Consider the following 286,508-nt stretch of genomic DNA (forward strand, 5'->3'; position numbering starts at 1 on the left):
TAATCACTGTGCCACTGTGCCTCCCCAAATGGAAATGTCAGGAATAGGATTTAAACCCCTGCCCCAGAAAGATTCACCAGGCTTATACAAGGCAAGGAAACACCCTCCTTGAGCCTTAGACCATTTAGCCATTCTGTCGACTTACTAGTATCTGGGACATTGGCTGAAATTTCTGATTCTGTGCAAATGAATATGTCAGGCTGTCACCTGATTGGTCTGTCAAACAATCTATCTAGTTTTGGCATAGCTGAGAAGAACTTTGTTAGGCTGATTGTTCTATGTGTGCCACTGTCATGTCTGAATGCAGTGTCTAGATCAATGTCAGGTTGTCTGTCCAGTTTGAACCTTAATGCATTTTTTTGTAGTGTCTAGCAGAGTAAATCATACCACCGTATTGTAAACCTGAGGTTCAAAGAATATCCACAAAATATTCAATTTTTTCATGGCAAATGACAATGTTATTCACTGGTTTATAATTTGAGGACCATAGTGTCTGGAATCGCAACTCAGATCAGTAAGATCTTTTTATCATGAAGCTGAGATAGTACAATAGCCCTCAGTATAGGTGATTTGCTACACAATCAGTTTCTGATGACAGATATGGCACATAGAAAGAGATGAAAGGACACCAGACACTGCTATGTACTTTTTCTGGGGGTGGGCGGTGGACTGGGCGGGGTGGGAGGGTGGTGGTGATGGTGCCATTTATTTTAAATGTTTTGTGGATAAACTTTTTTTCATAATATGATTCCTTTGCTTTCTCTTCCTGGATAGATGGAGAGAGAATTTTAGTTCTGGCATGGTCCCACCAGGCTGTATGAATGTTATTAGCTCACAATGATGATCAGAACTGTTTGATTTAACTGTAGCCTTGCAGCTGATTGGGAAGAAAGATTGGTTTGTGCAGTAGCTGGCTATTTTACAGCATGGGGCCATAATTTTGTGCAGATGCAAGTGTGAAATTTTCCCAAAATTTATTTAACTTAGAGCATTTTACAGCTAATTAGTGTATCAGCTTAGGGATGAGTAATAAATGCTGACTTTCCCACATCTTGTGAATGAAGATTTTGTAATTTGATATTTCATCTTCTGTTTACGTAGTTTTAATCAGCACTTTTAATTGCTGCTAACTTTTGCACAGGACTGCCTTTGTACGAGTCTGTATTTCTTCAAAGCCCAACACTAAAGCTGTCAATCAGAGGTGTTGGTGTCAGTGTCAATACTGGAGGCAACATACTACCTACCAACACTTCCAGTTTGAATGTGATGCTCCCACTTTTGTGCCCACACTTACACCTCCTACACACTTGGAATTGTTCTCCCACTCGCTATGCACAAGCTGCATTTCCCAATATGATCCCCAAGGCAATATGATTTATTCAAGCAAAACCTCACACAAATCCCTGGTTACCATGGGAATGATAGAGCTTGCAACATCTAAAATAAAGTAACAAAAGAAGTTTGTAGTGATTCTCCGGATATATGCTACATGTAGTAACCTGCAATCTGTTAAAAGGCAGCGACACATTGACAGGTGGTTTGTTTACATTCAGGATAACACACTGGCCCTGAAATGCCATGGGGGCTCTGCCAGTCTCAGTGACACACTTTAGACCAGCCAAGCAGTTGGTCTAAACGCTAAACTCTAAAGATCACCAATATCTTTATTTTTTAAAAAGGTTCCCTGGATCAGGGGTCCAAAGAATTAGTTTTGTTGAAACTGATGTATCGGTAACTTAGACCCCTCTTCAAACAGGCAAACACTGGGACTTCTGGGAGGTAGCATGACCAAACGGATGTTGGAAATGTGTCCAAAGTGGCACTTGTGGATGCCTTGTCCATGCAGATGAGGCACACTCCCATTCATACCTCAACGCCCAGCTGGGTCAGTGCTGGAGGGCAGCCTCAGGTACAATTCCTATGTAGCTATCAGAATCACAAGCCTGAAAATGTTTTTTGTCAATATGTTATACATGGTAACTTACTGAGTTTGAGAGTTGTTTTTAACGAGGACTGTATTGGAAGAAGATGCATTAAGGTCCCTGGCGTTGTGAGGCAGCAGTGCTAACCATTGTGCCACCCCTCAGTGTTACAAAGCCAGGACCCATTGAAGTTGAGACATAAAAAAAGCATTGTGATATATTGCTCAAGAAGCTTAATCGAATATTTAAAATGCACTTTGTCATCATGTTTACAAAATATAAAATGTTGCCATATTTTCCTAAAACACCATCCATTTAAAATGGGAACTTGCATGTGAAATATTCCCTGGATGTGATATTATTTTCAAATAGTTTTGAGGGTGGGCTGGCTCATTTAAGATATAAAATCAGGTCAGCTCCGACATGCTGCCAGTAATAATTATTTCACAGGACGAGCGGAGAGAACAATACCAGTCCTTCATTGGGATAGCCGAAATATAACAACAGCAATGTAACAACAGTCACTTGTACTGAACAGTAAATAATAGTCTTCCACTATTAAAAATCTGATTGTTCTTTATAATTATTGTTGTTGGGGGATGGGAGCCAGCGAGTGATAGCTGTTATTTCCAAAGCAGAGCACTTGTGTGGTCATGCTATAGGAGGAAGTAGCAGCATCTGCTCTCAACATTGGCTGTTTACAGCAGTGAGTGTAGGGGCTGCTAGGAACCTGCAGGAAGCGTTACAGACATACCCACGTTATTGTTTTTACACTAGATATTCCTTGGGCTCAGCATTATCGGTTCCTCCTGTAAAATACATCCCGCCTCTCTTTTAATCCAGACTGCCTAATACATGGATAAACGAGAGCGTAGCCCCAGGGATAGTAAAAGGCAACCTGTACACCATATAGCTGTGAATTGTATCAGCTGCCCATTGCATGACTCTTTCTTCAAGGGATACAAAGTGAGATAACACTTTACCGTACTGAGGTACACCCATCAATCAAGCTGTAGACCTTTTCACAGTGTGTATATGATCAATTTCTCAATGCTCATTGATTAGGGAAAACAATAAAGATGCAATTTACCAACTGAGTAAACACCTCCATTAGCTAAGCTTCTTAAAGCTAATCTGGTTCCGACTTTTAAAATTGCAGGTAGGTTAATGTTGTTGCCGACCCAACACAGCTTATTCTCTCCTGTTGGGAGTGAGAACAATACCCACACTCACTACCCCCAACCTAATTATATGGGATCCTGGACTTAGCCCACCAAAGCTGTGTTTTCAAAGTTACCACTCTGCAGGATGTGGGAGCACAAGGCTCCCACCCATCTGTCTTGGCTAAGCTCTGCAGTGGATAAATGGAATGAAATGACACCTGATGTTTCATGTTGTACAATAATAAGCTCCCTGCTTTTCTGGGCTGCTGGCTTGTTGTATGAGATAAATGCTGCCTGCTACCTTGCCTTATAAACTGAATCTAATAACACAGAATGTTAAAAGTTTAAAAATTCTGCTCAAATTGCTTCTAGTAATGGCAAAATTAGTAACGAGCACATCAAGTTTTGCATGCCAGTATCAATATTACTAACCCACGCCAATATTTTTAAATTAGCATTGACCACAGGGAGCAAAGCGATGGATCAGAACCTGTAGAGTTAATATTTATCAACCTTCAGTATTTGCCTGTTACGAAACATAAAAAGGTCAGAAATGTGTTCTTTGAATGAAAAAAACCCATCGCATTGAGTGTGCATTCAGAAGCTGACAGTATTCCCCCAGCTGCTATTCTGCCTGAAATGTTTGACTCCAGAGATTGCAGTATACAGGCAGAATAAGAAATGGTTACAACCAGGAAATTCTGAGCCAGAACTGCCTTATGTCTCCTTCCACCTCTTTGTATCCTTATGGTATTGAAGTCAAGACTCATTGTGCCATCTGTTATCCTAATTTATTCTTGCTTAGAGCATAAAAATGGTGGAATCCTGTTAACAATCCTCGGTTTTCCAATCCTCCTGTTAGCTAAACTTGATGAAGCCTAAACATCACAGATTGGATTTTGCACTCCTCCCTCCTGGGGAGGGGAAGGTGGGGGGCTTGAAGTTGGGGATGCATGTAAAATCTAGTAGATGGCTTTAGTTCCCATACCTACTGCCTGTTCCCAAACCCTCTGAAATTTTACAGAGGATGGGGAGATGTTGGTTAATATTTTAACCATTGTAGGAATAGAGACGCACCAGGCAGGAAGCCCGCCGGCACATTAGTTGTTCATGATGGGATCAGGCAAGGGCAGAAAAATTCTTATGACCCTATGTCTATCAGAGACACCCCATCCAAGGTCATATACCCTCATCTTTAATTTCCCCCCTCCCCCCCATGCCCCCCTCCATTCCAATCTCTTCAGAATTCTCCCCTAACAGCACTGTGGGACTATCTACACTAAAATGGATTACAGTAGTTTGTCACCACTTTCCCAAGGGCAGTTAAGAATGGGCGATAAATGTTGGCTTGGCCAGAGATGCCCACAGCCTATGAGAGAATGAATAGGAACATAAGAAATAGGAGCAGGAGTAGGCCATCTAGCCTGTCGAGCCTGCCCCGCCATTCAATAAGATCATGGCTGATCTGAAGTGGATCAGTTCCACTTTCCCGCTTTCTCCCCAAACCCTTAATTCCCTTGTCTATCAGAAATCTATCTACCCGTGACTTAAATATATTTAGCGAGGTAGCCTCCACCACTTCAATGGGCAGAGAATTCCAGAGATTCACCATCCTTTGAGTGAGGAAGTTCCTCCTTAACTCTGTTCTAAACTGCGCCCCCCCCCCCCCCCCCTTATTTTGAGGCTGTGCCCTCAATTTACAATACATTTTAAAACACTTGAACCTGGCTGTCATCTGCGTGCTGATGCTCCTCAGTGTGGTGGGACTGCTTGTAATCACGGTTGTGGCCACCACACCACGGCTGGTGCCTCTGGGAATACTTGGCACTTCTCTAAGATAGGCCTTCCTCCCAAGAAAGGAGTGGATGACTCACCTTAAAACAACTGCTTTCTTGCTTTAAATTGTTGTGGGGCCACTATCAGGATAATGAGCGGGCTTCCCCACCCTGACTTTTTAGCTGGGTGGCAGGGTGTGTGTGGAGTCAACACGGGAATGATAGTGACTTGTTAAATCCAACCCCATATTGTCAACACTTATAATACAATTAATTTCAAATTTAGAGCTGTTCATGTAAAAACTAGATTTGGAAATTTACCGAATAACTTGATAAGAAATGGAAGAAGTCAGTTTATGGAGGCAGACCTTGGTACTTCACAACCAGCTTAGCAATCTTTTAAAGGCAACATTTCAGTCACAAGGCATAGTAAATTGTGCAGATAGGAGCAGAGAATTTCAAAGGAACGGAGACTGAGTGAGCGACTAAATTATGATGATGGAGTTTTTGCTGAGTGGGCTTTGGATAAGAAAAAGACAAATCAGAATATTTTCCTCATTTTGAGAGAGTATGAGCTATGGAGATAGAAAGAAATAAAAGTGCCCATTTCCACAAATCACAAAAACCTAGTGCACAGGAATGGATCAAGAATAATGTTGATACTTATTTCAGAGTGGGTTGGAATATTGACACTTCAGTTGTACGGAGATTTGAGTAAATCCCATCTGTAGTAATGTTTTCAGCTTTGGGCACCAGACCTTTTATTCATTTGTGGGACTTGGGCATTGTTGACTGGCCAGCATTTATTGCCCACCTCTAGCTGCCCTTGGAGAGCAACCACATTGCTGTAACTCTGGAGTCACATGTAGGCCAGACCTGGTAAGGACAGCAGATTTCCTTTCCTGAAGGACATTAGTGAACCAGATGGGTTTTTCTGACAATTGACAATGCTTTCATGGTCATCAGCAGACTCTGAATTCCAGATATTTTTTATTGAATTCAAATTCCACCATCTGCCGTGGCAGGATTCGAATCCAAGCCCCCTGAACATTAGCTGAGTTTCCTGGATTAATAGTTGAGTGATGATATCACGAGGCCATTGCCTCCCCACCTCCCTTTTTGTGCCCTGTCCTTGGAGGGATTTCACACAATTTCATCAGTGTGACTCCATGTCATAAAAGAGTTACATTTTGGACAGATTGATTTGTATCCCTGTGAGTTTAGTGAAATATAGCGTTGGTGTAAATGCGATCTTTAAAATGATGAAAGGATTTAAAGTGTAGAAACGGAGAAGCTATTTTCTCCAGTGGGTGGGATCCAGAATAGGACAAATCTTCCAATTAGAGGCAGGCCGAGTAAGAATGAAATCAGCAAGCTTGTATTGCATAGAAGTGTCATGGAAATGTAAGACTCTCACCAAAAGGCTATGGCTGCTGGGTCAATTGACATTTTTAAGACTCAGACTGATTGATTTTTACTAGTTAGGGTACCAAGGGAGATAGAGCAAGACTGATAAATTAAGTTGGTGCACAGATCAACTGTAGCCTAACTGAATGGTAGAATAGGCTTACAAGGGTTGAGTAGACTAGTCTTGTTGCAATGTTCTTTTGTTCTTGCAGGAGTGGGGGTATCATTGTGATATCCAGTAGTTTCTTCACAAAATGTCCACAAGTCTTGCAGCATACACTCGGTACAAGTCTTGTAACACCAGGTTACAGTCCAACAGGCTTATCTGAAATTATGAGCTTTCTGAGCGCTGATCCTTCATCAAGTGAGAGGCCCTGGTAGACAAGATCAGAAATGTTGACAATACTTACGCGATACTGGAACATGGATGTTGAGGTTAATTCAGAGAGTGATACAGCACAGGAAGAGGCCATCATTCTCATGCAAACTCTTTGAAAGGGCCATCCAATTTGTCCCACTCTTCCTCTCCTTCATCCGCGCCCCTGCACCTTTAACCTTTTAAGCATTATTCCAATTTCCTTCTGTACGTTACTATTAAATTTGCTTCCACCACCCTTTCAGACAGTGCTGTCCAGAGGCATCAAAATATCCCTTCCCATCTCCTTTCTAATTCTTTTATCAATTACTATAAATCTGTTTCTGTTGGTTTCCTACCAGTGAAAACAGTTTCTTCCTATCTACTCAAACAAAACCACTTCTATTTTTCATCATCCTATAAGGAGAGTAATCCCAGCTTCTTTCAGTTCCCCATATAACTGCAGTGCCTTATTCCTGGCACTATGCTAGTAAATCTCCTCTGCCGTATCCTAGGTCTTGCCATCCTCCCGAAAGTGTGAACATAATGACTTAGATTTTCTCACAGGCTTAGGGACACTGATGCAGGCACCAAATGGACATCCCAAACTCACAATTGCCAGCAATGAAATTGGCTCGCTGACCTTTCAGGAGACACCTCTGTCTTACTATCAACAGCAGGGAGGACTTTTAATGCTGCAGGTCCACTGGGAGAGGTGAGCTGAGACACAACCAATGATTTATAAAGGTTTAGCATAATTTCATAGAATCCCTACAGTGCACAAGGAGGCTATTTGGCCCATTGAGTCTTTATGGACTCTCTGGCAGATTATCTCACCCAGGCCCGTTACCCTGCCCTCTCCCAGTAACCCCACACAATTCCCATGGCTAATCCATCTAACCGGCACATCTTTGGACTATGGGAGGAAACCGGAGCACCCGGAGGAAACCCATGCAGACACAGGCAGAATGTGCAAACTTCACACAGACAGTGACCCAAGGCTGGAATTGAGCTCGGGTTCTTGGTGTTGTGAGGCAGCAGTGCTAATCACTGTGCCACCATGCTGCCCTTAAAAGTTTTAAAATTCCACCAGTTGCCATGGTGGGAATTGAACTCATGTCACCAGACCATCAATCTGGGCCTCTGAATTATTAGTCATGTGACATTACCACTAAGCTATCATGCTTGTATTCCCTTGCCTCCATTTATAAAGCCAAGGACCCCAAATGTTTTTTTATAAGACTTTTCAACTTGACCTACCACCTTGAAAGATTTGTGTGTTCAAATCCTCAGGTCTCTCCCGCACATCTGCTTTAACATTGCACCATTCAGTTTAGACCGACTCTCCTTATTCTTCTTACCAAACGGAACCACTTCACACTTGCCTGCGATAAATTTCATCTGCCATGCATCGGTCTATTTCGTCAATTACCCCAATGACTTCGCTAGGAACAGCCAAGTTAGGACAAGATAAATGTCTAGGACTTTCCTGGCTTGTATTGTTCGGAATCATTCCATAGTTTATTCAACAAGTGAGGCTTGGGGGTGTATCAGAGTAACTATCCAAAGAAATGTTCGGTTTATTTTATGCAAAGCTTTCTTTTGACAACAGCAGCCAAATCCAAGGTGGTTGGCTACTGCTGGGTTAGGGAGAGGAATACTGGCCAGCTCCTGATCATTAACAGTTACTCTGTAACAGTATCTGAAAAATATCACCTATTAAACAGCAATAAAGTCACTATCTAAGTGTAAAACCTAGCCCTCAATGTTGCCACTGTCCTGGGAAAAAAAAACCTCAGGGAAAGGAATAATGAAGGAGGAAATAAAAGGTCTCCCAAAGGAATGAGCAGTGTGCAAAATGCAAAGAACATGACAGCCTGAAAGATTGACGCTTTGAAGCATTAATCACTTAATGATCACCATGAACTATTCAGCACTGAACTTTTGACATTGAGAAAGCTATACAACAAGGACAGATGAACTCCCAGTGACGATATAATGTGTGAAGTGATTTCAGTGACTGATGCTCCACGTCGTCTCAATCAGAACACTTTGTACCTTCCTGCTGTGCTCTTTTCAGCATTCTGTTCCACTGATCCTGCTTCATTGTCCCCTTGCAGTTTAAAAAAACATTTCATTCTAGGAACATGCTGTATCTGATAAAGGTCAGGTTCAGGATGTGATTTTGCCAAGCAAACGCTTGACAATAACACTGTGAATTAAGGGAGAACTTTCAGTGCTTCTACACTAGCTAACAATCCTGATTTTCTCCCTTTGCTTAATTTTCCTTCTCCAGTTCTCTGCCTTGTTGGGGCATCACTCCATGGATGCTGCTTGTCATCCTTTGCCCTCCTCAAATGTTATTCATCATGTCCATCTTGGCATTTTCTTGCAGATTTCACTGGATAACAACTGGGAGTAGAAACCTTGCAGAGCTTTCCCTGCCCTGGCCTAGGGATTGATGCCAAACATTTCATTGACTGCTCCGTGAAGGCAGAGGGCCCAAATGTTTCATGGGATGTAAGCATTCTGGCATGGTCAGCATTTGCTACCCATCCATAATGGCCCCTGAACTGAGTAGGTCAATTCAGAGGGCAGTTCAGAGGGAAAACCACCTGACTTTGGATCTGGGGTAGGTTGGACCAGGGAAGAACAGTAGATTTTCTTCCCTGAAGAACATTAGTGAATCAGTTGGGTTTTTATGACAATCAGTGATAATTGGAATTAACACAGAAAACGTTGGAAATTTTCAGCAGGTCTGGCAGCATATCTGCAGAGAGAAATAGTTAACCAGCAGAATTTTCCGAACTGGAAAATAGGTTGAGTGATGGGAGTGGACATGAGGGCAATTTCTGCTCAGGGGTTGGACAACTGGCATCTCGCGATCTTGTTCAGCTCATTGTCTATGTGTGCGTAGGGTGAATGATGAATCTTGCAGCAGGGGTGGGCAAGATTCAACATCCACAGCTTTACCTCATGGGGGTCAAACGTCCAGGTGCCATATTTAAAAAGCACCTCGACACTCATTCACTCACTACACCCAATTGAATCAGTCCGGCTGTTCCAGAGTGGGGAGACTATTCTGCAGGTGGCCTGACATTTCAGGGAACCCTCCTTTCAGGTTCTCCACCCAGGCTCTCCAGGAAAGGCGGGAGCTCCCGGAGATGACTGCAGATCATAGCTGATTGAAAAGTGTGTAAAAATTGGCTCCTGTTTTATCTTTCACCATGATGTGGAGATGCCGGTGTTGGACTGGGTACACACAGTAATAAGTCTCACAACACCAGGTTGAAGTCCAACAGAGTGTGAGTCCTGCACTTGAACCATTATCTTGTAAATTGAGTTTGTGTTTATTTATGCCCTGTTTGTTAGAAGAATGAGGGGAGATCTCATTGAGACGTATAAGATGTTGAATGGGATGGATAGGATAGAGGTGGAGAGGCTCTTCCCGCTCAGAAAGGACAGTAAGACTAGAGGGCACAGCCTCAGGATAAAGGGGGGGCGGTTTAGAACGGAGTTGAGGAGGAACTTCTTCACTCAAAGGGTGGTGAATCTCTGGAATTCTCTGCCCGTTGAAGTGGTGGAGGCTGCCTCGCTAAATATATTTAAGATGCGGGTTGATAGGTTTTTGATAGGCAAGGGGATTAAGGGTTATGGGGAGAGGGCGGGAATGTGGAACTGAGCCACGACAGGTCAGCCATGATCTTATTGAATGGCGGGGCAGGCTCAAGGGGCTAGATGGCCTACTCCTGCTCCTATTTCTTATGTTCTTATGTTCTTATGTGAACACAATTCTTCACTCACCTGAAGAAGGAGTGACACTCTGAAAGCTCGTGCTACCAAATAAACCAGTTGGACTTTAACCTGGTGTTGTGAGACTTTTTACTTATCTTTCACCACCAGGCCTTCTAGAGAGTAACATTCTGTAGAGTAACAATGAGAGCGGCAATGTCATTTTGACATTGGCAATAGTGTCGTCTGCCTCCTCAAAGGATTGCATGCGATGTCAACAGTGTGTTGTACATTGACAGATCATTTCTTCTCCACCTAAAATCAAAGACTCTCAATCTGAGACAGCAGGGGAGGATTGGCCATCTATCACTCATACCAGCTGAGCAGTAAGAGATTACATAGCTAGGAGACTGTTGAGCCTGGGGAACATATTTATTTACAATATTTAAAGCTATTCGAAAAGTAACGACAACTTCCAATCATTCATATTGTCGTCACACTCCTGAACAATGCCTACTGCATCAGGTGGTTAGGAAACCAACATGAAGGCTTTCCTTATTTTATGTGTTCATCACCAATTTAACTGCTGCATCTATCCAGGGTAACATTAGAATGAGTGACCATTGCAAAGTCTTGTCTCCACAGTGAGTACACCCTCGATAATGTAATGTGACAATAACAATTGGACAGGCTCATGAAGTGCAAGCTATAGAAACTATAGAACCATTGAAAGGTTATGGTGCAGAAAGAGGCCATTCAGTTCATCATGTCTGTGCTGGCCAAAAATCCTCACCATTTGTCCTTCCAAAACATTTACTGAGCTGAATATGACAGTTCCTTGGCGAATTCAGTTTTGGACTTGTTCAGTTATTCCTTTCTGCAACTAAGCTGTTGAGATTCTAGAAACATTACATGGAAACATAACAACTAGAAGCAGGAGTAGGCCATTCAGCCCTTTGAGCCTGCTCTGCCGTTCATTTTGATCATGACTGGTCATCAAATTCAATATCCTGATCCCCTCCTTTCCCCATATCACTTTAGCTCTTACACCTCTATCGAATTTCTTCTTGGAATCGGGAACAGTTTTAGCCTCAACTATGTTCTGTGGTAGTGAATTCCACATATTCACCACCATCTGGGTGAAGAAATTTCTCCTCACCTCAGTTTAAATCATAGAATCACTACAGTGCAGAAGGAGCCATTCAGCCCATCAAGCCTTCACTGAAAACAATCCCACCAAGGCCCGTTCCCAGTAACCCCATGTATTTACCCCGCTAATCCCCTGACACTAAGGGTAATTTACTATGGTCAATCAACCTAACCTGCACATCTCTGGACTGTGGGAGGAAACTGTGGTAGCACCCAGAGGAAACCCATGCAAACACGAGGAGAATGTGCAGACTCCACACAAACAGTGAGTCAAGATGGGAATTGAACCCAGGTCCTTGGCGCTGTGAGGCAGTACTGCTAAACACTGTGCCACTGTGCAACCACAATTCTAAAAGGTTCTTAATCTATGACCCCTAGTTCTGGACTCCTCCACTATTGGGAACATTCTTTCTGAATCTGCCCTGTCTAAGTTCTATGAAATTCCCCCTCACTCTTCTAAATTCCAATGAATATAATCCTAACTGACATAGTTTCTCCTCATATGACAGATCTATCATCCCAGGAATCAGCCTGGTAAACCTTCGCCATACTCCCTCATCCTTCCTCAGATAAGGATACCAAAACTGCACACAATACTCCAGATGTGCCCTGTACAATTGCAGCAAATCATCCCTATCCCAATTTTCAAATCCTCTCTCTATGAAAGCCAACATACCATTTGCCTTCTTTACTATCTGTTGTACCTACACATTTACATTCAGTGACTGATGCACGAGGATACCAAGCTCTTACTGAGTTTCCACCGCTCCCAATTTACACCAATTCAAGTAATAATCTATCTTCCTGTTATTGCTACCAAAGTGGATAATCTCACATTTATCCACATCATACTACATCTGCCATGCATGTGCCCACAAACTCAGCCTGTCCAAATCACATTGAAGCATCTCTGCATCCTCCTCACAGCTCACCCTCCCACCCAATTTTGTATCATCTGCAAATTTGGAGATAATACATTCAGTTTCCTCTTCCAATGTGAGCTGTTGGGATCCGAGCATAGATCATTGCTGTACCCCACTAGTCACCGACTGCCAATCAGAAAATTATGCCAACTCTTTGTTTCCTATCTGCTAACCAGCTTTCAATCCATCTCACTACATTACCTGTAATTCCACGTGCTTTAACTTTACTTTGTAGTGTTAATTTTATTTTGTAGTGTTAATTTGTGTCTCCATTGTAAACGGAAATGAACTGCATCTTTGTCTCCGTGCATGTTTGTTTTAAAAACCTCACTGTCAACAGGGGCGAGTCTCCCAAAAGTGCTGAATTGGCGAGAAAACTGATCTAGGTCACGACTGTTTTGCCAGTGCAGTTTCAGACCTGAATCTCCACATGCTGTGCATTGCAGAGGTCCCAATCGTGAATCTCATTAAAAACCAGGGCAGGGTTTATATGCGCTGGAGTCTGACAGCTCCAGAACTCTGCACCCCGGTCTGTCAGTCTTCCCGTTTGCTGGGCAGCTCGATCGCTTCAAACCTGCTCCATCATTCAACATGATCACGGCTAATCTTCTATCCCAATGCCACACTCCAGCATTCACCCCTACCCCTTGACACTTTTAGAATCCAGAAGTCTATCTATTTCTTTCTTAAATATATTCAGTGATTTGGCCTCCACGACCTTCTGTGGTAGAGAATTCCACAAGTCCACCACCCTCTGAGTGAGGAAATTTCTTCTCTTCTCAGTCCTAAATAGCCTACCCCAACTGTGATTTTAATGTCATAGAAATTAAACACCTAAAAAAACATGAATAATTTTGATAATCTCTTGGTTTTCCCCCTCCCCCTGTTTTGATAAGTTGGTTATTTTCACTGGGAGTTTCACTGGGGTTCTCCTGATTAACTCTTGTGATTTTGAAGGACAATTGACGGAAAACCTGAATACATAGAACATAGAACACTACAGCACAAACAGGCCCTTCGGCCCACAAGTTGCGCCAATCATATCCATACCTACCAGGCCTATCTATAACTCTCAATCCCATTAAATCTCATGTACTCACCCAGAAGTCTCTTAAGAGACCCCAACGAGTTCGCCTCTGCAACGAGTTCACTCTCTGAGTGAAAAACTTACCCCTAACATCTCCTCTGTACCTCATCCTCAGCACCTTAAACCTGCGTCCTCTTGTAGCGACCATTTCAGCCCTGGGAAATAGCCTCCGAGAATCCACCCTATCTATACCTCTCAACATCTTATAAACCTCTATCAGGTCGCCTCTCAACCTTCGTCTCTCCAGGGAGAAGAGACCTAGCTCCCTCAACCTATCTTCATCAGGCATGCCACTCAATCCAGGCAACGTCCTTGTAAATCTCCTCTGCACCCTCTCAATAGCTTCCACGTCCTTCTTGTAGTGAGACGACCAGAACTGCGCACAGTACTCCAAATGGGGTCTGACAAGGGTCTTATAAAAATGTAAGAAATGTAAATAAGGTTAAAATGGCTTTTCAGGACAATCTCCAGCAAAATTCATGGCATTTGGTTAAATGTCACTGGGGAACTTGTGTGAAGGAGTTACTCAGCTTGGAATTGAGTTTTTTTTTATTTTTACCCAGGGTGTACATTGCATCTACAGGAATAGAAACTGATGCATGCACAAGCCATGCAACCCCAGGCATGAGGGAACAGTCACTTTCTTTTACTACTTACGGGAATTGACACAGAAGTGTGTATGGACCATGCAGTACACAGCAGAAGTAAACCACCTGCTGTTATTTGATCAAGTACAGCACTTGAAACATACAATATAAGATGTGAGTGAATTCTCAGCCTTTAGCCAATGTTTGTTTTCACACGTACAGTAATTAACATACACAAATGAATTTTTTGAAGTTTATTTATTTGTGTTACAAGTAGACTTACAGTGGAATTACTATGAAAATCCCCTAGTCGCCACACTCCGATGCCTGTTCGGGTACACTGAAGGAAAATTTAGCATGGCCAATGCACCTAACCAGCACATCTTTTGGACTGTGGGAGGAAACCAAAGTACCCAGGGGAAACACACACAGACACAAGGAGAACATGCAGATTTCACACAGAGACCCAAGCCAGGAATCAAACCTGGGTTACTGGTACTGTGAAGCAGCAGTGCTAACCACTGCACCACTGTGCCTTCTGGGCAGGACTAGGCTCACAGAGAAAAACTCAGTTCAGTTACTATTATGGAGTTGTGAATTCGAACATGATCAAGTAGGCTGTAGCAATTGAACAAAGCAACATTATGGTTATAAAATTTAAGGGATTCATGCATCAATGCACATAAAAGCTTCATGTATTTTTTGGGAACAATGCCTAACATGATTGTACTTCTCATATGACTCCATTTCCTGGAATTTCCCCGTGATAGGAGAAACAAAAATGAAAGACTGGGAAACAATTCCTTCCTCTTTAAATGCAGGGGAAATATAAGGCCAAGAATGAGCTGGAGGTGATGTCCAGAAAGATGTTACAACATGTAGTATATTGATATGTAAAAAGCAACTTAGGTTCCAGGATGTTTTGTTTTGCATTGGAAAATCTAGGTGAAAGGGAAAGACGATGTGAAACAGGACAAGGTGGAGAAAAGTAGGAACGGAGGCAAAGTAATCAGATGTACTGTTTCGGTAGTAATATTGTTAGGGACCAGATCAGAAACTCCAAGGTATATTATGAAGTTAGCCTACACACCAAAGTTTTTGATTTTGACATTGTGGTGAGCATAAGGTATGTTTTGATTGACCCATGGGAAGCTTTTATTAAAACAAACTTCTTTTAAGAACTTAGTTAGAATATAACAAAAAGAATTAGGATAATGTTTACCAATTAAAATACTTGAACATGGCAAAGTATAATTCTTAATAACTGTCCCCCTCTATAGTTCCAATTTAAGCAATATCCCCACAGACCAACACCCTACTTCAGAACCAATTAGTACCAAAACAGATATGCTCCCATGGATGCTAGATTTCTAGCTTTTTAACCCCCTGGACAAATCAGAAAGACACCTGTCTTCTGACACCCTTGCAGCAATTTCCAGCAGGGATAGATCCTCAAATGGCAGAACTTCCGAGAAAGAGACCTAGGCTGGAATCTTACCATTGTTCATGCCAGTGAGATTTTTCCATCCCACTGCAGTGAATGGAGATTTGGCTGGCTGCCAAATTCTCTGACTTTATGGGGACAGGAGCATGGCTTGAATGGCAGATAAGATCACGCCTTTAGTTTCTGGTACATTCCAGTCTCCATTGTTCAGAGAGAGAAAGACCTACTTTTCTATACAGTTCCCAAGTATCAACTTAACTGGGTTTTTCTCTGTGACCCTAGCCCGTCTCAGTCACATGACTTTTCCTGGCAAAACTTAATCAAGCCCCACTCTGAAAAACATCAGGGGAAAACACTAAAATAATAACCGTGCATTATTCCAGATAAAACAAACATTCCAGCAATTAAGATAAATTATGCTGCTGCAGTAACAACTGTGGTTGCCAAATGCAGACAAAATGGTGCCGATAGCAAAACACACTGCTAAATATAAATCCTGCACAAGAAATATGACCTAAACACATTTCTTAAAGTCATCCTATTGTCACCCTAATGCCCAGGCGACAATCACTAGCAGATTGGCAACAAGATCTTGACAAAGTTTGAATATTAGATAGCCAAATGTTGCAGCAGGTTGGCAAACTAATTTGCCATGCCAAAGTGATGGCAAAACATAACAGATTTTCACTTGATGCAATAAGTAGGATTTTTCAGATATACTTACCCCAAAGACCAGAAAATCCTGCCAAGGTCAACGGACATTTGCATGATCTGTTCCCGATTGGTTTACGATTTACATATATGATTTGGAGTTGGGGACCAAGTGTAGTGTTTCAAAATTTGCAGATGACACTATGATGAGTGGCAGAGCAAAGTTTGCAGAGAATGCTGAAAGTCTTCAAAAGGATAAGAGAGTGGGTGAGGATCTGGCAAATGAGGTACAATGTTGGTAAATGTGAGGACATCCATTTTGGTAGGAATAACAATAAAATGGACTATAAAATGGATTAATTAATCAGTAAAAAATTGCAGCATGCTGCTGTGCAGAGGGACCTGGGTGTCCTTGTGCAGGAATCTCAAAAAGTTTGTTTGGAGGTGCAGCAGGTAATTACGAAGGCAAATGGAATTTTGTCCTTCATTGCTAGAGGAATGGAGTTTAAAAACAGCAAGGTTATGTTACAGCTATATAAGGTGCTGGTGAGGCCACACCTAGAGTACTGTGTACAGTTTTGGCCTCCTTACTTGAAGGGGTGCAGAGGAGATTCATTCAGTTGATTCTGGAGTTGAGAGGATTGGCTTCTGAGAGGAGACTAAGTAGACTGGGCTATACTCATTGGAATTACATAAGAACATAAGAACATAAGAAATAGGAGCAGGAGTAGGCCATCTAGCCCTTCGAGCCTGCCCCGCCATTCAATAAGATCATGGCTGATCTGTCGTGGCTCAGTTCCACTTTCCCGCCCTCTCCCCATAACCCTTAATCCCCTCTCTTATCAAGAACCCATCAACCCACTTCTTAAAAATATTTAGCGAGGCAGCCTCCACCACTTCAATGGGCAGAGAATTCCAGAGATTCACCACCCTTTGAGTGAAGAAGTTCCTCCTCAACTCCGTTCTAAACCGCCTCCCCTTTATCTTCCCACAATATTTATATTTCCCACAATATATTTATTTCCCACAATTTATCTCCCACTAAGGGGCAATTCAGCACGGCCAATCAATCTAACCCTCGCATCTCTGGGGTGTGGGAGGAAACCAGAGCACCCAGAGGAAACCCACGCAGACATGGGGAGAACGCGCAAACTCCACGCAGAGCCGGGAATCGAATCAGAAGAATAAGGAGAGATCTTAGAGAAGCATATAAGATTATGAAGGGAATCGGTAAGATAGAAGCAGGGAAGTTGTTTCCACTGGTGGGTAAAACTAGAACTAAGCGGCATTTCCTCAAAATAAGGAGAAGTACGTTTAGGATTGAGTTGAGGGAGAAATATTTCACACAAAGGGTTTGAATCTATGGAACTCCCTGCCCAGTGAAGAGTTGAGGCTACCTCATTGAATGTTTTTAAAGCAAGGATAGATAAATTTTTGAACAATGGAAGAATTAACGGTTATGATGAGTGGGTGGGTAAGTGGAGCTGAGTCCATGAAAAGATCAGCCACAACCTAATTGAATGGCGGAGCAGGCTTGAGGGGCCAGATGGCCGATTCCTGCTCCTAGTTCTTATGTCCCTCCTGCTACAGTTCCCATGGTGGGAAAATTTTGCCCAATATTTGAATGAGGTCCATGGAGTAGAGGCAAAGTTGATTGTACATTTCTTTTGTATGGTAACTTGAAAAGTAACATTAACTGTTAACATCCAAGTTCATCGTCCACATTTTGGACAATGGTGATACGAAGTGAATAAAAAATAATTCTCTGGGGGAAGACCATTGTGTACTATATCTACATAGAGTGTGAGTAAACAGGCAAGTGAAATCAAAAACCAATGCCATCTCCTAGCAACTGATTACTGACACTTACTGGCAGAGGAGCAAGAGGAGTTCATTCATTGGATGGAAAATGTTCTGTGTTGTCAAGGCAACCTAAACATGAAAAAGAAAATAATTTTGTCCAGTAGTTATTTTCATTGAATATTATATTCATCTAATTAGCGATAGAAAATAGTGACCATGTTAACAAACTAATGTTAGCTTCAAGAATTCTTAGGTCATAAGTTTAGATACAAATTACAGTTTCCATAACCATGCCAAAGCCCAACTTAGAAGACTATTCCTTATGGCAGCAGTATGCTAACTTCTCACACCAACTATCCATTGACCCCAGATGAGGTTCCCTTATTAGTGCCAATTCACACCACATTTAGAGAGTGGCATCCTGTGGATATGATATGCAAGGGCTTTGTACTGAAATTTTCCATAATCATTGCATTCGGTGTTTTGTTTATAGCCAGCATTCATAATTAACATGTTACCAACCTCTCCCCCCGCCCAACTCTTTCTTTGTGTCATCAGAAGGAGGTGATGGCCCAGTGGCATTATCATTAGATTAAATAATCAGCTAATGCTCTGGGGGCCTGGGTTCAAATCCCGCCACAGCAGATGGTGGAATTTGAATTCAATAAAAAAAATCTGGAATTAACAATCTACTGATGACCATGAAACCATTATCGCTGGTTGGAAAAACCCATCTAGTACACTAATGTCCTTCAAAGAAGGAGATCTGCCATCTTTACCTGTGGTTGAATCTCAACTGCCCTCTGAACAAGGGCAACTGGGGATGGGTAATAAATGCTGGCCAGCCAGTGACACCCATGTCCCAAGAATTAATAAACAAAAGTTAACATTTGGACATTACATTGTAAATCACCAAATGAAAGAAATCTACAAACATCTTTTTTCTGTAATTAATAATTAAGATTGGACTGAATATCCACCCAGAGCCTAGAAATGGAAATATTCCCTGCACCATCATCCCCATACTCTGCCCTGTTCTAAAATGTGAAGCTCTTCAATTTACCTTCCTGTGTCAATAGTCATTAAGCTGTAACTCTGTACTGTAATAACATCAAGTCCCCTCATTACTTTATCACTACCATTCTACTAATCATCATGTCACACTGTGTACCATTATGCCCTGTACCACTGATCAGTCTCCAAACCACATACACTAAATTTTCACAAATGGCCCACAAGCATCCTCTAAGCTTTCAATTCATAGTGACCCCTTTGGCAACACCAGGCCACCGATGCTAACTTACAGTCTCAAAATTATTTTAAAAAGTGCACAGAAATAAACATAAAAATTCCCACAGCATAATTACACTGGAGCAGTTACTGCCATTGAATATGCACTGAGGGCCAATAAGGAGATTCACATAGAATCCCTACAGGACCGAAAGAGGCCACTCGGCCCATCAAGCCTGCACCGACCACAATCCCACCCAGGGCCCATTCCTGCAGTCCCACCTATTTAGTCTGCTAAACCCCCTGACACTAAGGGGTAATTTAGCATGGCCAATCTACCTAACCTGCACACCTTTGGACTGTGGGAGGAAACCAGAGCACCCGGAGGAAACCCACGCAGACGTGGGGAGAACATGCAAACTCCACACAGACGGTGACCCAAGGCCAGATTTGAACCTGGGTCCCTGGTGCTGTGAGGCAGTAGCACTAACCACTGTGTCCCCGTGCCAAGCGTTTTGATGAATAATCTTCAGAAAAGACTGTCTTTCATAAAACTCCCTCCCAGTACTCCTTTTGATAACAACAAATGACTGCCTCTGCATGTTGCTAGGATGGCAAGAAGGAAGTTGTCGCCTCGCAAGCTGATTTGGCTGTCGATTCATTTCCTTCCCTGCTGCACCTCTCCCCAACCAAAACCTTTCCAGTTACTTGGGCTCTATTAAAGCTGCCAACCATATCATTGTGGTTCACACTTCAACATATTTTGAGTGGCATTGCCAGCAAATTGGCAGGGTCAGAGTATGCTTTCACAACGCTTGTGGATTTGACAAGGAATTAAAGTCTGGTGCAGATGAAAGATTGAGTTGCTGCTCACTGAGTTTATTTACAGCAGTAACACCTTCAAACCTGTTGATGTCAAACTAGTGATAACACCAGTAGTCCGCCAATCTCACTTGGACAGATGGACATGGGTACCAACACCCCACACCAGGAGGCTGCTAGAATTACCCTGGTAATCATTGCATTGCAACAAATCAAAGGAGGGTATATTATATATTTTAGACAGAAATTCCTCAGAATTTTCAGGGCCCTCAATGGAGAATGTAAATAAAAAGAGGGAAAATACATTGGCCCACATAAATCAAAATCTCTTCTCTGCAGTTGGTGATTAAACAGTGCTCAAGTAAAATGTATTGATAACCCCTTCATCATAAGAACATAAGAAATAGGAGCAGGAGTAGGCCATCTAGCCCTTCGAGCCTGCCCCGCCATTCAATAAGATCATGGCTGATCTGTCGTGGCTCAGTTCCACATTCCTGCCCTCTCCCCATAACCCTTAATCCCCTCGCTTATCAAAAACCCATCAACCCGCGTCTTAAAAATATTTAATGAGGCAGCCTCCACCACTTCAACGGGCAGAGAATTCCAGAGATTCACCACCCTTTGAGTGAAGAAGTTCCTCCTCAACTCCGTTCTAAACCGCCCCCCCTTTATCTTGAGGCTGTGCCCCCTAGTCCTACTGTCCTTTCTGAGCGGGAAGAGTCTCTCCACCTCTATCCTATCAGTTGTTGCCTAATCTTTCAGTACAGTGACTACTGGCCATGTGATATAAGAAAGAGTATCGTTTAATCATCTTTCAGTTTTCAAGAGGGTAGAGAATGGACCAACTTTGAGTGTATTACATTTACAAAATAACTCAATGTCCTCCTTAAGTGGGTGGCACGGTGGCACAGTGGGTAGCACTGCTGCCTCACAGTGCCAGGGACCTGGATTTAATTCCCAGCTTAGGTCACAGTCTGTGTGGAGTCTGTATGTTCTCCCAGTGTCTGCGTGGGTTTTCCCCAGGTGCTCCGGTTTCCTTCCACAGTCTAAAGATGTGCATTGGCCGTGTTAAATTCTCGCTCAGTGTAATCAAGCAGGCATTGGGGAATGGCGACTCAGGGATTTTCACAGTAACTCCATTGCAGTGTTAATGTAAGCCTACTTATGACATTAATAAATAAGCTTAAAAAATCTCTTTAAACTTAAATTTACAACTAAATTTGTGGGAATACGTAAAATGTATTTCTTTGCACCATTCTTTGAAACAAACAAAAATGAATGGAAACTGAGAGGGGAGAATGGTTTGGCAGTGCCCATTCCTTGAGGTGTGTTACCAATCTAGTGACTCTGTTGCGGGGAAGTGATACTTACGCAGGCCTTACTTGTACCCCTGATCATAGAAAACAAAGGGCAGAGGCATGGGAGAAAGCTACAAGTCTACCCAGTCCGTTGGAGATATGTAACAGGATTCTACCGCTGTACCCGCCACGGAATCGGAGTGGGAGAGGGGCAGACAATGGAAATGTCCATTGTCGTCCGGCAGGAATTTCCGGTCTTGCATGAATGAGGCTGTAGAATCCCATCTATAGTGTAAGTCTGAAAATCCAGGGGAAGAAGGTAAGTTACTTCACAAAAAAATAGTGAACTGCATGTTATCCTCAGAAAGGGTTAATTAGAAATGCATGTTGTCACTAGTGTTGACAAAACTATGAAAGCCTAGTTGATCCTGATCATTGTAGAACATCCTGGCAAGCATCCTATACTTACTTTCAATATAAATTTTTGACTAGCTTAAATTTTATATTGCTTTATCTTCGCATGCTGATATGGGCATCATCATATTATCAATATTTTTTTCATACGATATTAAGTTTATTCAACTCAGAACATTCAATAACTATTAAAGGGGAGATGAAAAAGAATTTCTTGTGTTTTGTTTTACTGAAGCAGTGTTCCAATGCACATCGGAGAATTTATTTTGTCTTTCTTGTTTCCATGTGCTACTGGAAGAGGCACTTCCGTTCCAAGTCAAAGGTCAGCAAATACGATTTGGCAGAGTTCTTTAGTCTCAATGAAAGCATTAAATAATAACTTCCTATTGTAGTCTCACTGGCACTGAAGTAGTTGGAAGATTTACTAGAGGAAGCTGTAGTGTTGGCTGATTTTCTCATCAGGAAATACAAAGGAAGCTATTAATGATGTTTTGCTATTCCTGCCGCAGCTGACTGGATGGTCTGTACATTGGATCAATCCCAGCCGTGTGGTTACGAAAACAAGTCTAACTGTAATCCGAAAATTCTAGAGCATTTCTCACTTGCTTTCACAAATTCCAAAATGCATCCCCAGATAGGAAGGTGGCTATTATACCATGCAGATCAGAACCTTATAACTGTGAGAGGCCTCAGCATTATTTAATAAAAGCAAATTTCTGCAAATGCTGGAATCTGAAATCAAAAGAGAAAATGCTGAAAAATCTCAGCAGGTCTGACATCATTTGTAAGGAGAGAAATGGACTGATGTTTCAAGTCCAGGTGACCCTGACAAAGGGTTATCTGGGCTCGAAATGTTAGCTCAGCATTATTTAACTGGCTGAGTCAGAAGTTCCACCTAGTGTTGACTCACTAAGTTAACAACTTTATGGATGAACTCCACAAATTGCCATGAACTTGTGATGTGTAGCAGTCATGTCTTGGTCCAGCAAAACCCATTTTTTAAATGGGCAGAAATTAAGGTGTGACTTACACAGTTTATGATCTCTTTCATGTCCTATCGTGTCTTATGGGCATGGTAGAAACCACATTCAAAAATGTGCAGATTCAGTTGATTGGCCATGCTAAATTGCCTCGTAGTGTCATGGAGATTAGCAAGATGAATAGGTGGGGCTACGGGGATAAGGCCTGGGTGGGATTGTGGTCAGTGCAGTTACGATGGGCCTCCTTCTGCAATGTACGGATTCGATGATTCTGTGATATTTAAAGGGGCACTCAGGTCATAAGGATGCATATGTAAGGATACATCAAACAATGATGAGACAGAGGATGGGAATGAGATGGAGAACCTGGTGAACCGATGCAGCAACAATAATCTCCCCCTCAATGTCAACAAAACAAAGGAGATTGTCATTGACTTCAAGAAGTGTAAAAGAGAACAGGGATGAAGTAGAAAGGGTTGAGAGCTTTTTAGGTGTCCAGATCACCAACAACCTGTCCTGGTTCCCCCCATGCCTACGCTATAGTTAAGAAAGCCCAGCAATGCCTCTACTTTCTCGGAAGATTAAGGAAATTTGGCATGTCAGCTGCTACGACTCTCACCAAGTTTTACAGATGCACCAGAGAAAACATTCTTTCTGTTGTACCACTGCGTGGTATGGCTCCTGCTCTGCCCAAGACCACAAGGAACTACAAAAGGCTGTGAATGTAGCCCAATCCATCATGCAAACTAGCCTCCCATCTGTTGACTCTATTTACACTTCCCGCTGCCTTGGCAAAGCAGCCAGCGTAATTAAAGACTCCACGCACCCCTGACATTCTCTCTTCCATCTTCTTCCTTCGGGAAAAAGATATAAAAGTCTGAGGTCACGTACCAACCAACTCAAGAACAGCTTCTTCCCTGCTGCTGTCAGACTTTTGAATGAACTTGCCTTAAGTTGATCTTTCTCTATGCCCTAGCTATGACTGTAATACTACATTCTGCACTCTCTCGTTTCCTTCTCTATGAACTGTGCTTTGTCTGTATAGCATGCAAGAAACAATACTTTTCACTGTATGTTAATACATATGACAATAATAAAACAAATCACATCAAATCAAATATGTATTTGTGGTTCTCCGGTCACCAGCTTGCAAACTGTTTTTTTTCTGATTTTTATAAAACCTGGTTAAATTTGATTCAGTGCTTTGGAAATATCAAGATTATTGAACTTGTGTTGAGACATCTCAATGATGCCACGGTGGCATAGCGGTTAGCACTGCTGCCTCACAGCACCAAGGATCTGAGATCAAATCCTGGCTTGGGTCACTGTCTGTGTGGAATCTGCATGCTCTCCCCATGTCTGCATGGGTTTCCTCCGGGTGCTCTGGTTTCATAGAACATAGAACATTACAGCGCAGTACAGGCCCTTCGGCCCTCGATGTTGCGCCAACCAGTGGAACCAATCTAATGACCCTCTAACCTAAACTATTCCAATGTTATCCATATGCCTATCCACTGACCATTTGAACGCCCTTAAAGTTGGCGAGTTTCCTCCCACATTCCGAAAGACGTGCTGATTAGTTGGATTGGCCGTGCTAAATTCTCCACTCAGTGTACCTGAACAGATGCCAGAGTGTGGAGACTAGGGGATTTTCACAGTAACTTAATTGCAGTGTTAATGTAAGCCTACTTGTGACTAATAAATAAACTTTAAACTTCAAACAGTGCAGAGTGGGCTGGATGGAGATAAGTTGAATTTTGTTGCATTTTCTGTAATTCTTCAACTTGAAGTGCTGAATGCCTGACACGGAATGTACCTTGTAAATATCAAGAGAATTACAATTATATAGAGGTGCTTAGAAGTGGAACACACTGTGTAGAGACAAGATAAATTTTACTGCACTGTCTATAGTTTTGAAATGCAGTTGAGATGTTTTGCAATGTGTTTAAATAAATTTTAGGAATAAAGTAGATTTTTAGGGGGAAGAAATCTGATTCAACTCATAACTCAAGGGGAACCATCGATTTCCCGTGAATCTGCATTATTGCAACAAACTTTGAATTCAGCACAAAGTTGTAAATGTGCTGTTCAGATCAATTCATCACTGGGTTATTCTCAGTGTGAAGGATTTTGATGGTGGGGGGGGGTGTGAGAGGGGGTTAGAATTGTTGAATATTGAAGAGAGATTTACTGCACTGTTTGCCTCGAAGGAGCAGTTACTAATGGTTCATCGCGGGGTTTTTTTTGGTTTAATTTTTAAAAGCTGTTCATGAAAAAGGAACAAGAAGGTGACACAAAGGGGCGCTATTTTCTCAGCTATGCAAAGGTGTCTTTAGAATTATAGAATCCCTACAGTGCAGAAGAAAGCTGTTCGGCCCACTGAGCTTGCACTGACAACAATCCCACTATGCCCTATGACGCGAAGGGGCAATTAAGCATGGCCAATCAATCTAACCCCCACATCTTTGGAAGAAGCTGGAGTGTCCGATGAAACCCACACAGACACGGGGAGAACATGCAGACTCCACACAGACAGTGATCCAAGCTGAGAGCCAAACCCGTGTTCCTGGCGCTGTGAGGCAGCAGTGCTAACCACTGTGCCACCGTGCTGCTGGAGGAGATCCTGTAGAGGAACTGGAGTTGATCCTGAAGAGGGGTTTGGGGGGGAGTGGGGGAGCGGGCAGGGTTCTCCTCCATAACGTTGGCCTGGCATTGGCCGTCGCAAGTTTTTTTTGTTAAATTGCAATTCCTCGGAGGTCACCTCCATCTTGACGTGCCCTCATGTTCTCCTGCCTGCTGGTGGCTGGACCTTGGTGGGGGCCCTCTCCCTGGCCCACTGCCAGGTGCACCCCAGCTTTGGACAGCGTTCCCTGAGGCAGCATCACTCTCGGGGCACGTTTCTGATCCCAACCCCTGAGAATCTTTAAAGATTGCGCCCACTGTGTCAGAACATCAGCACACAGTCACAACAAGACACTTGGAAACAGAAAGGTTTGCTCCATTTACAGTGCCCCCTGCATGAATATAGAAAGGGACTGAGCTGTCAGGACCTTTGCAGAGTGATAGAAATGAAATTAGAAACAATTGTCAATTACATGCTGTCTCACAAATCCTGTATCTGAGTGATTAGGAACTGGCAGAGACTCAGGGCTAGATTACACGCTCTCTCCTTAGGTTGCAGGAAGTAAGTTTCAGTTCTAGAGTCATAGAATGTTATAACAGGTCAGAGGTTAGGAATCCTGCAGCAAGTAACTCACCTCCTGACTTCCCAAAGCCTGTCCACCATTTGCAAGGCACAAGTCAAGAGTGTGATGGAAGACTCCCCATTTGCCTTGAGTGCAGATCCAACAACACTCAAAAAGCTTGACACCATCCAGGTCAAAGCAGTCCGATTGATTGCTAAAAGTAAGGTAAAGTCGCTCCAGTCCCAGATGACCATTGGCCACTCATTCCTTTGGGTGGTGATTTTACCTGAGGATCACCACACCTCAGGCAATGGGCAGGGTTGAGAAGGCAGGGCCTCCATGAATAATCTCAGTTGCGACAGGGTTCACATTGTTGGCATTTCTTTGCATCATGAGCCAGCTGTCCAACCAACTGAGCTAATGAATCCCCCAAGGTACCCCTATCACAACCATTCAATTCCGCCAACCCTGACTCACAGTGGCAGCTGTGTGTTACCATCTACAAGATGTACTGCAGTAATTCACCAAAGCTCCTTAGGCAGCACCTTCTAAACTCATGACCATTACCATCTAGAAGGGCAGGAGCAGCAGATACACAGGAACACCTCCAATGGGGTGTCCTCCTCCAGGTCACTCACCTTCTTGACTTGGAAATGTATCTCCACTCCTCTACTGTCGCTGGGTTAAAATCCTGGAATTCCATGGCTGTACCTACACCTCAGGGACTTCAGTGGTTCAAGAAGGCAGATCACCACCACCTTCTGAAGGGCTACTAGATATGGGCAATAAATGCTGACTTAGCATAGATGGAGACCATTGGGCCCAATGTGCCTACGTTGTCCCCCCTTTACCTCTTTCAATTCAAAAAATATGATCAAAATAATTGTACAATATTACTCACATGAGCTGGGTTTTGCAAAATATCATTCTGAAGAGGGAAGAGGAAGTAACTGATAAGAAATTGTGGTTGGGAATTTCCTGCTCTGCTGGTATTATGGCAAGCTCATTTACATGAAGAATAATACTGACTTTCCTAATCAGTCTTCTCCTTTCACAAGCTATTATAACTGCCATGATTAACAGGTCCTGTAGTTCCACCTCTGTCTTCAACAACCTCCACTGGTGTCCATGCCTCTCTGAGTCAACTCAAAATCCTCCTACTTCTTCTCAAATCCCTCCCTGGTTCTGTATTCATCCTTCAGTAGTAATCTCTTTAGCCATATATCCAACCCATTTACTCTGCTTTACTGAAACTGTTTTGACTTCCCCTTCCCTCGTTCCTCAGCACCATCATTAGTGGCTGCTTTTACAGCTGTTTGCTTCCAATTTCTTCTCTCATAGAATCCCCAGAGTGTAGAAGGAGGCCATCTGGCCCATCGAGCCTGCACCGACAACAGCCCCCCACCCAAGCCCTGTAACCCTATGTATTTATTCTGCTAATCCTCCTGACACTAAGGGGCAATCCACCTGACTCTTTGGAGCGAGGGAAGAAACCGGGGCACCCGGAGGAAACCCAAGCAGGCACGGGAAGAATGTGCAAACTCCACACAGTCTGTCACCCAAGGCTGGAATTGAACCCGGGTCCCTGGCGCAGTGAGGCAGCAGTGTTTCAGGAACTGCCCTGTTACCTCACACCAATCTTCCCTCTGTCATTGCTTTTAAAAAGAGAAATCCCAATCATGTCTCTTGGATCATGTCGTCAGCCTCCCCCCTCATCCTAAACCCTACCTGCAATCCCTTTTGTCTTCTTGTACCCTTCATTGGCTTCCATTACTGTAAGACCTCACTCAGTGTGTCAAGAAGGGTAAACTGATGTTGTTCAGGGGAAACTTGTGACTTGCTTGCTGACTTGTATCCCAGTACAATTTGTCAAACGTCCAAATTGTTCTCTGCTCCCTCTAATCAATAGTTTCTTTTCTCCCAGAAATCGGTTGTGTTAAAACTATCTCAATCCCAAATGGCATTTTTTTCTTTCAATTGCATTTATTCATTTATGCCATCAATATCGTGTTACTGCCACCTTATGGCGATGTCTGGAATTACATTTCCATTTATTAACAGGGCAATTTGTTTTACAAGCAAAGAGAAGCAGCTTTGGATGTACGCAGCGTGTTAAATCCCCTAAAAGCCATGTTGGGTCAGCATTCTGGCACCACTTCCCAGGTTTCATTCAGACAAGTTTGGAGGTGAACAGGGAACTACGTGCAGCTTTAACAGCAAGTGTAACTACTTCCTGAGCCTTCAGCAAGTTGTGATGTAGAGATGCCGGTGTTGGACTGGGGTAAACACAGTAAGAAGTCTCACAACACCAGGTTTAAGTCCAACCAGTTTATTTGATAGTAATCCCACAAGCTTTTGGAAATGGTGTTCCTGCGTCAGGTGTGTGGAAGGTTCTGATCAGAGAAAGACATAAAGACGCGCACAGTTTACAGAATATTGATTAAAACTAATACTAATCAGTGTTCTGTAAACTGTGTGCGTCTTTATGTGCCTTTCTGTGATCAGAACCTTCCACACACTTGACAAAGGAACACCGTTTCTGAAAGCTTGTGGGATTACTATCAAATAAACTGGTTGGACTCTAACCTGGTGTTGTGACACTTCTTACTGCCTTCAGCAAGTTGCCAGGGCCAGTCAGACAATTGCACAGTGGAGAGTGCTTCTTCAGTAAAACTGGGAGATTGGGAAGGCTTTAATCAGTGGAAGTGAAGAGCTGCAGCCAAGGTCAGATGAGAGACTGTTGCTGCTCATAGTATTTCCTTCTAATGTGATTTGATTTGTTTGATTTGATTTATTATTATCGCATGTATTAGTATACAGTGAAAAGTATTGTTTCTTGCACGCTATGCAAAGCATACCATTTATTGAGAAGGAAACAAGAGAGTATAGAATGTAATTTTATAGTCATAGCTAGGGTGTAGAGAAAGGTCAACTTAATGTGAGGTAGACCCATTCAAAAGTCTGACAGCAGGAACATAGAACATAGACATAGAACATAGAACATTACAGCGCAGAACAGGCCCTTCGGCCCACGATGTTGCGCCGACCAGTTAAAAAACAATGACCCACTAACCTAAACCAGTCCCTTTTCGTCCATAAACCTATCCACAGATCTCTTAAACACCCCCAAACTAGGCGCATTTACAACCTCAGCAGGCAGGGCATTCCAATCCCTCACCACCCTCTGGGTAAAGAACCTACCCCTGACATCCGTCCTATAACTACCCCCCCTTAATTTAAAGCCATGCCCCCTCGTGCTAGCTTTCTCCATCCGAGGAAAAAGGCTATCACTGTCCACCCTATCTAAACCTCTAATCATCTTATATGTTTCAATAAGATCCCCTCTTAGCCGCCTTCTTTCCAGCGAAAACAACCCCAAATCCCTCAGTCTCTCCTCATAGGACCTCCCCTCCATACCAGGCAACATCCTGGTAAACCTCCTCTGCACCCTCTCCAAAGCCTCCACATCCTTCCTGTAATGTGGGGACCAGAACTGCACACAATACTCCAAGTGCAGCCGCACCAGAGTTGTGTACAGTTGCAACATGACGCTGCGACTCCTAAATTCAATCCCCCTACCAATGAACGCCAAGACACCGTATGCCTTCTTAACAACCCTATCTACTTGATTCCCAACTTTCAGGGATCTATGTACACATACACCTAGATCCCTCTGTTCATCCACACTATTCAAAGTCCTCCCATTAGCCCTATACTCAACACATCTGTTATTCCTACCAAAGTGAATTACCTCACACTTCTCCGCATTAAATTCCATCCGCCACCTCTCGGCCCAGCTCTGCAACCTGTCCAAGTCTTCCTGCAAACTATGACACCCTTCCTCACAATCTACCACACCTCCGACTTTGGTGTCATCAGCAAATTTACTAATCCACCCAACTGCTGCTCTTGACTCGGTTGGTACATGACCTCAGACTTTTATATCTTTTTCCCAATGGAAGAAGGCAGAAGAGAGAATGGGATGTGTGAGGTTCTTAATAATGCTGGCTGCTTTGCCGAGGCAGCAGGAAGTGTAGGCAGTGTCAGTGGATGGGAGGCTGGTTTGTGTGATGGATTGAGCTACATTCACAATCTTTTGTAGTTTCTTGTGGTCTTGGGCAGAGCAGGAGCCCATACCAAGCTGTGATACAACCAGAAAGAATGCTTTCCATGATGCATCTGTAAAAGTTGGTGAGAATTGTAGCTGACATGCCAAATTTCCTTAGTTTTCTGAGAATGTAGAGGCATTGGTGAGCTTTCTTAACGATAGTGTTGGCATGGGGAATCCAGGACAGGTTGTTGGTGATCTGGACACCGAAAAACTTGAAACTCTCGACCCTTTCTACTTTGTCCCCATTGATGTAGGCAGGGGCATGTTCTCCTTTACGCTTCTTGAAGTTGATGACAATCTCCTTCGTTTTGCTGACACTGGAGGAAAGATTATTGTTGCTGCACCAATTCACCAGCTTCTCTGTCTCATTCCTGTACTCTTTCTCATCAATTGTTTGAGATCCGACCCACTACGGTGATGTCATCAGCAAAATTGAAAATCGCATTGGAGGGGAATTTGGCCACACAGTCATAAGTGTACAAGGAGTATAGTAGGGGGCTGAGAACACAGCCTTGTGGGGCACCAGTGTTGAGGATGATCGTGGAGGAAGTATTGTTGCCTATCCTTACTGATTGTGGTCTGTGATTTGGGAAGTTCAGGATCTAGTCGCAGAGGGAGGAGCCGAGGCCTAGGCCACGGAGTTTGGAGATGAGTTTCATAGAACATAGAACATAGAACATAGAACATAGAACATAGAACATTACAGCGCAGAACAGGCCCTTCGGCCCACGATGTTGCGCCGACCAGTTACAAAAACAATGACCCACTAGCCTATACCAATCCCTTTTCGTCCATAAACCTATCCAGAGATCTCTTAAACGCCCCCAAACTAGACGCATTTACAACTGCAGCAGGCAGGGCATTCCAATCCCTCACCACCCGCTGGGTAAAGAACCTACCCCTGACATCCGTCCTGTAGCTACCCCCCCTTAATTTAAAGCCATGCCCCCTCGTGCTAGCTTTCTCCATCCGAGGAAAAAGGCTATCACTATCCACCCTATCTAAACCTCTAATTATCTTATATGTTTCAATAAGATCCCCTCTTAGCCGCCTTCTTTCCAACGAAAACAACCCTAGATCCCTCAGTCTCTCCTCATAGGACCTCCCCACCATACCAGGCAACATCCTAGTAAACCTCCTCTGCACCCTCTCCAACGCCTCCACATCCTTCTTGTAATGCGGGGACCAGAACTGCACACAGTACTCCAAGTGCGGCCGCACTAGAGTAGTGTACAGTTGCAACATTACACTGCGACTCCTAAATTCAATCCCCCTACCAATAAACGCCAAGACACCATACGCCTTCTTGACAACCTTATCTACTTGATTCCCAACTTTCAGGGATCTATGTACACACACACCTAGATCCCTCTGTTCATCCACACTATTCAAAGTCCTCCCATTAGCCCTATACTCGACACATCTGTTGCTCCTACCAAAGTGAATTACCTCACACTTCTCCGCATTAAATTCCATCCGCCACCTCTCGGCCCAGCTCTGCAACCTATCTAAGTCTCCCTGCAGACTATGACACCCTTCCTCGCAATCTACCACACCTCCAACTTTGGTGTCATCATCATTTCGTGGGAATAATGGTGTTGAAGGCTGAGCTGCAGTCAATAAATAGATGTCGTTGTTATCTAGGTGTTCCAGACTCGACTGCATTGTTCTTTCACTCATTGACCAATGATTAACAGCAGCTTGGGAGTTCCTCTACGTCACTTCACTCCAGACTCCTCTTCAGCCACAGTTCTGAGAACATGGATCCATGTTTATTATGTGAGGTTATAAGGTCCATGGAGTGATCGAATTGTGTGGGGTTGGGAGGTGTGCTATTCTGAGGAGTGCTGTGCAGGACAATGCTGCAGAAGTCAAAGTGTTGGCCCTTGGCACCTGAAATCCCGGATGCTTTTACTGCAATGTTTTCAGGCTGGAAGGTTGGCATTTCTGCTGTTTGACTTCCTCGTCACTTCCATCCATTCCTGCTTGTTTGGGGAGGCTAGCCGATTCCTCCCGTCCTTGACAAGTATCAACTCGCTGTTATCCCTCAGATCCTACAGCAGGCTCTTCAGGGGTAAGATTAAGAGAGACTTGGATGTGGAGATGTGGTGGGGATGAGGAGGGGGAAGGGAGGGGAGAAGCCCGAAAGACGTGCTGGTTAGGTGCAATGGCCATACTAAATTTTCCCTCAGCGTACCCGAACAGGTGCCGGAGTGTGGCACCCGTGTGTGGGGGATTTTCACAGTAACTTCATTGCAGTGTTAAAGTAAGTTATGGCACTAACAAATTAACTTAAACTTAAGCATTGCCAGGTCTTCTCTCCATTCTTGTGGGTGTGGAAACCTCAGTTCAAAAGCCATCACAAATTGCACTGCAGATTCCAATTGTTGGCACGGTGGTTAGCACTGCTGCCTCACAGTGCCAAGGATCTGGGTTTGATTCTGGCCTCGGGTCACTCACTGTCTGTGTGGAGTTTGCACATTTTCCCTGTGTCTGCCTGGGTTTCCTCTGGGTGCTCTGGTTTCCTCCCACAGTCCAAAGATGTGCAGGTTAGGTTGATTGGCCACGTTAAATTTCCCCTTAGTGTTAGGGGGATTAGGAGGGTAATTATGTGAGGTTATGGTAATAGGCCTGGGTGGGATTGTGGTCAGTGCAGACTCAATGGGCTGAGTGGCCTCCTTCTGCACTGTAGGGATTCTATAAACTACTTTTAAAGGTCTTAAAGTCCACAAAATAGGTAGTAAGGAGCTGCTGTCAAACTGCAAAAGCAGTACTTCTACATGTAGTGCAGAACAAGCATTGGAGAGTAATGTTCTGAGCATTGTGGGCAATTAGGACTTCCTGCTCACTGGCACAGAGAAATTGAGCTCTGGCACATTGCTCTACAGCACAGGCTGAAGACTTCCTCTGCCCCCACAGTGGTCAGAGGAGGCAAACAGATCAAGGTGATATACAGATCGAGGGTGGATGGATCAAGAAGGTAAGTGGATCAAACAACCAGATGGATTGAGAGATTGAGTGAATTGGGAAGGCAGGGTAATTGAAGGTAGGTGTTAAAGGGATAAATGAACTGAAGAGACAGAATGAATGCTTGATATATAGAATCTGTGAATAGACTGAGAAGACAAATGTATCAACACTGTGGCTGGATTGATGTTAGGTGAATGAAAGGGGGAGAATTGATGGCTTGTGTTTTAAATTTATTTTATTAGTGTCACAAGTAGACTTACATTAACACCGCAATGAATTTGTTGTTAAAATCCCCTACTTGCTATATTCTGGTGCCTGTTTGGATACAGTGAGGGAGAATTTAGCATGGCCAATGCACCTAACCAGCACATCTTTCCGACTATGGAAGGAAACCGGACCTTGGCGGAACCTACACAGACATGGGGAGAACATGCAAATTCCACACAGTCAACCAAGCTGGGAATTGTACCCAGGTCCCTGGCACAGTGAGGCAGGGGTACTATCCACTGGTGCCGCAGTGCTGCTTGAGGGGGTACAGATGGGTCAAGGGTAAAACTTAGTGCGAATACTTGCAGATGGGCCTCAAATTCTTCTTCACACTTGGCACGGATTAGATTGTCACATCAAGGAGGGAAAGAAAGAACTCCTTGCTTGTACTGTATGTCCCCCTTCTATTTCTGGCTGGTTGTAGGGACAGTCACATAGTTCTCATCAAATCAGATACTGGTTCACTTCTCCCTGTTTCAATGTAGCAGATATAACAAAAACTGACAGAATGCAACTCTGCTGCACATAGGCCTAAGGGATAAAAATAGATTTTTCTATTTATTTCTTTGACAGCAAACCATGTGAGGACTATGTCAGTATGTGAGTGTGAATATTTGCATCAACACTATGTGACTCACAATGCAGCTTAGGACTGTGTCACTGACAGACCTCATGAACACTGAACACTGTGACAAGAAAGGAGAGTAAACTCCTGAAATTCCTCAAAGTTAAATATTTTACTTCAAATTTTATTTTTCCGTAAATGTTAGTAATCTTTGACCATGTATCAGAGTGTGAGTGGGCAATTATTCTATTTTGCATCCGATTTTATAGGACCATGGACACTAAGACATACACGTCCAGGTTAAGCACAACACAGACAGAATATAGTATAGTAGAACCATAGAATCCCTACAGTGCAGAAGGAGGCCATTTGGTCCATCAACTGTACCAACTCTCTGACAGGCCCTCTCCCTTGTCCTATCCCCGTAACCCCACACATTTACCATGGCCAGTCCACCTAACCTGCACATCTTGGGACACTGGGGGCAATTTAGCATGGCTAGTCCACCTAATCAGCGTATCTTTTGACTGTGAGAGGAAACCAGAACACCAGAAGGAAACCTACCCAGACATGGGAAGAATGTGCAAATTCCACACAATCACCTAGGGTCAGAATGGAACTTGGGTCCCTGGCACTGTGAGACAGCAGTGCTAATGACTGTGCCACTGTGCCACCCTATATGAAGCTCTCCTGGATCTGTTCTAAACATGTGCCATTACCATAGCTTCAGAAAAATATTTCCAATTTCTTCAGTGTGATACTTCCATATTTAGATGAAAGATTCCACTTGGAACATTTTCCCTCTTTAGTTTAGATGATGAGCATTGTGTACATTCCCAGCATTTTCTGTGGTGAGTGTAAGTCTGTGGTTGGACTGCTTTTATTCAATATGGATTCTGATATTAGCAATGAGGATACAGATTGGAAATGTAAATATTGGAATCCTATACTCATCACATACAAGTGATACTTTCTATCAGATAAATTCCAGTCTACCATGATTTAGATCAATTATTGCTTTTGTTTGGTAATACAGAACATAAGTATTATTGAAAAAAAAAGAGGCATGTAGAAGTTTTTTTACCTTGCACTCATCAGGACACTTTGGAAGAATACCAGAATAAGGGCGAAAAACAATAACTGGTGAGTGTTAAGATGAAAATTTTCAGCATGAATCTTATTACAGCAATCATTTTTTTCTAATTATCAATGCAGATGAAGTGCCTTTGTGCAAAAGCTGTATTATCCAACTGGTAAATTTCTACAAAGGATGCAAACTTTTGCAGAGTTTACTCTTTTTAAATTTCATTTTCTTCTTCTTCTCATCCTTTTGCAGGTATTTTGCCAATGCTACACTCATGTTTAGGCTTTTACATGAGAGGCTCCCACTTGGTTTTATTTCCTATGCGTTATGCCTAACTGCTTGGTTGCATCTTTTTCAAATGGCCCAATTGATAGTAAGTGCCTGCTGTGTGGATCAGTGGGGTGTAACTGTGGATGATTACACCAGCTGTATCTATAGTAAAATACAGTTGCGGATCAACACATTGCAGTGTTAGAGTGCATGATTGATGGGTGAGCTCTGATGCTAACTTGTGTGCATCCTATTACCTTCTCAGATAGCAGTAGTGTCTAAGATTAGCATCCACTGCACAGCAGCAGGAAAGATTTTTCAAATGAGTGGTACATGGATGGCACGATGACACAGTGGTTAGCACCTGCTACCTCACAGCGTCAGGGACCGGGGTTCGATTCCTGGCTTGGGTCACTGTTTGTGCGGAGTCTGTACATTCTCCCCATGTTTGTGTGAGTTTCCGCTGTGTGCTCTGGTTTCCTCCCAGAGTCCAAAAGATGTGCCGGTTAGGTGCATTGCCCACTAAATGCTCCCTCAATGTACCCGAACAGGCGCTGGAGTGTGGCAGTCAGAGGATTTCCACAGTAACTTCATTGCAGTGTTAATGTAAGCCTACTTGTGACACTAATAAATAAGCTTTAAACTTCCCATGTATATTTCTCATGTAGGGCGACACAGTGTTGCAGTGGTTAGCACTGCTGCCTCACAGCGCCAGAGATCCGGGTTCAATTCTAGCCTTGGATCAGTGGAGTTTGCACATTCTCCCTGTGTCTGCGTTGGTTTCTTCTGGGTACTCCAGTTTCCTCCCATAGTCCAAAAATGTGTGGATTAAGTGGATTGGCCATGCTAAAATGACCCTTAGTGTCAGGGGGATTAGCTAGGGTAACTACATGGGGCTTTGGGGATAGTGCCTGGGTGGGATTGTTGTTGGTTCAGGCTCAATGGGCTGAAGGGCCTTCTTCTGCACTGTGGGGATTCTATGAATTTGGTCGTTGTACTGCAGCTAATATGATTCTCAAGGAATCATCTGTCATATTAATGTATGTGTGTGAACTGAAGCAGAACATTGCTGCCACCCAGTACACACTATTATTTACCACAGCATACGACAGAATTGTTGTGTTGCATGTTTCCTTGCAAAGGAGCAGTCCCTTACACCTGGTGATATAAAAATGCAGAGAAATACTGTGGGCTCATTGTATCCATTCAGAAAATGACACAGATGCTGAGGAACTGGCTGTATTGAAGCTATTTTGCAAAATTATCAATTTACAAAATATACTTCTGCAAACTATATCTCCATTCTGGAATAAAGATATTGAAAAGGCTTCATGAAAAAGCAGCAAAATAATTTATTGACTCACAACAAGATTGACTACTGCTTGTTTTTTTTAACACATTTAACGTGGGGATGTGCCCACCATGATTCACAGGAGAATTATCCAACAATGATTCACACTGAGCTACAAGGAGAAATAAGGACAATTGAGCAAAAATGTGGTCTAAGCGACCCGTTTTAAACACAGAATGGTTACAGCATGTAAAGAGGCCATTTGGCCCTCATGTCTGTGCTGGAACTTCTGAAGGAGCAATTCACTTATTGCCAGTTCCTTGTCCTTTTCCCCATCTGTTGCAAGATTGGTTGGTGTCGCATTAAGAAGTCTGGAAGCTCGTGTCATTGAATATAAACAGTTTATTGCACGTATCTCCAAGGAATAGCCCTTTCTAGGGACCATCTTCTTGCAGACTTCTCTCAGGCTCTATCTACACACAAATTCATCGAATCAAAATTCATAGAATCCTACAGTGCAGAAGGAGGCTATTCAGCCTATCGAGTCTGCATCGACCACAATCCCGCCCAGGCCCTATCCCCATAACCCAGGTATTTCTGCTAGCTAGTCCCCCTGACACTAAAGAGCAATTTAGCATGGCCAATCCATTTAACCCGCACATCTTTGGACTGTGGGAGGAAACTGGAGCACCCGAAGGAAATCCACGCAGACATGGGGAGAACGTGCAAACTCCACACAGACGGTGACCCAAGCCGGGAATTGAACCCAAATGCCTGGCACAGTGCTAACCACTGTATCGTTGTGCTGCCCACAGATTACTAACATATAACTCTCTGCAATACAATGTTGGTGGTACTGTTCTCCAGTGCCACATTAACTCTTGCTGTGCCGAACACCCTTATTCCTAAACCATTGATCTGTGACTTTTTTCCTTTTGGGATGATAATCCAGTTTTCTTTTGAAAGTCTCAGTTAGCTTCACCGTGCTGTCAGAAAGTGCATTCTAGATCCTAGCCACTCACTCTCTGGAACAGCTTTTCCTTTATGCCACCATTGTTCCTTTCACCAATTACCTTAAATCTCTGCCTCTGCTTCTTGATCCTTCCACCAATGGGCGCCGATTTTCCCTATCAATTTGTATGGATCCCTCACGATTTTGAATATCTCTATCAAATGTCCTCTCAATCTTCTCCTGTCCAAGGAGAACAGTCCTAACTTCTTCAAACGTTCTACATAATTGAAGCCCTTCAACCATGGGACCATTCTTGTGAATCTTTTCTGCACCCTCTCTAATGCCTTCACACCATTCCTAAACTGTGGTGCCCAGGACTGGACACAGTATTCCAGTTGAGGTCAAGCCAGTGTTTCATAACATTTTAACATAGCTTCTTTGGTTTTGTACTCTTTGCCCTTATTGCTAAAGCCCAGGTCGTGTATGCTTTACTAACCACTTTCTCAACCTGTCCTGCTACCTTCACTGATTTATGCACATATACACCCACGTCCCACGCTCCTGCGGTCTTTGTGAAATTGTGTCCTTTATCTTATATAGTCTCTCTGAATTCTTCTGACCAAAATTAATCACTTCACACTCCCATGCATTCAATTTCATCTGCCACTTGCCCAGCCAGTCCACCAACCTATCCATAGAAGTTCTTTCTCAGTTCTTTCTCACCACGCACAATACTTCCAAGGTTTGTATCATTCACAAATTTAAAAATAGTGGCCTGTGCACTAAAGCCTAGGTCATTAACACTTTTTAGCCTAGCACTTTTTTTCTTGGTATTCATTTAATACTTTATCCATGCCCCTGCCTCCATGTATAAATCCCCTTTTTGGTCCCTAATTGGCCCTGTCTAATTTTACTATCTATATGCCGATAGAAAAGCATCTTAGGAAGGAAAAGGAGGTAGAACAGTTGAGGGGAGCTATTTTAGAGTTTAGAGCCTTGGCAGCGAAAGGCACTGTCGATAATGGTGGAATAACTGAAACAGAGAATGAACAGGGGGCCAAAATTAGATGAGCACAGAGTTGTAGGAGTGTAGGGATTAGGGAGCAGTGAGGCCATGAAGGGATCGGAATGAGAATTTTAAAACTGAGACATTGCTTAACTGGGAACTAATGTGGGTCAGAGAGCAGAGGCATGGTGTGTGAAAGGGATGTGGTGCTAATTAGGATATGGGCAGCAGAGTTTTGAAACAACTCAAGTTTATGGAGGGTGGATGATGGGAGACTGGACAAGAAAGTGTTGGAATCGTCAAGCCAAGAAGTAACAAGGTCACGGATAAGAGTTTCAGCAGCTGAGGCAAGGATGGATTTGGGAAAAGTAACGGAGATGGAATGAGGCAGTCCTGGTGATTGTGTGGATATGCAATCAGAAGCTAATTCTGAGGTCAAATATGACTCAAAGCCTGGTTCAGCTTCAGATAGTTTCCACAGAGAAATGTGAGTCAGTGACTCAGAAAGAGAGAGTGGAACTGACTTTGGTCTTCTCAATACTTGGTGGAAATTTCTGCTCATCCAGTACTGGCTATTGGTCACATATCTTAATGACATTACTTTATGTTTACGTTCATGTTTATTTATTTATTACTCACAAATAGGCTTATATTAACACTGCAATGAAGTTACTCTTTAAATCCCGTAGTCGCCACACTCCGATATCTGTTCAGGTGCATGGAGGGAGAATTTAGCATGGCCAATGCATCTAACCAACACGAGTTTTGAACAGTGGTAGGAAACTGGAGCACCCACAGGAAACTCATGCTGGCACGGGGAGAACATGCAAACTTCACACAAACAGTGATCTAAGGCCAGAATAGAACCCAGATCCCTGGCGTTGTGAGGTAGCAGTGCTAACCATCATGCCACCCCAAAAGCAAATGTTGGGCTTCCTTTGAGGCTGAATTGAACCAGCGACCTAAGAATGTTAGTTTGAATCATCAATAGTCCTCCGCTTTACCAGCTGAGCTATGGTACTGATGTAAATTGTATCAAAACACCTCACTATATCATATATGTCAGGCAACGTTTTGACTCACATGATGCACAGGTTTTCTGGATCCTCTCCCTTGTCCCCATGTAAAACATTGGTAATTTTCCTGGAAATTTTACCCAAGCAAAATATAAAGTAAGTTTTCTAAGAAGAGATCATAGGAGAGATGCCTAGCCTGAAGAAAGGTCTGTTCCTCCGTAAAGATCCCATTGGGTCTATCAGCCCTCGCTGACATGTAACACAGTGGAGTAACCCCAGGAGGATTCACTGTTGTGTCCATTATGCACTTGTTTTACATGATTGCAATGTAGTCTTGATGTTGCAAAGGCCACGAGAGAAGTTACATGCAAAGCTCTGGGAATCTGGTGACATTGGCAAGTGAAGTTTATCAAAGCAATAACAATTTATTTTTCAGACAGTGAAAACAGACTTGTCACATGTGAGACAAGAGGTCCTGGAGCTGCATTAGGTTCCATCGGAAGCAAAATTGTGAAGTAACTTAGCAAGTGAATGGCAACTGAAGATCTTAGTTCCACAAGCGCCTGCATTGGCATCAGGTAAATCCACCCTCTTGATTAATGTTGCTGATGTCTTTTGATTGCATTTTGGAGATCAGCAGAGATATATTAGGTGAACTGTGTCTCAGGTAAAATAATCCCGCTCTTGGACAGTCATTGTATCCTCAAACAGTTTCTTCATATTAATTGTATGGCACCAAAAAATGTTGAATCTTTCTCCATGGAGATGTTAGCATTGGGTCGGGATGGTAACAGGAGTTCCAGCTCATCTTCCTGGTCAAGCTTCACAATTCCTAAACCAGAAAGACACAGTTGACAAACGAATGAAACTTATTCTAGTTAGCTCATAACAAGGTGATTGACAATGGCCTTTATGAAGGATTGCCTTTCTAAATGGATCTTACCTGAGCTGATTTATCCTGAATGCAGAGTGTACTCATTAGCTGGTGTATGTTTAAGTAAATTTGAATTTGTATGGAAATTAAGTGAGTAACGAGCTGTAATCTGAACGTGGGACTGGATATTCATGATACCAGTCAGGACCAAACAAAGGTGGGATCAGAAAATAATATGGCCACAGAGAGGGGCAGCCCCCATTCTACCCTCACTCATTTACACCAGCCTCGGGGAGCAAGCAGATCCCAAAATCTTCCAATTTTCATGGAGGAGTATAACAGCTGTTGGGTTTTACACCAGATACATGGAGGCATGAATCATGGTGTGGATGCAGGGGACATTTAGAAGGAAAGTGAAATAGTTTTGCCTTCTTTCCGGTTCATCATGAAATGCTGAGTTGTGTCATAAGAACATAAGAACATAAGAAATAGGAGCAGGAGTAGGCCATCTAGCCCTTCGAGCCTGCCCCGCCATTCAATAAGATCATGGCTGATCTGTCGTGGCTCAGTTCCACATTCCCGCCCTCTCCCCATAACCCTTAATCCCCTCTCTTATCAAAAACCCATCAACCCGCGTCTTAAAAATATTTAGCGAGGCAGCCTCCACCACTTCAACGGGCAGAGAATTCCAGAGATTCACCACCCTTTGAGTGAAGAAGTTCCTCCTCAACTCCGTTCTAAACCGCCCCCCTTTTATCTTGAGGCTGTGCCCCCTAGTCCTACTGTCTTTTTTGAGCGGGAAGAGTCTCTCCACCTCTATCCTATCCATCCCCATATTCAGTAAGGTGACAGTGCTGTAATTAGAGGATATAACTAACCATTAAACAGTGTGTTTACCAGATTGTTACTTCTGTCAAATGGCGAACTGTGAAATACAAGATCAACATTGTAAATGTCTTCAGATGTGTTAAAAAAATCATCTCATAGATAAAATGGTAGAAACTATTTCACACGATTATGTCTAACAAAAACAAAAAATGCCGGAAAATCTCAGCAGGTTTGACAGCATCTTTAGAGAGCGAATAGAGCCAATACTTCTCTCTTTGGTTCTATTCTTCCTCTACAGATGCTGTCAAACCTTCTGAGATTTTCCAATATTTTCTGTTTTTGTTTCTGAATCCAGCTTCCGCAGTATTTTGCTTTTATGATAATATCTAATTGTTTATGATATTTTCCCACTGATTTTATGTATTCTTTTTGGACATCAATTGAGATAGCAGTTCTGAAGTCTTTCTGTTAACTCAAGGAGTTTTATGGGCTCTGACTACAATCCAACAGCCTAATCCATTTATGAGTGCTTGCTTTTGTTTATACAACTGGTTTGAAGAATCTGTTTACTCAGGGAGTTTCAATGGGTAGTTCAATGGCTTCCAAATGTTATAATAGGGTATGTGAGTTCTGTTCAAAAAGTGGGAGTGAGGGTGAGAGGGTGAAGGCATTGGGTGAGTGGATTGGTGGAGTTTGTGAATGTGAGGGTGGAAGAGAGTGAGATGGTTGGGTTCAGAGTGGGATTTAAACTGGTCGCAAATTGCAGTTATGTGTAGATGAGCCGTTGACTACATTGGGAGAACTGGGTCAGTTTATCATCATGGTCTGTAACCTTTGTCATCCAGGACTTTCCCAAAGCAAGGAAGCTACGACATCTTCTCCGGAGCCTTCAACGTGTCATCGATGAAGATGAACATCTCACTAAGGCCATCCCCACACCCTCACTTCTTGCCTACAAACAACTGCACAACCTCAAACAGACAATTGTCCACAGCAAACTACCCAGCCTTCAGGAGAACAGTGACCACGACGCCACACAACCCTGCCACAGCAACCTCTCTGTAAGACGTGCCGGATCATTGACACAGATGCCATCATCTCACGCAAAAACAGCAGCCACCAGGTACGTGGTAATACTCTTGCAACTCAGCCAACGCTGCAGGAAGGGATGTTCTGAGGCATGGTACATTGGGAGACCGTGCAGACGCTATGACAACAGCCGACGATCACCAGGCAGGAGTGTTTTCTTCCTGTTGGGGAACACTTCAGCAGTCACGGGCATTCAGCCTCTGATCTTCAGGTAAGCATTCTCCAAGGCAGCCTTCATGACACACAACACAGGATCACGGAGCAGAAACTGATAGCCAAGTTCCACACATGAGAACGGCCTCAACCAGGATCTTGGGTTCATGTCACACTATCTGTGACCCCAAGATTTGCCTTGTCTTGCAAAATCTCACTAACTGTCCTGGCTGGAGACAATATGCTTTAACCTACACTTGGCTCTCTCTCCACTCACATTAGTCTGTACCTTTAAGACTTTCAACCATTATCTTGTGAATTGAGTTTGTGTCTATATATGCCCTGTTTGTGAACACAGCTCCTCACTCACCTGAAGTAGGATCGAGACTCTGAAAGCTTGTGCTGCCAAATAAACCTGTTGGACTTTAACCTGGTGTTGTGAGACTTCTTACATTGTGGGTCATCAGATCTTTCACATCTTCGTTATCATCAAGGTTAGAGATGAAACTTTTGTTGAATGACACTGGATGAAAGCAAAGTATTGTTGATGCCGGAATTTGAAACCAAAAGAGAAAATGCTAGGGTGTAGAGAAAGTTCAACTTAATACGAGCTAGGTCCCTTCAAAAATCTGATGGCAGCAGGGAAGAAGCTGTTCTTGAGTTGGTTGGTACATGACCTCAGACATTTGTATCTTTTTCCTGATGGAAGAAGGTGGAAGAGAGAATGTCCGGGGTGCAAGATTTAGGGATGGAAATTATGATCTGAAATTGTTGAACTCAGTGTAGACTGCTGTAAAGGTTATATAGTGCGCAATCAAAAGATAAGGTGCTGGTCCTTGAACTTGTATTGAGTTTCATTGGAGCAGTTGTGGGAAGCTGATGACAGAGAGATCACAGGGAGGTAGAGATGGAGAATGAAAATGACAGGCAGTCAGAAGCTCAGGATCACACCTGCATACTAAACTGATGCTTCTGCAAAGTAAAGACTCACTATAAGCTCACTGATTCCCACAGTTACCATAACTCCCGTCCAGTTTCTCTGTCTGTCATATCTGTTCTGACTATGCCACTTTCCTCAGTAGTGCTTCCAATATGTCTTCCTTTTCCTCTAACAGAGGAATACATCTGCCATTGTTGACAGGGCCCTTGACTGTGTTTCTTGCACTTTCTGCACTTCTGCTCCCACTTCTTCCTTTCTGTCATTCCCAGAACCATTCCACCATCCTCCAAGTTCAACCAATCAACCTCCACCATTTCTGCAACCTCCTGCATGGTGCCACCACCAAACACATCATCCCCTTGCCATTAATATCAGTGTTCCAAAAAGACATCCCTGTTCATGTCCCAATCACCCCCAATACCTCTGCCCTTTTCCAGAGCACCTTCCTCTATAAGCATGGGAGTTACAACACCTGCTATTTTACTCCGCCCTTTCTCCGGTCTGTAGGGCCCAAATGCTCCTGCCAAGTAATACACTATCAATATAGTATACAGAACTCAAAGCTGACAATGCAGTCACTTCTACATCAGGGAGACCAAATGCATAATGGATGACTGCCTTGAGGAATACTTTCATTCAGCGTGCAAGCATGACCTCAAGCTTAAATCTCATGGGATCCAAGGTGAGGTAGCCAATTGCATACAAAATTGGCTTGATGACAGAAGGCAGAGGGTGGTTGTAGAGGGTTGTTTTCAAGCTGGATGCCTGTAATGAGCAGTGTGCCTCAGGGATTGGTGCTGGGTCCACTGTTATCTGTCATTTATATTAATGATTTGGATGAGAACTTAGGAGGCATGGTTAGTAAGTTTGCAGATGACACTAAGATTGGTGACATAGTGGAACAGTGAAGAAGGTTATCTAGGATTGCAATGGGATCTTGATCAGTTGGGTCAGTGGGCTGATGAATAGCAGATGGAGTTTAATTTAGATAATGCGAGGTGATGCATTTTGGTAAATCAAACCAGGGCAGGACTTACTCAGTTAATGGTAGGACATTGGGGAGAGTTATAGAACAGAGAGATCTAGGGGTACCTGTTCATAGTTCCTTGAAAGTGGATTCACAGATGGATAGAATGGTGAAGAAGGCATTCAGCATGCTTGGTTTTATGTCAGAACATTGAATATAGGAGTTGACATGTCTTGAAGTTGTACAAGACATTGGTAAGGTCACACTTGGTATATTGTGTACAGTTCTGATCATCCTATTATAAAAAGGATATTATTAAACTAGAAGGTTAGAGGTGACCTAATTGAGGCATACAAGATGATCAGAGGGTTAGATAGGGTGGACAGTGAGAGCCTTTTTCCTCGGATGGTGATGGCTAACATGAGGGGACATAGCTTTAAATTAAGGGATGGTAAATATAGAACGGATGTCAGAGGTAGGTTCTTTACTCAGAGGGTAGTAAGGGCATGGAATGCCCTGCCTGCAGCAGTTGTGGACTTGCCAACTTTAAGGGCGTTCAAATGGTCAGTGGATAGGCATGTGGATAACATTGGAATAGTTTAGGTTAGAGGGTCATTAGATTGCTTCCACTGGTCAGCGCAACATCGAGGGCCGAAGGGCCTGTACTGCGCTGTAATGTTCTATGTAGAAAGAATGCAGAAAAGATTTACTGGGGGCGGGGTCTTTCAGGTCAGAAAGGATTCTATAGGGACTTGATGGTTTGAGTTATGAGAGGCTGGATAGACTTTGTCCCTGGAGTGTAGGAGGCTTAGGGGTGATCTTATAGAGGTCTATAAAATAATGAGGAGCCTGTATAGGATGGATAGTCAACACTTTTTCCCAAATGTAGGGAAGTCTAAAACTGGAGGACTTAAGGTGAGAGGGGAGAGATACAAAAGTGTCCAGAGGGGTAATTATTTCACACAGAGGTTGGTGAGTTTCTGGAACAAGCTACCAGAGTTTGTCGCAGAGGCAGGGACGATTTTGTCTTTTAAAAAGCATTTAGACAGTTATATGGGTAAGAGGTTTTAGACGGATATTGGCCAATGGGACTAGCTTAATGGTAAAAACTCGGCAGTATGGACAAGGTGGACCAAAGGGTCTGCTTCCATGCTTTAAACCTCTATGACTCTATGACTTTATCTGTTAATTCAAACTTCCTCCCCACTCCCATCTTGACCTTAGACTCTTGAACACTTTAATAAGCCCAAAGTACATTCAAGGTACTGACCAAGTTCACGAGTTCTTTCCGTTAGGTCTTTACAGCCCTTCAAACTCTTCACGGCTCAACAATTTGAAAGCAAGAGCTCTATCTCCAATTTTTTTGACGACAGGTTTTGGTAGTGATTATGTTATCATTTTCACCTTTATGCCTTGCAACATTGTCCTTCGTGTTATTTAATCTCTTCTGCTTTCCGCCATCACAGAATTTGCCTTCTGTACTTTCCACTCTCGTCACCTTCCCTGTCTCTTCCCCCATTCAAAACCGGTTCCATCTCTAACATGTTCCAGTTCTGACAGAACATCAGCTTGAAACTTTAACTCTGTCTTTCTCTCCACTGCATGATCTGTTGTACATTTATAATATTTTCTCTTTTTAACTTGCCAATCAACTTCCTTTACCAATGTATGAATATTGATGGAAGAAATCTTCAAGAGTACCAGTCTCTTCATTATCTATTTGTTGACTTTTAGTTCAGGTTGTGCTAAACCCATTTTGTTATAGACCTCAATAATTGAAAGTTTATTTATTTATTAGTCACAAGTAAGGCTTACGTTAACACTGCAATGAAGTTACCTTGAAAATCCCCTAGTTGCCACACTCTGGCGCCTGTGGGACGAAACCGGAGCACCTGGAGGAAACCCACACAGACACGGGGAGAATGTGCAGACTCCACACAGATAGTGACTCGATAGGGAATCGAACTCATGTCCCTGGCACTGTGAGGCACCAGTGCTAACCACTGTGCTACTGTGCCACCCAATAGGGTTAAGTTACAGTTAGGGATAAAAGAGCTGAGTGTCTGAGGTGTGAGAGCCCTCAACATCAAAGGAAGATTCAATAAAGAAAGGTATGAAAAAATCCAGCAAAATAAGGATCAAATGAGTTGCTGAAGTCATACCTGCTTTAAAAGGAGATAATTGTGGTATTTAGTTCCATCGGAAATTGGTAAATAGTTTTTTCAATTATTTCTTTAATGATCTTTCATCCATAAGATTTGGAGTGGGGCTGCTCATAGATAAGTTCTACCACGTTTCATCTTCTTTCGGTTTCTTCCGCTTTATTTGGGGTCACCAGAATCCTGACTAATCAACTCTGTCCATCTTCTGTCAGGCACCAATTCCTCTTCCAATCCTGCTGCTTTTGAGTCTCTCGCCATTATAACTGTCCACCTGGTCTTAGGTCTTCCTGTCCTCCTTCTTCCTGAGCATCCCATCACCCACCCCACCACACATCCTCACTCTTTCCGCAACAGGCTGAGGCCGTCCTCATGTGTGCGGAACTTGGCTATCAGTCTCTGCTCAGCAACTTTGTGCTGTTGTGTGTCGTGAATGCTACCTTGGAGAACGCTTACCCACAGATCAGAGACTGAATGCCCATGACCACTGAAGTGTTCCCCAAATGGACGGAAACACTCCTGCCTGACAATTATAGTGCAGTGTCCATTCATTCATTGTCATAGCATCTGCATGGTGAAGGAGCATGTTGCATAGTGTCTGCCTGATGAAAGAGCAGTGCTCCAAAAGCTCATGATTCCAATTAAACCTGTTGTACTTTAACCTGGTGTTGTGAAACAGCTTTCAGACAGTGCAGTCCTCCTGTTCGGTTTCATTGCCATTGAACTCAATGTCTACACCTTCATAATTGATGGACAAAGCTTACTATAATAAATATCTTCCAGGTCTGTGACTTCTAACATCAAAAACATCAAAATCATGGACCACCATTGTCTGCAAGTCACACACATACTGACTTATCCTTGAACTACCATTGCTTCATCTCCACTGGCTAAAAATTCCCTTCCAAGCACATTTGTAGGAGCAACCTCATCACAGAGACTGCAATAGGAAAGAAAGTCCAGCAGTACCTTTCCAGGGCAGCTAAGGATGGGCAATAAATGCAGGCTTGACAGCATCATCTATGTTCCAAGAACAAATTATAAAGAAATGAATTAACCAGATGTGCACAACTTTTACACACGCAGTTGGTACCAAGTTGTCCTTCTGACTGAGGCATTTGATAATGAAGAAAATACATTGTTAGCCTATGAGAATGTTAGAAAGGTCAAGTGAACTGCTGAATAAAAGTTGTCAATCGACTTCATTTTACTTACTATCAGAGACAGTTGAGGAAATTTGCTCCTAGAGGGGGGTGGATTTTAGTGTCTTCGATAGCATCTACATTACAGGCTGCAACCAAAGGTGCTACTGTCATTGGAGGCAACTGTGTGAAGCTAGGCATTAATCAGTTTTCTATTTCCTGCTGTTGTTAGTGTACAGTTTGTGTTCTTCCTCAGCATTCCAGCAAGTTATATTTAGCTTTTAAGGTTATGTAGCACACATTGTATATGGTTCTGATCTTACCAGCAGTGAAACAGGTATTACTGGCTGTGTTGTTTGGCATGTTTTGAATGCAGCGAAATAGCGTCATTATACGTCGCTCATTCCCAACCACATTAGCCTTCTTTCTCTGGACTACATGGCCCATGGCCATGCAGTTATCATAATACAGAACCTGTAAAATGCATTGTCGTTAGAAATAGAATGAAGAAATGATACATACATTGCTAGATTGAAATAACAGACTTATGGATTCTCATTGTAGTTGGTATAGATCATACTAAATACAGAATCGTACGTCTTAATTTCCAGACATGAACCATCACTCTGTGTCATCAGAGATGTTCAAATATGCAAAGAACAAAGAAAATTACAGCACAGGTTCAGGCCCTTCAGCTCTCCAAGCCTGCGCCAACCATGCTGCCCATCTGAACTAAAACCCCCCACGCTTCAGGGGACCATATTCCTCTATTCCCATCCTATTCATGTACTTGTCCAGATGCCCCTTAAAAGTCACTATCGTATCTGCTTCTACTATGTCCCCTGGCAGCGAGTCCCAGGCACCCACCACCCTCTGTGTAAAACATTTGTCTCGTACACCTCCTTTAAACCTATGCCTCCTAGTAATTGACTTTTCCAACCTGGGAAAAAGCTTCTGACTATCCACTCTGTCCATGCCCCTCATAATCTTGTAGCCACCCCTCAGTGAGAACAAACCAAGTTTCTCCAACTTCTCCTCATAACTAATGCCCTCCATAGCAGGCAACATCCTCGAGGAAGAGAATGTCAGCCATGAGGCGATGGAGATGTCCAGATGAGGAGAAGCTTGGGATACGCTCATTGCTACTGTAGTCGAGGAGGGGGATGTGAGCACCTGATGAAGATATCCCATTATTTTCACATGCTTCTATGAGCATTGCTCTCCTATCTGGCTGATGGCTGCACACACCTCCGTGATAGGCTCTTGTCATGGGGAGCGAGCAGTTTCTCATCATTTCTACATTCCAGGAGGATGATGGTAAATCTTTTCTGTACCCTCTCCAAAGCCTTCTGGTAGTGCAGTGAGTTAAACACTATATTCCAAGTGCTGCCTAACTGAGGTTCCAAGGTTCTACAAAGCTGCATGCTGTGGCCTGTTGAAAAAATAAACAGTTTGATGTTTTAAAATCCTTCTTCAATTGACTGTTGGGAGAATTAGGATTCATGGTTTTAATGATGGTTGATAGCTGTGGCAATACTGATGCCCTATGCTTCAAGGCAGTGTCACTAATTGGATCTGTTTGAGGTTGTTGCTAATTACAATGGGTGTTAACTACAGTAGGCAGGGGTTAGGAATCGCTCATTGCAATAGGTAGAGCTGTTGTTTGTTCTTTACAATTGGAAGGATCGAAAGGTTGCCATCGTACTGAATTGTTAATGAGAATGGTTATCATTTGTTAATTAGGCTTTGTTGATTATTGGAATAAAGACGGGTTGCTAATCAGGATAGTTGCTAATTTGAGAGGGCCGAGTTAGTGGTTAAAGTGGGTAAAGATCAGGGTTAATTAGAGTAGTTGGGGAAGGGCATTAGTTGAAGTAGGGTGGGTTGGGATTTGTTCATTAGGTGGGCTGGGTTTGTTCATTGAAAACATTATTAATTGAAGCTGTTATAAATCTCCATTCAAAGAGCCTATTGTTACAAAAAAATACAAATCAGTTTCGTTATTGCAGCTTGAAGTCAGAAGCTGTATTATTAAGTTTAAGTTCATTTATTAGTGTCACAAGTAGGCTTACATTAACACTGCAATGAAGTTACTGTGGAAATCACCTAATTGCCACACTCCGGCGTCTGTTCGAGTGCACTGAGGGAGAATTTAGCATTGCCAATGCACCTAACCAGCACATCTTTTGAACCATAATTGAGCTAAATAGATAACATGATTGAATGTGCATGTTTTTTGTATGTCTTGTGTATTAAAATTTATTTCCTATTGAATGTTGTAAGTTGTTGCCAGGGGCAAAATCAGAATGCACGATATCAAGTTGTTGAGACTGCAGAATACTAACCCAGCTGTTCATAAATGCAATATTATTCACTTTCATTCTGCGTAAGTAGAAAGTGTGCCAGGGCATATCTTGATTTCAGCTGTATTTCTTCAAATATGGGTTAGTGGGAAATAAACCGTCTGTGACATCACTGAAGAAACAAATAGAAAGAAGCCCAACAGACAATATAATCTAAACTATCTACTGATAAATATGCTTCCTCAAGCTGCCTATCTTGTCATTGTTCCACCATTTTTTAATTACTGCTGTTAGCCAGCATAGTTGGTCTTGAATTCCTCAAGCCATTTTCCTGGGCTAGAGTTTCTGCTATCACTCGCATTGGACTCAGTGACGGGAGCAGAAAATACCACTATTCAACCTCAGGAGCCTCATTATAATACATCTGCACCTCACTGTTGGGCCCATAGACAAGAACTGTACACTACCCCATCAAAAAATCCATCCAGGCGATGTACTGCCTTAACAGCATGAATCTTCAAAAGGTGTGCAGCCAGTGATCACCCCTCCGAGGCAGCTCAGTGGTGAGCACAGTACTCATAGAGCAGCTCCGCATATTCAGGGATTGACTCAGCGATTCTGGTCTGACTCGGGGCTGTTCAGGCTTGAATCAGGGTGGAACTCAATTGTTGACTGCCATGGTGTGCCTGTACCATTGGCCAACAAGGCAAATAACTGGATCCCCTTAGAGAGTTAGCAACAGCACGCTGCACGAGAGAACGCTCCTAATCCTTGGCTGTGTGCTAAGGTGCATGTTGCACTTAATTTTTACACCAGTGGCTCCTTCCAGGGCTCCACAGGAGACCTATGCAGGATTTCACAGCCTCTGCACACACCAGGAGCTAACGGACTCAATCTTCACAATGGTATACAACTTTGTCCATTTTGACTGGGATCAGACAAGCAGGGATGCAAGAGCAATGGTCTTTTTGCAAGTACCTGGCTTTTCATAGGCACAGGGTGCCATCGACTATATTCACATGGTCCTCAGATCTCCACTAAACATTCAGCTGGGTCTATGGCCACACCAAATACACATTGTAGTTGTGTGCTCAATTCCCGGGGAATATTCGTGGCTCCTACATTCTGAGCCACTCTCAGATCCCCGACATGTTTTAGGGTCCACAGAGGTTGCAGGGTTGGCTCCTCAAGGATAATGGCTAGGCACTGAGCAAGTGGCTGGTGACACCTGTGTGGAGGCCACAAAGTGCAACTGAGACTAATTACAATGAGACTCTTGCTGCAACTTGCACTTTGGTGGTGTAGACATAGGGATAGTGAGGATGAGGTTCCAATTGCCTGGGCCGGTCTAGTGGAGCCCTGCAGTACAACCTGCTGAGGGTGTCATGCATTGTGGGTGCTTGCTGCACCCTGCACAAGCTAGCACTACAACAAGTAGAGGAACTGCCTGAGGTGGAGATGGAGAGGGCGCATGCTTCTTCTGATGTTGCTGAAGGGAACGAGGATGAGGAGATCCTCGAGGGAGAGAATGTCAGCCATGAGGCAATGGAGATGTCCAGATGAGACGAGAAGCTCAGGATATGCTCATTGCCACTGGAGTTAAGGAGGGGGATGGGGGCATCTGATGATATCCCATTATTTTCACATGCTTCTATGAGCATTGCTGTCTTGTCTGACTGATGGCTGCACACACCCTCAGTGATAGGCTCTTGTCATGGGGAGCGAGCAGTTTCTCATCAATCCTACATTCCAGGAGGATGATGATGACTTGAAGTAAGGACAGTGCTTAGATCCCCACAGTGCTTCTGTGAATGTTTGACTCCTGTATGGCTGATGGACAGCTCGCTAGGATCAGATCATGGAGATGCAGTGGGGAAAGTTTCAAGTCTCCTGATCTTATTACATTCTTCAAGGGTTGTACCCTACAGAAGGAGGGGTGTGTGTATATGTGTGTGTGTGTGTGTGTGTGTTGTTGTGGGGGGGGAGGGGGTGGGCAGGTGGTGGAGTCTCTCTCTCTCTCTCTCTCTCTCTCTTTGTCCATGACCAAGTATCTGCCTATCTCTCTGTCCATGACTAAGGGCCTAATTCTCTATCCGTAGCCAAGGATCTGCCTGTCTCTGTCTGTCTATCTCTCTCTGTCCCTCTCTAAAGATTTGCCTCTCTTTCTGTTCATGACCAAGGGCCTGAGTCTCTGTGCATAGCCAACGACCTGCCCTCTCTTTTTTTCCCTAAAGGGCCTGCCCCTTTCACTACAAAGGCTTCCTTCTGTTCAGCCCCCTGGGCATTGAGCTTTCCTTTGCTTTGGATTGGTCCAGTTTGGACTCCTTAAGAAATATCCCCAGGCAGCAAGCTGTAAATATGGTGTCAGCTGTACAGCAAAATTGAATATGGTATATTCCTACCACCTGGGAATGCTCAGTTGACTTTGAGTTTGACATGCTTTTCAAGCTTTGCAAGAAACACATTGTAAAAAGGGCATTTTAAACTTTCAGGGACTGTTACTACTATTGCATTTCAATAGAGTATTTGCTATGTTCTGGTTTGTTTTGCTGTGTAGGTATCGTTAAACCTTTAACTAAGTCAAATGGCCTGTGTGCAATTATCTAAATACTTAATATTTGTTGTCATTGAGAAGAGGAAAGACAACACTGTGACTATCCCACATGATTTCCAGTATTTGATGCTAGAATTAAAAGGTAATTATTAATGCAGGGCACACTATCCAAGCAATGGCATGTGTAAGATTGAAGATATCAAATGATTAGTAGCTGCCAATTTCAGCTGGATGTACTCCCAGAGCCTTTATCATATGACCTCTTGCCTCCAGCTTTCCTGCCCAATCAAAACATTTTCCTTCTGCGACATAACAAACAAAAAAGTTCAAAGGGAATGAACAAGAAGACCCTTTTGTGACATTATGGTATTTATTCTCTCGAATTGCTCACAATATCCAGGAAATTGATATCTAATCTCTGGGGGTCTCCTGAAGGGTTAGAAACCTTGTCTATGTTTCACTTACGGAGGCATTTAGTTTATTTATTCTTTCATGGATTGTAGGCGTTGTTGGTGATGCCAGCATTTGTTTTCCTTCACTAATTGTCCTTGAAATGAGTGACTTGCAGAGGGCAGTTCAGAATCAAACCACATTGCTGTGCGGATCTGGAGTTGCATATAGGACAGATCAAGTAAGGATGGCAGATTTCCTTCCCTAAAGGGCATTAATGAATCAGATGGATTTTTATGATAATTGACAATGGTTTCATTGGTCGGTATTTCTTAGATTAGCATTTAATTCTCAATTTTGTTATTTTGTTAAATTCCACCAGTGGTTGTTGTAGGATTTGAACCCATGCTCCCAGATCATTCATCTGGGTCTCTGGATTATTAGGCCAGTGACTCCACTACCCCACTGTTTCCCCATAAATCACAATGAACGTATCAGGAAAGTGCTGGGATGTGAGGAAAATCTTTTTTTTAACCCAGTGGGTGGTGACAGTTTAGAGTACCTGGGAGAGTGAGAGAGGCAGGCTGCCTCACATCGTTTAAAAAGTATTTGGGTGAGCATTTGGCACATCATAACATTTAAGGCTATGGGCCAAGTGCTGATACATGGGATTAGGTGGGACATCAGCTGTTTCACATGGGTCAGTGCAGACACAATGGGCTGCAGGGCCTCTTCTGTGCTGCATGATTTTATGAAAATCCAAATGGGAAAATTCAACTTAAGCAAACACAGTTTGTAATCACATTTATGAATTTGGTACACAGCAAGTTACTAAAAAACTAACTTCCCGATTTGTCTAGCAATTCCCATTCTGTTATGTGTTGTTTGGTTGGTGCTTACCTGACTGTACACAGCATAATAGCCACTTTCTTTCACAACTATTTTATTGCAAGTTGCCTCCAATGCCTGACCCCTCTTTGAAGCCACAGCCCAAGGAATGAAGGTTGAATCATCTGGCGATATAACATTGATGTAGCAATGAAGAGTGCTTCGACACAACAAGAACACTTTGCAGTTATAAGGATGTTACAGCTACCATAACTGGATTGACATGCACTGGCTAAGTTAAACCAGCATCAATGTGAAAATAAAACACAATGAATACACAAATATTTTCTAAGAATTTGCATTCATGGTTATACTAATGATTTATTTCAACAGTTTGAAATACTGGATAACCAATCTTCTCAACTTTGTATTTCTCTCCAGTCCAGTATGCTTCACCTCATTCTTAAATAATGCATGCAGGTGTTGTTTATGAATTGAGGAAATGAACATGAATTTTACCGCCGTACCCACCATGGGAATTGGAGCGGGTGAAGGGCAGACAATGGGAAGGTCCATTGACCGTGGGTGGGACTTCACAATTTTGGGACGAGTGAGACCGTAAAATCCCACCTGTAATCTCTGCCAAACACTGTTATTGGCCAAAGAAGAGATGAGGAAGATTGGTAGGGCACATGAGACTTAATGGAGGAGCAACTTCCAGTTTCCTCCCCACCCTATGTGACTTATTAGTATATTTTGGAAACTATTAAATCTCTCTGATACACTGCGGCCCCGTTATAATGCCTTGGTTGGGGTCCATAAGATGTTATTGCGAAAAAAGCGGGGTCGCGCTAAATTGGGGTGCTATAGTTACATTACGGATGATCTCGGCGACCATCAGAGCTCTGTTTGTTTATACAATCACTACACACTTCATTAACTTTTACAAATCTTTTGATTGACAGGCCCAGGCTAGTTTAAAACAGGTAGTGGGGATGTTTATTTACACAAACACTTTCATGGTCCATTAACTGTGAAGTACTTCCTCTTTTGAACAACTGTCTAATGTAGTTTTTTTCGAAGTGAGAACCCCTTTTATCTGAAATGGGCAAGGGGGGAAGCAAGTGTTTTCTATCCACAATTTCTTTCTAAGGCAGGTTATTTTCACTTTAGAAATAGGTTGCAGTAACCAAAAACTTTTCAGTTCCCCAGAAAAAGCAAAAAAAGGTCCAATATTCATCGCGTTATATCTGAATTCGCGCTAAATTGGAGTGCGTAAAATCACGGTATCACTGTATGTTTCACCATGTCCAATTTGCATAACCAGATTTGGCAGTAAAAGTTAAAACAGGTCTTTGAACTTTAACTTGATTACAACATTAATCGACAGTAAAAATGTAAGTAAACGCCAGCTGTTAGTACAAGATTGGTTGGGAAACAGTTTTGCCTGATTATCATTGGGGATCGAAGAGCGTTAATTGCACAGCATTCTTGTAAGATGAATTTGATGGGTAAAGTCTATGTCATAAACAAACTGAGTTTGGAAACTAGGGGCAGGCAACCTCTCTGTTATCCACAGAAGATTTGTTTATGTTTTTAAGCCATGTGAAGACACTGTGATGGATTGCCAATTGATTGTGTCATCAAGAGCACAGATGTATGTTCACACCCCTACCTTTTACACCTTGTGTTACTGATCTTAAAAGTGTTGGTGTGAGGATCACACCAATTCATTTCTTAAAAAATGAGACTGCCTAAAGCTGAGTGAATGTAGAGGAGGAATGTGAAACAAAAATGATAAGATTAGTTTGGGGGGAATTATTTTCAACTTTGAGACTGTAGTCTATTAGGACCTGCAAGAGAAGGGAATGCTTAGCTAGCATCTTCCACTCTAAAGCCACTTGAATATTTTGGAAAACTATGCTATTAAAACATTCCACCCTCTGCAATTTCTCCCTAAATCCAGGAACCTCTCCATGCCCCTGTCTCTGTGTATGAACATCCTTAAAACTTTACAATCAAATTTGTCATTCTTCTTAGTCTCCCTTTCTTCTTACCATGCATTTCTTTTCTTTATACTTTTGTGAAGTATCTTGGGACAATTTTCCATATTAAATGTGCCTCATAAACATAGATGTGTTGATTGCCACCAAAATAAAAGACATTTTCAAGATGTTGTCACCTGTTCCAAATCATTCATATTGTTATGTATGTCCCTTTAAGAGAACAGATCATGTGACCTGGGCTGTGGGGTGAGCTGGTTGGGAACTGCCCTGAGTGGGTAGTAAATGTTTGGAGTGTGAAGCAAGTAGACTGAATAAAGGACTGTCTCAGCAGGTCTGACAGCACCTGTGGGGAGAGAATAGAGCCAATGTTTCAAGTCTAGATGACCTTTCATCAGAGCTATAAATAAATAAATTTATTTATTATAAATAAATAAATAATTTATTTATTAGTCACAAATAGACTTCCATTAACATTGCAATGAAGTTTCTGTGAAAATCCCCTAGTCACCACACTCTGACACCTGTTCGGCTACACTGTGGGAGAATTTAGCATGGCCAATGAACATAACCTGCGCATTTTTCAGACTGTGGGAGGAAACCAGAGCACTCGGAGGAAACCCATGCAGACATAGGGAGAACGTACAAATTCCATACCGACAGTGACCCAAGCCAAGAATCGAACCCAGGTCCCTGGTGCTGTGAGGCAGCAGTGCTAACCACTGTGCCACCGAAGGGTCAGCTCTGATGAAGGGTCATCTAGACTTGAAACATTGTCTCTCTTCTCTCCCCACAAACACAGTCAGATCCGCTGAGATTTTCTAGCATTTCCTGTTTTTGTTTCAGATTCCAGCATCCGAGTGTTTTGCTTTTATATTCGAATAAAGACCTGATGCCTGGCTGTGGAGCAATTCTTGAGGAGACACCTCAGGATGAGAAAATTTAACACATATCAATCTTGATCCGTACTCCTGCCTGTTAATTGTGAATTGGGGCCGCCACCAAGAGGACAGCAAAGTATGTTGGTAGCAAATAAGCAGAAACTGCTAGAAAACCTCAATAATCACCTTGCTCTGTGTTTCTAGAAGAAAATGACATTCGGGGGGAAGTAATGCCTGAAATGCTTAAAACAAGATGCGAGCTATTATAAGTGAAAAGACAGAATAAGAAGTTAGAGAAGCTCAAAGCGCCAGGGGTTAATATATGATATTCAGGGGATCCTGAAGGAAGTGGGTCAAAAAATAGAAGAGATCTTAGAAGTTATATTTCAGAGCTTTATATAGTATTTACAGCATCAAAACAGACTCTGGTGAATTACCTTGTTGAATTACACTTTCCTGAGCAGCAGGAATCAGCTGGATAAATGATGGCTGTTCTATAAAGAAAAGATTGGTTAATATTCCAATCAATTGCAATTTATTATCACACTCTTCGCTGATAAATGATTAACATGAATGCTTCAATTAAAATTGTAGATTTCGGTTCCCTTTTTGTTACAATGGTGTAATGCAATGTTAATTGATCCAACCACTCCACACCCAGGGGCTCCAGCAAAGCCTCCTCCTGGTTTACAATCTACTAAGGATTGACATGACATTCAAACAACACCTTCAAGCTTTAGCAGAAATGCAGCTATGATCCAAGCTATAGCTGTTCTTCATTATTATGTTGCCACCAAGCCCTTCAGCAAAAGAAGCTATCTTGCCATCTCTCCCCCCTTGTCCTACTATTCTCTCCCCTTTAATAAGGGTCTCTCTCTACTCTCATCTGCATCGATTCCCTCCCCTTCTCCCAAGACCTGAGGTCCCATACACAACTCCTGTTGCTTACACCATGCATAGTTAGAGCATTGTGTCACGCTAGTGTGCTGGAATCCATGCAAGCATATGAATGAAGAAATTATACCTGCAAAAGGTATTACTTCTTGGAATAAAAGGGACAATGTCAACCTGGATAGAAAATTGATTGAGTGACAGGAAACAGGAAAACTCTAACACTTATCTTCCTCCAGACTGAGAAACATTTGTTGACCATTACTCTGAGGTCAGTTTTGGGATTTGTGCTTTTCCTGATATATGTTAATGACCTAGACCTTGGTGTACAGGGAACAATTTCAGAATTTGTGGATGATACAAAACTTGGAAGCATTGAAAACTGTAAGGAGGCTAGTGTAGCACTTCAAAAAGACACAGACAGATTGGTGGAATGAGCGGATAGGTGGCAGATGGAGTTCAATGTGAAGAAATGTGATGTATACATTTTGGAAGGAAGAACATAGGGAGGTGGTATAAAATAAAGAGTACAATTTTAAAGGGGGCGCAGGAGCAGAGGAACCTGGGTGTACTTGTATGTAAGTCATTAAAGGTGATAGGAGAAAGCATTTAATAAAGCTCACAATATTATTAACTAATAACTATTAATAGGGGCTGAGTATAAGAGCAGAGAGGTTTTGTTGGACTTGTATGAGACATCAGTTAGATCTCAGCTAGAGTATTGCATACAATTCTTGGAACCACATTTTATGAAAAATGTGACAACATTGGAGTGAGTGCAGAAGAGATTGACATGAGTCGTTCCAGGATTGAGAAACTTAAGTTATGAAGCCAGATTAGAGATGTTGGAACACTTTTCCTTGCTCAGAGAAGGGAAGGCTGAGAGGAGATTTGATAGAGGTATTCAAAATCTTGAGGGAACTGGACAGACCGGATAGGGAAATAGTCAGGTAAGGACCAGGAGCGAGAGGGGACAGATTGTGAAATAATTGTCATAGGAACCAAAAGCAATATGGGGAAAAGCTTTTTCACACAACGAGTGCTTTATATCTGGAAAGCACTGCCTGGATCTGTGGTGGAGGCAGATTCCTCCAAGGAAATTAAATAATTATTTGAAAAGAAACAATCTGCAGGATTACAGACAAAAGCAGGAGAATTAAGGGCACTTGTTGAAATGCTCATTCAGAAAGCCAGTACAGAAGTGATGGCCCGAATAGCCTCCTTTTGCACATTAAAAATTCTGTGATTCTGTGAGAAGATAATAGTAGTCTTTAAATTTAGCCTTACCCTGGCAACTTTTTGTTGAAGGAATTAAGTCCTTGACATTCAAATTTGTTCCCATCTGCTTTTCATCATCTTGGAGAAGTTACTGACAATTCCACAACATACGCTGACAGGAAACCAACAGACCAACTTACACTGCACCCAATTTTATTTTTCAGAAGAAATGAGAGTTGCTTTGGCTGCTGATCCTCCATTCACCTGCGTTGCGGTACTGAGCAAAGAAATAGAATTGGAGGGAAGGGCAGAGAGGGAAGGGGTGGGGGTTGCCTTTGAGACGTGAATACTTGGGAGAACAGGTTTTCAGCTGGTCCTGCTGAACTGAATGGATGGACCTGATCAACATTCTTTCACCTCGGTTTCCCAGCCTCAGTGAGAGATTGGCTGGCCAGCGGGAGGGTAAGCATTGGCATCATGCTGCAATTGGAGAGAGGAGAAGGAGGGAAGGATTGGAAAGGCCAAGGTTGTCTGGGATGTGGGAGAAGGTCAGAGGAAAGATTGGGGCCCAGGTCAGGTATGAAACAGAAGACTGTTGGGAGCACAGAGGATTGATCAATGGCTGAAGTTGAGGATGATCTGAGGTCTTGCGGAGGAAGTTGGGAGAGCCAGTGTGAGTGGGTGGAGTGAGGGTGGAGATGGTGGGTTTAGGAAGGGGTGTGTGTGTGTGTGTGTGTGTGTGTGTGTGTGTGTGTGTGTGTGTGTGTGTGTGTGTGTGTGTGTGTAGGTTTGGGGTTTGATCAATCATGGTGGTGTTTATGAAGCATGTAAATTGGATCCAGCATTAAATGAAAAGACCCTCTTGGATCCAGAAAGCCTCGGTCCCAGCCGTTAGCTTTCCTGAGGCCCAGGAGCCTTGTATATCCAGAATTAAATGGTGGTATATAAGAGACTTGTAGGCTTATTTAAATTCCCAATCCACCTCCTGGAAGTACATTGGTTGCCTGACCATGCATTTGTTGTATGCTTGTTGGAACTTTACAGATGCAAGTACGACTATTTCCAACCATGCCTTTTAGCTTTGGGAAACGGTCATCCGGATTTGAAATGTCAGCCCTTTTCTCTCCTTACAGATGCTGCCAGACCTGCCGAGATATTCCAGCATTGTCTCTTTTGGTTGTCTGACTGTTGTCCCACCTCCATGAAACATGGAAGCGGATAGGTTGGGATTCAGGCTTTGGAAATTTTATCATCTCATCTAACCCAAAACCATGTGACTTTAGGGCTAAAAGTTTTCTCCATTCTGTCAAAATATCTTCAGAGTTTAGACTGAGATTTGGTTGTCGATGTACCTCAACTTGCTTATTAATCAGATGTCATGGATCATAGATAAACCCTACAGTGCAGTGGAGTTCATTCGGCCCATCGAGTCTGCACTGATAACAATCCCACCCCAGGCTCTATCCCCACACATTTACCCTGCTAATCCCTCGAACCTATACATCCTGGGACACTAAGGGGCAATTTAGCATGGCATATCTACCTAACCTGCACATCTTTGGAGTATGGGAGAAAACCGGAGTACCTGGAGGAAACCCACACAGACATAGAAAGAATATGCAAATTCCACACAGACAGTGACCCAAGCCAGGAATCAAACCCAGGTCCCTGGAGTTGTGAGGCAGCAGTGCTAATCACTGTGTCACCGTGCCACCCACTAATGTGAATGCATCATCAGGCTGGCTTCTGTTGTAAGTTTGTTGAAACTTTCCAGATGCCAAGTATGACTATTTCCAGTTGTATGAAAGCATTGCTGGCTCCATTATGGGTAGGCACAAGAAACTTGAAGCTATTATGAAAGAATATGCATAGACAACCTTAAGATATGAACACTGAGTGAGTGAGGGACAGACAGTGGAATCCAACTAAGAATATAAGGAATAGGAGCAGATGCAGACCAGAAGATCCCTCAAGTCTGCTCTGCTTTCTATACAACCATGGCAGATATTATGCCTCAACTTTCCTGCCCACTCCCCATATCCCTTGATTCCCTTAGGGATGTGAGATTTAACTATTCCAACCTTGAATATATGCAATGATGGAACATCCACGATCCTCTGAGATAAAGAATTCCAAAGATTCTCACAACCAGAAATTAAGACATTTCTCCTCATCTCAGGCCTAAATTATTGATCCCTTATCCTGAGGCTGTGCTCCCAAATTCTAGATTCCCCAGCCAGGGAAAACAACCTCTCAGTATTTATCTTGTCAAGCCCCTTCAAAATTCTGTACGCTTCAATAAGAACACCTCTCATTCTTCCAGAGTTGAGAGTACAGGCCAAATATGCTCAGTCTTTCATCATCAGACAACACTGTCATCCCAGGGTCCAATCCTGTGAAGCTCAGTAGGCAAGCACACATCCAGGGCTCTACTCTCCACAGATTCTGTCAGACCTGCTGAGATTTTCCTGCAATTTTCTGATTTGGTCCAAGTAGATGTCTCTGGACATAGAACAAGAACAGGGAATCTAATTGGTTTTCCCAGCCTGGGGGCATTGAAGCTAATGTTCAACCATTTTTCAGGATAAATTTTCCAGAGACTAGTAATTTTCTTTATGGCTCAAAGCACAATATGCAAAACAAGAGTTTTCACATATATTGCCCTTCCAATGCAGTAAAACTTCCCCATATACTTCCCAGGGGCATTATCAAACAAACTTTGACACCAATTTGCATAAGGAGATCATAAAAACCCTACAGTGCAGAAAGAGGCCATTCAGCCCATTGAGTCCGCACTGACCACAATCCCACTAACGTCTCACTCCCATAACCCTACATATTTACCCTGGTAATCTCCCTAACTCTCGGGTTAATTAAGCATGACCAATCAACCTAACCAGCACATCTTTGGAGAAGTTAGGTCAGATGACAAAAATGTGCTCAAAGAGCTTGGTTTTCAGCAGAATCTTAAAGGAGGGAAGAGTGGGAGAGAGAAAGGTAAGTTTAGAGAGGAGATTCCAGATCATAGACCTTGGCAACTGAAGGCACAGCTGCCAGGCATGGAGAAACTAAAATAGGCAATGCTCATGAGGCCAAAATCAGAGGAGCATAGATCAACTTGGATTGCAGGGCTGAAGGAGATTACAGAAATAGGGAGACGGAAGGGGCATAGAGGGACTGGAAAGCAAGGATGAGAATTTGAAGTTTAACTGGTTGACAATGTTGATCAGAGAGTGCAGGCATGCTGGGTGAATGGTGTTTAATGTGACACAGGTGACAGGGAGCATGGTTTTGGATGAGTTTAGGATTCTTGGAGGGCAGAAACTGAGCTAGTTAAAATTTAACATTTTATAAGCAACTTCTGTATAGTTGCTGGCAGCTTTTGATACTTAGGACAAATTTATAACATTTGTCACAGAATATGTATATCCAATGAGAGGATGCTGTATGGGGACAGCCCTGATGTCAACATGCCTTTCCACAGTAACTTCATTGCAGTATTAATGGAAGCCTACTTGTGACACTAATAAATAAACTTTAAACTTCTGTCTTGTCTTCCCTCCATGCGGGGAAATACCTAACTATAGCTTTGCATTTCCCTCTGAAAACATCAGCTGAGATCAGGAACTGAGCCAGTGGGAAAAGTTGTGATGCTGTGTGCTGAATTCCTGAGCGGGCCAGGATCAAAAGCAGGCAGGATGAAGCTAAGTATAGCCCCACTGTCTGACATGTCGGTTCCCCCACTCCACCCTGGACCAATCGTTCAAAGGCAGGGTGGCAGTGGGTGGCAGCAGGGTCACCTGCCTACATGTGGTGGGTTACTGTCATGGTTCATTCAGAGCCTATTGCTGCCAGTTGAAGGAGGCCAGCTGTGATCTTCAGGTCCAAACCCCAAGTTCCCCACAGATGGTGACAGCTAGTGCAGGTGCCTGAAGATTGCCTCCCAGTGGCAGACCCAAGGGCGAGAGTGCAGTGCTCCAGGCAGGCTTGGAACTCCACCCTGCCACCCTAGTGCAGGAGTAGTTGCAGGTCGTCATTTGGAGGAGCTCCCCCTAAGCCCCCCTTCCCCACGCGCCCCCCCCCCCCCACCACACATACATCTCTACCGCTCCCCCCCCCACACAGTGATAGCCTTGCTGAGCGATCCATTTATTAATGGAGGTTTAAAAATGCCAGAGAGATGGTACCTCTGTTCTGAAGCCCTTGCTCTTTGTTGCATCCTCCTGCTCCTTTCAAGCTGGGATACCTCTGATTGTTCCTCCAGCAGCAAGAGCCCACCTGCCACCCACAGTTAGACAGCAAGCCTATCTCAGAGCTTGAATATGCTGAAATCCTCGCCATTCTTGGGTTCATTTTGAATGTAATTTTATAATCCATCACTTACTTTCAGAGGATCTTATATCTCTCCTTTTCCTTGAGATGCTCCTGACTTCATAGTTCTTCTCTTTCAGTCCAGTTAACTGTTCTTTTATTTGGAATTTGGCATTATTATTATGTTTTAGATTTTCAGACAGATTTTCCTGAGGAGAATTGTAAACAAAATGTGTCTTGAAACATTTTTGCCTTTGTTTTTTCTCCTGTCCCCCAGAATCAAGAGCAGATTCTTGTCACTATTTAGTTCAACAGATTGTGACAGTCCTTTAATTCCTTATCCCAGTTGTCATTATTCCTGCATTATGTCTACACTAGAAATCATAGAAACCCTACAGTGTAGAAGGAGGCCATTCAGCCTATCGTATCTGCACCGACAACAATCCCAACCAGGTCCTATCCCTGTAATCCCACATATTTACCCCACTAATCCCTCTAACCTATGCATCCTGGGATACTAAGGGGCAAGTTATCATGGCCATGCACCTAACCCGCACATCTTTGGATTGTGGGAGGAAATTGGAGCATCTGGAGGAAACCCATGCAGACACGGGGAGAACATGCAGATCTGCACAGGCAGTGACATTTATACATTATTGTGTATAAAATAATGAAGGGTATAGATAGAGTCAACAGTGGCAGACTTTTCCCTAGATTGGAGACAAATATCACAAGGGGCCACGAGCTAAGGGTGAGGGGGGAGAGGTATAATATGGATACTAGAGGGAGGTTTTTCACACAGAGGGTCGTGGGGGTATGGAATGCGCTACCAAGTAAGGTGGTTGAGGCAGGCATGCTGGGCTTGTTTAAGGTTTACTTAGATAGGCACATGAGTGACACAGGGATGGAGGGTTATAGGCGACGGTTTTAAAAAGGGTCAGAGCCTCGGGACGACACTGGAAATGTAACACTACATGTTAATGTTTTGTCTTTTTTAATCCGCAGGTGTGTCGGTCCACCTTGTTGTCAAACGAGGGGCATGCACACGGTGGGTTGTGCGTGGGCTGCTCTTGGATGTTTCGAGAGTGGCCTAGTACTTCGCATCGTGGTGTGTGCTTAAACCTGGACCAGCAGATGGGCACCACAACAGCTCAGTGACTATCACTGTTTGCTGTGCAGATACATGGATTTGGGCCGGTGTCTGTGGGAGTTTGCGCATTCTCCCTGTGGTTGCGTGGGTTTCCTCCAGGTGCTCCGGTTTCCTCCCACACCCCAAAGATGTGCTTTTAGGCTGATTGGTGTAACAAATTGTCCCTACACTATTCTCCCCTGAATCTGGTTACAATAGGGGTACCGTTAGCACAGAGTTGAGGGGGTTGAGCTATGAGGAGAGGCTGAATAAACTAGGCTTGTACTCGTTAGAGTCTAGAAGAATGAGGGGAGATCTCATTGAGACGTATAAGATGATGAATGGGATGGATAGGATAGAGGTGGAGAGACTCTTCCTGCTCAGAAAGGACAGTAGGACTAGGGGGCACAGCCTCAAGATAAAGGGGGGGCGGTTTAGAACGGAGTTGAGGAGGAACTTCTTCACTCAAAGGGTGGTGAATCTCTGGAATTCTCTGCCCGTTGAAGTGGTGGAGGCTGCCTCGCTAAATATTTTTAAGACGCGGGTTGATGGGTTTTTGATAAGCGAGGGGATTAAGGGTTATGGGGAGAGGGCGGGAATGTGGAACTGAGCCAAGACAGATCAGCTATGATCTTATTGAAGGGCAGGGCAGGCTCGAAGGGCTGGATAGCCTACTCCTGCTCCTATTTCTTATGTTCTTATGTTCTTATACACACGGGGCAAGGTAGGTGTAGGAAAATGCTTTGTTAAGATGGCAGCGTGGGCTCGTTGGGCCGAAGGGCCTGTTTCCCGTGCTGGGTTGTTCTTTGTTCTTTGTGACCCAGGCCGGGAATCCTTCGAGTTGAATGCCAGCACACTCCTTGACAACGGACATCTTGGAGCTGTTCTTAATCTGGCCAATGCCCAGCACATGCACTTCTCAATGAGCCACGAGAATCAGGAAACTTAGGTGACTTTTTCCTCTATAGTTCAGGGTTGTGGAGACCAATTGTAAGCCAAACAGCTAATTCCATAGAATCCCTAAAGGGCAGGAGGAGGCCATTCAGCCCATCGAGTCTACACTGACTTTCCAAAAGAGTACCTTACCCATGCCCAGTAACTCCGTGCATTTACCATGGCTAATCCACCTAACATAAAGGGCAATTTAGCGTGGCCAATCCACATAAAGAAAGAACAAGAACAAAGAACAGTACAACACAGGAACAGGCCTTTCGGCCCACCAAACCTGTGCCCTCACAGCTGTCCCTCTAATCTAATATTTTCTTCCTGCTATCTGGTCCATATCCCTCTACTCCCTGTCTATTCACGTATCTATCCAGATTCCTCTTGAATGTTGTTGTAGAATTGGCTTCTACCCCCTTCTCAGCAGCGCATTCCAGCCATTCACTACCCTCTGTGGAAAAACTTACCGCTTACATCTCTTATAAACATTTCCCTTCTCATTTTCAACCTCTGCCCCCGAGTAATTGGCCTTTCGACCTGGGGTAAAAGACTCTGACTATCCACTCTATCTAAGCCCATCCTAATCTTGTAAACCTCGATCAGGTCCCCCTCATTCTCTGACAGTCCAATGAAAACAATCCAAATTTGTTCAATCTTTCTTCATAGTCCATATCCTCCAAACTAGCCAACATGCTGATAAATCTCTTCTGCACCTTTTCCAATGCATCAACATCCTTCTGGTGGTGTGGCGACCAGAATTGTACATAATACTCCAAATGTAGCCTAACCAAGGTCTTACACAGCTGCAACATGATTTTCCAATTCCTATACGCAACACCACGATTGATGAAGGCCAGCATGCCATACGCCTTCTTGACCACCTTGTCCACCTGAGTTGCCTCCTTCAGGGAACTGTGTATCTGCATGCTTAGATCCCTCAGTATGCTAATTTTTCTAAGGGCTCTATATACTTTCCTTCTGCAATAGACCTTCCAAATCACATCACCTCACATTTGTCTGAGTTAAATTCTATCTGCCATCTTTCGGCCCGTGTCTCCAGCCAGTTTCCTCTGGCAGTCCTCCTCACTATCTGCTACTCCCCCAATTTTTGTATCAGCTCCAATTTATTAATCAGGCCATCTAAAGTTTCCTCAAGATTATTTATATCTATTACAAACAACAGAGGTCCCACCATTAACCCTTGTGAAACTCCACTTGTCACAGACCTCCAGTTAGAAAAGAACCCTTCCACTGCTTTCTATTCCCAAGCCAGTCTTGTATTCACCTTACCAGCTCACCACAGATCCCATACGACTTACCTTCTGTATCAGCCTGCCATAAGGAACCTTATCGAAGGCTTTATTAATGTTCATCTATACAACATCTACTGTCCTGGTCAATTTTTCTTGCCAGATCCTCAAAGATCTCAATCGTGTTTGTGAGCCATGACGTCTCCTTCACAAAATCATACTGCCTATTGCTAATAAGCCTCTTCCAGGTGTGAGTACATCCTGTCCCTAAGAACCTTCTCCAATAATTTCCCCACTATTGATGTAAGGTTCACACGCCTATAATTTCTCGAATTATCTCTTCTGCTCTTCTTGAACAGAGGAACAATGTTAGCTACTCTCCAATTCCCTGTTACCTCATCTGTGGCTCAAGAAGATACAAAGATTTTGTCTAAGGTCTCCGCAATTTCTTCCAATTTCTAATCTGTACATCTTTGAACCATGGGAGGAAACTGAAGCACACGGAAGAAACCCACGCAGACACAGGAAGAACATACAACCTCCACACAGACAGTCACCCTAGACCAGAATTGAGCCTGGCTCTCTGGCGCTGTGAGGAGACCATGCGAACCATTGTGCCACCGAGCCACCTATTAAAGCACATTGAATTGGCTAGGATGTTGCCAGGACTCAAGGGACTCAGTTATAGGGAGAGATTGGACAGGCTAGGACTTTTTTCTTTGGAACGTAGGAGACTGAGGGGTGATCTTACAAAGGTGTATAAAATCATGAGAGGCATGGATAAGGTGAATGCGCTCAGTCTTTTTCCCAGGTTAGGAATCGAGAACTAGAGGGCTTAGATTTAAGTTAAAAGGGGAAAGAATTAATGGGAATCTGAGGAGCAACATTTTTACACAGAGGGTGATACATATTTGGAATGAACTGCTGGAGGGAGTGGTAGGGAAGTGGCAAGGACATTGACAACATTTAAAAGGCTTTTGGACAGATACTGGGTTTGGAGAGTTTTATAGGGAGATGGGTCAAATGGGATTAGCTTAGATAAACATTTTGGTCAGCATGGACCAGTTTGGGACGAAGGACCTGTCTCTATGCCATAGATTTTATGGTTCTATGATGCCTCCTTATGGCTCAGTTCCATGGTTGACATTACTTTGCTACATTATTGGGGAAGCTCTCGAGAATGTATTTGCTTTTCCCCTTTTTGTCCCTTACCACAATATGCAATGTTCTCTATCCAACAGAATATTGACCTGTGCTTATTGTGGTGGATCTGATGCTCAATCGTGCAGTCTTCCAAACCTCTGCCAATGTCCCTTTACAACTATCAGCTAAAAGATACATGAGAGTGACAGTCTCACTCTTTCTTCCCTGATTCTGGAGAGGAGGCAGTCATGATGTGGAGATGCCGGCATTGGACTGGGGTAAACACAGTAAAAAGTCTGACAACACCAGGTTTAAGTCCAACTGATTTATTTGATAGTAAACTCACTAGCTTTCGAGGTTACCCCCTTCGTCAGGTGAATGGAGAGTTCTGGCCTCAGACAGAGCATATAAAGCACAGACAGTTTACAGATTACTGATTAGAATGCAAATCTTTACACCTAACCTGCTGTTCAAGTCTTAAAGTGGCCGACAATGTGAGTGGAAGGAGCACTGATCACAGGTTAAAGAGATGTGTATTGTCTCCAGACAGTACAGTAAGTGAGGTTTTGCAAACCCAAGCAAGTCACAGGGGTTATAGATAGTGCGACATGAACCCAAGATCCCTGTTGAGACCGTCCTCATGTGTACGGAACTTGGCTATCAGTCTCTGCTCAGTGACTCTGCGCTGTCGTGTGTTGTGAAGGCCGCCTTGGAGAATGCTTACCGGAAGGTCAGAGGCTGAATGCCCATGACTCGGTCAACATTGCCTACCTGATACATTGCAAGAAAGGATGTCCCGAAGCATGGTACATTGGGGAGACCATGCAGACGCTACGACAACGGATGAATGAACATCGCTCGACAATCACCAGGCAAGACTGTTCCCTTCCTGTTGGCGAACACTTCAGTGGTCACGGGCATTCAGCCTCTGACCTCCCGGTAAACATTCTCCAAGGCGGCCTTCACGACACACGACAGCGCAGAGTCGCTGAGCAGAGACTGATAGCCAAGTTCCGCACACATGAGGACGGTCTCAACAGGGATCTTGGGTTCATGTCGCACTATCTGTAATCCCCGTGACTTGCCTGGGTTTGCAAAACCTCACTTATTGTACTGTCTGGAGACAATACACATCTCTTTAACCTGTGATCAGTGCTCCTTCCACTCACATTGTCGGCCACTTTAAGACTTGAACAGCAGGTTAGGTGTAAAGATTTGCATTCTAATCAGTAATCTGTAAACTGCCTGTGCTTTATATGCTCTGTCTGAGGCCAGAACTCTCCATTCACCTGACGAAGGGACTAACCCCGAAAGCTAGTGAGTGTACTATCAAATAAATCAGTTGGACATAAACCTGGTGTTGTCAGACTTTTTACTCTGGAGAGAAGGGCCAACTAATAGCAAGGGAGAAATCTATACCTAATATGATTTAATAGCACTTTGTCTTGCCATCTAATTAACTTAGTGCTGCCTTGGTTATATGTGGCAGGTCATTTGGAACATGATGTTTTATCTCTGGGATTTGACTTTCAATCTGGTTCACGCTAATGCAGCAAAAACTATCCCCCAAGTTTCAATTTCTTGAGGTGTGAGTTGCTAACATAAAGGGATGGCACGGTGGCACAGTGGTTCGGCACTGGGTTCGATTCCCAGCCTGGGTCACTGCCTGTGCGGAATTTGCACATTCTCCCCATGTCTGCATGGGTTTTGGCCGGGTGCTCCATTTCGTCCCACAGGTTAGGTGGATTGGCCATGGTAGATTGCTCCTTAATGTCAGGGGGACTAGCCGGAGATACATGGGGTTGTGGGGATAGGGCCCTGGGTGAGATTGTGGTTGGTGCAGGCTCAATGGGCTGAATGGCCTCCTTCTGCACTGTAGGATTCTATAATTCTATCAAACTGTTCCCAGATGTTTGGACTAGAATAGCAGGTACTCATAAACTGGTGCAAAGGAGAGAAGTTTGCTTTTGACATTGGGGTTTGGTCACATTACAAGGGAACAGTGGAACAAATTCTTAGTATGATCTGCACCATGGTTCATTGGGCAATAGAGGAAGTTATATCTGCAACTTTAAGAATGGAGTAAAAATTTTAAAAAGTTACAAAAAAGGTATAACCTACAAGTAAGCTAATTTTATCTCTGCCAGAGAGTTCCCTCAATGAAAATACCTTTAATTTGTTAGAATAACCAATTTCTTAGCTTCAGCAACACTAAGCTGGTGACGGGGGTGGGGGGGAGAGAAGGAATGACCTACAACTGGGTACAAGACAACACCTTGAGAAATGCTTTGCAGATGAGAGATCTGGTGGAAATCTTTCCTTACCGTTTCGCTTTCGTATTCCACTAAATCATCCACAAGATTTATTCTTGCCCTCTTGTTAAAAGCATCGAGTTGTTTGTGGACTTTTGCCAGTTCACTCCGGAGGTCACTTATTCGCTGCAGTAAAATAACCAGCAGTGACAAACAGCATAAAACAGCCAAGAAAAGAACAACAAAAGTCCCAATCAGCCCTCTCGAAGTGGATCTGCTCCTTGAGTCCGGTAATTTAACCCAACACTTGGGTTGCATTGTTAATAGTGAAATATTTATTTTAGTCCAAATCACTCTGGTACAATTCTTTAGCTCAAACAGAGGAAGTTCACATGACAGAAGACGCTATTTTGAAATAGGAACAGGAAATTACATATCTATGCAAAGATTTGCATAATTACAGTTTTTTGTTCAAAGGGCATTGCTAATTTCTTGTCTGCGAATCAAAACATAGGCAACATCAGCTGACCGTAAATCTGTCACTGAATAAATTTTCTCCATGAAATTTTCGCTTTTTTATTTAAATGGCAGTAACTTCTCAATTCTCCCGACCCTCAGTTCAGTGACATTTCTTCCAGTCAATGAATAGAATAATAACATGGAAGCTTTGATTGTTTGTTGACTAGTTGGCAGACTGTAATGTACTTTTAGGAAACTTACTTTAGATTTTCAGGTGACTCATTTCTGAAAATTCACTCCCAGAATTTGGACTTTGTTGGCAAGACTGACACTTATTGTCCATCCCTAGTTGCCCTTGAGAAAGTGATGATGTGTCTCTTCTGCACTGGAGATCTGTGGTGAAGGCCTTCCCACAGTTTTGTTAGTGATATGGTGACCTGGGAAAAGGTGCAGGCTACAAAAGTAACTGTCCACTTCAAGAACTTTTATTTACTCAGATGAGCTTATTCATGGACCTTGCTGTATTTAGTTTAGAGTAGTGTAGACGTATGATAGCATCTGAGAGTCTACAAAAGGATATTTGGGCTGGGTAGTATCTTTTTTGACTGAATAACCCAATTTAAAATATTGAGAAAGGCTAAACATGGGTGGTATTCACCCAAAACAATTCCAAATGCCAAATTTGTGTAAAAACTGGAGTATATCCCCATTTTTTCAGTGCATCGCAGAATGTCCTTGTGTGAATCTCTTAAAAACTCCTGCTGGAGAGGCTGGCAGCATAGCGCTGAGCGGACCATTGCACGTGTGTCATAGCCGAAATCGGTGCATGCGCAGTGGCCCCACACTGCCATCCTGCTGATGGCTGGCCAGCGACTGAGCTGGCCTGCCCCTTGACCCCTCATTGCTGCCCCTCTGACCACCTCAAATCCCAATTATTGGTCTTCCAGATGTCTCCAACCAGCCCCGACACCCCTCAGGCTACCTCAGTCTCTAACCCTACCCCCCACCCCCCACCCGCAGAAGTCTGATCTCCCAATCACTCCTCCTCCGCCACCAGCAGACCTGACCCTCACCTGACCCCGTCGACAGGCCGACTGCCCCACACCCATCCCGATGGCCAACCCTGATCACTGACCACCCACCCTCTGTCACCAATCCTGACTGCACAGTGGCAGTGGGAAGCCCCACCCCCTCTCTTCCAGAGGCCCTGCCCCCTATAGGCCCTGCTTCCCCAACCTTGCTCAATGCAGTGCTAAGATGTCCCCTGGGCATTGTCACTTTGGCCTTTGGGCAGTGCCAGGGAGCCAGACTGGGACTGCCAAGCTGGCAATGCCGAGGTGGCACCCCCCCCCCCCTTACCCCTGACACTCTGGGGGACCTCCATGGCCTCCTTCACTCCAGCTGCCAGCTCCCCGCTAATGGGTAGCTGCTGTAAACCGTGTTGGAGTGAACCACCCCTGGAGGGGTGGAGAGGCTAGCGGGCCTGGAGATTTCAGTCTCGGGCCTGCTAATGATAAAATCAGAATCAAAATAATTTATTCAGCTCCGTGCCAATTTCTGGTGTGGAGCTGACCAAAATCCAGCAGCTGGAGATGTGTGGGGGCCATGGCACCCAGCAGGAAGCCTGTTACACTGCCATCACTTTATTGAACCTTAGTTAGGCTGCACTTGGAATGTAGTGTTCAATTCTAGTGGCCACACTACCAGAAGGATGTGGAGGCTTCGGAGAGGGTACAGAAAAGATTTATCCAGATGTTGCCGTGGTATGAAGGGCATTAGCTATGAGAAGAGGTTGGAGGAACTCGGTTTGTTCTCACTGGAATGACAGGTTGAGGGTCGACCTGATGGAAGTCTATAGGATTAAATGGGGCATGGACAGGGTGGATAGTCAGAAGCTTTTTCCCGGGGTGGAAGAGTCAATTACTCGGGGGCATAGGTTCAAGGTGCGAAGGGAAAGGTTTAAAGGAGATATGTGAGGCAAGATTTTTAAAAAGAAGGTGGTGGGTGCCTGGAATTCACTGCCAGGGGAGGTTGTGGAAGCAGATATGATAGTAACTTTTAAGGGGCATCTGGACAAATCCATGAATAGGATGGGAATAGAGGGATATGGACCCCAGAAAGGTAGGGGGCTTTAGTTCAGTTGGCTGCATGTTCAGTACGGGCTTGGAGGGCTGAAGGGCCTGTTCCTTTGCTGTAATTTTCTTTGTTCTTTGTCTCCCAGCATCAGAAGGGAAATCCTCACTCGAAACGTTGGTTCTATTTTCTCTCCACAGATGCTATCAGTTGACACTGCTTCCTATATTTCTGCAATATGTGATTTAGAAACTTATTATTCAAATGTCTAATAATGCCCATGTTCAAAGATTGCTGATCAACTTTGGGAATAATTGCCATTGCCCAATGAAATGTTTGAGAGTTCCTTAGCTTTGTGATTTTTTAAAAATTATTCATTCAATGGGTAATGACTTCAATCAGGCCATTGAGGTTGGCCTATTGGAGTATGGACTCCTTGATTAAGGATCCAATTGATGGGCCAGTCAGGGAGTCTTTTCCTTGAACTTAATGGGGAGTGTCAGTTCCTCTCACACCCCCCTGGAGGTAGACTGCTGACTGTGAGCACTCTGTGTACTGCTGTTAGAGTTTGTAAATAATGGCATTTTGATGAAGGGATTTCTTCCTCTGAAGACTTACTACATAATGGCAAAACAAAAGGCAAAAAACAGCTTACATGTAATTGGATAGAGTTAGTTTTATTAATTTTGAATGGGTCAGTTTTTATCATTTTCTGTCAGTAATTTTGGCCACATTTACCCATGACAAGCATCAGAATCTTTTTCTACACTGCATCTTTCCAACCCATGATATTATTGGCATCTCACATTCCCTAGCTGCCAACTGCACAGTTTCATTACCCCTGTAAAAAAACCATTGTAATTTATTAATGTATTTTTGGATGCAAGTCTGTTGATGGGATTGTTGCATTTAAACTGGGTTGTACAATGTCTGCCAGATATCCATCAGTTTTAAAGGGTAGTGATTGCTCCCTGTGGCTGAGTTGGTCTCTTTTCCTGATTTTATTGGTGGATGGCTTCCTAGAAAGCTGGAATGTTATTCCAATGGTTGAAAGATAAGTGTAAGCATTAGCTCCCAGGCGGAGAGCTGGAGAGTACTGCCCAATTTCACAACCAGGAATATCCGAATGAATTAATTACTAGCCTATTTGTCTGCTTCCCCCTCCGAAGTGGGCTTAATGGAGCAGCTGGTCAGATGTTAGCAGTCACAGTTCAGCCAGCTGCAAGCTAGCTCTCAAGTAAGTAATGTGGGGGAGGTAGAGCAAGTGTGACGTTCTGTGGGGTAGGAAAGTGGAGGGAACCCATCCTTCTGCAAACTGGAGGAGCACTTACTTTTTGAGGCCATCACTGGGTTTCTGGTAACTATCACTGTTTGGGGAAAGCACAGCAGTAAAATGTTAAAATTGTGATTGGCCACAACTACGCTGGAATTACCCCCTCCACAATTCGACACCCCTGTCCAGGATTCATCTTACTGCCAGCTGGGTGCTCTCCAATTTTGCCTGATTTTACAGCAGAAAGCTGCATCAAGATTTGCTATGATTTGATTTATCATTCTCATGTATTGGGATACGTTGAAAGGTATTATTTCTTGCACACTATATAGACAAAGTAAATCATTGATAAAGTACACAAGAGAGTAGGAAAGGAGAGGATGAAGAATATAATGTTACAGTCATAGCTAGGGTGTAGAGAAAAATCAACTATATAAGGTAGGTCCATTCAAAAGTCTGATGGTAGTAGGGAAGAAACTTCTTGAATTGGTTGACCTCAGACTTTTGTATCTTTTTTCCGACGACAGAAAGGATGGCAATGGTAGCACAGTGGTTAGCACTACTACCTCCCAGCATCAGGGACCCAAGTTCAACTCTGACCTTGAGTCACTGTCTGTACAGAGTTTGCATGTCCTCCCCATGTCTGCATGGGTTTCCTCCGGGTACTCTGGTTTCCTCCCACAGTCTGAAAGATGTGCTTGTTAGGTTCATGGGCTGTGCTAAATTCTTCCTCAGTGTACCCCAACAGGTGCCAGAGTTGTCGACTAGAGGCTTTTCACAGTAACTTCATTGAAGTGTTAATGTCAGCCTATTTGTGACTACGAAATAAACTTTAAACTTTAAAAAGGTGGAAGAGAGAATGTCCGGGGTGTGTGGGGTGCTCCTGTCAATTCACTACAAAACGGGTGGCCAACACATTCCGCTAATACACCAGTCAAAAATTAAAATCTATCTGTCTGACTCATGAAAAACCTCTCAAATTTAGTAATGTAGCTGTTGAAAGCAATGGCTGCGTGGATCAGAATTATTTACTGGTAGCAGTTGATATGACTACAGTTAAAAAGGCTTAAACTAATGGTACAGTAATAAATAGAAAACCACTACCTGCTGAATTTTGTTTCGTTTTGAACATGTGCTGCATGAGGAAATGAAACCAGATGCCATTAGGTTTATGTAGCAACTTTTCACTTTTCTTTCAACTTGGGTTGACAAGTACTGATTGCATAAAACATGGTGTGAAAGATTGGGGAAATCTTACATGTCCAGCCTCCCATTGTTCTGGAATGGAACCTTAACCTCAGTGTTGCATTAATTTAGTCTCCCTTTCAACATTCAAACCATGTGAGATTACATTTCTCAAGTACCATTAGTGTTTATGGAGCCAGAATGTTTGACTAGTTTTGGCAGTTTATCAGCTTTGTCTGATCTTTCTCTCAGACTGTCCCTCAACACGCATCCTTCAATATTCCTCATGTCCAGGTTTGTCCTATAATGGCAGTCGGATTTAATTGTTTGGACACAGCTTGTACTTTATATTTGGACCAAATGATATTCCTGTCATTTATTAGCAGTGTTACAATGTCTGTAGAGACCGGTAACTTTTAAGAAATGATGAATTTCCCAAAAGACTAATAGAAACAATCAAAGAACAAGATTTCATTTTTTAAGACTTTTACAGTAATAAACTAAGATCAACATTGATCAAACATTAATTAACAGGCAACTAATACACCAAACTAAAACTCTGTTATCTTTGTCTTAACCAGCAGCAAATCCGGTTCTCTTATAATTTGCATGCTCACTGACTTACAGTGGATCCTGGACAAGCAATGACTTGACTTAAAATTCATATTGTTAATTCCAATCCTTCATTTGTCTTGATCCCCTCTATCATTTTAACCTGCTTCAGCCTCACCACCTTCTGAGATACCTGTGCTTCTCTAATTCGGGCCTCCTATGCATTCCCAGTTACAATTGCTTCATTATTACTGGTTTAGCCTTCAGCTGCCTAGACCCCAAGCTCTGGAATTACTTTCTTAGACCTCTTTATCTCTCCATCTTGCTCCTCTCTTTTAAGACACACCTTAAAACCTAACTGTTTAATTAAGCTTTTGGTCAACTGACCAGTGATATACTTTGTTTCATAATGCTCCTGTGAAGCACCTTGGGACATTTCATTACATTAATGGTTGTTGTTGATTTAGGTAGTACATAGATAGTTGGGGAGGCACTGGCACAGTGTAATTATCACTGCACTAGCAATCCAAAGACCTAAGTTAATCCAGCGCCACAGCAATGCAGTTGATTCTCAAATGCCCTGTGAAATGGAGGACACTTGAGGATGGGCAATAAATGCTGGCCCAGCCAGTGATGCTCACATCCTGTAAAAATGAATAAATGATTTTAAAAAAGCTACTGTTCAGTTTCAGCAGCAATACTTTGGGGAGGTCCACTCTGTATTTCATTGCAGGGATAAGATCGCTTAATGGAAACATGACCTACGAGGAAGAATTATTGGCTAGTAATTTCTTCAGAGCTGCTCCTGTTTTGATGGTGTAACTTGGCTGGCTGCCACACTTAAAGCAAAGTAGGTGCAGGTCCAAGGAAAATGCTGTTTATGAGTTACAAACTTTATGTTCTTTCAAAGAATATGGTACACTGAAGATCAGTGCTTATTATCCAATTACTATTGGTGTTTCCATTTAATAAAGGGAGGGTGCAGATTAAGGCTAATGAATCAACTGAGGCATACAAAACTATTTGTTCTAAATTTGTTCCAGTGACTTTTACCTCATCAATCACAACCAAAACTATTCTCTTCTTGCAGAAGGTGACATCAATAAAGTGGTGAAAAGCATATAATGTGTTGGGACAATAATTTGTCATTAAGGATCAGGTCAGATTTTTGAATACAATATGATCAATTACTGCCCCCGCCCCCCCCATGGCTCTCATTACTTCTGAATTACAGGTACCATTCTGCTGTCTTGCAGGAGCCAAATCAATATGTCCCAAGGTTTACCACCACCAGTGTAGTGTCAGAAGATTTACGCTATTGTGCTATGAATCAATCTTGTACTCCATTTGTTACTTCTAGTTTTCTGGTCACATCTGTGCATTCACAACTTATGGTGAGTTGGTTGAAGTTATCCATTATTATAAATTATCAACATTTATCCTTCTAATCCTGTCATGTAAGGTGCTACTATCATCGTTTACTTGCTGTGGAAGTCTGCAGTAAATGTCTGCTGCTAACTCCTGGTTAGTTTTAGGCACTAATAATACAATTTTGGTTTTCCCTTTCCTCCATTCAGCTTATTTGATTTCAAGATTATTATTTAAAGCTTTCCATCTCCCTCTATCATCATCTCCCATCTGTCCTGAATTATCTATACTCCTGAGTATTAAGTTTACTTCCATCTTTTGTAGTAAATTCGAGAGATTAACATTAATCCTTTCAGGATATTGTTGGTCATTAATGATCCAGATTGGATTATTGATTGGGCAAGTTACAGAGGGCTGAAATTCTTCCCACGGAGCTCCATGTAGTCCCACAAACTGCCTAAATGGTACTAGGGCAAGCAGGTGACTTAACTTTACAGTGTCAGTAAGCTACATTGTTTTAGCTAGTTTAACTTAAGCAATATCATAGAAATCCGACAGTGCAAAAAGAGGCCATTCGGCCCATCGAGTCTGCAACAACCACAATCCCACCCAGGCCCTATCCCCATATATTACCAACTAATCCCTCTAAACGACACAGCCCAGGACATTAAGAGACAATTTAGCATGGCCAATTAACCTAAACTGCGCATCTTTGGACTTTGGGAGGAAACCAGAGCACCTGGAGGAAACCCTCGCAGACAAAGGGAGAACATGCAAACTCCACACAGGCAGTGACCCAAGCCGGGAATCGAACCCAGGTCCCTGGAGCTGTGAAGTAGCAGTGCTAACCACTGTGCTACTGTGCCGCCCACACTTTTTCACACTTGGAATATGGAGTTTGGATGGGTGGCATATCACAACCTAAGCCTAATCGAGCCTTGACTCAACAAAAACTAAAACACTACAGATGCTGGGAATCTGAAATAAAAAAGACTCAGTAGCTCAGGCAGATTTTGATTAATTCGCTCTGCTTTCCAGCAGAGATTACTAGTTAGTAGCATTAAAGCAAAATACTGTGGATGCTTTTCTTATGTTCTTATGCTGGAATCTGAAACAAAAACAGAAAATGCTGGAAAATCTCAGCAGGTCTGACAGCATAAAGAAAGAATAGAGCCAATGTTTCAAGTCAAGGTGACCTTTCGTCAGATAGTTATCAGGAATGGGAATTTTTGCCTTCAGTAGCTGAGAGGAACAGAGGATAATTGCGACAATATTACCAGCTAAATTCAGGTAACTGGACAGAAAATGCTAATCAAACATGTGACCTATCTGATCGATGGCTCCTTAGTACTATTTATCCAGTAAACCACTGGATAAATTGGCCAAGATATACTCCCCCACCCAAACCCTAACGCTCCCCCCATATCAAGCTGTGAGACTTCTAAGTCCATTTTCCCACTATATATTGTATTAAACTAATGAACACTATAGTGACAATAGGTTGTGTAAAAAGCCTTAAGAAGTTATTTATTGGTAACTTTCCACTTTCCTAAAAAAAATTCTTTTTACTACAGGCCAATAAAAGTGTCAATTATCCAGGTCCCTTAAAGTAACAATAGCAGAAACAGAAAGAAGCTGAAAATTCATTATCTTGCTCATCTCGAGAACCCAGACACTCATTAGAGTACTGGAACACCTGAACCCCAAAGAAAATGTTGCTTGATTGACAGCTCTAACTTTCTGATCTCTTCAATAATTGCAGAATGTTTATTTATACAAGATAAAAGGGAGAGCCAATGCAGACACAATGGGCCGAATGGCTTTCTTCTGCAGTACAATTCTGTGACTGTGATACTAGAGAACTACAAATTGTACAAAAATAGAGAAAGTGCCTGAGTACTCGAGATGGCAGTCAATTTTCCATTGTTTAGAATTACTATCATTTTACTTAATATTGATTTAAACTATTTGCTTTCTAAGACTTCCCTCTATTGGCATGTAAAATTCTCTCCACAAATGGCATCAAAGCTCACTTTTACAAACAATATGTGATTCTATAAAGCTTATTAAATAAGTAGTTTTATGTTCTGTGCATAGTGATGGTAATGATCCAAATACCATACATACTGGTGGTAAAACCCCAAGTCCAGTAAAGTCATATTGACATTTAGAAGTTAGAAATTCATATTAATATCTGCAGCCCTGCCAGCAGTTTTTTAAATGTTCTTTATTGCCTTTGCACCTTGACCACACACTCGTAAGAAAAATAGAGCATTCTATTATAATTTCAAGCGAACTCATTTTAGTTGTCCTGAGCTAAATATTTATTAAATAATTATTAGTGGGTACACGACCCCCTTCAGACATTTCTCAGCAAGATTGACGGGACTTAAAAATAGTTCAGAAGCTAAACACAGAGATTATTTTTGAGGTTATTTAATGTGTAGTATTTTGCATCCAGCATCGTTCAGACGAGAATCAATCCCTTCCCACTCAGAACAGCCAAAGTTGTCCATCATAAATAATCTTAGTACATACTGCTGAATATTTGGATGCCTGAGGTATTATAAAGCCCAAGGACATTGCAGTGCCATCTCATGTTCGCACATACTAGGTAAGCTACATGCCCATCTTAAAAGGGGAGCTGATATCTTGGCACTGGGTAGGTTGTGCTGATGTGGAAGAAGCTGGTGCTGATATCTGAGAAGCTACAAGGGGTACATTTTTTTAAAAAATGGCTATATATTTCCTATATTTCCAAGCTGGCATACAGCTCCTATATGACACATGCTTTGAACATGCATCACTTTTTTTTTAGAAAAAGCAAGCATTTTTATACGGTATAGGACTCGTACAGTTTTGTTTTCAATTTCAAAGTTCGCAATCATCAAAAACAAACTCGCTGGGAATTTAAAAGGCTTAGAATGCTATCGTACACGCCAGTATATAAACACTGCACTGATGCAGCTTATGCTAAAATTTGGATTATTCTGAGGGTCAGAATGCACAATAATGGAGTGTACAAAAACAAATACTGGGTAGGGAAGCTATAAATACATTGGAATTGCAGGATTGGTATATATTTGACCAGAAGTGGAACAGACCATACATGAAGTGATACAGGTTGAAAATGGAATTACTTATCATTAGATATTTCACTCTGCAAAATTCAGAAGACATGGAGTGGGAATGCAGCATTAATGAAAGATGACTCGAATTACAATTCAAAACAAGCATCCCCGAGTTCAGGTAGATAAAGAGCAGATAAATGGGAAGATCCTCATTTGTCCAAGAGAAGGGCTCCACAAGCATAAAGTAAGCATAATGCTATCATCCTTGTGCGTCAAAGATCCTCTTCAGCTCAAATTCTGTCATTTTCTCTCAATGTTGTCCTGCCCCATATTCACCAACTCCTTTCAAGAACATTTTTCTGAGTAACACTTGCTCTTAGTGGATTTCCAAAAGTGGAACAGATCCGTTCTTCAGATGCTTTCTGTCTTTTCCTGTTTTGTTCAAAAGAAAGTTAAGTACTTGAGGTTGCGAGTAAACTACTTGGAAGCAACTTGCTCATTAAGTGAGAGTTATTTCATTATTTTCAAGCATGCTGCAAAGTTCCTTCTGTCCTTATGAAATCAGGCACTTGTCTTGTTAAAAAGGCTGCTTGAATGATTAAAAAAAAAACAGTCGACAGTCTCTGCTGTAGTCATTCAACAGCAATGTTTCAATGTCCAACTGGGTGCTTTAGACATTAAGGATTTCAAATTCTTCCTCTGACTCAAACAGTTTGTCAGCTGGCTCAACAAACTCTGCAGGGCAAAGAGCACAAAGACAAAATAAACATTATTAGTGACATGAAGTAAACCCAGGTTATCATTTCATGATACACTAAGAGAAGAATGAAATTATTGAAAAGCTAATTTTAGAACAAATAAAGAAAAACATTTTGCTTCAAAGTAATGAACAGAATAGAGTACAAGAAAGCAGACGAAGAGAAAATTATTGGGATTATTCAGTATACAATTAGATATGATGGGAGTTTTGATGTACTAGAGGAATGAGCTTTAATTAACTCTTTAATCAAACCTTTCTCATCCCTAACTTTTCTTATGCTTATATTTGTTTTGGTACAGCAAAACAGAAAAAGTTCTTTATTATTCTTTTTTTTAAATGTATAAATTATGAAAGGACGACTCTAACAAAACCAATTTACAATTATTTAGGACCTTTTATATAACTAAGTATCTATCCCAAGGTGCTTTAATGATGATTGATGGGCAGAGCAGAAAGTAGAGGAAAATCCAGGGATATAAGAGAAGGGAAAAAGGTGAAATTTGATGAGGCTTCTGAGGAGGAGAGAGGAGTAGCAAATATGCCTGAAGAGACATTTCTGTCAACAGTTCTGTTGCTGGAGTGGAAATAATATTGCAGGCCAGAATTGGAATAGTGCAGTGTGTATTCTCAGGTGTAGGACTCAGCTGGTGTGGAGTTAGGTCCTGGATGAATTTAAAGACAGGAATCTTAATATCAGTCTTAGGGGAGAAGGTAGTGAGCTAGTGAGGATAGGGTGACAGGTGAGCCAGACAAAATGCAAGATAGGATATGAAAGCAATGTTGGTGAAGCTGCGGATGTTGGTATAAAGAACATACGGAGGCAAGAGGTGATTAATGGGGTAATACAGAAATAGACAAGGAATAATGTCTGAACGTGAACCGCACCTGCTCCTGTGGTCTGCACTTCAGGTTTGGTTGCAGGTACAAAAGGAGGCCAGTGTGCAGGATGCTTCTCAACCAATTCAAACATCCGGAAGCTTCGTGTCTTCAGAATTTCCTGTAGTTTTGACACATTTGCATCGTTAGGCATGAGTTCAATACAATTTTTAACATTACACTGTAAACTATCTTTGAGGGGCAATGGATTGCTGTATATCCACTTCATAGAACATAGAACATAGAACATTACAGCGCGGAACAGGCCCTTCGGCCCACAATGTTGCGCCGACCAGTCTTATTTTTAAAAAAAAACATTGACCCACTAATCTAAACCAATCCCTTTTCGTCCATAAACCTATCCACCAATCTCTTAAACGCCCCCAAACTAGGCGCATTTACAACTGCAGCAGGCAGGGCATTCCAGTCCCTCACCACCCTCTGGGTAAAGAACCTGCCCCTGACATCCGTCCTATAACTACCCCCCCTTAATTTAAAGCCATGCCCCCTCGTGCTAGATTTCTCCATCCGAGGAAACAGGCTATCACCATCCACCCTATCTAAACCCCTAATCATCTTATATGTTTCTATAAGATCCCCTCTTAGCCGCCTTCTTTCCAGTGAAAACAACCCCAAATCCCTCAGTCTCTCCTCATAGGACCTCCCCTGCATACCAGGCAACATCCTGGTAAACCTCCTCTGCACCCTCTCCAAAGCCTCCACATCCTTCCTGTAATGTGGGGACCAGAACTGCACACAGTACTCCAAGTGCGGCCGCACCAGAGTTGTGTACAGTTGCAACATGACGCTGCGACTCCTAAATTCAATCCCCCTACCAATAAACGCCAAGACACCGTACGCCTTCTTAACAACCTTATCTACTTGATTCCCAACTTTCAGGGATCTATGTACACATACACCTAGATCCCTCTGCTCCTCCACTCTATTCAAAGTCCTCCCGTTAGCCCTATACTCAACACATCTGTTATTCCTACCGAAATGGATTACCTCACACTTCTCCGCATTAAACTCCATCCGCCACCTCGCGGCCCAGCTCTGCAACCTGTCCAAGTCACCCTGCAAACTTCGACACCCTTCCTTACAATCTACCACACCTCCGACTTTGGTGTCATCAGCAAACTTACTAATCCACCCAACTATACCCTCATCCAGATCATTAATAAAGATTACAAACAGCAGTGGCCCCAAAACAGATCCCTGAGGCACACCACTCGTAACCGAACTCCATGATGAATAATTACCATCAACCACCACCCTCTGTCTCCTATCTGCTAACCAATTCCTGATCCAAGTACCTAAATTACCACCAATCCCATACATCTGCATTTTCTGCAGAAGCATACCATGGTGAACCTTATCAAACGCCTTACTAAAATCCATATATACCACATCTACTGCCTTACCCCTATCCACCTCTTTGGTCACCTTCTCAAAGAACTCAATAAGGTTAGTAAGGCACGACCTTCCTGCTACAAAACCATGCTGACTATCTCTAATCAATTCATTACTCTCCAAATAACTATAAATCCTATCCCTAATAATTCTTTCTAAAACCTTGCCCACTACAGAAGTAAGACTCACTGGTCTGTAATTCCCAGGGAAGTCTCTGCTCCCCTTCTTAAACAATGGGACAACATTCGCTGTCCTCCAATCTTCCGGTACTATACCAGAGACCAACGACGACCTGAAGATCAGAGCCAGTGGCTCTGCAATCACCTCTCTTGCCTCCCATAGAATCCTAGGGTAAATCCCGTCTGGACCAGGGGACTTATCTATTTTCAACCCATCTAGAATATCCAACACATCCTCTGTATCAACTACAATACTTTCTATTTTACATCCCTTCACCCCAGTGACCTCCTCAGCTACATTCATATCGTCCTGCGTGAACACCGAAGAGAAATAATGGTTCAATGCCTCTCCAATCTCTTCCGGTTCCACACACAATTTCCCCCTACTGTCTGTAACTGGCCCTAATCTTGCCCTAACCAACCTTCTGTTCTTGACGTACCTATAGAACGCCTTAGGATTCTCCTTAATCCTATCAGCCAAAGTCATCTCATGCCCTCTTCTAGCCCTTCTTAACTCCCTCTTCAACTCCCTCCTAGCCAATCTAAAGCTTTCTACTGCACTACCCGAGCCCTCAAGCCTCATCCGAACATAAGCCTCCTTCTTCTTCCTAACCAACAAATCAACTTTTTTTGTGCACCACGGTTCCCTAGCCCTACCAATTCCTCCTTGCCTGACAGGGACATACCTATCACAGACCCGCAGTAGCTGCTCCTTGAAAAAACTCCACATTTCAGACGTTCCTAGTCCCTGTAATCTCCTAGTCCAACCAATGCTTCCTAATTCTCTCCTAATGGCCTCATAATTACCCTTCCCCCAGCTAAAACTACTGACCCGAGGTTCATGCCTATCCCTTTCCATCACTAAGGTGAACGTAACCGAATTGTGGTCACTATCACCAAAAAGCACACCAACTTCCAAGTCTAGCACCTGGTCTGGCTCATTTCCCAGCACCAAGTCCAATATAGCCTCACCTCTAGTTGGCCTATCTACATATTGAGTCAAAAAACCTTCCTGCACACTTTGAACAAAAACTGACCCCTCTAACGAGCTAGAGCTATAGCAATTCCAATCAATGTTAGTAAAGTTAAAATCCCCCATAACAATTACCCTATTACTTTCACTCCTAACCAGGATCAACTCTCAGATCAGATTTTGAGTCTATCCCAGACCGATCAGGATGAAAATCTTCCCTTATTGTCAGCTGTATGGACAATGAGATGAGTCTGGGGGCAGTCTAAACCTAGGTCCTCATGGGCAAAGAGTCCACAATACAAAACTATCCAAGTATGGCACCAAATCATTTTGACGCAAAACCAGTCCTCAGAGATACCAGTGCTTATGGCGTTAACCTAAAAATGACCATGGTACACTCCAAAAGAGGATCCCTTCTTAAAATTCAGACCTTCATTTTTGAAAGAAATTTCCTTGTGCTTTGGGCAGAGAGTCAAAAAAGATGTTCATCTTCCATGAGAATGCATGACATTTCAGGAGACAGAATTGTGCAAATCAGTAACAAGGAGGCTTTGGTCCCTTAAATATTACAAACTTCCTCAAATTTTTTTTTGCGAAAGTAAAATAATTTAGAAAATGAAAAATGAATCCAAAAGAGTAGTGAGCTCAAAGAACATGAATTTCAATGCTAACTTAAATCAACCTTAAAACCGGGTGGAAGAACTGGGGCCTGCCCAAATGGTGGCAATAAAAGAAATGAAGTACCATCTCAGGATGAACAGAGGGAGAGAGATTTATCTAGACCACATCCTAATAACTGTGTCTTGAATACAGTACACACTGCTATCACTGTGTGTTTTGGTGAAGGGAATGAATGTTGAATAATATAATATAAATAATTTGAAGGAAAATTTAGCTGCTCTGATTAGTAAGCTCGTAGACGATACAAAAATTGGTGCGGATAGTGAAAAGGATTGTCAGAGGATACAGCAAGATGTAGATTGGTTGGAAACTTGGGTGGAGAAATGGCAGGTGGAGTTTAATTCAGACAAGTGTGGGATAACGCATTTTGGAAGGTCCAATGCATGTAGGAATTATACAGTAAATGGTAGAACACTTCGGAGTATTGATAGACAGAGATATCTGGGCGTGCATGTCCACCAATCAGTGAAAGTGGCAATGCAGGTGGATAAGGTAGTCAAGAAGGTATACGGCATCCTTGCTTTCATCGGTTGGAGCTTTGAGTGTAAAAAAAATTGTAGGTCATGCTGCAGCTGTACAGAACCTTAGTGAGGCCCCATTTAGAATATGGTGTACAATTCTGGTCGCCACACTATCAGAAGGATGTGGATGCTTTGGATAGGGTATAGAAGAAGTTTATCAGGATGTTGTCTGGTTTGGAGGATATTACCTATGAAGAGAGGTTGGATAAGCTCAGTTTGTTCTCACTGGAACGACAGAGGTTGAGGGTTTACAAGGTTTCCAAGATTATGAGTTACATGGACAGAGTGGATAGTCAGATGCTCTTTCCTAGGATAGAAAAGTCAAGTACTCAGAGACATAGGTTTCAGCTGTGTGGGGAAAAGTTTAGAGGAGGTGCGCGAGGCACGTTTGTTAACACAGAGTGTAGTGAATGTCTGGAATGCACTGCCCGGGGAGGTGGTGGAAGCAGGTATGATAGTGGCATTTAAAGGGCAACTAGATGAATACATGAATAGGGCGGGAATGGAAGGATACAAACTCCGTAAGTGCGTACGGTTTTAGTTTAGGCAGGCATCATGATCGACACAGACTTGGAGGGCTGATGGGTCTGTTTCTGTGCTGTACTTTTCTTTGTTCTTTGAAGGTGATATATTGGGCGCTGATCCAGTGGGTTGCTTTGTCTTGGATGGTGTCAAGCTTCTTGACTGTTGTTGGAGCTGCACTCATCAAGGCACGTGGAGAGTATTCCATCACACTCCTGACTTGTGCCTTGTAAATGGTTTGGGGAGCCAGAAGGATAGTTACTTGCCACAGAATTCAGTTACTGACCTTCTCTTGTCATAATATTTATGTGGCTAGTTCAGTTCAGTTTCTGGTCAATGGTAACCACCAGGACTTTTATGGTGGGGATTTAGCAATGATAATGCTACTGAATGTTAAGGGCAGTTAATTAGATTCTCTCGTTGATAGTCATTGTCCGTTACTTGTGATGCATGTGAATGTTACTTTCCACTTATCAGCCCATGCTTGAATATTCTCCAGGTTCTTTTGGATGTGAGCATAGAGTGGTTTAATGGCTGAGTCCTCATGAATGATTCCCTGCAATCATCAGCATATGACCCCATTTCTGACCTTATGATGGAGGGAAAGTCATTGTTAAGGCTGCTGGAGATGATTGTGCCGAGGATACTACCCTGAATAACTCCTGTAACAATGTCCTGGGACTGAGATCATAGACCGCCTATAACTACAATCATCTTCTTTTGTGCTAAGTATGATTCCAACTCTTGTAGAGTTTTCCCCGAATCCGATTGACTTCAATTGTGCTAGGTTCTGGAAAACTGAATTATGGAATAACATACTGATGCAGTAGGGACATTTTCCTGAGGTTGGCCTTATTGACTTTATATAAAAGAGCTTTGCCTACTGTCTAATCTGATGCCCCTGATCTTTATCAGATGTCTAATCAGATATGCTGGTGCGGGGAATAAAACTTCTGAGAATATTAAATCTCTATGGCCCCGTTACTCCTGTCAAAATAAAATCATTCGAGAAAATCTTGCATAAATAACAATCTTATTGTTAACTGTTAATCTGATGAACATTGGCACAGAATCAGCAGAATATTCAACCCTAGAATCATCATGACTGACCTCAATCCAAGCTTCATTGAATGCCCTTTCAAAATTAAAGCAGCCTTTTCTTTCAATTTCATGGAAACTCCGCACATTTCAACTTAAAGTTTAATTCATTAAAAAGGGATCAGAATTCAGATTAAGACTTAAAAAAATGGTTCATGTCATACCTTCTGTACAGAACTACACCAACTTTCAAAATCTTTTTCGGTGTTGAAGAAAAATCCCTGGAACAAGGAATAAATGTCAAGGGAAATGTGAAAATGAGTAGGGCATGCAAGTTTATGCAATCAGAAAACTTCCACACAGTTTTTGACAGCACAGGATTTAAAATGTTTAAGTTGAATAGATTTTACAGGGATGAATGTTCAAACCATCACATGGACATGTTACTTTCTTGTCATCTCCTTTACTGTATTCATGTAACCCATAGGGAAAGGCAGGCAGAGTTTATCCTCAAAGGTTTTTCTCCTCTTCCTTCAGGTTCATGTCTTAAAAGACCATTGGCAACCATGGACTTCCATTGGATTGGTTCATGATTATGCTTGGCAAAATACTCCAATGGTTGGCCATTGCCTTCTGGAATATGGCTGACCAGGACACTTTCCCACTCTTGCCGCTTGCCATTGGGAGGATATACAGGCAACCTGTATGGGCATGTTATGGAGGCTCCTTCTATGACCATCAAGTCCTGAAATGGGTCTTGAACCCAGAGCCTCCAGCCCAGCGGTAGGGAAGCTACCATTCATCACAAGATCTCCGTATTATCTGCACAGCTAGAATAAATCAAGTAACACATATTTGCTCTGTATAACAAGAAGTCTTTCCCATAGAGATGCTCCTGTTCTTAATTGAACTGCTTGGCTTGGAAGAAAAATATAGGAACTAAACTTGCAGTTAGTGCAAAACCAGGAGGTTCTTATTAAAACCTGGTGGTGAATCAACCTAGACTATTGATTTGCACTTCCTAGCTGCTGATGTGCTCAAATATTGGAAGAATGTAAACAGTGGTGTTCACTGAGGGTCATCATTGAAACTATCACTATATTTTTGTAATACATGTATTAAAAATTCACAATCTGGACATGTGTAAATTTCAGATGACACGAAAATAAGGAACCTGGTGAGGATTTTAAAGAAGTAATTTGGGAAATCTGGTCAATGAGTTGTTAAAATAGAAGGGCATGTATTTATGATTACCTTGACAAAACAAAAGGAGTAGTTAGTCCTCTTTGTAATTCATTTACAGGATGTGGGTGGCGAGCAAGGCCAGCATTTATTGCCTATCCCTAACTGTTTGGCTTGCCAGAACATTTAGAGAGCAGTTAAGGATCAACCACATTGCTCTGGTTTTGGAACTACATGTAGACCAGACTGGTTAAGGATGACAGATTTCTTTCCTTATAGAACATTAGGGAACCAGATGAGTTCTTGTGCCAAACCAGTAGTTTTCGTGGACAATATTATTGATACTAATTTCTTATTGCAGATTTATTCAATGAACTGAATTTAAATTCCTCAACTGCGACTATGGAGTGTGTACTCAAGTCCAGGTTTGGAAATGTTCTTAAATCAATGGCTTTTAGGACATAAAATGCCCAAATATATATATTTTTAGAAAGGGTATGAGAACACAGAAGAGGAATGGGGCTAAATATTAAGCACTGACTGAAAGACAATCCAGCCATAATGGACCAAACAAACTTGTACTATAAAACTGTGAGCTGGCAGTGTAGCACAATCTGTTTTCATAACTCCAAGTGTCCAAATGTGTACCAGGATGTCAAAAGCTGCAACTGCATTTTAACATTCTGGCCAATCTGCAAGACGTTCATACAGAAAATCCACTTTGGAAAGAAATCCTAGAATCCTGACAGTGCAGAAGAAAGCTATTTGGCTATTCAAGCCTGCACTGACAACAATCCCGCCTAGGCCATATCTGTAACTCCACACATTTACCCTGCTAATCCCCCTGACAGTAAGGGGCAATTTAGAATGGCCAATCAACCTGATCTGTACATTTTTGGAGTGTGGGAGGAAACTGGAACACCTGGTGGAAACCCACACAGACAAGGGGAGAACATGCAAACTTCACACAGACAGTCACCCAAGGCTGGAATTGAATCTGACTGCCTGTAAAGTTATCCTGGAACTCTGAACATCAGACTCTGAGAAACCTCTAATTTTCCTGTTTGGTGCACAGATTCTCCAGAACTTTCTATGCCAAGAGCAACCGTTAGGATAAATCTAGTTAAATGTTTTCTGTTATAGTCATCATTAATCTGTTTATCTAACATTGACATAGGGGTTTTCTGCAAATAATCAAATCACTGTTTTGCCAGCAGATGGTGCTACTGCACTTTGTAAAGAAGTCCAACATGGAGAGGCTCTTCCCGCTCAAAGGACAGTAGGACTAGAGGGCACAGCCTCAAGATAAGGGGGGTGGGGAGGGCGGGGGGGTGTGCAGTTTGGAACAGAGTTGAGGAGGAACTTCTTCACTCAAAGGGTGGTGAATCTCTGGAATTCTCTGCCCGTTGAAGTGGTGGAGGCTACCTCGCTAAATATATTTAAGATGCGGGTTGATGGGTTTTTGATAAGAGAGGGGATTAAGGGTTATGGGGAGAAGGCGGGAAAGTAGAACTGAGCCACTTCAGATCAGCCATGATCTTATTGAATGGCGGGGCAGGCTCGAAGGGCTAGATGGCCTACTCCTGCTCCTATTTCTTATGTTCTTATTGTCATGTATGCTGGAGTATGGCAGAAGATCAGAGGGAGACAGACTGTTGGGGTCTTCATGGTGCTACACTGAGAAATTCAAAGTAATTCAAAGCAACACCTTATAGTCTAACCCCCTCATCCACAGAGGGGGTCTGTACTCGTTGGAGTTTAGAGGGATAAGGGGGGATCTTATAGAGACATATAAGATAATGAAAGGGATGGATAGGGTAGAGGTAGAGAGATTCTTCCTGCTCAGAAAGGACAGCAGGACTAGAGGGCACAGCCTTAAGATAAGGGGGGGTGCAATTTAGAACGGAGTTGAGGAGGAACTTCTTCACTCAAAGGATGGTGAATCTCTGGAATTCTCTGCCCGTTGAAATGGTGGAGGCTACCTCGCTAAATATATTTAAGTCATGGGTAGATAGGTTTTTGACAGACAAGGGAATTAAGGGTTATGGGGAGAAGGCGGGAAAGTGGAACTGATCCACTTCAGATCAGCCATGATCTTATTGAATGGCGGGGCAGGCTCGAAGAGCTAGATGGCCTACTCCTGCTCCTATTTCTTATGTTCTTATGGGTAAAACTGCATTTCAAATCTCTCGAGTAACATGAACCAGTTTAGAGACTGGAGAATTTAAATGGCTATAGAGATATGGAACAAATAAAAAGGTGAGCACTAGACTGAGCTAAAAATTTTTATAAAGTTAAATTTAAAAAGGGTGCATTCAAACAAAGCAACAAATAAACTAAAAGGGAGTGCCTTTTTTTTCATTCATAAGATGTGGATGTCGCTTGTTAGGCCAGCATTTATTACCAATCCCGAATAGCCTTTGAGGAGGTGGCGGTGAGCTGCCATTTTGATAAAGTGTCGCATTAAAGGTTTTGTGGGAAATATACATTCATGGTATGGAGTTAATATACTGACACGATTAGAAAATTGGCTGTCTAAAGGAAGCGCAGACTAGGCATAAATGGGTCTCTTTCAGGCTGGCAAGATGTAATGAGCGCTGTGCCAAAGCGATCAGTGCTAGGGCCTCAACTCTTCACAATTTATATAAATGACTTAGATGAGGGGATAGTTGTCAATAACCAGAGCTCATATATTTAAGGTGATTAGCAAAGGAACCAGATGTGACACCAAGATATTCCAGTACTGCCTGAAAGGGTGCTGAAAAAAGTTTAATTGTAACATTCAAAAGAGAACTGGATAAATCTTTTTGTCTTTTGGATTGCATTAAATGGAAGTCTTGAGTGACCTATCTGTCAGCGTGGCTATAAAGGGGCCCATGGCATTATTTTGAAGAAAATTAGGGGTGTTATAGAGGAGATATAGCGTTATAGCGGTGTTATAGCGTTATAGTGTTATAGCGGTGGATAGAGGAGAGCCGGTGGATGTGGTCTTTCTGGATTTTCAGAAGGCATTTGACAAGGTACCTCACAGGGAGTTATTGCAGAAGGTCAGGGGACAGGGAGTTGGGGGTAGGGTGTTAGCGTGGATAGAGGATTGGTTGTCAAATAGGAGGCAGAGAGTGGGGGTCAATGGGTGCTATTCGGATTGGCGGATGGTGACTAGTGGAGTGCCTCGGGGTCGGTGCTGGGGCCTCAGCTATTTACCATTTATATAGATGATCTGGAGGAGGGAACCGAGTGTAGGGTGTCGAAATTTGCTGATGCCACCAAGATTGGAGGAAAGGCAAATTGTGCGGAGGGTGTGGAGAGTCTGCAGAAGGATTTAGATAGGCTGGGCGAACGAGCCAGGAAATGGCAAATGGAATTTAATGTTGGCAAGTGCGAGGTGGTCCACTTTGGTAGGAATAATGGTAGGAAGGATTATCACTTACGTGGCGAAAAACTGCAGCAGGCGACGGTGCAGAGAGACCTTGGGGTCCTTGTGCATGAGTCGCAAAAACCCAGCTTGCAGGTGCAGCAGGTGATCAGGAAGGCGAATGGGATGCTGGCCTTCATAGCAAGGAGGATTGAATATAAAAGTAGGGAGGTCTTGCTGCAGCTGTATAGGGCATTGGTGAGGCCGCAGCTGGAGTACTGTGTGCAGTTTTGGGCGCCGTACTTACGCAAGGATATTTTGGCCTTGGAGGGAGTGCAGAGGAGGTTTACTAGGCTGATGCCAGAGTTGAGGGGGTTGAGCTATGAGGAGAGGCTGAATAAACTAGGCTTGTACTCGTTAGAGTTTAGAAGAATGAGGGGAGATCTCATTGAGACGTATAAGATGATGAATGGGATGGATAGGATAGAGGTGGAGAGACTCTTCCCGCTCAGAAAGGATAATAGGACTAGGGGGCACAGCCTCAAGAGAAAGGGGGGTGCGGTTTAGAACGGAGTTGAGGAGGAACTTCTTCACTCAAAGGGTGGTGAATCTCTGGAATTCTCTGCCCGTTGAAGTGGTGGAGGCTACCTTGCTAAATATTTTTAAGACGCGGGTTGATGGGTTTTTGATAAGAGAGGGGATTAAGGGTTATGGGGAGAAGGCGGGAATGTGGAACTGAGCCACGACAGATCAGCCATGATCTTATTGAATGGCGGGGCAGGCTCGAAGGGCTAGATGGCCTACTCCTGCTCCTATTTCTTATGTTCTTATGTTATCTCTGGTGCTCTGGCCAATATGTATTCCTCAATCAACATCACAAAAACAGATAATCTGGTGATTCTGATAATCTGGTATTTGTGGGAGATTACAGTATTCAAAATGGCTGCCACGTTTCCTATAGTACAACAGTGCCTACACTTCAAAGGCTTTTCGGTGGCTGTAAAGCATTAGTGACAACCTGAGGTCATGAAAGTCTTGTCTTTCTTTACTTAAAAGGAAAGAAAAAAGGGCTGTGGAGAAGGAGCAAGGAAGTGGTAATTGGGTAACTCTAAGAGCTAGCACAGGAATGATGGACCTTCTGAAGGCCTTCTACAATGCTATATCATATTATGATTCTATGAATAAAGGTGATCCTAAATGGATGAATGGGCTGAATAGCCTCCTTCTGTGCTCTAAGTTTTCTTTTCGATTCTTTAAAGTGGAAGTGGATAAATATATGATACATCGAGGAATAGAAGGGTGTGGGCAAATGGCACAGAAAAGGAGCTGAGGCTGGCGTAGATCAACCATGATTGTATTTAATAGTGGGACAGACTTGAAGGGCCTGGTGGCTTATTCCTCCTTCTATTTCCTGAGTGTTCATTAACATTCGAAACAGGATCCTGATTTAAATATGTGAACACTTTTTAACTTAGCTGGAACACTGTTAGTGGTGCTGTCCTCTTAAATGGGGGAGCTTGTTACTGTTTCTTTTCCTGGTGGCTTTGGGCTCATACCTAGCTCCACTTTATTACTCAGACAAAACAGTCCAGTAGGTGAGCCTGATCACAGAAACTATAACAAGTAATTCAGTAGCATCACTCACTAAAGCTACCGAGGGGTCAAGATGTGTAATTTTCATACGATGTGGTATTCGCTGGCAGTGATAACTGTAATCATCCACACTCCCATCGTCCTCTGTCTCCACTGCAGCTTGTGTTGTATGAGGATCCAAATAGATTAATTCATCTCCTGTGTAGACAGAATATTCGGGGTAACAGCAGATACATGATGCAAATAAAATATAGTGACTGCTCAATGCAAAACCTTAAAGAGTTTAAAATGACTACATTACACCAGTAACTGATGGATGCAGAGACACCGACACAGGTCTATATTACAATGACTCATTCTATATTATTGTAAAATATTGGCTGTATATATTCACTATCCATTGCATAACAGCTAAATTAAAAAAATGTCTACATATTTAGAGTAGGATCCTATTTTGAATGTTAATGATACATGTGTGTATGGAACACACAAGAAATAGGAGGAATAAGCGACCAGGCCCTTCAAGTTAAAGCTATACATTAGTCCATTACTGGCTGTTCCTAGCCCACATGATGCATCAAAGTACTTTCTGGCATTGCTATACAGGCAACTTCCAGAAAATAAGATTGTTGTGGCAATTATTTATAGCTGCAGGACCTTTGTTTCCTGCTTTTCGGTCACAGATTCTTAATCAGGCCACAGTTTCACTGAATGGTATCATTCATTATCATGTGGACTGTAACAGTAAAGAGTTTTTTACTTTCTCAGTATTAGTAACATAGAGCACCATATTAACATAAGAGCGAAGATAATTCCTCTACAAAGAAATTGGAAGGGTACTTGAGGACAGAATATTGTCTTAATGGGAAAATTCAATAAATTGAACATACATGGCAAAATGCAAGCTGCTTAGAGTCTGAATTGATTAAGAGACATAAATGACTGCTTCATCATCCAGATTATTTTATGAAATTAGGAAATAACTAAAAAAAGGATGGGGTGATGTGGTTTTCTTTTCAACGGTACTTCAGTAGCAGTGGTATATTTAAAGGTGTAATGCTGAACGTGTGGGATTAATACATACCAAAAACCAACCAAGCTTAGACCAAACCAGCGTGATGTTAAGTGGATTATGAAAATAAAACAATAATGACAAGAACCCCACAAATCCTGCAGGGCTGATTACAAAAAAGGGGAAAGAACTTGTTAAAGTGGTGATCAGTTGTGCAGAGCCTTTAAAGCACGGTAGCTGAGATTAAATTAAATTTTAAAAATGCATTGTATACCACAAATAGTAAGAGGGAAATCACAGAAGAGATGTATAGGTGTGGTGAAGAGGAGAACTTAAATCATACTATGACAGAAAATGAGCAGTTGCCATTATGCAAAGCAGACCGGTGGATTGTCAATAGGACTGTCCATAAGTGGTCAGACCAAGACAATAGTATATTCTCAATGAAGAACTACCTCCATTTGTACCAGTGCTCTGAAGAAATATCTACAAAATCCAGAGTGCAGTGCAATACCCAAATTAGACAGTATTGTACTTCCCTCAATGGATCTGAGTTGTCTACAAGTTGCAGCATTTACTTTTTCACTTGATGGCGTCACTCGGTGCCACTATTTGCACCAGTCCTGAAACTGGTAAGTTGAGCTACTTACCGAGAAATCCTATAAAATAATAAGCATTGTTTGGTTTTCCTCCTAAGACTCCTAAAGACTGAGGCATTTTAAAACATTCCTAGAACAGAAAATAAAGAAAAGAATATCTGAATTTTAATTATCTGCATCAGGTTTTAAAAGTAACCAGTAACACATGATTAAAAATGGATTAAAAAATGGCAAATACTGGAAGTCTGAAATAAAAAGAGATGATGGATCTTAACTTCCTTGGAGTAGCAATCAGCCCTGGATTGCCATTCCATGCTCACTTACCAGCTGAATTTCTACATTGCCAATCTCACTTGACCTTCCTGACTCAGGCCGGGTGACAGTCAGACTACAGGGTGGGTCAGGGAGTTAATTCTCATGCAAGTGGGGGGTCAAGAGTGAGGAGTACTGTGCTGAGGTGAGGTGGAAGGGAAGGGTGCTTTGTACAGGGCAGTGAGAGGAGTGGGGTGAGGCAGGGGGGCATGGATTATGGAGAGTCTCCTGTGAGGTTGGGAGTGTGGATGTGTCCTGTTTGGGTACTGGCCTGGATATTTAAAACAGTCATGCTGAATTTAGAAGCAGTTTTATTTCTAATTTTTTTAGAATAACTATTAGTGTGACACTGGCAGAACCATCCCAAGTTAGCAATTTAAATAGCTTCGCAGGATGGCTCCCAGTGCAACTGTCCAGGGGAATTTAGTGCCTCTGGACAATTTCTGCACAAACCTTTATTTAGGAATTTTCCAGAGGGATTCCGCAGCACATTCTTGTGGTACCCCTCCCAATGCTGGGAAGGCAGAAAGCTACAGGCCATTGCTGGAAATGTAAAACAGATCACTAAACGTTTGAAGAGAAAAGACAGCTGAATATTTCAGGTATATGTGATGGTATACTACTCGTTATTTGAGCATGTCCAAATTGTGACTGACTTAAGTCAGGTATATATGCTTAAAACGATATTGTGATTTGGATTCATCTCAGCATTTTTTCAGCAACAAAGTTTTCAGTCTGAGGCTGACTAACTGTAACCATGAAGGAAGCAATAAATCTCAAAAGCCAGAGTTTCTACTGAACAACGTTAATAGCCGCATAGGCTGAAGCCTGAGAATGGACTGCAATGCACAAATGTTCCAGAACTACACCCTTGCAAAAGAGAGGGGCCACAATATACCTCATGTCATTTCTCCGATGTGACTTCATCTGAGATACACCTTACCCTGGCTCGCATTATTTTAGAATCAGTAACCATGAAGATCAAGAGGTCTTCTGACAATTCCTCCCTGAAAGACAGATGGATTTTCAACTTGCCTTTAGTGCATTGATGTAAACCGGATTGATGTGGTTTATTCCCATACGAAGAGGTATGATCAGCAGAAGTGGTTTCCAATCCCTACAGTGTACAGACACAGACTGGTTTTTGGATACATCACCTCTGTATAGTGAGGTATCTGTTTGTAACCTGCAATTTTCAGACCAATGTTTGCAAAGTTTTTCTGAAACAAATTTAAAATAACAAAAGTAAGAAATTTACAAATTTTAAATCAGCAATCAATGGAGAATTCATGGTGTTAAATGTATTTCTTCACAGTCTCAGTGCCAATACACTAATTGTCTTCAATGTGACCAGCTTGCAACAATGAGATGCATTCATGACAATATTCAGAACGTTAACTCATATAGTGGAAACAGTCTGATAAAACCTCGGGCCAGTGGTTTTAGCTGGGGGAAGGGTAATTATGAGGCTATTAGGAGAGAATTAGGAAGCATAGGTTGGACTAGGAGATTACAGGGACTGGGAACGTCCGAAATGTGGAGTTTTTTCAAGGAGCAGCTACTGTGAGTCCGTGATAGGTATGTCCCTGTCAGGCAAGGAGGAATTGGTAGGGCTAGGGAACCGTGGTGCACCAAAAAAGTTGATTCGTTGGTTAAAAGGAAAAAGGAGGCTTATGTTCGGATGAGACGTGAGGGCTCGGATAGTGCACTAGAAAACTTTAGATTGGCTAGGAGGGAGTTGAAGAGTGAGCTAAGAAGGGCTAAAAGAGGACATGAGAAGACTTTGGCTGATAGGGTTAAGGAGAATCCTAAGGCGTTCTATAGGTATGTCAAGAACAGAAGGTTGGTTAGGGCAAGATTAGGGCCAGTTATAGACAGCAGAGGGAAGTTATGTGTGGAACCGGAGGAGATTGGAGAGGCATTGAACCAATATTTCTCTTCGGTGTTCACGCAGGGGGACATGGATATAGCTGAGGAGGACACTGGGTTGCAGGGGAGTAGAATTGACAGTGTTACAGTTGATAAGGAGGATGTGCTGGATATTCTGGAGGGTCTGAAAATAGATAAGTTCCCTGGTCCGGATGGGATTTACCCCAGGATTCTCTGGGAGGCAAGAGAAGTGATTGCAGAGCCTCTGGCTCTGATCTTTAGGTCGTCGTTGGCCTCTGGTATAGTACTGGAAGATTGGAGGTTAGCGAATGTTGTCCCATTGTTTAAGAAGGGGAACAGAGACTTCCCCGGGAATTATAGACCGGTGAGTCTCACTTCTGTTGTGGGCAAGGTTTTAGAAAAAATTATTAGGGATAGGATTTATAGTTATTTGGAGAGTAATGAATTGATTGGAGATAGTCAGCATGGTTTTGTGGCGGGTAGGTCGTGCCTTACTAACCTTATTGAGTTTTTTGAGAAAGTGACCAAAGAGGTGGATGGGGGTAAGGCAGTGGACGTGGTGTATATGGATTTTAGTAAGGCGTTTGATAAGGTTCACCATGGTAGGCTTCTGCAGAAAATGCAGATGTATGGGATTGGGGGTGATCTAGGGAATTGGATCAGGAATTGGCTAGCGGATAGGAGACAGAGGGTGGTGGTTGATGGTAAATATTCATCATGGAGTTCGGTTACGAGTGGTGTGCCTCAGGGATCTGTTTTGGGGCCACTGCTGTTTGTAATTTTTATTAATGATCTGGATGAGGGTGTGGTTGGGTGGATTAGTAAATTTGCTGATGACACCAAAGTCGGAGGTGTGGTAGATAGTGAGGAAGGGTGTCATAGTTTGCAGGAAGACTTAGACAGGTTGCAGAGCTGGGCCGAGAGGTGGCGGATGGAGTTTAATGCGGAGAAGTGTGAGGTAATTCACTTTGGTAGGAATAACAGATATGTCGAGTATAGGGCTAACGGGAGGACTTTGAATAGTGTGGATGAGCAGAGGGATCTAGGTGTATGTGTACATAGATCCCTGAAAGTTGGGAATCAAGTAGATAAGGTTGTTAAGAAGGCATACGGTGTCTTGGCGTTTATTGGTAGGGGGATTGAATTTAGGAGTCGCAGCGTTATGTTGCAACTGTACACAACTCTGGTGCGGCCGCACTTGGAGTACTGTGTGCAGTTCTGGTCCCCACATTACAGGAAGGATGTGGAGGCTTTGGAGAGGGTGCAGAGGAGGTTTACCAGGATATTGCCTGGTATGGAGGGGAGGTCCTATGAGGAGAGGCTGAGGGATTTGGGGTTGTTTTCGCTGGAAAGAAGGCGGCTAAGAGGGGATCTTATTGAAACATATAAGATGATTAGAGGTTTAGATAGGGTGGATAGTGATAGCCTTTTTCCTCTGATGGAGAAATCTAGCACGAGGGGGCATGGCTTTAAATTAAGGGGGGGTAGTTATAGGACAGATGTCAGGGGTAGGTTCTTTACCCAGAGGGTGGTGAGGGATTGGAATGCCCTGCCTGCTGCAGTTGTAAATGCGCCTAGTTTGGGGGCGTTTAAGAGATCCGTGGATAGGTTTACGGACGAAAAGGGATTGGTTTAGGTTAGTGGGTCATTGTTTTGTAACTGGTTGGCGCAACATCGTGGGCCGAAGGGCCTGTTCTGCGCTGTAATGTTCTATGTTCTATGTTAAAACAGAAAAAAAGGGTATTTCTAAAACATTGCTAACAAAAAGACATTTCTAACTAAGAACCTTAGTTAGGCCGCACTTGGAATATAGTGTTCAATTCTGGTCGCCATTATTACCAGAAGGATGTGGAAACTTTGGAGAGGGTACAGAAAAGACTTACCAAGATGTTCCCTGATATGGAGGGCATTAGCTATGAGGAGAGGTTGGAGAAACTTGGCTTGATCTTATTGAAATGATGGAGGTTGAGGGGTGACCTGAAAGAAGTCTACAACATTATGAGGGGATGGATAGAACGGATAGTCAGAAGCATTTTCCCAGGGTGGAAAAGTCAATTACTAGGGGGCACAGGTTTACGATCTGGGGGCAAGGTTTAAAGGAGACGTACATGGCAGATTTTTTACTCAGAAGGTGGTGGGTGCCTAGAACTCGCTGCCGGGGAAGGTTGTGCAAGCATATACGATAGTGATTTTTAAGGGGCATCTTGACAAATACATGTCATATAAAAGTTGGAATGTTATGGTAAGGTTGTATAAGGCATTGGTGAGGCCGAATTTAGAGTATTGTGTACAGTTTTGGTCACCTAGTTACAGGAAGGATGTAAATAAGGTTGAAAGAGTGCAGAGAAAGTTCACAAGGATGTGACTGGGACTTGAGAAGCTGAGTTACAAAGAGAGATTGAATAGGTTAGGACTTTACTCCCTGGAGCGTAGAAGAATGAGGGGAGGTTTGATAGAGGTGTATAAGACTTTGATGGGTATAGATAGAGTGAATGCAAGCAGGCTTTTTCCACTGAGGCTAGGGGAGAAAAAAAACCAGAGGGCATGGGTTAAGGGTGAAGGGAGAAAAGTTTAAAGGGAATATTAGGAGGGGCGGGGGGGCTTCTTCACGCAGAGAGTGGTGGGAGTGTGGAATGAGCTGCCGGATAAAGTGGTAAATGCCAGGTCACTTTTAACATTTAAGAAAAACTTGGACGGGTTCATGGATGAGAGGGGTGTGGAGGGATATGGTCCAAGCGCAGGTCAGTGGGACTAGGCAAAAAATGGTTTTGCACAGACAAGAAGGGCCAAAAGGCCTGTTTCTGAGCTGTAATTTTCTATGGTTCTATGAATAGGCTGGGAACAGAGGGATATGGTAACCAGAAGAGTAGGGGGTTATAGTTAAGTCGGGCAGCATGATCGGTGCAGGCTTGGAGGGCTGAAGAGCCTGTTCCTGTGCTGTAAATTTCTTTGTTCTTTATAAACCACTTAATTTAAATTTCTAAAAGTGGAGAGGAACCCCATAACGAAAAGCATGAAGATGGCTTTAAGGCAGTTCATGTGAAGGCTTGTGGAAAAAAAGTGCAGATAAACAAGTGGTGGCTTGTCTGGACATTTAATCTGGAGAAGAGGATTCAGAATTGCCGCATTTAGAAATGCAGTAAAATAAAGATGGCAATGCATTTTAACCTTGTTTCTTTTTTGTTGGCACAAGGCTTTCTTTTAAAGTAATCACATACAAAATCTCACAAAAATACTCAATTAGCGTAATATTTTGTAAAATATAACATCAGTACTATTTCCATTTTAAAAAGGTAAACATTGCATTGTTTAGTATGAAATTTGGGCTATCAGCATGTTAGTGTGAACTCTTTTCAATAGACTAAGGAACAAGTCACTTCTGTTTTGGGTCCAAAGGTTATAGATTTCATTATCACCATTTAGTGGCTGTTTGTTATTTGCAAATGCTTCAGAAGAAACAAACAGGTGCATGCTGACAAGGACTGGAATCTTTTAAATTAAAAATAAAATCATTGCTGGGTTCAGTTTTGAAAACTTACAAAGACATAAGAGGTTCTGCAACCTGCAGGCAATAGGATCAAAAGCACTGAAATTCCAGTGTGAATATGAATTTTGAAATTTCTTTGTCCAGTATTCTAACTGAGATGTTAGTGTGTTTGTTTATATTTTTTAAGATGGATACATTTTTTTAAAAAGTCAGAGAATATAAACATTGCTGGCAAAGCCAACATTTATTGTCATTCCTAATTGTCTTGTGAAGGTGCATCCACAATACTGGTAGGGAGTCTCAGGATTTTGACCAAGTGATGAATGTAGTCATAAAAATAGCAAGATAGTTCCGATCCTCTGCATCTGAAAATAGCGCAAAATACCCACTGCATTTTGTTTAAACCCAGTAAAAGGTGGGATGCTGGGGTCAGGAACAATCAAAGACTGGCAGAATAAGAGGATTTAAACTATTAGTATGTTCAAATACAACTCTTTTGCAACAATTAGATGAGGAAAGGGAATCTAATTCCTGCGGTGCTCCACAAGAATTTAGTATATGTTCAATAAACAGAAAGCTTTGGAAATCCCCAGAATAAACTGTTTCACTGTTGATGTGCCAATCAATAAATAATAGGAGCTGTTGAGTTTTACGACTGAGTGGGACTTTCACACTAAACATTGTGTCATGGCAGGAAAATGAATTCTCACTCAAGATTGGTTTCAAGTAACCCTGAACAATTTTACCACAACCCTGCTTGCTGCTGTATGACAGAGAGTGAAACTGGACTCCATAATCATCACCATAGCCATTTATACGAGCTTAGAATGACTCATCCAATTCTTCGCACTCTTGTCTTAATTACGGAAAAAAGAATTGCCTGACTGAGTAAGAAAAACATTAAAACTCACTGATGTCCTCAATAACTACAGTATTGTCCATGGAAATGTAAACTGCTAGAGCATTCCAGTCATCAAATAAGGCAAGTTTCCTGTGAAAAAAGAAACATTTTTATTGTACGTTTCTATTTGGAGAGAATGGAGGGGAAGGGGAGATGGAACCGCCGTCACTCTGTGATCTAAACTGTCTGTGCTTTATATGCTCTGTCTGAGGCCAGAACTCTCCATTCACCTGACGAAGGGGCTAACCCCGAAAGCTTGTGAGTATATTATCAAATAAATAGGTTGGACTAAAACCTGGTGTTGTCAGACTTTTTACTGTGTTTACGCCAGTCCAACGCCGGCATACCCACATCATCATTGGCAGGGGCAGTTCCATACTACATGAGATCGGTGGAGTGGGGGGTGCTGAAAGGGAGGTCCGCTGCAAAGCTGCCTGAGATCAGTGGGAGAAGGGGGGCCTGCTGCCACTCTACTTGAGATTGGGGGGGTTGGGGGGGGGGGTGGTGAAAGGGGAGTCTGCTGCAAAGCTACCTGAGATCAGTGGGGAGGGAAGGGGGGTCCGCTGCCACTCTGCCTGAGATCGGTGGGGAGAAAGGGCCCGCAATCAGTCTGGGGGGTGGGGATATAAGGGAGACAGAGAACAAGGGGGTCACTTATGTTGTGGGGGTAATATCTGCAGGGGTCAGGGGGAGGCATTATCCAGTCCTGAAGGGATGTGGCAGGGGAGCAGCATTCTATAAGAACATAAGAACATAAGAAATAGGAGCAGGAGTCGGCCATCTAGCCCTTCGAGCCTGCCCCGCCATTCAATAAGATCATGGCTGATCTGTCGCTGCTCAGTTCCACATTCTCGCCCTCTCCCCATAACCCTTAATCCCCTCGCTTATCAAAAGCCCATCAACCCGCGTCTTAAAAATATTTAGCGAGGCAGCCTCCACCACTTCAACGGGCAGAGAATTCCAGAGATTCACCACCCTTTGAGTGAAGAAGTTCCTCCTCAACTCCATTCTAAACCGCACCCCCCCCTTTATCTTAAGGCTGTGCCCCCTAGTCCTACTGTCCTTTCTGAGCAGGAAGAGTCTCTCCACCTCTATCCTATCCATCCCATTCATCATCTTATATGTCTCAATGAGATCTCCCCTCATTCTTCTAAACTCTAACGAATACAAGCCTAGTTTATTCAGCCTCTCCTCATAGCTCAACCCCCTCAACTCCGGAATCAGCCTAGTAAACCTCCTCTGCACTCCCTCCAAGGCCAAAATATCCTTGCGTAAGTGCGGCGACCAAAACTGCACACAGTACTCCAGCTGCGGCCTCACCAATGCCCTATACAGCTACAGCAAGACCTCCCTACTTTTATATTCAATCCCCCTCGCTATGAAGGCCAGCATCCCATTTGCCTTCCTGACCACCTGCTGCACCTGCAGGCTGGGTTTTTGCGACTCATGCACAAGAATCCCAAGGTCCCTCTGCACTGTCGCCTGCTGCAGTTTTTCACCACGTAAGTAATCGTCCTTCCTACCATTATTCCTACCAAAGTGGACCACCTCGCACTTGCCAGCATTAAATTCCATTTGCCAGTTCCTGGCCCATTCGCCCAGCCTATCTAGATCCTTCTGCAGACTCTCCACACCCTCCGCGCAATTTGCCGTTCCACCAATCTTGGTGTCATCAGCAAATTTCGACACCATACACTCGGTTCCCTCCTCCAGATCATCTATACAAATGGTAAATAGCTGAGGCCCCAGCACCGACCCCTGGGACACTCCACTAGTCACCAACCGCCAATCCGAATAGCACCCATTAACCCCCACTCTCTGCCTCCTATTTGACAACCAATCCTCTATCCACGCTAACACCCTACCCCCAACTCCATGCCCCCTTACCTTCTGCAATAACCTCTTGTGAGGTACCTTGTCATCATTTTGTTCTGCGCGTGCGCAGTTGGAGGCACTGATTGGAGCTGCAGGATTTCGGGTGTGTTAAGCCCTGCCCACAGGCTTGTGCAGTGCGATTCGGAATTGCTGATATTTTAGCACACAGAGTGTGTATAGGCATGCCTTATAACAGGTCTAAAAGTTGGATCCGAAACACTCCCAGTTTCATGTCCACCCAGCGCTTAGAATCAAAATGGTAAAACAGGGCCCTTCATGCCTGCAACAGCTCTCCAAAGAACATTATGGATGTGATTGTACCAGCTGTTCACGCCACACTCCTGCTACAGCAAAGTCAGCAAATGTGGCACCCAGCCAAATCTCCGTTCACTTCAGCGGGATAGGAAAATCCTAACTGGAATCCTAACATTCCAGTCTATAACTTTTTGTCATTCTCCTGTCATTTCCCCGTACCCTTGCACATTATTTATTATTTGCATGGAAACAATCTTCTCTTATTCTGTTTCTCCCATTTTTTTCACCTCCCTTCTAAACTTTGGCCTGGTTTTCATTTGGATTATCAATCTGAAATCTGTCACATGCAGCTTTTTGTTACTTCATCTTAACCCCCACCCCCCAAAATCAGAAGCACAAAACTCCCTCCCATATAATGGTACCATTACTGTTTCTTGGCTCACCGAGATTCTTACTCTTGACCCCTCTAGGACATTCTCTTGCTTCATCGTTACAATATCCTCCTTAATCAATATTGCTAACCCCCTCCCTTTCTCTTTGTCCCTATCTTTCCTGAACACTGTGTATGTCGGGATAGTCAGAATTCAAAACTGTCCTTTTGACCCAGGTTTCTGGAATTTGTCACAACATCATGTTTCCAATTTGCTGTCTGCACTTCCAATTTGCTGTCTCTACTGACCTTATTTACCTTGTGTTCACATGCATGCACTCTAAACATCATTTAAATCTTATTGTATTCCCTCTTCCTCTGACCCCACCTCATTGCTTAATAATCCTTATACTAGTGCTATCAGTTTCTTCCAATTGTTTTCTTCTCATATGTAATATTATAATTATAACATTTAAATTGTGTTCTTCAAAGCTTGGCAGCTATTTGAATGTAACAACTGTAGGCTGGATTTCCCAGCGCTCAGAAACTAAAGGGAGGTGCAATTTGCCCACTGCACCAGAAAAGTCCCTGCTCGTGGACCAAGAGGAGCAGGAGTGCTTCTCCTAGCCACTCAAGTAAATATTCTTCCATGATCTGCCTCACTCTCCACAATTGTCAGACCCTCACAGAAGAACATAAGAAATGGGAGCATGAGTAGACCACTCAGCCGCTCACCCCTGGTTCACATTCAATAAAATCATGGTTGATCCGATTGTGCATGTAAGCCCACTTTCTTGCTTGTCCCCATAACTCTTGACTCTTGTAATCAAAAATTGCACATGTTCAATGATCCATCCTTCACTGTTCTCTACAGTAGACAAGTGTGTAGATTAATGACCCAAGAGAGGAGATATTGGTCCTCATCTCCAGTTTAAATGGGAGCCTGTTAACTCTGAAACTGTGCCCTCTAGTTCTAGATTTCCCCATGCGAGGAAAATCCTCTCAACATCACCCACACTATACCTTTTTCCCCTCCTTCTTACTGCCATGCTCTGAGACTCCCTACTATTGCCCAACCATTTCTGATTCCTGGGGACTGTCTTCAGTAGTCTCTGGCTGCAGACTTCAACCATTGGCGTTCTTGTCTCGCAGCTGATCAGCTTCTTACTCTGACTGATTTACAGGCAGGAAACAATGTAAAAGAAAATATTAATGATATCCTGCCATTCGATTTGACATGACCATCCCAGTATTTCCTGAAAACATGCTTCCCACTGCTTATGAGAGGCGTAGACAGGGTGGATAGTCAGAAGCTTTTACTCAGGGTGAAAATGTCAATTATAAGGGGGCACAGGTTCAAGGTGAGAGATGGAAAATTTAAGGAAGATGTATGGGGGAAGTTTTTCTCACAGAGTGGTGGGTGCCTGGAATGCGCTGCCAGAGGAGGTGGTGGAGCAGGCACATTAGCAACTTACAAGAGGCATCTGGATGGATACATGAACATAAGAACATAAGAAATAGGAGCAGGAGTAGGCCATCTAGCCCTTCGAGCCTGCCCCGCCATTCAATAAGATCATGGCTGATCTTAAGTGGCTCAGTTCCACTTTCCCGCTTTCTTCCCATAGCCCTTAATTCCCTTGCCTACCAAAAACCTATCTACCCGTGACTTAAATATATTTAGCGAGGTAGCCTCCACCACTTCAACGGGCAGAGAATTCCAGAGATTCACCACCCTTTGAGTGAAGAAATTCCTTCTCAACTCCGTTCTAAACTGCCCCCCCGTTATCTTGAGGCTGTGCCCTCTAGTCCTGGTGTCCTTTCTGAGCGGGAAGAATCTCTCTACCTCTACCCTATCCATCCCCTTCATTATCTTATGAATAGGGAGGGAATAGAGGGATACAGACTGAGTAAGAGCAAAAGGTTTTATTTAGTTTAGTTAGGCTTGGAGGGCCGAAGGGCCAATTCCTGTGCTGTACTTTTCTTTGTTCCTTACTCCACTCCCATAAATAATGGGTTTTATGCCCTAAGACTAATTCTCACGAACACAAAATACATATAAAAAGAGTCAACAAAAATACATTCTAAACAGGATGATAGAGCATCTTGACTCAACAGTTTGATAGGACATTCCATCTCTTGTTCTGAATTTTCACTTACTTTAATACTTGGGCCACTGTATTAGGTCCATACCATTCCCCTACAGATTTTCCCTCACCCACTCCCATTTGAGCTGTTAGAGAAGTAAGACAATAAAAGAGTTAGAATTCAGTATTAGTATGTGTCACAATCATATCCTGGCATGAATCAGTAAGTGATAGACTTCAACCGTGACATCTAATAAGGCTTAAATCTAAAACAGCTAGGTTACAATTTTTGTAGCACAAGCAAATCCGAAACACGTTCTGAATGCTGCATTTTCAATTTAAATCAGAAATTCTACGCACTAAGTTTGGATGTGACTGGTTCAGTCCAATCCCATCTTTCTGTTAGCCTCACCATTTGTCTGGAATCAAAAGATACTACATTCCTATACAGGTATTACTAAATTACTGAAGCCCTGTTTTGGATTAACCATTTGAGAATAATACCAGAATAATGCACATTCTAAAAAATTAGAAATAGCCTCTGACCAACTCCTGGTGAAAGATTCAAGGCGCAAACCTGCCAGAATGTGGGTGAGGGGGAGATGTCAGAGAGCAAAAGCTAAGGTGGCAGGGAGAGTGGGGGTGATCCATAAACTCCAACATTGCTAATTCAGGGAAAACAGTGTTCCAGTTTCAAAGGCCCCGGGACACATGATGAGGCTGAGTTATGGGACAATCCCGTAAATTTTCAGACAGTTGGTCACCCTGTTTCTAACTTTCACTCAGTTTTGCATTGAGCATTTCAAGGTCATGCCAATGCCTCAAACGATAGCCAAATTCAACATCCCATAGTAAACTCCTTGTAGGATCAGATGGTGCCTCAGGATTATAAAACACTCCATCATGGTCAATGGTGATTGCAAGGTGACTAATCCTCTGTATAACTGTGTAGGGGCTGTATCTATCGATTGTTCTGCAGATACCTAGCTTGGAGCAGGTCAATAATAATATATTGACATGAATTCTCCCAGAGATATTCACAGTGGAATGTTAATTTTGAATGTGTTGACTGCTATAAATACAAATGAGGAATAAGGAGTTCAAAACTTCAACTTGTCCTTTCTTCTCCTTATGCTGAAGGAGACATACAGACAGAATCTTTCTTTGCTCAGGTTAGAAGGAACCACCCACTTATCTGCCATGCACATACTGTACATCATTCTTCAATGGAGTGGGAAACCAATTGGCTACAGGCATCTGCTCGAGTCAAGCACTTAACAGTAGGACAGGACATGCAGTATAGTGCTCTCTCTTTCTCTATACACAATCTGTTTCATGCTTCCCTCTAAGATTAGGTGGCGATTATATGGGGAAAAACTTGACTGGTCCAGTAATACACTACCTTAGGCTAGCAAAGTGGTGTTTTCCTCCACATATGACACCAAACCTAATCCCAGTTTTCTGTTAAATCTCCATGTCCTTCAAACATTCTTCTTTTTCAATTAACTACCTCAGTTTGGTTTTTAAAAAATTGATACTGCATCAAAAACCATCTGTAGCTGAGATTCACATTCTAATAATCCCAGCTGTAAAGAAACATCATGAAAAGCACACAACTTCCACCCGTACCCACTCTAGAATATACGAGGAAGAGACACTCCTATCTCGAGCTGTCCAAGGAGCAGTTATCGCAAAAACTACTACTCGCACAGAAAACTGTAATCAAGTTACGTCATGTGCTACAATCCCAAGCTACAACCCATATTTACAGCTGGTACTGCTTTATCAAAGGATTCCACTTCTCAATGTGCAGTTCCATTGTGATCAGACTGTTGCTAATAACTCCTACAATTGGTCTAAGTTTTCGAATAAAAGCAAAATACTATGTATTCTGGAATTGTGACTAGAATGAAATACCAGATGATTACAATTTGGAAAAGAAAAAAAGTATTAAGGACATGTCATGGGCGGCACGGTGGCACAGTGGTCAGCACTGCTGCCTCACAGCGTCAGGGACCCGGGTTCAATTCCTGGTTTGTGTAACTATCTGTGTGGAATCTGCATATTCTCCCCGGGGACACAGACTCTCCACAGACTCCCCTGCATGGGTTTCGTCCGGGTAGTCCAGTTTCTTCCCACAGACTGAAAGACATGCTGGTTAGGTGCATTAGCCATGCTAAATTCTCCCTCAGTGTACCCGAACAGGCACCAGAGTGTGGCGACTGGAGGATTTTCACAGTAACTTCATTGTAGTGTTAATGTAAGCCTACTAACAAATAAACTTTAAACTTTTAATGTTAAAAATTATAACTGTTAGCGTTTTCATATTTTTATCTTTATTTTAGCAGGCAGAGCAATTGTCCAATATATTTTTACAGTGTATTTACTGTTGTTAACAGGATGTTGTTTCCTCACCCATTTGATGAATTGAATAACAGCTGTCCTTCCTGTCTAGAAAACATTGTAGAATCCGGTGATACTGCTCAGGTTGCCATTTGCCTTTCTCCCATCGCCAATCTACAACAATACCATTCAATTAATCAACTAATCAAATGTATATACGGGTACAAAAATAATAATTCAAAATAAAAGATGAATTATCCCCCATTTAAAAACTATTTGCCAAGTATTAACTACAATACCCATTGGTCTCAGTATCTCTGTTTAAAACAGGGTGGCTGGTTAAAAAAAAATCAGTTGAGAAGAATTATGTGGCCATGGCTTTGGTGAATTTTAATTACCATCAATAGAGGCACAGTCATGAACGCTGGCTTGAATCTGATAGCTGGGTTAATGCATTGAAAACAATGGAAGCTTGGCAATTTTGGTAATTATACGCAGAAGAAATAATGAAAGGCAGTTAAGTTCATTTCAGAAAGACACAGTTAACGATATAAGATGCTGGCTGGGAGGGTTGAATGAAGTAGGCAGTGTGAGCCTTCAAATCAATAGAGACATCAGTAACTAACCTGATTGAGTAACTTAAACTGCATCACAACATTTCAGAACAGCAGTTGTGACATTTGCCACAGTTTGAAACAAAACACGCGTGAGTATTTTGAAATGATTTAGCGGAAGGGTCAGGGATTTTCCAGACACACTCGCCCCAAAACCAGAAAATCCCACCCGAGGTCAACAAACCTTTATGTGGTCCGTTACGATTTCCATGGCGGCGGGATGGGAAAACTCCATCCCTTGGCTTTAGGCTTTGCAAGTTTAAACAGAAGGAAACTGGCTCAGCTAGAAGCAGATGTTGGACAAACAGTCTGATCACAAAGAGGCAGTGGACAGGTTAACAAAGGCTGTGGAAGTAGAGTCAAGTTTGAAATGATTTAGCGGAAGGGTCAGGGATTTTCCAGACACACTCGCCCCAAAACCAGAAAATCCCACCCGAGGTCAACAAACCTTTATGTGGTCCGTTACGATTTCCATGGCGGCGGGATGGGAAAACTCCATCCCTTGGCTTTAGGCTTTGCAAGTTTAAACAGAAGGAAACTGGCTCAGCTAGAAGCAGATGTTGGACAAACAGTCTGATCACAAAGAGGCAGTGGACAGGTTAACAAAGGCTGTGGAAGTAGAGTCAAGTGTCAGCAGCATCTATGTAAAATTTGACCCCAGCAGCATGTAGCTAGGGAAGAAAACGGGGTCATGAATCAATCCTTTGGGGATTGCTATGTTAATGGTGAACAGGCAGGAAAAGGAGTCATTGCCGGAAAACCTCTGGCTGCGACTGGATAGCTGAAAATGAAACAAAGTGAATACAGTCTTACTGAAATGGATAACAAAGGAAAGGTACTGGAGAAAAATGGTGCAGTTGACTGTGTCAGAAGCTGCAGAGCGGTTGTCAAAGATGAAGTAGGATTCCACAACACAGTCTAACAGAATGATACTCATGACTGATTAGATTTGTGCTGTGGCAGTTGAAAGAAATGCAAATATGAAATGGTAGTAAAATGGGCACAAATTTGAGAGTAGTTAAAGGGCTTTAGAGAAGAATGGATGGTAGCTTGCAAGTATAGAGGATTCAAGAGTGGGTGTTTTTGAGATGAAATGATGATGATTGGTTAGAAAGTGAGGGTTCTGGCATCTGAGGAGAGTCAACCATTTGCAAGATTTAACATGGGTGCCAGGAAGGGAAAATGGATGGTCAGCAATTTAGTGGGAGAAGATCGAAGGCAGGAGCTGGAATATATGGAATAGGTGAACATAGAAAGAGTAGGAGGAAAGATGAGAGGGAAAATGGAGAATGATACAGATTTGGAGATAAGGGTTTGGCACCTGAACAAACAGTCTCAATCTCAATCAAGTCCATGAGCTCCTTGCAAATTTTGGAGATGTAGGTGGAGGAGAATAGCAAGAGAGACAATGGGGAAAAAAAGCTGAGACACTATTTACTCTGGGGATATCTTTATATTCTAGAGCAATCCTGGATTACTAAGCTATTTGAGTGGAGAAAAACAAGGCCCAATAAGGCTGGATGCAGCGATGGATTATTAAACTGACTGTGCACTAACATGCTGATAGCTAAACCCCATAGACTTGAAGGAATAAAGAGGGACCATATCAAGAGAAAGATCATGATCAGTGAGAATAAGCATTTACTGGGAACAAAGGCATTTCAAAATGGGTGTAAGGAAGTAGTTGAGCAGACTGGCAGCTGCATAAATACCATAATGAATGGAGGCCAAAGGTTAGACAGCTGAAAGCTTGAGAATGCAATTGTAAATGACTTGTGTGGGGGAAGGGGAAGAGTTGAGTTCTTTCAGGAGCAGCAAAGAAGGAAGTGGATATGGAGAGGACCAAGGGAATACAGCTGATGAGAGACACAAGGGAGTGACTGGCCTTGCCTATAGTAATGTCAAGGAAATTGGTCTTGAATATTAGGTCATATGAAATAGAAAGTTAAAGGAGTACAGCGGGGAAGTGTAATTACAAGAGAAAGGGAAAGGTGAGTTGAGGTGAAGACTAAATCACAGAAGATCAGGGGCTGCATTTTACGTGCCACCATGGGACGTATTTTCGGCAAGGTGGGGCACAGAAACTAGGGCAGGTGTCCACTCCACCACTTCCCACTCACCCCCGAGAAGGAGTGGGTTGCGGGTAGAGGGCACGGGAAGGTATATGCTGATATAGGCTGCCATATTTAAATCAATAATTAAGGGTCAATTAAGCTTCTAAATGATCCAATTGACCCCGATAATATGCAACTCATGCCATAAAACAGTTGGCATGCAGTCCGGTGGGAATGGCAAGCTGCTTTTTGAAAAAACTTGTATAAAGAGCAGGAAGAAAGATGGGGAACTATCTTTTGGTGGGTGTGTTTTCAGATCAAAGGTGGCAGCCCACTAAGATAGAACACTCCCATTTTCTTCTTACCTATCTTCTCCATTAAACGCATCTCCCCCACTTCCCCTCGCCTTGCCCAATCCTGAACAAAGAACAAAGAAAATTACAGCACAGGAACAGGCCCTTCAGCCCTCCAAGCCTGCACCGACCCTGCTGCCTGACTTAACTAAAACCCCCTACCTTTCCAGGGACCATATCTCTCTATTCCCATCCTATTCATGTATTTGTCAAGATGCCCTTTAAAAGTCACAATCATATCTGCTTCCACTACCTCCCCTGGCAGCGAGTTCCAGATACCCATCACCCTTTCTGTAAAAAACTTGCCTCGTACGTGTCCTTTAAACCTTGTCCCTCACACCTTAAACCTGTGCCCCCTAGTAATTGACTCTTCTACCCTGGGAAAAAGCTTCTGACTATCCAGTATGTCCATGCTCTCATAATCTTGTAGACTTCTATCAGGTTGCCCCTCAACTGAACAAACCAAGCTTCTCCAACCTCTCCTCAAAGCTAATACCAGGCAACATCCCGATAAATATTTTCTGTACCCTCCAAAGCTTCCACATCCTTCTGGTAGTGTGGCGACCAGAATAAACACTATCCTCCAAGTGCGGCCTAACTAAGGATCAATAAAGCTGAAACATGACTCGCCAATTTTTAAATTTAATGCCTTGGCTGATTAAGGCGAGGGTGCTATATGCCTTCTTGACTAGCTTCTCCAACTGCGTTGCTGCTTTCAGTCACCTATGTACCTGTACACCCAGATTCCTCTGCCTATCAATACTCTTAAGGATTCTGCCATTTACTGTATATTTCCTATCTGTATTAGACCTTCCAAAATGGATTACCTCATATGTGTTCAGATTAAACTCCATCTGTCATCGTTCCGCCCAAGTCTTCAACCAATCCACATCCTGCTGCATCCTCTGATGGTCCTCACTGCTATCTGCAACTCCACCAACCTTTGTGTCATCCGCAAACTTACTAATCAAACCAGTTACATTTTCCTCCAAATCACTTACATATATTACAAACAGCAAAGGTCCCAGCACTGATCCCTGAGGAACGCTACTTGTCACATACAGAAACACACCATTCCACTGCTACCCTCTATCTTCTATGACCGAGCCAGTTCTGTATCCACCTTGCCAGCTCACCTCTGATCCCATGTGACTTCACCTTCTGTACCAGTCAGCCCTGAGAGACCTTATTAAAGGCCTTACTGAAGTCCATGTACACAACATTCACTGCTTTACCCTCATCAATCATCTTTGTCATTTCCTTGAAAAACTCAATCAAGTTAGTGAGACATGACCTCCCCTTCACAAAACCATGTTGCCTCTCACTAATATGTCCACTTATTTCCACATGGGAGTAAATCCTGTCTCAAAGAATCCTCTCCAATAATTTCCCTACCACTGACGTAAGACTCACCAGCCTCTAATTACCTGGATTATTCTTGCTGCCCTTATTAAACAAAGGAACTACGTTGGCTTTTCCCCAATCCTCTGGGACCTCCCTGTAGCCAGTGAGAATACAAAGATTTCTCTCAAGGCCCCAGCAATTTCATCTTGTACTTAACATTGCTCTGGGATCCATAGATTACGTTTGTGTTCCTCATTGCAGTCCTGGCAGTGTGCACTAATGTGCCCTTGGGGGAGCTGCTGGCCAATCGAATTGGCTGGCAGCACCTTAGGGCGAGACAGCCTCACTGTTGCTGCCCCTATTTAGCCTACCCACAATACATTTTGTGCTGCAGGTCAGGCTAGTGTAGAGTGGGTCAGCTCCATGCTGGCTTTGCTTCAAGGATGGGGGCAAGCTGTCCATCCCCCCCATAATATTCTGTCCAAGATGTCACACAGTACAAAACATTGAAGAAAATAACATTGAATATATCTTGATAAGAAACTTAAAGTAAGGATGATAGCAAGAGTGGGGCCATGGTAGAGAACAAGGATCTTAAAAGAGGAATGGCTGGAACTGGGGAAGGTGTCCAGAAAGGAAGAGGTTTTAGGGGTTAAGAGGAGAGACCAGGATACAATTTGGTGACACACGACCAACAAATGACTTGAAAACACCACCGCGTGCAAATCTCCTCCAAGTCACCACCCTGACTTAGAGCTATGTTGCCATTTGTTCACTGTGGCTGGGTCAATGTCCTGGATCACCCTCCTTAACAGCACTCTGGATGTACCTGCACCAGGTGGACTAAAACAGTCCGAGACAGCAGCTCATCTTTTCAAGGGCAATAAATGCTGACCTCGCCAATGCCCACATCCCACAAATGAATTTTAATAAAAGCAGGTGATGGAAATTATATTCAAGCAGGGAGGGAGACTTCGCTAAGAGACAAGACTATGAAGTTAATTAATTACTCACAATAGAAGTTGTGGATGGCTACAGCCCTCTTTGAGAGTGAACTGACTATTAATTTCTTTTATATCAATCAGGCCCTTATGTGAGACAGAGCAATCTACTCTCAGTTACTGAACAAGGTCTGCATAAAGATTATTCTTTCCTGTTGGAAAGCGGTGAAAGAGGGTGTGCTCAAAAACCATTTAATATTTCCTGAGAGCACGAAGATGGCTCCAAAGGTACACCTAATCCCAAAGCCGGTGTTCCAACAACATGACACTCAGCTGGCTCAACATCTACATGGTTCAGATTTCAGGAATGAGTGGTGACCATAAATACTCACCTATCCCTAGGTGTCTGCATATTAATGCTTGTGCTAGGATCATCTGCCCGCAGCGCAGCATACATCCCCAGCCAGCATCAGATGACGGACCAGTCCCCCCTGTGTGAACAGAAACAGAGAATTTACGACAAGTTTCAGCACCTCCAGCCAAGTTGCGGTCAAGGATTTGATTACGAATATTTTATCTTTTCAGACAATCTACAGGTTAATATATAAAATAGGAACAGATTTTATGTAATATATGTACTTACAGCTGTGTAATAGTAATTAAATAAGGAAGCTCCAGTTTTTAGAGCTGGAATGACAACTGGTAACACTGTGGAACACCCAAAGAGCATCATGGATTGCTAAAGGTACTTGAAAAAGAAAGGGAATGGGTGACCACCAGCCAGTCTAAGAGAAACAAGCAGGTAGTTCAGGAGTTCCCTGAGATCCTGCTCACAAACGAGTATTCTGTTTTGGATGCAAATGAGGGCACTGGTTCCTCCAGGGAGCGCAGATAGTACCAAGCTCTGGCATTACAAGCAGCGTGTCAGAACAGGAGGGGAGGAACAGCAATATAATAAGGGATTCTATAATTAGATGTACACACGGCAATACTGTGGCTGTTGATGTCACTCCGGATGGTGTGCTATCTCTCTGGTGCCAGTGTCCAGGACATCACTGAACAGCTGAAAGGCATCCTGAAGGGGGAAGGTGAGAAGGCCAAAGTCATGGTACACAATGGTACCAATGCCCTAGGTAGGAAGAGGGATGATGTCTTGCATCAAGAATTCAGGGAATTAGGCACGAGACTAAAAAGCAGGAGCTCTTGGATTGTAATCTCTGGATTACTCCCAGTGTCACGTGCCAGCAAGTACATAAATAGGAAAATAGCACAGATGAATGTGTGGCTTAAGAGTTGGTGCAGGAGGGAGGGTTTTAGATTCCTGGACCACTGGGATTATTTCTGGAGAAGGTTGCCACATTATAGGAAAGATGCGATTGCACTGGACAGGATGCAGATGAAATTCACCAGGATGTTGCCTGGGATGGAACATTTAAGTTCTCATGAGAGGTTGGATAGACTTGGATTGTTTTTGTTGGGAACACAGAGAAAACTGTGGGAACACAGAGAAGACTGAGGGGCAACTTGATTGAGATGTACAAGATTACAAGGCGCATGGACGGGGTGGATAGGGAGCAGTTGTTCGCTTAGTTAAAAAGTCAGTCACAAGGGGACACAAGTTCAAGGTGAGAGGAAGAAAGTTTAGGGGGGATAGGAGGAAAACTCTTTCTACCCAGAGAGTGGTGCCAGTCTGGAATGCCTGGGAGGGTGTTGGAGGTGGATTGCTGCATATCCTTTAAAAAGGACCTGAATGAGTAATTGACACATCAAAACATTCAAGGTTATGGATCAAGTGCTGGTAAATGGAATTAGGTAGGTAGATGTGGTGGTTCTCACGTATTGGTGCAGACTCAATGGGCTGAAGGGCTTCTTTTGCACTGTATGAGTCTGTGCTTCTATGAATGTGCTGTAAGAGACCATTGTTGTGTTTACTGTTTCAACATCTTTGCCAAGTGAGACAGAAATATTCAAAACATAGGGAGGCTTTTCTTTGAATTTGCGCCATCCCGTCTGTAGACTCTTAAACCCTCCCTCCTGTACAAACTTTTAAGCCACTCATTCATCTGTGCTATTTTCCTATTTGTGCGCTCGGAATGGCAAAATGCCAGTTAGCACAGACAGTACTTACACACCTGATCTGAGGTGTCATGGATTTTAGTTTGTGGAAATACAGACGAGGAACCCAAAAATGCTACCATTGGAACCCAGAGGGCAATTGTTAAGAGTTCCATCCAATTAAAGAGTCAGAATAACCCAAGTCTATCCAACCTCTCTTCACAATTTAAATGTTCCATCCCTGGCAACATCCTGGTGAACCTATTTCGCATTCTTTTCAGTGCAATCACATCCTTCCGAAAATGTGGCGATCTTCTCCAGACATGGCCCCAGTCATGCAGGAACCTAAAACCCTCCCTCTTGCAGCAACTCTTATGCCACACATTCATTTGAGCTATTCTCCTATGTCTGTGCTCGGAATGGCAGAATGCTTGTTAGCACAGACAATATTTACACACCAGATCTGAGGTGTCATGGATTTTTGTTTATGGAAATACAGGTGAAGAACCCACAAACTGGAACCCAGAGAGCAATTGTTAAGGAGTTCCATCCAATTAAAGATGGAGGATTGCTTCCCAAGGATGCATTGAATACATGATAACTAGCTAAACAGCAATGTCCTTCTCTCGGGCACGGAAAATGTTTGGGTTGGAGATTCTACAGATAGGATGGGGCAAATTCAAAGAAAAGCCTCCCTATGTTGTGAACATTTCTGGAAAGCGCTGTCTACTCCATGTGCACTGAAAAAGTATTCAGAAGATGGGTCAGATTGGCTTAGTTTAGCAGTACTTTTGCCCGGGTTCAAAGGTTGTGGGGGTGATTCTCCCAAAATAACTCTAAATGTCAAATTAGCGTAAAACTGGAGTAAATCATGCTGATTTTTCAGTGAAAATTTCAAAATGAATCTCCCACACTCTGTGCACCGTACAGTGCACGAGCATAACTCACTATAAAAATCAGGGAGTGGGCCTTATTCCCTTTGGAGAGGCCAGTAGCACAACGCTGAGAGGGCCACTGCCAATGTGCTGATCTGTCAGCGCCGAGATTGGCACACGCACAACGGTCCCACACTGCAGTCTTCCCAATTGCTGGCCAGCTCGATCACAGACCAGCCCTACGACCCCTGAATCCTCGGCCATATGACTACACCCACCACCCCCCCCCACCTCCCAATCGCTTGCCCCCACCCACCCCTCCGAACATGCCTGGGCTATTCTCGATACCTCCCCACTCTGCAGCCTTGATTTCTCCCAATTTCCCCAACCCCCACCTGATGGTCAGCCCCGACCTCTGGCCTCTCTCCTTCTGACCTCAGCCCAAATGCAGAGTGGCAGCAAAACCCCCTCTGTCCTCATCGATCAGCCCCCAGAGGCCCCCACCCCCCACATTAGGCTCCGTTCCTTTGGCACTGCCGAGTCTATGCAGTGAAGAGGGGTTCTTCAAGGAAGAGATAACCACCATTTTATCTCAGTATGCCATTCAACCAAATGCATTTATCTCTTCACTGTACAGTGATCAATAACACTGCTGCTGGCTAATTATTATATCAGTGGTGGGGAAGAGGGGAGAGAAGGTAATGCCATCCATTTGAGTATTTTAAGGTCACATCACTACTACAGAACAGAGAGTCCCAACCATGCTGAGTACAGTCAGAATACTCACCAATTGGGGAAAACTTCTTCCTATATGTGAACCAAAGTCTTGACCTTACGTCTGACAGGAGTTCAGATCTTTCTGTTAAACAAAAAAGGATATATTTGATACATAACACTGCTTTCTCAGTGATGAAGTATATGAACGCCAATAGCTTTACAGCGCTGCTGTCGAGGTAAATTGTGCAAAGCCAACTGAACAGTACATTGGTGCGTTATGGAATTTATTACCCAATGTAACCACACTCAAGCTGGAATGATTTATGTTTGCTGAGGCTTGAATCCATGACTCTGACAAGAATGCTTTCATTGAGCTAAATGTTACACATTTAGTATGGTGCTACCAGCACCTGCAACCAGATGTAAGGAAATATAGCACCAAGGTGAACCTGGTGGACAGATGTTGACCCCAAAATTTGCCAAATATTATTTTATACCTATGGAGCCTGCCACCTGTAACTCGGTGCTGACAATACTTAAAACCGTTCATTGAATGTTTTTGAAGTGGGCAGTGGTAGGAGCAGGGGAGAAATGGAGCACAGATGGCACAACAGAGAACACTGAGGCATTTGCTGCATATATTATTATCTTCAGAAGGTGGGCATCGCAGGTAAGGTTGGCATTTGTTGCCCATCCCTGGCTGTCCCTGAGAATGAAGCTGGTGTTAATTCTTCTCAAACCAGCTTACCTTTCCAGATTTAAAAAAAATTAAAATTCCAACTTGTGCTGGTGGGATTTGAACTCTTGGGGCAGGATTTTATGGCCTTGCTCGTCCTGAAACTGTAAAGTCCTACCCGAGGTTGTCCACCCCTCGGGTGCTCAGATTCCTGTAGTGGACAGGACAGTAAAATTCCAGCCTTGGTCTCTGAATTATTATTCAGAGCTCCAGATTATCAGTTCACTAACATAATCACTACGTCATTTTATCCAATTCTAATCACTACTTATGATGTCGAGATGCTGGCGTTGGACTGGGGTGGGCACAGTAAGAAGTCTCACAACACTAGATTAAAGCCCAACAGGTTTATTTGGTATCATGAGCTTTCTGACTGCTGTTCCTTCATCAAGTGAGTCACTCGATGAAGGAGCAATGCTCTGAAAGCTCGTGATACCAGATAAACCTGTTGAACTTTAACCTGGCATTCTGAAACTTCTTACTCTAATCACTACTTAACACTAATGTGAAAAAAAACTTCAATTATTTCAAAAAAACATGTTGCTGAAGCTTTTTGGCTTCAGGACAAGTTATAAGCCTTGAGCAGTCAGAGTCAACCTGCCTGTTTTGAATTCAAACAAAGCTTGACAGTCAACTGCTAGTCATCAGTAAGCTGGGGCATTCTTCTTGGCAATACCGCTAGCAATCAGAGTCCACTTGCCAATCAATCGGCACTCTCTTCCCATGAAGTATAAATTATCATTCCCTTTGCATCTTATATTCTTGCAAATTATCTTGATGAGTACAAGACAAAAACCTTCAACAACGTGCGTATTTTTTCAGCAAAACTCAAGTTCTGTACTACCAAACGATTAATTTATTTTGGTTGAATAAATTCATGATAAAATGGGAAAATAAAAGAATATTTTAAGTTTTTTTATTAGTGTCGCAAGTAGGCGTACATTAACACCAAAATGAAGTTGCTGCAAAAATTTCATATTCTCTTTATTTCATGAATTTAAAAGAAGTGTTACAACTAACAGTACTACAAAATAAACCTTGCCTTCTCTGGTTCTCTATGATAGCTTTTTAAAATTATTTTCTAGTTTCCGAAAAGCACATAGAATTATATAGAGTAAATAGAATAAAGAATATAAAAACAAGACATTCAGCCCAATATTTCCAGCCATCCTCCATGCCCATTCCAAATCCCCATTCCATTTTCTCTTACGAACGCATCAAGCTTCTCCTTAAATGCTATCTGTCTTATACATTCCATATGGCACAATCTCACAGTTCTCTTTTAAATTCCTCTGAAAGTTTGATCTGACCTGTACTGATATTTATGCCAGCCTAGCCAAGTATTAAAACACAGCTTTATAATGCATTCTGTAACAGTAGAATTTTACTTCATCAGGATCTGACCTGTTAATTTAAAGTTAAATCAAAGCTGAAATGAAACTGAAATTGCATTTGCTAAACAGAGATTTTTCTTCTTTTCTGCTTGCTTGCATCCTCACTGTAACATTTGTATTTTTCTTCTACCCCCATCCATGTACCCTTCCACTTGTGGCTGAACCAGGCTTTCGGTCTCGAATGCTTCAATTGAATCACCATTCATTGGGCTCAGTCAATTCCCAGGACCCATGAACTATTTTATTGATTCTAATTTTTAAAGATTAGAAAAATGGCTTCCAAGAGTATTGAGCAATATGCCCCCCCCTTCCCCCTCAACCTTCGTCCTTTTTGTTATTGGCATTCACTTCTCTTATGGCTGTGTGAAATTGCTGCCATAAAATACCCACTTTTGTTGTTTTAACTAAAACCACTGCTTAAGATGTAATGCACAGCATTTTGTAAGGATTTGGTGCAGTAAAATGGCAGGTTAATTCAAGCATTATTAAACTGGCCCTTAGGTTACATTTAGCTTCCAGCTTTGTTAGCTTATAATTACAGCCAATATACATAAGGTCACTCAGCATCTGAATAAGAAATACGTTCATGACCTTCAGCAACACAATTCACAGGTGTCACACCCATATTGTTAAGCTTATCTTTCCTGCAGTTTGAGAGGGAGTAGCTGGAATCAGATGTAATGATATTACAATTAAATAAAGATAACTACAAAGACATGAGGAAAGAGCTGGCCAGAGTTGATTGGAAAGGGAGCCTAGCAGGGAAGACAGTGAAACAGCAATAGGACGAGTTTTGGGGGAGGCACAATAGAAACTCAAACCAAGGAGGAGGAAACATGCTAAGGCATCCATGACTGATGAGGGAAGTCAAGAACAGTATAAAAGCAAAAGAAAAAGCATACAAAGTGGCAAGGATTAGTGGGAAACCAGAGGATTAGGAAGCCTTTAAAAGCAAGCAGAGGACAATTGAAAAAGCAATAAAGCAGGGAGAAGATGAAATATGAGTGTAAGCTAGCTAGTAATATAAAAGAAGACACAAATATGGTTTCTTAATATATAAAAGATAAAGGAAAAGCAAAAATAGACATTGGGCCACTGGAAAATGAGACTGGGGAAGTAATAATAGGAAACAAAGAAATGGCAGAGGAACTGAATAGTTACTTTGCATCAGTCTCGACAGTGGAAGACAAGAGTCAATAGTGGGATGCCAGAGCTCCAGGAGAATTAGGGGGCACAGGTGAGTATAGTGGCCATCAGTGAGGAGGAGGTTCTGGGGAAACTGAAAGGTCTGAAGGTGGATAAATCACTTGGACCAGATGGACTACACCCCAGGGTTCTAAAAGGGATAACTGAGGAAATTATGGAGGCATTGGTGGTGATCTTTCAGGAATCACTGGACGCAGGGAGGGTCTGAGAGGATTGGAAAGTAACTAATGTAACACTGCTGTTTAGGAAGGGAAGGAGGCAGCAAATGGGAAATTGTAGGCCGATTTGCCTGACTTCGGTCATTGACAAGATTTTAGAGGCCATTATTAAAGATGAGATTGAGGAGTACTTGGAAGTGCATGACAAAATAGGATTCAGTCAGCATGGCTTCATCAAAGCGAGGTCACGCCTGACAAATCTGTTAGAGTTCTTTGAGGAGGTAACAAGGAAGATAGCTAAAGGAGAACCAGTGGGTGTGATTTATTTAGATTCCAAAAGGCCTTTGACAAGGTGCCACATAGGGCACTGTTAAGTAAGTTAAGAGCCCATGATGTTAAGGGTAAGATCCTGGCATGGATAGAGGACTGGCTGATAGGCAGAAGGCAGAGAGTGGATAAAAGGGGTCTTTTTCAGGATGGCAGCTGGTGACTAGTTGTGTGCCTCAGGGACCGGTGCTAGAACCATAACTTTTCACAATATATATTAACGATTTGGAAGAAGGAACTGAAGGCACTGGTGTTAAGTTTGAAGATGATACAAAGATATGTAGAGGGACAGGTAATATTGAGGGAATTGCAATGGGGAAACTGGGACGGAGGAGGTTAGCTCCCAGGTAGGGGAGGACCGCAGGCAGTATGGGAGGGAGGTTAGACAGGGGGTGGAGAAGGGAAATGCCCAGACTGAGGGGCTGAAGTGTATATATTTTAATGCAAGGAGTGTCGTGAATAAGGTAGATGAGCTTAGGGCGTGGATTGCTGCTTGGGATTGTGATGTGGTGGCCATTACGGAGACTTGGATGTCTCAGGGACAGGACTGGGTACTTCAGGTGCCAGGTTTCAGATGCTTCAGGAAGGACAGGGAGGATGGCAGAAGAGGTGGTGGAGTGGCACTGTTGATCAGGGACAGTGTCATGGCTGCAGAGAAAGAGAATGCCGTGGAGGGACTATCTACAGAGTCTCTGTGGGTGGAAGTTACGAACAGCAAAGGGTCGAAAACTTTGCTGGGTGTATTCTATAGGCCGCCCAATAGTGACAGGGAAGTTGAAGTGCAGATAGGGAAACAGATTCTGGAGAGATGTATTAATAACAGAGTTGTCGTGATGGGAGACTTCAATTTCCCAAACATCGACTGGAATATCCCTAGGGTAAGGGGTTTGGATGGGGAGGAGTTTGTTAGGTGTGTTCAGGAAGGTTTCCTGACACAGTATGTGGATAAGCCTACGAGGGGAGAGGCTGTACTTGACCTGGTACTGGCGAATGAACCAGGGCAGGTGATGGATCTCTCGGTAGGAGAGCATCTTGGGAATGGTGACCATAATTCTATCTCCTTCACAATTGCATTGGAATGAGATAGGATCAGGCAGGCTAGGAAGGTGTTTGTCTGGAGTAAGGGGAGATACGAAGAAGTCAGGAAGTTACTTGGACAAATAAACTGGAAGGAGGCGTTCTTAGGGAAAAGTACCGAAGGAAGGTGGCGGATATTCAAGGAATGTTTGTCTGGAGCTATGCATGACAACGTTCCGATGAGACAAGGGGGTTTTGGTAGGTCGCGGGAACCGTGGTGCACGAAGGCTGTGTTGAACCTAGTCAGGAGGAAAGGGAAGGTGTACAAAAGGTTCAGGGAACTAGGAGAGGTTAAGGATCTTGAGGAGTATAAGGACTGTAGAAAAGAGCTTAAAGGGGAAATTAGGAGAGCCAGAAGGGGTCATGAGAAGACCTTGGCGGGTAAGATTAAGGAGAATCCCAAGGCCTTCTATAAATATGTGAAAGGTAAAAGGATGAGAAGAGAAGGGATAGGACCTATAAAAGGTGAAGGGGGAAAGGTCTGTGTGGAACCAGAAGAAATGGCAGAGGTGCTTAATGAGTACTTTGCCTCAGTATTCATGGTGGAAGCTGATCTGGGAGATTTTGCTACGGATTTGCAGCAGATGGAAAAGATTGAGTTTGTGGATATTAAGGTGGAGGATGTGTTAGAACTTTTGAATTCTATCAAGATAGATAAGTCGCCGGGACCAGATGGGATATACCCCAGGATACTGTGGGAGGCGAGGGAAGTGATTGCAGAGCCCCTGGCAATGATCTTTGCGTCGTCAATGGAGACGGGAGAGGTTCCAGAAGATTGGAGGATTGCGGATGTAGTCCCTATTTTCAAGAAAGGGAACAGAGATAGCCCGGGAAATTACCGACCGGTGAGTCTGACCTCAGTGGTTGGTAAGTTGATGGAGAGGCTTCTGAGGGACAAGATTTACGAGCATTTGGAGAGGTTTGACATGATCAGGAATAGTCAGCATGGATTTGTCAAGGGCAGGTCGTGCCTTACAAGCCTAGTTGAGTTCTTCGATAATGTGACTGAACACATTGACGAAGGAAGTGCCGTGGACGTGGTGTACATGGACTTCAGCAAGGCGTTTGATAAGGTCCCCCATGCAAGACTTCTTGAGAAGGTGAGAGGGCATGGGATCCAAGGGCCTTTGGCCTTGTGGATCCAGAACTGGCTTGCCTGCAGAAGGCAGAGAGTGGTTGTGGATGGGTCTTTTTCTGAATGGAGGTCAGTCACCAGTGGAGTGCCCCAGGGATCTGTTCTAGGACCCTTGCTGTTTGTCATTTTCATAAATGACCTGGATGAGGAAGTGGAGGGATGGGTAAGTAAGTTCGCTGATGACACGAAGGTCGGTGGTGTTGTGGATGGTCTGGAAGGATGTCAAAAGTTGCAGCAGGACATAAATAGGATGCATGACTGGGCGGAGAAGTGGCAGATGGACTTCAACGCGGATAAATGCGTAGTCGTCCATTTTGGCAGAACCAACGGGATGAACGAGTACACTATCAAGGGCAGGAGTCTTAGTAGTGTTGAAGAGCAGAAGGATCTTGGGGTCCGGGTCCACAGGACTCTTAAATCGGCCTCGCAGGTGGAAGAGGTGGTCAAGAAGGCGTATGGTGTACTGGCCTTCATTAATCGAGGGACTGAGTTTAGGAGTCGGGAGGTAATGCTGCAACTTTATAAGACCCTTGTCAGGCCTCATTTGGAGTACTGTGCGCAGTTCTGGTTGCCTCACTATAGGAAAGACGTAGAAGCTATTGAAAGGGTACAGAGGAGATTTACAAGGATGTTGCCTGGACTGGGAGGCATGCCTTATGAAGTTAGGTTGAGGGAGCTGGGTCTCTTTTCCCTGGAGAGGTGAAGGTTGAGAGGCGACCTGATAGAGGTTTATAAAATGTTGAGAGGAATGGATAGGGTGGATTCTCAGAGGCTATTTCCCCGGGTTGAAATGGTCGCTACGAGAGGACACAGATTTAAGGTGCGGGGAGGAAAGTACAGAAGTGATGTTAGGGGTAAGTTTTTCACTCAGAGGGTGGTGAGTGAGTGGAATCGGCTGCCGTCAGTGGTGGTGGAGGCGAACTCGCTGGGGTCTTTTAAAAGACTTCTGGATGAGTATATGGGGTTTTATGGGATTGGGGGTTATAGATAGGTGTTGATGTGATCGGCGCAACTCGTGGGCCGAAGGGCCTGTTTGTGCTGTAGTGTTCTATGTTCTATGTTCTAAGTAGGGGGACTGCAGAAGGACCTGGACAGATTAGGGGAGTGGGCAAAGAAGTAGCAGTTGGAACACAATGTGCAGAAGTATGAGGTTATGCACTTTGGAAGGAGGAATGTAGGCATAGACTATTTTCTAAGTGGGAAAATGCTTAGGAAATCAGAAATACAAAGGGACTTGGGAGTCCCAAGATTCTCTTAAGATTAACGTGCAGGTTCAGTCGACAGTTAGGAAGCAAAGGCAATATTAGCATTCATGTTGGGAGGGCTAGAACACAACAGCAGCAATGTACTTCTGAGGGTGTATAACACTCTGGTCTGACCCCCATTTGGAGTACTATGAACAGTTTTCGTTCCTGTATTTGAGGAAGGATGTGCTGGCCTTGGAAAGGGTCCAGAGGAGGTTCACAAGAATGATTTCTGGAATGAAGAGCTTGTCATACTAGGAACGGCTGAGGACTCTGGATCTGTACTCATTGGAGTTTAAAAGGATGAGGGGGGATCTAATTAAAACTTACAGAATACTGCGAGAGCTGAATAGAATGGATGTGGAGAGGATGTTTCCACTAGTCAGAAAAACTAGAACCAGAGTGCACAGCCTCAGGCTAAAGGAGCGATCTTCTAAAACAGAGATGAAGAGGAATTTCTTCAGTCAGAGAGTGGCGAATGTGTAGAACTGTTTGCAGGCTGTGAAGGCCAGGTCACTGAATATCTTTAAGACAGAGATGGATAGGTTCTTGATTAATAAGGGGATCAGGGAGTATGGGGAAAAGGCAGGAGAATGGGGATGAGAAAAATATGCCATGATTGAATGGCAGAGCAGGCTCAATGGGCCGAGTGGTCTAATTCTGTTCCAACGTCTTATGGTCTTATTTAAAATGCTGATCAACCTGCTGTACATTCCTGGCATTTTCCCATTTTATTTCATCCCTCCCTTTCTATTCCTGATTTCAAGCAGAAATTTGCACACACTTTTTTTTTTATTCTTAGAAATTGATTTTGTTAACACTTTGCTTCACCTTCATCCTCTTTGCCCTACCCCTAAAAGGATGTTTTCAAGAAGAGATCTCTCTTAATCACTGACACATTGTATTCTGGCACCCACGTTTATTTGTCAGGAATGTTTCCGCTCCCCATGGAAGTAAAAAGTGAAACCACTCATTAGCTAGTTTCACCTGATTTAAAAACTAACAACTTCCCGCTGGGGCTTCATTACTGCTTAGATTGAACAGCGAGCTTGACAAATTAAACCTGGAACCATCTTAACGAGAATAACACTGCATCACAAGGGGGGTCCACAGAGTACCTATAGTGCAGAAGGAGGCCAGTGGGTCCATTGGGTCTGCACTGACTCTCAGACAGAGCATCCCACCCAGGCCCTATGCCCAAAACCCCATGTAACCAACCTGCTAATCTACACACCAAGGAGCAATTTAGCATTGCCAATGTACCTAACCTGCATATCTTTGTATTGTGGAAGGAAATCAGAGCACCCAGAGGAAACACACTTGGAGAATGTGCAAACTCTATAAATCACCCAAAGCAGGAATCTGGTACTTTGAGGGAGCAGTGCTAACCACTGCATCACCTGCCACCTTGCACCGTCCATCTTTTCTACTATGTCAATCCTACCTGTTTTTAAGTGATACTGTTTTCCCAGAATCCATGTAGGCTCTTCAGTATCTGGAAAATCTTCAAGCAACTCTGAGAAGCCAGGTATTTGATTTTCACACTTGGCCAGAACTGTAAGCAATATAAAACAGAAGGTGTCGTAAATAATGACTATTCTTCACAAACAGGTACAAAATACATTTCTGAAGAAGTATTCAAAACCACCAGTAACATTCTCATTTAGCAAATAAGAAAATTAAAAAAGAACTGGCAGCAACCAGTAAGACAGACCACGAAACTATTAAATTGTCATAATAACCCAACAAGTTCACCAACAAACTTTAGTGAAGGAACTTGCCTTACTTTGCCTAGCAATTTTTGTAATATGAGATCAATCTGGTTGACTCTTAATTGTCCATTAAACTTCCTAGCAAAATTTGGTATATCAGCTACAACTCTCACCAACTTTTACAGATGCACCATAGAAAGCATTCTTTCTGGTTGTATCACAGCTTGGTATGGTTCTTGCTCTGCGCAAGGAACTACAAAAGGTAGTGAATGTAGCCCAATCTATCATGCAAACCAGCCTCCCATCCATTGACTCTGTTTACCCTTCTCACTGTCTCAGCAAAGCAGTCAGCATAATTAAGGACCCCATACAATCTCTCTCTTCCACCTTCTTCCTTCAGGAAAGAGATACAAAAGTCCGAGATCATGTACCAACTGACTCAAGAACAGCTTCTTCCCTGCTGCTGTCAGACTTTTGAATGGGCTTACCTTGCTTTAAGTTGATCTTTCTCAGGATCCTCTTGGAGAGAGTGATCATTGTATGGTGGAGTTTCTGGTGCAGATGGAGGAGGAGAAAGTGGGTTCCCGGACACGCGTCCTTTGTTTGAATAGAGGGGAGTATGGTAGGATGAGAGAAGAATTGGCGAATGTGGACTGGGGGAGTGCGTTGGAAGGTAGGTCTGCTGAGGAGCAGTGGAGGATCTTTAAGGAGATCTTTCTTGGTGCTCAGCAGAAATTTATTCCGATGGTTAAAAAGGACAGTAGGAAGAGAGGTAATAAGCCGTGGATAACGAAGGAGGTGAAGGAAAGTGTTAAATTAAAAGCGGAGGAATTTAGAGTAGCTAAGAGTAGTGGGCGAGAAGAGGATTGGGAAAGGTTTAAATGTCAACAAAGATTGACAAAGAAGTTGATAAAGGAGGGTAGGAGAAGCTATGAGGCTGGGCTAGCACTTAATATAAAAAAGGATAGCAAGAGTTTTTATAAATATATAAAAAGGAAGAGGCTGGCTAGGGTGAACGTTGGTCCTTTAGAGGATGAGAAAGGGGAGCTAGTGGTAGGGGATGGGGATATGGCTAAGGTCTTGAATAACTTTTTTGTTTCTGTCTTCACGGAGGAGGACGTGAATAATTTGCCGGGTGTTAGCGATGGAAAGGTGGTAGGAATGGAGGGTCTTAATGACATTACTGTTACTAGAGAGGTGGTGCTCGACAGACTGGAGGGGCTGATTGTGGACAAGTCCCCAGGACCGGATGGAATGCATCCGAGGGTTCTGAAAGAAATGGCGGAGGTGATAGTGGATGCCTTGGTGGTTATTTTCCAGACGTCGCTGGATTCCGGGGAAGTGCCGGAAGATTGGAAAACGGCTAATGTTACGCCGTTGTTTAAGAAGGGTGCCAGGCAAAAGGCGGGGAATTATAGGCCGGTTAGTTTAACGTCTGTGGTAGGTAAAATGTTAGAATCCGTCATTAAGGAGGAAATTGCGAGGCATCTTGAAGGGAATTGCTTGATAGGGCGGACGCAACACGGTTTCATTAAAGGGAAGTCGTGTCTGACAAATTTACTGGAGTTCTATGAGGATGTGTCTAGGGCAGTGGATAGAGGAGAGCCGGTGGATGTGGTCTTTCTGGATTTTCAGAAGGCGTTTGACAAGGTACCTCACAAGAGGTTATTGCAGAAGGTCAGGGGACATGGAGTTGGGGGTAGGGTGTTAGCGTGGATAGAGGATTGGTTGTCAAATAGGAGGCAGAGAGTGGGGGTCAATGGGTGCTATTCGGATTGGCGGTTGGTGACTAGTGGGGTGCCCCAGGGGTCGGTGCTGGGGCCTCAGCTATTTACCATTTATATAGATGATCTGGAGGAGGGAACCGAGTGCAGGGTGTCGAAATTTGCTGATGACACCAAGATTGGGGGAAAGGCAAATTGTGCGGAGGGTGTGGAGAGTCTGCAGAAGGATCTAGATAGGCTGGGCGAATGGGCCAGGAAATGGCAAATGGAATTTAATGTTGGCAAGTGTGAGGTGGTCCACTTTGGTAGGAAGAATGGTAGGAAGGACTATTACTTACGTGGCGAAAAACTGCAGCAGGCGACGGTGCAGAGGGACCTCGGGGTCCTTGTGCATGAGTCGCAAAAACCCAGCTTGCAGGTGCAGCAGGTGGTCAGGAAGGCGAATGGGATGCTGGCCTTCATAGCGAGGGGGATTGAATATAAAAGTAGGGAGGTCTTGCTGCAGCTGTATAGGGCATTGGTGAGGCCGCAGCTGGAGTACTGTGTGCAGTTTTGGGCGCCGCACCTGCGCAAGGATATTTTGGCCCTGGAGGGAGTGCAGAGGAGGTTTACTAGGCTGATACCGGAGTTGAGGGGATTGAGCTATGAGGAGAGGCTGAATAAACTAGGCTTGTACTTGTTAGAGTTTAGAAGAATGAGGGGAGATCTCATTGAGACGTATAAGATGATGAATGGGATGGATAGGATAGAGGTGGAGAGACTCTTCCCGCTCAAAAAAGACAGTAGGACTAGGGGGCACAGCCTCAAGATAAAGGGGAGGCAGTTTAGAACGGAGTTGAGGAGGAACTTCTTCACTCAAAGGGTGGTGAATCTCTGGAATTCTCTGCCCGTTGAAGTGGTGGAGGCTGCCTCGCTAAATATTTTTAAGAAGCGGGTTGATGGGTTCTTGATAAGAGAGGGGATTAAGGGTTATGGGGAGAGGGCGGGAAAGTGGAACTGAGCTACAACAGATCAGCCATGATCTTATTGAATGGCGGGGCAGGCTCGAAGGGCTAGATGGCCTACTCCTGCTCCTATTTCTTATGTTCTTATGTTCTTATGTTCTTACATCCTAGCTATGACTGTAACACTACATTCTGCACTGTTTCGTTTCCTTCTCTTTGAACGGTATGTTTTGTCTGTATAGCGCAAGAAGCAATACTTTTCACTGTATGTTCGTACATATGACAATATTAAATCAAATCAAATCAATCAAAAGCTATTTGATTGTATCAAACCGCTACCAATTTCTTAAGTAACTAAGAATGGGCAATAATGCCAGCCTTGCCTACATCACCCAGATTCCAAGAATCAATATAAAAATAAAAACACTGCTTGCCTGAACATAAGCTGCATATTAAATTTTCTGTTGTATTATGAATTACCTGCATTTCAAACTGGAAAGCCTTATCTCAGTGGTAAATCCTGTAACCCTAATTAGAAAGTTGTGGGATCAAGCCCACTCCCTATAAACTTGAGCGCATAAGTGCAGAATGCTGAGGGAATGCTGAACAGTCAGAAATTCTGTCTTTTAGATGAGGCATTTAACCTGCTCTCTCAGGTGGACACAAAAATAAATTACATGGCACTATTTCAGGAAATGCAGTGACTGCTACTAGGCTATTTGACTGCAGAAGGCACCACTGCCTAATCCTACCCTGGGCTCACTCAGGATTCACATCCATGCAATTTTTTTTATCCTGTCATGGGAAATGGGCATCGCTAGCTGGGCCAGCATTTATTATGTGGATGTGCCGGCGTTGGACTGGGGTAAACACAGTAAAAAGTCTGACAACACCAGGTTTTAGTCCAACCGATTTATTTGATAGTAAACGTACAAGTTTTCGAGGTTTCCCTCTTCGTCAGGTGAATGGAGAGTTCTGGCCTCAGACAGAGCATATAAAGCACAGACAGTTTAGAGATTATTGATTAGAATGCGAATCTTTACACCTAACCTGCTGTTCAAGTCCTAAAGTGGCCGACAATGTGAGTGGAAGGAGCACTGATCACAGGTTAAAGAGATGTGTATTGTCTCCAGACAGCACAGTGAGTGAGGTTTTGCAAACCCAGGCAAGTCACGGGGGTTACAGATAGTGTGTCATGAACCCAAGATCCCTGTTGAGACCGTCCTCATGTGTGCGGAACTTGGCTATTAGTCTCTGCTCAGTGACTCTGCGCTGTTGTGTGTCGTGAAGGCCGCCTTGGAGAATGCTTACCCGAAGGTCAGAGGCTGAATGCCCGTGACCACTGAAGTGTTCGCCAACAGGAAGGGAACAGTCTTGCCTGGTGATTGTCGAGCGATGTTTATTCATCCGTTGTTGTAGCGTCTGCATGGTCTCCCCAATGTACCATGCTTCGGGACATCCTTTCTTGCAACGTATCAGGTAGACAATGTTGGCTGAGTTGCAAGAGTATTTACCGTGTACCTGGTGGATGGTATTCTCACGTGTGATGATGGTATCCATGTCGATGATGAATGAACATCGCTCGACAATCACCAGGCAAGACTGTTCCCTTCCTGTTGGCGAACACTTCAGTGGTCACGGGCATTCAGCCTCTGACCTTCGGGTAAGCATTCTCCAAGGCGGCCTTCACGACACACAACAGCGCAGAGTCACTGAGCAGAGACTAATAGCCAAGTTCCGCACACATGAGGACGGTCTCAACAGGGATCTTGGGTTCATGTCACACTATCTGTAACCCCCGTGACTTGCCTGGGTTTGCAAAACCTCACTCACTGTGCTGTCTGGAGACAATACACATCTCTTTAACCTGTGATCAGTGCTCCTTCCACTCACATTGTCGGCCACTTTAGGACTTGAACAGCAGGTTAGGTGTAAAGATTTGCATTCTAATCAGTAATCTCTAAACTGTCTGTGCTTTATATGCTCTGTCTGAGGCCAGAACTCTCCATTCACCTGACGAAGAGGGAAACCTCGAAAGCTTGTACGTTTACTATCAAATAAATCAGTTGGACTAAAATCTGGCGTTGTCAGACTTTTTCCAGCATTTATTACCCATAGTTAATCACCCTTAGGGGCAATTAAGATTTAACCACATTGCTGTGGATCTGGACTCACATGTAGGCCAGACGAGGTAAGAATGGCAGATTTCCTTCCCTAACTAGATGGGTTTTTACAACAATCAACAACGGTTTCATGGTTCATATTACTTGGGTTATCTTTTAATTCCAGATTTTATTAATTGAATGCAAATTCCATCAGCTGTTGTGGTGGAATTTGAACTTGGACCTCTAGATTACTAGGGCAGTGACTCCACTACGCCACTGTCTCCTCATAAATTACAATGAACTCATCAGCTGGGAAAATATTTTTAAGAAGCGGGTTGATGGGTTCTTGATAAGAGAGGGGATTAAGGGTTATGGGGAGAGGGCGGGAAAGTGGAACTGAGCTACAACAGATCAGCCATGATCTTATTGAATGGCGGGGCAGGCTCGAAGGGCTAGATGGCCTACTCCTGCTCCTATTTCTTATGTTCTTATGTTCTTATGAAAAAGCACAAATTGGAAAATTCCACTTAATCATCATTAGTTTTTTCATTCCAGATTTTTACTCAATTCAGATTTCACTATCTGCCATAGTGGGATTTGAACACAGGTTCCCAGAGGATTACTTTGGGTCTTTGGATTACTAGTCCAGTGACAATACCTGTACACCACTGCCTCTCCTCAATCAATCACTGAAGAGTGATCACTAACAAGGACCAAGGCTAGCTTTCTCCCCACCCAACCCCGGAAAAAAAGTGCAGCATTGCCCTGTCTGAGATCAGGTATCTCAGCAGACAGCAGAAATTGCACTTGGGAGCCTCCTAGTCCACAGAACACAATTAATTTATTCACTCAGTCGTCTGGGTTTAATACAGTTCCATTTCTTTTTATTTCTGTGGCATTAGTACCAATTTCAGTTCAGCCCATCCAACTGTTTGTGGAGTTCCTTGGCATTCTCTTTTCATTATTTTGCTTTTTAGTAAAGCAAAGACACAAAGTTTGTTTTTCTGCCATTGCCTCAAGAAATGTTTCAGCACTCAAGTGTTGCAACACATCACAGCTAGTTTCACCTTGACATGTGTAAAGATATGTTTTTACCCTATCAAGCTTACCCTGATCAGGTTTTGATTCAATAAACATTGGCAAGAACACTGGGAAAAGTCTGACAACACCAGGTTTTAGTCCAACCTATTTATTTGATAATAAATATTTGATAATAAATAAATTTGATAATATTATCAAATAAATAGGTTGGACTAAAACCTGGTGTTGTCAGACTTTTTACTGTGTTTACGCCAGTCCAACGCCGGCATACCCACATCAAGAACACTGGGGACAGCTGTGGTCAATCCTCACAAGCTGTCAAAAGAGCCAGCTCAAGATTCACTCTTTGACCACACGATGTCCTTACTGTTTGGATTCAAGTCACTTTATTTTTAAGTGCAGGATTTCATGTCATTGTGAAACAGAGTTAACATGCTTTCATTAACCTGACACCACATTTAAAGTGAGCTTCATTTAAAAGATCCATCAAGATTAAGACATATAAAAGAACAAGCACGAAGTAAAGTCAGGCAGATGAAAAGCATTGACAAGGAGAAGCCCCTTTGGATACTGTAACAAATAAGCCTGGCTGACACCAGTTCATAGTGCTATTTTCAGTTTAAGTACAGGTGACATGTTCAATAATGAATTATGGGGTTCGGACAAATGATCACAATCATGGCACCAGAGCATGGCAACTTCTTTGAGCTGTCCCCAAAATACCCTCTAATTCTATATTTTACTCGCAGTCTATGCTTCTAAAACTCGATCCTAACTTTTATCTTTTTCTACACACGAGCTGTGACTGTAATACAACATTCTGCATCCTCTCCTTTCCTTCTCTATGTACGGTATGCTTTGTCTGTATACTGCACAAGGAACAATACTTTTCACTGGATACTAATACACGTGACAATAATATAACAAATCAGATCAGATCAGATCATCCTGTAGACAGAGACCATCCACAACACTGATTTCCACAATATTTATTGTGGCCTCCAGATAACCCAGACATCAAGTTGCCCGCATGGCTTCCATCTACCTAACCACAACTTTTTCAAACAACATTAAATCCACTCAGAAACGACACTGAATTACAGGAAGACTTTTGGAATTGCTCGTTTTAGTTTTGTCACAACAGCTGAGACGTTACCTGCCTCCATCCTCAGTCCTGTCAGAGGGTCAACGCGGTGCGCTTGCGCGGCCAGCGCGGTGCCTCCTGGGTGATGTAGTCCTCCCGCCGCTGAGTCGCTGCCTCCCTCCGGACAGGATGAACTACAACTCCCGCAATGCACCCCGCCAACCAGTGACCGGCCGCCTGCTCTGAGCTGGCATCGCCATAGGCCCCGCCTCCGTTGCTATGATCCGAAGCTCAAGGGGGGCCTCGGGTCGCCTGACTTCTGCAGCCGCTGGCAGTAAGCCTGGCTTCCCTAGGCCAACTTAGGGGCACAACATCGGGGGCACGGGACGTTGCCGGAGATTCCACTCTTAAATCGATGCGGCATTGCCCGGTATGTTTTTCTTCAATCTGATTGGTGCTTCGACGTGGAGGCGGGGTAACGAGTCTGATTGACAGTGGAGCAGGGGGCGGGGTAAAGGATGTGATTGACAACGGGAGAAAGGGCGGGGTAGATAATGTGATTGAAAGCAGGACAGGGGGCGGGGTGATGAATAATTGACAGTTGGACAGGGGTGCGGTGATGAGCAAAACATGCTGGAAAAACTGGTGGAATCTGTGGAAAACATTTTAAATCCATCACACTTCTCCCTCTCTCGGACTCTGAACAATGATTAACTCTGTTTCTCCCTCCACAGATTCCGCCAGGCCCGCTGAGCTTTTCCAGAATATTTCGTTTTGTTTTCAACTTTCCAACATCACAATTATTTTGCTTTTATTATTGAGATAAAGGATGCGAATAACGGCCCAGGAAGGGAGCGTGGCCAGAGGCACGTTGACAGGAGGTCGGGGCGTGGCCGATGATGCGTCGTCAAGAGGTCGGGGCGTGGCCACTGACGTGTGGACGGGCGGCTCGGGGGCGTGGTCAATGAGGTGTTGATAAGAGGCCGGAGCGTGGCCAATGACGCGTTGATCGGAGGCGCGGCCAATGACATGTTAACAGACGAACGGGGGGGCGTGGCAAATGACGTCTTGACAAGAGGCGTGGTCAGCAACTTGAGTGACGGCGGGGGGCGGGGCCATGAGGAACCGGAAGGTGTGTCAGCCTGAGTGGAAGTGGAGGGGAGGCTCTTGTTGCTATGAGAGTGAGTGATTCAGCAGCATGGAGGGTACAGTGTCTAATGTGGAAATCTGCAACCTGGCCTACACAGGGGACTTGGAGCAGCTTAAAGCACTCATCCTGTCAAACAAGAGCCTAGCTACAAAAACTGACCAAGTAAGTTAAAACCCCCCCCCTTCATTATTTATTATGTGACAAGACTGGGTGGACCAGTGTGTGTTCTTAAGAATTATATTGGAAACATTAACTCTGTTTCTGTCCACAGATACTGCCAAGACATGTTGAGTTTTTCCAGTGCTTACTGCTTTTATTTAAGAATTCCAGCATTTTGATTGTATCTTCCTCCATGAGGATTGGTTTGAGCCGCTGAAGTTTCACCTGCAGTTCTGGTGAGGATTGGAACTCCACTGAAAGAGGCCATTGGCCCATTAACTCTATGCCAGCTCCATTCTGTTCAGCCTGTAACCCCCATTGGGGCAGCATGGTGGCCCGTAGGAACGTGGAAATTACATACTGGTCTGCCATTCATTTTGATCACGGCTGATCATTGAATTCAATATTCTGATCGTGGAATCGTAGAATGCTACAGTGCAGAAAGAGGCCATTCAACCCATCAAGTCTGCACCGATCACAATCCCCTGCAGGACCTATCACCAAAACCCCATGCATTTACCCTAGCTAGTCTCCCTGACACGAAGGAGCAATTTAGTACGGCCAGTCCACCTAACCTGTATACCTTTGGATCCTCCCCTCCGCCCCCCTCAATATCCCTTGATCCCTTTAGCCCCAATAGCTATATCTAATTTTTTCTTGAAATCAGACAGTGTTTTGCCCTCAGCTACATTTCTGTGGTAGTGAATACCACACATTCACCACGCTTTGGGTGAAGGAATTTCTCCTCACCACAGTTCTAAAAGCTTTACCCCTTATCCTCAAACTTTGACCTCTAGTTCTGGACTTCTCCTCTGTTGTTAGCACTGCTGCTTCATAGTGCCAGGGACTCAGGTTAAACTCCTGGCTTGGGTCACCATCTGTGCAAAGTCTGCACAATCTCCCTGTGTCTGCGTGAGTTTTCCGGTTTCCACCCACAGTCCGAAAGACATGCTGGTTAGGTAAATTGGCCATGCTAAATTCCCCCTCAGTGTATCCAAACAGGCGCCGGAGTGTGGCGACTAAGAGATTTTCATCGTAACTTCATTGCAATATTAATGTAAGCCTACTTGTGACACTAATAAATAAACTTCAGAAAAACTTTATTTCTTGCAAAGGAAATCTTTTCTTGATGGTTTGTTGCAGAACATATTCAGCACATAAATACTGAGTTAATAGAAGCTGGTTGACTTATTGTTTGATTTATGGCTAAATGTGAAAAATGGGAGCAAGAGTAGATTATTTGGCTTCTTGGTACTACTCTGCCATTCAGTACAATCAGGGCTGTTTTTATTTAAACTTTTGGTTTCCCTGAGAAAACAAAATATTATCTCAGACATGAATTATAGAATCCCTACAGTGCAGAAGAAGGCCATTGAGTCTGCATCGATACCCACCGCCCCCAGCCATAACTCCAAGCAGACACAGGGATAACGTGCAAACTCCATAAACAGTCACCCAAGACCAGAATTAACAAAGAACAAAAACAGCCCAGGAAACACGCCCTTCGGCCCAACGAGCCCGTGCCGCCACCTCAACACCACCAGTCCCCCTCTCTACCCACGACCCTTGTCTAACGTTTTGTGGCCATCCAGATTTAGGGACAATTTATTCCTGCCAATCAGCCTAACAGCACATCTTTGGGGTGTGGGAGGAAACCGGAGCACCCGGAGAAAACCCACGCAAGCACGGGGAGAATGTGCAAACTCCCACAGATGCCGGCCCAAATCCATGTGTCTGCACAGCAATCAGTGATAGTCACCGAGCTGTCGTCTTGCCCAGTATCTGGTCCAGTTTAGGCACGTACTAACGACATGAAGCACTCGGCCAATCTCGAACAACCAAGAGCAGCCCCAGTATGACCCATTGCGTGTATGCCCCTCGTTGGACACAAGGCGGACTGACTTAAAACCTGTGAATGAAAAGGAAAAAAAAACATTATTATTGTACCATATCCATTTACCTTACCAGGGACGCCCCAATGCTAGTGACCCTTATTTAAAACAATCTCCTATATCCATCCATCTCCAACCCAGTCATGTGCTTGTCTAAGTTACTCTTAAATGACTCTAGCGTGTTTGCCTCCACCACCTTACTTGGCAGAGCATTCCATACCCCCACTACCCTCTGTGTGAAAAACCTCCCTCTAATATCTGTGTTGTACCTCTCCCCCCATCACCTTAAGTCCATGGCCCCTTGTCCTACGTGTCTCTATCATAAGAAATAGCTTACCTCTGTTTACTCTATCTATACCCTTCATAATCTTATATACCTCTATTAGATCCCCCCTCAGTCAGCATCTTTCAAGGGAAAAGAGCCCCAATTTCTTCAATCTTTCCTCATACCCCAGTCCTTCCATACCAGGCAACATCCTGGTAAACCTCCTCTGCACTCTCTTCAGAGTCTCCACGTCCTTCCGGTAGTAAGGTGACCAGAATTGGACGCAGTACTCTAAATGCGGCCTAACCAATGTTCTGTACAACTGCAACATTAGACTCCAGCTGTTATATTCTATACCCCTTCCTATAAAGGCTAATATACCATAGGCTTTCTTCACCACACACTCTCCACTTGCACTGCCACCTTCAAAGACTTGTGCACTTGCATCCCCAGGTCTTGCTGCGATTCTATACTCCTTACGGGCTTACCCTTTATCATATAATTCCCCCCTACATTATTCCGGCCAAAATGCATCACCTCACATTTATCTGGATTAAACTCCATTTGCCATGTATCTGCCCAATCAACCAACCTATCAATATCCTGCTGTATTGCCAGACACTGCTCCTCACTGCCCGCCAATCCAGCCATCTTGGTGTCATCAGCAAATTTGCTGATCACACCACCTACTCCCTCTTCCAAATCATTTATATACACTACAAAGCGAAGAGGTCCCAGTACTGAGCCCTGCGGCACACCACTAGTGACAGACCTCCAGCTAGAAAAGGACCCCTTCACTACTACTCTCTGACTCCTCTTTGCAACACAGTAAAAAGTCTGACAACACCAGGTTTTAGTCCAACCTATTTATTTGATAATATACTCGCAAGCTTTCGGGTTAGCCCCTTCGTCAGGTGAATGGAGAGTTCTGGCATCAGACAGAGCATATAAAGCACAGACAGTTTAGAGATTACTGATTAGAATGCGAATCCTTACACCTAACCTGCTGTTCAAGACCTGAAGTGGCTGATAATGTGAGTGGAAGGAGCACTGATCACAGTTTAAAGAGATGTGTGTTGTCTCCAGACAGTACAGTAAGTGAGGTTTTGCAAACCCAGGCAAGTCACGGGGGTTACAGATAGTGCGACATGAACCCAAGATCCCTGTTGAGACCGTCCTCATGTGTGCGGAACTTGGCTATCAGTCTCTGTTCAGCGACTCTGCGCTGTCGTGTGTCGTGAAGGCCGCCTTGGAGAATGCTTACCCGAAGGTCAGAGGCTGAATGCCTCTTTGCAAGCCAGTTCTCTACCCATCTAGATACCTGACCACATATCCCATGAGCTTTAATCTTCTGTACCAACCTACTATGAGGGACTTTGTCAAACGCCTTACTGAAATCCATATAGACTACATCAACGGCTTGTCCTTCGTCGATCGTTTTTGTCACCTCGTCAAAGAATTCTACCAGATTCGTAAGGCAAGACTTCCCCTTTACAAAGCCATGCTGCGTATCCTTAATCAGATCGCAACGCTCTAAGTGCGCATACATCCTATCCCTAAGAATCCTCTCCATCAACTTGCCTACCACTGACGTTAAACTCACCGGCCTATAGTTACCCGGGCTATCCCTCCTACCCTTTTTAAACAACGGTACCACGTTCGCTATCCTCCAGTCCTCTGGGACCTCACCTGTGTCCAAAGAAGACACAAAGATTCGCGTCAGAGGCCCAGCAATCTCATCCTTCGCCTCTCTAAGCAGCCTAGGATAAATGCAATCGGGCCCCGGAGATTTATCGGTTTTAATGCCAGCTAAAAGCCCTAACACTTCTTCCCTCGTAATCGATAGATCTTTCAATTGGTCTACTGCTCCCTCAATGACCGTACCAGACATCAAGCCCGTCTCCTTCGTGAATACCGACGCAAAGTATTCATTCAGGATCTCCCCCATTCCCTCTGCCTCTAAGCACAATTCCCCACGTCTGTCCCTGAGAGGACCGATTTTACCCCTAGCCACCCTTTTGTTCTTAAGATAGGAGTAAAACGCCTTTGGATTCTTCTTAACCCTACCTGCCAAAGCCATCTCATGCCCCCTCTTTGCTCTCCTAACTCCCTGTTTGAGATCCCTCCTACTCTCTCTGTACTCCTCCAACACTCTCTCCGTTCCCAGCTGCTTAGACCTGACAAATTAAACCTCGGCCCCAGACACTAAGGTAGCAGTGGTAGCCACTGTACTATCCTTGCCGCAGTAGTCAATGGTGGAACATCCACAGCCCTCTTGGGGGTCAGGAATTTCAAAGATTCGCAACTCTCCACACATTGTTCGTTATTTCTCCTCATCTCAGTTTGTCCTGAGACAGTGCCCTGTATTTTAGTTTCCCCACCCAGGGGAGATAACCAACTGCCCTTATGGTCTGGTTCAGAAATTCATGTTTATGCTTTTCAATGAAGAACTGGCTCCTTGCTGATGCCTGCTCCATGGCTGTTACCTTGCTTGCTTAGAAACCTAACGTAGAGGAATACCTGAGATCTGGCATACAGGAATACCTAGCCTCCCTTGTGTAAGATTGTAGTTTGAATTTTCATTTTGAATTCTCAGTGTACGGTATGCTTTGTACAGCGAACGAGAAACAAAACTTTTCACTCTATACCATTACACCTGGCAATAATAAATCAAATCAAGCCATGGATTGTGCTGCCTGGGAGGATGGTGGAGGCAAGTTGCTTCACATCCTACCCGGATGAGCACTTGGCGGGTCATATCATTCCAGGCTGTGGGCCAGGTGCTGGTAAACGGAAGTAGGTGGGAGGTCAGGTATTTCTTGCGTGTCAGTGCAGAGTCAATGGACCAAAGGGTCTCTTCTGCACAGAACAATTCTATGAAAGTCTCAAGGAGTCTTTGTGGTTTTATGTTATCTTAGTGTTTTGACTCATAATGTAGCTAAAAAATCTTGTGCAATTTGCTACAAAAGTTGTCTACCATCTGAGCTGTTCTGATAACCGGTTTTGTTTTCTTCTAACTGTGCAAGGTTTTTATATCTATTTGCCTCAAAACCATAATTAGCATCTGTTATGGCAAGGAAATCACTGATTTCTCATTAAACGGCGGTTAGTGCTGCTGTCTCGCAGCACCAGGGATTCGATTCTCGGTTTGGATCGCTGTGTGTACGAAATCTGTTATCACCGTGTCTGTGTGGCTTTCCTTCGGGGTGTTCCAGTTTCCACCCACAGTCTGAAAGACATGCTGGTTAGGCATATGATGGCTATGCTAAATTTTCCCTTGGTGTACCCGAACAGGTGCCGGATTGTGGCAACTAGGGGATTTTCACTAACTTAATTGCAGTGTTAATGTAAGCCTATTTGTGACACTAATAAATAAATCAAAATAAAATACAACCTTTGTCAAAAACTGTCACTCCAAGGCAGTGCCACATGCACACCAGTGAAGCTACAGTAGCAGACACAGTATTTTTAAAATTTGGGTGTTTCTGAAATCTTGGTAGCATTACTACTGTCAAGATAAAGGAGTTTTTTTTCAAAAAGCGGGTGGCGTGGTGGCAACAGTGGTTAGCAGTGCTTGCCTCTAAGCGCCAGGGACCTGGGTTCGATTCCTGGTTTGGATCACTGGAGTCTGCATATTCACCCATGTCTGCGTGGGTTTCCTCCAGGTGCTCCGGTTTCCTCCCACAGTCCAAAGATGTGCGGGTTAGGTTGATTGACCATACTAAATTGACCCTAGTTTCGGAGGGATTGACAGGGTACATAAGAACATAAGAAATAGGAGCAGGAGTAGGCCATCTAGCCCTTCGAGCCTGCCCCGCCATTCAATAAGATCATGGCTGATCTGTCGTGGCTCAGTTCCACTTTCCCGCCCTCTCCCCATAACCCTTAATCCCTTCTCTTATCAAAAACCCATCAACCCGCTTCTTAAAAATATTTAGCGAGGCAGCCTCCACCACTTCAACGGGCAGAGAATTCCAGAGATTCACCACCCTTTGAGTGAAGAAGTTCCTCCTCAACTCCGTTCTAAACCGCCTCCCCTTTATCTTGAGGCTGTGCCCCCTAGTCCTACTGTCTTTTTTGAGCGGGAAGAGTCTCTCCACCTCTATCCTATCCATCCCATTCATCATCTTATACGTCTCAATGAGATCTCCCCTCATTCTTCTAAACTCTAACGAGTACAAGCCTAGTTTATTCAGCCTCTCCTCATAGCTCAATCCCCTCAACTCCGGTATCAGCCTAGTAAACCTCCTCTGCACTCCCTCCAGGGCCAAAATATCCTTGCGCAGGTGCGGCGCCCAAAACTGCACACAGTACTCCAGCTGCGGCCTCACCAATGCCCTATACAGCTGCAGCAAGACCTCCCTACTTTTATATTCAATCCCCCTCGCTATGAAGGCCAGCATCCCATTCGCAAAATATGTGGCGTTACAGGGATAGGGTGGGATCGTTGTTGGTACAAGAGATGTTCTTATGTTATGTCAGAGCAGCTTTCTTGAACGTCAACCCACGGAAAGTGACTGGCCTGGATGGGGTACCCGGACGTGCACTCAGATCCTGCGCAGATCAGCTGACAGGGATATTCACAGACATCTTCAACCTCTCTTTACAACAATCTGAGGTCCCTATCTGCTTTAAGAAGAAGACCATCATCCCAGTACCTAAGAAAAACCAAGCAATGTGCCTCAATGACGATCATCCAGTGGCTCTGACATCCATCATTATGAAGTGCTTCGAAAGACACAAATCAATTCCAGCTTCCCGGACTACCTGGATCCACTACGGTTTGCCTATTGCCACAACAGATCCACAGCAGACACCATCTCCCTGGGCCTGCGTTCCAGGATTGTGAAACACCTAGATAACAAAGACACCTACGTCAGCCTCCTATTTATTGACTACAGCTTAGCCTTTAACACTGTTACTCCCACGAAACTCACCTCCAAATGCTGTGGCCTGGACCTCGGTTCCTCCCTCTGTGACTGGATCCTGAACTTCCTAACTCACAGACCGCAATCACTAAGGAAAGGCAACAACACCACCTCCACGATCATCCTCAACACCATTGCTCCATAAAGCTGTGTTCTCAGCCCCCTACTGTACTTATACACCAATGACCATGTGATCAATATTTCCTCCAATTCAGTTTTTAAATTTGCTGACAACGCCACCGTAATGGGACAGATCCCAAACAATGACAAGACAGAGTACAGGAACGAGGTAGAGAAACCGGTGCAGCAACAATTATCTCTCCCTCAATATCAACAAAACGAAGGAAATTGTCATTGACTTCAGGAAGCGTAGAGGAGAACACGCCCCTATCTACATCAACGGGGACAAAGTAAAATGGGTCAAGAGCTTCAAGTTTTTAGGTGTCCAGATCACCAACAAGCTGTCATGATTCCCCCATGCCAACTCTACAGTTAAGAAAGCCCACCAACGCCCCTACTTTCTCAGAAGACTAAGGAAATTTGGCATGTCAGCTACAACTCTCACCAGTTTTTACAGATGCACCATAGAAAGCATTCTTTCTGGTTGTATCACAGCTTGGTATGGCTGCTGTTCTGCCCAAGACCGCAAGAAACTACAAAGGCTTGTGAATGAAGCCCAGTCCATCACACAAACCAGCCTCCCTCCCGTTGACTTTGTTCACAATTTTCACTGCCTCAGCAAAGCTGCCAGCATAATTAAGGACCCCATGCACCTCGAACATTCTCTCTTCCACCTCCTCTCATTGGGAAAAAGGTACAGAACCCTGAGGTCATGTAGCAACTGACACAAGAACTTCCTCCCTATTGCCATCAGACTTTTGCGTAGACCTACCTTGCATTAAGTTGATCTTTCTCTACACTCTAGCTATGACTGTAACACTACATTCTGCACTCTCTAGTTTCCTTCTCTGTGAACGGTATGCTTTGTATATCATGCAAGAAACAATACTTTTCATTTTGCTAATACATATGACTATAATAAATCAAATTAAGTCACATCCAGAATTTTCTATTTTTATATCAATTTTTAGATATTTCACGATATTAGCCAGTACATCAGGGAGAACATTCCCTACTCTTCCTTGAAATAGTGCCATTTGATTTGATTTGTTATTGTCTCATGTATTAACATACAGTGAAAAGTATTGTTTCTTGCACGCTATACAGACAAAGCATACTGTTCATAGAGAAGGAAAGGAGAGGGTGCAGAATGTGGTTTTACAGTCATAGCTAGGGTGTAGAGAAAGATCAACTTAATGTGAGGTAGGTCCATTCAAAAGTCTGATAACAACAGCGAAAAAAGTTGTTCTTGAGTCAGTTGGTACGTGACCTCAAGATTTCTGCCTCTTTTTCATAGAATCCCTTCATTACAGAAAGAGGCCATCAAGTCTGCACTGATCACAATCCCACCCAGGCCCCAATGCCTCCCCCATATCCCTACATTATTGACCCACTAATCCCTCTCACCTACACATCTCAGGACACTAAGGAAAATTTTTTTAGCATGGCCAATCAACCTAACCTGCACATCTCTGGACTGTTGGAGGAAAACAGAGCACCCGGAGGAAACCCATGCAGACATGAGGAGAATGTGCAAACTCCACACAGACAGTGACCCAAACTGGGAATGGAACCCAGGTCCCTGGATCTGTGAAGCAGCAGTGCTAACCACTGTGCTACCGTGCCGACCCAAAAGAAGGTGACGAAAGAAGATGGAAGAGAATATGCCTGAGGTGTGTGGCGCCCTTGATTATGCTGGCTGCTTTTCTGAAGCAGCAGGAAGTGTAGACAGAGTCAACGGAAGGAAGGCTGGTTTGTGTGATGGACTGGGCTTTATTCACAACCCTTTGTAGTTTCTTGCGGCCTTGGACAGAGCAGGAGCGTACCAAGCTGTGTTACATCCGGAAAGGATGCTTTCTATTGTGCATCTGTAAAAGTTGGTGAGAGTCGTAGTTGACATGCCAAATTTCCTTCGCCTCCTGAGAAAGTAGAGGCGATGGTGGGCTTTGTTAACTAGCACCAGCATGGAGGGACCAGGACGGGTTGTTGGTGATCTGGATGCCTAGAAACTTGAAGCTCTCGACCATTTCCGCTTTGTGCCTTTTTACATTCACCTGGGAGAGCAAGATGTTGGTTTAATGGCTCAATCAGAAGATGGCATCTCAAACAGTGCCTTACTCCCTCAGTATTGGCACTATAGTGTCAAGTTACTATCTGTAAAAGAGCAGTGGTGTTCTGTGTCCCAGCCAATTTTTATCCCTCAAGCAATATCACTTTTAGAATATGCGTCATCTATTCATTACCTCCTTGCCGTTTGGGGGATCTTGCTGTGCATCATTTGATGTCGTGTTTTGTGACAATCATGAATACACTTCAAGAGAATTTCATAGACTGCAATACTTTGGAAAAGAACTTCTTTCTTTTCGTCTCTGCATTGGCTGTCCCAATATTTGAAAATAAAAATGCTGGAAATACTCAGCAGGTCAGGCAACATCCATGGAGAGAGAACAGAGTTAACATTTCGGGTCCCAAAACTTTGACAAAGGGCCAGCTTTGACAAAGGGTCGTCTGGACTGAAATGTCAGCTCTTTTCCCTCCTTTTCTCCTTACAGACATTGTCAGACCTGCTGAGATTTCCCAACAATTTTTCTTTTGGTTTCAGATTCCAGCATCTGCAGTAATTTGCTTTATTTAATGTTTTGGGTCGATGACCGGTTCTTTCGTCCTCTCTCCACAGATGCTGCTAGAGCAGCCGAGTATTACCAGCATTTCCTGTTTTTACTTCAGATTTCCATGATCTGCACTGTTCTGCTTCTTGATGACTTTTGTCACTTGGATATCCCTGAAATGATTTAGAGAATCTATGAGGATTATTTATGTGGACTCAACATGAGAGATAAATAATCTTTCTCTCTTTTTCCTGTGATGTTTGCTCAGGATAACAGGACGGCATTGCATTGGTCATGTTCAGCTGGGCACAAGGACATTGTAGACTTTCTGTTAAGTCTTGGAATACCAGTAGATCCTAAAGATGATGTGAGTAGCTTTGGTTGATTCTTGTTCAAGTTATTTCTTATTGTTCAAAGCTGTGGTTTGTTCCTCTTTCTTGTGTTCAGATCTTTCCCTGACCCATTCCCTCCTCATCTGTAACCACTCTCGCTCTACCACTCTCTGCATTCTTTCATCTCTGACCTCTTACGCATTCCCCATTTTCTTCACCCTGCTGTTGGCATCTGTGACTTCTGCTGTCTAGCCCCCAAGCTCTAACACCAACCCCACCCCATATCTGCCTCACTCTGCTTGCTTGAGATTCTCCTTTAAAATGTACCTCCTTAGACAAAACTTTGGTCCCCTGTCCATGTCAATTTTATGCCTGAAAACGATTTGGGATGTTATACTCCACCAAAGGTGCTACCTAAGTGTGAGTTGCTGTTAGGCTTATGTTTTCATGGATTGCATGATTACCAAAAATTACTCCAGTTAGTGTAAAAACTTTGTAAAATTTGTGGGCCATAATATTGGCTAAGGCCAGAAAATGGGCAATGGGATCACAATGCATGATCAGCACAAACTCGTTGCTTCTGATGCAGGCAGCATACAGACTTCATGCTGCTGTGTGGTTTGCACACCTGAGCAGGAGTTGGAAGTCATTTTAAGTGTGAATTTGACCTGGGAAAGGTACAATAATGGTGCAGTATGGCAAAGATGAGGTGTCAAGGTTTTCTGACACTGTAGAGGAGACCTTGATGGGCAGGAGGAGAGAGGTCCTCAGCCCACCAGACAAATACCAACCATCACAGTCGGTGTGAGCAACAAAGAGCTGAGGACCTGAATGCGGTGGAGCAAAAACTTAAGTGGTGCATATTCAATTGTCACATCCTCACAATTGAATCAGTAGCCTCATAACACTGCTCAGTTCGCAACCCCATCCTTCCCCCTTCACTCACTTTGACATATAGCATCCTTTGTAAGCAGGACTGAGAGTTCCATATTGTTGTTGCCTATCTGTTGCCATTTTGAACCAATTTGAAAGGATAATGGAGAGAGAGGTGAGTCCAGACATCATGATCCACGTTAGGACCAGCAAATTAGGGCAGAGTAGACAAAAGGTCCTGTTCAGAGAGAATGACAAACTAAGAGCTACAATGGAGAGAAAACAAGGCCTCAAGGATTATCACCTGTAGATTATTATCCAAACCATGTACAAATTTGTGTAGGGATAAGAAGATTAGGCTGGAGGAGTGGCATGTTAATGAAGAGTTCAATTCATGGTACACCAGCACCAGAGCTGGGACAGGAAGGAAGCGAACCATTGGGAGTGGCACCAAATGAAGTAGGCTTTGATGAGAGTCATAGCAAATAGGGTGCAAATGAGGCCTTTAAACTATGAAATGGGGTGGAGAGAGATGAGGATGGAAAAGATAATTGTACGTTTAAAAAATGTTTTGAAATCAAATTAAGTGAAAGAGAGTAGAGTAATATTCATAAATTGTGTGTTAAGCTCTACAGATAAAGTAAAAGTAAAGATGTAATTGAACCAAGAGGAGAGAAATCAGAAAGGTGCTCATTAAATAGGAAAGCAGAAATATGGGTACATGGACCAAATGCATACTCTTTGTACAAATACGCAGAGTATAAGGAACAAAGTGAATGAATTGTTGGTGCACGTTCATCTTGGGCGATATTACATGGTAGCCAATACTGAGACAAAACTGAAAGAAAAAGCATAGAAAAATGAAGAAAATGCCATGGGTCCAGATGGAAGATACAAAGAACAGAAAAGGTCAGCAAAACAGATAATGAGAACAAAAAGCATGTTAAAACAAAACTGTAAGGGACATCAAAATCAACACAAAGTTTATGATGAGATTAGGAATAAGGGGGTGATCAGGAGGAACGTGGTTTCCACCCCCTCCCTTTGAAAACTGACAAAGGTGATATTGTAATAATGTAAATAAGGAAATAGCAAACACATTGAGTAATTAGATTATGTCCATAATTACAGTAGGGAAAGGGATCAGTATGCCAGACATCCCGTGGAAATGAACAACAAATTGGGGATAGGATCACAAAACTTAACCAAAGCAAAATGACAGTAATGTGTAAAACAAAGACACTAAAGACTGAGAAAACCTGAGGACCAGGTGATTTCTGTCACAGGGTTTTAAAGAAAGTAGATGAGAAGTCCTGTCTAGTAACTGCTCTTTAGCATGCACAATTTTGCCATCTACTTTGTTATTTAAGAAAGGTGAGAGAGGAAAATCCGGGAATTATAGACCGATTAGCCTTGATGGGGTATTACTGGAGTTGATTATTAAGAATAGGGACTGAACATCTTGTAAATATTCAGCTGATTAGAGACAGCTGGCATGAATTTGTAAAGAGTAGAGCACGCTTAATGAATCTGCTGAAAATTTTCTGAAAAGGTGACTGAAGGGGGATGACTATGGATGTTATTTGTAAGGGCTTCCATAAAGCTTTTGATAAAATCTGTGAAAATAGATTGTTAGCTCAAGTTGAAACTCATGAAATTGAAGGCAAATTATGGACCTGATTGGGAAATTAGCTTGAGAGCTACTACAACTGGTAAGATGTGATGACGCATCCCACAAGGATCTGTCTTAGGGGCCTCAACTAAACAATATTTATTAGCTACTTTGGAAATAGGATAGAAAGCCATGTATCTTGGATTTGTTGGTGGTACTAAGAGGGGGCACATTGGAAGCAGTGTATTTGGAAATATAAAATTACAATGAGAAATTGATTAAGTGCATGGGTAAAACTGTGACAAATAGATTTCAAAGTCGCTCCGTGTAAGTTCATCCACTTGAGATCTAAATAGGCTAGAACAGGGTACTTTTTATGTAGTGAAAAGCTAGAAATAGTGGTGGTCCAAGGTGAATTGGGTGTCCAGTTACACTGATTGTTAAAATGTCAAGAAGAACACACACAGAAAATAATCAAGCTAATGGAATGTTGGCCTTTATATCAGCTATACATAATCCAGATGTGGTCTAATCAGGCTTATGTGAGCAGTTCTGTACACCTTAGAAAGGATATATTAGCCTTGGAGTGAATGCAATTTAATTTATTAGAATTATATTTGCTTTCCAAGAGTTTAGTTACGGCACACTGGTACAGTGGTTAGCACTGCTGCCTCACAGTGCCAGGGCCCTGGGTTCAATTCCTGGCTTGGGTCACTGTCTGTGCGGAATCCACGTTCTCCCCAGGTCTGTGTGAATTTCCTCCGGGTGCTCCGGTTTCCTCCCTCGGTCCGAAAAACGTGCTGTTTTTAGGTGCATTGAACATGCTAAATTCTCCCTCGATGTACCCAAACAGGCGGCAGAGTGTGGCGATTATCACAGTAACTTCGTTGTCGTGTTAATGTAAGCCTACTTGTGACTAGTAAATAAACTTTAGAAGATAATTCAAAATCAGAATATATTTCCTGAAATTTAGAAGTTTGAGTGATTCCATCAAAATCTTTGGAGGGCACAAATAAGGTAAATAGAGAGCAACCATTTTGCTAGTCAATGAGATTGGGTATAGTCTAAAATTCAGAGGATTTCGGGAGCAAAATTGGGAAACATTTCTAAAAGGAAATGATGATAAAAATTCAAAACTGTCCTCCACAAATAGCAGTTGTTGCCAGATCCATTGCTAATTTTACATTTAAGGTTGATGGGTTTTTTTTTAAACTAAAGACACGGAGAGATAACGTGGCAGAGGAGAACCTACAAGTTAATTCTCAAATCAAGCATGACCTCGATAAGTGGTGAAACAGGCTTGAAGGCCTAAATAACCTACTCCTGTTTGTACTTGTTTTTTTTAGGTGAATCTTGCATAAATCAAATTAGGATTGATGGTGCTAAGAAATTATACATTCTTCCATCTTTGGCATCACATAACACTGCTACGTCTATTGAGATGTAGCTAGCATAAAGCTCCCTCAACCATACAACATTAACACCCTTGAATATCTTCTGAAGTGCAATCTCACTTCTCCAGTATGAGACTTCTGTTTCCCAAAGGAACTATTTTGTGCGATTTCTCTCGGTGACCTTGCCACTGACGATTTATGCCAAGCAAACTTGTGCTATTCAAAAACAAGATGCTGCTATCTGCATCATTTCAGTAGCACTAGGGAAATCCTTTCACTTTCCCCTAGCTGTTTCTCTATTCACAATAAAGACCTACATGAAATAAATTCAGACTAATCTAAACCAATATCCCATCCAATTATGGTGAAACCTTCGCCCAGGTTGTTATCTACACTCGTACCATGAGAGGGTGCTCATGAGAATTAAATTACATTATTGGGGCAAATTAAAGAGAAGACTTGATCTTGCATCCTGAGCCTAGACTTAAAAATCTGGCTCTAAATAGTGCACGTTTTTGCTTCAATGCAATGTTTCAACAAATGTTAATAGTAAGTGTACAATTCAAAAATTTAAACAAAAAACTGCAAATGTTGGAAAGTTGAAATAAAAACAGGAAAACTTTGAATTCACAGGACATGCAACATTATAAACAGAAAAGATGGTTAACATTATTGATAAAAGCCTCAGCAGCTTGACTGACTTGTGTTTGCAGCATTTTCTGTTTCTTAAGTTTCATGTTGTAACAAGCCCTTTAACTTTTGTGCTGACAATTTGAATTTTTGCAGGTCAGTTGGACTCCCTTACACATTGCTGCGTCGGCAGGTCGAGAGGAAATTGTGAAGGTGCTGATTGGTAAAGGAGCTCAGGTCAATGCTATCAATCAGAACGGTTGCTCACCACTGCACTATGCTGCTTCTCGGAACCGATATGAGGTATTGCGCTAACATTTAAACGTGTCAGTTTCTAATTTTGGTTTATATCCTGTTTCTTTCATTGCCCACATCGCCAACTCTCAGGAGATCATTATTCAGGAGTTCCTGAAACACCCAGGGCTCCCTGGTACTTGCATGTAGTTGAAGATTAAAGCATTTTGATTAACCCTCTCTGTAAATCATTTTGCTGCATCCTGTGTAAGTAGACTTTACATTTCCACATTGCACAAAGCTCAAGGACAACAAATGCTGGTCTTGTCAGCAACCGTCACATCCCATGAAATAATAAAACAGACTCCTGGATTTCAGACCCTGTGAAGACCCTGTAGCTTGGGAATTAAGATTATGGATCGCTTCGCTTTTAAACATAGGCCCAAAAGACTCAACTGTTAACATACCACACTCTAGTTTGCATGGTTTTACTTGCAGTGATTTTAATAACTGAAAGTACATGCAGATCAGCACAATTTCACATTATTGTCGCTACTTCCTTGAATATTCCTTAGTGCACTGGACGTGGTTGTTACTGGTAAGGGTGTCTCCCATCCATAATTCTTCTTAAGAAGGTGGTGGAGAACAATATTCCCGAATACAACTGAATGGATTGCAAGGCCATCCCAGAGGGCACATTACTGTTGCACTCGAGTCACACACAGGCCAGACTGATGAAGAAAAATTTCCTTCCCCAAAGGGTATGACTGAACCAGGTGGGTATGAATATAATTCAGAGATTTTGATACCACTGATACTTGCTATTTATTGAACTGAATACATTCCCCAGATTCACCAGTGGAATTTAAATTTGTGCCTCTGGATCATTAATCCAGGTCTATTGATCACAAAACCAATAACATAACTACGAGAGTATCATATCCCTTTTGAAAGTACACCTCCTTAAAGTCTATTTCTTACTCCATGCCTAACTTTAGTACAGTTCCTGGAAATGTTTGGTATCATGTTGCTCTTCGTTATTTGCTGACATATTAGCAGCTCTTCAATGCAGGACTTGCCTGTGCTATTGTTCTCTTGATTTGCTTAGGGGTCAGTGTAAATGAAACAATATAGATTTGTAACGTTTTGTATTTCATCCATCCTTCTGGCAGTGTCTGCCACAAAATGAAATTGTGCCCAGGATGGAAAGTGATCGCAGCTGTGACGTGGTTTGCACCAGGATCAATCAGCATGTCAAACCAGTCTGAAGATTAGAAATGACCATTTACAATGGTCCATATAACCTAACACCTGTTGGCCATCTTAACATTTTAGGTACAAGATAAAATCTGCCTCAGCTTGTAAATTATACAGAAAATGTTAAGATATTGACAACTTCACTTCCTCCCATCTAAACATCCGGTGGCCTAACCACTGAACCTTTCCTTTCTGCCAGAGGCAGACTTGTATTGGCTGTGGCAGTGCAAACATCCCTCTGGTATTCACCTGATAACCACTAGGCACATGAAAGTAAATTGGCATGTCTGTGGATTATTCAGTCATAATGTGCATTAATTCCTGATCTCGCTTGGACCTTTTCCAACAGGATTCAGTGAATCCTAATCAGGCAAGGAGCCATATCTAACTTTTGTGTTTTGCTTGTTGGAATTTTCATTCTTGATCATTGGGAGGAGAAAGAAACAGAACCGCTGTTCTGTGTAAATGGCCATTTTCAATGTCAGTAATGAACATTTTTAGAAGTTTTAGAAGTGGTATTGTCACTGGAGTAGTTATTCACAGACCCAGGACAAGATCTGGGGACCCAAGTTCAAATCCCACCATATGAGATGCTGAAATTTAGTAAAAATCTGGAATTAAAACCTTAAACTTTAATGATGACCATGTTGACTGTCGAAAACCCATCTGCTTCACTAATATCCTTTAAAGAAGGAAATCTGTCATCCTTACCTGGTCTGGCCTACATGTGACTCCAGATCCACAGCAATGTGCTTGACTGTCATGTGCTCTGAAATGGAAGGCGTTTAGGGATAGGCAATAAATGCTGACCCAATCAACGACACTCACATCCTGAAACTAAATTTTTTTAACAAATTGATGAATACTGATAGTTGTAAGATGCTTGAACCTGGAACAAGTTAATGCCCTGATCCATCACCTCCAACTCTTCATCCCCTTCCCATAGCACCTTCCCATGCAGTCGCAAAAGATGCAACATCTGCTACTTTACTTCCTCGATCCTCAACAACCAAGGTCTTAAACATTCCTTTCAGATGAAGCAGCATTTCGCTTACACTTTTTTTTGTATTCACTGCTCCCAATGTGGTCTGTCCTCTACATTGGGGAGATGAAAAGCACACTGGGTGACCATTTTGCAGAACACCTTTGCTCAGTCCACAAGCATAACCCCAACTTCCTGTCCCTTGCCATTTTAACTCAGCCTCATACTCTCATGTCCACATGTCTGTCCTTGGCCTGTTGCAGGGTTCCAGTGAAGCCCAGCACAAACTGGAGGAACAGCGCCTCACCTTCCAATTACGCACTTTACAGCAAACTAGTTTTGTGGAAATGTCGGTGTTGGACTGGGGTGGGCATGCTAAGTATCACAACACCAGGTTAAAGCCCAACAGGTTTATGTGGAATCACGAGCATTCCTAGCAGTGTTCCTTCGTCAAGTGATTAGGTGATCAAGTGACATCCAGACTTGACATTGAGTTCAAAAACTTCTGACCATGAATTCTGTTCTCCATCTGGACCCATTTTTTAATCCAATTTTTTTTTTTGTCCCAATGCTTATCCAACCTACCTACCTACCAACCAACCCCCCCACCCTCCCCACTATCCACAGGGCCATCTGTCACTTGTTCTTAAGTTTTTCTTCCACAGAGTACTGACCTCTGTTCTGCTAGTCTATCTTACTTTTATGTTACTATCAGCACCTTCTTTAACCATTAACATGACCAGCAATATTCCCTTTGTCTTGTGCACATGAACCAAACAGCAATCAAACTTTTAGTGGCCAAAGGTGTTGTTTCCTTGACATTTAGAATGTGACCTTTAAAGTAGAATATGTGGTAGCAGAGTCCTGCCTCATACAAGAGTACATTGTCCTGCTTCTTGTGAGCAACACCATTTCTTCTAGATAAAAATAAAGGTGTCCGGCGTGCATTGGTTCCATCATATCAAATGCAACATGGAAGTCCTTTGCAGCCGCAAGTTCAAACTTCATATTTCTACAACAAATCAAACCAAAAGATAGGGAACAAACAAATAAAACACAAGAACGGCTGGAAAACTTGCAGTATAAACATAAAAGAGCTGTCAGTGATGTCCATGAATGAAAATGGTCAGGTCAAATCACTACTACAAACTTATACTTGAAATCCTTACAACCATCACCTTGGATTCTAAACTAAACTAAGGGCATGTTATTAGAAATAAAGTTTATAACAATGGGACTTGAAAAATGGAATATTTAACACAGTGATTCAGCATAATTTGTCAAATCTGCTCCACCTGCAACACCCCTTGTTGAAAACAATACAATATCCATCGTATTTCTCCCTCTCTTTAGCTCTGAAGATGAGTCGGACAGACTTGAAACATTAAATCTATTTCTCTCAAAAGATGCATGTACTGCCAAGTTTTTACAGCAATTTCTCTTTTTGTTTCAGATTTCCAGCATCCGCAGTAGTTTGTTTTATTATACATGCTTATGCAAGCTGCTAATAGAAACATTACTGTAAGCATTTCAAACACAGCAAATGTATGTGTTTAAATTATGCTGAATCACTGTGTTAAATATTCCATTTTTCAAGTCCCATTGTTATAAACTTTATTTCTAATAACATGCCCTTAGTTTAGTTTAGAATCCAAGGTGATGGTTGTAAGGATTTCAAGTATAAGTTTGTAGTAGTGATTTGACCTGACCATTTTCATTCATGGACATCACTGACAGCTCTTTTATGTTTATACTGCAAGTTTTCCAGCCGTTCTTGTGTTTTATTTGTTTGTTCCCTATCTTTTGGTTTGATTTGTTGTAGAAATATGAAGTTTGAACTTGCGGCTGCAAAGGACTTCCATGTTGCGTTTGATATGATGGAACCAATGCACGCCGGACACCTTTTTTTATCTAGAAGAAATGGTGTTGCTCACAAGAAGCAGGATAATGTACTCTTGTATGAGGCAGGACTCTGCTACCACATATTCTACTTTAAAGGTCACATTCTAAATGTTAAGGAAACAACACCTTTGGCCACTAAAAGTTTGATTGCTGTTTGGTTCAGGAACTTTGCAAACTGGTTTCAGGTTCCAATCAGAAACACACAGCATCTTAACATTATTTCCTCCCTGTACGTTCACTGGCAGTTTCTTTTAGTGTCGGTCAAGTGGCTATTTTGAGTGACTAGACATGTTCCATTATGTAATGCACAGTGTGCAATTCTTGCACAGAGTAGAAGTATTTTATTCTTGAAGCCACAACATCTACTTACTGTATAAACATTAGATGAACTTAAAGGATTAATTGTTTCATCAGGCTACAGTTGCATTGAGCCATTCAGCTTGTTCAGGATATGCCAAAGTGTTTTACGAGCTTTAGATTACTTTTAAGGTGCAGTTGTTATCATTGCAGGCAAATGTGCCACAGCCAGGCAACAAACAACACGTATAAATGTCCAGATCATCTTTGCGTTATTTGAGGGAGAAATGTTAACTAGGATGCTTGGAGAACATCCATTTCCCACCGCCCACCCATCTTCCATTTAATACATTATCCAAAAGGTGACAGCATTGAAATGTCAGTCCAGAATAGATTATGTGCTGATGTTCATATCAGGTTTTCTAACTTACATGGCCAAACTGACAGCTGCAGATCAGAAGCATAGTTTGTATTTTTTTTTTAAAAGTGTGATCGATAAGGTTTAATGTGGCTCCAGGCATTCTAGCTGCAATGTCTTTGTATCTAATTTGATAAGGAGCACAGAGCTGACCCAGGTAATTAGAACAGGTAAAATCCACAGAGCAAAACATTTGGTATCTGTAAAGACAAAGTCACAAAATGAAGAGAAAATTATTGGTAGCAGCCCATCTAGGTTTCAGAAAGGACATTTGTATTAGGGGAACCTGATAGAATGTTTCAACAATGCTACAGAAATGGTGGACTTTCCATAAATGTGACAAAATGCCGCACAGGAAACCATAGACCATTAAAGGGTGTGAAGCTCAAGGAAGAGTAATAGATTGGACTAAAAACTGGTTAGAAAAGAAGATACTTTGAATGATAATTGAGGCTATTTTCTCGGTGATTCTAAGTGGATAGTGGTGTCCACAAAGCTCTATTTTGGGGGCTGCTTCTATTGACAATATTTAGATTTGAAGTTGATACTCAGATAAGATAATGGTGAATAATCTTGAGGTCCACAGGAAGCAATGAGTGGATATTGGGAAGATGCTGGAATTGGCAAGAAAAGTGGCATCTGGAATTTAGCATCTGTCAATATGCATACATTTCAAATCTAAACAAAACATTATTTATATGGGGGATGCTGAATGAATTGTATAAGTAGAAGGATTTGAAGGTTCAGAATCACAAGTTAAATGCAGCATCTCGAGTGGCTAAAGTCATTTAACAAAAACAGATGGAAATATAGAAGTCTGGATGTAATGGTGAATGCATTATAAAAATTTGGAAGAACCACTTGGAGGACTGTGTGAGCTTCACACTAATAGGAAGGATATTGAGAGACTATAGTGAATTAGAATGCTGCTCAAACATCCTCCAGCTACAATGTTTGTTGTTACTACCCTTTCTGTCCTTGACATTTCCTGGGGTACTCAATCATTTACTTGTTTGCTCTCCTAGTGGGCCGTTTTACTCCCTGTACTGATTCAACTTCTGGCCATGTTTCGTTTTAGAGGTAAACCTTTTTTCTCCATGGTTATTCTGCTGTCCTGTTACTTCTGCGGCTTTTTCTTTTCGTGAACTTCTCCCTTGGATTTTCTTGCAGTCCACCTCCAGCTGAAAGTGAAACCCATAATCTGCTGACCCAAAGGCATCCAAAAAAAACCACAGAGGCAAACACAAAAAAAAACTCTTATAGCTGTGTCACCTCATAGTGAGAGTTTAGTAGTATTAAATTTGCTTTGCACTTGTTACTGGCGTGATGGTGATATCCCCCACCCACTCATGGATCATTTGACTCAGCTCTCATGAAGACTCTGGCTTGCAATCTGTACTTCCCATTGTCACTTTTGGTGCTTTTTTTCTCCTTTGTTTATCTGTATTTTTTTTATTCAAAACTGCAAAATTCTTCGGGGCATGCAAATATATTTATATGACAGAGAGAGAACAAAACACATCTTAACGAAAGCAAAAATACTACAGATATTGGAAATCTGAATAAAAATAGAATATGGTAGAAATACTCAGGTCAGGCAGCATCTGTCATGGGGGGGGGGAAGAAGAGTTAATATTTAACATTAACATTTTTACAGAGCTTTATTTTTGTAACCTCTTTTCAAAATTCTGGTTCATGGCTTGGTAATGTCAGAGCGGCGCAATGGCTTAACTTCTGCTTCTCTTTCTGACTTTATCAGCCACCAATTAATAGCTCTCCAGCTATCTCTTAATGATCTATTTTGATCATTGAATTGAGAGATTGAATAGGTTAGGACTTTATTCCCTGGGGCGTAGAAGAATGAGGGGAGATTTGATTGAGGTGTATAAGATTTTGATGGGTATAGATAGAGTGAATGCAAGCAGGCTGTTTCCACTGAGGCTAGGGGAGAAAAAAACCAGAGGGCATGGGTTAAGGGTGAAAGGAGAAAAATTTAAAGGGAATATTAGTGGGGGGGCTTCTTCACGCGGAGAGTGGTGGGAGTGTGGAATGAGCTGCCGGATAAAGTGGTAAATGCGGGGTCACTTTTAATATTTAAGAAAAACTTGGACGGGTTCATGGATGAGAGGGGTGTGGAGGGATATGGTTCAAGTGCAGGTCAGTGGGACTAGGCAAAAAATGGTTCGGCACAGACAAGAAGGGCCAAAAGGCCTGTTTCTGAGCTGTAATTTTCTATGGTTCTTTAATGGTTTAGTGATAATTGTGTCAGTTGAGGTGGTATGGTTTAATCTGGTTCAGATCATTCCTCAGTGTGCTGACTGGCAGCACTGCGACACAAAGCCCACTTAAATGCATTTTTGTATTCTTTAAGTCAGTTGACCTAAATGATTCTGGTAAGATGCAAACGTAATGAGTTGCCATGGATTTTATCACTTCTTGGCCTGACTTGTGCATTATGCTACTCAAAGAACCCTCCACGTAATACTCAATAATGTTCAGTCCTGATTATTTCTTCACTTTAAATATTTGAATTCTCTATTTCACACCTGGCTGTGATATGAAGTTGAACTTGTGCTTTTAAAGTTGGCAGTGCAACTTTTGTTCAATGATTTTAAACTATTATAAACAGAGCATCTTACTTTCCATTTCATAACCTCAGTAGCTCTAACTGATTAACATCTGACTTCTTCACTCAGCTCATCAGTACGACTTAACGATTGTCTCATCAAATCTGATTTCATGATGCATAACAGTTTCACTTCCCCCTCGAGGGTGAATTCACAAAGCCAGGAGTGGATGCAATTTAGTAGCTTTCCTCTGCAGAAGATTCCAGGAATTGACAGCTAAAGCTGCCTAGATTAAATCGCAACAACAATTTTTAACAATTAAAATAAATCCCTTGTCATTTGGGATGTAACTATAAGCATTTAAGGTTAAGTTTCATGTCACCTCTTGGAAGATGCAACACAATTTGTGACTTGTCTTGAGATGGAACTGTTTGTTGGACAATTTATAATGAGGGCATAGCTTTCATTAATCATGTGTCTTGTAATTTACTCAAAGTTTGCACTGGTGCCCCATAGTGCCGGGGACCAGGGTTCGATTTCCGACTTGGGTCATTGTCTGTGCTGAGTATGCACCTTCTCCCTGTGTCTGCGTGGGTTTCCTCCGGGTGCTCTGGTTTCCTCCCACAGTCATTGAATCCCTACAGTGTAGAAGGAGGCCGCTGGGCCCATCAAGTCTGCATGAACCACAATCCCACCTAGGCCCTATTCCCATAATCCCACACATTTGCCCAGCTAATTCCCCTGACACTTGGGGGCAATTTAGCATTGCCAATCAACCTAACCCGTGCATCTTTGGACTGTGGGAGGAAACCCACGCAAACACGGGTGGAACGTGCAAACTCCACATACATAGTGACCCAAGGCTGGAATTGAACCCGGGTCCTTGGTGCTGTGGGGTAGCAGTGCTGACCACTATGCCACTCTGCTGCCCATAGTTTGTCCAAAAGACATGCTAAATTCTCCCGCAGTGTACCTGAACAGGCACCGCAGTGTGGCGACTGGGGGATTTTTACAGTAACTTCATTGCAGCGTTAATGTAAGCCTACTTGTGACACTAATAAATAAACTTTAAATATTTCTATAGTCAATTGAAAACTGGAGAGACTAACTTGGACAAATAGTTTCTTTAACATATATTTGAAATGATGTGGGGCTGCCGGTGTTTGGACTGGGGTAGACACAGTGAGTAGTCTCACAACACCAGGTTAAAGTTCAACAGGTTTAAGTAAACCTGTTGGATTTTAACCTGGTGTTGTAAGGCTACTTACTATATCTGAAATGTCTTGTGTATATATATATGCACTTGTATTTGTCACGATTTTTGTCAATAATTATAATTTGAAATTGTAGATATTTTCAGAACTCTTAAAGGAAGTTGATCTTGTATGGTAGTGCAAAATGGGTGATAATTACCACCCAAAATTAATTTCACATGCTTTCTACGTAAAACAGTGACTAACACTGTAGTCACTTGCTCCAGTAGGTAGGTGGTGCTGTGGAGTGAGTCTCCCAACATCATCACCGTAATTTTGATGGTTGACTATTCACCTTATGTCATTTTTTTGGTTCATCCTTATAGACATACTCCTGGGTTCCCTGTAGGTGAATGTGAGACAAATCTGTTGCCAGCCAGTAACTAGTAATGTTAATTCATTTTACTTGTCTCTTTTTCCAAAGGATGGCTGTAGCATGCAGAATTATACCTACCTAATATAACAATGGTTTAATGCTTTTTCTTATGTAATATACCAAACTGCTTTGATTTACAAACTCTAATTCTTTTCTCACTATAGATTGCTTGCATGTTGTTAGAGAATGGAGCAGATCCTAATGTTACAGACAATATCCACTCCACCCCCTTGCATAGAGCTTCGGCAAAAGGAAATATCCGCCTTGTACAACTCTTGCTAAAACACAATGCCTCTACAAACCTCCAAGACCTGGAGGGAAACACACCACTGTAAGTACCTTTTTTTGAAAAGGGAATTAGTTCATGTGGAATTGGGTATTAAAAATTAAGAGTGTAACTAAACAAACTTCTGGCTTCCCCACCTTGGGTCATCTTTCGGTATATCACTTATTAAATAGCAGTTATTTAAAATTGTTGACAAATGTCAGTTTGTTACAAATTTCAGGATTTGTTCATTTTAAAAGGCGTTTTTATTTTTAAAAAATATTAAGTATGTAATAATTCCAAGATTCTCGGAATTAAGAATCTACTGATGACCATGAAACCATTGTCAGTTGTCGGAAAAACCTATCTGGTTCACTAATGTCCTTTTGGGAAGGAAATCAGGTATCCTTACCTGGTCTGGCCTACATGTGACTCCAGAGCCCCAGCAATGTGGTTGACTCTCAACTGCCGTCTGAAATGGCCTAACAAGTCACTCATTTCAAGAGCAACTGGGGATGGCCAATAAATGCTGACCAACCAGCGACACCCATGACCCACAAATGACAAACACAAGAATGGAAACATTTCCTAAATGTGCGCCAAAGGCCTGGGGAAAGTGGATGTTGAGCCCAGATTAGGAATGTTGACCAAGAATTTGGTTGAAGAGGTGAGTTTTAAAGAAGGTGTTTAGGAAGTTTAGAAGGGAAGTTCCAGAGAATGGGACCCAGGTGGCAATGGGGCACAAAGAGATGGTTGATGCACAAGAAGGTGAAGTCAGAGAAATGGAGTAGGAGCAGAGAAGTTACAGAAGTAGGTGTGAAATCACAGGGGACTTAAAACACAAGGATGAAAGTTTGAGGTGCCGGGGGAAATGGCTGCTAATGTAGGTGATTAATACAGTGCTGAGCGTAATAGAGTACAATGTCTTAAATGTATGAGTGTGGAGAATGGGAGGCTGACCAGGAGGTTATGAAATAATGTCTGAGAGTTGGAAAAGCTTGCATGAGAGTTTCAGCTGTAGTCTGAACTGAAGCATGGGAGACACAGTGAAATAGGGCATCTTCCTCCAGCGATTACAGAAACGGCAGTGTTCTGTTTTTTTTAAAATGTAAAACAAAATCTTTCCAAAAAATCCATTGTGCAATAATGATGTTAATGCTGGACGAATCAGATCTCAGAGTGAAACCTGGCTTGATAGAATCGTAGAAATCCTAAAGTGCAGAAGAAGGCCATTTGGCCTATCGAGTCTTCACCGACCAGAATCCCACCCAGGTCTTTTGGACCATAGGAGGAAACTGGAGCACCCGGAGGAAACCCACACAGACATGAGGAGAATGTGCAAATTCCACAGTGACCCATGGCTGCAATTGGGTCCCTGGCGCTGTGAGGCAGCAGTGCTAACCACTGTTCCACCATGCTGCCCCCATCAGTGATAGAGCAAGCAGTAACTGAGTAATGTCTTCACGCCATGAGATACCTTCACCTGGGAAATATTTTTACATCAACAATATCTTTCCCAACTAAATTCAACCTCGGATCCACTGAAGATCCTAACTTTTTTTTTAGAAACTGCAGAGGTCAGTTACTGATCACATTCACAAGAGTTTGCAGGGTACTTTTAACAGATAATAAAATGCTTATTAAGCAAGAAAGATGAACAATGTCACAGTGGAAAGATTCCAATGCAAACGTCAGGAAATGAATATTTTCCAGTACCTCGACACCAAGGCTTCTCGCTTGGGCTGGCTCAGTTGCAAACCGTTTTTCTCCCAGCAGGTTTCTGAGCATTCACTAGATGCTTTTCCCCAGCTGGTATCTTTCCCTGAGATGCCCAAAAGAAGCTGTAAATGAAGCTCACTATCAGTTCAACTTCAGAGCAAACACATGAGTTTCCTAAACTCCAGAGGGCTGCATTTTCCGGCCCTTTCCACGGGGAGCCTGCCATGGGGAGTCCCCGTTGGCAGGACAGGAAGATCCCGCCAGCACAGCTGACAAATAACGCAAAACACGACAGACATCAGTGGTGTCAGCAGATCCCATCGCCTCCACCACGGAGGTGGGAGGCTGGAAAATCCCGTTCAGATTAACTGATCACTTACTGTTTTTAAGCATTTATGCAACCTTGCTGTGTGAAAGATTGCTGCTTTTGACCACAACCACAAAGATTATACTTCAAAATAATTGATTTACTGTAAAACACTTTGGGACTTTCTGCTATAAATATAAATCTGTGTTTTCATTCTAACATCAAACATACAACATGATTGTACGGGAAATGGCAGGCAGCCCACTGCCTTAGAGCATGGTTTGTTATAATCATAGCCTAGATTTGCAGATGGTAATGGTTCTGACAAAACTGTGACCTCTTGCACCAGGATGCTGAGGCTCCAGGAATATTGAGCCTTGAACCACGTAATGAGAATGATGTGTCATCAGAACCACCAGTGAAGAACTGTGCAATAAAAGCAAAATACTTAAATAAAAACAAAATGTTGGAAATACCTAGCAGGTCTGGCAGCATCTATGGAGAGAGAAACTGAGTTAACATTTCACGTTGAATATGACTGTTCAGACTGGGCATGCATTGTGCAATATCTGGCTGCTGCTGCTAGACTCCCAGAGGCCCCCAATTATGTTGATTTTGGACCACAGCTTGGATTTAGAAATTGCTGGAGCAATTGGGGATCATGGAAATGGGGAGAAAGGGAGAATAGATTTGATTGGGGGTGGGGGGGAGTAGTGGAGTGGAGAATAGGCTGGGGCCGAGAGAGGGAGCTGTGTGGATCAGGGTGAGTAGGGGGTTAGCTTCCCAGCTCCACGTTTGAGTAAGTTACTGACCATCTTTTTTGGTCAGTATTTCTTGGTCAGATTTCCCTGAGTGCAGTCCATGACGATGCTAGGTTGAAGAGGGGTGCTCAAACTGGCATTAAGCCTCTTAATTGCAAATAGATAACAATTTCTCTTGTTAGTCCTTACCCAGTGTGGCAGGTGCTGCTTTTCCACTCAAAATGTGTGCAGACTTCCTTCATGTCATATTGGAGCTTTATTAGTCTGAGTTGTGTGCAAAACATGATGCTATGCAGACTGCTTTCTGGACTCAAGTGATACCAGCTATAATGAGGTCTAATATTGCATCTTGTTAGTGCCCCTAACTTTTGATCTATTGTTACAATCCAGGTGCAGACCAATAACCTTTCACAAGAGAATTTTCCAAGATTTTGCTTTTTAACTCATTTATTGTAACAGACTGAAATCAACATTAACAGGCAACTGATGCATCAAAATAAAGAAAAGGCACGTTTTTGGATTTACTAACATAACCAGTGTGTCTTAGGAAATGTTTTTACCTTGTGTCCCACTTTTGGAAGATGCATATCAATAAAGGAACGGTCCCAAAATCATTCCCAGCTCTGTGGCAGAAGAACACCTCTAACTGCCATCCCAGATGGAAGTTGTTCCACACTGCTCCAATTTCCTGGATTTGATTATCACCAGCCACATAATCCTGCGCGAATTCCCCCTTTACCTTGGGTTACAACAGTCCTGATGATCCAGAATTCCAGGGATTCCTGTATCTGATCACTTTAATTGGTCTAGTCAACTCTGGTAAAACTGTTTTCACCACAGAGAACTTTCCTTCGGCTCTCCGCCATTTCTCACAGAGCAACAAAGACCTGTCCCGGGAATGTTCCAATTTTTCTCCTGCCTGTGTCTCAACAGCAGCTGTCCTTTCTTCTGTGAGATACTTGAAAGGTCCTAAAACTGACACTTGATACTTTAATGAGTTTCTGTTGCATGCTCTCCATGGCAACTGGATCACACGAGCATTTCTCTGAAGTGAAGGGTCTATCAGGAATTCATTTTCTGCCCTCAGTTTGAGGGTGAAAAACATGGTTCTAAGACGGACAGGGCTAGCTAAAGTGGACTGGGAAAATAGGTTAGAAGACAGGATTGTGGAGAAACAGTGAGAGACTTTTAACAAGATGTTTGATAATTCTCAACAAAAATATATATTGCATTGAGAACAAAAGCTTCTGAAAAGGTTGTGCCATCTGTGGACAACTAAGGAAGTCTAGGATAGTATCAAACTGAAGGAAAACATGTACCACATTGTGAAGATTAGGGGTGGATTGGAATATTGGACTAATTTTGGAAACCCAAGATGCGGGAAGATAGATGGTGACCACCAGACAGGGTAGGCAGCCACTGCAGGGGTCCCCTATGGCTGTCCCCCATCTAACAATTATGTCATTTTGGATACTGAGGAGGAGGAAGGTCTATGAGGGGACAGCAATAGAGGGGCCAGAGCGAAGGCACCACGGCTAGCCCTGCTGTGCAGCGGGCGAGAGGGGGTACAAAGCACAGCAAAGCAATAGTGTGAGGGGATTTAATAGTCAGGGGCAAAGATAGGTGCTTCTGTGGCCACGGAAAGGATTCCAGGATGGTAGTATGCCTCCCTGGTGCCAGGGTTCTGGATGTCACTGAGCATGTACAAAGCATCTTAAAATGGGAGGGAAATCGGCAGATGTCATTGTCCCCATCCTATTCATGTATTTGTCCAGATGCCCCTTAAAAGTCACATCGTATCTGCTTCCACTATCTCCCCTGGCAGCAAGTTCCAAGCACCCACAACCCTCTGTGTAAAAAAAAAACTTGCCTCATACATCTCCTTTAAACTTTGCACCTTAAACCTATGCTCCTAGTAATTGACTCTTGTACCCTGAGAAAAAGCTATCCACTCTATCCACGCACCTCATTACCTTGTGGACTTCTTTCAGGTCGCCCCTCAACCTCTGTCATTCTAGTGAGAACAAACCAAGTTTCTCCAGCCTCTCCTCCATACCAGATAACATCCCAGTCATCTGTACCCTCTCCAAAGCCTCTCCACATCCTTCTGACCTGAACCACTTGTGCCATATTTTGCCATAACTGCTATTGCACTATAATGATGCACCTTGGATGCTTCATTGCTATATGGTGGCAATTCTCACTAAATTCAGGCCCGATCTCTTGATAACTCTGAAAGACAGTGGATGTTGAACACATTGAGCAGCTAATCGGAGCTGGGACAGTGATGTGCACTGTCCTTGCCCTCAATCCATAACAAGTGGAATGCGTGGGTCATAGGCCTATCTGCTATCCAGTGAATCTTATTGTAAAATGCACATGTGGTGATCCATCTGTCCGTACCTTCGCGCCCGGACTCCTCCTCATGGATCTGTAACGTCAAACATTGTCTGTTAATACTTACACCTGAAGATTGTTGCCTGTGGAACTAAAAACCCTCACATGGTACTAAAATGCACTGTTGTCTTTTGAGTAAAGTGGAGATGGTCTATCTGTGAAATAATAAAGACAAATGAGTTCTACACCAATGTGAAATCAGGCAACAGGTAATTTATATTTCTGTTGTTGATGCAAGATTGATGTTTAATTTAAACTTCTCTTTGCAGACACTTGGCATGTGATGAAGAACGGGCTGAGGAAGCCAAGCTTCTGGTGGAGAATGGAGCAAGCATTTACATTGAGAACAAGGAGGAAAAGACACCTCTTCAGATGGCTAAGGGTGGTCTTGGCTTGCAGCTGAGGAGAATAATCGAAGGTTGAAAATGAAGATCTTTCATGACACCAGTCTAAACTGTGGTGTTTCCCTCAAAACATGGAATAAGAGCAAGAGTGCTTGTATCAGTTGTGCACTACATGCTAACTCTCCCAAGTGTGTGCATAACACAAGTTATGTTACCTACAACTCCTGAATTATTTAGGCCTGAAGGAAAATCTTTTCACTGGTCTCATTGATATAATATTCTTTGGTTTTAACTCTGCAAACGTGAAACAGAATGTGGGCCATTGAGTGACCTGGCAAAGCAGAGCTAGTAGCACCGATGACAGAACACATTCTCCTTCCCACTTTTCAGTGCAGTGTCAAAACTGTTCATGGATATAGAACATTAAAGACCAAACTTACATCAGTGTGGAGTAGGCAGCCACTGTAACTAACAGCTGGATTGGGTTTTGACTTGAAAGATGTTGCTAAAGCTGTGAAAATATAAAAATAGAAATGTTCATTAATTTGTAGTTTCGCACTAACGTATCCCGAAGGATATGTCTTAAAAGCAACTCGTGAAGTGAGTGGAATTGTCATTGAATGATGAATTCCTATTTTCCCCTTGCTCCTCTCATCTATTTCCCACTTTCCCCATTCTCCCTCTCCCCCACGCCTCAATAGGTTCACTGTTTCTTTTGTGTTCAGCATCAAAACTTTTTTTAAAAAGTCATTATCTGGACTCCATTATTGTCACAAACAATAAATGAAAACATTATATTGATGGATTCTGCTAATGAATCAATTGCGAATAATCTGAATAGATGAAGCAGTGGTCTTGTCCTTATTGTTGGCTGACATTTATTTAGTTGGGTACAGTCATCATTGCTGACTGCGTGTGACTATTTTCATTTGTGGCTGAGGATTCTTCTATGGAATCGTCCTTTGGGAATTGTGGAAGAAGACAGGATTAATCAATGTGAAGTAGTAATTTTTATCTTCATCACCCCACTGGCACTAAAACAAACTGTTTAGTGGAGTTATTGATTGTCATCTTTCACTGCTGAATCTCTTACAGTTGGCATGCTAAGAAGTCTCACAGCACCAGGTTAAAGTCCAGCAGGTTTATATGGAATCACAAGCTTTCGGAGCACTGCTCCTTCGCTCACCCGATGAAGGAGCAGTGCTCCAAAAGCTCGCTATTCCAAATAAACATGTTGGACTTTAACATGGTGTTGTGAGACTTCTTACTGTGTCCAACCCAGTCCAACACTGGCATCTCCACATCATGGCTACCATCTTACACTTGGAACTACAAATCATTTCATACAAAAGGTCCTCTACTTTTGTTTTTTATGCTTTCCAAGGATACCTTCTGATTCTGTGCAGCAGATCATACTTGGGACAAAATTCTCAGCTAGAATTGTCCACTGCAATACATTGGTGTAGGAACTAATGTCAAAACAAACAAATTGCTTGTATATTGCTGGGGTAAGTCGATATTATCTTTTATGTCAGTTCTGGTTGGCTGAAAGGAGGTTAGCGAGGGGACATTTGACTTGTAAATCAATTGTAATGTTGAAACAAAAATACAAAAGTTGCTTGAGATACTGGTAGGGTCTGGCAGCACTGTGCAGCTGATCATACTTAGAATGAAATTTGGTTGAAAGTGCTACTTCTATAATCTACTGTTCATGTTTGTCTGTGTCTATTGAATATGATTCCTGGAATAAAGATGTGTACACAATCATTCCTTTATTTTTCAATTATCTAAAGAAAAATCCTGAATCTCTTTCCGTAAGTCAGTGTAATTATTTTTGTGGAGTATGGCGATGATCGTTGTTCAGCATTCTGCAGAGGATTTGGCTGACTTTGGATGGTGCTGCAGAAACTATGGGTTCAGCTTATCCACAAAAAGCAAGATGAAGGGAGGTGCTGGCACAGTTACCCTACAGCTGCTTTATGTTAAGAGAATTCTTTTGTTCCCTTAAATTGGCTTCTGCTGCTTACTAGATCAAATTACTTTGTCAATAAGACTGGATCTTGTGTCGGGTATTGGAATATATAAATAAGGAAGTCTTACTGCAACTGTATAAGATGCTGGTTTGATTTGATTTTGATTTGATTCATTATTGTCATGTATTAACATACAATGAAAAGTATTGTTTCTTGCATGTTATACAGACTAAGCATACCGTTCATGGAGAAGGAAATGAGAGAATGCAGATTGTAGTGTTACAGTCATAGCTAAGGTGTAGAGAAAGATCAACTTAATGCAAAGTAGGTCCATTCAAAAGTCTGACAGCAGCAGGGAAGAAGCTGTTCTTGAGTTGGTACGTGACCTCAGATTTTTGTATCTTTTTCTCGAAGGAAGAAGATGGAAGGGAGAATGTCTGGGGTGCGTGGGGTCCTTAATTATGCTGGCTGCTTTGCCGAGACAGCAGGAAGTATAGACAGAGTCAGTGGATGGGAGGCTGGTTTGTGTGATAGATTGGGCTACATTCACGACCTTTTGTAGTTCCTTGATGTCTTGGGCAGAGCAGGAGCCATACCAAGCTGTGATATAGCCAGGAAGAATGCTTTCTATAGTGCATCTGTAAATGTTGGTGAGAGTCGTAGCTGACATACCAAATTTCCTTAGTCTACTGAGAAAGTAGAGGTGTTGGTGGGCTTTCTAACTATAGTGTTGGCATAGCGGCGACCAGGACAAGTTGGTGGTCTGGACATCTAAAATCATGAAGCTCTCAACTCTTTCTACTTCATTCCCATTGATGTAGACAGGGGCATGTTCTCCTTTATGCTTCCTGAAGTCGATGACAATCTCCTTCATTTTGTTGACATTGAGAGAGAGATTATTGTTGCCACACCAATTTACCAGATTCTCTATCTCATTCCTGTACTCTAATCTTGTCACTGTTTGAGATCCAACCCACTATGACGGTGTCATCAACAAACTTGAAAATCGAATTGAAAGGGAATTTGGCCACACAGTTATAGGCATATAAGGAGTATAGTAGGGGGCTGAGAACACAGTCTTGTGGGGCACTGGTGTCGAGGATGATCGTGGAGGAGGTATTGTTACCTATCTTTACTGATCGTGATCTGTGAGTTAGGAAGTTCAGGTTTCAGTCGCAGAGGGAAGTACCGAGGCCCAGGTCACGGAGTTTAGAGATGAGTTTCATGGGAATAGTAGTGTTGAAGGCTGAGCTGTAGTCAATAAACAGTGGTCTGACATTGGTATCCTTGTTATCTAGGTGTTCCAGGGTTGAGAGCAAGGCCAGGGAAATGGCGCCTGATGTGGACCTGTCGCAGCAGAAGGCAAACTGTAGTGGATCCAGCTTGTCTGGGAGGCTGGAATTGATTCATGCCATGACTAACCTTTAAAAGCACCTGATAATGATGGATGTCAGAGCCACCAGCCAATAATCATTAAGGCATTGGTTTTTCTTTGGCACTGGAATAATGGTCATGTTGAAACAGATTGGGACCTCAGATTGTTCCAGAGAGAGATTGAAAATGTCTGTGAATACCTCTACCAGCTGCTCTGCGCAGGATCTGAGTGCTCGTCCGGGTACCCCCAATGTGGGCCAGTTGCTTTCCGTGGGCTGACCTTCAAGAAAGCTGCCCTGACATACAAAGAACAACCCAGCACAGGAAACAGGCCCTTCGGCCCAACGAGCCCACGCCGCCGCATCCTCCTACACCTACCCTGCCCTGCGTGTCTGCGAGTGGAACCCCTAACAGCCAGATTCAGGGGAGAATAGTGTCAGTTTGGTAAACCAATCAGCCTAAGAGCACATCTTTGGGGTGTGGGAGGAAACCGGAGCGCCCAGAGGATACCCACGCAACCACAGGGAGAATGCGCAAACTCCCACAGACACTGGCCCAAATCCATGTATCTGCACAGCTAGCAGTGCTAGTCACTGAGCTGTTGCGGCGCCCGTCTACCGGTCCAGGATCAAGCACACACACCGACACGAAGTACTAGGCCACTCCCGGAACCTCCAAGAGCAGCCCACGCACGACCCACCATGTGCAAGCCCCTTGTTTGACAACAAGGTGGACCTCCACCTGCGGAATAAAAAGACAAAAACGTTAACATGTCAGTCTGCATTTCCGGTGTCTCCTGAGGCTCTGACCCTATTACCCCCTACTATAACCCTCCATCCTTGTTTCACTCGTGTCTATCTAAGTAAACCTTAAACAAGTCCAATGTTCCTGCCTCCACCACCCTACTCGGTAGCGCATTCCATACCCCCACGACCCTCTGCGTGAAGAACCTTCCTCTCACATCCAAATTATACTTCTACCCCCTCACCCTTAGATCATGACCTCGTAACTGTACCCAGTCTAGGGAGCAGCCTCTCACTATTGACTCTATCTATTCCCTTCAGTATCTTATATACCTCTATCATGTCTCCCCTCAATCTCCGTCTTTCCAAGGAGAAAAGTCCCAGTTACTCCAACCTTTCCTCGTAACTCAGTCCTTCCATGCCAGGCAACATCCTGGTAAACCTCCTCTGCACCCTCTCCAGAGCCTCCACGTCCTTCCGGTAGTAAGGTGACCAGAACTGGATGCAGTACTCCAAATGCGGTCTAACCAACGTCTGCAATGGTGACCCCAGATACAGGTTCATCCAGGATGGAGGGCGTGCTCTCACTGACCTCTTGCTCAAAATGTGCGTAGAATGCGTTGAGCTCATCGGGAGCCGGCGATTTATCTGGAGTACTGTGAGCAGTTTCACTCCCCTTTTTTAAGGAAAGATATTATTTCATTGGAGACAGTTCAGAGAACGTTCATTAGGATGATCCCTGATATGGAGGTAATTGTCTTACGAGGAAAGGTTAAACAGATTGGGAGTCATTGCAATTTAGAAGAATGAGAGAATCTCATTGAAACATATGGGATTCTTAAGGGGCTTGCCAGGGTAAATGCTGAGAGGGGGAGGAGTCTAGGATGGCATAACCTCAGAATAAAGGGGCACCAATTTATTTGAGTTATTATTGTCACACGTATTAGTATACAGTGAAAAGTATTGTTTCTTGTGCACTATGCAGACAAAGCATATCGTAGAGAAGGAACGAAGAGGGTTCAGAATGCAGTGTTACAGTCATATCTAGGGTGTAGAGAAAGATCAACTTAATGCAAGGTAGGTCCATGCAGAAGTCTGATGGCGGCAGGGAAGAAGCTGTTCTTGAGTCGGTTGGTACATGACCTCAGTCTTTTGTATCTTTAAGACTGAGATAAGGAGGAATTTCTTGCCACAGAGAGCTGTGGGGGCAGAGTTCCCATGTATATTTAAGACTGAGATAGATTTTGGATCAGCAAGGGAATCAGGGGTTACAGGGAAAGGGCAGGGAAGTAGATGTGAGGAATGTTGAATCAGCCATGATCCTATTGAACAGTGGAGCAGGCTCGAGGGGCTGAACAGCCCACTCCTGTTCCTGTTTATTATGGTATTTCCATAAGAATGCAAATGAACAGATGAATAAATTTGTCAACATAGCACCTATTTCAAACTGCATCCATGTGAAACACACTTGTATTCAAAATTTAGAGCAAATGCTCCATTTAGAACAAACGCGCACACGGTGTGATGTGCAAGATGGCATCTTGTGTACAATGATTTCACTGTCATCAATGCAGAGAGTTTATGTTAATGGAGCTTAGAATTTTATGAAGTTCTGACAGTCACAGGTGTCATACGATAACATAAATATGTGGTATGTACCATCAACTTTTCTGTGACTGATTTCTATGATGAGGCAGCCACACGCAGATCGATGTACAGGTTTGACAGATTAGTGTTAGTAGCTGCGGTTGCAGTATTCCCACAGAGCCTTATTCCTTCCAAGTTTTATATTTTGCCATAGCTCCTGCAAGGGTTGCAGAATGACAAAAGTGAAAATGTCTACATTTCCAGCCTTTCAAACGGTAGCAGACTTCAAAAACCATGTTCTTCTCCAATTCTCTCAAGCTCTTCTAAGGGGGTCTTTTACATTCAAGCCCTTCTAGGTTGGCTAGGGACCCTTGGGCAATTTGGTAGAGGTCAATTTAAAGCCAAAAATGAACTCCTATGAAAGTTCCTGGGACAAATACAAGGCAGGAGCAGAGAGGTACAGTTCACCTCACCTATCTGGTGTGTATATGATAGCAGTGTTCATATTACTGGGCTAGTAATCCAGAAGCTGGAACTAAAGATCCATGAGTTTATATCCCATCATAGCAGTTAAGGAATTTAAATTCAATTAACTTAGTTCCAGATTGATTTAATTATCAGTAATGTGGCCATGACACTACTGGATTGTTGTAAAAATCGTTCCAGTTCATTAATGCCGTTGAAGGAAGGAAATCTGCTGTCTTTACTTGGTTTGACTATATCTGACTCCAGATCTTATGGCTGATAACGAAAATGTGGCTGATGCTTATTTGTCTTCTGACATGGCCTGGCCTCAATCTATCAATGATGTAGATATGCCGGCGTTGGACTGGGGTAAACACAGTAAAAAGTCTGACAACACCAGGTTTAAGTCCAACCGATTTATTTGATAGTAAACTCACTCACTTTTGAGGTTTCCCTCTTCGTCAGGTTCACCTGACGAAGAGGGAAACCTCGAAAGGTAGTGAGTTTACTATCAAATAAATCGGTTGGACTTAAACCTAGTGTTGTCAGGCTTTTTACTGTCCCAATCTATCAAGCCACTACAACTAGATACTGCAGTGGTTCAAGAAAGTAGTTTACCATCATCTCCTCAAAGGAAATTAGGGATGCACAGTAAATGTGGGGAAAACGATGGCCTAGTGGTATTATTGTTAGACTATTAATCCAGAAACTCAGTGAACGTTCTGGAGAACTGGGTTGGAATCCCACCACGGCAGATGGTAGAATTTGAATTCAATAAAAATGCGGAATGAAGAATCTATCGATGACCATGAAACCATTGTTGATTGTCAGAAAAACCCATCTGGTTCATTGAAGTTCTTTAGAGAAGGAAGTCTGCCAGTCTACATGTGACTCCAAAGCCTTAGCAACTGCCCTTGGGCAGCCAGCCAGTGATGCCCATGCCCTAAGTGTGAATAAAAAAAAGTGCTGGCCAGTGATGCCCGTATCCTGTGAACGAATAAATGTCTGAAATGTTAATCTGCATTCTTAGCACACGGGTTCCCTACAAAAAGGTATATTTGTACACGAATGTATGAAAATGTTGCACTGGAAAATACCAACTGATACTCACAATACATAATACAACCCAAGAATGCTGAAGGAGGCCATTCGGTCCATTGAGTCTGCACTGATCACAATCCCATCTGGGCTCTATCCCTATAACCCCATGCATTTACCTTAATTAAACACTAAGGAGCAATTTAGCACAGCCAACTCACCTAACCCTTTGGAATGTGGGAGGAAACCAGAGCACCCGAAGGAAACCCATGCAGAGACAGGGAGAACGTGCAAACTCCACACAGACAGTGACCCAAGCCAGGATATGGAAGCAAGTCGCTGGCGCTGTGAAGCAGCAGTGCTAACCGCTGTGCCACCTGATCAATCTAGCTGACTCATTTCATATCACCATACAGATGTAAGCTGTCCACCAGTTGCCACAGATACAAAGGATGCCAACATTTAAAATAGAGCCCAGATCCTAACAGATAATATTACTATTATTTTTAATCCATCACTGAAGGAGGAGCTGTCACAGCTGTTTCTCAATATTGTTCGACCACAAAGTGGTACATTAACGTTCTGAAATGATACAAATCATATAAGATAATGAATAAGTGTAGATATGATGGAATACGAGATATATTATCTGGATAATTCATACAAACAGGAAATTTAAAGTTTGATATTCATCACTCAGATATATCGATAGGCAACAGTTTAAATTTAATATTCTGTCAGCACAGGAGCCTTTTAAAGCTCTAAAAACAGCCTGGAGAGATGCCAAATTTTATTTTCCAGGGGAGGATCGTGTGCCAAAAGGAATTTTAGAGTAGGTGATTCAGCATGTGATTCTTGGGATGTTTCTATTTTGAAAACCATTTTATGAATTTTCGTACTTAGAATGAGGTCATTTCGAAGGTGCGGGCGGGGGAGGAGCAGAATGTGGAATTGAGGTCACAATCAAATCAGCCATAATCTTTATAGAATAGAATCATAGAACCCAACAATGCAGAAAGAGGCCCTTCGGCCCATCGAGTCTGCACCAACCACAATCCCACCCAGGATCTAACCCTCTATCCCTACATATTTCACCCGCTAATCCCTCTAACCTAAGCATCTCAGGACACTAAGGGACAATTTTAAGCACGGCCAATCAACCTAACCATGGACTGTGGGAGGAAACCAGAGCACCCGGAGGAAACCCACGCAGACACGAGGAGAATGTGCAAACTCTATATCTCATAGACAGTGACCCGTGCCGGGAATCGAACCCAGGTCCCTGGAACTGTGAAGGAGCAGTGCTAACCACTGTGCTACCATGCCGCCCCTCACCGAATGGCAGAGCAAACGCGAGGAACCAAACGGCTTCCTCTAGTTCCTAATCCGTATGTTTCTATTTCTGCCCCGCTAGGACCCTCTCCAGATGCCAGGCGTGAAATTTGAACATTGCCCCAGCAATCAACTTCTGCAGTCTCCCTGCTGAGATTGAGTCAGAGCTGAATTTCATTGTGGCCTTGCCTCTGTCATGAGCTGTGTTGAAACTGCCCAAATTCATTTCAGGGAATCAGGTTTCAGTTTTCAAATCCAACACCAGTTTTGAGAGCAAATGGGTGTGTTCAGAACTTACTTGATAATATATTCTTGCAACTAGAACAGAGCTATTGGGATTAAGTGGTGGGAAATTATTTGGGCCAAGCAGACCATGTGTGCAGGTGAAAATTTGGGTAAGAGTGATCATTGTATCATAAAGATAATAGTGATGGAGAAGTGCAAGGAACTCCCTAATATATAACTTCTAAATTGGAAGAGGGCTAAATACAATGTGATGAGAAGGGATCCAACCAGGACTAACTATTAGGAGGCTGTTTGGCCCATCCAGTCTATCTCAGCTCCTCACAGAGCAAACCACGCATGTCCCTGCCCCTGTTGCTCTTTATAGCCCTGCAAGACCCTCCAATTGCTTATTTTTGCTTCCACCATCCTCAGAAATTATGACAGGCTTAAATTAGATAGACAGGGAAGATTTCTTCCCACTTTAGATGATGGTAGAATGACTAGGTGACTCAGATTTAAGAGTTTGGACAAGAAGTGCAGGGGGAATGTAGGGAGCAGTGAGTGGTGATGACCTGGAATTCACTGCCCACAAGGACGGTGGAAGTGGAAACATTCAATGATCTCAAGTTGGAGAGCACTTGAAAGAAAAAAACTTGCAGGACCATGGGGATTGAGCAGCGCAGTAGGACCGACTGGGTTGTTCTGTAGAAAGTGGGCATGGACTTGATGGGCCAAATGACCTTCTGCACCATAAATGACTTCCAAGACCTACTTGTCAGCTGACATTCGGTTCTACTGATATTTTTGCCAGTGTATCTACAACATCTTTCCAGTAAAAGGGGAAGAATGGTTAGGAAGGTCTCAGTGAGAGATTCCAGACTATGTCAGGAATCCAGCCTACTACTCCCTTCTAAAAGCTCAGTCCCACAGTGTTTTCCATTTCCCAGCCTATTTTCAAATAATTCATTGCCTTTACAAGGGGGAGATGGATAGGATCCACTTGCCTTGACTGTCCGACCTCCTCTCATCTATTTTCAAACATATGCCTGAGTTTGCTGCGTCTTTGTGGCAGGTGGAGGTTAAAACCTCCGTTATGTTCTCATGGTTATGGCATTGTGGCCAAAACCAAGTTAAAGACGCAATATAAATGCACATCATTGTTGTGGCTGTTCCTGAAGTGGTACTGACAGATAAATAATTAATACTAGCTCTTTACACTCTTAAATCCTGGATGCAGGGTTTGCCAGATAGATTCCAGATTCCCCTGTTTAGAGGCCAACAGAATTCAAGAACTTGACCATTTGCGGACCTCAAAATAATGTTGAATGAGAGGGGAGGGGTGAGAGAACGACAAAAAAAAAATCAACCGGCAACCTATTTCTTTTGGTTGGCTGGCCTCCCAAGGCTTGATGCAACAAGGTTCTCCCCTAAGACTGACATGACTTCTTGTCAGAAGCCATTTACCTCTCTCCTCTACCACAAGCCAACAGCCCCTGGTCCTGAATTACAACGTCTCTGGAGCGAGGAGTAAGTGTTGTCTTGCCAGAAGGATGCCACAATCATGGCAAAGAAATCTGCATTTTCTGATTATACAATGCACCTGAGCCCACAAAGTGCCCAATGATGTCCCTGCCAAGACTCAAAACAAAGAAAGTACTTCAATCCATATTTTGAAACACTAGAATTTAGCAAGAATTCTGCTGCAAAGTATCTATGCGGGGGTGTTGGGAGGGGCAGCAGTGTTGGGGGGGGGGGGCATTGGGGGGCAGGGATGTTGGAGGGGGTGCTGGTTGGTGGGGGGGGGAAGCGGCTGTTGGGGGAACTATTGACTTTTGCATAGTTGATTCAATGGGAAATTCATTCACTTCAAACAGGTGAAGAAGAATATTCTAGATGGAAATGATTTAAGACACATTTGGGTACTTACAGATCAAATATATGACCAACAATTTATTGAGTGTTGAGGTTTCACAAAAATGAATACAAACAGAAAAACATAGCTGTTTAGCCAGCTTCTGAAAAAGTTCGGATGGACACAGTTTCATCCCACATTTTCACTCAATTCTTTATTTGCCTCCATTAGAATAAAAGCAACCACACTCCAGGTTTTATTCCTTGCAGCAAAAAGTGTTATTTCTGACAGAGATCACGTGCGTCTCCTCCAAACCTCTGTCTCTGGACTCTCAACACATTCGCAGCCATGGTCTGGGGTAATTTGTGCACCCACTTTCCTTAGATGTTTAAGGAGGACTGTGGGGCCAGGTAAGTGAGTGTAAAGAACCAGGCATCTGTAAGGAGATATGTTGTCGTATTTGTGAGCGCAGGAACTCATCAAGGCTCCTTAGACAGGACCATCCAAACCCATGGCCACTTTCACCATCTTCAAGGGCAGGGCTGGGCAGAAGATCCATGAGAACATTGGCACCTGGACATTCCCCTCCAAGCCACACATTGGAAAATATGTCACTGCTCCTTCGCCGTCACGGGGTCAAAACCCTGGAACTCCCTCCCTAACAGCATTGTGGATTTACCTACACCTCGGGGACTACAGCAATTCAAGGAGACAGCTCACCACTGACTTCTCAAGGGCATTAGAGATGGGCAATGAATGCTGGCCTAGCCAATGAAGGCCACATTCCATGAGCGAAATAAAAACAAACATTCATTTTGTTCTAAGAGTTCGGAGCACTCTGCCAAGGTATAATACAAGAGCCACTTTGACTAATTCCTGCTGCCAAAAATGAACATTCTTGACATTTGAATAAGAATGGTTAAGCTGGACGATTTCCAAAATGCCCAGAAAAAAAAAACATGTCAGGACCAGTTGTTAAGTAGTTTTAAATTATTCTGGTGCTGTGAAATTGTGCTATCAACTGTCAAATCAGAATGTGTTTTCAAAAGCAACATGCAACAAACATATGGAAGGATATCATTGGCGTTTGAACAAATATCTTTAAAAATTTACATTTCCCAAAGCCTTGTTTATCTAAAGTTGAGCGGATAGATGTTGTGAATTTCCACAGCACCGCGCCCCAAATGATTAGTTGTTTCCATCGCAAGAAACAGCAACAGCACAAGCGGTTACTGATTTACAGAAGTCACTAGCCGAGGTGAGTGGAAAATTCCTAGAATCAAGACAACTGTGTCTATTGCAAACCTGGGTACAGGAAGTCCAGGGGCCTTCATTTCGCTGAATGAATGAAGCATCTTATTTGTAAGCAACTGTGCATGTTTATCTGTCTGTCAACTGGGATAAGTTCATAAACCCACAAGTGAGAACGGCTTAGTTTGTTCAGGTCATCCAGACCCACGTTATTGCCTTGAAATAATGACTTAACTTGAAAACAATGCGTGTTTTTCTAAATGTTTCTGCTGAGCTGGATCAAGAAAGGATTTTAGATTTTCTTTAAATCTAATTAGCTGGCAATCATTTTTTTTCATTTACGGAATGCAAGGCCAGCATTTATTGCCCATCCATAGCTGAATGCACACATTAGAACGCTAGGTTATGAGTCACTTTTCGGCAGTACGTGAAAGAATTGTGTGGTTTAGTCATCTGTACACAACTCAAATTCTATACAAGAGATGTGGATCAAATGAAAGCCAAGGGGCTATTGAGTTAGGATGATTTGTAAGTCAAATTCTGTTTTTATTATATGGGATTCCACAATATTTACTGGTGTTCAAAGGATCATGTGGCGCTCCATGAAAATGGAAAATCCATGAATTTGCCTTCAGTGTACAATGGGGTCCTTATTCCCTACAACAAAACCCACAGCTTATAAGTAACTAAATACGTCAACTTGTTTCTTTTTTAAGATGCAAATCTGACCCATTGTTTTGGAAGATGCATTTCTCAACTCCTTCTGTGTCCTTACGATTGGAGACCAGTAACCTTGAAAAGCTATAAATTGATTTTATATTTCAGCTCTGGGCATACTTCACACTAGGCCTCACTTTAGTGTTTTGATCCAATAGGAATCATGGGATTGGCTTTCAAGCCTCCTGCTACGCTTGGCAACATTGAATTGAGCGTCATTTACTTCAGAACAACTCGTGTACAGAGCACTGACATCATTTCCTGACTCAAATCCCCAGTGCAAGTCAAAATGTCGACTTTTAAAGATTACGAATTCCTTGCCGCTGGCTAAACTACAAGAAGATGAAATACAGATTAATTTTCCTGCTCTTGGATCTACACGTTCAATAAAACACTTTCAAAACACCCCTGAAAACAAAACACCAGGTGGGGCATTCAAGCATCAAAAGTAACTTACTTAAATTCAAGCAACAGGAGACACAGTCTGTCACATTCCATGTCAATGTCACTCCGAAACAGAAAGAATAGAAAATGGCAGTCGATCATTATGCATAAATAGAAAAACCAACAGTCAGCTAAGTGTCTTTTTTTTTGTCAATGTAACCAATTCATTGAAAGCTATTTAAATTCATATTATGAAGAGGGTCCACTGGGGTCAGTTATTGCCCATTCACCAGCAATGCTCTTTATCACACTTTTCAGAACCAATACTTCCTGGCCGAATCCTTCAATCTTTACAGTTCATCGGGTCTGTGGGAGGGAGGGGGTTTCTGTTGGGTTTGCTCATCATCAGACGACATGTCTTTTTCCCCGTCCTGGTCACTGTCCTCTTCTGGTCTCCTTTCTTTCTTTCCTTTTTTCTCCTTCTTGCTACTCCCTTCTTTGCCCTCTTTATCCTTACTTTTCTTCTTCTTTTTCTTCTTCTCTTCATCGATCATCGCAGGATCCCCCTTCTGGCCATTCCATTTCTCCCTCAAACATTCTGAAACAGATTCAGATTGATTCACCTTTTGTGCAAGAGTCTTTGGAAAATTACTTCTGTTTTCTTTAGCACACGTAACGTAATGGAAAAATAAGGCTTTATTGCACAGCTATACTGTGACTACGCAAATGGTTTCATTTGAGCGCTCCCAACATTCAGCAAGGTGTAATGGTTTTTACAAAAGAAGCTTTATTTTCTTGAGTTCAATGACTTCTAATTGATTGCAGCCTAAGGAGACCTCGACAATGCAGCAGGATAGCATCAGTGACAGAAACTTCATTCTTGGGACATGGACATCACTGGCTGGCCAGCATTGATTGCCCATCCTTAATAGCCCAAGGGCTGTTGAGAGTCAACCACATTGCTGTGGCTCTGGAGTTACATGTAGGCCAGACCAAGTAAGGATGGCAGATTTCCTTCCCTGAAGGGCATTAGTGAACTAGATGGGTTTTCCCAACAATAGACAAAGAACAAAGAACAGCACAGCACAGGAAACAGGCCCTTTGGCCCTACAAGCCCGTGCCACCCATTTTAACAATGATTTCATGGTCAAAAATAGATTTTTAATTCTTATATGTTCTTTATTGACTTCAAATTCCACCAGCTGTTGTGGTTTTGAGTCCCCAGAACACTAGCTGAGTTTCTGGATTAGTAGCCTAGCAATAATACCACTAGGCCATTGCCTTCCCAGTGGGGACCATCTGTCTCCAGTCCAGCTCCTCTAACATTAGGAAATATGCCACAAAGCAGCACATGCAGGCAGTGGGGGGGGTTGCGAGGGGATCATTTATGTTTCTCTCATCTTAAACTAAAGAGATCTGTTACTGCAACTTACAATAAGAGATGCCACAGCAATGCAGGAAGATAAGGAAATACAGTTTTGCTCCTTCACAGGGTTTCTCGAGCTGGTTTCCACCCAATGATGACTGTTCTGCCTGCAATAAAAAAATTAGAACAGCCTGCCTACACGAGGTGCATGTCGCCAGGACTTTTAGGCGTTAGAAAAGTTTCTACCTGTCTCATGGGGCTTCAGCACATGCTGCTCACAGAGGAACATGGTGAGATCTTCCTCCTGGTGATTTTTATACCAGTCTTCAATAACATCTTCATACTTTTCCACCATTACATCACACTGGGGTATGAGAGAGAGCGAGCACACAGTGGAGTTAGACAAGCACCAACACAGTTTCACTGCTTTTAACATATTTATCTGCACTGCCATCCAATCCCTAAATGGCTTTAAAACACCAGGTGGGGCATTCAAGCATCAAAAGTAACTTACTTAAATTCAAGCAACAGAAGACACAGTCTGTCACATTCCACGTCAATGTCACTCAGAAACAGAAAGAATAGAAAATGGCAGCGGATATTATGCATAAATAGAAAAACCAACAGTCAGCTAAGTGTCTTTTTTTTTGTCAATGTAACCAATTCATTGAAAGCTATTTAAATTCATATTATGAAGAGGGCATCTTGCTCCCCACTGGTATTTTGTTGGTTAACAGCAGGCTGAGAACAAGACATTTTGTGTAGAAAATCATCACGCAATCATTGTGTGGTCGGGATATTCTTCAACTTGCAACTACTATGCAGCAACACTCAAACAACAACAGATGAATTCTAAAGGAATGTGTGAAAGCAGTTCTGTCCCACGTTCTGCCACCTCCCTCCAATGCTCCTCCCAAGGGTTAGAACCCGCGTGGCACCCCCACCCACCTCCCCAAACAATTTGTTTCAATTTGCTTAAATTTTGAAATTCAGGGGGAGAATTTACCTTTAAACTTATATGCATTTTATTAACACCGTTACTACCATATTGTAAAGATCATGGTCACGCGCTGCTGCCTCACAGCTCCAGGGACCGGGTTCAATTCCAGCCTCGGGTGACTGTCTGTGTGGAGTTTGCATGTTCTCCCCATGTCTGCATGGGTCTCCCACACTCCAAAGATATGCAGCTTAGGTGGATTGGCCATGCTAAATTGTCCCTTAGTGTCCGAAGATGTGTAGGTTAGGAGGTTTGGCAGGGGTTACAGGGATAGGGCAAGGGGGTGGACCTGGGGGAAATTGGCCTCCTTCTGCACTGTAGGGATTCTATGATTCTATGTAGTAAATGAGGCAAATCAATAGCATAACAATATGTTTGCCTTTTATATTTTTTCTTCCTTTGCGGAAAGCAGGATCATGTTCCAATGGTGCTAAAGACTTTCCAATACCCTGATTAATAACCCATTTGCCATGTCTGAGACTCAACGATGAATGCCAAAAGTCTATTCACGTTCAAAGGGCATCAAGGACACAAACACAAACACAAGAGAGATCACCAGAAAGTTACCAGGAGTGGAAACGTTGGCTGTTCTCCCCTCCTGCTTGTAGCACTCAATGCCCCTCAGCCCTAGATCACCTCAGACCAAACCTAGAATGTTCCTGGTCTCTTCGCTCCAGTTCCATATTGAGCAAAGCAGTTTACAATCGAAGAATCGATGGATCTGGAATTAGTTATCATCTTTCTTTGGAAAGCAGCACTTCACCTGCTACCACCTCCCCTCCCACCATCCCTCGCTACACCCCTCCCTCTACTACCCCCAACCAAGTTGTAGATCAGGTGCTCTGCACATACCTGCTTCTTCATGTCAGAGACCTCAGCTGATGTCTCATTCCACAGTTCATAGGGAATGTCCATGACAACTTTTACACCTTTATGAACAAGGCCATGGAGAGTTTGGAAAGTCTCACTCATTCCCTGATTTGGAAAGAAGCAAAATAAAACACTTGTACTTGATTTTTGGTTAAAGATACATTTGACTATTGCTTTTAGTTTAATGTTATTTTATGCAATCTCACTCATCAGCTTCTCCTAGTGTCACAAATTGGTCTTTAGTGACTGTTTCGCTGTGCTTAAAGGCAATTGTTAGTTATGGGGATAAAGCTAAGGCTTATATTACTGGGTGCTCTGTACATCCTCATAGCATTTAGACAGTTCCAGGCCAAGTGACTACTGCTTCATTCCTCTGGCAATAATGGGTCAATTTGAGAATATGATGAAAACTGAGCTTCATTACATGGTTGTGAACTTGGAAACTGTTAAACAGTGCCAATCTCTGGCTTTTCAACCTTGCAGGAAACAGCATGAGAACTAAGAGCAAGAGTAGGCCATCAACAAGATCCTGGCTGATCTTTTTGTTGACTCAGCTCCATTTACCCGCCCACTCACCGTAATCCTTAATTCCTTTACTGTTCAAAAATGTATCTATCCTTGTCTTAAGATCATTCAATGAGGAAGCCTCAACTGCTTCACTGGGCAGGGAATTCCACAGATTCACAACCCTTTGTGAGAAGGAGTTCCACCTCAACTCAGTCCGAAATCTGCTCCCCCTTATTTTGAGGCCATCCCCCCAAGTTCTAGTTTCATCTGCCAGTGGAAACAACCTCCCTGCTTCTATCTTATCTAAATTCTTCATAATCTTATATGTTTCCGTAAGATTTCCCCTCATTCTTCTGGATTCCAATTAGTATAGCCCCAATCTACTCAGTCTCTCCTCATAACTCCAGAATCAACCTAGTAAGTCTCCTCTGCACCCCCTCCAGTGCCAGTATATCCTTTCATTTAACCAAAACTGTACAAGTACTCTAGGTGTGGCCTCACCAGCACCTTATACAGCTACAACATAAGGTCCCTGTTTTTAAACCCCACCCCTCTAGTAATGAAGGGACAAAATGCCATTTCGCTTAGTAATTACCTGCGGCACCCGCAAACCAACTTTTTGTGATGCATGCACAAAGACTCCCAGGTCCCTCTGCACAGCAGCATGCTGCAATTTTTTTACTATTTAAATAATAGTCCATTTTGCTGTTATTCCTACCAAAACGGATGACCTCTCATTTACCAACATTATACTCCATCTGCCAGACCCTCGCCCACTCACTGAACTCAAGAATGTCCATTCTGATTGGAAAATCCATTGCACATTATTGAATGTTGAACTAGTCTTTAAGTAGTTAATTAACTAACTTCATGACTACTGATAAACATACTAACCAGTCCAGAAAGATGAAATTTTAATTTGGAGGGATTCAGTGCTTCTAACTTCCTGGTCTGTTCACTGCAAGAACACTTCAATGTGATGGATTATTTATCCTGTCTGCTGACATCACTGTTCCTGGATTGTTGGAGATCCCTTTATTTTGGCGCCCAGATTTAAACTGCCATTGGGAGAGGGGAAAGTCATGTTAAATTGATCACTAGATTTGTAGGAAACTTTCCTTGAGATTAGCGGCAAGTGCTGTTACTGTGTCCCTGCAGCACAATGGCATAGCGGTTAGCACTGCTGCCTCACCGTGCCAGGGACCTGGGTTTAATTCCCGGCTTGGGTTACTGTCTGTGTGGAGTCTACAGTTAACTATTCTTAAGAAAGCCCACAGACATCTCTACTTTCTCAGAAATTAAGGAAATTTGGCATGTTAGTCATGACTCTCATCAACTTTTACAGATGCATCATAGAAAACATTCTTTCTGGTTGTATCACAGCTTGGTCTGGGCTCCTGCTCTGCCCAAGACCGCAAGAAACTACAAAAGGTCATGAATGTAGCCCAATCCATCATGCAAACCAGCCTCCCATCCATTGACTCTGTCTACACTTCCCGCTGCCTCGGCAAAGCAGCCAGTATAATTAAGGGTCCCACGCACCCCAGTCATTCCCTCTTCCACCTTCTTCCTTTGGAAAAAGATACAAAAGTTTGAGATCACGCACCAACTGACTCAAGAACAGCTTCTTCCCTGCTGCTGTCAGACCTTTGAATGGATTTACTTGCATTAAGTTGACCTTTCTCTACACCCTAGCTATGATGTGACACTACATTTTGCACTCTCTGGTTTCCTTCTCTATGAACGGTATGTTTTGTCTGTATAGCGCACAAGAAACAATACTTCACATTGTATGTTAGCACATGCGACAGAAATAAATCAATTCAAATTTTGCACATTCTCCCTGTGTCGACGTGGGTTTCCTCGGGTGCTCCAGTTTCCTCCCACAGTCCAAAAGACGTGCTGGTTAGGTGCATTGTCCAGGCTAATTCTCCCTCAGTGTACCTGAGCAAGTGCCGGAGTGTGGGATTTTCGCAGTAACTTCATTGCAATGTTAATGTAAGCCTACTTGTGACACTGATAAATAAACTTTAAAAAAAACCATGAGCCTTACACATGTAGAAAAGATAAGCTCTAGCACTATTTTAAGGTAATCCATACTAGCAGGGGTACCTAGTCAGCTTCAGCACTGAACATTTCTTCCGTCATTCTTGTCTATAAGCATTTCTTCACTGAAAGAACAATGACATCCGGAATGACCCTCTGGGTAAGGGAATGGACGGATTACTCTGGAATAATTCTGAGAGTTAGATACGATGACAGACAGCTAGTGTAAGTAAAGACAAGGTAAACCATAGGACTCTATGCAAGCATTAGCGTGATGGGCCACAGGATATCCCTCAGAGTTCGAGGAGCAGTAAAGCAATGTTGCTTTGTGAAGGCAGAGAAAGTTGGCACAGATTCCAAGGAATTGGAATGTAAAACATTTACATGTTTTGTAAATCAAAACTCAAAAGGATAGAGTGCAGGGAAAATGTTTGAATATTTCACTGGTCATAGAATGTATGGCATGGAGATAGGCCATTTGGCCCAACCTGGTCCATGCTGAACAAAAAGTCCATCTAAGCTAACCCTATTTGACTGCATTTGGCCCATGTCCCTCAAAACCTTTCCTATCCAGGTATCTGTCCAAATGCCTTTTAAATGTTGTCAATGTCCCTGCTTCAACTGGCAACTCATTCCACATATGTACCACCCTCAGAGGGTAAAGAGTTGCACCTCGGGTTCCCATTAATTCTTTCCTCTCTTAACTTAAACCTATGCTCTCTAGTTCTTGATCCCCTGACCCCAGGAAAAAGAAATGAGTGTATTCACCCTATCCAATGGATGGGAGGCTGGTTTGTGTGATGGACTGGGCTTTGTTCACGACCCTTGTGGTCTTGGGTCATGATTTTATACACCTCTAAAGATCACCCCTCAGTCTCCTACGCTCCAAAGAAAAAGTCCTAGCCTGTCCAATCCCTCCCCATTACTCAGTCCCTTGAGTCCTGACAACATCTTTGTAAATTCTTGTAAATAGCTTAAGGAAAATTGCGGTTACACTTGGATGAATTCAAAACAAATGCACAATTTTTCACTTGCCTTGGTATATCAGGATGATGTAAGAATACTAAATTCAAACTGACAAGAACAAAAATAAAATTTTTGAAACAGCACCAATGAGGAAATCTGCTGTGAATTTCCTTCTTGAACTGAGAAACCCAAAAAGCAAAACTTATTGTTAATGCATTAGAAAAACTGAAACAGGTCAGAGAGTCCACGTGACAGAGAAGTGAGTTGATATCATCAAGCTAGGGGCTTAAAAACTTATGGACTTTAGGGAGAGAGTTGGTTGGATGGGATTGAGTTCCATAATTGCAAAGTCATTGCAAAGAATGACCTGATTTTGGATGTGTGAAACTTTGTCCTTGATTGTTGCTGGGTCAAAATCCTGATATTCCCTACCTAACACCATTGGGAAGAACATGACCAGCACAGAATTTGCCCTTGTTCAGGTAGAAGGTTCAGCTTCTCAAGATAAGTTGGGATGGGCAATAAATGTACTTTTGGTGCTCATATTCTAAGAACAAAAAATAAGTCAGCTGTGAGTTTGTGATTTAATAAATTTACAGTTGTTTTGTCACAAACAACAATCCTTCAATGTAGATGCCACAAGACATCAAATACGAAATCCACCATGGTACCCAGCACCAGCAAAACCCAGAATATAATTCTTTTCCCCCCCTTCAGTAAAGACAGTTTCTAGCTGTCCAGATCATCAATAACCTGTCCTCGTCCCTCCACAATGAGGAAACCCACCAACGCCTCTACTTTCTCAGGAGGCTAAGGAAATTCGGTATGTCTGCTATGACTCTAATTTTTAGAGATCACAGAAAGCATTCTTTCTGGTTATATCACAGCTTGGTATGGCTCCTGCTCTGACCAAGACCACAAGGGGTCACGGACAAAGCCCAGTCCATCACACAAACCAGCCTCCCATCCATTGACTCTGTCTACACTTCCTGCTGCCTCAGCAAAGCAGCCAGCATAATCAAGGACCCCCACGCACGCGGACATTCTCTCTTCCACCTTCTCATGTTGTGAAAAAGATACAAAAGTCTGAGGTCATATACCCCGCAACTCAAGAACAGCTTCTTCCCTGCCGCCATCAGACTTTTGAATGGACCCACCTCGCAATAACCTGATCTTTCTCTACACCCTAGCTACGACTGTAACATTATATTCTGCACTCTCTCTTTTCTTTCTCTATGAACTGGAAGCTTTGTCTGTATAGTGTGCAAGAAACAATACTTTTCACTTTATCCCAACACACGCGACAATAATAAATCAAATCAGTTCAGCAATGCTTACCTTTGCAAATCGATTACTCCCAGTTCGCTCCTTGTGTAGATTATATTCCAGCAGACGGTTACAAATGTTTTCAGTTACTTCAATTAACCGAATGTCACTTCGAGAAAATAAACAAATAAGAGTTAATAAGAAGACACTTTGGCACACTGGAGAATTCTATTTTCAGATTCTGCTGTGATGAATTTAGCTCTTTGCTATTCCCTGCTGCAAGACAAAGTAATCTAGATTTCTGTCTCTGAGGTTAGATTTTTTTACACTTGCAAATAAAGTGGCCTGGCTCTTAAACACCACAAAGTTTCATTGACATCATTTTAAGTCAATTAAAAAGTTAGTTGTTGGTGAAGTACATGGCAGCACAGTGGGGTGGCAAGGCAGAATGGTTAGCACTGCTGACTCACAGTACAAAGGGCTTGGATTCAACTCCAGCCTTGGGTGACTGTGCGGAGTTTGCACATTTGCCCCATGTCTGCGTGGGTTTCCTCCGGGTGTTCCGGTTTCCTCCCACACTAGAAGGATGTGGCGTGCTGAATTGCCCCTTAGTGTCCCAGAATGTGTAGGTTGGGGGGCTAAATATGTGGGGTTATGGGGATAGAGCCTGAGCAAGATGCTCTGTCAGGGAGTTGGTCCAGGCTCAATGGGTCGAATGGCCTCCTTCTGCATCATAGGGACTCTATTCTTTGAACTCAGAGTAAGCACTTTCCCTGCTCATTGAGCCAATTCCCAGAGCTCGATCCAATCCTCTCCATCATTTACATGCTACACCCTGACTACACCATACAAAGCACCGAGTCAACTTCCATTTGAATGCTGACAATGACCTAGCTCCAGTTCATCAATCACCCTTGAAATGCCTGTCCGTCAATGGATCCTGGATTTCATCCAGCTTAAACCGGAAGTCGATCCTCTTCAACTCACTGGCTTCAACTCTCACAACTCTATCAAAATTCCTCCCCCCGCCTTGCCACAACCAGCAACCCTTTGAGACTAAGAGATGAGGTGTGGAACATTTGCACACTGCTTGATGCAAACTGAACTTCATTCCCTCGTATCCTTATCAAAACTACTTCCTTCCAGCTGCACAAAACAGCCGAGCCGTGTCCCCCCACCGCGACACTAAGAAATAAACTTTTACTTTATCCCACTTTGAGTTTCATCAAGGCCCAGAAAGAAAGATAAACATCAGTTTCCTGCACAGAAATAAGTGAACTTTCAGGAATTTGCTTACGAGTGCCTGTACTTTATTTTCGACTCCTTTCCTTCCAGAAAGCCGTATTTGGTGTCAATCACCTCATTGGTTTTTCCCGTTTCTTCAAAGGCCAATTTCAACTCTACAGCAAGGTACTTGCAAACTAAGGAGTTAAAGAAGATAGATATCAAGGAAAGTCTAATTAAAAATACAGAGCAGTAACATTGTACGTCACATTATTTGAGTTGGGCTGGTCACGAAGTCAAAATGCCTAATAACTACTTACCAAAACAATGGAAGGTTTGAGTGTGGGGTGAGTATTTACTCCAGTTAGTCCCCCGACACAAAGGGGCAATTTAGCATGGCCACAGACAGTGACCCGGGTCCCTGGCGCTGTGAGGCAGCAATGGTAACCACTGTGCCACCGTGCCACTTCCACCCCCACCCCGCTCTGCCATTCATTATGATCAAGACTGATCATCAAGAGTTAAAAAGTCCACAGCCCAAAGATGTGCGGGTTAGGTTGATTGGCCATTCTAAATTGCCCCTTTGTGTCAGGGGGACTAATTAGGGTAAATGCTCACCCCACTCTCAAACTCTCTATTGTTAGGTTGATTGGCCATGCTAAAATTGCCCCGTTGTGTTCTGAGATGCGTAGGTTAGAGGGGTTAGCGGGTAAAATATGTAGGTAGGGTCTGGGTGGGATTGTGGTCAGTGCAGACTCAATGGGCTGAAGGGCCTCTTTCTGCACAGTAGGGTTCTATGATTCTATGATCAATGGTCAAATTCAATAGCGTGATCCCACCTTCCTCCGATGTCCCTTAATCCCCTTCACCTCAAATGCTATATTTAACTGTTTCTTGAAAACATAGAACGTTTTGGCCCCAACTATTTCCTGTGGGAGAGAATGCCACAGGCTGACCGCTATATTCAGGTGTGCAAATCACCAAATGTTTTATCAAGAACTAGCCAACGGGGTTCTGTTCATAAGCTTCTAATGGATTTCAGTTGTTTTTTTTTAGAAAATCACCCCTATTGTCAATGATCAAATCCTCATCCAGATTGGTTCATCTTCTCTCACGTATGTCTGGTTCTCGTGAAATGTCCCACCTGAAACACAAACCTATCTTTCTCTTTCATATGGCTGAAGAATCAAGTGTTGACCAGCGATTGTTTTTTTTTGCAACACGTTGATAGCAGTGGATTTCTGTGAATGTCTATGCTCAAAGTGAGTAATTTTAGTGCGGGTATTTGCCACACTGCCTTTTGGAAAGATGAGGACTGAGGGGAGACCTGACAGAAGTCTACAAATTTATGAGGGGCATAGACAGGGTGGATGGTCAGAGGCTTTTTCCCAGGGTGGAAGTGTCAATTACAAGGGGGCACAGTTCAAGGTGAGAGGGGGAAAGTTAAAGGGAGATGTTTGGGGGGGACATTTTTCACACAGAGTGTGCCTGGAACATGCGACCAAAGGAAGCGGTGGAAGTAGGCACATTAGCAACAGTTAAGAGGCCTCTGGATGGGTACATGAATAGGGAGGGAATTGAGAGATAGGGACAGAGTCGGGGCAGATTTTTTTTAAAGTTTAGTTACGGCATCATGATCAGCATGGGTTTGGGGGGGGCAGTAGGACCTGTGCTGTACTTTTCTTTGTTCTTATCAAGCATCCAGGGTCAAGGTGAAGTGTTGTTTGGTATGTACACCACAAGCCAAAATTTCTTCAAATCGCCCTGAACACAAAACCCCAATTCCAACATGAAAAGGGTGCTACCTAGGGCACCAGTTTAATATTTCTATATACTATGCTAGTCATCTCCATAAAAATAACAATTTTGGACAGCTTGAAATAAAACCCCCCATAAAAGTTTAAGAAAATGGAAACTACCTTTGCTTTGCCTCTCAGTCAATGAATAAAAGTGTGACTGTTTTTCGATATAGATACAAAGGAAAGAGAAACAGCAACACTGTCTCTCATTTCTGCTTTTGTGCCAAAAGAGGAAGAATTAATAAAGTAACATGTTTTAATTCAATTTGAAATTTTGTCAGTCAGTAAAAAGGCTAGTCACTTACACACTGCTCTACAACAATTAGAAAAACAAACAGCCTGTAATACGAGCAAGAGAGATCGTGTGTTAACTAGTGACACTGCGCATCAGCGTGTCTGTCACAGATTGCACATGCTTTCAACTGAGCATAGTTACTTCATTGGACTGGGTCAAACTAATTGTTACCGTATCGTAGTGGGGCAGCACTGCAGTTAGCACTGCTGCCTCACAGTGCCAGGGATCCAGGTTTGATTCCCAGCTTGGGTCATTGTCTGTATGGAGTTTGCATGTTCTCCCCAAGACCGCGTGGATTTCTTCTGGGTGCTCAGATTTCCTCCACAGTCTGAAAGATATGCTGGTTAGTTGGGTTGGCCACGCTAAATTCTCCCTCAGTGTGGCAACTAGGGGATTTTCACAGTAACTTTCATTGCAGTGTTAATGTAAGCTTACTTGTGACACTAATAAGTAAACTTTAAAAAACAGTGAAATGCACACACTTATTCCAGCTAAAATGATTTGCGAGTAAAGCTCATGCAAACTGGGGGAAAAACCTATTCTTCTCCCTGGTCCCCCCTGCTTTAGCATCCTATGTTATTAACAGTTTTCATTACATAGCACCTACAACATCACACAACACGTCATAGGTGCATAATCAGTACCTCATTTTGTGCTGTAAGTGGGAATTCTAGGTATCAGGATTAGTCAGGGATACCATCTGAAGCCTCATCCATAAATTTAGCACAAAATTGTCAACTACAAGATTGCGAAAGGATACATTGGCCTTGGAGGGAGTACAGAGAAGGTTCACTAGGCTGATACCAGAGATGAGGGGGTTAGCTTATGAGGAGAGATTAAATTGACTGGACCTGTACTCGTTGGAGTTTAGAAGGCTGAGGGGGGATCTTATGGAGACTTACAAGATAATGAAGGGGCTAGATAGGGTAGAGGTAGAGAGATTCTTTCCTCTTAGAAAGGAAAACAGAACTAGAGGGCACAGCCTCAAAATAAGGTGGGGGGGGTTTAGAAAAGAGTTGAGGAGGAACTTCTTCTCTCAGTGGGTAGTGAATCTCTGGAATTGTCTGCCCATTGAAGTGGAGGAGGCTACCTCGTTGAATATGTTTAAGTCACAGTTAGATAGATTTCTGATAGACAAGGGAATTAAGGGTTACTGGGAACAGGCAGGTAAATGGAACTGAACCACTATCAGATCAGCCATGATCTTATTGAATGGCGGGACAGGCTCGAGGGGCTAGATGGCCTACTTCTGCTCCCATTTCTTCTGTTCAAAGTATTGGGGGTGATTTATTAGTACAGATAGAATTTTAGCTAGCAGGAAAGAGAATCAGGATAAATGGATCATATTCAGGTTGGGAAACTATAATAAGTAGAGGACCACAGGGATTAGTGCTAGGGCCTCAAATATTTCTGATCTGTAGTAGTGACCTGGAACAAGTAACCAACTGTATCATAGTCAAATTTTCAGATGATATAAAGATAGGTAGTAGGAAAGCAAGTTGTGAGCAAATACAATGAATCACATTGTGAGCAACATGCAAAGAAATATGAATATGTAAAAATGAGTGGACAAAAATTTTGTAAGTGGGGTTAGAATTTCAGAAAATATCAATTTTGGCAAGAAAAGCATAATATGATGTTATTTTCCAGTATATTATGAACTTTCAACCAATACTTTTAACATATTGAACAAAAACTATTAAAATAGATGCTGAAGGTCAGATGACCTTTGGTATTTCAAGTTCCAGACAGTTCTGAGTCTCATGTAAATATATAACCAATGGACATTAGCAGCCATCTGAGGAATTCACACATCCCTCCGTTTAAGGATGGAGCGTCCACTAAAGAATTACAATATTCCAGCCAATCCATCTTTCTGTTCCACAACGAACGAAAGAACATTGAAATTCAATGCATGTTAGTTAACTGGGAATAGATACCATAGACCTTCCATTGTATTATGGTGGTCCCTCATTCAAACAAGACAGGGTGAACTTAAAGATTCAAATACAGGATAGATAATCAACATACTATCCCTTTTCAGAGAAAGATACCTGTGTGCTCATCCAGTAGTAAGGATAAAGTTTATTTATTATTCACAAGTAAGGCTTACATTAACACTGCGATGAAGTTACTGTGAAATTCCCCTTGTCGCCACACTTTGGGTCAACGTACCTAACCAGGATGTGTTTCAGACTGTGGGGGGAAACTGGAGCACCCAGAGGAAACCCACACAGACACTGAGAGAATGTGCAAACCCCACACAAACAGTGACCCAAGCCCAGAATCAAACCCAGCTCCCTGGTGCTGTGAGGCAGCAGTGCTAAGCACTGTGCCGCCCACCTCAATACTCAAGGGCTCAAGATACTCAAGTAGCAAGGAATAAAAGAACTAGCTTCACAAAGTAAATGGAAGATAGAAAAGGTTAATAAAGAAACTTCATTACATCATTATTTGGGGCATACTCCAGGCCACAAATGCTCCCTACAATCCCTATCTGCTTGCTAGTTATACCAAGTTGATCACCACACCACTTTGCCATTGGTTACATTGTCTATTGGGTCAGCTGATCCTTGCAACATCATCATTAGTTACATTATAACACTTCAAACTGTACGAGTCACATGATGGGGACTCTATTTGTTGTCCGCTTTTAAAATAACTGCAAGAACATGATCGGCAGACAACAGTTCAATCAGATAACCATGAAACCAGCTGGAAGTAATCTAAGCAGCCAAGGTAATGAACAGCAATACCTTGAAACTGGGGGAAGGACATGGAGTTCATCTGTGAGCCAACCTCCAGGAAATCTGGTTACAGGACGACATACAGCCTACTGATAATCCTACACTTTACACGACCTTCACTTCAACAAAAGCATCAACCCATCTAAGAAACTACAGGCCTGGCACGAAAGATACTGAGACAATCATAAATTGTAATTGTATTGTTTGAGCTTCATCTGTACCTAATCCATGAGACAGTCACTGAGTGAGACATTTTTGTTAAAGCTTTGCGGCAGGTGTGTAATAATAAATAACATTCTTTGTTTTCTAAAACTCACAAAAAGCTTGCTGCTGGGATGGGATTATTTAAATTGGGGCAATCACTTTAAGGGTAAGAAAACAAATGCCTTGCATACAGAACATGTATCACAGGTAGGAGGAAAACATAAATTAAATGTTGGCTTTTAATGCAAGGAAGATGAAGTATAAAAGTTGGGAATTCTTCCTACAATCAGACAAGCCACTGACAAGATCTCAACTAGAGTATTGTGTACAACATTGTCTTGCTACTTAAGGAGGTATATGCTTGCGCTGGAATTTGGACAAGGCTCACTAGGCTGATTCCTGGGAGGAAGGTATTGGCTTATGAGGAAACGTTGAACACATTGGGCCGACACGCACTGGAGTTTAGAAGAATGAGAAATGATCTTATTGAAACATATAAAATTCTGAGGGGGTTTAGCAAGTTAGAAACTGAGAGGATATTTCCCCTTGTAGGGGAATCTAGAAATTGGGGAGGCGGGGGGGGGGTAGGGCAATAGTTTCAAAATAAGGTATACCCCATTTAAGGGGATGGAAGAAATTCCTTCTTATCAGAGGATCATTAGCCTTTGGAATGCTCTTCCACAGTGAGAGTGGAGGCTGGGTCACTGAATATATTTAAGGCTGAATTAGACAGATGTTTGACCTGCAAGGATACTGGTGTTTTTTCTCTGAGTGTGGGTGTCAATGGCTAGACCAGCAATCATCACCCATCCCAAACTGCCTTTGAGAAGGTCAACGTGAGCTGCCTTCCTGGATCGCTGCATGTATGCGGTGGTCCACAATGGTCATGGTGATTGGATCATAAAGGTCAAAAGTGGGGGTAACTGTATAATATTCATGATGTGGAGATGCCGGCGATGGACTGGGATGGGCACAGTAAGCAGCCTCACAACATCAGATTAAAGTCCAACAGGTTTATTCAGTCCATGCAATGTAGTTACACCACAGTGCTGCTTAGGGAGGGAGTTCCAAGATTTTAACTCAGTGACAGTGAAGGAATAGTTATATATTTCCAAGTCAAGGTAATGAGTGAGTTGAAGGGAAATAGATGATGGTGTTCCCATGTATCTACTACCCTTGTCCTTCTACCCTAAGTTAATTTGAGTTTATTTATTCGGTTGGTGTCAAAAGAGGTACCCTTGTCCTTCTAGATAGCAGTGGTTGTGGATTTGGAATGTGCTGTTGAAGGAGCCTCAGCGAATTCCTGCAGTGCATCTTGTAGATGGTACACATCGCTGCTACTGTGCATTGGTGGTGGAGTGAATGAATGTTTGCGGATGGGGTGCCAGTCAAGCAGACTGATTTGTCACAGTGTCAAGTTTCTTGAGAATTGATGGTGCTGCACTCATCCAAGCAATGGGAAAGTATTCCATCACAATCCTGACATGTCTTGTAGATTGTGGACAAGCTTTGAGGATTCAGGAGATGAGTTAATTGCCACAAGATTCTTGGCTTCCGACCTGCCCTTGTGGCGATAGTATTTGTGTGGCTAGTCCAGTTCAACCCTTGGTCAATGGTAACCCCCAGGATGTTGATAGTGAGGGATTCACGTTCTACTTGTTAACCAAGTATGGATAACAAGAAAGGGAACAGAGATAGCCCGGGAAATTACCGACCGGTGAGTCTGACCTCAGTGGTTGGTAAGCTGATGGAGAGACTTCTGAGGGACAAGATTTATGAGCATTTGGAGAGGTTTTGCATGATCAGGAACAGTCAGCATGGTTTTGTCAAGGGCAGATCGTGCCTTACGAGCCTAGTTGAGTTCTTCGAAAATGTGACTGAACACATTGACGAAGGAAGAGCAGTGGACGTGGTGTACATGGACTTCAGCAAGGCGTTTGATAAGGTCCCCCATGCAAGACTTCTTGAGAAGGTGAGAGGGCATGGGATCCAAGGGGCTTTGGCCTTGTGGATCCAGACTGGCTTGCCTGCAGAAGGCAGAGAGTGGTTGTGGATGGGTCTTTTTCTGCATGGAGGTCGGTCACCAGTGGAGTGCCCCAGGGATCTGTTCTAGGACCCTTGCTGTTTGTCATTTTCATAAATGACCTAGAAGAGGAAGTGGAGGGATGGGTTAATAAGTTCGCCGATGACACGAAGGTCGGTGGTGTTGTAGATGGTCTGGAAGGATGTCAGAAGTTGCAGCAGGACATAAATAGGATGCAAGACTGGGCGGAGAAGTAGCAGATGGACTTCAACGCGGATAAATGTGTAGTTGTCCATTTTGGCAGACCAATGGGATGAACGAGTACACTATCAAGGGCAGGAGTCTTAGCAGTGTTGAAGAGCAGAAGGATCTTGGGGTCCGGGTCCACAGGACTCTTAAATCGGCCTCGCAGGTGGAGGATGTGGTCAAGAAGGCGTATGGTGTACTGGCCTTCATTAATCGAGGGATTGAGTTTAGGAGTCGGGAGGTAATGCTGCAACTTTATAAGACCCTTGTCAGGCCCCACTTGGAGTACTGTGCGCAGTTCTGGTCGCCTCACTATAGGAAGGACGTAGAAGCTATTGAAAGGGTACCGAGGAGATTTACAAGGATGTTGCCTGGACTGGGAGGCATGCCTTATGAAGATAGGTTGAGGGAGCTGGGACTCTTCTCCCTGGAGAGACGAAGGTTGAGAGGTGACCTGATAGAGGTTTATAAGATGTTGAGAGGAATAGATAGGGTGGATTCTCAGAGGCTATTTCCCCGGGTTGAAATGGTCGCTACGAGAGGACACAGATTTAAGGTGCAGGGAAGCAAGTACAGAGGTGATGTTAGGGGTAAGTTTTTCACTCAGAGGGTGGTGAGTGAATGGAATCGGCTGCCGTCAGTGGTGGTGGAGGCGAACTCGCTGGGGTCTTTTAAAAGACTTCTGGATGAGTATATGGGATTTAATGGAATTGGGGGTTATAGATAGGTCTATGGATTGGTAGGTATTGATGTGATCGGTGCAACTTGTGGGCCGAAGGGCCTGTTTGTGCTGTAGTGTTCTATGTTCTAACATCCAGGTCTTATTACATTTGGATACGGACTATTTCAATATCTGAGGAATCATGAATAGTGCTGAATATTATACACTGTAAGAAGCCTCCCAACACCAGGTTAAAGTCCAACAGGTTTATTTGGTAGCATGAGATTTTGAAGTGCTGCCCACTCACCTGATGAAGGAGCAGCACTCTGAAAGCTCGTGCTTCCAAATAAACCGGTTGAACTTTAACCTGGTGTTGTGAGGCTTCTCACTGTGCCCACCCAGTCAAACACCGGCATCACCAAATCATTATTATAGTCATCCCCACTTTTGACCTTACGACCCAATCACCACAACCATCTTCCTCTGTGCCAAGTATGACTCCAGCCAGTGGAAATTTTCCCCCGATTCCCATTGACTCCAATTTTGCTGGGGCTCCTTGATGCCAAGGGCAGTCACTCCCACCTCACCTCTGAAATTCAGGTCTTTTGTTCATGTTATTGCAGGGGCAGGGGGATGGGGAAGTGTAGGTAGAAAAGTGGAGTTAAAGCCACAATAAGATCAGCCACATTCATATTGGAGAGAGAATAGAGCCAACATCAGATCCTTCATCCAAGCTCAAAGCGTTGGTTCTATTCCCTCTCCACTGATTTTGGCAGACCAGCTGAGATTTTCCAACATTTTCTGTTTTCGTTTCAGAAATTATTCCTTTGGCCAAATAGCTTTCAACCTAAAAGTTCCCAATAAGGATCATCGGAAAGTAGATTAAACCACTGTTTCTGCAGCACTAAAGCAATCTTAAAGCTGTTTCTGGAATAAACACTTTTTTCCCCCCTATTTTGCTGCCCAATAATAATTTATGAAAAAAAAATTGAACTTGAACCTGAGGGATTTATATGGAGGCATATAAGCACTGGAAGCACAAATGAGATCAAGCTCATCCACACAACAGGCAAAACAAGCAATTCAGATTATTAAAAATCGTGGACCAGAAAGGGGAAGTAGCCCTGCATTCAAATAGTACCAAAAATAACCCCATCTGGTTGATTTGTTAAATAAATTATGAAGCACATTAATACATAAAGATGTGATTTTAATGGTGATAATTACCGATTAAGAAAGATTATGCACCGTTCGGAGAGTGAATGTTGACTTTTAGAAAAAAATACAATTAAAACACAAGTCTTTGTACGTGAGTGTAACAAGTGCAGCTGTCAAGAGTGCAAGTGGGGACACAAACCTTCGCATGTATTGGGGAGTTTCACCCATTCGGAATCATCGTCGCCCCAGACTGGCCCACAGGACAACAAGAGGAGGACTGAGATCAGCCTGGTCGCGGTCTGCATAGTGCGGTGATCTTTAATACAAGACACAAGAAGAAGAATGAGAGTTACAAAGAGGTACACTGCCTGTGTATTGATGTCTTTTCAATGGAGCGCAGGCTGCTCTCGCTGGGAAATTGACACTCAGCCGGTCACGTGGTCACATTGTATCCATTTCCTGCTCGCAGCAGCCAATCCCCGCGGCCGCCGTGTCCTTCCCCACCAATCAGGGCACCTCTCACGGAGCAGGCGCAGAGCCCAGCTCTGTGTTACGGGAACCCGGGTGTTTGGACGGGGCAATGAGTGTGGGGACGCACATTGACACATTTTTGTTTCTCAACGACAGGGAGCTAATAGATTCTTGCATGTAAGCGTTGGCGCGCTGCATAGGTTTAAGTTTATTTGTTAGTGTCTTACATTAACACTGCAATGAAGTTACTGTGAAAATCTCCTAGTGGCCACACTCTGGAGCTTGTTTGGGTACAGTAAGGGAGGATTTAGCAGGGTCGAAGCACCTAAGCAGCACGTCAGAGTGGCACAGTAATTAGCACTGCTGCCTCACAGCACCGGGGCCTCAGGTTCGATTCCCAGCTTGGGTCACTGAATGTGTGGAATTTGCATGTTCTCACTGTGTCTGCATGGGTTTCCTTCGGGTGCTCTGGTTTCCTCCCACAGTCCAAGGACATGTTGGTTAGGTGGATTGGCCATGCTAAATTATCCCAAACAGTGTACCCAAACAGTCGCCGGAGTGTGGCAATTAGGGGATTTTTACAATAACTTCATTGCAGGGTTAATGTAAGCCTACTTGTGACTAATAAAGAGACTATAAGTTTGGTCTGTGGAAGGAAACCAGAGCACCTGGAGGAAACGCATGCACACACAAGGAGAATGTGCAGAATTCACACCATGACCTAAGCTGGTAATTGAAACCAGGTCCCTGGCACTGTGAAGCATTAGTGTTAACCTCTGTGTTATCATGCTGGCTACAGGTTGTCATGGATATTTCAATTTGATTTATTATTGTCACATTTATTAGTATACAGTGAAAACTATTGTTTCTTGCACGCTATACAGAAAAAGCACACCATACATAGAGAAGGAAAGGAGAGGGCACAGAATATGTAAGGATTTTTTTTAATTCCATTTCCCATGTAAGCACATTGAGCATCTGGTAGCTGAATGGTAATGTTACTGGACTAGTAATCCAAAGACCTGGACTGACGCTCCACAATCATGTGTTCCAAATCCCACATATAACAGCTAGGAGAATGTAAACTCAATTAACTAAATAAAAGTGAAATTGAAAGCTATTCTATTGAATTGTTGCAAAAAGTTGTTGGCTTCATTAATATCCCTTTGTGTAGGAAATCTGCCTTTACCTGGGCTAGCCTATATATGACTGTAGACCCCAAACAATGTGTTTCACTCTTAACTGCTGTCTGAAGTGGTCAAAAAAGCCACTGTTGGATCAAACCACAACATATAAGTTTAATTACTCTCCACTGAAAAGCACTGTGGCTGTACCTACACAATGTGGAGATGCCAGCATTGGACTGGGGTAAGCACAGTAAGAAGTCTCACAACACCAGACTGAAGTCCCAACAGGTTTATTTGGTAGCAAATGCCACTAGCGTTCGGAGCGCTGGCTGCCCCTTCATCAGGTGAATGACTCACCTGATGAAGGGACAGCACTCTGAAAGCTAGTGGATTTTGCTACCAAATAAACCTGTTGGACTTTAAACTGGTGTTGTGAGGCTTGTTACTGTGCTGTACCTACACCACATGGGACTAAGTAATTCAAGAAGTTGGCTCACCATCACCTTCGCAATGGTAATTAAGGATGGGAAGTACATTTGATTTGATTTATTATTGTCACTTGTAGTGGGATTCAGTGAAAAGTATTTTTTTGTGTGTTATACAAACAAAACATACTGTTCATAGAGTACATTGGATTCTCAGAGGCTATTTGGATTCTCAGAGGCTATTTCCCCGGGTTGAAATGGTCGCTACGAGAGGACACAGATTTAAGGTGTGGGGAGGCAGGTACAGAAGTGATGTTAGGGGTAAGTTTTTCACTCAGTGGGTGGTGAGTGAGTGGAATCGGCTGCCGTCAGTGGTGGTGGAGGCAAACTCACTGGGGTCTTTTAAAAGACTTCTGGATGAGTATATGGGATTTAATGGGATTGGGGGTTATAGATAGGTCTATAGATTGGTAGGTGTTGATGTGATCGGCGCAACTCGTGGGCCGAAGGGCCTGTTTGTGCTGTAGTGTTCTATGTTCCATGTTCTGCATAGGGGAGAAGGAAAGGAAAGTGTGCAGAATACAGTGTTAAATGCTGGTCTTGCTGGTGAAACCCATGAACGATATTTTTAGGAGTGTCAGAGAGTGTGGTGCATTCTGTTTGGGTGATGTGCCTGTCATGGTTGAGCAGCTGGCAGTATGTGCAAGCTGTGAGGTATGGGTGTGAGGCAAAATGTGTGAGGGTGAATAAAGCTATGAATGTGAGGTATGAGTTGCGGTTGAAGAATTGTGGTCAAAGTGATTGCTAGAAAGGAGTAAAAGTGGGATGGCCCATTGAGCAGTGTATGGTTCAGTTGTAGGGATATGTCGTCTGAACGTGCGCTCTCTCACTTTGACCACTTGTGAGTCATACAGCCATAGTGCACAAAAGGCTCTTCGGCCCATCAAGTCTGCGCCAACAGTAACTACCACTAAAGTTGCACTAATCCCATCTTCCAACATTTGTCCATTATCCTTGAATTTTCCAGTATAGCAAGTGCTCATCCAAATGCTTTATAAAGATTGTAAGGTTTCTGGCCTCCACTATCTTCCCAGGTAGTGCATTCCACACTCCCACCACCCTCTGAATGAAATGATTTTTTTCTCAAATCCCCTCCTAATCTCCTGCCCTTCATCCTAAAACTGTATATATCCCCTCATGATGACCTCTCAACCAAGGGGAACAGCTGCTTTATATTCACCCTGTCCAAACATCTCATAATTTTATACTCCTCAATCATGTTCCCCTTAGCCTTCCCTGTTCTAATGAAAACAATCCAAGCCTATCCAATCTCTCCTTATAGCTCAAATCATAGAATCCCTACAGTGCAGAAGAAGCCCATTCAGCCCTTCGAGCCTCCACCTACAATCATCCGACCCAGGCCTTAACCCCGTATCTTCATGTATTTACCCTGCTAATCTCTCGGTCACTAAGGGGAAATTTAGCATGGCCAATTCACCTAACCCGCACATCTTTGGACTGTGGGAGGAAACTGGAGTGCCCAGGGGAAACCCACAGAGACACAGGGACAATGTGCAAATTCCACACAGACAGGGACCTAAGACTGGATTCAAACCCGTGTCACTGGCACTGTGAGGCAGCAGTACCCAATCCCAGGAAACATCCTCTGTACCCCATCACATCCTTCCTATAGTGAGGTGATCACAACTGCACCAAGTGCTTCAGCTGTGGCTTAACCAATGTTTGGTATAGCCCCAACATAACCGCCCCTTATACCCCTTAGAGTTCTTATACTCTATGCCATGACTGATAAAAACAAGTGTCCTATATGCTTTCTTAACTATGTTATTCACCTGCTCTGCCATCTTCAGAGATACCCGAGATCCATCTGTTGCTCTGAGCTTCCTGATGAGCTACCGTTCTTTAAACACTCCCTTGTGCCATTACTTCTTCTAAAGTGCATCACCTCAGCACTTATCACTGCACTGCTAATCTGATCAATCCATCTATTTCTTCCTGTGCCTACAACTTTTTTCACTATTAATTACCCAACCAATCTTAGTGTCATTTGCAAACTTGTTTAGCATTTCCCCCCCATGTTCTCATCTGTATCACTTACGTATGTATAAAAAAATGTGACTCAGCATTGAACTTTGTAGCATGTCACTGGATATCAGCCACTCAAACAGCTTTCTACCACCAATTTGGGGACGGTTAGCAGACGTTTCAGTTTGTCAGCTTTTGGTGTTGGAGGCTCAACTGTAGTTGTTTGTTTTCCTTCTTGTAGGGCTTTAATGCCTATCTAGAAAAACTTAGACTGGTGATGTGGCTACAATTGGTAACCAAGCCCAAAGCCACGGATTGCATAAGACTTTTAGTATGGGGATAAAAGATAAGGAAGGAGATGCATCCATCAGCAATGTCTTCTTCATTTAGAGAGTGTTACTGATTCAAAACTCTGGGCATTTAATACCTGAAGGACTTCTGCAACAATACATTGATGTGATCTTCAAGGACACTGCTGTTTGTATTAACTTACTTGAGGAGAAAGGAAGTCTGGCACTGCTGCAAAACTTCATGGTGGAGCTTCTGTTTACTCTCATTGCAACAGAACCATGTTGTTACCAGGCTTCTTTATAATCCCCATCTCCCTGTCATGGATGTGCATTCCTCCTGTAAGACTTCTGGGCAACAGACATATAAGATAGGCAGTCGACTATTCACAAGTGATTTTAGGTTAGTTTATTAAGAAGTAACAGTTAGATTTGATTTGATTTATTATTGTCACATGTATTAGTATACAGTGAAAGGTAATGTTTCTTGCGTGCTATACCACTCATCAAGAAGGAAACAAAAGAGTGCAGATTGTAATGTTACAGCCATACCTAGGGTGTAGAGAAAGATCAACTTAATGCGAGGTAGATCCATTCAAAAGTCTGACAGCAGCAGGGAAGAAGCTGTTCTTGAGTCGGTTGGTGTGTGACCTCAAACTTTTGTATCTTTCTCCTGACAGAAGAAGGTGGAAGAGAGAATGTCCAGAGTGTGTGGGATCCTTAATTTTACTTAATTACTACATACTGCTTTGCCAAGGCAGTGGGAGGTGTAGACAGAATCAACGGATGGGAGGCTGGTTTACATGACGGATTGGGCTACATTCATTTTGTAGCTTCTTGTGGTATTGGACAGAGCAGGAGCCATACCAAGCTGTGATACAACCAAAAAGAATGCTTTCTATGGTGCATCTGTATAAGTTGGTGAGAGTCATAGCTGACATGCCAAATTCCCTTAGTCTAGATACAATACATTGTGCATGAGTCGCAAAAACCCAGCTTGCAGGTGCAGCAGGTGGTCAGGAAGGCGAATGGGATGCTGGCCTTCATAGCGAGGGGGATTGAATGTAAAAGTAGGGAGGTCTTGCTGCGGCTGTATAGGGCATTGGTGAGGCCGCAGCTGGAGTACTGTGTGCAGTTTTGGGCGCCGTACTTACGCAAGGATATTTTGGCCTTGGAGGGAGTGCAGAGGAGGTTTACTAGGCTGATACCGGAGTTGAGGGGGTTGAGCTATGAGGAGAGGCTGAATAAACTAGGCTTGTACTCGTTAGAGTTTAGAAGAATGAGGGGAGATCTCATTGAGACGTATAAGATGATGAATGGGATGGATAGGATAGAGGTGGAGAGACTCTTCCCGCTCAGAAAGGATAGTAGGACTAGGGGGCACAGCCTCAAGATAAAGGGGGGGGCGGTTTAGAACGGAGGAACTTCTTCACTCAAAGGATGGTGAATCTCTGGAATTCTCTGCCCGTTGAAGTGGTGGAGGCTGCCTCGCTCAATATTTTTAAGACGCGGGTTGATGGGTTTTTGATAAGAGAGGGGATTAAGGGTTATGGGGAGAGGGCGGGAATGTGGAACTGAGCCACGACAGATCAGCCATGATCTTATTGAATGGCGGGGCAGGCTCGAAGGGCTAGATGGCCTACTCCTGCTCCTATTTCTTATTAATTAGACAGAAAAGACAACCTGTGACAGCTAAGATCAGTTTACTGATCCCAGAAGACAAACGGGTGGTTGGTACATGGGGCAGCTGTATGTGGGCAGGCCTGCCTCACACCTCACTCCTACACCATGTGATCATCCGAGCTTTCTTCAGTTTCATCTGATGGTCGACAATGGGTTATGTCCATGGGTACAAAATGTACAAATCTTGAGAGAAATGGGAAAAGACATGCCTAATGTAGCCCTCCTCCTGATGGTCAGGTTTGTGTGCAGTCGCATTAAGCTGTGTGTAGACCTTTGGCAAGCATACACAAGAGTCACAATGTGCTGTGGTTCCACCTGTTCCCAACGTTGTGAAGCATAGATCTGGTCGCATTGCAGTAGAATGCTCTGTCCAGTTGAACATGTGTACCACCTTTCTCTTGTGGAGAAACTTATGCAGAAAAACATCTTTGACCACAAGTCCATCAAGAAGTGTCCTGCACAAAACATCCTTGAGACCTTGTAGGAAAAAGTGTTGGTGGACCCTGTCAGATGGTTCCCTGATAAAGGGACAGCCAGTTCCGAAAGCTGGTGGCATTTGCTACAAATAAACCTTTTGGAGTTTAACCTGGTGTTGTGAGACTTCTTACAATGGTTCCCTGAACAGACTATCAAACTCACTGGCAGAATGCCTCATTACCAGAACTGTTAAGTAAGTACCAATATATAGTTTGTCTGGTGGTGAGAAGGGTCCTCCCCATCAGATCCTTCCTGGCTCCTGGAGTCTCATCCCCTCCACATTGTTGTCCTCAAGGTGTCTGTGTTGGGGGAGAAACTGTTTCCACCTCCTTGACTTTTTTCTATCACTTTGCCATTGCAAATCAGGTCTGAAAAAAAAGTAGTCATTTTTATTGATGTTCACCTGGAGTAGCTCTATGACGCAGGACTCTGTTGACAAAGACACATTCCGAGATAAATATCGACTGCAGCTGGGGGACCATCGACATAGCGAATGACCCTCTTTGCTTTTTCTTAAAACTTGTTGGCCATCCCGTGTAAAGACTTGTCCATTGCTTGTCCATTCCAAGGTCCAGGACTACGTGAAAAGGGATGTGCTTATATTTGGGGTTATTCCCACAAAGGCTCAATGGGAAAAGGCCACTGACTGAGCCTCTTTAGCCATAGTACACTGAGGGGCTGGAAACTGAAAAAAAACATTTGGGTTAAATTTGACATGTAATGAATATTGTAAATATTGACTATAGCTTTAAATGAGTAACATGCAAGCCAGAATTCTTCTCCAACCTGTGTGTGTGTGTGTGTGTGTGTATCACAGCATCACCAATCTATGATGTCAATCTTGTTTCCTCTCCCCTCTCCCATAAGAAAGTACCCCCATTAAACCAGGGGGTCGGTCATCAGAAAGACAAGAGTCAAACTCTCTGAGGATCTGAGGAGCATCACAGCTTTCTTCACAGCAAGTCATCTCCCTCCTGCCTTGTGAAGACACCTACTGACACTGCCAGTCCCGGCCCATCACCCTGCTGTGATATCAAGTTAACTTTTGGAGGGGGAAGGGAGAACCGGTCATGGGCTGGGGGGAGCATTTGAAGGGAAGGGGTGGTCAGGTTCAGAAGATAGGAGGAAACAAGGTGTTTGGGAGTCAGGAAAAGGGTTTTGGGAAGCTGGGAAAGGATACTGAGAGTAGGGTTAATGGTTATGGGGAGGTGGGAAAAGATTAGCAGAAAAGGGGAAGGAGGGACCAGGCAAGGGAGGGTTTGAGGATAAGTGGGGGAGGCGGGGTGTGAGTTGTGGAACTGAATCCAGCTGCCTGACCTACTCTCTCAAGTGGATGGAAATAGGGTCAATTGGGTCAAAGAAGAATTAGGTCCATACCAATATTTAACCTTTCACCAACACATAAAGACATTGCTGTTTGCAGGAGTTTGCTGTGCTCAAATTGGCTCTCACGTTTCCTACATTACAACAATGATTACTCTTCAAAAGTACTTCATTGACAGTAAAGTTCGTTAAGGGGTGGGATTTCCTGGCTGCGCTCGCCCCAAGACTGAAAAATCCCACCTTTGGTCAATGGACCTTTGCATGGTCCTGTCCTGCCATCTTCAATCCCCATGATGGGCGGGATGGGAAAATTCCACCCAAGATGCCTGGTGATTTTGGAAGGTGCTACATAAATGCATATCTTTCTCAATTGAATCTTCCCTTAATCTTCTCTGCTCTAAGTAGAACAATTGGAGCAGCTAGTTATCTCAGATAGGTACAGACCAACACAACCTGGCAGCAAGGTATCTGTTAAAAGAGGCAGGAGAACAAAGCATCCATAATACAACAAAAGCAAACAGGGAGATTTCACTTCCATTTTTAAACATTTATCTTACATCTTTTACTGTCCAAGTTATTATAGTCAGCAGAACTGTCAGAGTATTTTTACAACAGCTTTGCTAAAGATTATTAGCTTCATAGAAACCCTACAGTGCAGAAAGAGGCCATTCGGCCCATTGAGTTTGCACCAACCACAATCCCACCCAGGCCTTATACCCATATCCTTACACATTTACTCATTAATCCCTCTTACCAAGGCATCTCAAGACACTAAGGGGCAATTTTTAGCATGGCCAATCAACCTAATCTGCACACCTTTGGACTGTGGGAGGAAACCAAAGTACCCAGAGGAAACCCACACAGACATGAGGAGAATGTGCAAACTTCACACAGACAGTGACCCAAGCCAGATATTGAACCCAGGTCCCTGAAGCTGTGAAGCAGCAGTGCTAACCACTGTGCTACCATGCTGCCCTACTCTCAATATATGGTCAGAAACATTTTTGAACTTAGTGCAAAATATTTAAAAGAATATTTTCAGATTGTTGGCAATTCGTGCTAAGGTAAAATACCAGCAATGATGAGGAATCTTCAGTAAAGTTTTGACTAATGAAATGTCATGGAAATAACTATCAGTGTTGCCATCAGTCATTCTGAGAAACCTTTTCTCTCATTATCTTCTGACGTCGCTGAATCCTGTAAGTGGATGAGTGCTGAACACAATTCTCAATATTACCATCGCATAATGACTTTGTGTATGAGAAGGAAAGGGCTGACAAGCTTTTGAACTTGGGTGGCATTTCAGTCAAACCTGATGCCCTCCTTACACAAGCTTTTAGCAGCGGCATGGTGGTGTAGTGGTTAGCATTGCTGCCTCACACAGCAAGGGGGCCCGGGTTCAATTCTGTCCTTGGGTCACTGTCTGTTCTCCCTGTGTCTGTGCGGTTTTCCTCCGGCTGCTCTGGCTTCCTCCTACAGTCCAAAGATGTGCCGGTTAGGTTTACTGGCCAAGCTTAATTGCTCCTTAATGTCAGGAAGACTAGCATGGGAAATATGTGGGATTACGGGGATAGAGGCTGGGTGGAATTGTTGTCAGTGCAGACTCAATGGGCCAAATGGTCTTTTTTGGCACTGTAGGGATCTTAAAACTCTACGATTTTAAACTTTTCACAATTACTTCTATCGTTGGTGGGGGCAAAGACTCAGATGGAACAGGTAGTATACATAATAGTTCAGAAACAAACAAAAGAGAAGGGAATAGACTAACCATCAAAAATTATGCTACAGGCACTACAAGTTATGAAGAACACTAAAACAAAGTAATTAAACCAGGAGAGATAAATAGGAGGGATGTATGTGTTGGGATTAAGCTAGTTAGAGAACATATCTGTTAAAGAGGTCATTGTAGCTTTCTGTACGTTAACAATAACTCTTTATTAAATTCTTGTAACTATCTACACGTGTTCAGTATAGAGTACAGGCAAGGAGCTATCTCCACGTCTAGGTCTTAGCTCATCCCTGCAACACCACTCTAATTCTCTGTGTGAGTCATGTGTGGGTGGCAAGGTACTCAGTCTCAAATAAACCCTATATGTACCAGACCATTAAAATACAGTGTGAGTATAGCCTTAGAGCAGAAGTTTAGGTAAAGTCTCATTCCCCAAGTCAGCATTCCTCATACAGACATACGCAGTATCAAGGACAAATTAAATAAATGTAAGTTTCAATTCACTTTGGAGGGCATGACATAATAACCATCACTAATGCATGCCTGTGAGACGGTCATTGCCCTGGGAGTCGTGAACATTGACTCCAGACTCCATGAAACCTCATGGCATCATGTCAAATGTGGAAACCTCCCGCTGATTATTATCTACCACCCTCCTCTTAACTGATGAGTATTCCTTCATGTTAAACACCACTTAGATGAGCATGACATGTGTGCAGAATGTACTGTGAGTGAGGGACTTCAATGTCTAATGCCAAGAGTGGCTAAGTTCATAGAATCATGGAATAATACAGCGCAGAAGAGACCCTTCAGCCCATCAAGTCCACACCGACACATTAGAAACACCTGAACTCCCCATCAGATTCCATCTGCTAGCATTTGGCCTATAGCCCTGAACGTTATGATGTGCCAAGTGCTCATCCAGATACTTTTTAAGGATTGTGAGGCAATCCCCACCTCTCCCACCCTTCCAGGCAGCACATTCCAGACCGTTACCACCCTTTGGGTAAAAAGGTTTGTCCCCTGTTCCCCCCTGACCCTCCTGTCCCTCACCTTGAACCTATGTACCCTTGTGACTGAGCCTTCAACTAAGGGAAACAGCTGCTCCTTCTCCACTCTGTCCTCTCATAATCTTGTACACCTTGATCAGGTTGCCCCTCAGTCTTCTCTGCTCCAATGTAAACAATCCAAGCTTAGGCAACCTCTCTTCATAATTTAAATTTTCCATCCAGGCAGCATCCTGGTAAATCCCCTCTGTAACCCCCAAAGTGTAATCACATCCTTCCTATAATGTGGCAATGGCCTCGTATTATCACTAGACTATTAATCCAGGTTAAAGTCCAACAGGTTTAGTTGGAATCACAACCTGTTAGAGCGCTTCTCCTTCATCAGGTAAGGAAACCTATGACTTTTCCTCCTGGCAGCAACACTTAGAACTAGTTCGGGAGAAATGCGCCCAGTACCTTCAAAAGCAAAATGCTCCCTCAGTTCTGCTTTGAATTTTGTGCTGACGTTTTGAAGTTGAAATTATAATGACAGCTTTCTGGCGCAGAGGTTTGAGTGTAACGAACAGCTATGGCCGGCATTTATTGCAGTGTTTGTAATCTTAAAAGGTTTTGATGGTTTATTTAGGGTGAGCTCGTTTCCACTGACAGGGAGTTCAGCAGCTCAAGGACACAGATTTCAGATAACCGGCAAAAGTAGCACGGGGGAGGGTTGTGCGGAGGTGGGGACGGGGACATGAAGAGAGACGTTTTTCGTGAGCAAGTTGTAATCTGCAATGCATTACTCATAACAGTGATGGAAGTGGATTCATTGGTAACTTTCAAAAGGGAATTGGGCGTATATTTCAAACAAAAACATTAACAGGGCTATGGGGAAAGAGCAGGGGTGTGGGGCAAACAGAATAACTCTTTCAATGAGACCATACAGGCATAATGGGCTGAATGGCCTCCTTCTGTGTTGAATGAGGGTGGCACAATGGTTAGCACTGCTGCCTCACAGCGCTTAGGACCCAGGTTCAATTCCTGCCTTGCATCACTGTCGGTGCAGAGTCTGCATGGGTTTCTTCTGGGTGTTCCAGTTTCCTTCCACAGTCGGAAAGATGTGCTGGTTAGGTGCATTGGCCCCACCAAATTCTCCCCCAGTGTATCCGAACAGGCGCCAGAATGTCGAGACTAGGAGATTTTCACAGTAACTTCGTTGCAGTGTTAATGTAAGTCTACTTATGACACTAATAAATAAACTTTAAACTGATTCTTTGATACCTGGTATAAGGACTATCTTCCTCGTTAATTCCCGTGTCCTGCTCCCTACCTTTCCACTGAATGGGCTGACTGATGTCTTAATGGAATAGCAGGGTAGCTAATGTGACCCCACTATTTAAAATTGGGAGGTGAAGAGAAAATAGGGAATTATAGAGCTGCCAGCCCGATGTGGGCAGTGGGGAAAATGTTAGAGTCCATAATCAAAGATATTATAGCAGAGCATTTGAAAAATAGCGGTAGAATCAAACAGAGTCAGCATGGATTTGCAAAAGGATTTTGCATGCTTGACAAATCTACTGGAATTTTTTGAAGATGTAACTGGTGGGGTTGATGTGAGGCAGCCACTGGATGTGGTTTATTTAGATATTCAGAAGGCTTTCAACAAATCCCACATCAGAGATTAGCGCATTAGATTGTGGATAGTGTTTTGAGATGGTTAGAAAACTGGTCAGTAGATAGGAAAGAAAGAGTAGGAATAAACAAATCTTTTACCAAATGGCAGGCAATGACAAGTGGGCTATCGCAGAGATTATTGCGAGGACCGCAGCAATTCACAATTGATTTAGATGAGGGAACGAAATGTAATGTTTCCAAATATGCAGATAACACAAAGCTGGTTGGGAGGGTGAGCTGTGAGGAGGATGCAAAGATACTTCAGTGTGATTTGGACAAGGTGAGGGAGTAGGCAAATGCAGTATAATGTTGATAAATGTGAGCTAACCCACTTTGGTAGCAAAAACAGGAAGGCAGATTTTATTTGACTGGCGACAAAATGAGAGAGGGGGATATGCAAAGAGACCTGGATATCCCCATACTCCAGTCACAGAAGGCAAGCATGTAGGTGCAGCAGGCAGTAAAGAAGCCAAATGTATCGTGACCTTCATAGCGAGAGGGTTTGAGTAGAGGAACTGGATGACTTGCTGCAATTACCTGGAATACTGTGTGCTGTTTTGGTCTCCTTACCTGAGGAAGGAAGTTCTTGCTATAGAAGGAGTGCAGTGAAGGTGTACTAGACTGATTGCTGGAATAGCAGGGCTGATATCTGAGGAAAGATTGAGTCAGATAAGATTATATTTGCTGTATTTCAGAAGAATGCTGGAGGGATATAATAGAAAGCTATAAAATTCTAACAGGATTAGACCGGGTTGATGGAGAAAGGACGTTCCTGATAGTGGGGGAGTCCAGGAACAGGGGTTGCAGTATATGAATACAACATAAACCTTGTAAGATTGAGAACAGGAGAAATTTCTTCACCCAGAGAGTGCCAAGCTCGCAGAATTTTACTACCACAGAGAGACATTGAGGCCAAAATGTTGTGGCTGGAATTTTACCACCATGGGAATCGGAGCAGGTGAGGGGTGAGCAATGGAAAGATCCGTTGACCTCAGGCAGGGTTTTACATTTTTGGGATGAACGAGACCATAAAACCCCACTCTGTATGTTTTCGAGAAGGAGTTAGATATAGCTTTTCGGGGTCAAAGAATATGTTGGGGTGGTGGGAACAGGCGGTTGAGTTGGATGATCAGCCAAGATCGTAGTGAATGGCGAAGCAGGGTTGAAGAGTCAAATAGCCTCCACCTGCTCCTATTTTGTACAACGTGTCAATGGGGAAGAAGAATGGAGAAGGAAGTAATGACTGTGGCTTCGTGTCACATTCATGTTTGCCAAATCTCAATGCTACCTGGAAAATATCTGAAAATGAAACAGCCTGCACCCTTGTTGCTTACGACAAGACACAGGAAATAGTACATCTAAAGAGAGAAAAAGAGCGAGGGTGGAGGAAACTGATTAACTGCAGAGACGCATGCTGTCAGACCACAGTGGGGAACGGTTACAAACAGGTCTGCTGTGGAATGGAATTAAAAATGCCTCATGTTTAAGAATCATCCAAACTTTCACAGCAATCAGAAGATGGCTAGTCAATACTCGTTGAAGAGACAAGTACTGCCAGAATTGATTCACTGGATCTGGCTGATTGGTTTATGCAATGTAGCACTCAGCGCGCACGGAGATGGTAAGTATTTTGCTACTTTTCTATTTCTTAATTTAAAAGCAAGCAGGAAGGAAGCATTTTGAAGCACAAACTTACCACTACCCAACTTAAACTTAGCTTTTTTCTTTATGTTACCTGAAACATGCAGCTGAAAAATATTTCTGGCTTATTCTATTTCCAATTAATTGTGCTAGAAATGAGGTTATCTTCATCAGCAATATGTTCTGTGTGTGGCAATAATTTAAATTGTTTTTAAACGTATCAGAACCGTAGGAAATATATAACTATTCTCTCTTCCTTCTATTTATCATATCATAAAATCCAACAGTGCAGAAGGGAGCCATTTGGCCCGTCAAGTTTGCACCGACCACAGTTCCATCCAGGCCTTATCGTTATAATCCCATACATTTACCCAAGCTTATCTCCCTGCCTAAGAGGCAAGTTAGCATGGCCAATCCTCCTAACCTGCACATCTTTGCACTGTTGTGTAATATAAAAATGTAACATTTCATAAGGGATAAATTGTTTAAAATCCAAATGACGCTCAGCTTCACGTAGTTACGATTTTATTACAAACACCAAACAAGGACAAATGATCTTATACATGGAAACAACAAAATGGCCTGACTTAGCCCCTTACAAGAACACCTGCTATATCCATTGGAATGGGAAAGTCGAACTATGTTCTACTGAGTGAATCGTTTGAGCTGGGTATTGCGACATTTTATATTGTTTATACTGTTTACTTCATGTAGCGCCCAATTTACAGCCTCGTACATGTAGGGCTTTTTCTTTTATTTGTGCTTAGGTAGCGAACGTGGCAGGATTTACTGCCGATCCCTCATTAGCCTGTAAAGTCAACCACTTCGAAGTCACATGTGGGTCAAACTGAGTAGTGGTGGCAGCTTCCCTTCCCATTCGAGAACTAATTGAGCTTTCATGCTTTTATTTTCTTGCTCGCCTGCAATGTGGAAATCACCAAAAACTTTAATAAGTTCACTTTCACAATTTGCTACGATTGGATTAATTGGATTTCCAGCCCAGTGCTGTTAACACTGGACTGCTGAATTCTACTGCATGAGTTGATCAGAGTTTACACCATGTGTGTGAAAACTTGAAATAGCATTGGGGAAAAAGTGAAACTAAAAATCCTATCCATTTCAAAAGAGTAAATCCTCGTTACTGAGTAACGTGCTGAGTGATTTACACAATTGAAAATCGGAGCTGATATTTGATTGTCACCATGTAGTGGCTTTTTGACTCAATTTGATTTATTATTGTCACATGTATTGATATACAGCAACAAGTCTTGTATCTTGTGTGCTATACAGACAAAACATACCATTGATAGAGTACACGGGGAGAAGGAAAGGAAATGGTGCAGCATATAGTATTACAGTCATAGCCAAGGTGTAGAGAAAGATCAGCTTAATGAGAGGTAGGTCCATTCAAAAGTCCGATGGCAGCAGAGAAGGAGCTGTCCTTGAGTCATTTGGCACACAACCTCAGACTTCTGTATCTGTTTCCTGAGGGAAGAAGGTGGAAGAGAGAATGTCCAGGGTGTATGGGGCCCTTAATTATGCTGGCTGCTTTTCTGAGGCAGCAGGAAGTATAGATGGAGTTAATGGATGGGAGGCTTGTGTGTAATCCGTTAACTAAGAATGCAATAAAGTGTAAATTATATTAAACTATATGTTACGCACAAAGCTATTCAGATTAAAGATGCCCAGTGAGAACAACACAAGCCTAAAGATTTCTTGTGCTGAGTTTGCTCCCCTTAACTGTGGAATGAATAGGATGTCTAAGCATCCCCCAGGTAAGAAAGCTAGTGGGGTAAAACAGCCCAGGAATTCTAGTTCCTGATTACTGACTCCTGCTCTGCTGTGCATTTGGGTTAAAGGCAAAGATTAATTGGAAATGATGGTTGAATCACCTATCAAGAATAATGAGATACTGATTAATTGTAGTTGCTTGTGGAGCCAAATACTAACTAGAAAATATTTGAAGAAGGTTTTTTATTTCCAAATGCAAGAACTGGAAAACTTGTAAGACAGAAAAAGTTAGTTATTGCTGAGGTTGTAACTGTCCCTGATGACACGACCTTGCGGGATTAGATTTACATTTTTAGAATTAACACTTGCAAAAGGATTGCACCTTAAAATTGTTTTGATACGTTGTGAAAGTACATTGTACAGAAATGTAACACAGAGCCAATCAGGGTGGGACTTAGAAGGAAACATGTTTCAGCTCAAGTGAACTAAGCGAGAACTCGCTTTATCCATACAACTGAAAAAGTGGCACTTAACGTGAATATAACAGCGCTACGGGTAAAAGATCAGGAGACAAAAAGAATGTTTCACTTTCTCAATCTGCGGCCAATCTTCCCAAAGATCAATGATAATATAAAATAGTGACCAAGTCAGAATTTTAAAATAGCAAAATTAAAAATACTACAGCAGAACAGGGCACAGCTGTTTATCTTCAGTGGACCACTGGTGCATGTCTTAAAAGCAGATCAATTGAATACACCATTTGACCCAGACAATTAACAAACTGATTTAAAATGAACTGGAAGCACCAGCGGTAACTTGATATGAGTAATGTTGCTTGTGCACCAAATACTCTGGATGCAGTAAACTGAGCACCTTGAATGCGTGCAGTTGCAGAAACTCACTATGCCACATGGGATTACTTGTGATGAGGGGATCTTTACAAAAGCGTGTAAGATCACAGAAACAGGACTCGACAGTGTTTATAGGCACTTACGTTTAAGCTTCTGCTACCTTTTGGGCTGTTTCATTTCATTCAATCAATTTCTGGCATTAGTTTTATTAATTTCAATAAAAATTACAAGTACACTTAGCTGTAATTTGAAACTGGGACATGTGTTTCTGTCTTGCTATACTAGGCAGTAGTATTTGTAAATGCTAGTACACCAAATACTTAAAAATGTGGATTCCGAAGGGAGGGAGATCAGCATTGTGTACGTATGTGTTCTTTCACTCATATCTTTGATGATGAGTGCTGGGAGCACACAATAGATCCATCAGAATCAGGGAAGAGAAAAGGACAATCTAACATTTCAGTCATACCTGAAACTGGAAGCTTGATAGGATGGGAGAAAAGGAGGGAGAAAGCATGAGGAGGGACTGATACTAATCATGGCTGGTGGGTTGAACTGTTTGGGTGGCGCAGTGGCTTGCACTGCTGCCTTGCAGCAACAGGAACCTGGGTTCAATTCCAAACTTGGGTGACTGCCTGTGTGGAGTTTGCATGTTCGTCCTGTTTCTGCATGGGTTTCATGTGAATGCTCTGGTTTCCTCCCACAGCCCAAAGATGTGCGGTTAGGTGGATAGGCCATGCTAAATTGCCCGTTGTTGTTCAAAGACGTGCGGGTTAGGTGGATTGTCCGTGCTAAATTGCCTCTTGTTGTCTAAGGTTGTGCAGGTTAGGTGGATTGGTCATGCTAAATTGCCCTTAGTGTCCAAAGACTTGCAAGTTAGTTGGATTGGCCATGCTAAATTCCCCCTTGGTGTCCAAGGTTGTGCAGGTTAGGTGAATTGGCCATACTAAATTGCTCCTTAGTGTCCAAAGATGTTTAGGTTAGGTGGATTGGCCACGCTAAATTCACGGGGTTACAGGGATAGGTTGGGAGGGTGGTCCTGGATTGGGACAGACTTGATGGCCAGATGGTCTCCTTCTACAATGTGAATAGAAAAGCCGAAATCTGCTGGTGATATAAAAGATTAACTTGGTGAGACAGTGCAAAGACATTAGAAACACCAGTGTGTTAAATGCTCAATTGGAAAAAGACATGGGGAAATCATGATGTTTGAAATGAAGGCAGGAAACGTTAGAATGGGCCTGGCATTCCTGAAGGAAACACTGGGAAACACCCAGAAAGCAGCAGCCCCGGCTGGAGCTGTTCCAGGATGAAAGATACATATCCAGATTGTCACCTCACCCTGCCTCTCCTTGAAACAGACAGTGAGAGCCTTTTTCCTCAGATGGTGATGGCTAACATGAGGGGACTTAGCTTTAAATTGAGGGGTGGTAATTATAGGACGGATGTCAGAGGTGGGTTCTTTACTCAGAGGGTAGTAAGGGCGTGGAATGCCCTGCCTGCAGCAGTTGTGGACTTGCCAACTTTAAGGGTGTTCAAATGGTCAGTGGATAGGCATGTGGATAACATTGGAATAGTTTAGGTTAGAGGGTCATTAGATTGGTTCCACTGGTCGGTGCAACATTGAGGGCTGAAGTGCCTGTATTGCGCTGTAATGTTCTATTTTCTATGTTGGGAGCATTGCCAATAAGACCTGAGGGAGAGAAATGCTTGAATCAATGTACAAGAGATAAATGAGCAACCAAGCAAAATATTGTTCAGATCAAATGTTCTCTTGTTTTCATTTATAACTTCATGCCTGGCCCCAAACTTCTCGCCATGTTAGTTACTTAATTATTCTTTTGTATTTCTAATGCCTTTTCATTGCCCCATTGAAATTAACTCTAATATCATGAGGCAGATTCATGCCTAGCTATCAAGCTGTTTTCAGGTCACTCAGACCATCTGTTTCATAGAATCATAGAATCCCGACAGTGCTGAAGGAGACCATTCGGCCCGTCAAGTCTGCACTGACCACAATCCCACCCAGGCCCTATTCCTGCAATCCCACATATTTGTCCTGCCAGAACCCCTGATATTAGGGTCGATTTACCATGGCCAATCAACCTAATCCGTGCGTCTGTGGACTGTGGGAGGAAAGCGGAGCACCCAGAGGAAACCCATGCAGACACGGGGAGGACATGCAAACTCCACACTGACAATGATCTGTGGCAGGAATTGAGCCAGGGTTCCTGGTGCTGTGAGGAAGCAGTGCTAACCAGTGTGCCACCGTGCCACCCTCTGTGATCTAAGTGTCTTCAGATCACTCAGACCATCTGTTTCTTCCTCATGATTGGGATACATCTATGGTCACTTTTCCTCCTTTGCTTTTCTGGTCCATATTTGAAAAGGATTTGTTTATCTTTCAGTTCTCAATTCTCAAAAAGGATCAAGAGCTTGAATTATTAACCCGTTTTTTCCTTTCGTGGGCGCTGTTGCACTTGCTGCATGTTTCCATCACTTTGTGATTTTATTTTCAATTCCAATCAGTTGCAGTTTTAAAAAAATCTTTGACCGGATCTGGACTTTTTTGCAATGGGACTGTGTTACCTTCTTAACTGTATGTAATGATGTTGTTCCCAGCCTGAAAATATCACAAATACTCAAAGGTTTATAATAGTCAAGGTTTATTGTAAGAAATAATGGCAACAAAATACTCTGGAATTATAGAGCTGTGTGCTAACGTATCAATGTTCTGTATGAAGTTTTGGGTGTGCATTGTATGGTGAGTTCCCTATCTCAGCTATGATAGGATTGTAGATACATGGCTGAATATTGGATAGTTTATGCTCCATCAGATGTAAAACTACTTGTTTTAGCTGGGGTATTTGGTTTTCTGTGCTCAGTCCAGATGTGAGATAGAAAAGCAAGGGAAATAAATCTTTGAAGAAGGTTTTTTTAAAGTTTGCAAATGCAAGAAGCGGAAGACTTGTAAGACTGAAAAGTTAGCTCTCGTTGAGGCTGCAATTTTGTCTCTGATGGGACGGTCTTGTGGGATTGAGGTTTTTTGTGGAACGACTACTCTCTTACTCTGGATTAATAGTTTCTGAATTTAAAGTAACTGCTCTTTAAAGTGGCCTGATTTCTCTTACAGCAGATAACAGCAAGATAAGGGGGAAAAACCCACAGAGTTTTTGCCACGTAAACTAAACGATGAGAAGACAAAACTACTCTTAAAGGTCAATTGAAATGACAAGCTCATATATGACACAGCTCTGGCAAACTCAGATCAGTTAGTTTTCAGTTGATGTTATTGGTGTTCACAAACTTTTGATGAGCAAAAGACATGCCAATTTGGTTTAAAAAAGTATTATTTTCCTGCTTTCATTTATCTATCCATTTACTTGTCTACGTGTTTATCCTTCCACCTATCAAGTTTGAAAATTTGTTCCTTTATAAAATATAATGGGCACGCTCGCCCCAAACTGGAAAATTCCACCCAAGGTCAATAGACCTTTGAATGCTCCGTTCCCCAACTTCACCCCCCCACCCCCCCTTCCCCCACCGCTACGGTTCTCGTGGTGAGCGGAATAGGAAAATTCCCCCCAATATTACACAAAAAGAGTCTGTTCAGCTCCTATGCTTTATGTCTTCCTACCTCACGCGAGCCTCCTCCTCCTATCTCATTCCATCACGGAATCCCTACAGCGCACAAAAAGGCCATTGAACCAGCGCCAGCAACAATCTCACCCAGGCCCCATCCCACGCAGACATGGGGAGAACATGCAAACTCCATGCAGATAGTCAGAAGAGGTCCCTGTCGCTGTGAGGCAGCAGTGCTAACCACTGTGCCACCGTGCCACCAAAATGATGGTAGATGGACTAGGAGACTCTGGGTAAGAGATGCAAGGGGAATGCAGGGAAGAATATTTTTTAAGCAGTGAGTGGTCTAACCCTAAATGCAAATTCCTTTGTCCTATTCACCCTGATGTACCTCTCTAACTTGTCCTTAAATGTATCTATGTTATCTGTCTCAGCTACCCCATAAGCAGCAAGTTCTACTCTCTAAGACAGGAGGCTTTTCCTGAATTCTTTGCTGGATTTGTTACATTCTTTATATTTATATTTCTCTTCCCTCACATCAAAATATATTCACCTGCAAAGGAAGCAGATAATCAACCTACTCTCCAGCCTCTCTCTATGGTCACTAACCATAAACTTGGTTACTGTGTAATGCAAGAGGTTACACACAGTGTCTTTTTCCAGTGGAACCATGGTCCAGATCCAGGTCAGATTAAAGAGATCAAAATTTCCTCTGTGCGTGAAGAACCTTCTGTGAAACTGGTTTGGGGAAGATTCCTACCAGAGGCAGCTGGAGCCCTCATTAATATTTAAAAGCTGGGATTTAATGTTAAATCCAGATCTTGGGTTACGATTCACCTCATAGAATCATTGTTACAGTACAGAAGGAGGCCATTCAGCCCATCATGTCTGCACCAGCCCTCTAAACGAGCATTATGACTTAGTATCACGCCCCTGTCTTTTCTCCATACCCACTGGGGAGGATTTTCTGGCCATACTCGTCCAAAGCCAGAAATTCCTGTCCAAGGTCAACAGACCTTCGCATGGTCCACCATATTTCCTGTCCCACCCGCTATGATTCCCATGATGGATGGGACGGGAAAATTCCTCCCATTGTTTCTATTTGAGTAACCATCTAACACTCTCTTCAAAGCCTCGATTGAACCCGTCTCCACCGCACTTCCAGAAAGTACATTCCGGACTTGAACCACTCATTGTGTGAGAAAGATTTTCTCATACCATATTTGATTTTTTTACAAATCGTCTTAAACCTATGCCCTCTCGTTCTTGATCCTTTCACAAGGGGGAACAGTTTCTCCCTGTCTACTCTGTCCTCATGATTTTGAACATTTCTATCAAATCTCCTCTTAGCCCCCTTCGCTCCAAGGAGAAAATGCAAATTTTCGAAGTAGAAAGGGTCGAGAGCTTCAAGTTTTTTGTTGTCCAGATCACCAACAACCTGTCCTGATCCCCCTTCATACCGACACTGTAGTTAACAAAGCCCACCAATGCCTCTGCTTTCTCAGAAGACGAAGGAAATTTGGCATCTTAGCTATGGCTCTCACCAACTTTTACAGATGCATCACAGAAAGCATTCTTTCTGGTTGTATCACAGCTTAGTATGGGCTCCTGCTCTGTCCAAGACCGCAAGGAAGTACAAAAGGTCATGAATGTAGCCCAATCTATCACACAAACCAGCCTCTCATCCATTGACTCTGTCTACACTTGCTGCTGCCTCGGCAAAGCAGCCAGTATAATTAAAGATCCCATGCACCCTGGATATGCTCTCTTCCACCTTCTTCCTTCAGGAAAAAGATACAGAAATCTGAGGTCATGTGCCAACTAACTCAAGAACAGCTTCTTCCCTGCTGCTGTCAGAGTTTTGAATGGACTTACCTTGCACTAAGTTGATGTTTCTGTACACCCTAGCTAACTGCAACAGTACATTCTGCACTCTCTTATTCCCTTCTCTATGAATGGTATGTTTTGTCTGTATAGCACGCAAGAAACAATACTTTTCACTGTATGCTAATACATGTGACAATAGCAAATCAAACCAAATCAAATCAAAAGTCCCAACTTCTCTGATGTATCTTCATATCTGAATTTTTGCATCTCTGAAATGATTCTTGTAAACCTTTTCTGCACTTTCTCCAGTGCACTCACATCATATAGTGTGAAATTCAGAATTGTACAAAGCATTCCAGCTAAAGTCTGACTAGTGTCTTGGATATGTTCTACATAACCTCCTTGCTTTTACATAGAAATATACATGGAAAATAGGAACAGGAGAAGGCCATTTGGCCCTTTGAACCAGCTCCACCATTCATTATGATCATCGCTGATCACCCAACTCAACAGCCTGCTCCCACCCTCCCTCATATTCTTTGATTCCGCTTCTCTCAAGTGCTATATGTAACTCCTTACTGAAAACATGCAATGTTTTGGCCTCAATTTCTTCCTTTGGTTGTGAATTCCACAGGCTCACCACCCTCTGGGAGAAGGAATTTCTCTTCATCTCAGTCCTAAAATGTCTTTTTTTTCCCCGTATCCTGAGACCGTGACCGCTGCTCCTCTACACTTCCACCATCAGGAACATCCTTCCTGCATCTATCCTGTCTAGCCCTGTTAGAATTTTATAGGTTTCTATAAGACCCCCTCATTCTTCTGAACCTCCCTTCTCTTCTCAACAAGTTGAAGGTGTGGTGATTCTGGGGGATTTTACCTCCTTCAGCTTTCAGTTTCTTTTCACTGCTGGGCAGGAAACTAAAGTCCACGTGTCAAACTTGTATATAATCCTAACTGACTCGACCTCGCCTCATGTGTCAGCCCTGCCATCCCAGGAAGATCACTCTGGTAAACCTTCTCTGCACTGCCTCCGTAGCAAGGACATCCTTCCGCAGATAAGGAGACCAAAACTGCGCAGAATCATCCAGGTGTGGCCTCAGCAAGACCCTGAATAATTGCGACAACACATCCCTGCTCCTGTGCTCGAAACCTTTCATTACGAAGGCCAACATACCATTTGCCTTCTCCACTGCCTACTGCACCTGCACGCTTGCCTTCTGTGACTGGTGTACGAGGACATCAATATTTCGTTCCCCTCCCCTAATTTATAGCCGTTCAGGTGATAATCTGTCTTCCTGTTTTTGTGACCTAAGTGGATAACTTCACATTTATCCGCATTGTTTTGCATCTACCAAATCACAACGAAGCATCTCCACATTCTCCTCACAGCTCACCTCCCACCCAACCTTGTGCCACCTGCAAACTGGGGGCCATTCTCCCAGCCTGCCGTGCTGCTCTAACAGTTCAACAGACCATGTGGCATCAGCCCAGGCCATTTTGTGGCCTCCCCCTTGTCTCCGTGTGTCTCCAGGGCCAAGATTCGTAGTGTCGTCATCTCCACAGTGGAAGATAAAGCGGAGCTGATTTAAATTTTCAAATCACAATATGAGCGTCATCGGAGGGGACTGGGACTGAGATCCCCCGACCCGCTAGTGTCTTGCCCCCACCCCACCCTCCCCCCTCACCAGGAGTGGTTCACACCAGCGGGGATACCCCCAATGGGGAGCAGGTGGTCCGATCCCGCTGGAGGGAACAGAGGCCATTGAGGGCCCCTCAGGAGGTTCAGGTTAAAGGGTAGGGGGTGGGGGAATGGGGTGCACCTCCTGGCCAGTGCCAAAGCGGTGGGGACTATTGGGGTGGGGCCTAATGGGGGGGGCGGTTGGTGGGGGTGGGGTGTTCCCACTGCCACTCTGCACAGGGATCGTGGGCAGAGTGAGGGAGGTCAGCCTTTTGGAACTTGCCATTGGGATTGGGGGGGGGTGGTGGTTTTTTAGAGCTGCCAGAGGAGGGGTCAGGTCTGCTGTGGGGGTGGGGGGGCGCAGGGTTTGGGACTACTAGGGGAGAATCGGGAATCAGATTCCCGGCAGGGCTGACTTATGTTCAGAGCTGGCCAGGAAAGGGGGGGGGGGGCGGTGGTGGGGGGGAGGGGGGTGGTGTGGTGCGTTTGTGGGGGGGCGGGGGGGTGCGGTGGGAGGGCGACATCGGGGCTGGCTGGCCCGGAGAGGCCCAAAAGGCCACCGACTGGGGGTCGTGAGGCTGGCCAGCGATCGGGCCAGCTGGTGATCAGAAGACCAGCAGAGGCGTTGATAGATCGGCGTAGGCGCAATGGCCCACCCAGCCCTGTGCTGCCGGTCTCTCGGGTGGGAATAGGCCCTGCCCCTGATTTTTGGAGAGACTTAGGGATTTAGGGCACTCAGAGCGTCCGAGATTCATTCTGAAAATCCCGCTTAAAAAATATCAGTAGGATTTAATCCAGTTTTCACGCAAATTGGGCACTCAGGATATTTTTGGGAGAATCCCGGCCCATTACATTTAACTCTACCATCTAAATCATTCATGTAAACTGTGAACTGCTGTGGCCCTGGCACCAATCCTTGCACTACTTACCGTCTGCCATTTGGAAAATTACCCATTTATTCCTACTCTGTTTCCTGCCCACCAACAGGTTTATCATCATTTCAATATACCATTTCTTGTACTTCAAATTTACGCTCTACATGGGAATTTGTTGAAAACCCGCTGAAGATCAAAGGCAGCGATTCTCCCATCCCATTGCGATAATTTTTTAGTATAACAGATCAGGAAGTGCCAGCCTGTGGCCCTGTTACTGCCCAAGGGGCAAAGAGTAATGTCCAAGGGGCACCTCAGCATTGCCTATTGGGCATGGGACACTGCCAAGGGGGTGGGGCCTATTGAGGGGGCTAGGGGGCATGGCCTGATGGGGGCAGGGCCTAGGGGGTGATCGGTGGGGTTGGGGGTGTCCTGCTGCCATTCTGCTTAGGGATCGGTTAGGCAAGGAGGGAGGCCAGCGATCAGGGCATACTGGGGGAGGGACGTTTAGCCGGGATGGGGGGGGGGCATGGAAAAAATCTGCTGGGGAGCGTCGGCATTGCAGAGAGTGGGTTAGGACTGCGGGGGGGCCATTAACTGTTGGGGAGGGAATCGGGCTGGAGAGATCAAGGTGGGCTGGGGTGGGGTGGGAGTCAGGATTGGGTCCGAGAATGGCCGAGAGGGGGCCACCAATTAGGTCGTTTGGTGGGGGGAGGGGCGCGGTGTGGGGGTGGAGACTCTGCATCGCGGGCTCGCGGGTCTGGCCAGACATCGAGCTAGTCAGCAAAGGGAGTGTGGGGCCACAGATCATGCACCGACCTTGGCACTCACAGATTAGCACGTGCGCAATGGCCCACTCAGCGCACTGATTTCAGCCTCTCGGGCAGGGATAGGCCACTGCCCTTGACATTTAGTGATATCCAGGCTGGCAACCTCTGTAGTGCACTGAGTGTGGGAGATTCTAGTCTGAACTCCTGCTGAAAAAAAACAACATGAATTACTCCAGTTTTCACGTGAATTTTAGGATTTTTGGGGAGAGAATTCTGCTCTAAATAAATCACATCCACTGACTCCTCTCACCCTTTTAGAATTTTACCCTTATTTTATATTGCCTCTGTTAAAATGGCCAATTACCATTTTATTCATTCACGATACCCCTGCATTGGTGGGCAGGATTAGAAAAGAGCCTTTGATCTCCGAATTGGAAGTGTTCTTCTCCTCAATACTCTGATCCTCTCACACCTCACGGGGAAGAGACTGGATTCCAATTAATGTATCCCCTTCATAGCTCGTGTAATTCCTGTTTTCCTTCAGCGCTGGGAAATATCTGAACAACTTCCAATTGCGGAACGTTCAAGAATCACGCTTTCTGTTATCGATAAAGTAAAAGAAATATCATCTTAATTTAAAAAAAAGTCCCTCTGTTTTATGAAACGTTAAAATAAGCAGAAATTAATGGAGTTAAAATCAATAAATGAGCTCCTGCCTTAAAATGGTGAAGAACAACAGACAAAATTGGAACATTTTTCACCATCATTGCAAACACTAACTTACAGGCTATTGTCACAAAAAAATGATTTTGGTGATTTTATACAATTCCCAATGTTTCATGTGTCTGGTACGTTTAATTTTCATTTACAAAGAACAACACAGCACTGGAAACAGGCCCTTCGGCCCAACGAGCCCGCGCTGCCATTGGGTTCGTAACCCATTCCCTTATTTTCATAGAATCATAGAATTCCTGCAGTGCATAAGGCCATTCGGCCCATTGAGTCTGTACTGACTCTCCAACAGAGTAACCTACCCAGGCCCCCTCCCCTCCCTATCACCATAACCCCAAGTAATTTACCAATTATTCTAACCTATACATTGCCCTAACTTGCACATCTCAGCACACTAAGAGGCAATTTAGCATGGCCAATCCACCTAACATCTTTGGATTGTGGGAGCAAACCAGAGCACCGGGAGGAAACCCACGCAGACACGGGGAGAATGTGCAAACTCCACACAGTCAGTGACCCAAGGCCAGAATTGAACCTGTGAGGCAGCAGTGCTAACCAATGTGCCCCTGTGCCACCCTCCTCGGTGATGACTCTCATAGTGTGTTCAGTAGTCTCTTTTTGCACCTAGTTCAGCCATCTATTAATTCTGCTCCTGAGATGTGCAGGAGTGTTTCTCGGATAATTGGTCCCTTTCAGTTTTAATGCCTCTTCCCATCTGTCTGTGAATCAAGAAGATATGGCTAGCTAATGACAGACTGGTGCAGCTTAGAACACAGTAAGAAATCTTACAACATCAGGTTAAAGTCCAACAGGTTTATTTGGTCACAAACGCCACTAGCTTTTGGAGCGCTGCTCCTTCGTCAGGTGAGTGGGAGATCTTTTCACAAACAGGGCCTATAAAGGCACAAACTCAATTTACAGAATAATGATTGAAATGTGAGTCTTTACAGCTAATCAAGTCTTAAAGGTACAGACAATGTGAGTGGAGAGAGCATTAAGCATAAGTTAAAGAGATATGTATTGCCCCATGTTGGAGATCTCTACTGCCTCCTGAAGATACACAAGGCAAATACACCCAGCCGTCCCATTGTATCGGGCAATGGGACCCGTGCAAGAGCCTCTCTGGCTACGTCGAGGGCATCCTGAAACCCATTGTACAAAGAGCCCCCAGCTTTTGTTGCGGCATTACGGACTTCCTACAGAAACTCAGCACACATGGAGCAGTTGAACCAGGAGCACTCTTCGTCACAATGGATGTCTCGGCACGCTACACCGGCATCCCCCACGACAATGGCATTGCTGCAACTGCCTCAGTACTCAACGCCAACAACTGGCAGTTTCCAGATGCAATTCTACAACTCATCCGCTTCATCCTGGACCACAATGTCTTCACCTTCAACAACCAGTTCTTCATCCAGACACACGGAACAGCCATGGAGACCAAATTCGCACCTCAATATGCCAACATCTCCATACACAGATTCAAACACGACTTCTTCACTGCACAGGAACGTCAACCGATGCTATACACTAGTTATATTGATGACAATTTCTACCTTTGGGCTCATTGTTAACAATCACTGAAACGACTATATGATGACATCAACAAGTTCCATCCCACCATCAGACTGACCATGGACTGCTTTCCACAATCAGTTACATTCTTTGGCACACGCATCTCCATTAAGGATGGTCACCTCAGTACCTCACTGTACCGCAAGCCCACAGATAACCTCACGATGCTCCACTTCCACTCTAAATACGTTAAAGAAGCCATCCCCTACGGACAAGCCCTCTGTATACACAGGTCTGCTCAAATGAGGAGGACCACAACAGACACCTCCAAACACTGAAAAATGCCCTCATAAGAACAGGATATGGCGCTCGACTCATTGATCAACAGTTCCAACATGCCACAGCGAAAAACCACACTGATCTCCTCAGAAGACAAACACGGGACACGATGGACAGAGTACCTTTATCGTTCAGTTCTTCCCCGGAGGGGAGAAGCTACGACATCACCTCCAGAGCCTTTAACATGTCATTAATGAAGACGAACATCTCACCAAGGCCATCTCCACACCCCCACTTCTTACCTTCAAACAACCGTACAATCTCAAACAGACCATTGTCTGCAGCAAACTACCCAGCCTTCAGGAGAACAGTGACCACGACACCACACAACCCTGCCACAGCAACCTTTGCAAGACATGCCAGATCATCGATATGGATGTCACCATCTCGTGTGAGAACACCATCCACCAGCTACACGGTAAATACATTTGCAACTCGGCCAACGTTGTCTACCTGATACGCTACAGGAAAGGGTGTCCCGAGGCTTGGTACACTGGGGAGACCATGCAGACGCTACGACAATGAATGAATGAACACTGTTCGACAATCACCAGGAAAGACTGTTCTCTTCCTATTGAGGAACACTTCAGCGGTCACAGGCATTCAGCCTCTGATCTTCGGGAAAGCGTTCTCTAAGATGGCCTTCATGACAAACGACAGCGCAAAGTTGCTGAGCAAAGACTGATAGCCAAGCTCCGCACACATGAGGACAGCCTCAACCGGGATCTTGGGTTCATGTCGCACTAGCTGTAACCCCCATGACTGGTCTGGACTTGCAAAATCTCACTAAGTGTCCTGTCTGGAGACAATACATATCTCTTTAACCTGTGCTTAATGCTCTCTCCACTCACATTGTCTGTACCTTTAAGACTTGATTAGCTGTAAAGACTCACATTTCAATCATTATTCTGTAAATTGAGTTTGTGCCTTTATAGGCCCTGTTTGTGAAAAGATCTCCCACTCACCTGACGTAAGAGCAGCAAGCGCTCCGAAAGCTAGTGGCATTTGCTACCAAATAAACCTGCTGGACTTTAATCTGGTGTTGTAAGACTTCTTACTGTGTTTACCCCAGTCCAATGCTGGCATCTCCACAGACATTGATATATTTTCTCTAAAGTAGTAAAAGTCCAAAGATATTCAGGTCAGGTGGCTTGGCTGTGGTGAAAAAAAAATCCCTTTACTATCCAAAGATGTGTAGGGTTAGATGGATTAGCCATGATAGATGTGTGGAGTTAGAGGGATAGGGTGGTTGAGTAGGCCTGGGTAGGACATTCTGTAAGAGAGTTGGTGCAGACTTGATGGGCTGAATGGCTTCTTCTTCATTATAGGGATTCTATGTTTCCCTATTAATTCTCAGGAGTGTTATCAGACTAAATTTTACATCAAGTCAGATACAAAGATATTATGACAGGTGACCAAACATCTTGGTTAAAGAAGTAGGTTTCAAGCAGAAGGAGGCAAGACAGGAAGAGGGGTGTGAGATATTCAGGGGAGGTTTGCCCAGAGCTTAGAACCTACACAGCTGAGGGTGTGCCACCAACAGAAGTTTAGGACAGGCAATGGCCTAGTGGTATTATCGCTGGGCTATTAATCAGAAACTCAGCTAATATTCTGGGGACCTGGGTTCAAATCCTACCACAGCAGATGGTGGAATTTGAATTTGATTTTAAAAATTCTGGAATTAAGAAACTACTGATGACCTTGAAACCATTCCCAATCGTTGGAAAAACCCATCTGGTTCACTAATGTCCTTTAAGGGAAGGAAATCTGCTGCCCTTACCCAGTCTGGCCTACATGTGATTCCAGAGCCACAGCAATGTGGTTGACTCTCAACTGCCCTCCAAGGGCAATTAGGGATGGGCAATAAATGCTGGCCCAGCCAACAACGCCCATGAACCACAAATGAAGAATAAAGGAAATCAGGTATTCACCAGAAATTAGAATTGGGAGAATGTGGAGTTCTCAGACGAGTTTACAAGGCGATCAAAAAGAATCCAATCAATCCACAGTACAGTGTACTATGGATCCCTTATGAAGCAACTTCACATAAACTAATTTCTCATCCATCATTTCATTTGAAATGATCATGAATGACTTGAGCAAATAGATTAACGAAATGATTGTCATTTACGATCCAAGCATGAACTTATATATTTTCCCTTGGCATTATTCATCTGTCCTTTGTTCACCAGAAGATCTGATATAAGATTGTAATCTTTCAGCAGAACATTGAACGGAAATTTTCATGACACATTTGGTCACAGTTAGGGGGTATTTTTGTTCACCCATCTGCATGAGAGGTTTTTTAAGCATTTCCCAGTGTGTAGGCTTCAATTTTTATGTGGTTTCATAAATATACGTTTTGTAAGTTTAAAAGAAAATTATCTTTAGAAAAATTACCACAAGAAGCCGACATTAAAAAAAATTTCTAAACCTTCACAATAGCACAGAGAAAACCATTTTTGTGTTCACTATAACAACTTTGGGAAGGCGCGGTGGAACAGTGGTTAGCGCTGCTGCTTCACAGCGCTCACAGGTTGATTGGCCGTGCCAAATTGACCCTAGTGTCAGGGGGACTAGGGCTTGGGTGGGATTGTGGTCAGTGCAGACTTGATGACCGAATGGCCTCCTTCTGCACTGTTGAGGTTCTATCATTCTACAATTCTATGAACTCTGTTTGAGTTCTGACTTTTGTTCTTCTTTGAAAATGTACATCTTGAAATTACTATAAAGCAAAATGACCATATATGGGGATAGCGGAGGTTCTCCAGGATCAACACAGATGATATCAGACTTGTTCCTCCTTAACCCAGGATGAACACTGCAGCAGTGATCTACAGCCAGCTGCTAACTCGCAAACTGGGGATCAAAACTGACTCCTCATGATTCCAACAAAGGCTGTATTTTCATGCATTAAAGTAGGAAATTAGGAGCAAAAGTAGACAATTCAGCCCTTTGACCCACTCCACTATTCTATATGATCATGGCTGATCTTCATCTCAACTCCACTTCCCTGCCTTTTGCCCATACTCTTTTATCCCACCTTTGAACAAATATTTATCTATCTCTTTCTTGAATCCAGTGATTGAATCTGCGTCTACTGCACTCTGGGACAATGAGTTCCATAGACTCACGACCCTCTCTGAAAAGTAGCTTCTCCTTATCTCTGTCTTGAATCTTCCCTCTTGTACTCTACAACTTTGACCTCTTGTCCTAGACTGTTCAAAGGGAGAACATTTGGTTAACATTTAGTTTATCAATCCTGTTGAGTATTTTATATACCTCAGTCAAATTCCCCCTCATTCTTCTATACTCCAGTGAGTATAAGCCCACACTGCTCAACTGATCCGCATATGACAGCCCCCTCAAACCTGGAATCAATCCAGTGAACCTCTTCTGAACCACCTCCAGTGCCACCATGTCCTTCCTCAAAGAAGATGACCAAAACTGAACACAATATTCCAAGTGTGGAGTAAACCAACCAGATGGCTCAGACAAAGTATTCTTCAAGGTCAAATATAGCATAAATTGCTAACATTTATTTGTTGAAAAATGCAAAAGAGTGATCACTTCCAATGGTGCAAAACTCAACTGAAGTTGAAAAGAGCAGAATAGAAGTGAAATTATGTCAGGAAATAGTTATAGATAATGGTAAACTAGGACCAAATATTGGTTGCAAATATTAGGAAGGGAAAGTACATAATGGGAAAAGAGGACCTGACACATAGCTCAAAACATTTAGAAAGCATTTCTGAGACTGGCAATGTCTATTCGAGATGACCATTTTGGGAGATCCAATAGAGATATGGGCCGGAATTCTGTAACCTTCCCCACGGCTGGAATTATCCACTCCTGCTAATGCGAATTTGGCTGGGTGCCAAATCTTCCATTCTCGCTGGCAGTGGTGCTGGTGTGTCCAAGATTACAGAATTCTGACCATGGTCTGTGAAACGTTTTGACATTGAATAGAACATAAGGTTCAGTGAACAAGAAGGTGAAGGAGCTTGACATGTTCCGAATTGCAAAATGTTATTTTCTGAAAGAAATCCATGCATCAGCATAAGTTGCTTCCATTGACCATTCGCTCATTAAAATATTGACTGGAATTTTATCGGAAGGGAGTAGTCCCTCGGGCCAAGATGGCATTTGACCCTACGCAGTGGTGGGTCCTTGAGTGGCACTTTACTGGTGGCAACCAATTATAAAGCAGCTTCCAGAACCATGGCACCTCCCAGAGCTGCCAGTCTAATCACAGGGCTGGCAGCTTGGCAGCCTTGTAGTATCACGGATAGAGATGGCTGCAGGGTGAAGAAGAGGGTCCCTCCATGCTGAACCACTGTCATAATCCTAGGTCATACCTCAAGTTTTTGGCAATATCCAGTTAGGGACAAACTATATTTTATTTAAAGTAGGCAAAATTTGAGATTCGAGCCACTTGCTAATAAAACAAAGCCATAAGATTCCATGGGCTTTGAGCAAGCGACAATAAACTTTACCATATAAGGTCAGAAAGAGAAAACAAGTTTATAGTTTTGCACTTTAACGTTCATATGAGGTACATGTGACTTCAGCAGGTCAAACACATCACACCTCACAATAAGTGGCAGATGTGACCAAAACTAGAGTTCACAATTTCTCAACAACACATCCACCATTAATAATCACTGAACGTCAACCAATCTCGTTTAAATTCTATCTCTCTCATAAGGGATTCAAAGAACGAAGAACAGCACAGCACAGGAAACAGGCCCTCCAGCCCTACAAGCCCGCGCAGCCCATTTTAACACTCAGTGAGTGCCTCATTCAAGTCCTTCTTCCACCTATGACTTTTGTCTACATCTAGTGGACTCCACAATAAAGGGGCGCAAATTTAGGGAATTCTATGTATGCCAGATTAAGGGAGATCCAATTTAGGAACAATTTATTGACACCAATCAGGCTTAAAGCACATTTTTGGGGTGTGGGAGGAAACCGGAGCACTTGGAGAAAACCCATGCAAGCACGGGGAGAACGTGCAAACTCCCACAGACATTGACCCAAGATTCCCATCTTCACCTTCAAGAATCTCGCCTCGGAGTTCTCTCATTAGCTGTTCCCATTCAGACGGCCTCACCATTGATCCATCTTGTAGGGGTTTCAGTTTCATCTCCTGAGATTCCATTCCCCTGGATTTCTGAATCTGCATTCAAACATTAACTCAAAAGCGCAACTTCAACTCTTTGGCCACAATGACCAAGACACTATTATTCCAAAGGGGTTTCTTTGCTCCAAAGGCCCACAGCGTAGAGTCACCAATCTCCTGCTATCTTCTTGTCACGAGTCTATCAAATGCAACCATTTTGTTGCTCGGAGCCTATCTCTCTGATTCACTCTTTTTAACTGACTTGGATCTCTTCCTGTCCCCTATCTGAACTCTTCTTTGCAACTCACCTGATGAAGGAGCAGCACTCCAAAAGCTTGTGATACCAAATAAACCTGTTGGACTTTAACCTAGTGTTGTGAGACTTTCTACTCTTTTTTGGGATGTCAGTCTGTCTCCTCTCCCTTTGGGGCCTCTCCCTGTCTTCTCTCCCTTTGGAACCTTGCCTTTTCTGGTGAGAATATGCCAAATTTATATCATCAAGGGCCTGCGTACTCTCATGGTTTGTAATGTCAAGCTTAACTGTCGAGTTTTCTTACTTCAATCCAATGTAGGATGTGAGGAGATCGCAGGGTCAGTAGACTTGTTTGTAATTCAAATTACTTTTAGTTGAGTTTTGTGTCAATGCCTGTCCTGCTTTCGTTCTAGATGTGAGTTGCATCGTCTACAATGAGGAATTCATGGAGTGTAAATGGGATCACACAGAAGGGAAACCAAATTACACACTGTATCACTGGTGAGTCTTCTGATTAAGTAAAGTGGGACGCAAAGTTTCGTTAATCTATTCCGCTAGAGCTTGGTTCAGAAGTACACTCTGGTCAATGGATAGGCATATGGATAATATTGGAATAGTTTAGGATAGAGGGTCATTAAATTGGTTCCACTGGTCTGTGCAACATCGAGGGCCGAAGGGCCTGTACTGCACTGTAATGTTCTATGTTCTATACACCATGGAATCATAGAATCCCTACAGTGCAGAAGGAGGCCGTTCGGCCCATTGTGTATTCACCGAGTTTATGAGCATCCCTCCCTATTCCCTCTAACCCCACATATTTACCCCATTAACCCCCCTAACCTACACATCTTGGGATACTAAGGGGCAATTTAGCAAGGCCCATCCACCTAACCTGCACAACTTTGGGCTGTGAGAGGAAGCCAAAGCACCCAGAGGAGCACGCAGACACAGGGAGAACGTGCAAACTCCACACAGGCAGTAACCCCAGCCGGGAATCGAACGTGGGTCCCTGGTGCTGTGAGGCAGCAGTGCTGACCACTGTGCTACCGTGCTGCCCTGGCAGCAGCTCCTATGAGTATTTATTTACCATGTCAACCAGCCCAATAGGAAAGTTTCTCTGAGAGCTTAACTGGTAAATACACAGACCAGTGGGATACCAAGCTGTGTGGGGCAGGGAATGCCTTTGCCTACAATCTCTGTTCAGTGAATGGGGTGAAAGGTCATCAGGGTTGGGGCAGGAACGTTGGGTTGAGGTTATGGTCAGATCTGCCATATTGAACAACTTGAGGGGCCGAGTGGCCTACTCCTGCTCCTAATTCACGTGCGGAGTGTTTGGTGAGCTGATCTCAGCTAGGGATAAAGGGACTGGAAGGTGGAATGAGGTTCTTGGTAATTAATCATCAGGTTCCCACTTTTCAAAATTCTCTCATGGGGATGTGGGTGTCGCTAGCAAGGCCACACATTTTGCTGCCCTTCCCTCCTAGCCCATGAGTTGAGTGCCTTGCTTGGCCATTCCAGAGGGCTGTTGAGACTCAGCCACGTGTTATGCATCTGGAATCACAAGAGAGCCAGACCAAGTAAGGACAGTAGATTTCCTTCCCTCAAGGATATTAGTGAAGTGGATGTATTTTTACAACAATGATGGTGTCACGATTACTGAGACTAACTTTCAATGCCAGATCGATTCATTGAATTTAAATTCCACCAACTGCTGTAGTGGGATTTGAACTCATGTCCCCAAAGCATTAACCTGGGCCTCTGGATTTCTTGTTCAGTGACATTACCACTACACCACCAACTCTCTATTTTAATAAATAATAACAAACCCCACAATAAGATCATCCAAAAAAACATAACATGTAAGAAAAGAATAGACCATTCAGCTCGTCTAACTTGTTCTGTCACCCAATATGATCATTGGTTGAATGGTGACATCAATTGCATTTTCCTACTGTGTTCCATACGCCTTATTCCTTGATGCCCTGAGGTCTTTCTATCTCTACATCGCAGTCTTGAACATGCCTAACCCGCCTGGGCAGAGAATTCCAAAGGCCCTGAATGAAGAATATTCTCCTCTTTTCAGTCCTAAGTGATCGACATCTTATCCTGAGACCATGTTCTCTCATTCAGACTCCCCAGTTTTGGGGGGCTGAGGAAGTGGGTTGGGAGGGGGCAAATATCCATCAGATTTTCCCAGGAATCCTGCTGGATATCCAACATCTGCTACCTGACGGGTGAACGCAAACGCTTGTTATCTGCCTTCGACTCAGTCCTGGTCTCCCCTGCCAACGTTCAGTGCACTCTCTGATCCTCATGTGAGCGTGCTGTGCAACCTCACAGTGCATTACCTATGGAGCTAACAGTCTAGTGCCCACCCATGCACTTGTATCTGGTGCCTAGTTCCGAGAGAGGGCGCGACATGGGTGTATCAGTCCATGTACAGCTTCCCCTTCAGATGTTAAGGGATTCCAGCAACCTTTTGAACATGGTGCATCTGAGGAAGGATTACAATGGCTGGAATGTTACCACCCCGTCCGCCACAGGGCGAGGGGGTGGACGTCTGTATTTTGCGATTCTGGGACGAGCGAGGCTGTAAAATCCCACCCAGTATCAATCATCACAGAGTCAATGTGCGTATTAGGCTGGAGGCATCATGACAGGAAGATCACAGGGGACTCGAGCTTAGAACTTCTCATTTGAGATGAAACAACCCCACATTGTTTGCAGTCTCTGCCAGTCCATTTTTCCTACCGGAGTCTTAGCTTCCTCTGAAACCCCTCTATCTTGACAACCAGAGAACTCAAGGGGTCCCGGAATGAGGCGGGTACGGAAGATGTAGAGGTAGTGCGAAGGAGTGATGAGGGGAGAGACAGGGGGATGGGTTTTCCAGAGGCCTCTAGAATCTAAATGGGGGGGGGGGGGGGGGGGGGGGGGGGGGTTGGGGGAGGATGGTGGCGGCAGGGTGCCTGACTTCAGGAAGGGGCTCCTAACCAAGGTCTCTTCCCACTCCCTTCCCACTTGCAGACGAACTCAATCCCTTCTCAGCCTTGCCCTTCGAAGTTCAATTCTCCTGTTGACCTGATAATTGACCGAAAGGAAAAGACTCTTGTGGTCAATAATTATAGGCCATTTAAAAGCCTTGGTTGGGGCAAGGGTGGGCTACCCATTCGAGGTGTTGCCTGCGTCCCTTCCCCCACCCCGGCGAAAATCCCACCAGTGTAAAATTATGGTTGCAATATTGGATTTGTGAGGGATCTCTGAATGCAAACTGGCTACCACATTTCCCGCATTGCAGACAGCAACTACACTTCAGAAGTACATCGCTGAATATTTCCTGGGGCTATGAAAGGCGCGACCTCAATCCTTTTTTTCTCTTTAAATAATTCTTGAGCAAGCAATGATTTCCAGACGTATTCAGCTTTCCAGCTGATTTTGAATTTCAGCAGATAAAACCAGTACTATGAATGAAACAACAATCATTTCTCATCCCGCAGGTATTACAAAACTCCAGTAAAGGAATGTGGAAATTACATCCAACAGAACGGCTACAACATCGGTTGCAATTTCTCGAGAAGTGAAATTATCCAATTTCAAGAATTTTCCGTCTACCGAAATGGATCCACAGGAAATGTGTCATCACCGATTCAAACATTCCAGCTGCAGGACCAAGGTAAAAAAAAAGACAGGAGAATCATTCACAAGACACAGCCAGTCATACTAGTGTAAACTGAAGAATGAATTTTTTCTTTTCAACAATTCAGCTTTGGCAATGATATTAACATGGGGGAGAAGAGGCAGGGAGGAATTAGGGACTGGTGATTGATGAATATTTTAGTTGATTAAGGTTAGGAGTGCAAGGTCTCTTTTTTTGTTATTCATCTGTGGGACATGGGTGTCACTGGTTGCATTTATTACCCGTCTGTCGTTGCCCTTGAGAAGGTGGTGGTGAGCAATTGTTATGACTGATAGGCTTGCTAGGCCATTTCAGAGAGCATTTGAGATTCAGCCACATTGCCGTGGCTCTGGAGTCACATGTAGGCAAGGCTGGGTAAGGATGGCAGATTTCCTTCCCTACAGGAACCAGATGGGTTTTTCCGATAATCGACAATGGTTTCACGGTCATCAGTAAACTCGGGATATTTTCTTTTATTGAATTCAAATTCCACCATCTGTTGTGGAAAGATTCAAGCCCAGATTCCCAGAACATTAGCTGAGTGGATTAATAGTCTATAAACCACTAGGCCATCATTTCCCCTTTGCTAATGATGATGCCTTTTCAAGAATGATCCTCAGCATTGTTGACTCGAGCTCTTATCAAAGTTACAATTAGCATCCCATATTACTGTGGCAAAGGTAATTTCTCTCATCCTTCCTAACCTGTGCAATCTTTGACACACTTGATCACATCATCCTACTCCAAAGCCTCTTACTCAACATCCACCTGCATGCAACTGGTTCCATTCTTATCTCTCCAGAGAATCAATTGATTTTTTTCCTACTCCCGCATCTTTACTCCTGGCCTGTCTCAAAGATCTAACCTTGTGACACTTCTATTTCTCAACTACATGCTATTCCTCTTTTGAAAGCATAGCATCAACTTCTACATGCACACTGACATCTTCCAGCTCTACCTCACGAGCATCTCTCGTGAACCTTCAAATATCCCTGAATATCTGATTGTTGTCCTGATATCCAATACTAGACAAGCAAAAATGTCCTCCAACTAAATATGGAGAGAATCAAAATCATTGTCATTGATCCGTGCCATAAACTTCATTCACTAGACTCCTTCCCTTTCCTTGACAACTGTCTGTCTGAATCAGACTGTTTACACAGATGGTGTGACATTTGACTCCAAGATAAGTTTCTGACCATCTCGAGGGCAATAAATGCTGGCCCCAACCAGCAGTTCCTATGAAACAATAGATCAAAAAATGCAACATCACTTAGATTGCCGCATATCTGTAATATCTGAAAGCTTGCTGGATTCAACCCCTAGCTTAGCACAATGCTGCCTTTGTTACCTCAAGACTTGAAACTACCATGGACAGGACTCCAAGTATCTGCCGTGGCTTAGTTGGTTGCATTCTTGCATTTGAGTCACAAGATCCTGGGGTCGAGACCCACTACAGGGTTTGAGTACAAAAAATTCAAGACTGGTTTCCTTGTGCCTTACAGAGGGAGAGCTGCAAGATGTTGGGCAGGATTTTCCAGCTGTCTCCACTGGTGGGACCTTCCAGTCCCCACCAACAGTGACCCCCCCCCCCCCACCCCCCACCCCCCACCACCTGGCAGTGGGTGTGCGAACAATAGGAAGCTCCGTTGACAGCAGCGGGACTGGAAGATCCCGGCACCTGCAAATGGTGGGCCATCTCTGCAAAACTAATCGGGGGCAGAAAATCTCACCCATTTGGATGAGACGTTAGACTGAAACCCCATCTGCCTACATGGGTGGATGTAAAAGATCCCATGGCTAAGAAGGCCAGGGGAGCAAGCCATGATGTCCTGGCCAATAACTACACATCAATTAACATAATAGAAAAAAGATAATCTGGTCCTTATCACATTACTGTTTATGGGAGTTTGGTCTGTACAAGTTGGCAACTCTGTTCCCTGCAACACTTCTAAAGGTTCACAGTAAAACAATTTGAGACAGCGGGCGGTCATGAAGAGTGCTAAAGTTTATTTATTAATGTCACAAATAGGCTTACATTAACACTGCAATGAAATTACTGTGAAAATCCCCTAGCTGCCACACTCCGGCGCCTGTTCGGATACACTGAGGGAGAATTTCACGTGGACAATGCACCTAACCAGCACGTCTTTTGGACTGTGGAAGGAAACCGGAGCACCCAGAGAAAACCCATGCAGACACAGGGAGAATGTGCAAACTCCACACATACAGTGACCCAAGCTGGGAATTGAACCTGGGTCCTGGCGCTGTGAGGCAGTAGTGCTAACCACTGCATCACTGTGCTGCTGTATAAATGCAAATCTTTCTTTTCCTACTCTCAACCCACCAGAAACCTGAGATCATCCAAAGACCTGCTGCCCTTAAACTTCCCTAGATACTGGGAAGGCCCCAACAATTTAGAAAAGAGTGATGGTAATCCTCCTATTTAAGAAAGGAGGGAGACAGAAAGCAGGAACCTATAGGCCAGTTAGCCTAAAGTCTAACACAGGGGAAATGCTGGAATCTATTTTTAGGGAGGTTTTAGCAGGGCACTTAGAAATTCTCAATGTAATCAGGCAGAGCTAATATGGCCTTGTGAAAGAGAAAATACGTTTGACTAATTTATTACGGTTTTTTGAGAAAATGATAGGAGTAAAGGGGAACCTGTAGATGTGATGGACTTGAATTTCTAAAACGCATCCGATAAAATGCCGCATCAATGATTACCACACAAAAATAAAATCTCACGGAACTGAGTGTCACTGAAAGGGTTGAAGGGATCAAATGCATCGTTGTTAAACTTGCTGATAACACAAAGATAGATAGGAAAATAAATTGTGAAGAGAAGTCTGAAATATTCTCGTATTCAAGAGCATTCAAGGTGGTTAGATACGGCACGTGAAGCAAATGGGGTCAAAGGTTATGGGGAGAAAGCAGGATTAGGCTATTGGGTTGGATGATTAGCCATGATCGTGATGAATGGCAGAGCAGACACCAAGTAGCCTTCTCCTGCTCCTATCTTCTATGTTTGTATGAAAAGGGATATTGATAGGTTACGTGAGTGGCAAAAATATGGCCGATGGAGCATAATGCAGGAAAATGTGAACGTGCTCACTTTCATAGAATCAGACAGTGCAGAAGAAGCCTTTCGGCCTATCAAGTCTGCATCGACACATTAGAAACACCTCAACTCTCACCTAACCCCATCTGCCAGCACTTTGCCCCTAGCCCTGGAGTGTGCCAAGAGCTCATCCACGTACTTTTTAAACGATGTGAGCAAGCCACCTCCACCATCGTCCTGGGCAGTGCAGTCTAGCTGGTCACCACCTTGGGTAAAAAGGTTTTTCCTCACTTCCCCTCTAAACTTCCTGTCCAAACTTTGGCGGAAAGAATTTTTAAAAAGCTTATTATTTAAATGGCAAGAATGCAGAGGGATCTGGAAGTCCAGGTACATGAACCACAAAGGGTTAGTGTGCAGGAGAAGCATGTGATTCGGAAGTCACATGAAATCTTGTCATTTATTGTAAAGGGAATGGAATATAAAAGTGGGGAATTTTTGTTACATTTGCACAGGATATTGATGAGGCCACATACTGTGTGTAAATTTGCTCTCCCTATTTAAGAAAGGAAATATTTGCATTGAAATAGTTCAGAGAAGGTTCACTTGACTGATTGTCGATGCTTGTATTCATTGTGGGGCTAATTCAGTTTAGTCCTAATTTTTTCAGGTGCTCCAGTGGATCCCAGGTGTAAATAGGGACATTTCTTCTAAATTTAAACAAGACATACAAACCTTTTAAAAAAATTCATAATTCTTTCTGGAAGTAGTCTTTAACTCAGTGTCATTACTTCCTCCATGGAGTTTTGTCTTCCAATCCATTCAGCGATCCGGTAAATGGTTAATGGTTTTGTGTTTTAAAATGTATTCATACTTGGGCTGTGTGGCATTGCAGGTATCACCAGCATTGACTGCCAATCCCTAACTGGTTGGGAGAAGGTGGTGGTGGCTGCCTTCTGCAATCCCTGGATGGTGAAGGTCCTGCCATTGTGCTGTTAGGTTGTGAGTTCCAGCATTTTGTGCCAGTGTTGAGAAAGGAACAGCAAAATATGTCCAAATCAGGACGGTTCATGACACGGATGGGAAACTGTGGGCAAAGATATTCCTATTCACCTGCTTCCCTTGTTTATCTCGGTGGTAGAGGCTGTGGGTTCAGAAGAGGCTGTTGAAAAAACCTTGGCACGATGCCTTCTGGATGGTATACACACAGGATTTTCCAGCCCCGCCATAACAGGTTTTCCTTCAGCAGACGCAGCGAGCCATTCAAATGGCCACTGACTTCACCAGGAATGGGAAATCCTGCTCCAGCAGGAGGAGCTGGAAAAGTTTGACCGTTGTGTCAGCGTTGGAGACAGTGTATGTTTAGGTGGAGCACGGGATGCCAATCAAATATGTTAGTTTGCCCTGAATGGAGTTGAGCATCTTGGAATACTGTTGGAGACGCTCTTGTCCAGTTAAATGGAGAGTATTCCATCATACTCCAGACCTGTGTGCCTTGATTGTAGATGGTGGTGAGGCTTTGTGGATGATTAACTGGCTGCAGATTTCCCAGCTTTTCAATTGCTATTGGGGCCACTGCAGTTACGTGGTTGGTCCAGTTAAGTCCAAAGATGTGTGGGGTCAGGTTGATTGGCCATGCTAAATTGCCACTTCGTGTCAGGGGGACTAGCTAGGGTAAATACATGGGGTTACAGGGATAGGGTTGGGAGGGATTGTGGTCAGTGCGGACATGTTGGGCCGAAAGGCCTCTTTCAGCAATGTAGGGATTCTATAATTCTAAGTTTCTGGTCAGTAATTACCCAACCCCTCTTCACATCCCTCTAGAATGTTGAGAGGGGTTCAGTGATTGCAATGTCATTGAATGTCAAAGGGGAAGTGGCTAGATTTTCTCATGTTGGAGTTGATCATTGCCTGTAACTTGTGACAGAAATGTAACTTGCTACTTATTAGCCCAGGCCGGAATGTCGTTCAGGTCTTGCTGCATGCGGGCACAGACTGTTTTATTATCTGAGGAGTTGTGAATGAAACTCAACACTGTGTAATCATCAGCAAATATCCCAACTTCTGACCTTATGATGGATAAATGGCCATTAATGAAGCAACTGAATATGTTTGTGTCGAGGATTGTTGTGCCTGAGGAACTCCCTCAGCGATGTCTTGGGGATGAGATAATTGGACTCCAACCACAACCATCTTCCTTTGTGGGGATTCAGCTAGTGGGGGTTTTTCCACCTTATTCCCAATGACTTCAATTTTACTCATGGTCCTCATACAACCCTCACTCACTGGCTCTTTAAATAGCACTGGCGGAGTCCTTGGTGCACCCGAACACATGTTAGGGATGAATGGTTAGCACAGCGCATTCACAGTGTGCAGTCCAAGTTTGCAGCATGTGCTCCCTATTGGCCTGTTTGACTTCAGTTTAAAGTTTATGTCACAAGTAGGCTTACATTAACACTGCAATGAAGTTACTGTGAAAAATCCACTAGCCGCCACACTTTCGAATTACACGGAGGGCGAACTTAGCATGGCGAACGCACTTAATCAGTCTTTTAGACAGTGGGAGGAAACTGGAGCACTCGGAGGAAACTCATGCAGACACATGGGGAACGTGCAAACTCCACACAGGCAGTGACCCAAGCTGGAAATCCGACCCCAGTCCCAGTGAGGCAGCAGTGCTAACCACTGTGGCACCGTGCCGCCTGGTCAAGTTCTGCCCATTGCCAATCATGAAGCATGCATGGCCAGTCTGTGCTAATGCCCTTCCAACATGGGGCTCCCTGCTGGAGCCAGAAACGGGCACAAATACTGATGCCACCATTCTGAGGGCACTGGCTTCAATGGCATTCTACAACACCAAACTCTGTGGCCTCTATGCCTGGGTCACTGACACCTGGAATAGCTTTCTTGACAGTTTCAGTGAGTATTGCATTTTTAAAGGAGATTGGATAAATTTGTCATTCAGCAGAGTTGTGAATTGTGAGACAGGTGTAAGGGCGACTACAATATCACATTTTTGCATTGAACTTGCATCTTAATTTTTTCCAGAAATTACGGTCACTCTTGAATCTCGGGGCAGTTTACTTGCTCCAATTCCGTGGCGCTTCATTTTGTTTTCTGAAACTGTCACTCTCTGACGTGCTTGAAATGATCCATTTATAGTAACCGCACAAAAACTCAATTCATATCTTTCAGTGAAACTCAATCCTCCTGAAGACCTGTCACTGAATATATCCGACAATAACGGGCTCACTTTGAGCTGGAACGTATCGAAGAACTTACTGAAATGTCGAATGTATGAAGTCAGGCATCGGAGTAATAAGGATAAAGATTGGCAGGTACAGTGTTACAATGACGACAAGGCTGACAATTTTTTTTCTTAATCTGAAAAAAAAGAATATAGGAACTAACATTTAGAAACGGAGTGATGTAGCACGTTATCACGTTGTCACTGAGAACTAGGATGAAGATCTATCCTTTGCTTTCTGACTTGGATCAAGCTGGAGTACTGTGTGCAGTTTTGGTCGCCGCACTTGCGGAAGGATATATTGGCCTTGGAGGGAGTGCAGAGGAGGTTTACTAGGCTGATGCTGGAATTGAGGGGGTTGAGCTATGAGGAGAGGCTGAATAAACTAGGCTTGTACTCGTTAGAGTTTAGAAGAATGAGGGGAGATCTCATTGAGACATATAAGATGATGAATGGGATGGATGGGATAGAGGTGGAGAGACTCTTCCCGCTCAGAAAGGACAGTAGGACTAGGGGGCACAGCCTCAAGATAAAGGGGGGGCGGTTTAGACTGGAGTTGAGGAGGAACTTCTTCACTCAAAGGGTGGTGAATTTCTGGAATTCTCTGCCCATTGAAGTGGTGGAGGCTACCTTGCTGAATATATTTAAGTCACGGGTAGATAGGTTTTTGATAGACAGGGGAATTAAGGGTTATGGGGAGAAAGCGGGAAAGTGGAACTGATCCACTTCAGATCAGCCATGATCTTACTGAATGGCGGGGCAGGCTCGAAGGGCTAGATGGCCTACTCCTGCTCCTATTTCTTATGTTCTTATGTTCTTATGTAAGCTGCTCTTTTTAGGCCTTTTTACCAGATTGAGGCAAATGTTTATGAGTTGATGATATAACTCCAAGGGTTATAATGGAAATGGTTTGGGGATGTTACTTGGAGGAAGGTAGGGTACGTGTTGATAAATCTCAGGTTTGATACCTATCATAATTGGCTCACAGAAAATCAACTGCTAAACTTCACATAAGGGTGGCATGTTGGCACAGTGGTTAGCACTGCTGGCTCACAGCACCAGGGACCCAAGTTCAATTCCAGCCTTGGGTCACTGTCTGTATGCAGTTTGCAAGTTCTCCCCATATCTGTATGGGTTTCCTCCAGGTTCTCCGGTTTCCTCCCACACTCCAAAGATGGTTAGGTGCACTGGTAATGCTAAATTGCCCCTCAGTATCCCAAGATGCGTAGGTTGGGAGATTAAGAGGGTAAATGTGTGGGACTTCGGGGATGTGGTTTGGGTGGGATGTGCTGTTAGAAAGTTGGTGCAGATTCAATGGGCAGAATGGTCTCCTTCTGCACTGTAGGCATAATATGCTTTATCCTGTCAGCTTGGAACTTGTTTAATCAAGCCTAAGATGGGAAGCAATATCTTGTCTTGTGTTGCTGGTTTGTCCCTCATGTGGGGACCATGAATAGAATTGAATTTTAATTGACTTTTTTGATTAGAAGTAAGGTTATGAAAGGTACCAAAAAAAAACAGGATCAGCATCAGGCGTACCTGAGGTGTCTACCTGGTGAAGCTATAACACCGGACTACTTGCATACCAAACAGTGGAAGCAGCATGAGATAGGCAGAACTAAGCGATTTTATGATCAACGAATCATATCAAAGCTCCACAGCTCTGCCACAGCCAGTCACGAATGGTTGTGAACAATTAAACTCCCATGTGGAGGAAGAGGCTGCGTAGATATCCCCATCCTTAATGACGGGGAGCCAGAATATCAGTGCATAAGGCTGAAACATTTGCAATCATCTTCGGCCAGAAGTGCCAAGTGGATGATCTATCTCGGACTCCTCTGGAAGTCTGCAGCATCACAGGCGCCAGCCTTCAGCCAAATCAATTCATTCCACATGGTATCAACTAACAGCTATAGGCACTGAATAGTCCAAAAGCTATAGGCCCTACAATATTCCAGCAATAATGCTGAAGACTTATGCCCCAGAACTTGCCGCATCACAAACAAAGCTATAGCTACAACACTGGCGTCTACCTACCAGCATAAAAATTTGACCAGGTATTATCCTGTTCACAAAAAGCAGGCCAAATCCATTCTGCCTAATTACCACTCAATCATCAGTAAGTATTCAGCAACAACCTGCTCAGTGATGCTCAGCTTGGGTTCTGTTTGAGAGACATTCTCAGCTCTTGACCTCATTACAGCCTTGGTCCAAACATGGAAAAAGAACCAAATTCCAGAGGTTCAGTGAGAATGACTGCCCTAGATGTTGAGGCAAGGTTTGACCAAATTTGGCAACAAGAAGCCCTGGGGGAGAAAACAGGAGCACATGGAGGAAACCCATGCAGACACGGGGAGAATGTGCAAACTCCACACAGTGACCCAAGGCTGGAATTGAACCTGGGCCCCTAGCACTATGAGGCAGCAGTGCTAACTGTTAGCACCATGTTGCCCTTGGGATATGTGGGATTGATTACAGGGATAGGACCTGGGTGGGATTGTGGTTGGTGCAAACTCAATGGGCCAAATGGCCTCCTTCTGCACTGTAGGGATTCTATGATTCTATGAATCTCTGAAAAGCTTAGACAAATAGACGTATTATGAAGAGCATCTTAAAAGAGGAAAGAGAGTGACAAAATGACTTAAAGGTTTAGGAAGAGAATTCATCAACACTAAAATTAAAATATAAACTAAGATAGACTTTAGCCTATTCAATAGTTCATTAATAATTGCAGATGTTTCCATTTTTGGCCTCAGTGCTTATCACTTTGGAAGTAGAAATAATCTGATTGAAATTGGTGATTCCTTCTGTGGTTGTTTTTGACCTTCCAGCTCAGAGCAATTGAATTCTCCCCTCTCTCTTCCACTATAAACAATCGCTTACTAAAGATGACAGAAAATGTTGATCTGAAATATGTTCCTTATCAATCACTATCATCAACCAAAGCTGGAGGTTACTTTGGGCTGGATTTTATACCCTGTGCTGGAGTGATTTTTAAGGGGCTCGTAAAATGTAGCATGTGGCCTGCCTCAGGCCTACTCACCGAGCCCTTTCTTCCATTGTAATGGTTTGGTGTAATCCTTGGGCCCAATTAATGGCCACTTAAGTGCCTCATCTCAGCTCTTTCATTGCTTTACTTGTGGCAGAGAGAGGCCCACACCAGATGGATACCCACATGCTGGTATCGGGCAACAGCTGGCTTCCTCTAAAAGTTCCCTGTGCCCATCTGCAGCACCCCTCTATGTCATACCCCCTTCCCTCAGCCCCCTACTCCGTCACCGCTTCTCACTGCGGCCTGCCAACCAGACTGCGGTGAACCCCTGGACTGACCTTCAGTCCAGCCTTCCAGTTCCTCTTCTTTGGGAACTGCCTGTGGTCTCAGTCGTGGCCACCGCTCTAACTTGGCACTGCTGGGCCTACAGAGTTGCTGGCCAATCAGATTGTATGATGGCTTTCTAAGGCAGGACTTTCTCCTGAGATTGGGGCAGGAGCCTTGCCCTAAGTCAATGAATACCCTTCTGAGAATTAGGTAGCTGAGTGACAATGAGCTTTGTCGTGATGGGTTCCCGACTGACATTTTTATCATGGGGGCACATGGCGCCATGCAAAATCCAGTCTAATGTTTATCTCAGTGACGAGATTATAATATTACCATATATTATTGCCTGCCACTTCTTCCTGCTTTGTTCATATAGGTATTTTCAATCAATGCCCAAGCAAAATATACTTTGGCAAGTATAGATCCAGAGAAGAACTATACATTTCAAGTGCGAAGTAAGGTTAACCAGTATTGTGCAACAACTGACTTGTGGAGTGAATGGAGCCCACTTATCCAGTGGGGGAAAAAAGGCGCAGGCGCAGGTAAATAAAATGTTTTTGTTACGCTGCCGAACCGAGACGTTAGACGCCAGCTTATTGACAAGATTTATGTGGGTCAAGCCTGCCAGGGCATGACCATGGCAGAGAATGTGTCCAACATTATCCCATCTCTGTTTTGGTTCTCTGGGTAAGCAGTTAAGGAGCTCTCACAATGCATCCTGAGAGCAGTTGTGTGATGCTGATTACCTAAGGCAACGTGAGTTATTTCCCAGTTACAATTAGTGAGAATTTTGCCTAATTCAGGGGAGACTTGACAGAAGGCCTGCCACAGGGAAGCACACCACTGGGCAAGGGTAAAAACCCAGCTTGGGTCCTGCAGGACTGAAGAATCAGGTGAAATGTATCTATTCAAGGACATGTCTGGGGTGCCACTTGAAGTGGATTGTAACTCCAGTCTAACCAAGAATGGGAGCACTCCCTCAACAATCACCCTCACTTGAACTTCATGCAGTCATTTCACACAGAGTCTTACTCTGAATCTGAGAATTTAAACCATGTCTCCCCAAGGAAAGCAACTATTAAGGGATGTTACCTTTTCCCAGATAGCTTATTAAATAAGTTGTTGGCCAAATTGTATCTACTTTATTTTATTTATTTATCACAAGTAGGCTTACACTAACACTGCAATGAAAATTACATTAACACTGCAATGAAATTACTGTGAAAATCCCCCGGTTGCCACACTCCTGTGCCTATTCGGGTACACTGAGGGAGAATTTAGCATGGACATTGCACCTAACCAGAACATATTACAGACTGTGGGAGGAAACCGGAGCACCTGGACGAAACCCACGCAGACATGGGGAGAACATGCAGACTCTGCACAGACAGTGATCCAAGCCAGGAATCGAACCTGGATTCTTGACACTGTGAGGCAGCAGTGCTAACCACTGTGCCTCCCTATTGCCACTGTGTCACCCTATATAAGGGTCTGGAGGTCTCTCTTCAAAAATCATATTTTCCTACTTTCGGAAAATATGAGAGAGGTGGTTTTATATACTTTACCAAATTATTTGCAAGTTTATTACAGAACTATTTAACATGCAATACACTTTAAGTTGGATAAGCTCATTGCAATTTAATGACTATAAAATATAAAAACTTAGTTCTAATATAGAATCCAATAAAACTTTCAAAATACAATACTGCACCTAACGTCAATTTAAGAATACCCATCAATATTCAAAGTGACATTTCATAGAATCATAGAATGCCTACAGTACAGAATGAGGTCATTCGACCCATCAAGTCTGTACCGACCACAATCCCACCCAGGCCCTATTCCTGTTACCCCACACATTTACCCTGCTACTCCCTCTGACACTAGGGACAATTTAGCATGGCCAATCAATCTAACCCATACATCTTCACCTAAATTCCCAAGTGAATCAGTTGTTGGGGCAGTTGGATACAAAAGCTGTCTTCTTTACCATCCAACTTGTCGACAACTGAAAAGCCAATGAGGGATTCTCCCAATACCCTTCCACAATATTTCTGATGTTCTGAAAGAAACCTGAAGCAAGTTTCCAGATTAAATCATTCTTTAGCAACAGTGTGGATGTTTCCTCTTTGATTAAATCTTCCCCTTAGGTGTGTCTTAGTATTCTCTATTATTTAATTGTTAAAATGATTTTATTATTCACACTGTGAGGCAGATATATGGTCATAATTTTCTAAATTATGCCCTGAATATCTTTCCTGTTTACCCCCAACTGTTTCTATTTCTATAGAAGTGATTTTAAACTTTATGCAGAAGAATTGATATTTATACCAGAATTTTCCTGTCCCACCCACCCATAGTGGGCAGAGTGGAGGGTGGACCATGCAAAGGTCCATTGACCTCAGCTGGGATTTTCTGGTTTTGTGGGGAAGCATGGCTGAAAATCCTACCCTTATAGTCTGCTTTTCTAGTTTGCTCAGATAAGACCCTTCTAAATAGAGCAGGAGCAACAATACCATCATAAAAGATTTTAAAGTTCCTTTGAAAATGACTTTAAAGCTTTATCTTATCTTTGCCAAGGGTGAGGAGAACTTTATATGTGGCACAGACAAGGTATGTTTAACACATGCTGAAACCAAGTTATCAGCAACTGCTGCCCATGTTTATACTTTAGAGCTACTGGGTAAAAATGGTTACTTGAGTATGTGTCCGCTTTCTCAATTCTGAAGTATAATATCATAAATAAATACAAATTCTATCTATTTATTCCTATCTTTCCTTCCCAGTCAATGACAATTCAATTCTCAAATCAGTACAACCCACTGTCTGAAGCTGCCACATTTGATTGGGATATTTGGAAGATGCCTTAATGCTTCTTCAATGAAATAGTACATGACAAGTGACATAGCAATGCCAAAGAACAAGACAGATACAGGGGGAGGGAAAGGAAAACCTTTCAAAACTATATTGGTTCTGCAGGCTGTATCTCTCAATCAGTGTGCATGATTAGTGACCAACAAAGCGGGAGAAATTGGGTAGTTAGGAATGGGATCAGTGGGAAAAGTGTTGATAATTAAAAACGAAATGTTAAAAATTTCAAAAATTGAGCCAAATTTGTTATTTTCTTTTACAGAGAATTCAATGGGAATCCCTACTATAATCTCTGCACTTTTACTATTGGGATTAATTTTACTTGTATTTGCTCTCATAAAAAATGAACGGTGAGTTACGAATAATCCAATCTACAATGTTATCATTTATAAACCATCTTTTTCATCATTCTACTACTGGAGTTTGCTCTTACCTCCACAATGTGCCATGGACTGTACACAATAGTATTCGCAAACTTGAGGCTACAGTTGCATTGAAGAACACTTTCACAAATGCACAGACAGGATGCTAAATTCAGGTCTGGCGTTGTGATTCTCTACATTTGTTTATTTATTAGTGTCACAAGGAAGTTTACATTAACACTGCAAAGAAGTTACTGTGAAAATCACCTACTCGCCACACTCCGGCACCTGTTTGGGCACACTGAGGGAGAATTTAGCATGGCCAATACACCCTAACCAGCACGTCTTTCAGACTATGGGAGGAAACCGGAGCACCTGGAGGGAGAACGTGCAGACTCCGCACAGACCGTGACCCCCAGGTCCCTGCTGTAAGGCAGCAGTGCTCACCACTGTGCCATCGTGCCACCCCAGTGTAGCACCATTTGTGGTTGAACAACTGGTAGATGGTGGTGGGGGCAGGGGTAGTATTCTCCAAAACAACAGGTAATGATGGATAGAACTGGGGCCAATCTTTGCACACTTTTAGAAGTATTTATTTACAGAATATACATGACAAACAGGAACCTCCTCACCCAACAATCACAATTCCAATCTCTTCCTTTTCATAAGAAAACAAGTGAATGCCCAGTTCGTGCAATTAATATATAATCAACTAATTGCGGCTGCGCTCGCCACAAGACCGGACTATCCTGCCCAAGGTCAATGGACCTTAGCGTGGCCTACCCCTCCCACCCACAATGATTCCTGTGGCGGGTGGGACGGGGAAATTCCACCCTGAGAAGCTTTCTTGTAGATTTTCATTGAAGATAGTGCAAGTCTTCCCACAAAATACTTTGCCTCTGATATTCCTTCTTGTCGGAAGCAACAAGGCTGACACCATGTCCCGTTTTCTCTTGGATGAGTGTGTAATCCATGTCAGTTAAACTTCAAATGTCATTTGGTGAAGGTGGAGACCATAAGTCAATTTTTGCTCAGCTTAGATTTATTCACAAAGTGAAACCTTACAAGTCTTAATCACCCTTCTGACACCAGTGCCGTTAACTTTCTCTTTATATATTCTCTTTATATTTACAAATAATAAATGCCCTCCAACTATTTATCCTTATCCTTAATTTATACAATTGGCAATGTCCAATTCATTCTTCCACTGGTATGTGGTTCAGACTCCAAGAATATTGGAGGGTTATTGTAACAATTCACACTTGTTTTCTCCTATCTTTCACAATGGCTATCAGGATTGCAGTTTTCTATCTGATTCTTTCCCCGTTAGGTTTTAACCTTCCATCTCTATAACCATTCTCTGTTACCATATTCCATTCCAGGACACTAATTGTGAAGGATAGAACTGGAGCCAATATTTACACACTATTATTTTCATTTACAGAGTTACACTTTACGAGACTACATTGCATCACCCAACAACCACAGTTTTATTCCGTGCTTACTTATAAAGGGTTTAAAAGAATGCCCAGTTAATGGCCACAATCTGCATGCAATCCAACACAATTAAGATATAATTAGCAGCCTATTTTGCATAATCAGGATTGAATTGCACCTTTGCTGATTTGCAAAAGGAAATAAAGATGAACAGCAGCAATTTCAAAATATTGGCATCTATTAATGTCGTAAACATTCTACAAACTTGAATAGAAATAAACTGGAGGAGGAGGCTATTTGCAGACACAAGTCAGAGGATTGTGTACAGCACGCCCACAGGTTCTCCATTTACGTGATTGATGAATTCCCATTCAGTGGCAAATCGCCCATCATGAACAGCCCTTGCTGTGGAAAGCTTTTACATATTTCATTGATTGCAGCAACACCAGGACTTTAAGCCCTTCTGCCAAAGGCTTGGAGGAAGTCTGCAACTGGCACCAAAGCCATTTAATAAACTATGTCTTTCAGCACAGGAAATGCTGCACCTTGGCAGTCATGTTACCAGCCACCCTCCCTCAGTAAGATAAAATATTCCACTTCGCACAATCCACTGCAAGGTGGCACAGTAGCACAGTGGTTAGTACTGTGGCCTCACAGCACCAGGGACCTGGGTTCAATTCCAGCCTGGGATCACTGTCTGTGCGGAGTGTGCACATTTTCCCCATGTCTGCGTGGGTTTGCTCCGGGTGCTCCAGTTTCCTCCCACACACCAAAGGTGTGCGGGTTAGGTGGATTGGCCATGCCAAATTGCTCCTTAGTGTCAGGGGGATTAGCAGAGTAAATACGTGGGGTCGTGGGGTTGGGGATTGTTGTCAGTGCAGGCATGATGGGCCAAATGGCCTCCTTCTGCACAGTAGGCATTCTACGATTCTATGAGTTTAAAGGAGATGAGGGGTGGGATTTTTTGGCCTCCTCGAGTGAGAGCAGAAATTCCCACCTGAGGTCAATGGACAGTTCCGTTGTCCGCCTCTTGCCCGCTCCAATTCCGTGGCAAGCAAGGCAGTTGGGTTCCGGTCTGACCTTGATTGGGGAACCCTGTATGTTGACATTGTAATTCCCACTGTTGAATCCCTGTCCTTGTTGACAAATTGCTTCGTTCATAGGATGCAGAACATAGAATTCATCAAGTCCTGCCCTGTTTTATAGTTTAAGTCAAGGTTTAACCTGCTGATTTTTTTTTTGCCAGGTTGAAGGTGATAATTATCCCAAAGATTCCAAATCCAGGCAGAAGTTTTGATCCTTTGTTCAACAATCACAATGGCAACTTTCAGGTAAAGAAATGGAAGAGAAATAGCCCCTGTTGCAATAGGCTTTTTTCAATCAATGGGGAGTATCAAATAGAGGGGTGGAAGATATTGACAGAGAACTGTGGGTAGGTGTTAATCACACCTTTAACTGGGGAATGGTAAATAGATTATATCCTATGGGGAGGGGATAGTGGGCAAAGTTGTGGTCAGACAGATGGAAGCTGCAGAAACAAGGTGTAGCTGATGGGAAGATTCGAAAGAAAGGAGTTGTATTTATATCAAACTTCACTCAATGTACTTTATGGCCAATGAAATCCTTTCTGAAGTGTAGTCATTATTGCATTGTCGTAAACACAGAAGCTAGTAGACATATAGAGAACTCCCACAAAGCCCGATGCAACAATGACCAGATAGAGCTTTGCTTTTGTGTTTTATCTGAAAGGCGTCATCTCCAATAGCTCAGCGTCCCCTCAGCACTACACAGAACTCCTAGCCCTAGATAAGGGGTCAAGAGTTTAATAACTCAAATGGCCATTTAAATAAAAATAGTCAACAACTTAATGGGGCAATCTTGAGCCTGCGCTCGCTGTCTGTGGGAATGGTGATTAGGGCTTGAGATTTGATAAACCCCCTAAAATCACAGGTCTCACCAGGGAGGTCACAACCTCCACTTTACGTCGCCCCATGCTGGTGACAGAACATAAGAACATAAGAAATAGGAGCAGGAGTAGGCTATCTAGCCCTTCGAGCCTGCCCCGCCATTCAATAAGATCATGGCTGATCTGAAGTGGATCAGTTCCACTTTCCCGCTTTCTCCCCATAACCCTTAATCCCCTTGCCTACCAAAAACCTATCTACCTGTGTCTTAAATATATTTAGCGAGGCAGCCTCCACCACTTCAACGGGCAGAGAATTCCAGAGATTCACCACCCTTTGAGTGAAGAAGTTCCTCCTCAACTCCGTTCTAAACCGCCCCTCCCCCCCCTTTATCTTGAGGCTGCGCCCTCTAATCCTGCTATCCTTTCTGAGCGGGAAGAATCTCTCTACCTCTACCCTATCCATCCCCTTCTTTATCTTATATGTCTCTATAAGATCCCCCCTCGTCCTTCTAAACTCCAGCGAGTACACACCAGGACAGAATCAGGTTCACACTATTACGGGCTTGAACCCGATTTACATTCATTTTAATATATTTACATATTATTAAACAGCCCCCCATCCCCCCCACAGCAAACATTGACCCCCAGCGTATATTCAAACTGTGCTGTTGTGACAACATGTCAGTGTGGTTTAACCTGCCGTGAGGGTCTTTCCGGGGCCATAAAGGTGAGTTTAGCCCCCTGAGGGAGAGGGACACGGCCAGACAGTGTCCTGGTAATGTCCCCTGGCTATTTCCCCCTGGTACAAGCCGGCACTGTCAGGTTGGCACCAATGTAAACTGGCAGTCCCAACCTGGCGGTGCCAATCAGCGCAAGGGAGCAGTGATGATGTGGAGCTGCCGGCGTTGGACTGGGGTGAACAAGGGAGCAGTGTCAGGGATGGATCCCAGTGGGAACCTCATCATGGGAGGGGGTCCATTTATTTGTGGTGGTGGGACGGGGAGCAGATGTAGGAGCGGGGGGGGGGTGCTGACGGTGGGGGAGGGATGTCGACATTGAAAGTATGGGTGAGGGGTTGGGGGGGGGGGCGAAGGAGTCCAATGTTTGGGGTTTGGGGGAGGGTGCTGGCTGTGATCAGTGATGGGTGGTGTCGGCTTCGATCAGTGGTGGGGGTCTCAGTGCAGCCGAGATCTGCCAGAGCATTGAGTCGTTCTCCGCCCCCCCACAACCTCACCACCACCACCACCTCGCACTTGTTGGTATGAAACACGGCCAGCCTTATTTTTGACAGAGTGTGTTAAGATCTGGGGAGAAAAACATGCCGTTTCCGTGCCAGAACCATCACATATTTTCGGCAAGATTTCGCTGAATGTTTTAAGAGCAGAACTGCTGTTAAACAAATGTCGATACTAATGAAAAGTAACAGGAGGCACATTTCAACGGCATTCCTTTTTACATAAATAGTTTAGTGTGAATGAAACTTTCTCGTAAGTACAAGTGAATTAAAGTGACGCTACATGATCAATGATTATCGGCTGTGCAGCTGCCCACAATGAGCCAGGAGATGTTTGATTTTAGGAATATTATACCTCCACTGTTCTGCTTCTAAAGTTGCATTGTGCAATTTGCTGCAGGAGACTTCAAGGAAAAATATCTGAACCTGCTTCAATTCTTCAAGATACAATATCTGAACTCACCTCGAGTCAATTGAATTCTGAATATCCTTAGCAGTTAGTGGTCAAATTGACTTTTTTTTAAAAAAAAAAAAATTTTATGCAGCACTTTTTTTTGCCAGAAATGAACTGGTTGTACCTTTAAGTAACTCGATGTTTTGTGTTTTAAATTTTTCTGAAATAAAATAAACTTTTGCTCTAAAGGTGTTGATTTTGTCCTGGGGATTAGTTCCACAGAGAGAGAGAGAGAGAGACCCTTCCGTTGCCTCAACAGAATTGCCGCACCCATGAGCACGAGACAGTTTGTGTTCAGGGGTACATATCAAGCTAGTGTCATCCAACACTTCCCAGCAGTGGGCACCATATAGTGACCGGGGGCAGGAATATTTGGCTGATGCCCGCCCCCCCCACACTCCTTCACAAGGGCAGAGGAATAGAAGCAGGATTCAGCCACCAGGCCCTTTAAGCTTGCTCTGTCATTCAATGCCATCATGGTTGATCTATACCGGCCTCAACTCCTTTTCTATACCATTTCCCCATAACGCTCTACTCCTCAGTCAATATTTGTCCACTTTAAAAGCTCAAATGATCCAGCCTCCACTATCCTGTGGGGCAGGTTAGGGGCACAGAGGCCTAATGCACTACACTACAGCCTGTGATCGTGTTTTTATTCATTCGTGGGACGTGGGCATCGCTGGCTGGGCCACCGTTTATTGCCCATCCCTAGTTGCCCAAGGGTAGTTGAGAACCAACCACGTTGCTGTGGTTCTGGAGTCACGTGCAGGCCAGACCGGATAAGGATGGCAGATTTCTTTCCCTAAAGGGCATTAGTGAGCCAGATAGGTTTTTACAACAAATCGACAATGGTTTCACAGTCATCAGTAGATACTTAATTCCGGATACTTCTTATTGAATTCAAATTCCACCATCTGCCGCAGCGTGATTCGAACCCAGATTCCCAGAACATTAGCTGAGTTTCTCGATTAATCGTCTGGCGATAATACCACTACGCCATCACCTGCCCTCATTGCATTCAGAAAATATCAGGGCTCAAACCTCTCTGTTTGACTTTGACTTTCCATTTACCAGTTCCAAACCTGGTAGTGCGCTAATTAACCAAACTACCAATAAGCTTGTTATTTATGATTTCCAACTGGGAGAAGTGCCATTAGCATGAGAGAATAAGGCGTATGGTGAGGGAAAGAAATAAGAAGCATATGTGAGACACAATGAACATCCAGCTCAAAGTAATGTAGATAGAAAGTAAAACAAAACTTGCAAAGCAAAGCGGGCTTTAGTAGCCCAGAGACTTGATAGAAGATATAAAATGGGTTCACACAGAGGAGCAGCACAAAGGACATTCCCAAGCATTAACTCTGCCCTTCCCTCCAATTCCAGAAACACTGGCACACCCATTCCAAATTGCCAATGTTGCTTGCCAAAAAAAGTGAGAAGTCTGGAGTTATTAATACGAAAGAACACCACATTAGAACAGCATAGAACCCCAAAGCCAGAGAAGTGTATGGGAGGAGGTAAATGAAATGGAAAGCAACGGGGAAGCAGTGTCACACCTGAGCAGAGCAGAGGGACGGCACAGCTGGCACAGCGGTTAGCACTGCTGCCTGACAGTGCCAGGGACCCGGTTTCGATTCCTGCCTTGGGACACTGCCTGAGCGGAGTCTGCACGTTCTCCTTGTGTCTGCGTGGGTCTCCTCCGGGTGCTCCGGTTTCCTCCCACAGTCCGAAAGACGTGCTGGTTAGGGTGCAATGGCCGTGCTAAATTCTCCCTCAGTGTAACCCGAACAGGCACCAGAGTGTGGCGACTTGGGGAATTTCACAGTAACTTCATTGCAGGGTTAATGTAAGCCTACTTGTGACACTAAAAAATAAGCTTCAAGAAGGTTATTGGCCAAACGGTCACCTAATCTGCATTTGGCCTCCCTAAGACCACGCTGTGTTCAGTTAAAAAAAAAATTATGATTCTTGCTGGACCGAGACTCTGTCAGGAATTTTTGCTTCATCTTGTGCAGTTTATCAAACATTTTGCCACAGCCTCAGGAAATTGCATCAGGTTTGTGTGGTGTTCTGAGTTGCATTGATGTGAATATTTGTTGCCTCCCAGCAACAGAAACAGCACAGCTCTACAAAGTGATGCACAATTCTTTTCCCTTCCTTGCCCAGCCACTATCTTAACACGTCCAAACGTTCATTTAACTTGCTGTGACAGCTTGAGGCAAAATCTCCGCTGTGCAGCTCGTGAGTAGGGTTTAGGTGCACAGACTGTGCTGTGTGCAGACTTAACTGAGGCCTCCAAAGGGAAATTGGATATTAATCTGAGGAGAAAGAGATTTTCAGGGCTATGGGATAAAGAAGTGGGAGCGGGATTAGGCCGAAGGCTCTTGCAGTGAGTGGGCAATGGACACAATGGGTCAAATGGCCTCCTTCTGTGCTTTAAGTATTCTATGATTCCAGCAGAAAAGTGTTACACGAATCCCTGAACATCACCCTTCGTTGGTTTTATTTCTAATGAGGTGCTGATTGTGAAGAGAGTCTCTTTGCAAATGTGGGGTAGACTGATGACTTCATGATAGGCCTCCATTTCAATTGGGCAGCTTTGAGATGGCGCCCATCTGTGCAGTTACTGGGGTAGATAGTAAATGTTACCGGTGTACATCCACCCATGGCTGACGATCTCACCAACCTTACGGTGGAAATCTAACCAAAACATGATGGTGTTGCTAGAAAGATAACACTCTGCCACGAAAAATAGGTAAGCGTGTTTCACGCTGTCAAGTTGGGGGTGGGGGGGGTGTGTGGGGTGGGGTGGGGGTGGGGTGGGGGTGGGGGGGGGGCGGTGATCGGAGGCTCAACACACCAGCAAAGCCCGACCAGCAAAGCGAGATTGGGGTGCCATGTTTAAAGGACTCAGAACAAACAATGACCTCCCCCAAACAAACCACCACATGGACTCATGGATTTCTCCTTCACACCCCCCCCAGCCCCCCACTGTGAGCAGAGGCAGCGTTCATACCCCACCCAATGGTCAGAGCCGGCACTTTCCCCAGGCCTTCGATTGGAGCCAGCAACCCCCCCCCCCATCCCCCCACCCCACCCAATGTGATGGTTAACACTGCTACCTCACAGCGCCAGGGACCCAGGTTCAATTCCGGCTTGGGTCACTGCCTGTGCAGAGTGGGAACATTCTCCCATGTCTGTGTGGGTTTCCTCCGGGTGCTCCGGTTTCCTCCCACTGTCCGAAAGACGTGCTGGCTAGGCGCATTGGCCATGCTAAATTATCTCTCAGTGTACCCGAACAGGCGCTGGACTATGGCGACTAGGGGATTTTCACAGTAACTCCACTGCAGTGTTAATGTAATGTCAATGTTAATTTAAGTCACGGGTGGATAGGTTTCTGATAGACAAGGGAATTAAGGGTTATGGGGAGAAAGCAGGAAAGTGGAACTGATCCACTTCAGATCAGCCATGATCTTATTGAATGGCGGGGCAGGCTCGAAGGGCTAGATGGCCTACTCCTGCTCCTATTTCTTATGTTCTTAATGTAAGCCTACTTGTGACACTAACAAATAAATAAACTTTTAATCATCTCTACACCCCCATGACAGGTTCACGTCTGGGTGAACCTGTTGTAAACTGTGCCAACATGGCGTTACGTTAGTAAGGTTTGAATATATGACAGGGGGTTAATATCTGGTCTTTAATAATAAACATATTAAAATGAATGTAGTTCAGGTTCGTGCCCATTCCTGGTGTAAACCTGATTACATTACTGATAACGAGTGACGAGAATCAGAAGTCACAATCTTGTCGGCAAGATCACGACTTCCAGGGTTTTGCCAAATCCTAAGTCTCTGCCGCCTTTCTTGTGGCAAGTGAGTTTACGCTCAAGATCGCCCCCTATTTGTGAGGAGTGTAAGCACTTAAAGTTTATTTATTTTGCCGCAAGTAGGCTTACATTAACACTGTAGTGAAGTTACTGTGAAAATCCCCTAGTACGGCGTCTGTTCGGGTGCACTGATGGAGAATTTAGCATGGCCAATTCACCTAGCTAGGACACCTTTTGAACTGTGGGAGGAAACCGGGGCACCCGGAGGAAAGCCACGCTGACACAGGGAGAATGCACAAGCTCCGCACAGACAGTGGCCCAAGTCGGGAATCGAACCCGGGTCCCTGGCACTGTGAGACAGCAGTGCTAACCACTGTGCCACCGTGCTGCCCGAAGGAAAAATGAATGGGAAAATCATACGCATTCTAACAGCTGTTTTGAGAACAACAAAACAGAAGCCTAGGGAACGGGTTTGCATGGATGCTTTCTAGGATGCAGGACCAGAGAAGAGAAGGGAAAACACCTTACAATAAAAGTAAAACAAAGCAGATAAGCACCAACTGCAGAAACCATCGTGGAAACAGGTGGAGCTTCAATATTCTGAATGAGTGTAAGAGGGATGTTAGAATGCCATGTTAATTAAGTTACTGTAGTAAACTAGAATGATGTAGACAAACATTTGACTGCTGTCTTACTCATTTCAGGATTGGCTTGGTGTCCCAAAGGATGCACTGGAAGGTTTCAAATCAAACTATCATGAGAACGTGTGTATCGTGAGCGAGTCACCAGCCAACCCCACCCAGAGCAGTGTCCATGGAGGGTCTTATGAGCAGCACGGAAGTACACAGATCCCAGGGAAGGTGTCCATTCCTGGTAACAAGGGAGGGATCCAGCCAAAAAACACCTCTCCTGCAACACTGTTTTCTGACATTGCGGTTTTTGTAGAGAGCAGTAGGTATGCCATTAATGAAAACATCTACGTCAGAGTCTAATCTTTGCCATTTGACTTGCCTCTGTGGGAGAAATCCCAGTGAAGGGGGTTTAAAAAAGATTTCACAAATCCACTGGGAATAAAATCCCCAAAACTGTACATCTTACAGCAACTTCCATATAGAAATATGACAGGAAGTGTAGGGAACGCACAACAGGTCAGTCAGGATAAGGAAGAGAAACAAACCCCCCCCCCCTTTCTCTCTCGGAAGTTAATCAACCCCTTGTGCTTTCCTGATATTATCTATTTATGTTTCAGCTTTGTAGCAAATGGTGGCAGCTTTCTTTAACCCTCTCAAGCATAAATGACGCAGGGAAATCTGGGCGAGATAAACAGCGTTAACATGCCCAGAGTCATGACCTTTCACCAATCCAAAGGCACTAGCTTTATTTATATTTCCGCAGAAGTTGCCTGACCTGCTGAGTATATCCAGCAATTTCAGTTTATTTTCCCAGATTTCAAACCTCCAAAGTATTTTTTGCTTTTGAACATTTGTCTTACATACAATCCCACATCTGAGAGCCAATTTCCCAGTCGATTACTGCTGCAGAAGCTTAGGAGTCTTTTGATCCGAATTGATTTATTATTGTCACATGCTTTGGGATGCAGTGAAAAGTGTTGTTTCTTGCACGCTATACAGACAAAACATACCATTCGTGGAGCAGATAGGGGGGAAGGGAAGGAGAGGGTGCAGGGTATTGCAGTTACCGATAAGAGTGTCTGAGGGTAGGAGAGTTGGGAACCAGAGCTCTGAAACCTCAGAAGCTTCCCCCACTAAATGATGTGGCGTTGTCAACTGTGGTGGGCACAGTAACTAGTCTCACAACACCAGGTTAAAGTCCAACAGGTTCATAGAACATAGAAAAACTACAAGCACAAACAGGCCCCTCGGCCCACAAGTTGTGCCAAACATATCCCTACCTACTTGGCTTATCTATAATCCTCTATCTTACTAAGGCCCATGTACTTATCCAAAAGTCTCTTAAAAGACCCTATCAAATCCATCTCCATGCACCCACCACCCTCTGCGAGAAAAACCTACCCCTGACATCTCCTCTGTACCTACTCCCCAGCACCCTAAACCTGTGTCCTCTTGTGGCAGCCCTTTCAGACCTGGGAAAAAGCCTCTGAGTTTCTGATCATCAGCTAATGAAGGAGCAGCGCTCCGAAAGCTCGTGCTACCGAACAAATCTGTTGGACTTTAACCTGATCCTGTGAGAATTCTTACTGTGTTTACTAAATGAATGGAGAATCTAACTTGCCAGTCCGTGTTCCCTGTCTCTGTCACTCTGCAGTGATGATGTGGAGACGCCGGCGTTGGACTGGGGTAAACACAGTAAGAAGTCACACAACACCAGGTTAAAGTCCAACAGGTTTATTTGGAATCATGCTTTCGGAGTTCTGCTCCTTCGTCAGGTGAGTGAGATTCACCCGATGAAGGAGCAGCACTCTGAAAGCTCGTGATTAAAAAAAAACCTTTCGAACTTTAACCTGGTGTTGTGAGATTTCTTTGCTGTGTGAGTTCCCAACTGGTAAATCAGCCGTTTGGCTTCAAAATGTCAATTTGCTGTTTTGTGTTGCTAAGAATTGGCATGTTTTTTCAATAAGGACATCAGTTGTCTCCTTGAGAATGAGAACGAGGTAGGCTGCATCATGTCTCAGAATCTGAGAAACCTCACAAGCTGTGAGAAATTACAAAAGAGCTACGTGCAAGCGTTCTGTATGACCATGAGATGTGTAACAATTTTGAACCGCCCTGCTATGTATTTTCTTGCTATTCTGATGCAATACATATATGAGACTCATCTGAGAGTGTTTCTGTTTTGTTTTTTTTTGCTTTTTGTTTTATTTCATATTTTGTTGAGGCTATAGCAGCGCCAGGTCTGGCCGAAGAGCGTAAAAGTGAACAAGGACTGACCAGAGGCAGAGTGAGAGCCGGCAGCAGCCTGAACATTATAGCGTTGGAGCATTTGGCTGTAACTCTATTTTGCGCTATCGCAAGTAACCCTATACCAGGCTGTTGCAGAATATCCACTTTGATGTTGAATTAACAAATGTTTTATGTAGATTATGAGCCTGTCATTCTCTCTCCGTTGTACTTTAAAATTTGATGCATGCATTTGATGTTAACTTAATTTCTATATGGACAGTTGCTGTAACATGAAGTTTTGTTTGACGGGTAATCCATTATTCGAGTGTTTCACTTGCCCAATGTCCATGTTTCAAGGACACTGTGGTAGGTCTTTGTGGAATAGCGTAAAACGGGAGAAAGCAGGCGGGGTTTTAGAGCCTCGCTCATCCCGAACCCATAAAATCCCGCCCGAGGTCAATGAATCTTCCCATGGTCCGCCCCTCACTCCAATTCCCCTGGAGGGCGGGGCAGTAAAATTCCGACCAGCAAGTTAATTAGCCCATTTGACATCTCTCCCAGTTTCTACTTCCGTTGACTTTGAGGGCAACTCACCACGAGTCCTGATGCTAAAATAGCAGTCCTGGCCAACAGAGAGAATTCGGATCAATCATATCAAATTTGTCAGAAGCATTACGACAAAGTAAAGTACTTCAACAGGCTATTCAAACCGGACATAATAATAAATCACTGAAGGCTTAACTACACACACAGGCACACAAGTATTCTAAAGAGAAAGTAACAAAGTAAAGATTAAAAGAGTCACATAATTTGGTCTACTATTTTATGTTCCAGTTTTAGGTCATTTTGTGTTTTAAGGGATCAATTGACAGCGCACACTGCCCAGACAGACTGATTTAAAGGTTGCAGGGAGCTGCCCTATATAGAATCATTGAATCCCATAGTGCAGAAGGGAAACATTCGGCCCATCGAGTCTGCACCAACCACAACCCCACCCAGGCCCCATCCCCGTAACCCCACATATTTACCCTAGCTGGTCCTCCTGGTACCAAGGGACAATCCATGGCCAATCCACCCAACCCGCACACCTATGTGAAATCTCCCTTTAATTACCATCATTCACCTTCCATTGTCTTGGGCTTAAAATAAAATTAAGATGTGTCATAATAAAATGTGACTGACAAGCCTAAACTGGAAACGTAGAGGAAAAAAACTGACATTTCTCAACCTACAAATGACTTCAATCAGAAATAAGATTAGATCTATCTAATAGTGACAATGAGGAAATGCTGCCATAAGTCTTGTCAAGTACTCATGAGAGAAAGACAACATATTGTGGATGCTGAGATCTGGAAAAAAAAACAGAAAATGCTGGAAAATCTCAGCAAGTCTGACAGCACCTGTGGAGAGAGAACAGTCTCATCCAGACTGGAAACATTGGTTCAATTCTCGCTCCACAGACTCAGGAGAGAAGTCCTATTTCCCCAAGCTCACCGTCTTTTCAATGGTCAGAGGATCTGAAGTGTAACAGTGATCCCATGAAAGGCACTTCTGCTTTTGTGACAATTGATGACTGCGTGTTTAGTCTCCTCTACTGAGTCTCCCAACCATTCTTGGTCAAGGTGGCTGCCAGCATTAGAAAGACTTGCATTTAATGCAGTGCCCTTTGTTGTCCCAAGAAGTCCTAAGGCACTTTATAGCCAATTCAGTAATAATAATGTTAGTCTATTGGCATGACAGCTGCTGAGAGCAACATACAGTCTCTCTCTCTCTCACTTCTTCACTGTAATGGGACAGCTGCTGTATCTCTCTGCAAATAAGTGATGGGAATCAAGATCCCACTACATCTGGAATAGTGAGTAAGAAATATTTCATAGCATCCTACAGTGCAGAACAAGGCCATTTGGCCCATGGAGTTTGCACCAACCACAATCTCACCCAGACCCTATACCCATAACCCGCTGCATTTACCCAAGCTAGTCCCCCTGACACTAAGGGGCAATTTAGCATCTGCCTAACCCACACACCTTTGGACTGTGGGAGGAAACTGGAGCAGACAGAGGAAACCCACACAGACACGAGGAGAACATACAAACTCCGCAAGGACAGTGACCCAAGGGAATCATACCTGGTCGCTGGTGCTGTGTGGCAGTAATGCTAATCATTGTGCCATCGTGCCTGCTATTTGTAGCATAATGAATTAAAGCTTAAAGCCTTGATAGAATTTAGTTGCTAGCTCAGAATTTTCCTATTTCCATTAGTTTTCCAAATTAGCCACATTTTGTTATCAGTGCTAAGTATCCAATTCAACTTTTGAACTCTGCCAAATCCACTACATGGTTATCAGCTTTTTAATAAGTTACTCATGCATTTTAATTTACTTTTTTTGTTATGTTCATGTAAAATAAACCTTAGTGCAGAAGTATTATAGCAGTTTGCGAGCTCTTTAATCGACTTTTTGATGGAAGTCCCCAACAATCTACACAATCTCTGACACAATAGCTGATCATTCCTTAACCTCCAGAGAAACACAGACACAGATCGTTGATAAGCGTCAATTATTTCAGCTGAGGCTGGGGAGGTCAGACTGAACTCAGGAGAGTCACCTTGACCTGCCTTCTTCTTCTTTTAGGCTGAAAACAAAATTTTGGCTCAGGTTAGTTGTTTTAAAGTTCGATATAAACATTAATTCTCGCATCCAGGAAGGTAACTTCACAGACTCTTGGTTAAGCTGACACCATGAGGATTGTGCAGTCCATCCCATAACTCAAGAGTTATGCCAATTTGCTGCTCTGCATGTATCTGAATGATTTCCTATAATTAATAAATAAAAACATACTAAATAGCCAACCTCTCTGTCTGCTTGCTCTCTTGACTTTTTTTATTGACTTTGAACTGTCAAAATTTTTAAAAATTAATATGTGGAACATGGGCGTCTCTGGCTGCCAGCATTTAGTAAATGTGTCAATCATTTTGCTGTGGGTCTGGAGTCACATGTAGGCCAGATCGGGTACGGAAGGCAGATTTCCTTCCCTGAAGGACATTAGTGAACCAGATGGGTTTTTCCTGATAATCCACCATAGTTTAATCATTAGGCTTTTAATTCCAGATTTAAAAAAAAATTGACTTCAAATTCCACCACCTGCCATGGTGGGATTCAAACCCAGGTTCCTAGGTCATTAGTTTCTGGATTAATAGTCTAGTATTAATATTACCAGGCCATTGACTGCCCCGTAGGCTATGCAAAGTTCTTCAGGTAGAACATTACTAAAAGCTGACCAATGGTTTCCACAAACTTGGTGCGATCCCCACCCAGCAGACTGAAGTTCAAGATTACCCCCCCGATTACGGCTGAAGACAAACGCCACAACAAAGTTTTGGAAGGGGTGAAAAACAGGTTCACCAGAATGATTCCTTATGAGGGCAGGTTGCAAGTCTCAGCTCATATTCCCTTGTGCTCAGAAGAGAAAGGGATGACCAGGCTAAGGTGTTGAAGTTAATTTAAGTATTTGATTGAGTTGATAGAGGGAAATTCTGATGGAAGAGCTCTGAACCAGCGGGCACGAGCTTAACATTACCCCTGGACCATTGAGGAGTGCTGTCAGAAAATACCACACAGGCTCGAGTAGAAATCTGGAACTTCTACTCCCAAGCTTCATTGAGCCTGGGTCAATTAATTTCTTTTGTGAGGTAATAATACTAAGGGTTGTAAAATCAGGGTAAGTAGATGAAATTATCATACAGATCAACCATGATCTAACTGCATGGTACAGCAGCCTCAAGGAGGATGAATGGCCCACTCCTGTTTATGTTCTATTACGTGATGGGTATCTGTGAAGGCATCAACAAAGCCTGATGGTTAAAAAGGCTAACTCTGCATCACCATAGGAATTGTGGGATCAACATAAACGGTTATGATCTGCAACAAGGAACAGGTTGTTCAGCCATGGAGTGCACACATTCCATGCACACTGAGTGGCACGGTGGCACAGTGATTAGCACTACTGCCTCACAGTGCCAGGGAACCAGGTTCAATTCCCGGCTTGGGTCACTGTCTGTGCACATTCTTCCATGTCTGTGTGGGTTTCCTCCAGGTGCTCCAGTTTCCTTCCACAGTCTGAAAGGTGTCCCGCAAGAGGTCCCCACTGAGTCGCAAACCCAGGGCATTGCTTCTTACAATGGTTGTTCCTGCAGGTTGTCGCTCCCAGTGTTCTTGCGGGTTGTCATTCCCAATGTTCGTCTGTCTCCCCCTTTTCATCCAGATTCAGCTGGCACTGACCATGACTCACAGTCACAAACTCACAGGACAGGCACTAATCAATCTTTAAGTCATGACTGCTCAGGAAATCATGTTTATCTCAGGAGATGGTGTTTCTGAGCACGTCCACACACAGACGTCTGTGTTCAGACACTGTCCCACTGAGGCAGAGCCACAGACACGTCCGATAAGAGGTGATGTCTGACCAGTTCCTCTGTGTTTTATTTTAAAGTGTAAAGTTTATTGAAGAAGGGGATTCCTGACCAGCTATTAAGATTCATAGGCAGAACGTAGTCTTTCACAGAACAGGGGATCAATAAAGAGTTAAATGATTATTAGGCAAGGTAACACAAACAGTTTACATATATGTGAATGAAGCAAGTGAATCAAAACAAGTGGTTGTGATTTTAAAACATACATGCTGATATTTTAAATGCATTTTAAATGTATTGTTCGCTTCAGCAAAGCAAAGTTACCGTAAAGATGGTCATAAATGTCAATAGTTTAAACCCAGAAGGTTGGGAACTGGCTAGTCAGCAGTAGTCATATCAGGAAGATTCCTATGGAGGAACGTTCTTTGTAGCATTAATGAATAGGTACATTCACTGCCCAGACACAAGGATAGATATGCCCTTGGACACAGGAACACCTGTCGATTCAACTCGGCAGTGAGCCAGTGGGAATGTTCATTTAGTAGTCATGCATCAATACAAATCTCTGTCAATTACCTCAGCCATCCATTTGATACCTAATAATGTGGTGATATTTTATTCATCCATCATGTCTGGAAATTGCCTCTCTTTTTGGTTCTAACTATTTCCCTGTTGCCTGGTAGCAGCAGATGCTACCATAAGGTCAAAATGACTAGCCAGTTCCCAACCTTCTGGGTTTAAACTATTGACATTTATGACCATCGTTACGGTAACTTTGCTTTGCTGAAGTGAACAATACATTTAAAATGCATTTAAAATATCAGCATGTATGTTTTAAAATCATAACCACTTGTTTTGATTCACTTGCTTCATTCACATATATGTAAACTGTTTGTGTTACCTTGCCTAATAATCATTTAACTCTTTATCGATCCCCTGTTCTGTGAAAGACTACGTTCTGCTTATGAATCTTAATAGCTGGTCAGGAATCCCCTTCTTCAATAAACTTTACACTTTAAAATAAAACACAGAGGAACTGGTCAGACATCACCTCTTATCGGACGTGTCTGTGGCTCTGCCTCAGTGGGACAGTGTCTGAACACAGAAGTCTGTGTGTGGACGTGCTCAGAAACACCATCTCCTGAGATAAACACGATTTCCTGAGCAGTCATGACTTAAAGATTGATTAGTGCCTGTCCTGTGAGTTTGTGACTGTGAGTCATGGTCAGTGCCAGCTGAATCTGGATGAAAAGGGGGAGACAGACGAACATTGGGAATGATAACCTGCAGGAACAACCATTGTAAGAAGCAATGCCCAGTGAGAACTTCAGAATTCACCAAGAATGGGATTAATTACTTTGTCTCTTAACAGGTGGTACACAGGTCCAAGTTAGGTTTTGATATCTTTTTGTAGGGCAGAGTTTTGATTCTTTGGGTTATAGAGCTTTTGATACTCTTTATAATGGAATTTTGATGCTTTTGTAAGGTAAGGTATAGTGGTAAACTGATAAGGTGCAATAAAGGAAGTTATTTTATGATGTGTGAGAGTTTGAGTGCTTTTTGTCCAGTACACCACTTGACCACTTTTCCAAGGTACAACAGTTCCTATGCATTTACCAGGCTTTAGGTATACTCATCATTGTTCAAATGTACTGGAGGAAAAATCTGCAGCACGGACTCTCCTAACAAATGGGTGGTTAACAGTGAGGTTGAGTTTCTTGAAGATACAGAAAGGATGGTCAAATGGGCAGATAAGTGGCAGATAGACTTTAACCCTGAAAAATGTGAGGTGATACACTTTGGAAGGAGTAATTTGATAAGGAAGTATTCAATGAACAGCATGGCACTAGGAATCCCTGTGGAACAAAGGAACCTCAGCCTCAATGTCCATAGATCTCTGAGGGTGGAAGGGCATGTTGGTAGGGTGGTGAAAAAGGCATGTGGGACACTTGCCTTGATCATTTGAGGCATAGATTACAAAAGCAGGGAAGTCATGTTGGGGTTGTATAGAACTTTGGTGAGGCCACAGCTGGAGTACTGTGTGTAGTTCTGGTCGCCACATTATTAGAAGGATGTGATTGCACAGGAGGAAGTGCAGAGGAGATTGGCCAGGCCGCTGTCTGGGATGGAACATTTAAGTTGTGAAGAGGATTTGGATAGGCTTGGGTTGTTTTCGCTGGAGCAGAGTAGACTGAGTGTGGGGGGGGCGACCTGATCGAGGTGTACAAGATTATTAGGGGCAGCTGCTCCTTTTAATTGAAGGGCCAGTCACAAGGGAACATACGTCCAAGGTGAGGGGTAGGAGATTTAATGGGACATCTGAGGAAAAACCTTTGTACCCAGGTGGAGGTGACAGTCTGGAATCCCTCACCTTCTTTAAAATGTACCTGGATGAGCACTTGGCACGACAATGGCACAGTGGTTAGCACTGATGCCTCACAGCTCTAGGGACCTGGGTTTAATTCCCGGCTTGGATCACTGTCTGTGGGGAGTTTGCACGTTCTCTCTGTGTCTGCCTGAGTTCCCTTCGGGTGCTCCAGTTTCCTCCCACAATCCAGAGATTTGTGGGTTAGGCCATGCTAAATTGCTCCCTAGTGTCCTGGGATGTGTAGGTTGGAGGAATTAGTGGGGTAAATATGTGGGGTTACAGGGATAGGGCCCGGGTGGGATTGTTATCAGTGCAGACCTGATGGGCTGAATGGCCTTCTCCAGCACTGTAGGGATTCTATAATTGCATGATAACATTCACAGATATGAGACAGGTGCTGGCAAATGGAATTAGGTGGGAAGTTAGGTGTTTTTCAAGGTTTGATGGGCCGAGGGGTCTCTTCTGCACTGTCTGATTCTGTGATTCGATGAGTCTATGAACACTTAGCTCCCAGAAACAAAGGAGAAGAGGTAGGAGCACAAATACGTGACGTGAAAAGTTAAAGTTTTCGACTCTTTGCGTGAGCCCTGGCTCTGGACACTGCCAAAGTTTAATTTCCACTCACATCAATGGAAAGGAGAAAAACTCAAGGGAGCAATTTCCTTTTTGGGACTCTCAGGATTATGTGACAATTTAGAAAATAACAGCACTTGTGTTAAAATAAAAAGGGTCCTGACAAATTAGTATAGAAGCTAAGAGCGAAAAAGATGACTGATACCAACTCCCACATAGAATAACTAGCTGATAAGAGGTGGGTGCACAGTTTTGCCATTGCACCATCGAATCCACTACATATTTTGTTTCTAAGATAAGGTTTATCAGACAAGGATAACTGCTGATTTTACTTAAAGCCACAGGAAGTTTGAGGTAGTTCAGTTCTTGTTCGTAGTTGTTGAATCAACAAGAGATTTCACAACCCCACCATATTGGTAAATAAACCTGCAACTTCCTCTTCTTTATTTTAAGATTATCTTTTTCCCTTATTGTTCTCTTTCCAGCTGTAGGTACTAACTTCGCTGGAAGGCAGTGTGGCTCAGTGGGCACCCACATCCTTTCTGAGCAATGCAGCTACGCAGCCATTGCCACTTGGCCCGCAAACTCAGTTTCGAAGCACTCACTTTCCAATAAACGAGAATCCTGGCTACTTTTCCCCTGCTCTGTGTTGGATTTAATACTGCCCCGCTGGCACAGCCACGGCAAATCCACTGGTTGGCCTGCCTGCCACTTGCCCCTGCCCCCATTGCGATTTCACCCGTGGCATAGGATGGCTGGTCCACCAATGGGCCAATGCCCCTTAACGTAGTCATTAGTTGCCCACTTTAAGGGCCTCCACCTCAATTAACTCTTTATCCCTGGGAGGGGGGATAAAGGTGGGTTGGGGAGAGGGTGGGGGGGTGGCCTTGTGCCTCATATAATTCAGTCCTCTATTAGTAAAGATAACAGTCGCATGGTTTCCTTCACCCTAGGTCAGATCAGATAACTCTGCACAATCCAGTGTTTCAATCTGGGGCTATTCTGGTTGGTTTGGCTTGACTCTACATTACACGGTGTCACCACTAACTGAACCATCAGGACGGAAGATCGTTCTCCTAGCTCTGAGGACCAGGGTGTAATGACCTCCCACGAGTCACTGAGCACAAGTCCAAGTGTCAGATTCCCACCAGAAAGCTTACACTCAGTTCAATGCACTGCATTCCATCCCTCACCTTTTAATAATGCCTAATGGTAATTCATGTAACATTCACAGTTTCAACTCTCCCTCACAATTAGCACTGCTTCACACCCTCATCTCCTGGCTAACACACAGTCAGCTATTTAACCAAAACAGCCATATCACCAGAACATTTAGCACCATACCCAATGGAACACTTCTTTTCCTCTGGCAAGACAAGTTGGCACACACCAGAGACAGCAGGAGCTGCCTGGCAGGAGACAAACACAACTGCATGCCCTTATTTAGAGGAAATATCGTTAGAGTATCCATCGCTGAGGGCGTTGTCAGTTGTGGGACTGAGAACATTGAAGGTGACCCTATCCTCATACCTACTCCTTCTCACATCCCACTTCCCCGTCATTCTGCAATCTGTCCTGATTTACAAGCTGCAAAGTACTCCTTACTTTCAACCCCACCCCTCACATCAATGCTACCCTTGTCTCTTTCTCTTGTCAAGTATCTAAAATTGTAAGAAATAGGGGCAGGGATAGGCCATTCAGCCCATCAAGCCTAATCCACCAATCAATAGGACCATAGCTGATTGGGTTAACTCAACTTGCCTATCTCCCCCAGTAACCTTGACTGCCTAGTCGATCAAAAATCTGCCTAATTCAGTTTCAGAGAATTCCACAGACTGATGATCCTCTGAGAGAGAAAAATCCTCCTTATCTCCATCTCTTGTTTAGAGCTGAGTCCCCTTGTTCCAAGTTCCCCCATGAGACGAAACGTCTGCTCAGCAACTACCCTGTCAAATACCCTCAGAGTCTTAGATTCCAAAAAGGTCACCGATCATCCGTTGAATATAGGCCCAATCTGCTCAGTGCTTCCCAATAAGACAACCCCTTCATCCCAGGAATCAGCCGAGTCAACCTTCTCTGAACTGCCTCCAATGCAAATATATCCCTCCTTAAGAAACTCAGACAGGGGTTATGTTGGTTACCTCCTCCCTTTAGAGTCATAGAGGTTTCAGCATGGAAACAAGTCCTTCGGCCCAATTTGTCCACATCGCCTTTTTTTTAAAACCCTTAAGCTAATCCCAATCGCCTCCATTTGGCCCATATCCCTCTATACCCAATTTACCCATGTAACTATCTAAATGCTTTTTAAAAGATAAAATTGTACCCGCTCCTACTACCTCCTCTTGCAGCTCGTTCCAGACACTCACCACCCTCTGTGTGAAAAAATTGCCCCTCTCTCCTCTCACCTTAAACCTGTGCTCTCTAGTTTTAGACTCCCCTACCTTTGGGAAAAGATATTGACTATCTACATTGTCTATGCCCCTCATTACTTTATAGACCTCTATAAGGTCACCCCTCAGCCTCCTACACTCCAGAGAAAAAGTCCCAGTCTATTCAGCCTCTCTTTATAACTCAATCCATCAAGTCCCGGTAGCATCCTAGTAAATCTTTTCTGCACTCTTTCTAGTTTAATAATATCCTTTCTATAACAGGGTGATCAGAATTGCACACAGCATTCCAAGTGTGGCCTTATCAATGTCTTGTACAATTTCAACAAGACGTCCCAACTCCTGTATTCAATGTTCTGACCGATGAAACCAAGCATGCCGAATGCCTTCTTCACCACTCTGTCCAACTGTGACCCCACTTTCAAGGAGCTATGAACATGTACCCCTAGATCTCTTTGTTCTGTAACTCTCCCCAGTGCCCTACTATTAACTGAGTAAGTCCTGCCCTGGTTCAATCTACCAAAATGCATCGCCTCGCATTTGTCTAAATTAAACTCTATCTGCCATTTGACAGCCCATTGGCCCAATTGAACAAGATCCCATTGCAATTGGAGATAACTTCCTTCACTGTCCACTATGCCACCAATCTTGGTGTCATCTGCAAACTTACTAACCATGCCTCCTATTTTCTCATCCAAATCATTAATATAGATGACAAATAACAGTGGGCCCACCACTGGTCACAGGCCTCCAGTTTGAAAAACAACTCTCTACAACCACCCTCTGGCTTCTGTCATCAAGCCAATTTTGTACCCATTTAGGTACCTCCCCCTGGATCCCGTGAGATTTAACTTTATGCAACAACCTACCATGCGGTACCTTGTCAAAGGCCTTGCTAAAGTCCATGTAGACAAAATCAACTGCACTGCCCTCATCTACTTTCTTGGTTACCCCTTCAAAAAACTTAATTAAATTTGTGAGACATGATTTTCCACTCACATCTTCCACTTTCTCTTCCTCCCACTGGTGCCCCTTAAGTGGTTGCCGTATTGTTGGTGACAAGGCTCTGCCCAGGTGATGGCAAAGTTGTGCAACACATAGCAGATGACCATGAATCTTGTCAAACAGGTTAAGTACTGTAGAGCTTCTCCAGGATGGCCCAGGCAGTCATGCTGGCTGACCATAATCATGCCAAGGTAATTAGGAATGTGCAATAAATACTGGCCTTGTCTACGACACATCTCACGGAGGAATTCCACCCCCCCCACCCCCATGTCCATCTCCTGGTTCCACACTCCTGGCCTGATCCAACACTGCCTCTCCCCATCCCTACCCCAACCCCCAATTCCGAAGCTAGTGCTGTTAAACAGAGGGAATGTCCTACTCCACCGTGCTCCTCTGTGCCAGGGCTCCAGAGCTATTTCCCTGCTCCTGTTCCGCCTGGCCTAAGTTCGGAACATCAGGCAAGACAGGGACTTTGGAATTCCAGCGAAGGCAAGTCACTGCGGAGGGACAATCCGCCAGCGATTCCCACTCCGGGGACATTGTGCGCAGTCATTTATCCCCTTCCAAGCTTCCCCTCTACTGCGTTGAGCTGCTATCCTAGCCACTGTCTTGATTTTGGGCTAAGCGGAGTAACAGTAGGACACGTACTTTTTATTAACAGAGGGACGAATCAACAGCTGAGATAAGTTGGTGATAAAGTAGAAATCTAAGGTGCACCTTTCTGAGATTGGCAGAAAGAATAATTTGGCCTAGAAATTGGCTGGAGCTGCGCCCATTTTTCAAATGCAAAATAGGTGGCTAAGCATCCAACAAGGCGGACTGTTCCATATTAGATCCAACTATTTTATATTAAAATATGACGGCAGAATCTGCTGTAGAAATGACCTTTCTCCAGGTAGCTGGAATGTGATGCAATGCAGAGACTCGCTTTCGAGCGTAGCTGTCCGTGCTGTGTGTTTATCATGGATCTCGAGTTTGTAGGAAGGCTACAATCTACCAATTGTTATAAAGTGAATACAGACTATTATTCCAGCCCTTCTACACCAGCCACAAAGCCACTGACAGCTTTTCCCGTGCAACTAACCACAAGGTCCATATCCTGTCACACAGGAACACAATTAGCTGCAGCTCTGAGTTGATAACAATCTCCTACCTTGTTCAAAGCCATCGCATGCCACTGCCTCGCAACACAGCCGTCAAACTCTAACAGAGAAGCTCTCCATTTACAAAGAACAAAGAAAATTACAGCACAGACACAGGCCCTTCGGCCCTCCAAGCCTGCACCGACCACGCTGCCTGGTTTAACTAAAACCCCTTACCCTTCCGGGGACCATATCCCTCTATCCCTATCTCATTCATGTACTTGTCAAGACGCCCCTTAAAAGTCACTACCGTATCCACTTCCACTACCTCCTCCAGCAACGAGTTCCAGGCACCCAAAACTCTCTGTATAAAAAATGTGCCTCGTACATCTCTTTTAAAACTTGCCCCTCGCACCTATGCCCCCGAGTAATTGACTCTTCCACCCTGAATCCAGTCAGAAGCAGTCAGAAAAGCTTCTGACTATATTTACTGCCATCTATCTCCACACTTCTGTTGTTCGTTTGTGTTAAATGGCTTCATCTGGCCATTTTGGGCAATTGCAAAGTCCTCACTGATATCGTCTATTCACAACATACACTGTCTCCTATTTCTCCTTATCATCACTGAAAAATGTAAACATGATAACTCTTGAATTATAGAATCCCTACAGGGCAGAAGAGGCCATTCAGCCCTTTGAGTCTGCCCTGACTCTCTGACAGAGTATCTTACCCATGCCCTCTCCCCTGCTCCTTCCCCATACATTTTCCATGGCCAATCCGTCTAACCTACACATCTTTTGGATTGTGGGAGGAAACCGGAGGACCAGGAAGAAACCCACGCAGACACGGGGAGAAGGTGCGAACTCCACGCAGACAGTCATCCAAGGCTGGGATTGAAGTCAGGTCCCCGGTGCTGTGAGAAGGTAGTGCTAACCACTGTGCCACCTTGCTGCTCAGTTGCCAACCTCAACCAGTTACCCGATTCCACCCTAAACAGCAGTGACCCAGTAACACAAATGTGTGCACCATTGAGAAAATTGTTTAATCCAACTGATCCTGTCATGATGACAGCTGATTGAATGTGCGGACATCAGTACTAGATACCATACAGTACTGAGATAAAGTATTCTAAGACACACTCGGTGCTGATTTTGGGGGTCACTTGACCTGGTAGTTGAAGGTCAGATTGCACATGTTAGGGGTTACCTAGCATAGCAGATTAAATATGACTGTTCTTGCAATTAAATCTGTGACTTTTGAGCATTGCTTTTTCAGCTTGAGGTGTGCCACTGGCCACAGGGATAAAAGTGGAGATATTTAGGATTGAGTCATGGCATTGACTGGAGCTGAGATGTCCGTATTTAAGCCAATTGATCCAATGGGTGAAGCCAGTGTGTTCAGTCTGAAATTGAAAGCATGGTTGGAGATATTGAAAGGGTATGTTGACAGCCAGTGATTGTTGGTGGTGTTGAAGTGAGCATTGGGAAGTCACAGAACTGCCAAGTGAGGTTGACAGGAACTTGAAGCCAGTGGCTCAGGCTAAGTGCAAAACACCTTTGGGCCTGAGAGAGAAATTTGAGGCAAAGATCAAGGAACTAATTGACCAAGACATAATGAGCCACTTGAAGAATCAACACCACGGGCCAACACTGTTGCGGTCATGCCTAAACCAAATGGCGACATCAGACTCGGTGTTGATATGCAACAGGTGAATGAAGCAGTAAAGAGAGATAGATCATCACCCAGTTCCCATTGGGGAGTTGTCAACAAGTAAATTATTTTCCAGGTTAGACTTAAAGTGTTGAAACTTGGGAACTGGAACTTCATCCAAGTTCAAGGAAAAGTCAAATGAATGACTTTTGTCATTCATTGTAGACTTTACCAATACCGTTTGGCATCAAAATGGCACCAGAGAGTTTCCAACAGGAAATCTGTAAGATGGTAGAAGGGAATCCCAGGAATAACCATTATCACAGATGACATTTTTATTCATTCATGGGGCATGGGCATTGCTGACTGGTCAGCATTTATTGCCCATCCCTTGTGAGCGGATAGTTGGGAGTCAACCGCATTGTTGTGGATCTGGACTCACTTATAGGCCAGACAAAGATGGCAGATTTCCTTCCCAAAAGGGTATTAGGGAATCAGATGGGTTCTTCCAACAATCATTTACATGATCATTATTAGACTTCTAATTCCAAATTTTTATTGAATTTAAATTTCACCATCTGCCATGGCGGGATTTGATCGCAGGTCCCCATAACATTAGCCGAGTTTCTGGATTAATAGTCTAGTGATAATACCACTAGGCCATCGCCTCACCCTGGTCATTGTCATTATTCATGGAGCCAATAGAGAGGAATATGATGAGAGGCTGGGATTAGTATTGGCTGATAGCAGTTGGTCGGATTTACGATAAAAGTGTTTGATGGGTGTGACAGAGTTAAATGTCAAGGGGCATTAAGTTGGGTTGGCCATGCTAAATTGCCCCTCAGTGTCAGGGGGACTAGCTCGGGGTTATGGGATTATCAGGATAGGGCCTGGATGGGATTGTGATTGGTACAGAACTGATGGGCTGAATGGCCTACTCTGCACTTTAGGATTCTATGATTCGATGAACTCATGAGCATCCAAATCAGTTCAGTGAAAGACAAGACAGAAGCAATAGAGGAAGCACATATATAACAAGATACCAGTGAAATGAAAACTTTACCAGGACTTGTGAAGTACAGTACAAGGTATATTCCAAGCTTTGCTACTCTGTCTAATCCATTGAGGAAGTTGACTAGAAAGAATGAATGAATTATAACCACAGCAGATGTAGCTGCTGAGCAAGCCAGACCCCAGGATGAAGGATATCTCACTGATCATAAACCTATTTTTTTAAATTCTGAAAATAAGCAGGAACAGCTACTGACCCCAAAAGCATGGAACTCCAGTAACAGCATTACAATTTCAAAAGTTAAAAGATTTATTAAAAATGAAAGAAAGCACCCAAGATTAAAGTCACACAGTTAAGACAGTCGTATGGAACAGCTCCCAAAATAATCTGCTTGGTCAAATGTACACAAGTAAACTACCTTCTTGACAACAGCCCCCTTATCATTTTTAACCACAAAACTCCAGTGATATTACTCAAGTCAAGGAATTATTGAACTTGATTAAAGCTATACTGCCCGACTTCTCAAGCAGTGTCCAGGGCCACTTCCTCATCTTCATGGGCTCCATGAATAATAATAATAAGCATGGTCTAATGGTACTATTACCAAACTATTAATCCTGAAACTCAGCTAATGTTCTGGAGACCTGGCTTCAAATCCTGTTGTCGCAGTTGGACCTTGGTGTGGAATTCCAATCAGGAGGTTCAGCACAAACTATTTTTTGAAAACAGAGATGTTTATAGCTTAACACTGGATGCCTTCTTTCAATTGAAAACTTTCATTGTGTCTCATCACAAAAGAGATGGTTATCAGGGCTTTCCCCCACAACCTCCACAACTTTAACATCCATCCTTAAATATCTTTTCCCCCTTTCACCTCAGCTTCCAATTTCCTCAAATACCTCTTTGAACTCAACTTTCCAGATATAATATTTTTCTATTTTGCCACTACTTTTGTTCAATAAAATTTGATAAACTTTCCCCTGTTTACCCATGAAACTTTTGTAAGATGTAAAAGTTCCTCATCAACTCCGAACTCCCTTTTGAAATCCAACAACTGAAAAATCAAGTCTCCCATTTATCTCACAATGCAAATTTTAGATGCAACCTATTTACTTGTAACTCAAACTCACCATTACCTCTTATTACAAATGCATCAACTTAACATCTTCAACCTTTTATCTCTTAGCCCTCACAAACAACCTGTCTGTAGTAACCTTCCCCCTGTTTAATTAACCCTAGAAACATACACACATACAGATTTCTTTACCCATTCAGAATATCAACATAAGAATAGATGAAGAATAGATGTTGCCTTAAAAGCTTTGAAATCCAGCTTGGCTAGTGCTAGAACCTTGCTATACGTTGATCCAACTACACCAACAAAGGTCATAGAAAATGTTAACCCAGGATGATTATGTGGAGAAGTGTTGGTGCAAATGCGTGTTGAAGGTTTGAACATCGTTGCCCATGTGAGCACATTTTTGACAGATGTGAAGTGGAGAAAGAGGCCTGAGGATTGGTGTGGACGTGTGAAAGATTTCATGCATGCTCATTCAGCAAGATGTTGAATGCTGCATGAGCGGCACAGTAGCACAGTGGTTAGCACTGCCGCTTCACAGCTCCAGGGACCTGGGTTTGATTCCCGGCTCGGGTCACTGTCTGTGTGGAGGTTGCACATTCTCCTCGTGTCTGAGTGGATTTCCTCCCACAGTCCAAAGATGTGCGGGTTAGGTTGATTGGCCATGTTAAAATTGCCCCTTAGCGTCCTGGGATGTGTAGGTTAGAGGGTAAATATGTAGGGATATGGGGGTAGGGCTTGTGGTCGGTGCAGACTCGATGAGCCGAATGGCCTCTTTCTGCACTGTAGGGTTCAATGTTTGAATTAGCGATGGATCACAAGCTGTTAGAGATGATTTATTCTCCCTGATCCGAACCATGTATGTTACAGTTAGAATCGGGTAAATTTACAACAGGCAACAGAGATGTCATTCCAGCTGAACCAATACTTTAGATCTGTCTGCACTAAGGAGGACACAAATAACCTTCCAGAAATATGAGGGAAAAGAGGGTTTAGAATGAAGGAGCAACAAAAGGAAGTCCTTTTTAGCCAGAAAATTGTATTGGCGAAACTGCTGGGATTAAAACCTAACAAGTCCCCTGGCCTGATGCTCTGCGTCCCAGGATACTCAAGGAAGTGGCCCTAGAAATAGTGGATGCATTGGTGATCATTGCCCAGCATTCTATAGACTTTGGAAGAGCTCCAATGGATTGGAGGGTAGCTAATGTAACCCCACTTTTTAAAAAAGTTTGGGGGGGAGAGAGAAAATGGGGAATTGTGGACATAAGTGATGGGGGAAGATGCTGGAGTCAATTGCTAAGGATATAATAACTGAGCAGTGACAGTGTCGGTCTAAGTCAGCATGGATTCACTAAAGGGGAATTGTGCTTGACAAATCTTCCGGAATTTTTTGAGGATGTGACCAGTAGACTGGACAAGGGTGAACCAGCGAATGTTACATAGCTGGGCTTTCAAAAGGCTTTTGACAAGGTTCCACACAAGAGGTTAATGAGCAAAATTAAAGCCTATGGTATTGGGGGCGATGTGTTGATGTGGAAAGAGAACTGGCTGGCAGATAGGAAGCAGAGAATGGGAATAAACGGGTCCTTTTCAGAGTGGCAAACAGTGACTAGTGGAGTACTGAAGGGTTCAGTGCTGGGGCCCCAGTTATTCACAGTATCCAGTAATGGTTTGGGTGCAGGAATTGAATCTCCAAATTTGCAGACAACACATAAGCTGGGTGGCAGTGTGTGCTGCGAGGAGGATGCTCAGAGGCTGCAGGGTGACTTGAACAGGCTGACTGGGTTGGGCAAATGCAATGTAATGTCGATAAACGTGAGGTTATCCACTTTGATGGCAAAAACAGGAAAGAAGATAATTATCAGAATGGTGGCAGTTTAGAAAAAGGGGAAGTGCAACGTGACCTGAGTGTCGCGGTGGAAGAGTCACGGAAGGTTGGCAGGTACAGCAGGTGGCGAGGAAAGCTAATGGCATGCTGGCCTTCATGGCAAGAGGATTTAAATACAGGAGTAAGGGTGTCTTGCTGCAGTTATAAAGGGCCTTGGTGAGGCCACACCTTGAATGTTGTGTGCAGTTTTGATCTCTTAGCCGGAGAAAGAACATTTTTGCTACTGAGGAAGTCCAGCGGAGGTTCACCAGGCTGATTCCTGGAATGGCAGGACTGACGTATGAAGAGAGACTGGATCGACTGGGCTTGTACTCACTGGGATTTAGAAGAATGAGAGGGAATCTCATAGAAACCTATAAAATCCTGTTGGGACTGGACAGGCTAGATGTGGGAAGAATATTCCCTATGTTCAGGAAGTGCAGAACTAGGGGGTCACAGTCTAAGGATAAGGGGTAACTCAGCCAGGGCTGAGATGTTGAACTTCTTCATTCAGAGAGTTGTAAACCTGTGGAATTCTCTACCACAGCAAGCTGCTGGGGCCGGTTTGTTATATATGTCCAACAGGGGGCTGGGCATGGCTTTTGTGGCTAAAGGGATCAAGGAGTACAGAGAGAAAGCAGGAGTTGGAAAGTACATGATCAACCGTGATCATATCATATCAAGTGGTGGTGCAGGCTCGAGGTGTTGAATAACCTTCTGCTGCACCTATTTTCTATGTTTCAATCATCAAAAAATGGGTTTTGAAACTCCAGCGGTGCACGTACAAGATGACTCACATTCCAGGAAAGGTGAACATCGCTGATTCACGATTGCATCAACTGAGGGAGAATCGAAACAGTCAGGTCCTCATTACAGAAGGAAGCTGGATAAAGTTGTGTGGTTAGTGGCAGTTCATGCTACACCCAGAGTAATGATGACTAGAGAGATTGAAAGACAGCCAGAGAACAATCCAGAACTGGATAACATCCGACAAAAAAAATCCAAGCTGGAAACTGAGAGAATTGCCCATTCGAGATGCACATCACCAGGTGAGATGAACTGTGCACAATTGGGAAGTGTGCTCTCAGAGGCAGCAGACTTGTACTGCTGCAAAAACGTAAGCCTAGACTGGCGATACCAGCCCATGTGGATCACTTGGGTGTGCACCACCATTCAATGTACTTTCCACCTCCTGTGTTCTCTCCGTACCCTTTGATCCCTTTAGCCACAAGGGCTGTGCCCAGGACATGTCTAACAAACTGACCCCAACAGTTTTCTGTGGTAGAGAATTCCAGAGGTGCACAACTCCTCTCTGAGTGAAGAAGTTCTTCCTCACCTTAGTCCTGGGTCATTCTCTGACTCTCTTTCGATCTCTCTAGTTGTCATTGCTCTGGCTCTAAGCAAAGCTTACAAAGCAAAGTATCGCGGTTAGGGTTAGAGAAAGATGTGGAGCAGTTTGGCAAAAAATGTCAACTTGTCAGCAAGACCAATCCACCAGGACCTGTGGGCAGCACATTCCGAATGGCTGAACCATAGGACGATGGGGCAGTTGACTTTTTGGACCTGCTTTCATCAGGAGAATCCATACTCGTGGTGACGGCCGTTGCTATGAGGATATTGTTATGATGTAGAGAAAACAGGGTATGCAGTGACTGAAATATTGCGTTCTCCCAGTGACTCTGTATTCAGACAATGGCTCACAATTAATTTCACAGACCTTTGCAAATTACATGGAAATCAGAGGCATTCACAATCACAGAGTGACACCTCAATGACCACAGGCAAATGGAGAAGTGAAACAACAAATCAATCCTCAGAGAGCAACTGAGGGTAGCTCAGGCTGAGGGTAAAGACTGGAAGGAGGTGTTGCTGACACATGTGGTTGTGTATAGTGCACCTCCGCACACTACAAGAGAAAAGAACCCAGCTGGATTCACTATTTGGACACAAACTGTGCACCAAGGTGCCAGGGCTGGAGGGACATCGGTGTTGATCAAGAGGTTGGAGATCACGATGCTGAAAAAAAATGGGGGCTGTGGTTTTATGCTGGCCACAGAAGTGGAGCTGGACAGTGTTGCCAGGTGATGAGGAATTGCTCAGACAGGATGGCCCGAAATGAATAGACCATTTTACCCCAAAACTTACACTGCCATTGCCAAGAAGGGAACTAATGTGAGTGTGCAACTACCTGAGGGAGGATTCCATGTCAAATATTCTACATGTGTCAAAAAAGTGTTGTGTTGATAAAGGCACAGAAGTAGGTGTGGGGACTGAGGTGAAGCTGCCATTCACCGATCCAGCAGCCCAAGCCTGTGATACTGATGGCAAGCACACAGCTAGCTACCCAGAGGGAAAAACATCACTTCCAGAGGATATGCAACAATGGGCTACACGATGGCACAATGCGTGGCACGGGTCCACAATGGGCAGCACAGTGGTTAGCACTCCTCCCTCACAGCACCAGGGTCCTGGGTTCAATTCCAGCCTCGGGTCACTGTCTGTGAGGACTCTGCACATTCTCCCCATGTCTGTGTGGGTTTCCTCCGGATGCTCTGGTTTCCTCCTATAGTCCAAAGATGTTGGGGGGGTTAGGTTGATTGGCCATGCTAAATTGGCCCTTGGTGTTGGGGGGATTACAGGGTAAATATGTGGAGATGTGGCCTGGGTGGGATTGTTGTCGGTGCAGATTTGATGGGCTGAATGGCCTCTTTCCACACTGTAGGGATTCTATGATTTCATGAACACTCCCTAATCCGGACATGATGACCAGAGTGCCGGAGACATCGGGCAGATCACAGAGGAGACCAACAAAGCGATATGAAGATTTAGTGCGTTTTTAGCAAGAAGCATGACATTGGAAATCAGATTGGAGCAACAGTTTGTGATTTAAAACAATGTGACTTTAAGTTGAAAAACGCAAAATCTTAACACAAAGCATGTGCCTGGATGTGAAGTTTTCTGTAATGTGACCACATTGAAAACTGAAAGGGAGGACGCAGAATGCTGCCCTTGTGATTTTCAAGTTCCTGTTTGTGATGTTTTCAAGCGCACGAGAAAGCAATTGGATTGGATCTTCGAGGAGCATCGAATGACATTCTGATGATTATCACAAGAAATGCCACAGTTCAGTGAAAAAGTTAAAAGACAGCTCCAGAAAGTGAAATACTGAACAAAAACCCGAAACTGAATTGGGCAGCGATGCACAGAAAACAGCTGGCATTCACTACTGAAGAAATTCATTTACTCGGTGAATCAGGGAAATTATGGTTTCCTTTGAAAAGTACCTGGGTGAGCACTCGGCGCGCCATAACATTCAGGGCTATGGGCCAAGTGCTGGCAAGTGGGATTAGGTGGGCAGGTCGGGGTCTTTCATGCATCGATGGGTCAAAGGGTCTCTTCTGCACTGTGTGATTCAAAAGTTTTAAAGTTTATTTATTAGTCACAAGTAAGGCTTACTTTAACACTGCAATGATGTTACTGTGAAATTCCGCTCCACGCCACAGCCTGTTTGGGTCAATGCACCTAACCATCACACCTTCACTCAGAGGGTGGTGAGTGAGTGGAATCGGCTGCCGTCGGTAGTGGTGGAGGCGAACTCGCTGGGGTCTTTTAAGAGACTTCTGGATGAGTACATGGGATTTAATGGGATTGAGGGTTATAGCTAGGCCTGGTGGGTAGGGATACGATCGGCGCAACTTGTGGGCCGAAGGGCCTGTTTGTGCTGTGATGTTCTATGTTCTATCTTTCAGATTATGGGAGGAAACCAAAGGAAACCCACACAGACACAGGGAGAACGTGCAAACTCCACACAGAGGGTGACCCAAGGCCGGAATCGAACCCAGGTCCCTGACGCTGTGAGGCAGCAGTGCTAACCACTGTGCCACTGTAGCATCCCAGTGATTCTGTGATGATATGTTAAGTTAGTTTGAAAATTTATTGCAGTATGTTTAGTAAGGAATGGAGCCTAAACTAACGGAGAAATCATAGACATATTTGTGGCCCAACATGGGAAGGATGTCATGATGATGGCTGATTGATTGTGAGTATTAGATACTATATGGTACTCAGATATTTATGGGGTTACCTGTGGGGGAGGGAGAGGTGTGTTGTGAAAGGTCAGATAGCACATGCTAGGGAGTTGGCTAGCATGGCAGATTAATTATGTTGTCCTTGCAGTTAAATCAGTGACTTTGAGTGTTGTTCTTTCAGCCTGAGAGGTGACAGGTATTATTGATGGTGAGTGTTAATTCAGCTCCTTCATGCTGTGGATTTCAGGAAGAATGTATAATCAGATTCAGATTAATGACTATATCAATACTGCTCTCACTTTAGCTCTATCGTAGATTCACTATCTCTTCCTAATGATTGCATCAATGATTACTGGGTGCATTTCTGCTGATTTTAATCCAACTGTCAGCCAGCAACATTGAAAAATGGAAGATTTGAACAAGAAAATGGTATTCAGCCAATAATTTCTTTTTTTTAATGCATTTATGGGACCTGGGCATTGCTAGTTGGTCAGCATATATTGCCTGTCCCTAATTGCCCTTGGACTGAATGGCTTGCTAGGCCATTTCAGAGGGCAATTGAGTGGCTCTGGAGTCACATGTAGACCAGTCTAGGTAAGGACTGCAGATCTCCTTCCCTAAAGGACATTAGTGAATCAGGCTGGGTTTTTCCAACAATTGTCAATGATTTCATGGTCTTCAGTAGATTCTTAATTCCAGATTTTTTTTATTGAATTCAAATTTCACCACCTGACTGGTGGGATTTGAGCCCAGGTCCCTAGAACATTAGCTGAGTTTCTGGATTAATAGTCTAGCGATAATACCACTAGGCCATCACCTCTCCGATTCTGCCCACAACGGACTTTTATCTACCTTACTAATTTCAGTACACTTTCAGTCTACACCATTCCACTGATCTGGCTCTAGCTGACATGTTTGATAAGATCTCAACTGCCCTAGTACGGAAGGAACATGTATGGGCCTTTTCACCAATCTCCGTAAAGCCTTTGATACACCAGATTATTCTACTCTACTTAATAAGTTACAGTATTACAGAGTTAGAGGAATTGTTCTTTCAGGGTTCCAGAGTTAGATTGAAAACATTCTGACATATTTGAGCATAAGACCATCGAGTCTGCTCTGCCAATCCATCATGGCTGATAATGTTTCTCAACCCCATTGTCCTGCCTTTTTCCTTTTGATCCCCTTACCATTAAAGAACATATCCATCTCTGCCTCAAATATACTCAATGGCCTCCACAGCCTTCTGTGGCAATGAATTCCATAGATTCACCACGCTCTGGCTGAAGAAATTCCTCCCCACCTCAGTTCTAAAGAGTCATCCCTTCACTCTGAGGCTGTGCCCTTGGACTCTAGTCTGTCCTACTAATGGGGAAAAAAAGCATTGAGTATGGAGTACCGCAGATCTCCATTCTTGATTCTCCATTCTTCATTACATACATCAATTAAATATTAAGTCCTTCTTTTATCTTACATTGTGTTTTCTTTGCTTATGATGTATAATCATATTCCAGCACAGAGGAACTTGTTAAATTGTACACTGTCAAAATTATCCCTGTGGTTTCAGAGGAAAGGATCATCTTTAAATTTACAAAAGATAAATTTTATCCACTTCAAATTTAAAAATCACTACTGACTGCTTCACAGTTTGGAATAAAGATAAATGGAGCAGATATTGAGGGAAAGAGGTGTACAACAACACTAGATATTGCAAATGATGAGTTTTTAAATTGGAATGAACAGATCGCAAAAGTGGTGAAAAATGTTTCATGTTTCACGGAATATTGTATAAATTGAGATATCATTTGCTGGTTTAAACATTATTAACTGCATATAATTCTATCTGCTTGCTGCATCCAACCCTAGTGTAACAATGTATATGCAGGTCACATATCAAAAACCAATTCTATTCTGCTATTACAGAAGAAAGCTATACAAATTTGTTCAGACCCATACCATTTAACACCATTGGCCCATTATTTAAGATTGGTTTAAGATTTGGAAATTGGAGAAATACAGTTTTTACAAAATGCAATCCAGCATACATTTCAACTTCACCCCAATCAATTGCCATCTTCCTTTGACAAAACGTTTCACATGAGTTTGTCAGAATTTCCTTTGAAGTACATTTGGTCAATCTAAAAGCTGCTTTAGTGTGTCAAAAGGGCAGCACGATGGCATAGTGGTTAGAACTGCTGCCTCACAGCTCCAGGGACCCAGATTTGATTCTAGTTTTGGGTGACTGGGTGGAATGTGCACGTTCTCTCTGTGTCTGCGTGGGTTTCCTCCGGGTGCTCCGGTTTCCTCCCACAGTCTGAAAGGCATGTTGGTTAGATGCATTGGCCATGCTAAGTTCTCCCTCAGTGTACCCGAACAGGTGCTTGAGTGTGGCAACTAGGGGATTTTCACAATAACTTCATTGCAGTGTTAATGGGAGCCTACTTGTGACTAATAATTAAACTGAAACTTTAAATCAACTGGCCCGACTTGCTGAATTCAAAACCAGCTAGCCAAAACTTCTGTTCAAGCCTAAAGTGAAAACAAAAATGTTTCCTTGATAGATATTGTCAGTGATAATATAGTGCTAAATATTCTTCTTTTTTCTTTCTATAATAGTCAATGTACTGCTCTTAATACTTGTCCTTCTTTATCTGCTTTTTAAATCAGTATTCTCTCATTGTACATGAATAAACTCATGTAGGGTAATTAACTGTAATTTTCCCAATCAATAACGTAAGGATTCAGCTTTTTGCTTTGTTTCCTGTTGACATGACAGAACTCATGTACCTCTGTCTTTCTCTCTCCCTTTCTCCCCCTCAAGGCAAGTCAACCTTCATACAAATGCTTACAATCTCACTCTCCAAACAAAGATTATTAATCCATCTGATGTATTTGAATCTCGCAACTGTAATAAAAGAAATTATGATAATTTGTATTGTACATGAATTGTGTGGAAATAAATAAACCAGGGAACTCTTAAAATATTTAATCATTAGACAGGAACCCACACAAAAAAAAACTGGGGGTAATCGGGGATAACTCTTGCGTTTCTACATTGGGGATTCTATGCATCCTATTGATTCATGAACACATGATTATTTCTACATTCTAAACACATGAGTAGGATAGGAATAGAGGGGTATGATCCCTGGAAGGGTAGGGTGTTTTAGTTCACATGGGGAGCATGGTCAGTGCAGGCTTGGAGGGCTGAAGGGCCTGTTCCTTTGCTGTAATTTTCTTTGTTCTTTGATCATTTTTCCCTTATCCCATTTTCCAAACTTGCCCTCCACAAAAGAACCCCTCCCCTCCTGTTTCATCCAAAAAGCACTCGTTACCTCCCGTGGAGTGCTTGTTGCTGTGTTGCTTAATGCATCTCTCACAATGTTAATCCAGCACCATCATGACCTCAGGCTCCCTTTCCAAGCTAGTTCCAACTTAAGACGCCATCGCCTTTGTTGAGTTCACCATTGCACAATGTATTTGATCCACATTGTAAATACTTGTACATCGTCGAGCAGTTTGTGTATCAGCTATTTTCTTCTGGAGCCGGAGCAGGGGTGGGGGAAGGTGTTGGTGGAGACACGATCTTTACTTTAAAAAAAACCTTTCCCATTTGTCTGAAAAACATTGAGATTGGCTGACAACAACATTTGACCTCCTTGTGAAAATATTACCATGTTGCATGTGTGTAGCAAAGAAGATTAGTCAAATAGATTTTGGGCATTTCACTAACATTCACTAACATTCACAAGCATTCACTAACAGAAAAGCTTTTGTTAACAGACTACGCTTTACTTTTATTGCATGGTTTTTGCAAAGTTGTCAGATATTTTATATTTTCCATTGGATTATAACTTCAGGTATCTCAGACCTTACTTTTTTTATATATATATCATGCCCAAAATCTCTAGTCAATTTTTCTTTAAGGGTAGGAACACAAATAGCATAAAGATATGATGAAGAGTCACCCAGACTCGAAACGTTGGCTCTATTCTCTCCCCACAGATGCTGTCAGATTTGCTGAGATTTTCCAGCATTTCCTGCTTTTGCTTCAGGTCCCAGCATCTGCAGTAATTTGTTTTTAAGTCACATTAACTGCCCAGTCTCTCCAGCTCCCCCCTGCCTGCAGAGACTCACACACGTGTGCGCGTGTGTGTGTGTGTGTGTGCGTGTGTGTTTGTGTGTGAGTGTTTGTGTGCATGTGTGTGTGTGTTTGTGTGTGTGTGTTTGTGTGCATGTGCATTTGTGTGTGTGTGTGCGTGTGAGTGTTTGTGTGCGTGTGTGTGTGTGTTTGTGTGTGTGTGTTTGTGTGCAAGTGCATTTGTGTGTGTGTGTGTGTGTGTTTGTGTGTGTGTGTTTGTGTGTGTGTTTGTGTGCATGTGCATTTGTGTGTGTGCGTGTGTGTTTGTGTGTGTGTGTTTGTGTGCATGTGCATTTGTGTGTGTGTGCGTGCGTTTGTGTGTGTGTGCACGTGCGCGTGTGTGTGTGTTTGTGTGCGTGTGTGTTTGTGTGTGTGTGTGTGTTTGTGTGCATGTGCATTTGTGTGTGTGTGTGCGTGCGTTTGTGTGTGTGTGTGCGCGTGTGCGTGTGTGCATGTGTTTATGTGTGTGTATGTGTGCGCGTGTGTGTATGTTTATGTGTGTGTGTGTTTGTGTGTGTGTGTTTGTGTGTGTTTATGTGTGTGTGTGCACGTGTGTGTATGTTTATGTGTGTGTGTATATGTGTGTGTGTGTGTGTGTATGTTTATGTGTGTGTGTTTGAGTGTGTGTGTGTTTGTGTGCGTGTGTGTGTGTTTGTGTGCGTGTGTGTTTGTGCGTGTGTGTGTTTGTGTGTGTGTGTGTTTGTGTGTGTGTGTGTGTTTGTGTGCATGTGTGTGTGTTTGTGTGCGTGTGTGTGTGTTTGTGTGCATGTGCATTTGTGTGTGTGTGTGCGTGCGTTTGTGTGTGTGTGTGCGCGTGTGCGTGTGTGCATGTGTTTATGTGTGTGTATGTGTGCGCGTGTGTGTATGTTTATGTGTGTGTGTGTTTGTGTGTGTGTGTTTGTGTGTGTTTATGTGTGTGTGTGCACGTGTGTGTATGTTTATGTGTGTGTGTATATGTGTGTGTGTGTGTGTATGTTTATGTGTGTGTGTTTGAGTGTGTGTGTGTTTGTGTGTGTGTGTGTTTGTGTGTGTGTGTGTGTGTGTGTTTCCAGTTTTGTCTGTGGTGGTGTGTAATTTTTTTTTAATGAGTAAGCTAGATAAGGGATCAAGGCCTAGAGTTGATATCACAGGAAAGTCAAAGAAAAATGAACCAATTGCCTTTGGGAAATACAGAATTTAGAATTTCAAAAATCTTTTTATTTATTTATTAATCACAAGCAGGCTTACATTAACACTGCAATGAAGTTACTGTGAAAATCCCGTAGTCATCACACTCCGGCACCTGTTTGATTTGATTTATTACTGTCATATGTATTAACATACAGTGAAAAGTATTGTTTCTTGTGCGTTATGCAGTCAAAACATACCGTTCATAGAGAAAGAAAGGAGAGTGCAGAATGTAGTGTTACAGTCATAGCTAGGGTGCAGAGAAAGATCAACTTAATGCAAGGTAAGTCCATTCAAAGTCTGAGGGAGAATTTAGCATGGCCAATTCACCTAACCAGCATGTCTTTGAACTGTGGGATGAAATCAGAGCACTTGGACAATACCCACGCAGTAATGGGGAGAATGTGCAGTCTCTGCACAGACAGTGACCCAAATTGGGTATCGAGCCTGGGTTCCTGGTGCTGTGTGGGGAAGCAGTTCTAACCACTGTGCTGCCGTGCCACTCCTGATAGTTGAAAGAAAAGATAGTAAAAGATAAAATAGTTTTTGCTTTTATAATTAGTTCGTCAGCGGGCAAGAATTGCTTAGTGTTGGACCTGTAAGCTTGTGAATAGGTGGCATTCAATGGCCTATGGCCACTTAAAGGGAAATGGCAGAACACAGAACAGAATTCTATGTAGATTTAGAAAAAAAACTGCATTGATAGGCTTTAGTGAGGCTGAAGGAGGAAAGGGCGAAGAAATAGGAGGTAAAAATGAAGAAAAAGAAAACTCAATGTGCAGATATTACTGGTTATGGATGGCAGGAAAGAGAGCATGTGAATTTTTGCGATGGAGGTCTTTCTGCATGTTGGTTGTAGCAGACAGCACATCTCTGGAACTCTGGCCGACAGTTCCCTTGAAGTGCCAAATTATTCTCTTGATTTTAGAGTCATGGTCCTCGGAAGTGGATCAGGCTTAGGTGCTCATCCTTCCAACTCAATATCTCAGTATCTCTGAACTGAAAATTGGATTTCCCCATTTTAAGGTGTGGAGGTGATGACTTGGTGGTATTAGCGCCAGCCTGTTAACCCAGAAACTCAGATAATGTGCTGGGGAAGCAGGTTTGAATCCCGTCACAGCAGATGATTTGATTTGTTACTATCACATGTATTAGTATATAGTGAAACGTGTTGTCTCTTGCACGCTATACAGACAAAACATACTGTTCATAGAGTATATAGGGGAGAAAGAAAGGAGAGGGTGCAGAATATATTGTTGCAGTTACCAATAGGGTGATGAGAAAAATCAGCATAAAGTGTGATAAGACCATTCAAAAGTCTGATGACAGCAGGGAAGAAGCTGTTCTTGAGTCGGTTGGTACATGTTTTCAGACTTTTGTATGTTTTCCCTGAAGGAAAAAGATGGAAGAGAAAATGTCTGGGGTGTGAGGGTCCTTGATTATGCTGCCTGTTTTTCTGAGGCAGTAGAAAGTGTAGATGGAGTCAATGGGTGGGAGGCTGTTTGTGTGATGGAGTGGGCTGTGTTCACAACCCTTTGTAGCAGTGTTGGACAGAGCAGGAACCATACCAAGCTATGACGTACTCAGAAAGGATGCTTTCTCTGGAGTATTGGTAAAACTCGGTGAGAGTCATAGTGGACATGCCAAATTTCCTTAGCCTCCTGAGAAAGTAGAGTGCTTTCTTAACTATAGCATCGGCGTGGAGGGACCAGGACAGATTTTTGGTGATCTGAGCACCTAAAAACTTGAAGTTCTCAAACATCTTTACTTCATCACCATTGATGTAGGCAGGGCCATGTCATCCACTACACTTCCTGAAGTTGATGACTATCTCCTTCATTTTACTGGCTTTGAGGGAGAGGTTATTGTCATCGTACCAGTTCACCACATTCTCTATCTCCTTCCTGTACTTAGTCTTGTTGGCAGAGAGGCTCTCTGGGAGGTCCGGCAATCCATCCTCCAACAGTTTCCATCAGGGTGATAGCATTGCTTCTCCCGACACTATCAGTCAAACATTGGTGCTTCTCAAGAGCGAGTCCAGGATTCAGTTGCCCCTGCTGAGGTGCTTCAGTCCAAGATCAGGCCTTCAAAGCCCAGGCTTGGTCAAGGTCATCCTGAAAGGTCATCTGTAAACCCCACAGTGAAAGTCAGCTGCATTCTTGGGGTAACATATGCAAAGAAGATTTGGGGCAGGCAAGACAGACATGAGGGAACGCACAAGGAGGGGTAGTAGATCGTTGTTTCTCTAATTGGATGTGTTGTTGCATAAAGATATTATGTAAAAGCTTTTATTGATGACTTTTCCTGTTGGCGGGTGGCTAAGGAGATATTCTGATGATGAACCTCAGAAGATGGTGAATACTGAGTCCATTTTGGTTAACAGAAGTGATGTGACTTAAAACAGGGCCTTCTAATCTGCAATTTAACAGGCTGCCTGGTAACAAAGTGCCCAGAATGCCTCCTCTCTGAAATAATTCCTCAGAGACACTGTCCCGTTGCCAGATTCCCTTTATTTACAAACCCTGTTCCACCCCTAGAGTGCTTCAAGTACAAAGTCAGAGTCTGGAGTGACAGTGGACCTGACACTCCTGTGTTTATACACAGATGAGGCTCCCTGATTGAACAGGCAATTATAGCCTCAATCAGGGAGCTCATACTCCACGAGGCCAACCTCATTGGCCTCATTGAAGTAATCAAACTCCCATTCCTCCTGCCTTTATACAAAGATTCCCCTCTCCGCATCCTTTGTTCCAACTCATTGTCATGTTACAGGCCATTAGGTTCTGTCACCCAAAGCCCCCTCTACCTGGGTCAGGAATCCTTCTATACCCCCCCACTCTAAGCACCAGCTCTCAAAAGGCCAACTCTGAACACACACCAGAAAATCTCCAGGGAGTTTGCAACAGCAGAGGTCCTGCTAAATTAGCTTATCTTCAAAATGTAGGTGCCAATCCCTTACAATGAAACTAGTGATGGGCCCTTTCTGATAGCTGAATGCTTGGTCTTTGTGGAGTGATTTATGTGGTCCAAATTTGGAAAATGGACTGTATCTGTCCTAGGGCTGTGTGGCGTCAGGTGAGCACCAGTTTCACTGCCTGAGGCACTGGCATCCGTCACAAGGTGATGTGAGGGGGATTGTGGAGAAGTAGCTGGTGGAACACCAAGTACCCCCTCAATATATTTTGTAGATGCTTCAAAAAGCTGGACATTTCCTTCCAGCTTGGTCAAGGTCATCCTGAAA

At 43.4% G+C, this 286,508-nt stretch overlaps 5 protein-coding genes across 7 annotated transcripts; 2 read left to right on the top strand and 3 right to left on the bottom strand.

The window, feature by feature from the left end:
* Positions 1–39,111: 39,111 nt before the first annotated feature.
* Positions 39,112–70,080, bottom strand: LOC145342712 (tumor necrosis factor ligand superfamily member 13B-like). The gene is made up of 6 exons (XM_080188271.1): positions 69,779–70,080; positions 63,064–63,199; positions 57,008–57,064; positions 53,759–53,871; positions 47,935–48,085; positions 39,112–40,291 (listed from the first exon to the last, which is right to left on the bottom strand). Exons 1-6 carry the CDS (start codon positions 70,022–70,024, stop codon positions 40,176–40,178), a joined length of 819 nt encoding a protein of 272 aa, XP_080044397.1. The 5' UTR covers positions 70,025–70,080; the 3' UTR covers positions 39,112–40,175.
* A 9,590-nt stretch (positions 70,081–79,670) lies between these two features.
* On the bottom strand, positions 79,671–132,872 carry atg4a (autophagy related 4A, cysteine peptidase). Its single transcript, XM_080187900.1, has 13 exons — positions 132,821–132,872; positions 125,583–125,693; positions 116,932–117,003; positions 113,607–113,705; positions 107,981–108,082; positions 105,639–105,711; positions 100,992–101,071; positions 95,739–95,923; positions 94,443–94,521; positions 92,833–92,978; positions 86,875–86,931; positions 81,333–81,444; positions 79,671–80,422 (listed from the first exon to the last, which is right to left on the bottom strand). Exons 1-13 carry the CDS (start codon positions 132,828–132,830, stop codon positions 80,358–80,360), a joined length of 1,191 nt encoding a protein of 396 aa, XP_080044026.1. The 5' UTR covers positions 132,831–132,872; the 3' UTR covers positions 79,671–80,357.
* Positions 132,873–133,048: 176 nt separating this feature from the next.
* Positions 133,049–165,558, top strand: psmd10 (proteasome 26S subunit, non-ATPase 10). Of its 2 annotated transcripts, none has more exons than XM_080187905.1 (5): positions 133,049–133,178; positions 144,140–144,238; positions 148,869–149,015; positions 158,163–158,329; positions 163,717–165,558. In XM_080187905.1, exons 1-5 carry the CDS (start codon positions 133,164–133,166, stop codon positions 163,868–163,870), a joined length of 582 nt encoding a protein of 193 aa, XP_080044031.1. In that variant the 5' UTR covers positions 133,049–133,163; the 3' UTR covers positions 163,871–165,558. The 2 variants fall into 2 exon arrangements, with proteins under 2 accessions (XP_080044031.1, XP_080044030.1); XM_080187904.1 differs by lacking the exon at positions 133,049–133,178 and adding an exon at positions 133,902–134,060.
* Positions 164,199–195,530, bottom strand: cnpy3 (canopy FGF signaling regulator 3). 2 transcript variants are annotated; one of them, XM_080187903.1, is made up of 6 exons: positions 195,307–195,530; positions 186,048–186,171; positions 184,823–184,919; positions 179,948–180,070; positions 178,345–178,462; positions 164,199–164,302 (listed from the first exon to the last, which is right to left on the bottom strand). In XM_080187903.1, the coding sequence occupies exons 1-6, from the start codon at positions 195,410–195,412 to the stop codon at positions 164,199–164,201; spliced, it is 672 nt and encodes a 223-aa protein (XP_080044029.1). In that variant the 5' UTR covers positions 195,413–195,530. The 2 variants fall into 2 exon arrangements, with proteins under 2 accessions (XP_080044029.1, XP_080044028.1); XM_080187902.1 differs by lacking the exon at positions 164,199–164,302 and adding an exon at positions 174,452–177,330.
* Positions 195,531–208,734: 13,204 nt separating this feature from the next.
* On the top strand, positions 208,735–255,633 carry LOC145342374 (cytokine receptor common subunit gamma-like). The gene is made up of 8 exons (XM_080187906.1): positions 208,735–208,956; positions 228,662–228,749; positions 231,743–231,918; positions 238,175–238,317; positions 241,922–242,087; positions 244,679–244,766; positions 247,462–247,546; positions 254,343–255,633. The coding sequence occupies exons 1-8, from the start codon at positions 208,815–208,817 to the stop codon at positions 254,628–254,630; spliced, it is 1,176 nt and encodes a 391-aa protein (XP_080044032.1). The 5' UTR covers positions 208,735–208,814; the 3' UTR covers positions 254,631–255,633.
* Positions 255,634–286,508: the final 30,875 nt, after the last annotated feature.

The sequence above is a fragment of the Carcharhinus amblyrhynchos genome, chromosome 4 (genome assembly GCF_965287045.1).
Source record: "Carcharhinus amblyrhynchos chromosome 4, sCarAmb.v2.hapA, whole genome shotgun sequence".
Lineage (NCBI taxonomy): Eukaryota > Metazoa > Chordata > Chondrichthyes > Carcharhiniformes > Carcharhinidae > Carcharhinus > Carcharhinus amblyrhynchos.

Bases quoted from the DNA above. Each gene is read 5' to 3' on its own strand.
- LOC145342712 (XM_080188271.1), bottom strand. From the start codon at position 70,024: ATGCAACCCAAGTGTTGGGTTAAATTACCGGACTCAAGGAGCAGATCC. The intron at 48,086-53,758 runs GTAAGCACCAAC...TGCATTTTACAG, and splicing joins ATTATGCTGTGTACAGTCAG to GTTCTGTATTATGATAACTG. The intron at 40,292-47,934 runs GTAAGATCAGAA...TTTCTGGTTTAG, and splicing joins TAATACCTGTTTCACTGCTG to GAATTGTGAAGCTTGACCAG.
- cnpy3 (XM_080187902.1), bottom strand. From the start codon at position 195,412: ATGCAGACCGCGACCAGGCTGATCTCAGTCCTCCTCTTGTTGTCCTGT. The intron at 180,071-184,822 runs GTAAGCATTGCT...TTTCCAAATCAG, and splicing joins GGAGTAATCGATTTGCAAAG to GGAATGAGTGAGACTTTCCA. The intron at 177,331-178,344 runs GTAGAAACTTTT...AATCTGTTTCAG, and splicing joins GCTGAAGCCCCATGAGACAG to AATGTTTGAGGGAGAAATGG.
- LOC145342374 (XM_080187906.1), top strand. From the start codon at position 208,815: ATGTTTAAGAATCATCCAAACTTTCACAGCAATCAGAAGATGGCTAGT. The intron at 208,957-228,661 runs GTAAGTATTTTG...CTTTCGTTCTAG, and splicing joins ACTCAGCGCGCACGGAGATG to ATGTGAGTTGCATCGTCTAC. The intron at 242,088-244,678 runs GTAAATAAAATG...TTTCTTTTACAG, and splicing joins GAAAAAAGGCGCAGGCGCAG to AGAATTCAATGGGAATCCCT.
- atg4a (XM_080187900.1), bottom strand. The intron at 95,924-100,991 runs GTGAGTTTTAAT...AATTTGTTTCAG, and splicing joins TGTAGTTATTGAGGACATCA to AAAAACTTTGCAAACATTGG. The intron at 80,423-81,332 runs GTGCGGTTCACG...TTTGCCCTGCAG, and splicing joins AGTGCAGACCACAGGAGCAG to AGTTTGTTGAGCCAGCTGAC.
- psmd10 (XM_080187904.1), top strand. From the start codon at position 133,947: ATGGAGGGTACAGTGTCTAATGTGGAAATCTGCAACCTGGCCTACACA. The intron at 149,016-158,162 runs GTATTGCGCTAA...TTCTCACTATAG, and splicing joins CTTCTCGGAACCGATATGAG to ATTGCTTGCATGTTGTTAGA. The intron at 158,330-163,716 runs GTAAGTACCTTT...TTCTCTTTGCAG, and splicing joins CTGGAGGGAAACACACCACT to ACACTTGGCATGTGATGAAG.